Here is a 286,339-nt window from a genome sequence, read left to right on the forward strand (position 1 = left end):
CTCAGGCTGATCTTAAACTCTCTAGGCAGTTGAGGATGACCTTGAATTTTTTATTCTCTTGACTCCACCTCCCAAGTGCTGAGATACATACCACCATGCCCCATACTGTTACAGGATATTTGATCCCATTGTGAACCCTGAGATTGTGGACTGTAAAAACCTTTTTCCTTCTTTCTTTCCTTTTTTCTTTCCTTTCTTCCTTCCTTCTTTCTTTCTTTTTTCCTTTCTTTCTTTTTTGGTTTTTCGAGAACAGTGTTACTTTGTGTAGCTTTGGCTGTCCTGGACTCAATTTGTAGACCAGGTTGGCCTTGAACTCACAAATATCCCCCTGCCCCTGCTTTCTCCAGTGCTGGGATTACAGGCATAAAAATTCCACCCTACCCCCATCCATAAAAATTGTTTCTAATTGCTCAGTCTTTGATCCTAGAGCTTTTGTTTACTATAAACAAGAACTTGTGGTGTGGCTCTCAGCCCTAGCACGCACATTAATCCAAGACCTTTCTGTATACAGAATTAAAGATGGTTAACCCTAAATCAAGAGGCAGAGCAAGAAACCAGCTGACAGGGAGTAAACAGAAAGAAGGGCCATTGAGTTGAAGGGAATTTAAGACAGTGTGGATTAGGAGAAGGGGCTTTGGGAGATCATTAGTTGAGTAAAACGGGTTTTGTTTAGGGTTTTTTGTTTGTTTGTTTGTTCGTTTGTTTTTGTTTTTGTTTTTTCCTTTTGGGAGGCTGGCTGAGTAAGAAGGTCAGCTGTTTACTTTCTCTGCCTCTCTGAACTAGCAGGTTTTCACCCCAGCATCTGGGGTGAAAAAAAACAAATGATTGGGATTTTGTATTTAAAAATATACTTATTATTTATACAGTATTCTGCCTGCATGTATGCCTATAGGCCAGAAAAGAGCACCAGATCTCATTACAGATGGCTACGAGCCACCATGTGGTTGCTGGAAATTGAACTCAAGACCTTGGGAAGAGTAGCCATTGTTCTTAACCTCTGAACCATCTCTCAGCCCAGGATTTTGTATTTTAAACCAACATTTTGGCACTCCAGCTTGTGACAGGATCCCATGGACACAGGGCTCATTCCAGCCCTGAGAAACCATCACATTTGGTAAGTCATTTGGGAAGTCCTGAAGGAGAGAGTTAAGGATGAGAAGTGCCATAATAGAAGGCTTCAGGCCCCTGTATAGTGCTACTCCAGATGGCTTGAAAATAGAAGCAGAAAATGAAAAGCTAAATGGTTTAATTGAAATTGTCTCAATACCAATTATGATTACTATTATTTTGGTATTTTATCCTTAATAGGCATAGTGGCTTTCTGTATCTGCTCAAATAAAAAAAATCTTTAGAGATACAAAAAAAAAAGAAAAATACAAAAAGTGGATTGATAGGATACAAGCCTTAGAAAGACTTACAGAGAGCTGAGCATGGTGAAGCATGCCTGTAATCCTAGCACTTGGGGAGGCAGAGATAGGCAGATCTCTGTGAGCTTGAGGCCAGCCTGGTCTATAAAGCAAGTCCAGAACAGCCAGGGCTGTTACACAGAGCAACCCTGTCTTGAAAAACCAAAAAAGAAAAGAAAGAAAGAGAAATTTAGACAAGCCTTATGAAGTTCTATAAATGTGATAAAAAAAAAAATACTCAGACACAGACAGAGGAATTTGGACAAGCCTAAGAAAGACCTATAAATGAGAATAAGGAAAATTCTAAAACACAGACAGAGGAATTTAGACAAGAGCCTAACATGCCATCACATAATGAAACTGAAAAGGGGTGGCCTAAAGTTGTTCGAAAACCAACCTTAGTTTATCCAGTTACTATACAAGACATACCAGGAGATGAAAGGTATTGCAAAGGTTATGGAGAAGTTAAATGTATATTTAACTATAGACATATTAGATTTGAGGAGATTTAGGGAAAAGGTTGTTTCCTATGGTATGCATTCATCCTATGTGAAGCAGATGTTCAATTCTGAGCAGAATTATCCTCCAAGACTGGAAAGATTTGGGAGCAGCAATACTGGAAGCTAGTCCTTGGTTATTATGGCCATAAAAAGTTATTGTGGTATAAAGAGGAAACTAGGGCCATTAAACAATGAAATCAGGCCAGAGGTATTGAAATTTCCTAAGATCAGTTGCTCGGTGAAGATCAATGTGCTGATTTACAAAGGCAGCTTGAATTTGATGACCACACCTTGGCACTATGTCATTTAGCAGCTTTAAATGCTTGGGATAAGGTTGAAGAATCAGGAAAGAGGTCTGAGTCATTTGTAAGTTATACAAGGCCCAAAGGACGCCTTCACTGACTTTTTGCAAAGATGGACTTCAGCTGTAAATACAATGTCATCAGATTCAGAAGTCAGAAAATTACTAACCGAATCTAAGGCTTTTATTAAAAATGCTACTTCCGAATGCAAAAGGGTAATTCGACTTTTAAAGGCAAGATCAGCATCAATAGAGGAATGAATTAGCTATACAGCAATATTGGACTTCACACGATATTGGATGCTAATGTGATAGGAAAATTAATTTCTAAAAGTCAGGAAAAATCAAAACAGCAGATGTTTTAATAGTGGTAAGCAAGGTCATTGGAAAGGGGATTGTAGGCAAGACATTCCTAGAAACAATGTTTTTTCTAGAAATAATCCAAAAAGAGGTCCTAGCCTTCTGGAGTATGGAGAAGGTGTGGCAAAGGCTGGCATTGGACTAGTGAATGCAGATCAACAAGAGATAGGCAAGGGTAACCCTTTGTGTTACCAGAGGGTGCCTCCTGCCGCAGGCTCTGACATGGACATCAGACTGGATTCAGTCATTCCCTGTCAGCATAGGAGAAACTCATCCACAGAGCAATTAAAAGATTTAATGCCTGTTGTTAAAAACAACATTGCTCTGGTTACTTGTGCATGCCTGAAATCTCAACAGACAGGTAGAGGCAGGCAGATCTCTATGAGTTCAAGGCCAGCCTTGTCTACAAAGTGAGTCCAGGACAGCCAGGGCTGCACAGAGAAACCCTGTCTCGAAAAAAACAAACAAACAAAACCCCCACAAAACCCAGCATTGCTCTGGATATAATAGAGGACAGAGCAGCTTCAGCTTCAGTAGAAAAAATTCAAGAGGGATCACAAAACAAAACAGTAGGACTTTTGAGAGGTACTTAGAGTCAGTTGATGTAATAAGGATGGAAATAGTAGTTTTGTAAGGAAAGAGCCAGGTAGTGGCACACACACATAATCCCAGCACCTAACAGGCTGGGGCAAAAGAATACCAGCCAATCTGTGTTACATAGCAAGATCTTGTAGCCAGCGCTTGCTACTTTGTGGGTTCCTTTCTCACTTCCATCCTTCTTCACCCCTTTGCTTCTTTCCTTTCAACCCCCTAACACTAGACAGGAGAGGAAAAAGGTCAGAGGAGAAAAAGGGCATCGTTATTATCAGACTACTTCCTGATGATTAGGGGCATCAAGTTGCTTGGGGCAAATTTGGTCTTAGCTGTCAGGATATCTAATTTCTTTTTCTTGTCTCCTCTTGCATGCCTACCTGACAAACCACAACCAACATCATCCAACCACCAACCAGCCACACCTGTCATTTATATATCCTCTGAAAAGTCCCCAGAATTCGAAACGTCACACACTCACAGAGACTGTCTGCAGCTGGCAAAACCACACCCCTGACAGAGCTCGAGGCAAATCACAGTCAGCTGCTTTGGAGCTGCCCCATATACCCACACCTGGGATTAAAACAAAAACATGTTCTTACCGTCTTTCTGTGCTTTTTAAAGAAACCAAAACTCCAAAATCCTCACGACAAAATCCTGTCTGTTCAGGATAAGCACCATGCCTGCCTGCCTGCTGCCATGCTGCCCACCATGGCGGTCATGATGGTCTAACCCTGGAACTGTGATCCCCAAATTAAATGCTTTCTTTTATAAGTTGCCTTGGTCATGGTGTTCTGTCGTGGTAATAGAAAAACAGTTATGACAATGTCCAAAATGGCCAAACCAATAATAAGGCTGCAACCTGCCCACTCTTCGTGTACTCCAACAACAACGGTTTCTTTCTTGTCCATGCTGTATCCGAGGAAAGTTGGCTAAAATCTTTTCTCTTTACTCACCTGGAGAGTGAACCCAGGCGTCCCTTTCGTGATACTCAAGTGCCCTACCACCTAACCACATCCCCAGCCCTGCTGATCATTTTTCTATGACAAAGTTGGCTTAGGGCTTGCTACATAGCTCAGGCTGCCCACAACTCTCTATAGCTCTGCCACTACACCTGGCTGTTTCCTGTCTGCCTGTGGTCCCATCACTGGGGTGGCTAACTCAGGCTTACAAGAAATTCAAGATCAAAAAGAGGCTGGATATGATGATAACCCATCACTCAAGAGGAGGAGGCAGAAGGATCACTGCAAGTTTGAAGTCAGCCTGCGCTGTACGGTGAATTCAGAGCTATGTAATGAGATCCCCCCCCCCTTTTTTTTAAGAAACAAAAAATAAATATGTTTTAAAGGTATTATTCAAATTCAGTGACATATGCTATTTGTTAACTAGTTTATTGTATAGTAATAACTATACACATAATATTACACAGAAATGAACATTCCTAGGGGCCACATAAAATGACAGAATTGCGTTCTGTTTTTTTCTTTATAGTTGCAGTCATGTCCTTGGCCATTTGGAATCTACTACTTAAATTCAGTAATATGTATAGCCTAGGAATTTAGACCTTTTTTATAAGTTTATTCTCCAAAAGACTATAGCTGAATCAGGATGCAGCCAGTCCTGAAATATTCGCTGGATTAATGTTTATGTAAAGCACCTATTAAGATAAGAAAGCAAAGTATTTTCCTTTGAGAGCTATGGCTATTATTAAAATTCCCCAACCACTGCAACAATTGCATAGAACTTAAACCAAATTTCTTCACGCCTTATTCTGACCTTGTGTGCACTCCTATTGGGTGTTGGTAATTTAAATAAATAAATAAATAAATAAATAAATAAATAAATAAATAAAGACAAGCCAGACTTCAGGTTTATGCAAGCATTCAAGTGCTCTTCAGACATTGCACCCCCTAGTTGCCTGACCTGAAGAGCTCAGCCCTTCCACCCTTACCTGGCCCCCCACTTCCTAACATAGATGAAGGGCAAGGTCCACAGTGGAGAGTCCTGGATGACTGATTTCCTGGGATAGCCCGGCAGAAGGAGCTTTTGAAGGGAGCTGTAGAGGGAATCTGTCTTAAGACTGATGAACCTGCTTGGGGATGGAGAGAACAGGACGTATGGTCCTGTACGGTCAAACTGTAAGAAAGTTAGTGATCTTTAGCCTGGGTTTGGCCCACTGGCTTAGGCACGTGACCTACTGCACTCAGTCAGTAGAGCCCACTCCAGCTCTATACGTTTATTCAAAAATGTCGTGCAGCCAATTTTGCAGCCTCTTCAGGGCTCTTCCTTCCTGATTTGCATGGCGCTGCTGATGTGTGTCAACCCCTAGATAAGTCCTGTTGGTGTGCCTGACAGAGGCTGTACACATGAAGGATAACTTGTCTGGTACTGTTGTTTGAATCTAAGCAACCGTTCACCCCCAACTAGAGGTGAGGGGGGTGGGGGGAGAGGGGATCCTGACAGGCCAAAAGTGTTTTCTTTGAAAGCTGAAGAGCACTTCGGGAGTGTCGAGATCTCTTGGTCTTTGTATGCGTTCAGGCTAAACACAGCTCTGCTTTTCAGCAGTGTAGGCCACTTGCATGTTTTTGAGGGGTCTCTGGCATCAACCTCTTTTTCTGTCCTCTCCTCCCACCCCCTAGACACATCCTAGACTCAGGTCTTCAGTTCTCAGAGGGGAGGGAGCCTCCCTCTTTCTTCTCTGTTCACCTGGGTGTTCTCTGAAGGTTGTGCCTGCCAAGGCTATCCACAAATCCCCAGCTGGAGGTTCTTTCCTTGGTTCCTATGGAAAAACACCGAAGTTCTTCTTTATTTCTTTTCTTTTTTTGTTTTGTTTTGTTTGTTTGTTTGTTTGGTCGGTTTGGTTTTTCAAAACAGGGTTTCTCTGTGAAGCCCTGAGTATCTTGGGACTTACTCTGTAGACCAGGCTGGCCTCAAATTCAGAGACCTCTCTGTCTCTGCCTCCTGAGTGCTGGGATTAAAGGTGTGCACCACCAGTGCCAGCAAATTTAAACTTTTGTTTCTTTATTTGCTTATGTCCATGCGTGCTTGCACACACAAGAGGCATGAAATGCTTGTGGAGGTCAGAAGACAACTTGCCGGAGTCAGTTTTTTCCTTCCACCACGTGGATCCTGGGAAGCAACTCGGATTATCAGGCTGCGGCAACAGACATTGTAACCACCTCAGTCCTGCCATTGTCCCCTCTCTGTAGTTTTGTGAGGTTTATTTGCATTACAGGATATTTGATGGTGAATTTCAAAGAACTAGCCTTTAAGTTGGATATGGTTTGATAAACTCATATTCCTCTTTTATCAAGTGCATGGCAAGTTATTGGATACTATGTATCAGCAATGTGTCTACCTCATATTGTTTATTAAAAATCACACTTATTACATTCCTACTCTATAGTGTGTTATGGGTTTTTTGGGGGGCGTGGTTTTTGTTTTTGTTTTGGTAGGTGTTTTGTTTTGTTTTGTTTTGGAAACAGGGCTTCTTTGTGTAGCCTTGGCTGTCCTGAACTTGCTTTATAGACCAGGCTGGCCTTGAGCTCACAGAGATCCACCTGCCTCTGCCTCCTCAAGTGCTGAGATCACAGGAATGGGTCACCCACCACCCCCGGCTAGTATCCTGTCTTGATATGATGTTGAGAACATAGTCGCATAATCTTGATTTTGTGTGCGGTATATACATGTGACTGTAAATGTACAGACGAGCGTGTCTTTGAAGACATGCGTGAAGTCCAGAGGCTGGTGCTGGGATGTCCCCTCCATTATTTCCTCGCCTTATCTTTTGAGTTAGGGTCTCTCCACAGAATGCTGAGCCCTCTGCTTCATTAGACTGTCTAACTGCTGATCCCAGAATTCTGCCTGTCTCTGCTACCACCCTGCCTTCCCCCACCATCTCTACTTTGACAGACCTGTGTTTCTCTGCCCGTTTCTCTTCCTGGATGCTGGGGACGCACACTCACGCATGCTTGCACAGCACACACTTTAGCCATGGAGACATCTCCCCAGTCCCCCAGAGAGGCTTTACAAAAGCGCTGCCTTGGGGTGGAGAGATAGTCCAGCGGTTAAGAGGCAGCAGGTAAAAGGCTGCTATTCCAGAGGACCTGAGCTTGACTCCCAGAATCCACCTGGCAACTCAAACCCATCTGGAAATCCGGTTCCATGAGACCTGTTGCTTTCTTTCTCTGCCCTCAGTGGGCATCAGGCATACATGTGGTGCACAGACATAAGTAGAGCCACCATGTGGGTGCTGGGAGTTGAACTCGGGACAATTGGAAGAGCAGACAGCGTTCTTAAGTGCTGAGCCATCTCTCCAGTGCCCACTTTTTTTTTTTTTTTCAAGGCAGGGTTTCTCTGCATAGCCTTGGCGGTCCTGGACTCATTTTGCAGATCAGGTTGGTCTCAAGCTCACAGAGATCTGCCTGCCTCAGCCTCCTGAGCCCTGGAATTAAAGGCGTGTGCCACCACCACTGCCCAGCCAAAATAGGCCAAAATAAATGACTTTTTAAAAAGTGGCCTTTCCAGCTGGGTACAATGGTACATGGCTGTAATCCCAACACTCTGGGAGGCAGAGGCAGTAGGATCTCTGAGTTTGAGACCAGCCAGGGCTACAAAGTGAGTTCAGGACAGCTAAGGCTACACAGAGAAACTGTCTCAAAACACACACACACACACACGCACTCGCACACACAGACACACACGCAAAGTGACCTTTCCTGACTACATGGTTATGATTTATGTAGCTATTATGTTATTCTCTGTGCCACCACAATTATCTTTCTTAGTATTTGTGCCACCACAATTATCTTTCTTAGTATTTGCCTCCTTTGGTGCATTTGCTTGGCAGCAGAGGTTGTCATTTTTCTGTTTATATAACAGAAAAATACTTTTAAAAAAGATTTGATGGTTTGGTTTTGGTTTTGAGACAGAGTTTCACCATGTAACTCTGGCTGGCTTGAAATCCTCTATGTAGACCAGGCTGACCTTGAACTCACAGAGATCACCCTGCCTCTATCGCCCAGGTACTGGGATCAAAGGTGTGCACCACTACATCCAGTCCCTGTTTATTTTTATGTGCTTGTATGTCTGTGTGCCATGTGTGTTCCTAGTACTCACGGAGACCAGAAAAGGGTGTTGGATTCCCTGAAGTTACAGGCAGTTATGAGCTGCCACAGAGGTGCTGGAGAACGAGCCCGTCTTCTCTGTAAGGGCAACAAGCTAATCTCTAAATCTCTCGCTTCGAAATAGACAGTATGGACACGTTTTGAATGATAAAGAGCTCTCCCAGGACTCTAGCCTATCACTGACTCTGTGACCTTGGGCGTGTGACGTCATTATTCCAGCCCTCGGATCTCTGGATCTCTTCATTTGTAAAATGGGAAGACATAAATATGTTGAGAGTTAGCAGAAAAATGTGTCGAGGGGTTGGGGCCAAACATGGCTAAGTTGGTTCGGTTTGTTTTGAAAAGGAGGCACCAGGTTGACTGTAAACACTGCTGAGACTTCCACTAGGTTTTATTGGCTTCTGTTTCCATGGTAACGTAGGGCCACTACACAGAGGAGGTGCTTGACAGTTCTCTGTCACTGGGACAGAATACCTGAGAGGATTTTTTTTTTAAGATTTATTTATTTTATGTGTATGAATGTTTTGTATCATTGCATATCTGTCTTCCATTGCATTCCTAAAATCTGGAGAGGTCAGAAAAGGGCATCAAATCCTCTAGACCTGGAATTACAGGTGGTTGTGAACTACCATGTGTGTTCTGGGAACACACATGTGCCTAGTGCCCAGTGCTCTGAACCACTGAGCAGTCTCTCTAGCCTTTGAGATAATTATTTATTTATTTATTTATTATTGTTATTTTTTTTGCTTTTCGAGGCAGGATTTGTGTTACTATTTATTTTAAAATGATGCCATGCACATAACAGATATTATATGAAAGAAATTTTTTATATTGGATGGAGGTGGAAAGAGGAAAATTAAAGAGAGACACATAGTGTTGGCCCAGAAAAGAAAGCGAGGTAGAGAGAGGAAGAGAGAAAGGTAAGAGAGAGACAAAGTGGCAGGTTGGTCCTTTTATAGCTTGTGCATGAGCAACTGAACCGCCTCTGCCACACACCTGGTGGGTGACACATGATGACTTGTTCTCTGGTGGAGAAGTCTTAAATCATGAAAGCCAATTGGGTGGGGCTCCCCTGGCCTTCATGATTTTTAAGACTTCACCACCAGAGAACAAGTCTGAAGTTTAGACACAGGAAGGACAGAGATTCGACCCCACCCCAGGTTTGTTTGTTTTAGCGATTTTTTTTTTTTTATGTGCTTTGGTTTTGCCTGCATGTATGTCTGTGTGAGGGTGTCAGATCCCCTGGAACTGGAGTTACAGACAGTTGTGAGCTGCCTTCTAGGTGGGAACTGAAACCGGGTCCTCTAGAAGATCAGCCAGTGATCTTAACTGCTGAGCCATCTCTCCAGCTACTCCATTTTGTTTGTTTTAAAAAGAGATCCCAGAGCGGCCTTACACTTCCTGTGCTCAGCTGCAGCCTCAGGTTTTCAATTCAAGGGAAAAATGTGCTTCTGGAACCTCTGCACACTCCTCTTGGCATTGAGTGGGACTTAGATAATCACAGCTGGAAAGTGACATCCTGGAGTGGGCTAGAGAGAAGGCAGGGGCTGGAGAGATGGTTTGGACAATAAGGGCATTGACTGCTTTTCTAGAGGATTCAAATCTCGGCACCCACATGGCAGCTCACAACTGTCTGTAACTCCAAGATCTGACACCCTCAACATAGACATACATACAGGCAACACACCAATGCACATAAAATAAAGGTAAATTAAAAAAAAATTTTTTTTTAAAGGAAGAAAGGGCAGATTCCTGTTCTTCATGCTGTCAGTCAGTAAGGCAGGGATTTTATAGAGAAGGCAAGCAATGTGACTGAGTGTTTGGGTCCTTAGATATCCAGAGCCACAGATCAGTATTGAGACACCCCTCCCCCTTCCAGGATTAAACATAATAAAGAACTTAAGCATTTCTAAATTTTCTGTTCCTGCCTCAAAGTCCCTATGAGTTGTGGTATCATATCTGTCCCTTCTCTGTGGGAACTGGTTATTGCTGTGCACGGTTTTTTTAAACATGTAAAGAAAAGGCAGGAACACTCATCTGGCCCTTTTGAACTGGCTGGCTGTGCCTTCTAATTTGCAGGAAGCCAACCATGTGGAAAAGGAGAGTCTAACCTTCAAGGCTGGCAAAATAACAGTGTAGAGTGGGCATTTAAGTGGGGACAGAAAGATGCACTTACCAACCTTCTTCCAGCTCTTAGCCTCTTCAGGCAAAGGATTAAGACAAAAAAAAAACCCAGCCAGGCATGGCAGGAGTGCACGCCTTTTATCTGAACACTCAGGAGACAGAAGCAGGCAGATCTCTGAGTCCAAAGCCAGCCTGATTTACAGAGTGAATTCCCAGACAGTTAAGGCTACCAAAGAAACCTTGTCTCGCAGAAAAACACTTAAAGAAATGCTCATCCTCATTAGCCATCAGGGAAATGCAAATCAAAACGATCCTGAGATATCACCTTACACCCATCAGAATGGCCAAGATGAAAAACTCAAGCGACAACACATGCTGGAGAGGTTGTGGAGAAAGGGGAACCCTCCTCCACTGCTGGTGGGAATGTAAACTGGTACAACCACTCTGGAAAGCTATCTGGCGCTTTCTAAGACAAATAGGAATAGTGCTTCCTCCAGACCCAGCTATACCACTGCTAAGTATATACCCAAAGTTTGTTCAAGTACACAAAAAGGACACTTGCTCAACCATGTTTATAGCAGCTCTATTTGTAATAGCCAGAACCTGGAAACAACCCAGATGTCCATCAATGGTGGAATGGGTACAGAAATTGTGGTATTTTTATACAATGGAATACTACTCAGCAATCAAAAAGGAGGAAATCATGAAATTTGCAGGCAAATGGTGGGATCTAGAAAAGATCATTCTGAATGAAATATCCCAGAAGGAGAAAGACAAACATGGGATATACTCACTTATATAGACCTATAAGATATGATAAACATAAGGAAATCTATACACCTAAAAAAGATAATCAATTGAGCGGACATGGGGTAAGATGATCAATCCTTGTTTAGAAAGACAGATGGGATGTGCATTGAACGTATGACAGGAGTCTACTGAGCGCATCTGAAAGACTCTAACTAGCAGTGTTTTCAAAGCAAAGACTCATGACCAAACCTTTGGCAGAGTACAGGGAATCATAAGAAAGAAGGGGAGTTAGTCAGATGGGGAAAGGATAGGAGCTCCACAAGGACCAAATATATCTGGGCACAGGGTCTTTTCTGAGACTGACATTCAACCAAGGACCATGTATGGATATAACCTAGAACCTCCACTCAGATGTAGCCTGTGGTAGCTCAGTAACCAATTGGTTTCCCAAAGTGAGGGGAACAGGGACTATTTCTAACAGGAACTCAATGACTGGCTCTTTGGCCTCCCCATCCCCCAAGGGAGGAGCAGTCCTGTTAGGCCACAGAGGAGGGCTTTGCAGCCAGTCCTGAAGATACCTGATAAAACAGGATCAGATGAATGGGGAGGAGGTCCCCCCATCAGTGGACTTGGAAAGGGGCAGGGTGGAGATGAGGGAGGGAGGGAGGGACTGGGAGGGAATGAGGGATCGGCACACGGCTGGGATACAAAGTTAATAAAATGTAACTGATAAAAAATAAATAAAAAAAATAAAAATAAAAAAAAAGAAACCTTGTCTCAAAAAAAAAGAAAAGAAAGGAAGAAAATAAAAGAAAAAAAAAACTGTGTTGTCCTTTCTTCCTTCCTTTCTTCTTTCTTTCTTTCTTTCTTTCTTTCTTCCTTTCTTCCTTTCTTTGTGTTTGTCATTACTGAGATGAAGTGTAGCTGTTTTGCTCCAACTGGTCTGGTACTTCTAGGCTCAAGTTATCATGCCTTCAGCCTCCCACGTAGCTGGAGCTACAGGTGTGTGTGCAAGCATGCCTGAGCCATTTCCACATAAGAAAAAATTACGCTGCATACATACATATGTATGCATGTATATATATCCAATCTATATGTTGTTGGTTTTGAAAAGGTCAAGTTTTCTTAGCATGGACTTTGGCCGTTTATATTACTATATCAAAAATCCAAAGCTTGTCTCTCTTGTATTGGGCCTAAAGACCTCGTTAAGCTGGACTGCAGTCCAGGCAAAGGTCAAAGCATGGAAGTAAATATTTGGAGTTGCTTAAAACAACTCAGCCTAGGGCAATATTTCCTGAACCAATGTTGCTGAGGTCAGCAACAAACCTGTCTGTGGAGAGAAAAGCACGACGGAATGGTTACCAGTCTCAGGCATGTACTTTACATGACACTCATTACATTTCTGTATTTATTTATTCTCTCTCTCCTGTGCGTGTGTGTGTGTGTGTGTGTGTGTGTGTGTGTGTGTGTGTGTGTGTGTGCAGGTGTGCCACCAACATGTGCTTGTGGAGGTCAGGGGACAACATTGGGGAGTGCTTCCCCCTTCCACCGTGTGGCACGTGGCAGTGGAACTCAGGTTGTGAGACAAGGCAGCCAGGGTCTTTAGCTGCTGAGCCGTCTCCACCACGCACTTCCCTAACCTTCCCTTGATGTTGGCATCTCCACTCCCACCGTCCTAATTTAACAGCATCCTCACAGATATATCCCACCTTCTTTAAAAGCCCTTTGACCTAGAGGCTCTCTAGATCATTTGCTAGAGTTTCCTCTTTCCCACTGCAAGCCAAAAGCCATTGTGACTGGATGTGGTGAGAAACGTAGGTAGCTCTCTATGAGTTCAAGGCCAACCTGGTCTACACAGCAAGTGCCAAGCAAGCCAAGGCTACAGAGTAAGACTCTCTCTCTCTCTCTCTCTCTCTCTCTCTCTCTCTCTCTCTCTCTTTCTCTCTCTCTCTGTGTGTCTCTCTGTCTTTGTCTCTGTCTCGCTCTTTCTTTTCTTCTTTTCTTTTCTTTTCAACACAGGGTTTCTCTGTGTAGCCCTGGCTGTCTTGGATGCACTTTGTAGACCACGCTGGCCCAGAACTCACAGAGATCCTCCTACCTCTGCCTCCCAGAGTGCTGGGATTACAGGAGTGCGACACCATGTCCAGAAGGACCTTGTCTCAAAAATAAAATACAAGAAGCATTTGTGAACCAGGTCCCTTCTATTTCCCACTTGGTTCATGGCTTTTCAGGCTTGGAATAAGGAGGCCAGCAGCAGCTTCAGGAACTATGACTGCCAGTACAAAGGATAGCTTGAATTTTGTTGCTTGACTTCTATACCTAAAAAAAAAAAAAAAAAAAAAAAAAAAAAGTTATTTATTATTATTGGGAGCAGGACATACGTGCCACACTGTGCATGTACAAATCAAGGGAAAAGTTTGTGGAGTCACTTCTGTCCTTCCAACCTTACGTGAGTTCTGAGAATCAAGTTTAGATCATCAGTCTTGCACCATTAGGCAGCAAGCAACTTCACCCGCCAAGTCATCTCCCTGGTTTTGAACTCTTATTTATTTTTAATTTTTGTGACCTGCTGACTATAACTAACCCGGCGAACACATCCAGAAGTCATGCAGTAGCACCTGGCAACACCACCAAGCCAGAGAAGATTACGTTATTTTTGCTTCTGAAGAGAATCTGATTGTGATCATTTTTTAGGGGCTCTTTTCACATCTTCTGGTGAACAAGCTGAGGGATTTAACTAAGTTCAAAACTTGGGTTGTCAGTGGAAAGCACTCACTGAACATGCCCAGGGCCCTAGCTCAGTTCCCGTCACCAGAAACAACACATATATCTAAATCAAATCTAAAATAAAGAATCTCTGTAACCAAAAAGCAGTCTAATTGAAAAAGACACAAAAGACTTACATAGGTATCTGTTCACGGAGGATGTGTGTGTGTTTAGCATCCTTAGAGAAATGCAATTCCATGCTATGATGACTGCTACTGAAAGCGCAAGAGAGGAAAGGAGAGGGAGAGAAAGATGTTGGGAAACATTTGGAGCCCTCAGTGGGTTGGAGCAGGCAGCTCAGAAGTCAAAGGTCATTTTTAGCTACAGATCAACTTCAAGGTCAGCCCTGGCTACACGGGACTATGCCTCAAACAAACAAATAAAAAAACCTGATGTGGAGAAATGGGAACCTTCATGAATTATTAATGAATGCCACAAAGAGGAAGAGTAGTATCTTTTTCCTTCTCTGTGTGTAAATATGTTGTGTGTGTATGGTCACATGTACATGTGTGTGCAGGTGTAGGCACTGTTTGTATGCGTATGGAGGCTGGAGGAGAACATGGAGTATCCTCCATCACTCTTGACCTCTCACTGAACCTGGAGCCCACTGGCAAGCTTCAGTGATCGCTCTGTCTCCATTTCCCTCCCAACCCCTGCAGTACTGGGGTCACAGGAAAGAAGCCAAAGCCATGCGAGGCTTTTTTACACAGGTACTGGGGATCCGAACTCAGTTCCTCATGCTTACACACCAAGAAGTCTTACCCACTGAGCCATTTCCAGGCTCCTGCCTCCCTCCCCCACCCCCTTTCCTTCCTTCATGTATGAGGGATGGAAGAGAGGGCTTCACGAATATCAGACAAGGACTCTCCAGCTCCTGGCTAGGTTACATCCCCAGCCCAGGAGCAAGACTTTTAAAATTATACTTCAGGACCAGCTTCCCATCTTGAGGATAAGGCTGACACCAAGATAGAACCCTCCCACCGTGAAGCAGACAGCGTGGCTGCCGCTCATGGATTGCTCTCGGACACAGGACACACTGAGGCCAGTGGTCTGAGCTGTTCCCGCAGCACGCGTGCAGTCCTTCGTGTTCTCTGACTTCAAGGGCCAATCCAGAGTTTCTGAGAAGCACTAGCTGTGAAGCCCGCAGTTTCCACCACCTGGTGGCATCCAGTGGCTGAGTCACAAGGCAGGCGTGGAGGTGGGGGTTCTGAACAGCTATTCCCACGGCTTAACTTGGCTTTGCCCTCTGGCAATAAAAATTTAAGGGGCAATAAAAGTCCCCTTGAATATTAACGACACTGGCAAGCTTTCAGGTCATGAGAACAGTTTAAATAGGACAGGGCTTAGAATCTCACACTGTTGACAAACAGCCTTTGCCTCACCTGACGCTCAGTCCTCTGCCTCACACACACACAGGAATTATATGTGTCAGTGTGTTAGGACAGAAGCGTTAAGGTATAAATCATCTTCAGGTCTCTTCATTTTTCTAACTTTCTGCTCATTCAGGAATGCTCACAGGACAAGGAGAACATTGTTGTAACCTGTCACCTCAGTTGTTATGCTGGGTTCAGAGTCACACACACACACACACACACACACACACACGCAAGTTTCAGATATGACTCATGGAATGAACAATTACAATATTGTTATGCTGTGCTGCTGCAACCAGTAAATGTTCTCTAAGATCACCAGACCATAATGAAGTTCATTATTTTATATTCAAACTTAAAAACAAAATAGTAATTACATAAAATCACAAGAACACGAGAGGCAGCTTCCAACTTATAAAATGGTTGTTTCTAAATTTACTTTGTTCTTTTTATTATTCTATTTTTTTGTTCTGTCTTGTTTTATTTTTGAGACAGGGCTCCTCTGTGTAGCTGTGGCCATCGTGAAATTCACTCTGCAAACTAGGCTGGCCTTGAACTCAGAGATCCACCTACCTCTGCCTCCTGAGGGCTGCGCTGCCGCAGCCACCACCACCGCCTGGCTGACTTTTCTTTAAGATTTATTTTTACTTTATGTATATGAATGTTTTGCCTGCACATATGTATGTGTGCCATATGTGTGCACTCCAGAGGCAGAACAGATAGATCTCTAAGTTCAAGGCCAGCCTAGTCTGTAGAGAGAATTCCAGAATAGCCAGGGCTATCCTGGGAAACCTTGTCTCAAAAAACAAACAAAACAACCCAACAACAAAACAAAAGCCTGGTAACATGCTTTTCTTCAAATGTATATAATTATTAAAAATTAAGGTAGGCTGGGTGGTGGTGGTGGTGGTGCACGTCTTTAAGCCCAGCACTCAGGAGACAGAGGCAGGCGGAGCTCTGTGAGTTCAAGGCCAGCCTAGTCTACAGAGTGAGTTCCAGGACAGCTAGAGCTACACAGAGAAACCTCCTTCTCAAAAAAAAAAAAAAAAAAATCTATTAGTTAATTAAACTAAGGTATAGAGCTGGGGCGGTGGTTGGTGGTCTTAGTAAAGAGCTCAAGATGCAAACGTGAGGATCTGGGTTCAATTTGCAGACCTCTGTAATGGTGGCTCTCACCTACCCAGCCTCTGAGAGTGGAGCGCAGCCAATGAAAGATGGCTTAAAATAAGTGATCGCTCCCAAGGAGTGACACCCATGCTTGATTTCCGGCTTCACCCATGCTTGACTTCTGGCTTCCATATGCACAAGCACACACAGACATACCTGCCTACACACACAACATATGCACACTCAAAGTGAGGTATAGTACTTGTGCAGTAAATAGCACTGATCTTAAATGTTCAGCTTAATCAATTTTTGAAAAAAATATGTATTCAAAGCAACCAAACAAGAAGTTTCCTTAATTCCCTAATGCCTCTTCTCAGACAAAGCCTTCTCTGATGAAGCCCTGATTCTGAAATTTATACCACTGACTAAGCAGATTGTGTGTGGGGTGTTAACATAGGGTCCTGTGTAGCCCCAGGCTGGCTTTGAACTTCCTATGTGGCTGAGGACAATGTCGAACTCCTGATCTTCCATCTCCATCTCCCAAGGGCTGGCATTACCAGGCATATACCATCATGCTTGGTATTAGTTTTACTTGTTTGTTTTTTTAAGTTGTAAATTATTTATTTCTAGAATTTTCCATTTTGCTTGTTTCTTATTTGTCCTTTCAGTTTTATCCCATGCACTGTCCTCTGATCATATCCCCTCATTGTCTTTTTATAATCTCCTTCTCCCTCCTTCCAAGCCCCCCCTCCTTCTCATCAAGAGGTCCTCCTTCTCCTATTTTCATAATTTTGTTTTCATGTTCCTATTTTTGTCTTTTCTCCTTTGCACTTAAGTAGGGTAGGGCTTATTCACTTGAACGCAGCTGAGCGGTGGCTGCCTCCCTGAAGAATGTGACTCCCTGACCCCAATGGCCATTAACTACAGCTTGAGATTTGTTTCCAATGCCTGTGTGTTTATGTGTTGTGGGTACATATGTGCGTGTGTGTGTGTGTGTGTGTGTGTGTGTGTTTTGCCTATGTATGTGTATGCATGTATGCCTGTGTGAGCCCCTGTGTGCCCCTGTGTGGGTAGGTGTGCTTGCATGTGAAGACCTGAGCTTGCAGTCAGGAAGGGAATTGTCCTCCCTCCGTTTCTTCTCATTTGATGGGTTTCTCAACAAGCCCAGAGCTTACCTCTGTGGTACTCTTGCTTCCTGGCTTGTTCTGGGGATCCTCTTGTCTCTGCCTATAGAGGCTGGGACTGCAGATGGTCCTCCATGCTCATCCTGCATTCAGTCCTCTGTTGGTGGTGCTGTTTGGGGGGAGGATTAGAACTTTATTTATGTATTTGTTTGTTTGTTTGATTAATGGGTAAGACTGTTTTGTCTGCTTGTGTGTCACATGTGTGCTAGTGCCTAGGAGGTCAGAAGAGGACGTCAGATTCTGTAGGCTTAGATTTTTCAACAAACCTACTTTATTTAAGGTTCTTAAACGCTTCTACCTCCCTTCCACCTACTGAACAGAGGTAGGGGAGGAAGAAGGTTATTAGGAAAACGGGGTTGTAGATCATTTTAGACGTAGTTCCTTGGTCCAGTCCACTCTTTGTTGTCCGGATACCAGCAGTCCAGTCCAACTGCCAACACCAAACAGCAACACGATTCAGCAGAAACATTGACTCCACTGAATCTGAACAGGTCAGCAAAGGCTGCAAGATTCGGTTGGATTGCCCCGAGAAGTTCTCTAGAGTGTTCCTCTTTGTGAAGTGTTGAAGAACAAAGACCAGCCAATCGATGTCAATCCAGAAAGCACTGTCTCGTTGTCCATGGGCTTCGAGGTGTCTGTGTACCTCCTCTTCGCAGAGGCCACCCACGGAGGTTTTCAGCTGGCCAAAGTCATGCCCCTAGCACGAGACAGCCTGCAGCAAAACATCACGTCACATGCCCTCTCACAGGACAGCCTTCCTAGAGAAAGTGTGTCACTGGGGCAGGCCTCCACCCACTTTTAGTGCCCACTCCTTGTTTTCTGTGTGGCAGGGATTATGATCTCTTCGCTTCCTGTTCCAGTCACCTGCTCTTCCCCCCCCCCCCCCCAATCACAGACTCTCCTCTGGAACTCTAAGCTAAAACAAACTCTTCCATAAGTGGCTCTTTGCTCGAGGTGCTTTATCACGGGGACATGGTTCATGCTGGACGCTTGGTGCACTGTGCCAGTGGCAAGGTGGTGGCACTGTTAAGAAATGTCCCCAGTGCAGGGTAGAGAGGTGACTGGAGCTGTGCCCGGAGGTGACTGCAGACCTCACTCGTGACTTCATGCTTGTTAGAAGAGGTTGTTATAAAGACTTACCCTGGCCTGGTGGTGGCGCACACCTCTGATCCCAGCCCTGGGAGGCCAACGCAGGGGGATCTCTGTGAGTTGGAGGCCAGCCCGTTCTACAGAGTGATTCTGGGACAGCCAAGGCTACACAGAGAAACCCTGTCTCAAGAAACCAGAAAAAAAAAAAGAAAGTGAATTGCACAGACTACATTCATCTAGCTCTTGTTAAGACCACACTCCCCTCAGACAAACATACACATTCTGTGTAAGAGCGGTTCATTTTGTTACATCACTTTAGCTCAACTTGCTTCTCATTTCTTGATCTCTGTTGATAGACATCTAAGTTATTTCCAGCTTGGGGTAAACTTGCGATTGTTGTACGTTCGTTTAGGCAAACATCTGTACTCCCTTAAGTAAAAAGTAAGGTGCCAGGAATGGCGGTCATGGCTTTGGTCCCAGCGCTCAGGCAGACAGGCCGATCTCTAGGAGTTTGAGTCCAGCCTGTTCTACAGAGCAAGTTCCAAGACAGCCAGGGATACACAAAGAAATCCTGTCTTCAAAAACCAAAACAACAACAACAAACAAAAAGAAACCCTGTACTTTTTTTTTTTTTTTTTGGTCGTTTAAAAGGTTTTGTACATGTCTTTGCTTTCAGCCTTGGAGGGCTGGTCATGGGGAAGGAAAGCCCCGTGAGTGACTTCCATGTTGCTCATGGGAGAAGAACTCAGTGAAACGCACACATACATACCCAATCAACTGATCAATCAATCAGTGTAATAATGACGTATAAAAAAGAAGATAAATTCCTAGCAAGTAGGACAGCCATGTTCTCTTTTCTTCCTCAGCACACCACTACTCCATGCTTTGGGGGAATCCCGCATGGAGATGGGTGTCAGCCCGCTTACTGATGCTAAAGAAGGCCTGGCTACCAAACCCCTTGCAGCCAGGGCATGCACAGGACCTGGGCCTGTCAGTCCACATCACATCCTGTATCTGAGTTGAGCAAGTGTCCAGCACGGAGGGCGGCTAATGGTGCACTTGACCCACAGGAGAGCGTTCCCACCAGGTGCCTCAGAATTGTGACTTTGGACATTGCTCCTTCTGCCTGGCCTTCACCTCACTTTTCCACCTTCATCTTTTCTGCAGGGTATTGAGTAGATGGGAATAAATCCCTCTCTTTAAGCCAGCCAGCGTCAGTCTCTGTGGATTAGAGCTACGAGCCTTCCCAGCTTGTCTATAGTCCAAGCTACGCAGGGGCTTCCGGGTAAGGACTGCTTGAGCCTTGATGCTGGCAGCTAACCTGGGCAACATAATGAAATCTCATAAAACAAATAGGGTTTAAAAGTCCTTAACTTATAAACCCTCCCACACCAGTCTCCCTGTAACTGATAATTACTGCAGCAATTGCTACCAGAAAGGGTGCCCTGGATAGAGTAATCTGTGAAATTGTTTAACCTGTCAAGAGTAACTTAGTTCCTCCACAGCATCTACAGGGCCAAGAAATCAAGTGTGAAAGTACACACTTGGAGCTGGGGTGACTGAAAGTTCCTTATATCTGGGGGCCTTTATCCTTTTATATTTCAGTAAACTAGTGTTGTTTTGTTTTGTGTTTTGTTTTTGGTTTTCTGTTTTGTTTGGTTTCAGTTGTTTTGGTTTGGTGTTGGAGGTTGTCCTGATGTTGGCCCTCAAGATCCAGTTATATCTATCCATGTTTTGTAAACCTGGCTAAGACATACCTGATTGGCTGATTAAACAGCCTATACCTGGGCAGGGCAGGATGAGGGAGGTGTGGCTAAGGTTCCTGGGCTTTGAGTTCAGAATCGTGGGAGACAGACAGTCGGGAAGAGAGGAAGAAGAAAGAAGCCACGATGAGTTAGCTTGGAGGAAAAACTACATGGGCTGGGAGGAAGGACTCCAACAATGGCATAAAAGGGCCCAGCTGAAGAATACAAGCAAGTGCCATGAGATTATGGACAGGAAGTAGACCAGATGAGGAGGATTAAGGTGGATAGCATTGGATAGGAACCGGGTGAGGTTATTGAGCTAGCATAGGTAAAATATCTGCCCAGCCCAAGATACATAAGGCAATGATAAAATCTAAAAGGTGTCTGTGTCTTATTATTTGTGATAGCAGGTTAAATAATACTGCTATGATAATCTTAGGTCTAATAATAAACATTTTATAGCCTAACACTCACTTTTTTATATTTACAATAACAGTTTGGTTTTGGTTTTTCAAGACAGGGTTTCTCTGTGTAGCCTTGGCTGTCCTAGACTCTATTCGTAGACTAGGCTGACCTCAAATTCACGGAGATCTGCCTGCCTCTGCCTTCCTGAGTGCTGGGATCACCAGCATGCACCACCATGGCTGGCTCAAACTAGTGCTTATTGAATATACTTTGGGTAACACAGAAGAGATTCACACATATAGTTCTACCCATATCACTTGTGTTTATATTCCAAGTATACACACACCAGAGACTGTTTACAAGGATCTTCAGAGATAGAAGCAGAAAGTCTAAGGTCTAAATTTTAGACTGGAAAAGAAAATTATTTATTTATTTTAACTGGGCATGGTGATATACACTTTTAATCACAACACCTGGGAGGCAGAGGCAGGCAGATCACTGTGAGTTAGAGGCCAGCCTGGTCTAAGTAGTAAGGACCCTGACTTAAACTTATTATTAGGTAGGTGGATTTCTGTGAGTCCATGGCCAGCCTGGCTTACAAAGTGAGTCTAGGACAGCCAGCCAGGGCTGTTACACAGAAAAACCCTGTCTCAAAAAACATATATATATAATTGTATATATATATATATGTATATACATATATACACATATATATATTTAAATAAAGAAAATTATTATTTAAGTTAGCACACAAACTAATGGGTTTCACTGTGGCATTTAATACGTTACTTTACTTTGTTCCTATTTATCCTCTTTCCACACTTCCCTCCCTCATCTCTCCTGTTCCTCTTTTTGCCTTGCTTGCCAGCACACCTGGATGTGGAGTTCAGAGAATGACCCGGGGTGCTGCTCCTCAGGCTTTCACTTTCTGCTCAAGACAGGGTCTCACTGGCCTGGACTTTGCCAAGGAGGCTAAGCCAGCCAGGCAGTGCCAGGGATCGCCTGTCTATGCCTATTTTGCCATTGTTGGGATTACACGTGCATGTCACCACCGTACCTGGTGATTCAGGTGGGTTCCTGGGACCCAACCCTGATCCTCATGAGGCCAGTACTTTACTGATGGCCATCTCCACAGTGGCCTTTCCTCAGAAGGAAGAAACTGAACCTTCATCCCGTTAACCAGAAAACATCGCTGGTTTCCCAGCCTGCTTTCCTCTTTTCATGGTGACTCATATGCTGTGGCTTCAGTCTGAGTGTGTGAATGCCACTGTGGAGATAACAGGCTGAACAAATACACACAACCTCCAGGCTCCTGACCATTTGATGGCACCGTGCCACCCTCTATTAACAATGAACTGTTCTTTGGCTCAAGAAAATTTCTTACCGGTACAACACGAATGTTGTACCTTCTGCTGTCTGATCTCATCCTTCAGTCGGATGGACTTGCTTGAGGCCACTTCGCTTAGACCTAATTCTCATTCCTGTCCTATCATCTGATATGAACATCAAAATTATATGATATATGAAATTACATGAAGATGAAATAAATGATAAGCACAAAGATGTTTATTTCAGAAAAAAAAATGTTTTTACCAGATCTAGCTGTAGCCAAAAATAAACACAAAATCATACAAATCTAGGTTTTTGATTTTCAGTGTTTTGAGACAGTTGGAACTCAGTAAACCAGGCTAGTCTCAAACTCAGAAAGCTGCCTGCCTCTGCCTCCCAAGCTCCAGGACTAAAGGCATGTGCCACAGCAGGCAGGCTTTTTATTTGTTTTTTTGAGACAGAGTTTTTCTGTGTAGCCCTGGCTGTCCTGGCACTCACTCTGTAGACCAGGCTGGCCTCAAACTCATAGAGATCCACTGCCTCTGCCTGGGATTAAAAGCATGCCCTATCACCACTCAGCCACCTTTTTGTCTTGATTTTTTTCAGTCTCCAACTGGTCCAGGTCTGGCCAAGTACACCAGGCTGGGACCTCCCTGTGACTGACTCTCCAGAGCGGGAATGACTCAGTCCTCTGGGAACTCACCTAGAAGCACTTCTGATGAGTCTCCTAGCCTGTTCTGTTGTCTGGTTTTGATTTTAGCCCCAGTGGGTCTGGAACTTTCTGGGATTTCCTACCTCTGACTGGGTGCTGGGAGCACAGGCATGCATTTCCATGCCTGGTTTGCTATTAAATTCTTTCACACCGGAGAGGAGAAAATAGCAAGTCACCTGAGCACTCTGACCTACAGGTATTCATGACTTTACAGTTTCTTTTCAAGGAAATATTTATTAGCCTGGTGGTGGTGGTGGCAGCCGTGATGGCCTTTAACTAGGGTTAAAGGTGTAGGCAGAGGCAGAGGCAGGCAGATATCTGAGTATAAGGCCAGCCTGGTCTACTGAGTTTCAGCAGGACAGCCAGGACTATACAGAACACCCTCTCTTGTTATAACAAACAGCCCTGGGTCTCACCACGCAGCTCTGGCTATGGAACTCACTATTTTTATTATGGTTTTATTGTATGTGTGAGGGTGCTGTGTGGGTATATGAGGGCTGGGGGAGGCCGAGGCGGCAGGTCCCTTTGGAGTTCCAGGTGGTTGTGAGCAACCAGCTGTGGCCACCGGGATGAGACCTCAGATCCTCTCAAACTCAGTGTGTGCTCTTACCCACTGGCTCTCCAGCCCTCGAGTTTATTTTCTGATTAAGGGAAAGTGTTTTCAGTAACATTCCCGGGGAACACAGATGTCTGAAAACCAATAGAGAACATGCAGGGCACACCAGGTCATTGACATTTTAATACACCTATGCATTGATACAGCGTTACCAAAAAATCAGTGCTACAGCATCGGTTGTAAAAGATTAACATTTGTAATTGTAGTAAAATAAAGTTTTACAAAGATAAATGTCTTTAACATTTAATGCTAACCTAAATTTTTGACATGTACAAAATGGCAATGTTACATTAACATAAAAAAGCGGGGAGCTTGCTCTGTAGCCCAGGCTGGCTTTGAACTGGAGATCTCCTGCCTCAGCTCCTGGGCGTTAGGATGGTGTGCAATGCCACCATATTTAGTTAATTTATTTTAAGTCTTGTGTCTGAGACAAGGTCTCACCGTAGAAGCTTGACTGCAAAAGCAGTGCCAGTTTCACTGACAACGACAAGCCGGGTCATTGGCAGCTAGAACTTCCTGGGTCTCTGCATGCTCCGTTCATTACTTCAGTTTTAACACTTTCTAGAATGCTTTGGACATTAACTAACTAATTGTTTGAACAGAAGCTACTTTAGCAGAAACCATAATTCCACACTAGGGAAATTACTGGATAGATTCTGCTGATTGAAACAAAAAGCACTGCTTTTTTTCCTTTCTTTTTTTTTTTAATTGGTGCTAGGGATCAGGTCCTCAACTATAAGCCATATCCCTAACCTACCAAGAATTTCTTTAAAACAAACAAACAAACAAACAAACAAAAAAACATTCCTTATGCATTTTTTTCATATTAAAAAAATAGCAAAACATTTCCTATGGATAAAATGTCAGCCAAGATGACGTTTAGTGAGATGAACTGTGCTAATGAGTCACAGGAGGGAATACAAGTAAACAGAAGGGTTCCATGGACATGCGCACAGGCCAGGCCAGGCTGTGGGACGTGGGGATATATGCACGGTGACAGATGTGGAGGCCGTGAGGGGCTCTAACAGGTCATCGCAACAGTGAAACAGCTGCTTAAGGCTACAGGTGGTAACGGTGAAAAGCACAGGGCGAAATTCAGGGACACGTGGCCTTTAGCTAGCTGCTGATGCCTGGTCACTAAGAATCCATCCCCAGTGGCTCATCCATTTCGCCAACGTGTCCACAGTACTCCCGGCAGGAATGTGGTGCTTACATAGCAGCCGGCTCCATTCTGGATGCTTGGGAAATACGAGCACGTGTCGTCTCCTAACTGCCCTATGAGGTAGATACCACTTTACAGAAGTGAGGATTTACAGGCACTTTACAGGCACAGAGGATTGATCGACTTACTTGCCCCAAGACCACTGAGTATGACAGCTGATCTTGGCTTCAAGTCCTTGTCAGTGTGGAAAGCATGAAGCTGTACACAGGCGAATATTTGATCTCTCCTGTCTCAGTAAAGGTCCTCGTGGGATTGAAATTGTTTTGAATGTTTGAGTAAGATCACAGTTGAACCCTGGACGTGGTTAAACCAAGCAGAAGCTAACCTGGAAGCACCCGCTTCCTGGAGACCAGCACATACTGTGAATAAATAGCTGGGTATAAAAACAGTCTCAAAAGGGGTCTAAGGATAGCCTTGCGTATCCCAGTTCATTACTTTATCATATTCTTGAATTCGTTGCTTTATGTGGGAAAGTTTGTTCTTGAGGTAATCACAACGCTCCTTTTTTTCCAGAAATGAAGGATCCTATGAAAGAAAGTCATTATTCAGTATCTGCTTTCTCCAACGATTAACACAAACACGTCCTCACAAAGAAAACATCCCGCCACAGCAGAATCACCCAGAGATACAACTGATGTGACTACAACAGTCATGCTTTCTACTCTCAACACAAAGCACCCTCTGTTAGGTCCCAGCAAAGCCAAGGGGAGTGTATACAGAGGCCGCACCTTGAGTAGTCAAAATGCACTAAAAGGTTAAGTGCAGGAAATAGGAAGAAATGTCTCTCATGCTTTTTCCAACTCCACACTTCATGGGGTCTCATAAGTAAATAGACTCCATAGAAAGACAATTGATAAGTTAGCTTAAAAGGAAGGGGCCGGAAGGATGGCTCAGTGGTTAGGAGCACTGGCTGCTCATCCAGAGGTCCTGAGTTCAATTCCCAGCAACCACATGGTGGCTCACAACCATCTATACTGGGATCTGCTGCCCTCTTCTGGCATGAGGGTATATGTGCAGATAAAGCACTCATACATAAAATAAAGAAATAAATCAAAAAAAAGAGAGAGAGAGAAGAGAAAGAAAGAATGAAATTGCAGTATACAAGACAAGAACATACTGACCAAGAAAATTACTTTACTCACGTTCTTTTTTTTCCTAAATTCTTCATGAATTCTTGAAATTCTCTCGTGTTCCTAAAAATAATATATATTTTTTTTGTTTTGGTTAAGACATTCATTTACTCAAATCAGGTCTCAAAGCACACTGGGAATTAGAACAGAAAATTATTTTTGCCAAGCATGGAGGTACAGGCTTATAATTCTGGCACTTGGTAGGACCACTGTAAATTCAAAGTCAGTCTGGGATACAGAGGAAGACCCTGTCTCAAAAAACAAACCTATTTTTTGCCCAAAGCTAGAATGAAAATGCACAAAAACATAATTGACTGGACAAACATCTGCACACCACCTGCCAGGCGCTGGTCCTCCTTGGGAATGAAGTGTTGTAAGAGGCTGGGACTCCTGAACTCATGAGATCAGCTAACAATAAGCGTAAGATTGTTGAACGAGTCAGCTTATGGAATTTTACTTCTTGACCTTGTATTTAGCATAGAGTCTGGAGGTTAGCATCACAGAGACCTGGCAGAAACAGATGCTCTTACCACGGTCTGTTCCTAAGTCTTCTGCAAGTGAACTCTTGGGCAAATTGTTACTGACTGATATAAGTTTTCATTTTAAGGAAGCTGCTTGTGGCTTTTTGCTTTAAAAATACTACCCAAGTATTGAATAAATGAGTCTTGATCAGAATCCGGTCCTGACTCCATTCCTCACGTCTCTGTCCCTTCTCAATCCTGTTCTCTCCTTCAGGTAGACTTGCCCTGCGGGACGGGTCAATTTGTGAAGAGGTTGACTCTCCAGTATGACAGGTGACTACAGAAATATTTCCATTTCTTCATGAATGCCTCATTTTTCCTTACACAACTTTGTTTATTTGGTTTTTTGTTCTTCATGACAGGGTTTCTCTATGTAGCCCCAGCTGTCCTGGACTTGCTTTGTAGACCAGGCTGGCCTTGAATTCACAGATCTGGCTGCCTCTGCCTCCCAAGTGCTGGGATTACAGGCATGTGCCACCACTACCCACCCAGCTACACAACTTGAGACAAGACCTCACTTTTGGTGTTCCCTTTGACTAGAACTCCTGAGCTCAGGGCCTTCTCCTGGTTAGTTCCCAGGCAGCTGAAACTGTAGGCTTCTGCCACCACACATGGCTCTTATCGCATACCTCCGAAGACCTCTAAGCTTGGTTACCCTTTTGGACCTGTGGATCTTGAGTATTCTCTAAACTGACACACTATTTCAGTGTTCCCTGGAACAGGTGTTTCTTAGTTAATAGTATTATATTGCTTCAGAGTTGGGGAAAGGTTACACTTATACACATACACATACATGAATATACATATAATTAAGATATATATATAGATAGATCTTAGATAACTCATAACCAAGAGTGATTTAAATGTAATAAGACCTCAATTAATGTGGCTTCTCAGAAAATCTTTCTCTTTCTCTCCATGTGTGTGTGTTGTGTAAATTCTTTTGGCATTTTTTTTTTTTAAGTGGCATGAGGGACCAGCTAGATGGCTCAGTTGTTTCTGTTGCTTGGTTTTTGAGAGAGGGTCTCACTGTGTAGTCCTCACTGGCCTGGAACTCAGATCTGCCTGCGTCTGCCTCCCCAGTGCTAGGTCTAAAGGCGTGCGCCACCACCTGGTTTACCTCACATCATTTTAAAAAGAACAATTCTGAGGAAACTTCCTTCCATCCCCACAGCTGTTGCCTCTACTGAGGCTTTCCTGTTTGCTTTAACCCCGTGGTGGCGAGGAGGTGGCTGTCTAGGCAGCTCTGCTCCAGCCAGTCCCACAGTGTGTCTTCCCTTAGGGGCTGGGATGGCGGGCCGCACTGTCCCACAGCCCCTCCTGGAATGCTCTACTTTGAGTGTGCTGTTTGTCTCCTTCCATACTCTGACAGTATATATATCTTTGGCAAATTCATATTTTACCTAAGTAAGAAGAAAAAATATTTAACAACTGAGGATGGCATTGTGCTGTTTACCACACACAAGACCTGCGTTAGGTCCCCAGCACTTGAGAAAAAAGGCAGACAATAGCCGTGGCAAAGGACAGTAAGTTATACAATTTGTTGAACTTTTTCCCCCTCTTTTCTTTCCTGTTTTAGCTCTTCTGCACACACTGCTCCACTGACAGGAGCGGGTTTTCGGCTTAGCCACCTCCACGATCTCAGACCCTTTCCCAGACAGCGGCTCCAGGTGCTGGGGATTCCTAAGACCATGCGCGTTCACCCTCCTCCCGGCAGGCTGGACACCGACCTGGCGGTTTTCAGAATGATGCGGCAGCCTGCTCATCACTGCATCCAGCTCATCGAACTTCCTCAGGATGGCCTGCACTTCCGCAGACAGCTCTTTGTACTCTGAAAACTGGTCCTGGAACACAGCTTTATAGCGTTCCCGATCGTCTTCCGTCTGAATCACAGGATATTTTCTGCGGGGGGGAAGGTCACAAATCAGACCGACAGCTTTACGCTGCAGGAGGTCTGTGGTGGCTTACAAGCTCAAGGCCCCGGGGTTCTAGCTACAGAGTGGGCAAACACGGGAACTTTTCCTAAAACAACCACTGGCGTAAACGACTTTAGGCACAGTGACGACTGGAGGACAAACTGGAAGAGGAGGCCCACGAGAGATGGACTCACGCCACGTAGTCAGGCATCACAATGGGCTTAGGGATGTGGCCAGGAGGGATGTATCCACTCAGGAGTTCAGGGGTCACTTTTGTTGCGGTTCTCAACTCTTTGAAATTCACTTCTTGGTCTCTCTGTCTGTCACTGGTGGCCACTTCACACTGTAGGAAAAGACAGAAAGAAGCGATGTGTACAAGGGATTGGGGAAAGAGTGCACCCAAGAAATGAGGAGAAAGTGAAGAGGGAGGAGGAAGAAGGAGAGTGGAAACACAATGACCACTGTTCTGTGTCTTATACACACTGAATGGAATCACACCTTCCACTCCTAAGCAGCACATTTCAAAAGCAGGTGAGGAGAGGCCCTGCGGGGCTTCACGACTAACTCCAGCACCTGGGAGGCTGAGGCAGGAGGGTTGCTGTGAGTTCAAGGCTACCCTGAGAGATGGTGAGATGGTTTTGGCCAGTAGGGGTGTGTGGTGGTTTGAGTGAGATGGTCCTCATAGCTCATAGGTTTGAACGCTTGGTCCCCAGTTGGTGGAACTGTTTGGGAAGGATTTGGAGGTGTGGCCTTGTTGCAGGAGGTGTGTCATGGAGGGTGGGCTTTGAAGTTTCAAAAGACTCATCCCCTTCTCCTTGTGTTCTCTGCTTCCTGAATTCAGATCAATATGTGAGCTGCAGCAGCAAAGATGGCTGCTGCTTCCTGCCATGCGCCTGGTTATGACAGACCCTTACTTTTTAAAAAAAAAATAATTTACTTAATTTTATGTGCATTGGTGTGAAGGTGTCAGATCCCTTGGAATTGGCATTACAGACAGTTGTTAGATGCCATGTGGATGTTGGGAATTGAACCTGGGTCCTTTGAGAGAGCAGACAGTGCTCTTATCACTGAGCCATCTCTCCAGCTCCAAGACAGTCTCTTAACCTGCCAAAACCATAAGTCTAATTAGATGCTTTCTTTTGTGAGTCTTAGTCATGGCGCTTTATCACACCAATAGAAAAGTAACTGATACGGAGAACTTGCTGATAAGCCAGGGGACCTGAATTTGATCCCCGAAACCCACAGGTGGAAAGAGAGAATGGGACCCTGCAAGTTGTCCTCTGAAGGCCACACTCAGGCTGTGTGCACACACCAAGTAAATAAATGTAAGGAAAACTGGAAAAATACGTACTTTTGTTTGTTTCAGGCAGGCTTTCTTTGCATAGCCTTCACTCTGTAGACCAGGCTGGGCTCGGACTCAGAGATCCATCTGGCCTCTGCCTCCCAAGTGTTGGGATTAAAGGTGTGTGCCACTACTGCCTGGCTAAAAGTACTTTTATTTTAAGTGGACAAGGAAGGCTGTGGGTACAGCTGAATGGCATTGAGCTTGTCCAGCGTCCATGGACTTCTCCCACAGAGGGGAAAAAAGTAGGTGATGAAATGACAAATGAGGTAAGTTCTGACTTCTTCAGGATTTACATCCCGGCCAAGAATGGGAAGAACAGTTAAAAATAAGAAAATCTGTCAAAAAAGCATAACAAGTCTACGTAAGTAGGGGAAAAGAGCGGCAGTGGGGACCTGACGTGAGTCAGCTAGAAGCAGCCAGTGTGAAGAGGAAAGGGGACAAGCCACTCTGTCTTCATTATCCAAAAGGGGAAGCAAAGAATCCATGTTGTAAGCTTTCTGCAGGGCTCAGATGTTAAGAGTACCAGCTGCTCTTCCAAAGTTCCTGAGTTCAATTCCCAGCAACCACATGGTGGCTCACAACCACCTATAGTAAGATCTGGTGTACAGGCAGAATGCCATATATAAATAAATCTTTTTTTTTTAGGGTTATTTCCATTTTTTTTTAATTTTTCATCTAAATAAATCTTTAACAAAAAACAAACAAACAAACAAAAAAAACTTTCTGTAAAGTGTTGTGGCACTTACCTGTCTCAGCACACGAGAGACTGTGGCACTAGAATCAGCTTGAAGCTATCCTGGGCTACACAGCAAGATCCTGTCTCATAAAAACCCCAATAAAACAAGAGTGCTCTGGAAAGAAAGCTTTTCTGTTGTCAGTCAGGTCTTTAAAAGGAGCTTGCTCGGACCAGCCAGAGGACAGGGAATGGACTTAACTCAGACTGTGAGTGTTCTCAAGCTGTGGGATTGGGGCTTAGGAAGGCCTACAGACAGAAGATGGTGACCCACAGCCACACCCTTCAATAACGATATTACGTGTTCAGGAAAGAGAAAAGAAAATAGCTGGGACAGGCTTCGAACAGTCAGCAGAAGGGACACAGGAGTGGGTGATGCAGAGGAATCTAGAAAAGGCAGTCAAAGGCAGTTCAGCACCCAACTGCACTGCACCCAAATCACCAGCCAAGGATGGGCAGATGGCAGAGGAGGGGTTCAGAGAGGGTAAGCAAACCCTCAAAGGTAACACAGCAACCAAGCAGAAAAACAAACTTTGTAAGTGCTTGGTATCTGTGATGCTGAGACTGAACCTAGAGGTCTTGAGCATGCCAGGTAAGTGTTTTACCAATGTCCTGATACTTTAAATCAGTGTTTCTCAACCTGTGGGTCCTGACCTATTTGTGTTTGGGGGATAAAAGTTGTCAAATGACTCTTTCATCTAAGACCACCAGAAAACACAGATATTTACATTAAGATTCATAACAGTAGCAAAATTACAGTAATTTTATAGCTGGGGAGGGGGTCACCACACCATGAGGGGTTAAAGGGTTGAAGCATTAGGAACCTTGAGAAACACTGATTTAAATGAACAAAATGCACAAACCTGTTTACTTAAATGTATATTGTTCACATGCTAAACAGCCACAAAGTTCTACAAGCATACTAGAAATGAGCCTGATGAATGAGGCAGGCAGTGCCAGCACAGATGGAGGAAAATAAGGCCCTGCCTGGAAACATGGCTGTTCTCTGATGCAGAAACACCTTCCTGCTCTACTAATTCCTTAAGCCTACAAAAAAAAAAAAAAGTACAAAAAAACACAATGAAGCCTTGCCCCTCTATTGGTATGGGAGCTTTTAAAAATCCTTTGTTTTCCCACTTCCCTGCTTCCGAACTGGTCTTGAGGTTTGGTTTAACATTAGCTCACTGTCAAAGCCACCAGCTAGAACCTTACCAAACAGCATAGGCCTGGTTAGTGGAAGTTGTTAACAAGCCCACGGAAAGAGATCTAGAAAGGAGAAGCTCCAAGACCACAAGCTAGATGGGAGGAGATCACATCCCAACTGGCCACTGGGACCCAAAGCAAGAAAACACAAGTCAGAGCATAATATGGAAACGGACAAGGATGTCTGGCTGATGTGCTTTGAATGAAAATAGTCCCCATACTTGGTTCCCAGTTAGTGGAACTGCCTGGGAAGGATTAGGAGGTGTGGCCTTGAGGGAGGAGGCATGCCTTCAGCTCCAAACGTCCATGCCATTCCCAGTGTTTCCTTCTGCCCCCTACTCACTCTCAGCTGTCCCTGCTGCCCATGCCTTTGCTCCATAGCATGGACTCCAAACCTCTGCAACCACAAACCCCCAAATTAACTGCTTCCTTTTTTATGTTGCCATGGTGCTTCATCACAGCAGTTGAAAAGTCACTGAGACACTTGGGGGTTGCATTCTGAGGACCGTATTCATTCTGCTGCGCCCTCTGATAGGATGTTGTTCCTCATCCCAGTGATACCTCAATCTTGAAAATGACTCATGGGTTAAGCATTAGAGGAAGTGGGTTTTGCTTTTTGTTTTTCAAGACAGGGTTTCTCTGTGTAGCCCTGGCCATCCTGGAACTCACAGAGCACGGATCTGGAACTCACCAACAGCCCTTAAGCATACAGCTCCATGTCCTGGTCAAAGGCATGAATTTGGCCCAGGCAGATACACTGGATGGCAGAGTCTAATCAATTACTTCTCTAGGTTAAAAAAAATTCAGGTTAAGTACTACTTATTTTATTTGTTTGCTTGTTTTTGAGACAGGGTTTCACTCTAGCCCAAACTGGCCAGGAACTACCATGTAGCTGGGCCTGGCCCCAATCCTCTTACTTTAGCCAATGTGAAATTACAGGTTTGAGCCACCGTGCCTGGCTCAGGCACCAATCATTCTCATTATTTGCTCATAGCTACTTCTCAGGTTTACCTGTTAATATGAGAAGAAAGCCTAAGAGAGCATTGGATTGGGCTTCTGCCCTGGGACAGTACGAGGAGGGAGAGAGAAAGGTCCCAGAGCCAAGGTTTGCCACGGCCTCTTTCCTGTGTCTTAACTGAAACTTGTCCTGTTAACAAATACTGGAAATGCTCTATTCTGATCCAAGAAAAAGGAATTAAATGTCAGGACAGATGAGTGATGCCACAGAATTTACTATGCTTTTCAAACTCATAGTGGGTTGCGTGGACAGCTGTGGAGAGCTGACCTGGGTCTAGCGCATGTCTGTGCAAGTTCCTGCATTCCAGCGTGTACGCGTGGACCTGACCCGAAGCCACGCCAGCATCCTCAGTGCCTGAGGAGATTCTGATTCCACCTGCTCAGGTGTCGAATCCGCAGGTGCTTGCCTGCACGCAGGCCTGCTAAGGACCACTGCACTTCTTAAAATTCCATGTGGTTGTTTGGGATGGAATAGGAACATGTGCCGTGACTTGCATTAGTCAGTTCTCTCCCTCCACCATGTAGGTCCTAGGGGTCAAACACAGGTCCTCAGGCTTGGCAGCAATGAGCTTCTGTATCTTAAAATCAACCGGGAAAGCCATAGATCAAGCGATTTCCAAAGCAAGAATAGCCATGCCAGCCAGGCACAGTGGTGCACCCCTTTCCTAGCACTTGGGAGGCAGAGGCAAGTGGAGTTCATGGCCAGCCTTGAACTTCTGACTCTCTGACTCTACAGAGTGAGTTCCAAGACAGCCAGGGCTACACAGAGAAACCCTGTCCCCCCACCAAAAAAAAAAAAAAAAAAAAAGGTCATTGTACATTCTACCATTGTTCCTAACTATTCCAGGACCTCTAAGGATGAAGGGCCTGGAGACACACCCTGGACACGGTCTGACTCTCCAGCACATCTCAACAGCCCTGTCCCACCTGCACGCTCCATCACGCAGGGACACTGACTGCTCCTCGGTGAGGGCTGCTTGCTCCAGCATCTTCCTGGCTTTTGAGGTTGACTCTACTTTTCATGAATTCTATCCGTAAATCCCCTGCCTCAGGAGGAATAACCAGGAAGCCCACACAACTGTTCTACCCTGGTTAAGAACAATTGCTGCTACCACAGCACTGCCACACGGCAGTCCAGTGGGATGGTCCTGTCCAGCCCATTACTGGGGAATCGGAAGTTGCAAAGTGGACCCCTTTAAATGCCCCCGAAGATGATTGATGGTTGACTGATGGGTAGATGGATGAATGGATGAATGAACAGGCTTCAGTGATGGGGAGCGAACCCGGGGCTTCAAATACATTAGGCAGTCAAGCATTCAACCACTAACCTGTATTTCTAGTACTTGAGGATATTTTGAACTTACTTCCAAATGTTAGCATTCTGTATAATTTTGATACTAGATTTTGACATTATCTGTAATGAGTTTTAGCATTTATAATGTGCATGTATGTGCGTGCGCACGCACTGCTATGCTTAAGTTTCTGCCCTGGACCTCTTTCTTCTATGACGGACTGTGATGTGGATGTCTAAGTGAAAGAAACTTTTCCTCCCCAAGTTGCTTACAGAAGATGGTGTTTTATCACAGCAACAGAGAACTGAGACAACAACCTTGAACTTGTGACTCTCTGTCGTTTACCTTCCACATGCTGGGATCATACCCACGGGCCACTATTGCCCAGTTTGTGTCGGGAAGGAATACAGGGCTTCCTGCATGCTAGGCAAGTACTCTACCGACTGAGCTACATCCCAGCCTCAGGAAGAATGACTTCCATTGAAGAAAATTAGCCAGGCACAGTTAGTATAAGCTAGAGTCCCTTAGCAAGGGAAGCAGAAGCAGGAAAACAATGAATTTTAAAAGCCAGCCTGGGACACACAGCAAGAACTTATCTTAAATAAACAAGCACACGAGGAAGACCAACCATGTTCACTTACAAAAAAAAAATTCCTGTAACAAAATGAAAAGGGGAGCCAGAGGCACACCTGTAATCCCAGCACTCAGGGAGGCAGAAGCAGGCAGATCTCTGTGAGTTAGAGGCCAGCCTGGTCTACAAAGTGAGTTCAGGACAGCCAGGACTACACAGAGAAACCCTGTCTCGAAAAACAGAAACAAACAAACAAAAAATGAAAAGGGCCTTAGGAAAGACTGCCAAATTTGGTCCTTTCAGTATCAGAAAAAAGCTGAAAGTCAGAGCTGGAGAGATGGCTCTGTGGTTCAGAACACTGGCTGCTGTTACATAGAACCCCGGTTCAATACCCAGTACCCACATGGCAGCTCACAACTATCTGCAACTCCAGTGCCAGGGGATCTAACACCTTCACACAGACACACATGTAGGCAAAACACCAACATACATAACATACAAATAGATTTAAAAAAAAAAGCTGAAAGTCCTCAGCAGAGTTGAGAATCACAGCTTCACACATGGATGATTCTATTGTCAACAAGAGATTAAGTGTTTAGCAGTGTACAGATACAGCAAAACTTAAAGTTAACGGCACTCTTACCATTCTCCTTTTTGATGACAATGATGGTTCATTCATCTGGAATAACAACAACAAAAGGGTTAAGAGTGATTTCAAGGAGGATGGCTCGGCAGACTAGAGCACCCACTGCCCTTGCTAAGAGCTACAACTGCCTGCAGCTCCAGCATCAGGGGATCCCACGCCCTCTTCTGGCCTCTTTGGGTACTGCACACACAAGTGCACAATACATAGACTACACACATGCACACAAAACAGAAACTGCTTTGCAAATGACTCCAACCTTTTGCACTCTTAGCCTGATCTCAGTTTCCAGAAGCTGGTCCCCATACTTGTTTTCCCATACTTCTATGGGCCAGTTAGGGAACCCAGTGGGAACCAGAGGATGAGAGGTAACTGCCGTCCCCTGTTAACCAGAGTGTAGAGAGAACTTGGAGGTACAGGAATGGTGGGTGCCGTGAGGTAAGTTGCTTCAATTACCTACATTTCATTGATTTCTGGTTAATCTATCTTGTGTGATGGGATTAATTTTGTTTTATGAGAGATATGATCTTGCTGTATAGCCCAGGCTAGCCTAAACCTCACTGCATGGGTCAGACTGGCCTTAATTTTGTGGCCATCTTCTTTCTTCTGCCCTGAGTGTTAGGGTTATAGGTATGACCCATCGTGGCGAACACCCTGCATAAAGTTGATATAATTACTTTATATAAATACTTTTTTAAAACCCTGAAGGCTGTTATATCACCTTCAATAATTAAAGTTTAATTCAAATTTAATCAAATACTGTTTACAAAAATTATACAGAAAGTTTTTAAGATGAACATGCTGGCTTATACCTGTAATTCTAATTCTCTGGGAGGCTAAGGCAAGAGGATTGTGATGAGCTGTAGGCCATCCTGGGCTATACAATCAGTTTGAATCCAATTTGGGCTACATAGTCAGACCTCCTCTCAAACAGGACAAAATGTTGTTGGGTTTTTGTTCATTGTTTTCAAGACAGGTTTTATCTGTATAGCCCTGGCCATCCTGGAATTCTTTCTAAAGAACAGGCTGGCCTCAAACTCAGAGATCTACCTGCCTCTGCCTCCTGAGTGCTGGAACAAAAGGTGTATACCACCATCCAGTATAAAATAAGCTTTTGTTGAAGGAAAATATAATAATTGCAATTATGTTAATATAGTAGACTTTTGGCCTTTAAGTAATTAAAATGCTTATTAAACTAGCATAAAATTATGAGGAAGGGCATAAGGGTATAAGTCTTCCTATTTTGGATCTTACACATTAGAATTCAGTTCTTAGCCAGGATAGTAGCACACACCGGAAACACCAGCGCTGCAAAGGCTGAGGCAGAAGGAGCTTGTGAGTTCAAGGCCAGCTTGATACACCGTGAGCATCAAGCCAGTCAGGGCTACATAGCAAAATGCTGTCTCAAAAAACAAAACCAAAAGAAAATAATCTAAAGTTCTTCAATTTATACATCGACTTAAATTTATGATGTATGCTTGACGTGCCGAGGTACATTTTTATAAGGAACTGGAATGCATAGAGAATTCTAGACAGACAAATATATTTTGTAAGAACAGAATATGATTCATACTAGAACATGGGCAGTTTCTTGATTAACCCGTTAATCAAGTGTTATAAAAACCAGGTGTGGTGCGGGGCCAGGAGTGGAACACACCTTTCAGCAGAGGCAGGCGGCTCTCTGTGAGGTCCTGGTCTACACAGCGACTCGCAGGCCAGCTGGGGCGCCACAGTGAGCCACGTCTCAAACAAACAAACATGCCTCGCATTCATAAAAAAGCATAGGGTGCTCATAAAGGGATAGGGGCTGATCCTTATTTATACCGGTGCAATTCTTTAGAATCTAGGAAGACCTGGTGGATGTAGGAATGGAAAATTTTACGATGTAGCCAACTTCACTAAGAACAAATTTAAGGCAGATGATGGTATTTCGGTGGGATGGGGGTCCTACCGAGCCTGCTGGAAGAGAGTGAATCATCAACTTATTTCCAGCATACTGAAAGCAGCACAACACCCCTAACATATGCTGCTGTCAAACTCAAATAATTTTAAATGAATTTTTCACATGATTCATTAGGTATCACACTCATTTTTTCTTCTACATTATTCTCATTACTTATTATTCCATTGTCATTTTTAATTAGTAGAATCCCAGAAAGAAAAACAAATGCAATATTCTCTTATTTTGGAATTTACACTCTCCAAAATAAAGCTGAACTATCAAAGCCAGTATATAAATTGTATGGCCACAACTCAGTCACTCAATGTTTGTTTTTAATGCCAACACACCCACCATATTCTTTTCTGTTTTTGAGTTTCGAGACAGGGCTTGAAAAGAATCTCAGGCTGGCCTCAAACTGCCTGACCCAGGCTGGACTTGAGCTCACAGTCTTCCTGTTTCAACCTCCCAAGGGCAGAGGTTACAGGCTCTATTTCCACTAGCGACACTCAGTGTGTGTGTGTGTGTGTGTGTGTGTGTGTGTGTGTGCACGCGCTTGTTGGTTCATAAGCCTATACATTAAACACGTGGAGGTCAGAGGGCAACCTAGAGTGTTAGTCCTCACGTGCCTTCCACTTCTGTTTGAGACGAGGTCTCCTTTGGCCTGGAATTTCGTCACTGAGGGCCTGTCTCTCCCTCCCACCTCCCAGCCCTGGAGAACAGGTGCATGCCAACATTTTTTATTTCTTACAGAGACCCAATGACTTCTTACTTGGGCCCTCATGTTTGACTAAGCCATATACCCTGCTCCTTAGTCTTACCTGGTATTATTTTACTGGGGAGTGTGTGTGTGGGGGGAGCTAAGTTGTTGCATTTAAACATGTACTTCCTCCTTGTGAGTGAAATATTGCATGGGTTTTTATTAAACTTTATCTTAAGAGGAAAAATCTCTTCCTGAACTTGCTTTGGTGCTGAGATACTTAATCTACTGAGCATGTTATTATCTTTTACCCAGACTCAGTGGCCACAGCCTTCTCTTTGCACCAGTTAACAGGCTACTGCAATGTGGTGTTTCTCTGAAAGAACAAGGTCAACAGCAGAGTGGGTCACCTAGGTCAAAGTCACCGTGAAGGGGCTTTTGAGATTCAGCTCGGTGAAGCACATACACAGATGCAGACACAGAAGGACTCTGACAAGGCATTGGGGAAGGTGTACTTCTGACAGGCACGGGAGAACAAAGCGGAGCAGAACCAAGGAACTGGCAAGTCCACGTACCTCCTGCCGCTCCATGTATTCCCTGTGTTTCCGGGCTGCCTCGTGCCTCCAGAGCTTCAGGCAGACCAAGGCGCTGACGAGATAAACCATCATGGTGACGAACAGGAAGATCATGGCCGCTATCTGACCTCCTTCCACCCGGCAGAACAAGGCATTCATTGGCGTGTTAAATAATGGATAGTAGCAGAGTCCGCCTCGGTTGGTGTCGTTCACGTAGACTATGGCCGCGGCCATGTACAGGATAAACAAGGCGACGTTAATCCCAAACTCGGTCAGGGGCCACCAGTTAGAGTCCAGAAGAATGGTGCGGTAATACATGGACATGCCAAGCACCAGGACGATGATAGTGGCGATCCAAGCCAACCCGGCCACCACGAGCACGAAAGGGGTCTTGGGGCCACTGTAGTAATACCCCCCGTAGGCACTGCCGAGGCTGCCCAGGCCCCCCACGCCGTAGGTCTGGGGGTAGCCAAACATGTTGTACCACTCGTTGTCCTTGTGGATGTAGGCCGTGACACACGCGAAGACGCCGGCGCCCAGGAGCAGCTCCACCACCCCCAGGATCCGCAGCAGGCCTGCCCACGACTTCATGTAGGCGTAGCGCAGGCGGAGCTCCTCCACCTGCTCGCTGTAGGTGCGCGCCGTCTGCGTGTGCCGCTCCAGGGACGCGTAGGGGTCCCGGGGAAACGCGGCATCTGCCTCCGGCTGCCACTCTCTGGAAGGGTCCTGGAAGGAGTCCGGTGGGCGGTGGTTCGATCTCGCCGGAGAGGCTGGGGGGGAGCACTCCACACCATCCGAGATGTATCTGACATCAGACAGCGGCTTATCCCACCCCGTGTCCTTCTTCCTCCCTCTGAAGAAGTTCTTCCAGGAGTCGGGCACGAAGCGCCTCACCGGCTTGAGGTCTGGTGCTACGGCTGGCTCCTCTGTGTCACTTGAGTAGAAGCTCGGGCCGAACGGTGGCTGTAACGGGAGAGGGGGAGGCGGCAGAGGATCTGCGCTCACAGCCAGCTCGCTGCTGTGTAGGGACTGGAGGGTGTTTAGGGTACCATCTGGACAAGGCGTGTCCCTTGGAACTTCACTATAGCCCCTGTCCCGAATCCTGGACCTTCCATCACTTGACGACATTTGTGATTTTCACACCTGTGACCAAGAAATAAAGTTATCACTTACGCTTAGATACTTTATCCTTCACAAATAAAATCCGGTTATTTTATTCACTTAGTTACAGAGAGTATTAACTAAGTCTGTATAACATGCTGTATCAGGCTGATTATATCCAAGTATTCTTGTATATAAAATGATAAGCACATTCCAAATATATGTAACAATTTAGATTATCCAGAAATATACTGAAGTATTCTATCACATTTTATGTACAATAAAAATTTTAAAGATTAGTTTTGAATTTTATATAATGAAGCATTTAAGTCTAATTCATGTAGAAACCCTACAGACAAAACAAAAACAACAAAAAAACCTTGAGCAATAAAGAATGCTAACATATTCCCAAATACGAATCTTGTATTTAGATATCCAAATCAAAATATTTAAGAGTCTGAGCACACCAAAATTTGGTGGCTCAGAAAATACTCTTCATTTACATTGTCACACTTTTGCTTTGGAATGGCCAAGGAGCAATTAGAGCAGAATTAAAACACAGCAAGCCTGAGGCATGAGGCCTTTCCCTTTCTAGTCAAAAGTTAGCTGAGAGGTTAGAACAATGGCTCAGAGGATAAGAGCATCTGCTGCTCTTCTGGAGGATGTGGATGAGTCTTAGCCCCCACACGGGGGTGGAGGGTGTGGGCTGGCTCACAGCTGTATACCCCAGTCCCAGGGGATGTGACGCCCTCTCCTGGCCTCCAGGGGACTGCATTCATGTGGTGCACTGATAATACATGCAAACAAAACACCCATACGCACAAAATCATAAATGAAAAATGTGAAAGTTAGCTCAGAGGGCTTGCTTCTCTCTACTCCTACAATTTTAACAGCTGGCACTAGATTTTAGAAATCGAGTTCTCAGAGGTAAAACACCGTGGGCTGTGCACCCCCAGAGGTGTAAAACAGCGGCAGCACTAACTCTGAACATCCCTGTTCCCAGGGCAATTATCTAAAGGCAATTTGCTGTAGCTATGAGCAACTGAAGTATCCTAGTATAATTAGAATTTAGTTTAATACACCTGAAAAATTTTATTTAAAAAGTGCTTTGACTAAGTCTTTTGCCTTCCTTGACAAAAGCAATGACCTAAATATGTACGTAATAAAACAAAAAACCAAACAATAACAAAAACCACTTGTTGATGTATTGCTCATTTTGAGGCACGCTGAATTTCTCCCTTCAACTGTTTATGCCTTTTTTTTTTGTACAGTCAACTATGGTACTATCATTGAAATTATGACTAATTAAAATGGGTCCTCTTATCTTAAGGTGTTGGACAACTTGGAAATCCCAAGGCGTAATTTTACTTGTAAAATGGAGACCCATTAGTCAACAAAGGTTGACTGAGAACCTCCCACGAATCAGGCACAACAGAGGTTGTATTTATGTTCCCTGCTTTTATTGAATTTCAATTCTACTGTGGGTGGCAGGTGAACCGCATAACGCACTAACGGTCAACGTCTTACGGGAGTTTAAAGAGTACACCGCAGGCAGTGTGTCATAATTTTAGCATGGCCAGGGGAGTGGAGAATGTGACAAACGCAGGAATAAAGGTAAAGTAGGAAACGGAGCCAATGTCTGGAAGGAGTGCTCTAGGAAAACGGGACAGCTACAGTGCCTAACATGCTAAGGAAATACCAAACGAGTGAGCTGCTCAGAAAGGCAGCAATAGAATGGGACACAGGATAGATCCAAAGCCAATTCATTCCCATTGACCTTAAATCCACTGGCCATAAGAGGCCATCAGAGAAACCAGGCGCGGTGGAGCACGCCTGTGATCCCAGCACTCAGAGACAGAGGCAGGCTGATCTCTGTGACTTTGAGGCCAGACTGGTCTACAAAGCAAGTCCAGAACAGCCAAGGCTACTCAGAGAAACCTTGTCTTAAAAAAACAAGAAGGACCTAGGAACCTGCCACAGAGGGCCTCTGAAAGGCTCTGCCCTACAGACTATCAAAGCAGACATTGAGACTTAAGGCCAGCTGATGGGCAAAGTGCATGGAATCTTAAGTAAGAAGTGGAAAATAGTAAGATCTGGAGAGGACAGGAACCCCACAAGGAGAGCAACAGAACCAGAAAATTTGAACACAGGGGTCTCCCCAGGGACTCATATTCCAACCAAGGAACATGCATGGAGATAACCTAGAACCCCTGCACAGATGTAGTCCACGACAGCGTAGTATCCAAGTGGGTTCCATAGTAATGGGAAGAGGGACTACCTCTGACATAATCTGATAGGTCTGTTCTTTGATCACCTCCCCCTGAGGGGATAGCAGCCCTACCAGGCCACAGAAGATGACAATGCAGCCATTCCTGATGGGATCTGATAGACTAAGATCAGAAGGAAGGAGAGGAGGACCTCCCCTATCAGTGAACTTGGGAGGGGCAAGCGAGAAGAAGGGGGAAGGAGGGTGGGGCTGGGAGGGGAGGAAGGAGGGGCTTATGGGGGAATACAAAGTGAATAAACTGTAATTAATAAAAAATAAAAAAGATATAAAAAAAAACAAGAAGGAGGAAGAGAGGAGAAGCAGAAGAGACGATGGCAGCGGCCATCAGAGGATTTGGAGTTGAGGAGTGACATGATCTGTTTTAATAGGATCTCTTTGGATGTGGTGTTTAGAGTGCAATTCATAAGAAAGCTAAAAGTGGGAGGCTGTTGATATATGATCCAAAGGATCATGGTGATAGCCATGGAAACAGTGATGCCTTAAATTCTAGATACAAGGAACATAAAATATGTGGTTACAGAAGAATTTAAACATAACCCAAAGCAGAAAGAGTAGTGTTCGGAGCCTCTGTGGACCACGGGTCAGCTTCAATGATTACTCCTCTAAGACCAGTTCTATTCATGTTTCACTGCTCCTTCTGCCCTAGTCCTCCTCTGCCAGGAGATGAAGCAAGCATCAAAGGTCTGGAGCGGCTGCTCAGTGCCTAAAAACAATGGCTCCACTCCCCGAGGTCCTGGGTTCAATTCCCAGCACCTACGTTGAGGCTCACAACCAACTGTAACACAACCAAAGGAACTAACACTCTTCAGCCTCTATAAGCACTGCCTAATACGGTGCAGACATACACGCAGGCAAAACACCCACGTAAAATAAAATTATAAATAAGTGCTTTTTCCAAAACAAGAAGCAAATGCCTGACATCGTCTGATCACTTTACAGCATTCATTTCTCCATACTCAGGGAATAGCAGATTTCACCAGAGCTTCAGCAGCTCCAATCTGTCCAGGGAGCAGGTACTGCCATTAGACCAGACACAAACACCCAACAGATGAGGGGTTCTCAACCTTCCTAATGCTGCAACCCCTTAATACAGTTCCTCACGTTGTTGTGACCCCAATTATAACACTTTCATTGCTACCTCATAACTGTAATTTGCTACTGTCATGAACTGTAAATAGCTATGCTTTCTGATGGTCTTACCCAAGACCGCTGTGAAGGATCATTTGATCCTCTCCCCGTTAACTCCTCCTTTAGGGCTCTCCACCCACAGGGTGGGAACCACTGCAATAGATGGAGCCCAGAAAGAAATCTCAGGGTCCTCTAATGAACCACTCCAAGTCTGGAGGACCAAAGGTGATAACCCAGCAAGGACCAAACCAGAAGCCCTCTAAATGACAACCGTCGTAGTTGGGGTTTCTCTTGCTCTGGTAAAACTCCGTGGCCATAACTTGGAAAGGAAAGAGTTTATTTCAGATTACAACACTCAAGTCATGCTCCATTGCTGAGGAAAGTCGGGGCAAGAACCTGGGGGCAGGAGCTGACACAGAGGCCATGGAGGTCTTCTCCTCTTGGCTTGCTCAGTTTGTTTCCTTACAGCATTTGGGACCACCAGTCCAGGGCACCATCCAGAGTGAGCTGGGCCCTCGCCCATAAACCATCAGTCAAGAAAATGTTCCACAGGCTTGCACACAGGTCAATCTATTGGGGACCATTTTCTCAACTAGGGTTGCCTCTTCTAAAGGACTCTTAACTTTTGTCAAGTTGGCAAAAAAGCAGCCAGCACAACAGCAATTATTTTTGTCCTTTTGTCTTTATCTCTTTGTTGTCTAAAAACGACAGCATTTACGTTCAGCAAGTGCCTAATAAAGTAGAAGCAAAAGCACAGCAAATAAACTGAACAAGGTTTGAGGTAGCTAGGGTATATGTGGGTTTACAGAGCATCTCGCTGGTACGTTTAGCTCCTAAAAGCGTGACTCACTGTAACGGATTCAAGTCATCTTCACCTGTGGAAAACGGCTCGTTTGAGTTACATCACTTTATCATTTAAATAAAAACCAGAAATTCGTAGACTAGTAGAAGCGCAAACAGTGCTCTCCCAGCAAGGAACGGTCGGCGGCATTTGACCACATCTTATCAGATACCCCGGGGTCTTGCAGGCTGTCCCTGAGCCCCCTGGGCTCCCACTAGCTCGCTGAGATCGCAGGTCTTTGTTTGCTTGGAGCCAGGGACTTAGGAATGCTACAGCTGTGGCCCCAAAAATGGTTCCCTGGGCGTCCCGGGAACCAGCCTGGTTACCTTTACACGCGCACAGTCGACCCTCAGCTGTCTCCCAAGTTTTGCGGCTCCAGAACGCGGACTGCCTCAGTCAGGGACTAGGTGATTTGTGGATAGGGGAGCAGCGGAAGCGTGGCCCCGGCAGACCCGCACCCAGCACCAGCCGGGCTCTCCCGTCCAGCCTCGGCACGGCGGCTGTCGCCACCCGGTGCGGGTCCGGCCTTCGCTGGAAAATCCACGGCGGCTTCCGCCCCAGGGTGGCCGTTGCTCGGGTCAGGGCAGCCGGGAAAGGGGCAAGGGCGGCGCCAGCCAGCGCCCGGAAGGACGGCGGCGGTCCAGCCGGCCGCACCTGTTGGCAGCGAACCCCGCCCCCGCCGCCCCCGCCGCCCGGCGCGCCCACGCGCTTCGGTTTCAGCCCGGCCGCGGGTCGAACCCGGCTCCCGGGATGTGTGTCCGGGGGCGACAGGCCTTCCCCGCGGGCTCGGCGTCCCCTGGCCGCTGCCCGGCCCCACTCACCTGCGCGGCCGCCGGAAGAGCGCACGCTGCCCCGGGCACCGAAACCGGGATCAAGCTCCTGGGGCGTGGCCGAGCCACAGCGCCCCGCCCGGCTGTCCGGGCTCCGGCGGTAACCAGGCCACCAACCCGCCACCGCGAACAGCCCCTGCTAGAAAGCAGGCAGCGCAAGTGCTGCCAGCCCCTTCCCATTTTAAAGCATTTACTCTACTTGCGCCTGGACCCAAGGTAAACAGTGCACGGTAGGCGATGTTAAAGGATAAGAAAAACAAGACGAAATCCAACATTTTAATTTTGATATAAATTATGTAATTACTTTTCAGAAGTATCTAAAATATTCCACTGTACAACATACCAAACGGTATCAGAGAAGCTAGATGCAAACTGCAAATAAGGCACAAAGTTTACTTATACTCATAATTGCCTCCTAAACTTTTATAAATCACATTTACAACATCCCATAAAGTCTGTATATTCTGGATTACTCCTTCACATTTTCTGATATTTAGCACAACATTCAAACATACTTCACACCTTGACCTCTCCTCCCGAAACCACACAAGGGTAAATAAATACTAAATACTGAGTTCTTGAGACCTGCGATGGCAGACATCAGCTGCTTATGATGAATACCATAAAGAACTGAGCAGTTAACAAATTGTCGGTGTTAATGCAGTTCAAGTACCACTGAATAAACTCATCAATCTCTCAGGTAGCAATGTGATTGGCAGGCTGCTTTCTATGTCTCATCGCTGTCATAGTCTTCTATTATTACTTCTTCTTCTTCTTCTTCCTCAATGTCCACTTTGGAGGAAAAGGGCTGAGGCTGGCTGGCAGGCAGGTCACTCCCACTGTTCTGACTCAAAGGAAGAGACCAGGTTTCTGGCTCAGCAGTCTGACAGGGTTCCCCCTGAGCTTCCTGAGCAAGCTGTCCTCCATTATGGCAGAATTCGTCCTCCGTGTCGGGGTCTATTAGCCCCAGCTCTCTGTCAGTCAGGGCTTCCATTTTCAACCTGTCAGATTCACAGTGCAGACATTGTTGGTATAATGTTCTTTTGGAATGTATACACCTCACCCTTGTTCATTCAAATGCAGATTTCTTTCCCCCACTCTCTGGTTTCAATCAGGCCATTGCATTGTATACTTATTCTAAGCATCACCTGTTTCAACTTTGTGTAAACATGCCAAAATAAAGCAACCAGCCACATGGTTGCACAATAGAAAGGAAGCAGGAAGACAGGGAGGAGCCAGAGGACAGGAAGGTGGGAGGCAGAGGAGGAAAGAGGGCAGAGGCTGGGAGAGCAGAGGTCTTGGAACAACGTGGAGGATCTAAGATTTCACAAAAAGCAAGTATAATGGGTGACTCTAAATGTTAGGAAACTATGAGGGCTCGGAGGTTTAAGATTGAGTAATTATTACCCAGCATTGTGTTCTAGGTTAATTAAATAAATCCCAATCTCTGTGTGGTGATTTGGGTATACAGCTGTTTAGGACTAACAGCAGCATTAATAAAAGATAAACCAATAGCAAATATTAATAGTCATTTACAACAAGACATCAATAGTAACCAAACAGGAGATTCCTTTAAATTATAACCTATGTGGTCTTTTCACTTACACAAACACAAATTACAAGGTGAATGACCAACTGTGAATAAATCCTTACTGCCTACAAGTGTTAATGTCTTCAGCAGAGTTCCTACAGACTAATATTTATATATACATTAAAAATGAGCACAAGCACAGAAATCTCAGGAAACGTGAGAGGGGCTATACAGATTGCTCAACCTAATTTTTAATTTTAAAAATAGAAACTAAAGCTGGCATGGTGCTCACACCTTTAATCCCAGCACTCAGGAGACAAAGGCAGGCACTGGACCTCTGAGTTCTAGGCCAGCAAAACTACATAAAGAGACCCTGTCTCAAAAAAAGAAACTGAACTAAAAGACTGAACTTCAGCCAGATGTGGTGGTACAGCCTATAATACTAGCACTTTGGGGGCTACATAAGAGAATGAGAAGTTTGAGTCTAGCCTCAGCTATGTAGTGAGACCCTGCCTCAAAACAATAAAGCTTTTGTTACCTTATTTTTTCTTTTATTTACTTTTACTTCTTATTGTTACCTTCTAAAGTGGAAAAAAGATACATTATTTTTAAAATTTTTGTTTTATGTCTCTAGGAAGTCAGATACCCCAGCTGGAGTTATATACATACATATATGAGCTGCCAAGTGTGGGTACTGGGAACCAAACTCAGGTCCTCTGTACTTTTAACCATCACTGGGTGAACCATCTCTTCTGCCCTAGTTCGTTCGTTCGTTCGTTCCTTCCTTCTTTCTTTCTCCTTCCTTCCTTCCTTAGTTCCTTCTTTCTTTCTCTCTCTCTCTCTCTTCCCCCTCCCCCACCCCCTTTCTAGGATTTGTCTGCAGGTGTGCCAGCAAGAAGTGGTTGCTAGGAATTGAACTCATGACTTTTGGAAAAACAGCCCGTGTTCTTTGAGCCATCTCTCCAGCCCACCTTTTCTAATTTAATTAATTAATTAATTTTTAAGACAGGGTCTATCTACATAACTGTATCTGTCCTGGAACTCACTATGTAGACCAGGCTGGTCTTGAACTCATAGAGAGCTGCCTATCTATACCTTCTGAGTACTGGAATTAAAGGTGCATGCCATCATGCCGCCAACTGTTTGTGTTTTATGGACAACATTTACTGACTGTATGCCAAAACTACCCAGCCAAGAGTTCTTGAAGAGTTAAGATGATCAGCTTACCTTCCAAAGTTTCGCTTCAAAGGAAGTCTTCCAATATCTTGGATAAAAGAAATCTGAGCTGAAAAGACATTTTAACAAAGTTTTAAATGCCATCATTTAAAACTGTATTTTTAATTGACAGATTTAACTGTATTATAATACCTGTTTTTTCAGTGAGAACACTTAAAATAGACCCGTGGGCCAGCAAGGTGACTCAGTGGGTAAAGGTACCTGCCACCAACCCTGATGAACTGAGTTCAATCCTTGGAACTCACAAGGCAGGAGAGAACGGACTCCAGGAAGTGTCCTTTAATATTCATGTGAATGTTGTAGGGCACCCACATGCATGTACACACAAATATACCAGATAAATAAATGTGTAAAAAAAATACTCAGTACTTTTCAAATAGTATAGTAATAGTTGCTACCATTATCTACAATAGACTCTTTACACTTGCCTCTTCTGTCTAATGTTTTATGTACTTTGACATCTTAAATTCTTTACTTGGTCTCTGGTAAACAAAATTTTACTGTATGAGTTTGTCTTTCCTTTTCCACATTCAAAAGAGATTATACAGTATATTTCTCTCTGTACCTGAGCTTTTTCATTTAATTTAATATGTTTAAGGTTCACACATGTTTTGCAAAACAAAAGATTTTTTCAAATAAAAGATACAAATTGCCAGTAAGTACCATCATTGATGCTGACCATTATTAATCCTTAGGGACATGCAAACAAATGAGATACCACTACACAGCTAATAGGATGGTTATTAAAGTTTGTAAGGCAAGTCTTCAAAATATTTTATGACCCAGAAATTCTGCAACAGTGTAAAAAATCAAAATGGCCAAAAAGAAAAAAAAAATTCTAAATGGTGGTGGTACATGCCTTTAGTTCCAGCACTTGGGAGACAGAGGCAGTAGGATCTCTGAGTTCAAGGCCAGCCTGCTCTACAGAGGGAGTTCCAGGACAGCCAGGGCTACACAGAGAAACCCTGTCTCAAAAATCCAAAAGGAAAAAAAAAGTCAAAATGGGGTCTCAAAAGAGAAGTTTGTGGGCTGGTGAGATAGCTATAGTGCCTGCCCACCAAACCTGCTGACCTGAGCTTGATCGCTGGAACCCACATGGTAGGAGGAGGAAACCAACCCCAGAAAGTAGGCCCTCACACCTCACACGCACAATAAATAAAATAAAAATGTAATTGTACCCAGGTATGGTAGTACATGCCTTTAATTCCCACAACCCAGGACACACAGAGGCAGGAAGATCTCTGTGAATTTGAGGCCAGCCTAGTCTATACAGAGTTCTAGGACAGCCAGGGCACACAGACAGACCTTGACTCAGAAAAAAAGTAACTGGAAAAAAATGTGTAAAAGGCATGTTAGAATACTCATGTTTATAATAGTATCTACTGATGATACAAGCTGAATACCCCCGTGTCATCAGTGTGCACTGTTGGTATAATGTTCTTTTGAAATGTATATACCTTACCCTTGTTCATTCAAATACTGATTTCTCCCCCGACCCCACTCTCTTGTTTCTATCGGGATATTGCATTGTGATACTTATTCTAAGCATCCTGTCTCAACTTTGTGTAAACAGGCCAAAATAAAGCAACTAGCCACAATGTTGAGCAATGGAAGGAGCCAGAGGACAGGAAAGAGAGGAGGAGCCAGAGGGCAGGAAATGAGTGGGAGGAGAGAGAGGAGAGCAGAGGGGGAGAGAGATCTTGGACAGCGCGGAGAGAATGAACCAGACCTAAGATATTACTAAAATCAAGTATAATGGGTTAAATCTAAATGTTAGGAAACTATGAGGGCTTGGAGGTTTAGGAGGGAGTAACTATTGCCCAGCATTGTGTTCTAGGTTAACTAAATAAACCCAGTCTCTGTGTGGTTATTTGGTTACACAGCTGTTTAGGATTAACAGCAGCAATTGCTAAAAGATAATTATTAGTAAATATTAAGCGTAACTTACAACAGTGCACATATAAACAAAAAGATGGATATAATATACTGAGTACGCATATGTAGGAGCGCTGGAGAGAGAAGTCAGTGGATAATGTGCTTGCTTTGTAAGAGTGAGGACCTGAGTTCAATCCCAAGAATGTGCATTTCAAAAAGGAACATGCCATATTATGTACATGTAATCCCAGCCCTGGGGAAGTGGTGACAGGTTTGAGGGGCTTGCTGGCTACCTACCCTATTTGGCAAATTCCAGGCCAGTGGGAGACCCTGTCTAATTAGACATGGTGGACAGTAGCTGAGGAACAATACCTGAGGTTGTTTTCTGACTTCTGCATGTACATGTACACATGGACACACCACACATGTACATAAGCAAACATATTTCAAAAAATGGTAATAATTTCTTTGTCAAAAGGAGAGGTACATCTGGAATTTATTTCAGTGGTATAACACTTGCCTAGCTTGCACAAAGGTGGCCCTAAATTTGGTTTTTCAAGACAGAATTTCTCTGTATAACAGCCCTGGCTGTCCTGGAATTTGTTCTGTAGACCAGGCTGGCTTCGAACTCAGAGATCCACCTGCCCCCTGCTTCCCAAGTACTGGGATTAAAGTTGTGCACCACCATGCCTAGCTGGAAGGCCCTAAATTTGATTCTAAACACTTCCAAAGAAAAACAACAAGCCTGCCCTCCAGCTCTCACAAAACAATAACTACAACAAAAGGAGGTAGAGATGTAGAGAGTACAAAGGATAGAATAAACTCTGAAGGGCTAGGCAGAAACTGAATGTTCTATGCTATACACACAAATTATCCTAGGTTTGTTTTGGTGACAATGCTTAGAAAGGACACAGAGGTGACATAGAGGCAGCTCAGCTATTAAGAATGCTTATTGCAGATGACCCAAATTGTGTTCCCAGCAACCACATCAGGCAACTTACAACTACCTGTTACTCCAGCTCCAAGGATCCAATCCACCACCCATTTTGCCCTCTGCTTGCATTTGCACCCATGTGCACACACATACACGTAATTTAAAAAAATAAAAAGAAGTGAAAAACACAACTTGAAGCAGTATCAACTAGTCAAATTTGAACACTCTGAGTTCAAAATGACAGTAAAGAGTTACAACTGAAAAAGCAAGACTCCAGAGTCTATCATTATATACCAAAAACTAAATGAGGGAGAATTAAAGCCATTCATTTCCTAGAAGGAAGGAAAACCAGCTGTCAACTCCTATAAATTAAAATACTATCTATGTAGATGCTGTGACTAACAGGTAGCTAGCAGTCTGTAGGAAAGGAAACCTGTTACCTTTATTTCTCATTGGAATGGTCAGCAGAGCAAGATATGGCAAGAGCTGGGTCTGAAGACACAAAGCTGGTAGGCAGAAGTCAAAAAAGAGTGCTTTTGCTGCCAGGCAATTTTCCCGATACTGTATGCAGAAAAAAAGACGAAAGGAAAATAGAATTCAAAAGATGGTTATATGCATGGCATGGTGGTACATTTTAATTCCAGTACTCAGGAGGTAGAGGTAGGCCACATCTTTGCAAGTTTGAGGTAAGCCCAGTCTGCATAGCAAGTTTCAGGCCAGCCAGGACTATATAGTGCAATCCTATTTCAAACAAATGCTAATTCTAACTATGTATAAGTCGACTACTCTGGGTCTGGTTGATTTTAGTGTGTGATATTTTTACTTATTAGTAAGTTTTTAAATAATAAAGTTTATAAAAAAAAATTAACCAACTCCCAAATCAAACAAAAACAAAAAATGGTTATGAATTCACAGATAAAGTTTATTTACGAAGTCTTGTGAGTTTATGCATCATAAGGACACTTTTTTTTTTTAATGCAACCAGGCTGGTCTCCAACTTAACAATCCTGCTGATTCCACCTTCTGAATGTATAAATGTACTTTTATTCCTATTCTTATTATTTTGGTTTTGGTTTTTTTACAACAGGGTGTCTCTGTGCAACCTTGTCCTGGACTTGCTTTGTAGACCAGGCTGGCCTCAAACTCACAGCAATCTGCCTGCCTCTACCTCCCCAAGTGCTGGGATTAAAGGTGCACGCCACCATACCCGGCTAGTTTGCTGTTATTTTATTTTTTAATTAAATTTTTTATTTTTTTATATTAATTAGTGTATTCACTTTGTATCCCAGCTGAAGCCCCCTCCTTCATTCCCTTTCATTCCCTCCCCCTCCCCCTCCCCCTCCCTCATCTCTTCCCATGCCCCTCTGGAAGTTCACTGATAGGGGAGTTCTTCCTCCCCTTTCACCTGAATTTAGCTTATCAGGTCTCATCAGGACTGCCTGCATTGTCCTGCTCTGTAGCCTGGCAAGGCTGCTCCCCCCTTGGGGTGGGCGGTCAAAGAGCCAGCCACTTTTTAAAACATCAGGTTATATATATATTTTTTTTAAACAAAGATTTATTTATCATACATACACAGTGTTCTGCCTGCATGTACACCTGTACATCAGAAGAGGGCACCAGATCTCATTATAGATGGTTGTGAGACCATGTATAACCATGTAGTTACTGGGAATTGAACTCAGGAATTTTGGAAGGGCTCTTCTGAGATATCTCTCTAGCCACGGCTGTTCATTTGTTCGTTCTTTTTTTTTTTTCTTTCTTTCTTTTATTAGATGTTATTTCTTAATTCTAGAAAAATTATGGGATTTAGGAACTAGCTTACTAAGAACGAACTATATTTTTCCTTCTCGTTAAAAAAAAAAAAGCTTAGTAAGGTACTATAGGGTGGAAGGATAAAGAGTTGTTTGGAGACTGCCAGCACAAGCCTCTTAAATAAATATTAAACCAAACACACCAAAATCCAGCTTTGAGACCGAATACACACGTAATGAAGTTCCCAGTGTACAGAGTATCACTATGTAGTTAGCCCAGATAGACCTGAACTCATGATCCTCTTACTTCAGCCAGCAGTGCTGAGATTATAGCTCAAAATGTACATTTTTTTCTTTTTACCTTTTTATGTATTAGAAACCACTGAGGTTTGTGCAAGGGTCGAAAGCTTGATCCTCCTCCGTGGCGATGAGCGAATCCCCGGGACTTATTGGAATGCATCACGCCTCTTGTAGCTATAGACGTACTATATTCCCTGAGTAAAGAGCGTGTCTAGCCAGGGAGACAAGATGTGAGACAAGAATTATAAAACAATATTGTTAGTAGTACCAACACACAAATAAGACTGCTTATATTTAGTTACTTTGCATATATATTTTCCAACATCATCAAAGCCTTAAAAATATTGCTACAAAATTATTTAAAACAAATTCAACTGAGACATAGGTACCAAATGCTCCGGGTGAACTTCTGAGTATGGTCTTTGATGGAGTTGGTAAAGTTTTTGGTAGGGTTGGGGAAAACAACATTTTTAGGGCAACTAGAAAATAGTGATAATATATTACCACACTATTTTTGTTTTGTTGTTTTTTAGGACAAGATCTCCTAAGTAGGCCAGGCTAGTCTTATACCTCCTGTCTCACCTTCATGAGTACCAGAATTACAAGTCTATACCATTATGTCCAACCTAAATTAATATTAACTGAATTAGCAGCAACTTTACTGTGATACTATTATTGTAGTTTTAATACGGTGGTGTCTTTATTCCTATATGATACTTGCAATTATTTTCCCATTTTCTGCCATAAACTAGTATATAATATATAAGAGATTAGGCAAATCTAGCAAAGTAGAAAAAGGTAAGTAAATGAAGGCTAAAGGTATGAAGGTTTACAATGTACTGCTTTTCAATTTACCTACATATTTGAAAATTTCAAAATAAAAAAGCAATTATGCCCAGATATGATAATCAGGTGATGGATATGCCAGGTATTGAGTTGGTCAATAGCCAATGTATCCATGAATCAGAACATCACACTGTACCTCCTATATGTGCAAAAATTATGTGGTAATCAAAAAGTTTTATAAATAATCATTAGTTAAAAACTAAGTGAAGGAAAACTGAGTATTAATGTTTTAACATCGTTCTTAACTTTTTATTACTATTATTTTATTTATTATGTATATAATGTTCTGCCTGCATGTGTGCCAGCATACCAGAAGAGGACATCAGATCTCATTACAGATGGTTAGGAGCCACTATGTGGTTGCTAAGAACTGAACTTCTTAGGGCCTTTGGAAGAGCAGCCAGTGCTCTTAACCTCTGAGCCCTCAGCCATCTCTCCAGCCCATCATCATCATCATCATCATCATCATCATCATCGATTTTTTTTTTTTTCAAGGCACGGTTTCTCTGTGTAGCCCTGGCTGTCCTGGAGCTGGTTCTGTTGACCAGGTTGGCCTAAACTCAGAGATCCACCTACCCCTGCCTTTCAAGTGTTGGGATTAACAGTGTGTACCACCATTGCTTGGCTTTTAACTTTAATTATTAATGCTAATGACATATTTATAACCAGAAAATTAATGTATCAGACCAGTGCTGTCCAACTGACCTTCCTACAACAATGAAAATGTTTATAGATGGACTATAGGTACTAGCCACATGAGGCCATCAAGTACTAGAAATGTGGTTTTGTGTGACTGAGGAACTGAATTTTAAATTTATATCAAGTGGCTGTTGTACTGGTCAGAATAGTATTAAAATATTATAAAAAAATAGTTAAGAAATTTGGCACATGCTGATTTGACTGGCATGCCTGTTATCTGAGATACTAGGGACTGAGGTTCACCTGAGCCCTAAGTTCAAGGCCAACCTAACCTGAGCACTTAGCAATCAAAGCCCTACTTAAATGCCTAAAAGGGATGGGGAATATGCTCAGCAGGAGAGCGCAAGCACTTGTCAGGTAGACTGGATGACCTGAGTTTGACCCCTGGCACCCACATAAAAGCAGAAAGAGAGCACCAACTCCATGGAGCGGTCACCCACCCACCCTCATGTTAATTAGGGAAGAAACTGAAAACAGATCCCTAGTTGGTCCAGAGATCACACCCTAACCATGCACCCTAACCATGTGCTTTAACACTGAGCTGCATTTCCAGCCAAATGCATATTGTGTAGTATTTCAAAAATATTTTAAAAAGTGTTTTAATTTTCAATGACTGCCAAATTTTCTGAGTACAGGCCTGGAGAGATGAAGCACTTAAGGACACTTGTTGCTCTTCCTCTAGAGAACCTGAATTCGGTTCCAGCACCCACGTCAGGCCAGTCAGTGTCTGTAACTCCAGGGCATACATATATATGTGCACACACATCGATACATATTTTAAAATAATAAAAATAAATCTGTTAAAAATGTTCTGAGTATATGTTAACTTTAAAATTAGAAAACAGAGGCTGGAGAAAAGAGGTATGTGCTGCTCTTGTAGAAGAACCAGGTTTGAGTCCTTACACAACCATGCACTTCTCCAGCTCCAGGGGATCCAACATCCTCTTCTGACCTCCCCTGGCACCAAGCACCCACATGGTATACATACATACACACAGTCATGCACAGAAAATAAAAAATAAATAAATATAAATAAAACTAAAAACATCAGAAAAAATTAGTGTTATATGTCATCCAAAAAAATCAGATAACCTGAGATTTTATTATAAACACTGGCTTAAATAATCAGATTCAGCTCAATAAATGAGAAGAGTCACAAAATATAGATAAAAATTTAAGTCAAACAGACTTACATTCCAGTCACCACCAATGGTATCTGCAAAACTCAGAAACTCACTGGCTCTCACAAGATCATCTATTTCCACGAAGAAATCTATGTAGTTTTGGTGAAGGTATAAATTAAAAAAGTCTCCTGGCATGTGTGACATTTCTACTATTTCCTATGAAAAGGAGCATAAATGTATAAATTTTACTGCAAATGCAGTGAGCAGATGTTCATGCACATATATAACACATACTCAGCAAAGTCCCAAGCCTTAAAAAAGAGCTTACCTCAGGCTGAACAAGTAATGTATCCCGTTCATGCTCTGACAAGTGAGCAGGCAAGTGAGGTGAGTCTAATTCTGTTAAAGGGGCCCCTATAAAAGAATTTCTAGAATTACTAAAGATAATGTTATTTTTATCATTACAGCACTTCCATATACTGATTTTCAATCCTTTAGGCACACAATGTCAAAGTACTAAGGAAGCTGTGAAAAACTAAAAACTAAAATGTGAAAACAAGTGAGTCTGATGGGGAGGCACAGGCAGGCGGATCTCTGTGAGTTCAAGGCCAGCCTTACCTACAGAGTAGGTCCAGCACAGCCAAGGCAACACAGAGAAACACTGTCTCAAAAAACAAAATAAAACAAACAAACAAAAATCCCTAAGTAGTTTGGGTTTACAGATGGTTAAGAGCAATGTCTGTTCTTCCAGAGGTCCTGAGTTTAATTCCCAGTAACCACATGGTGGCTCATAACCAACTGTAATAAGATCTGGTGCCCTCTCCTGGTGTGCAGGCACACATGCAGGCAAACTATTATATAAATAATAAATAAATCTTAAAAAAGAAATTCTGTCATGTCTCTAACTATGGAAAACCAGTTCATCTCTCAGCTCTGGGTTGTTTTCTCCCTTTGCCTTGTCTCAATACAGAAGGCTAAAGTGTTGCATTTACTGTATATGATGAGACTGTTCCATCTTCAGAAGCAGGAAAGAAATGAAACTGGGAAGGAAGAAATGGTGGAAGAAAGGAGTGAGGTGAGAATGGACCCTGAGGTTGGAGGGCGAGGTGTCCCAGATGAGTATTTCTACTACCACCTGGGTGGCCATTCACTGTCCTTACTTGACATTTTTATTTTGAAACCCCGATCTCTTCTTTCAGAATCATATTAGCATTTATATAGAGAACAGAAGTTTGGGATTTACTGGAAAGAGGGAAAGTTTGGGAGGGTAGGGCCAGAAAGGGTGGAAGGAACAAGCAACAATGAAGGCAGGTGAGAGCAATGGACACCTGTGGTTATGAGGACAGCAAGTTAGTGAAGAGGAGCCAAAGAAACCTGAAGCTACTTGGCACCTGGCCTAGGACCCCAGTGGTTAGAGCTGAGTATCACAACAGGGAAGAAGAGTATTCCAACTCTTACCACTGGAAGTCTAGATCAGTGGTTCTCAATCTTCCCAATGCTGTGACCCTGTAATAGTTTCTCATGTTGTGGTGACCACCAAACATATTTATTATGTAAGTATCTGATATACAGGATATCTGATCTGCAACCCCTGTGAAAGGGTTGTTCGACATCCAGAGGGGTCACAACCCGCAGGTTGAGAACTGCTGGTCTAGATGGACTGATGTCCTCAGGAAACTAGAATTTACAGACACGAATATGGCCAAGAAATGGTTTTATGTTTAATCAATTTAGAAATAAATAAGCAGGAGGTGAAAACATCCTCCTACTACATTTTAGCACTGGGTACGCAGTATCTGGTGGGGCCTCTAGCTCCTTATAGCAAACAAACAAAAAACAAGGCATTTCAAAACACACAGTATCTTATTTCTGTACTAAGAGTGATATATATTAAAGAAAAAATGCATAAGTTTCTTACTTTTACAGTACAGAATTTTTCCCAAAGCTCTGAAGAGAAAGAGAGAAACATCTTTTCCACCAATAGCTTGAATCTCTTGATTTTCCAAAGCACTATGTTTCTTTCTTTGCTTTGATTTTGATATTGCAGCATCCGACTTCAATGACATTCTTTTTTTCTTTGACCATAAATTGTTCTCCCCTAAAAAATATACAGCCAAATGATATTTTAAAAAAATCAAAATATGAAAACCAAAAGTAATATTTCAGATATACTAAATATTCTAATCAAAACCGTTTTCTATAGTAACTTAATGTGATCTTACTGAAGAGTCCTCTCTGTTGCTTTTAAAAAGTAATAAAATGTCACTAGGTGGTGGTGTTGGTACATGCCTTCAATCCAGAACTCAGGAGACAGAGGCAGGCGAGTCTCCTGGATTCAAGGCCAGCCTCATCTATAGAGTGAATTTCAGGGCAGCCAGGGCTACACAGAGAGACCTTGTCTCTAAAAACCCAAAAAAGTAAGTAAATGTTGGGGCTGGAGCGATGGCTCAGAGGTTAAGAACACTGCCTATTCTTCCAGAGGTCCTGAGTTCAATTCTCAGCAAGCACCCACATGGTGGCTCACAACCATCTGCAATGAGACCTTGTGCCCTCTTCTGGCATGCAGGTGTACATGCAGGCAGAACACTGTATATATAATAAATAAAATCTTTTCTTTTAAAATTGTTGTAGGAGCTAGGGAGATAGCTCAGTGGTAAGAGTACTTGCTACTCTTCCAGACAATCCAGGTTTGATTTCTGGAACCCAAAAGGCAGCTTACAATCATAGGTAACTCCAAACCCAGGAAATATGATGCCCTCTTCTTGCCAGGGCTAACACAGAGAAATATGTCTCTTGAAAAACAAAACAAAAAAAAGAAATAAAGAGAGAGAGAGAGAGAGAAAGTCACCTATCATTGCTCTATGAATGTGTCTCCTAGAGTAAGTTACCTTTTGAAGAAGAAAACTGGAGGCTGTTTATTGCACTTCTGATATCACCAGAACATCCTTGACAAAGCAATTCCAGAGAAGTTTTATCAGGAGCAACAACTTTTCCCCCATTCTAAAATGAAGAAATTAAATTTTTAAAACCTTTTTTGTTAAAACACAAGTACATACACACAAACTAAAACCCATTTTGAGAACTTTACAAATTAGATTTTTTCAAATTTCAATGTCTAAAAACTTCCACAGCCCAGGTGTGTATCTCACAATAGAACTTGTAAAAACTAATTATCATAGAAAATCAGAACTACATAAATCTTTACATATTTATCTTTATTAACCAAAGGTGTTTCAAGAATTTCTTCTTCAAAGTGTTAGTTTAGGTTTTAGCTTTAGGCAGATGTGGGTCTGCCTGCATGTGTGCACGTGTGCCCAGTGCTCTCAGTCATAAAATGGCATCTGATCCCTTGGAACTGGAGTTACAAACAGTTGTGAGCTTCACTGAGACATCTCTCAAGCCCTCAAAAATCTTCATAAAAGTTGTCTTCCCAAAACATCCTGTCATAGAATTAGCATTTAGCATCTTTCCAAACTTTCTGTATGCATGCATCTATAAATATATTCAATACCTCTAAGTGTATGCAAACATGCCGTTAGTGTTTTTACGTAGAATTATAATGGTTTAACTTCTTACCTAATGCCATCTGAGGTAATGTTTTTATGTTAGTAGCTTTAAATCTATTTCAACTTCTAAAATATTATTTATTGAGGTAGGATGGCTCATTATGTGAAATTATTTGCTGCCAAGCCTGATGACCTCGGCTCCATCCCTAGAACCCACGTGGTGGAAGAAGGGAGTCAACTCCTGCAAGTTGTCCTCGGAAATCAACACGTGTTCTGTGGTACACTCACCTTCTTCATATACAAATATACATAAAAATCAAAATAAATAAACATGTAATAACATTTTAACAAATATTTTCCCCAATAAGGAATAATTACATTAATGCTATGGCTTTGTGTACAATGTTTAGCTTTTTCATATAACTGGGGAGTAAAACCGAAGCCTTTCACAGACTAGACAAAGACTACACCATGAAGCTACCGTCTCTAACTACACACACACACACCCCTGTGTGTACACACACAGAAAGAGACAGAGAATAAGATGTATATTTCTATAGCAGTAGAGTGTTCTCTGAAGTGTAGCCCATCAACTATTTCTCTAAGTTACATACTTAATATAAATTGTGCTTTCCACAGCTACGATTTAAGTCTTAACTTAGACTCACCTTACTAGCTTCTATAGTCACTATTCGATTAAGAAATTTCATCATAATTGTTGGTGCCACTGGGTTGAAGCTATAAAAAGAAAAAAACCATAGTGCTTAAATGATTAATTTAAAAATAATCTATGTAAACAATAAAAACAAATTTCTTAGCCAGGCAGTGGTGTAGCAAAACTTTAATACAAGCACATAAAGTTAATTGACTTGGGAGGCAGAGGCAGTTGGATCTCTGTGAGATTGAGGCCAGTCTGGTCTATAGAGTGAGTTCCAGGATAGCCTGGACTACACAGAGAAACCCTGTCTGTCTCAAAACAAACAAAAAATTTCTTACCTAATGTTTGAAATAGAACACTCTTCTTGAATTTTCTTGGGAAAGAGTAATCGCTGATTATTATCTCCACTGACACTGTCAGAGATTATGAATACAAGAGGACACCGGCCAATCTGCACATACTTCCTAAAATAATAAAATAATATTGAAATTCAAGAAATTTACCATGTTCATGTTAGACACTGAACACATAGGCACTATACACGTTCTACCACTGTTACTACCCTCACCCCTAATGTGGAGTTTTAGAACACTGGACCCCACTGATGCTTACCTTAGAATTTCATGTAGTGCCTGAGAGTCCCGATAAAACTGGTTAGGTAAATCCTGTTGAATATATGGGACAGATATTAGCCCAATAACTTATTGCATGTTTAAAGTATATCTGCTTTTCTACACAGATGGCATTGCAATTGAAAACTATGTTATCATACAGCTGCTCTACTTTAACCTATGCTATCCTAACACCTGTGTTTACTGAAGAAGCCTCAGGTCTCTGTTATCACAAAGCTACTTTCACAATGTATCTCACAATTATTCACACAACAGCTATAATTTTTAAAAAGTAAATAAATAAAAATTTAAAAATATAAATAAGTAAATAAATAAATAAGTAAAAGTGTCCTTACTTCAACCAGAATTATCTTCTTATCACTTGTCAGATCATCTCCAAGCATCTGCAATTTGCTATACTTGGTGGCTCTTAACAGAAAGTCATTGAAGATTGCTATCTGAGATTGGTATGGAACTGTATAGAAGTTTGATTCTGAAAGGAAATACATTTATTACTTTATTTTCAAATCATATATGTTAATATTATAAATATATTGTACACATCAAATTCAGTTATATAATAAATTTATAATACTGAAGATTATCTTAAAATTAGAAAATGATTTTAATGTAAAATAAAATATTATTTTAAAAGACTAGTATCATGATAGACAATAATAATTTTTCTATACTAATGAAAGTAACACAAAGTTAACTGACTTGGGAGGCAGAAGCAGGTGGACCTCTGAGTTTGAGGCCAGCCTGGTCTACAGAGGAAGTTCTAGGACAGCCAGGGGGGCTGCGTAGAAAACTGTCTCAAACAAACAAAACAAAAACAAAAGTAGCTATTGGGCTGGAGCAATGGCTCAGCAATTAAAAGCACTTGCTGCTCTTTGAGAGAACGTAAAAAAAAAAAACCCTCACTCTTTATAAAACAAACAAAAACAAAAGCTGTTATTGCTTTGATTACAAAACATGGAGAAATCAAACAGAAACTAAGACTAGCTTGCATAATATTGCCAGAGGTTACTATGCAATGTGCTATGGGAGAACGATCATCAAGTCTCATTCATGGACCCTTGTGCTATACCACAAGTACTCACTAATGTAGTAGTGGTGAGTCTGTTATAGGGATACTAACTGCTTCCTAGATGGATTTGTGGTCTGCTGAACACAACACAAGGAATAACAAGTATTACTTCTTTATCACAATAATACAAAGTAATATAAAGCTAGTCCATTGCTGGGGAAGTCATAGCCCATAGCGGAGAAGCCACAGCTGTTGTTTTGCTAAAGGGCTATGATATGCCCATCAAATTACCTTCTAAATAATGTTTATACCCACAGATTAGTACAGCAATCCGCTTGTTGGAGAAGCCCTCATTTATACAGTGTGCAGTAATAAGTGCAGAGACTCATAACTGGTTAAAGTAATGAAAATGAAGGGATTGCTGAAAATGTAGCCATGAACAGAAACATTTTTATCACCCCCTGAGGCTCAGGAACATCACTGGAAGATGGGAGGAAGGAATGGAGGTGAAATGCTAACTTCAGATTAGGATATCGCTACTGGATTTCTCTTTTGCTTTATCAGACAGTATCTTTCTACATAGCCCTGGCTATCCTGAAATTCACTATGTAGACCAGACTGGCCTCAATTTCACCAAGATCCTCCTATCTCTGTAATTACTGAAAGGTTTGTCCAACCCTGCCCAGCTTCAGTACTAAATTTAAATGTTGTTGTTCCTTGTTTGTTTTTGGAGATAGGGTCCCCTCTATGTAGCCCTGCTTGACCTGTAACTGACTATATAAAGAAATGGTCTTGAGCTCACTGAGCTCCTCCTGCCCCTCCTCAGGGATTGAAAGTGTGTGTCACCAACCCTGGCTGAGCCCAGAGTAGTAGTATCAAAATAAATATTGTCCTTCTATATAGCTCTCTTCTATCCAAAGCAACTTAGGGGCTTTGGTCATTCCCAGTTTAGATACCTACAGCATCAGTAAAGAATGAAAGATAAAATGACAGTGTTAGAACATATAAGTCTATGTGTAAAACTATAGTGTAAATGTTTTATCTTTAATATTTAACATTCCCTCCAAATATCAAAGACAGTCTTTGCCTTATGTTTCTGATTTGTTTTTTGTTGTTGTTTGTTGGAGGGGTGCTACTGTTTTGAGACACGATCTCATTATGTAGCCCTAGCTGGTCTGAACTATCGAGAGTAGTAACTCACAGAGATCGGCCTCCTACGTGCTGGGATGACAAGCATGCTACCATGTTCTGAAGTAATTTTATTCTAGCGAGGACCTAATGGTGTAAGCTACTTTACTGAGAGGCAAGTTTTAGGGCGTCCTAAGGCTTGATTTACACTGAAACTTAAGAAAGACCTTAAGTAAAACTCCCATAAACAATAAAAACCTGAGATCCTGTTAATCTAGTGTGCTGTCACAGGCCTCCACTTAGGAGGTGGAAGCAGGAGCACCACAAGTTTGGGACAACCCTGGGTACCTACAATACTGTCTCAAATCAGCAAAAACTAGGCAGGAGAGGTGGCTCAGAAGGGAAAGGTGTTGATTTTTGTCCCTAGAACTCAGGGTGGAAGGAGAGAACTGACTTCCACATGCAATATATGGCATGTAAATGTTTGCATATCCACATGTATACACACACACACACACACACACACACAATCAATCAATAAAATGAATGAAAAATGATCAGCTTGTTACCTTAAAAAGAGAGAGTTCAAATTTAGCTTTCTAAGAACACATTCTCCTCTGTGTTTGGGACATCTTTCACTTTCTCCTCAAACTGACAAGCACGGGAGAAAATGTGCTCTCATCACTTGACCCAGAAGTTGCATTCAGTAAAGCCTTCCTTGCAACCTCCAGCACCTTCACAGCAAACTTACCAAAATTAAGTAGCTCCTTGTAATCATCTTTTTGGAAGTCTGGTAAAATGGGATTAACCCATTCTTGTACTTGAATCCCATGCTCCTTTGATAGTATTTTTATAGTAGTTGTCTTTCCACATCCCGGAGGACCTGTTACCAATAAAATAGATCCAGCCTAAAACCAAATACAAACATTAATTAGAAAAAATTTCTAAAATGCTACACAAGTTTTATAAAATTTTCTTAGTTCCTATTATTTCTACAAATGTCTATTAAATATCTAATATAAATAAATTTCAAAACTAAAGTTCATAAGAATTGAGAGGATTTTCTTCTGAAAATTCCTCTATATTGTATTGTATTCAAAGACAACTTAATAGCTAAATTAAAACAAACTTCAGCTAAACAAAGGGCACAGGATTTGAAACAGAATTCTTAAAAGGTTATTTCAATTCATAAAATACAGCTGTAGGGGCTGGAGCTAGAGCGCCATCAGAAAACTGTTTGCCACACGAGCATGAAGACCCAAGTTCGAGCCCTAGTACTTTCAGACTGGATGGGGTGTGAAGCTTACTGTAGACAGAATACCTGGTTAGACTGTACAATACCTTGGTTCCTCTGCCCTCCTCATACAAAAATACAAAACAAGAACAAAGATAATGAGGGGCTGACCTTCTATTCTGACAGGAAGCCTACAGAAACGTACTCATATTTTTAACAAGACAATAATTTGATATTTTCTAACTTAACAATTTACAAAGCACAGCTAGTATGAATAATAAGAACTGATTCCACTTAGAAACAGATCAATTAAAATAAAAAGGATGTTCACGTGTGAGAAATAAGTGGAAATAAGTGTTTTTTCTCATGAAATATAGTTGGTGTCTATTTTCTAAAACATTAAGTAGAGAGACACATTCCAAAAATTTTGTTTGCAGTAAGAGAATCAGAAGGCAGGTAGTTTCGCACCAGAATCTCAAGTCAGAACACTAACTCCTCCATCATCTAATTGTAACACTGCTTTACCATGCTTTCCCCACTTCAGTTAAGACATGGTCTCACCATGTAGTACTGGCTGACTCAGACTCAGAGAGACCTGAGATTAAACGCCTGTGCCACCATGCCTGGTTGCTTTACCCTCTTTTGAAGGAAAGATCATGAAAATTAAAATCTAGCTAGATGGTAGTAGCACCTGTCTTCAATCCCAGCACTCAGGAGGCAGAGGCAGAATCTCTGAGTACACAGCCAGCCTGGTCCTTAGAGTGAGTTTCAGGACAACCAGGGCTACACAGAAAAACCCTGTCTCAAAAAAAAAAAAGAAAGAAAACCAAACCAAACAAAAAAGCTAAAAAAATAAAAACAAAAATCAATAATTTTAAAATAACTACCAGACTTTTTCCCCAAGATTTTAAGTGTCACTGTAACGTGTGCCCTCAGAGGACCTAAGAGGGCAGTGGACCCTCTGGAGCTGGAGTTAAGGCAGCTTGTAAGCTGCTTCATCTGAGCGCTGGGAACCAACCTGGAACCCTCTGATACAGCAGAAAATGCAACCAACCGCTAAGCAGTGTCTCGCCAGGCCCACAGCCAAAGTTATCGTGATCAATCTAGATATCAACAAGTTAATTTTTTTTCTTTTTTAAAAGAGTGTTTAGTGTCGTTGAAACTTTTATCAAACACATGCACAAGGCTTTTGGCTCAATATCCAACACTATTATAAAAGTAAACATTTCTTCAGTAGTTATAAATGTATACACATGACCAATTTTACCCATCTAATAAAACAGTAATAATATGTAAGTCTAAACCATATTAGGGTGTAACAGCACACCTGGCTGAAATGTCAGGGTTTTTTGGTTTGTTTGTTTGTTTTTAATGCATATTATGGCATATATAGATATTTTCTTCTTTTTAGTTTTCTGTGTATAACCTTGACTGTTCTGGAACTCAATCTGTAGACCAGGCTGGCCTTAAACTCAGAGATCCTCCTGCCTCTGCCTCAAGGTTGCTAGGATTAAAGGCGTGCAACACCACCACCACCCAGAGTCAGTTTTAATTTACTATAAAGAACTTAAGAGAAAAAGGAATGCTATATTGTGGAGACATGAATAGTTCTATTTTCCTGTGTGCTTAAAGAGTCTCAAGCTTTCAAAAGGCAGATAGAGAGAAGGAGAAAACATTCTATCTTTGAAGGAGGGGCTAAGAATAACTGCGGAGAAAGAAACTGAAACAAAACATCCGGTTAACATTAGCGAGGACTGTTTCAAGGTAAAGTTAGCCTTTTTTTTAAACCACTGCTATGTAAATTGCCTACTTGCTTTACTATTAAATAATAATATGTGCTAAAAACAGTAGCACCCCAACTAGCTTACTTAGGCTGCCATTGAGATATAAGGGGGAAAAAGGACAAATAAAAGGAAAAACTTCAAGTCTTGGAGTTTTTTAAAATAAAAACATTCATTGATTCAGTGTGGGGAAGCATGAGTGTGGTACATGATGATATTAAAGGGACAACTTGTGGAACTGAATCTGTCCTTCTACCATGTGGAACCTAAAGGCTGAACTCTGTTTGAGGAAATGTTGTTGAAGGTAATATGAAGATATATAAACAATGATCATAAAAGATTAGCTTCTTATGAGGCTTAGTAGCTCATGTTTGTAATCCCAGAACATGGATGAGGCAGGAATCATCATAAATTCAAGCTCACCCTAGGTAACACAATCAGTTCCAGGGAAGCCTGGGGTAAGCAGTGAGCGTATCTTTAATCCTAGCATTCTGAAGGCAGAGGCAGGTCTCTGTTATTTTGAGACCATCCTGGCCATCTCTGTTATTTTGAGACCATAGTGAGACTTTGTCTGAAAAAAATAATTAAGAAAAGAAAAACATCTTATAAGTTAGAGAACATATGATGCTAAATATTTTAATTACCTGTTTCGGCTTCACTTCTAAGACTTGAACTTTTAACCAGGTTTCAACCTCTTCAATTTTCTTTTTATGCACAGCAAGTTCATGCTAAGATAAAAATTTGAGGTTAAAAACATTTCAAAACATTTTTAGCTTGTCAGCCACTTTTTCTTTTTTTTTTTTTTTTTAGGATTTATTTATTATGTATACAATGTTCTGCCGGCACATATGCCTGAATGCCAGAGGAGGGCCAAATCTTATTACAAATGGTTGTGAGCCACCATGTGGTTCTGGGAATTGAACTCAGGACCTCTGGAAGACCAGCCAGCGCTCTTAACCCCTGATCCATCTCTCCAGTCCAAGTAAGCACCTTTTGATAAGAAGATTTTAGTGAACAAAAAGTTGTAAAATGGGCTAAAGACCTAGCTCAACAGTTAGGAGCACTTGCTGTTCTTCCAGAGGACCTGGTTAATTTCCAGCACCTACACAGTGACTCACAGCCATCTTTAACTGTAGTTCAGGGGAACTGATACTTTCTACCTCTGTAGGCACCTGCACACAAGTAGGATACCTGCAGGCAAAACACTCACACACACACACACAAAAAAAATGAATAAATTAAAAACTAATTGCAAAACAGTATTATGCTATAATAATAGAGCCTTTTGAAAATATTTATATTATGTTTTATACTTATTAACTTGTTTTGGGGGGCTGCCAACAACTTGCAGGAGTCTGTTCTCTCCTTCCACCATGTGCCTGTCTGTACCCCTTCTCAGCTCAATTTTCTTCCATTATTCATTTTGTATGTTCACGTGTTTTGCTCACATATGCATGTCAACAACACACTACACCTGGTACACTCAGAGGGCATCAGATCCTCTGGAACTGTAGTTACAGGTGATTATAAGCTATCCTGTGGGTGCTTGGAATGGAGTCTGGGTGTTCTAGAAGAGGTCCTCTAGAAGATCAGCCAGAGGCCCCTAACAACTGAGGCATCTCCCCAGCCCCTTAATTTTTATACTATTAAGAAAAAGCCCTGTTCTCATGCTGATACACTGGATACCAATTTTTTGTACTTCTCTTATTTATAAAACTTTTTAAAAAGCTAGCAATATGTTCTGAGGAGGAAACAAAAGCATTACATTTGTAAATTCTAATCTGGGGTAAAATTAAAGACAGAGAAGAGATGGTACAACTACAGAATAACCTGATAGTATCACAGCCTTTAAACACTTTTTGCTTAAAGACTCTTAAAAATAAAAATCCAAGCAGGGCCTGTAATCCCAGTATTCAGGGAAGAAGAGGTTTTTGCTTAAAGACTCTTAAAAATAAAAATCCAAGCAGGGCCTGTAATCCCAGTACTCAGGGAGGAAGAGGTAGGCAGCTCTCTGTGAGTTTGAGGCCAGCCTGGTCTAAAAAGCCAGTCCAGGACAACCAAAGCTTCATAAAGAACCTTTGTCACGAAAAAAAAAAAGAAGTCTGAAACCACCTTATCCACGCTAATCTGTCCTAAAATTATAGACGTTTATATGGTATTCAGTGCATACCTGAGTTTCTGGTTTATATTTATCCACCCACGGCTCATTTTCAGACAGATGTTCTTTTGAAGTTTCTAGGCCACAAGTCTGTTCTAAACACAGCTTTCCTCTTTTTCTAGATGGCAATCTGTTACTCTCTACTGTAGAGGGCAAATTTTTTCTTCTGTGACTAAAATGATTCAAACCTAAAGATGAAGCAGTGATAGTAGTGATGGCAGTACTTGCTGAAAAGTCATCAAATGATGGATCTACCCAGTCTGTTACCTGAAAAAAAAAAAAAAAAAAAAAAGACCATAATTACTACAATTTTTATATCTATTCCCTATGCAACTGAACTTCTTTGGAAATATGATCACAACATTTAAAGACCTACCTATGTTTTTTGGACAGGGTCATGCTCAAGCTGACCTGGAAGCACTACATGGCCAGGAGTCTTCAACTGCGGCTGCGCCTGTCTCACCCCCACCCCCAAGTACCAGAAGTATAAGCAGCTACCACGATCAGCACTTCAATGTTTGCATTCTTTTCTGACAGTCTTGCTGTGTAATCTGTGGTAGCCTTAAACCTGACAACTTTCTGTCTGACAACCTCTCAAGTACTAGCAACAATTAGTTCTCCAAATAAAATTGTTTCTGTGAATTACTACTTAATTCCCTATTTTAGAACAAATGTATAATTTGCAAAACTGTGTATTTAATCATGGTAATAATGAATGCCAGAGAACAAGATTATAAACTTAATTGTTTTTATTAACTGTAGTCTTTCCTGGGTAAAATACAGAATTTTTTTCTATTAAGAAACAGAGTGCAGTGGGATTGGGAGGGGACCCCACAAATGCTGGAATTATAGTATGTTCCAACACACCCAGCTAAAGATAACACTTTTATTTTTTTGAAACAGGGATTCACTGTGTAGCCCCAAAGAGTTCGTTACAGTTTAAATTAGTCTATTGATTGTATATGTATGTGCACATATGCGTAATACAACATACATGTAGAAACAAAAAACAAGTTATGGGAGTGGTTCTCTTCTCTACTAATGGCTGTTCTTGAGACTGAACTAAAGCTGATTGGCAGCAATCACCTTTGTCCACTGAACTGTGTCACCAACCCTAACTCTTAAATTATTTATCTACCTATTTGTATGTGTGTCACAGTGTGAATGTGGTGGTCAGAAAACAATCTGTGTAAGTCAGTTCTCTTCTTCTACCATGTCAGCTCTGGAGATCAAATTCAGGTCATCAAGCTTGATGACGAGGGCCTTTAGCAATTAAGCCATCTTGCTACCCAGAATTTTGTTTTCAAAGTCTTGGTACAAGATACACAGTGGTGGCATATTCCTTTAATCCCAACACTTGGAAGGCAGAGGCAGGTGGATATCTGATTTTGAGGCCAGCCTGGTCTACAAAGGAAGTTTCAGAAAAGCCAGGGCTACACAGAGAAACTCTGTCTCAAACAAACAAACAAACAAAAAGCCTTGGTATAACTAAGCTGGAGATGTTTCAGCAGTTAAGAGCATTTGCTGCTCTTTCAGATGATCCCAGGTTTGATTACTGGCACCCACAGTTCAGCTCACAATTCTCTGTAACTCCAGTTCTAGGGGATCCACTACCTTCTTCTGGCCTCTGTGGACACCAAGCACACATGCATCCAAAACACCCATACACAAAAAATAATAAAACTAAAAACACAGAGCAAAGAGGACGGCAGCAAATGTGAGGATAGGCTGGTTATGTAAGTGAGAACCTGCTTCAAAAACTCAAATCAGGACTGGGGAGATGGCTCAGCAGTTAGGAGAACTGGCTGTTCTTTCAGAGAACCTAGGTTCAATTCCTAGCAGCTACCTGGCAGCTCATAACTGTAACTTCAGTCCCATGGGATCTGAAATCCTCACAGATATACATACAGGAAAAACACCACTGCTCATACATCAATCTTTAAAAAAAAAAAAAAGTTATTTTGGGTTTTTTTGTTTGGTTGGGTTTGGGGAGGGTTTTTGTTTGTTTGTTGTTTTTTTGGTTGTTGCTGCTGTTGTTTGGTTTTTTTGAGACAGGGTTTCTCTGTGTAGCTTTGGCTCTCCTGGAACTCCCTCTGTAGACCAGGCTGGCATGGAACTCAGAGATCAGCCTGCCACTGCCTCCCAAATGTTGGGATTATTAAAGGCATGTGCCACCACTACCCAGCTCATTTAGTTTTATTTCTTACTTCCAGCAAAGTTATATAATTTACTTGAAATCAGAAAAAAATTGAAGCCACCCTTAAGGAAACAGCTCCCAGCTCCCTTGCATGAGTATAATACTGTCTGGACTCCCCTCACAATTCCTATCTTACTGAAAAATGACACACTGAACTTCCTGACTTTTAAGAGGTAGAGTGGTTAAGTGAACTAACCACTATACATCTCTTCAAAGGTGTTCACTCTTTGTAATTGGGATTACAAATGCTTTTTCAAAGCTGTGTATAGTGGTTCAAGCTTTTAACCCCAACACTCCAGAGGCAGAGGCCAGCCTGATCTACAGAGTAGGTTCCAAGACAGCCAGGTGTACATAGAGAAACTCAGTTTTGAAAAATTAAAAAAAAAAAGAAAAAAGGAAGGCTTTTCAGAATTAAGGTTACAGTTGTTTTGAAGCTTATTACCAGACTTTAGAGCACTAACTGCAACAGACATTGGACTGTCACTACTTTGATGGGGATAAGGCATTGAGAACAAACATAAACTTTTGTCATTCTCTTTAGACAACTATTACATGGCCATTTTATGTATAGCATACCTTTGTGGAAGACACCTTTGGTCTAAGGAAAGTTTCTGACATTATAAACTTTAATAGTTCCCATCAGTAGCATACAATCTGGAGTACACTGAAGTATAATTCACCTGGGGGGAAAGAAGACAAATACCTCAAGTAAGAAAAACTGTAAATATAGAATTACAGTAATCCATATTTAAATACATAATCAATTATGTAATAGGGGCTCAAGAACTAATGAAAGAAAATAGAGTAAACATAAAAACCCTAAAGCAAATTTTAGTTTAAATTACTGTTTTATCAGGCAATCAATCTGTTATGGTATAATATAAAAAGTTCTTCACATAAATTTAATGATGAATGAAACAGAAAAACCACATATTTGTGCACTTACCTTTTGTTGTAAAGAAAAACTCATCCCATACGAGCAGTTTTAATGCTGAAACTCTTATTTCACATCATGCTGCAGAGTACAGAGGGTTTACAATTTAAGGAAAAAGAAAAAAATACCATACAGTCAGACTCATTACTCACTTTGGATAACCCTATATTGGAAGTGCACGGTCTTTTTTTAGAGTTTTAGGTACAACCACACACGAAAAACTTTCCCACCTAATAAAACAAATCCTCTTCCCTTATATAATTTAAGAGCCTGAGTTTCAAAGGGACACAAAAACATCTAAAGAAATACTTGTCGAAAGAAAAGATGCTCTTTGAAAACAAGACTGACAGTCACCTCCTTCAATAAACAACTGTCTCTGATGATATGCTGGAGATAGTCGAGACCTTCAGGAGTATCCCTAGCCGACCCACCTCCACCTCACAAACTGCACACGGGACAGGGACACAAAGCTCACGCATCAGTCCTAGGTGTTTCTGCAAGCAACAGCGAGCAGAGCTGACACCTCCAGGCCAGCGCTCCTCCCTCACATCCTAGTCCACAGGAGAGGGCGGGTCGGGAGGACAGGCCAGGTAGGCGTGAAAACGAAGCGGGCCTCAGGCCTCCAGGGCGTTTCAGAAATACAACCGCAGGCGCGGCGTCCTTACTTTCCGGGAGCTGCGTCCCCTCGTGGGCGGAAAGAGGCGAAAGAGCCCGGGCCGCACTCCCTGAGGATCGGCAGCCGCCCAGCCCTCCCAGCCCAGCCGCAGGCTTCCAGGAAGACCCGCCTCCTGGGGACCTTCCTGCCTGGCGGCGCTTCTGCGACGCACGCAGGGGGCGGGGCCGGCAGCGGAGCACGTGACGTAGGCGTCCAGCGTACTGCCTGACCCGAAAGCCAGGCCAGAGCGGCGGCCCGGGTTCCCACCGTTCGGGGGAAGCGCAGCACCGGCGCGGGGAGTCACTGGTGCGTGCCAAAGGGGCTTAAGCGCGCCGCGAGCACCGCGCGGGGCCTCGAGGGACCCTAGCCGCGGGCGCACCGGGCCGCCCGCCGTTTCCGGCTCCTCCCTGGAGAGCCGCGTCGGGCGCGCGAGGCGAGGCGCCGGGCCGCGGGTGGAGGAGGACTATGAAGCTTCCGAACATCCTGCTCACCGGTTAGGGCGCGCGGCGGGGCCGGGCCGGGGGTGCCGAGTGCCGCGAGGTCCCGGGGCGCCTGAGGCCGCGCGGCGCGGCGTGGCGTGTCGCGTCAGGACCCCGGCGCTCGCGGCCGTTGAGGGGTGGGGGCGGGGCTGATTTGCTTGGCCAGACGCGCCGGGCCGAGGAGGAGAGCGCCTGCCGCGTCCCGCTCCGCTGCTCCGTCGGAGGTTTGGTCTTCGTGAGGCTGGTATTTCGCGCGGAGAGCGGGCCGCCGAGCCTTTCTCGGGGTCGTCGTGGTCGGGGCCGGGCTTGGGGTGTTGATGTCGAGGTGTCGTGAGACCGTTTCTGGCCTTTAGGAGACGTGGTAATTGTGCGTGGTTCCGTCCGTGGGCCTTCCTGGTCGTGACTCCCCCCCACCCCCCCTTTGCTTCTGAGAAACACTTCCCAGAATGATTCGGTAGACGGTTCTGGGTGCTGGTGAAGAGACGTGACTCGTGAACTTCTTTCCGTTCGTGTCACGGGCTTTGTTGTTGTTTTCAGTGCTGAGGCTTCTGAGCGTTTGTGCCGTGGAATTATAAGATCCGGATGGGGCTCTACTGAGCGTTAACTGAAAATACTAAGTGGTAGCATTTAACAGCATCATGGAATGGGTATAGATGTTAGTCCTTTAAATAAAAATAAGAGCGTGAAAGCCAAGTTTTCATCAGTTAATGAGTCTGTCTCGGTTGTGAGGCTTTAAGACCCTTAGGAGGAACATTTGACAATATCTGATTTGCATGATCAGACGGTGTCTTGAGGTTGAAGACACTGAAGCCAGGAGGCCACAGAGAGAGACCCTGGTGATGTAGGTAGCTCAGTTGGTGGAGTTCTTACTGGTAGATATGAAGCCCTGGGTTGGATGCCCAGAACTACAAAAACTTGATGGGGTGGCTTGTGTCTGTTATCCCAATACTAAGGATGAGAAGTTAAAGGCCAGCCTGGATTGCACAGCGCCCTATCTAAAAAATCAAAACTAGAGCGACACGCTAAAGCCTGCAGATTCTAATAGAATGAGCATGGTGAATACAGAGTTCACACATGTTGAATCAAGGGTTCAGATTGGTGTATCACAATGAAAATATCATTTTCCTGAGTATGAAGACATTTACCAGAGCTACTTATAATGTCCAAGTTGATTTCAATTATTTTTAAGTTTGAGTAGCTGAAATTATGAATTTGATTGTCTTCTAATTGTAGTAGCAATAAAAGGAGAAAAGCAACGAACAATGTATAGTTTCATTTATGCAAAAGGATATCTATGCTGGATATATATGATGTGTGTATATGCACACATATTTTAAATACATACCAAGTAACACATTATACCCCTTAGATATACACAAGCACAAATAGAGATTTAAGTGAGAAACTAGTTTACAATAATTACTTCTGGGGAAGTTACTAGAATTAGGGGTAAAAAGTAATAATGAGATCTCTTGTACTACTTAAATCCTTCTCATTGAATGTTTTTAAGTTGTTATTAAAGCAATAAATGATGGTAGTTTGAGGTACCTGTTTTTTTTTTTTTTTTAAGTTTGTTTTATGTCTTTTGCTTTCATATGTGTTTGTATGAGGGTGTCAGATGTCCTAGGACTGGAGTTATAGGCAAATGTGAGCTGCCATGTGGGTGCTGGGAATTGAACCCTAGTCCTGGAAGAGCAGACAGTGTTTTTAATAGCTGAGCCATCTCTCTAGCCCCTAAGGAGGCTAATTTTATGCTGGGAAATTTCATGGTCTTGGCTGGCAGTATTGGCAGTAAAATTGCTCTATCCCTGGAGATTAGGATACAGAGACTGACAGCCAATCATTTCTGGAGAATTTTTGGTTTTATTTGGTTTTGAGATAGGGTCTCTATGTATCCCTGGCTGTCCTGAAACTATGTAGAACAGGCTGGCCTTGAACGCACAGAAATTCACCTGCCTTTGTGCTCAGAGTAAAGGTGCATACCACCATGCCAGGCTTTCTGGAGAATTTTTTATTAGATATTTTGGTATATATTCAGATATGATTGCTAATTAAGAAATTTTTCATATTAGTGACGATAAGGGCAGAAGATGGCTAACATCTAATAAGTAGTATTTGAACAGTGGGTTTTTTTTTTTTGTGGCTTTTTTTACAGGTACACCAGGTGTTGGAAAAACCACACTGGGCAAAGAACTTGCATCAAGATCAGGATTGAAGTACGTTAATGTGGGTGATTTAGCTCGAGAAGGTAAGGAACACTTTGATTGGAATTTTGTGTTTATCTCAAGTAGTAGAGTGTTAGTACTGCTAAGTATTCCTAGAGGGGCCAAAAAACAAATGTCCTGGTAATAAGCAAAACATACTCTGCTAGGGATCCAAGAAATAAAGAGCATCATATGTCCAGTATTTTTACATAGTTATTTTGGACATTTTCCCTTTTCTAACTCAAAATTGTGGGGCAGTAATAACTGGCACAGTTCTGTGGGGAGACTGGATAGATAAGGTCTGGTTATGAAGAGGGAAAGTGCTGTGGGTTCAGCAGACAGAGAGGTTTGGGTGATTCTACACATATGTAAGAGACAGTATATTCATCTCTCCGGAAGGACAGATTATCTTGAATTTGAGCAGTATGACATGACTGTGTTACGTTAGTTTTTAAAATCACTTTAACTTTGACAGTTGCATGCCCAGGCTCATTGCATATAGTCTAAAGTGATGTTTTCACTTATTTTACCCTGTTTTCCCCTAATCTTTTATTACTTAATTTATTTGTGTCATCCTTTTTATAGTCACAGAAGGAACTCTGTATTTGAGCAAAGGGAAGGTTAAGTGTGCTTAAAGTAAAAAGATTGATGTTTTGTGTTTTAAATATATTTTTTAAAAAGTTTTAACACATTTGAAAATTTTAAATTCCTAACAGTTGCTACTGAAGTAACTATTTCGGTTTGATCTAATTTCCATATTTTTTTTAAATGACCTAAAGTCTGATCACCGGATATCATGGAGTCTGGCAAGATGGCGTCTCCCAAGAGCATGCCGAAAGATGCACAGATGATGGCACAAATCCTGAAGGATATGGGGATTACAGAATATGAGCCAAGAGTTATAAACCAGATGTTGGAGTTTGCCTTCCGATATGTGACCACAATTCTAGATGATGCTAAAATTTACTCAAGTCATGCTAAGAAAGCTACTGTTGATGCAGATGATGTGCGATTGGCAATCCAGTGCCGTGCTGACCAGTCTTTCACTTCTCCTCCCCCGAGAGATTTTTTGTTAGATATTGCAAGACAAAGAAATCAAACCCCTTTGCCATTGATCAAGCCATATTCAGGTCCCAGGCTGCCACCTGATAGATACTGCTTAACTGCTCCAAACTATAGGCTTAAGTCTTTACAAAAAAAGGCAGCTGCTCCTGCAGGGAGAATAACAGTGCCACGGCTAAGTGTTGGTTCAGTTTCTAGCAGGCCAAGTACTCCCACACTGGGCACACCAACTCCACAAACCATGTCTGTTTCAACTAAGGTGGGCACTCCAATGTCCCTCACAGGACAGAGGTTTACAGTACAGATGCCTGCTTCTCAGTCCCCTGCTGTAAAAGCTTCAATTCCTGCCACGTCAGCAGTTCAGAATGTTCTTATTAATCCATCGCTAATTGGGTCCAAAAACATTCTTATTACTACTAATATGGTATCACAAAATACAGCCAGTGAGTCAGCGAATACATTGAAAAGAAAACATGAAGATGACGATGATGACGACGATGATGATGATGATGATTATGATAATTTGTAATCTAGACTGGATGCATGTAATGTGTATACGTGGTCTTGAATCCGTTGTATTGAAATTGAACAAGCATGTTAGATGTTTTAAAGCTGTATTTTAGAAAATGGTATTTAATAAGTATACTTACTATGCTTTTTTATTGAAATGTTCAGTTTTAATAGAAGTAGTAATGTTTTTTTCATCAACGTTTATGCATAAAAATAAAATTGTCATTTATCAGTTTGATTCTTGGTACTTTGACAATTATGTTCAGAAACAGTTTCCCCCTCAGCTTGAAATTGTGACGGCCTTTGTTATTATATCTCCTGTACTGCCTACCTCTAATGTCTTCAGTTGTTCATCTTATTTTACAGCAGGGTCTCTCTAGTACTGGCTGTCCACAAACTCACCATGTTGGTCAGGCTGGCCTTGAATTCTCAGGAATCCTCCTGGTTCTGTCACCTGAGTGCTGGGATTAAAGATATGTACCACCACACCAGATCAGATACTTATTTTAGAGTCTCTTTTGTGTATTAAGAAAATACTCTTAGAGTATTATCTCTGATTTATATAACTATGGCACCTATTTGGAGAAATTACTTGGTCAAGATTTCTTCATATTACTAAATTATATTTCATTTAAATGTTTAGATTTAGCTTTTTCAGTAACCTAATTTTTTCATTGTGTTTGGGGGTGGGGGTAGGACTTGGTTTTGTTGTTGTTTTGAGATAGTGCTTTACTCTGTAGCAACCTTAGCTGTCCTGGAACTGTGTAGACCAGGTTGGCCACAAGATCCGCCTGCCTCTGTCTCCTGAATGCTGGGATTAAAGGCATACACCACTACCACCACCACCTGCTGCCCGCCCCTAAGAATCTTTGGCATTTTTCCGCAGTTTTTTATGTATATGGCTTCTGAGATAGCTCAGTACTCTGCAAGCACAAGGTAAAAGGCAGGGTCTTGCTGCTCACTGTTGGCAGGTGGAGACAGGCAGGTCCTGAGAGCTTGCTGGCTAGCTAACCTATTCCAAACAGTGAGCTTTATTTAGTGAGAAGCCCTGTCTTGAGGCAGTAAGGCTAAGTGCAATAAAGGAAGGCACCCAGTGTCCTCATCTCTGCAAAGATACTCACACATACATTGCTATGCATGCAACACACAGAACTTTCAAGCTCCCCTAACATCTTGAGGTTATGCTAGGTACCCACCCAATTCCACCCCTAGCAACACAAGCCAATTTCCAGACTTACCTGTCATCTTCAGTTTATTATAAATTCTTTGAGGGAATGAACTGTATCTGTCTTTATATATTCTGTTCACTGGTATGTCTTCATCCCTTCAACCACTAGTACATGTTCGGTAAACTTGTGTTTTTGAAATGAGTATTTGAAAGTGTATTACACTGTTTCATTAAAATATGTTGGCATGATCCTTCATTAGCCAAGTGGTAGTGGTGCACACCTTTAATCCCAGCACTTGGAAGCAGAGACAGGCAGATAGATCTCTGAGTTCAAGGCCAGTCAAGGCTACATAGAGAAACCCTGTCTTGGAAAAATAAAAATAAAAAGTCCTTCTGTTTTGGAAGCCAGTGAGATGACTTAGTAGGTAAAATCACACAAATGTGAAGAATTAACACATGCTTTGATCCCTACATATTCTACACATATAATATAGACACATAATTATAAAAAAAAATTTAAGACCTTCATTTCTACATCAAAAAAGCCTGGGGAGATGTTCAGCAGTTAAGAGCACTGGCTGGTCTTGGGGACCCAGATTTGGTCCCCAGACTCACATAGCTCATAAATGTAACTCCAGTTCCAGAGGATCCATCACCTTCTGGCCCCTGGACACCAGGGATATACATGATTCACAGACATACAGCCAGGCGAAACATACATACACATTGAATCTTTAAAGAAAAAAAAATCTTTAAAACACATCACAGTAAGTATTCTAATTCTAAAGGTTAATTTTACAACATATATCTGTTTTATCAGCATATAATTTTTTTTAAATAAAAGATGTTTGTCTGTTTTGTCTGTATGTGAAGTCTATGCACTATTGTGCATGCCTGGTGCCCATGGAGGCCAAGAGAGGGACTTGGACAAAGTCAATAGGAACATACAGTTTCTGTTTATCAAACTTGTCTTTCTTGTTATGAGTTTCAAAGTTAATACAGCCCGTATCTGAGAAAATAAGCTGTGTCAGTAGATCAGTGGTGCGGATCTCTGTGAGTTCAAGGCTAGCATGGACTACAGAGCAAGTTCAAGGATAGCCAGGGCTACACAGAGTAACCCTTTCAGGGGAGGGGGAGAAGACTTACCTGACCATGCCAGTTCTGAGTGGCATCTGCTTTGTGCCATAGCAGAAAAATCAGGTGAAAATGGATTACAAACAACAAATACGAGACAGCATTGCTTCTGTGCTACAGAGGATGGAGTAGTATTTGGTAATAATTTGGATAGACAAGACACTTGAATGATCCAGGAGAACACTGTTCTGAATTCTTTTGGGGTAACTGTCCACTCTCTCCGTGCAATACAAAGATGAACTAGATGAAAAAGTATGTCACGATAAAAGAAGGAGAAATCATCCACTAGTGATGCTATTAGTCTAGCTAAGAATGTTAACATCAAGGAAGGAAAATACAAATGAGGGAGGACTATGACAGCACAATCACTTACCATCTTTGTGTGCTTACAGATAAATGCAGAGCATAGATAGTCACTGTACAACTTAAGCATGATTCCTCTTAAGTTCCATTTGTTCCAGTTTGAATCCACAGTGCCCTCCATACATATTTGTGAGTTTGTTTGAGGTTGGGTGGGGGGAGGGTCTTACTATATAGCCCTGGCTAGCTCAGACTCGGGGCCACCTGTCTCTGCCTCCTGAGTACTGTATTTGAAGATGTATGTCACCATACCCAGCTGTTTTAGATTGAAATTAATAATAGTTGTTTTTTTTTTTAATTATGTGTGTATGTGCATGTAAGTGTAGGTGCCCACAGAGGCCAGAGGTATTGGATCCCCTGAGGTTAGAGTTACAGGCAGCTGTAAGATGCCCCATATGGGTGCTGGTAACAATTCTGGGCCTGTGCAGGAGCAGTACATGCTCTTAACCAATATGCCTTCTCTTCAGCCCCATTAGTCTCACTTAGTGATGCTGGGAGTTTGTGAGACTTGTAGGAGGTAGGGCCTGGCAGGCAGAGGTGCTGAGGTCTAACCTTGCCGGCTGTTGCGTCCCTTCTACTTCTTGGGTTGGTCGCCATATGAAGTAGTGGCAGCTGCAAGTTCACACCACCTTGGACTGAAGCAGCTTGGTCATACCTTCCCTGACACAAGGGCTGACATCTGAAAGCATTTATCAAATCTTGACTCCTGTTGTCAGGCACCTATTTAACATACCAAAATGGACCTGGTCTCCAGATTCACCCAACATCCCTCATTCTCTACATGTTACGGGGTATTCAGCCATTTGTCCCGGGTTTGAGACTAATAGTCACAGCAATGAGAAAGGTAATTGCTACGATATGGACCAAGGATTAAGTAGTTCCTAAGTACCACATACTTTCGCTGCTATAGTTGATGGCCTTGGATGGTTTTACTGAGCAAGGATGCCCTGCCTTTCACAGCTTTTTTTTTTTTAATTTATTGATAGCACTTGGCAGTGATTTATGAGTTAGTTCATATTTGTCAAGGAAGAAGCGTACTTGGCAATGGAAGCAGCATTGCTGTTTCTCCAGTCTTCCACACTAAGGCAATTCAGTTTCTTAGGCTGACGTTTCTGCTGAGTATTTATCTCAAAGACAGGAGTCACACCACGTGCAAGAGAGGTAACTTCACTCTCCACTTAATTTCAACCTGTAAAAAAATGTAAGAGGAAATAGGAAAGAAATTGACTTTATATCCTGTGCTTATAAAGGTCAAAATGCGGGTAAGTCTAGATTGTAGTTGAGGATGAGTGTCTGTTTTAGCTCCTTAGAGAAAACTTCTCTGGAAACTAGCTGTGACTTGTTGAAAGTTCTAATGTTAAATTTAAATTCCCCACTTTTTTTTTCCTAATCCAGTGGTAGGATCCAAACACAGGGCCATGCACACATTAGGCACACATTTACCACTGAGCCCAATTCCTGACAGCCCTAACTTGTCATCTCTGTAATTTTTGTCTTTCATTTTGGTTGTTTTTGAGACAAGGTCTCTTCAGTCCCAGGCTGGCCTATAACTTTCTTTGCAGCTGAGAATGACCTTGAACTCTGATTATCCTGAGTGGATTATAGGCATGTAGTAACACGCCTGATTTAGTTAATGCTGGCAATCAAACCCAGGGCTTCATGTACAATAGGCAAGCATTCTACCAACTGAATTAAAGGTGTTTTTCCCCCCCAATTTTATGTATAAGTTTTTTTGCCTTTGTGTATGTATGTATGTTTACCACATGTATGCCCGGTTCCCAGCAGAAGCTAGAAAAGAAGGTGTCATACAATAGTGAGTCACCATGTGAGCTCTGGGATCTGAACCCAGGTCTCTGAAAGAGCAGCAAGTGCCTTTAATTGATTTGCTATCTCTTAAGCCTCTGACTTTTAAAATAAAGCTGTTTTTTGTTTGTTTGTTTTCAGTTGACTATTTGTGAGATTGAACTCAAGGCCTTATGAGTGCTAAGCAAGTGCTCTACCACTGAGCTACAGCCCCAAGTCCAAGACCATCTAGTTCTTGAGAGGAATGGCTTCTAGGGATTATTGACTCATCCCCAGTCCTTATGAAAGTGTGATCAGGAATTGGGATTTATTTCCAGAAGAAAGAATCTAAGATTGCTTAGAGTGAATTTATATTCTTGACTTTAATCTGGAACCAAATCTTGGTTTGTTTTTGGTTTGGTTTGGTTTCGTTTTGCTTTGCTTTTTGAGACATGATCTCTATGTAGTCCTAGCTGCCCTGGCACTTGCTATGTAGACTAGGCTGGTTGCAAACTCAGCGATCCACCTGTCTCTGTGTTCCAGAGCCTTGGGATTACAGGCATGCGCCACCATGCCTGGCCAACGAACCCCATCTTAATGTGTCTAAAAGTCTTTATATTTGTCTGTTCATGTGTTCTCTTTTCCTCCCAATCAATAACAACAAAAAGTGTTATTTTCTTCTATTAATAGTCTCATAAACTTTGATATTGGGTACCCCCCTTAAAGTTATTTTTTTTTTAATTAAAAAAAAAAGGCTGCAGAGATGACTCAGATGTTAAAATGCATACTTCTCTTGTAGAGAAGCCAAGTTCAATTGTTAGCACCCACATTAAGTGGCTCAAAACTGCATATGACTCCAGTTCCAGGAAGACCCAATGGCTCTGGCCTCTGTGTGTACTCACACTCCAACCCTAACCCTAACCCCTCATATGCACATAGCCACACACATACACATAATTAAAAATAATTTTTTTAGCCCGACATGGTGACTCAGGCCTTTAATCACAACATTTGGGAGGATAGGGCAAGTGGATCTCTGAGCTCAAGGCTAGTTAGAGATGCATAATGAGACCCTGTCTTAAGGGGGGGGGGCATAAATCTTATATTTAAAAAATTGTATTTGTGCCAGGTAGAGGTAAATCATGCCTTTAGTCCAGCACTCTGTAGGCAGAGGCAGGCAAATCTCTTGAGTTGGAGGTCAACCAGTCTTCAGAGCGAGTTCCAGGACTGTCAGGGCTACAAAGAGAAGCCCTGTCTTGAAAAAAAAAAAAATTCTATTTGGTGTTAGAGAGATAACAGAGGACCAGAGTTAAGCTCCTAGCACCTAAATCAGGGCTTATAGCTAGCAGCCCATAACACAAATTTCAGGGGTTCAGCACTTTTTTCTGCTCTCCTCGAAAATCAGCACTCAAGTACACAAACTCACACATAATTTAAAATAAAAAAATCTTAATTTTTTTAAACATGTAAGTTTCAAATGAGCTAAGCATAGTGGCACATGCCTATAATCCTAGCACTCCAGAGTTTGGGATCAGAAGCTTCTAGTTCAAGGCCGGGTTGGACTACATGGTGAGGCACTGACTCAAGGGCACAAAGCAAGCAAAGTTTTAGATGTGTTGCCACCCAGGTTTCCTTCTAGGTAAGTTCCAGTTTCTCAGTGTTGCTCTTTCTGTTTGTTGACCGAATGGCAACCATCATATTGTGCCTTTTCTTGCATCTGAAGGAACCGTTGATGTGTTTCTTCAAATCTAGAATTAATTAAAAACCAGTGAAAAATATCAGGAAATACTAAAAAGCTAATATAAATCTCTTCTAGGGCAGTTATATGATGGCTATGACGAAGAATATGGTTGTCCCATTTTAGATGAAGACAGAGTGAGTATGACTGAACTGAAAATATATTTGTTGAACTTCATGGGCAAATTAATTTTTGTTTCCTTCGGAGCACTCATCTTTTTTGTGTGTTCATGTGTTCATTACAGGTTGTTGATGAGTTAGAGAATCAGATGAGAGAAGGCGGCGTTATTGTTGATTACCATGGTTGTGATTTCTTTCCTGAACGCTGGTTTCATATAGTTTTTGTCTTGAGAACAGATAATAGTATATTGTACAAACGACTTGAAACAAGGTAAGGAAAAGAAATACATTGATTTTGTTTTTTAGAGCAAATGAATTTTATCCTGAGTCATGAGGTTGGCTGATACTACCATGAGAAGACTTTGTTTGAAAAGTAGCTGCTTTAATTCTCTGTAAAGTAAATCGGTGTGATATGATTATACTGAACCAAAGACATTTGTACACATGAGTACTCTCTGAGTAACAGAATATCTCAACTGAATTTTTTTTTTCAAGACAGGTTTCTCTGTGTAGCCCTGTGTCTGCCTACCAAGTGCTAGGATTAAAGGCATGCACCACCACTGCCCAGTTTCAACTGAAAATTTGATTTAATAAAATATATCAGATAGAAACCCCCACATAATCATGTTTTATCCTCTATACAAGCCTTTCCTAGAAAAAGAGCCAAACAGTAATATTCTTTATTTAAGGACTCTCCATTCAAATTATCCCTACACCAACAATGGGGAAGCTTATGAAAATTAACAAAATATGCTCTGGATGGCACACACCTGTAACCCCAGCACGTGGTAGTTAGAAAAAGACTGGTTTCTGAGTTCAAGGCCAGCCTGGTTTACAAATTGACTTCCAGGACAGCCAGGGGTACACAGAGAAACCCTGTATTGGAAAAAAAAAATTAAAAATTAAAAAGAGGGCTGGAGAAATGGGCTCAGAGGTTAAGAGCACTGGTTGTTCTTCCAGAGGTCCTGAGTTCAAGTCCCAGCAACCACAGGGTCGCTCACAACGATCTATAACGAAATCTGGTTCCCTCTGATTGTCCGGCAAAACACTGTATACAAAAAGAGAGACAGACAGACGGAACTAACAAGAGAATTCAGCATTTCACAATTACTAAAATATATATTGGCCCCACCCATATAAAGCATATTTAACCAGAAAAGGGAACTTGGAGGGAAAACTACTGGTTCTTTCTCATTCTCTGGTGCATTTGGTCTTCACCTGAGTCTAGCTTTTTCTGTTACTGTCCCGGTAAAACTTGCCTCTTCCTCTGCCTCTCTCATTGCCCCTTTAGTAGCCTCCCATTCCTCTTTCTTCTCATGAGAGTTGGGCATTTCCTATTCTGTCAAATCTTTCTCTGATTCATCACTGTTTCTGGCACTCAATTAGACATCACTTTCAAGCATGGCTGCTTCCTTCTACAAACTAACTTTACTTTCATTGTTTGGGATTAAAGGTGTGTACAACCACACCTGGATCTAAGCTTTTCTTTACCTGCAACTTGCTCTATACCAGGCTGGCCTTGAACTCAGATCTTCTTGCCTCTGTCTCCTGGACTAAAGGCATGTTTGTATTCCAGCCAGATCACACAACCTGGAACGTCTTTGGATGTGATTTTTTGCCAAAGCAGCCATGTTTTGATTTAAAATTCTTCTACAGGCCCTGTAACTTTTTAACTGGCAATTTAGTTGTTAGTTTACCTACTGCCTAAACATTAATTGAATTACTTTTATTACCTTTGGGATTGGTAAAATACAGATAACATTATTGTGATGAGTTATCCAATTGATATATGGTAATACTTTCCTCTTGTGTATACTGTCTGTCTTTATCATAAATCCTTGCTATGGATCCCTTTATTAATCCCTTAGCCAAGAATCTGGCTTGAGGTAGGTACTTGTTTGTTGGCCAATTAGTGGTAATTTTTTGAGCAGCTAATAAATTAGCACAGAATTTAGATAAACCTAATGTTAGTCTCATAATTCTTAGTTTAGCCCTCATGTCAAAGAAGCCCGTCATATAGATGTTAGTCTATTTCCTCTAGACAAAGAGAGTAGGAAAAAAGTTTTCTATAATTTTTGATATATTCAAAAAAGTGGCTAACTCACTATCACAATCAATAGAAGACACAGACACCTGCTAGATTTTTTAATAGCCTTATTTCACCCAGAACAGAGCATATACTAACCCTCTAAAGTACTTTTACCTCCCAGCCCCATCCCAAGTTACCTCCCATCCATAGTTCCATAAATACTTGTTTATTCTTCATCTGGGCCAGTTCCTCCATCCGTGCCGGCCATGTGCTTCTTCCTTCTTCCTCCTCCTCTACTGACTCCTTCCCAAGATCCTCAAGCCCACAAACCATAGCCACACCTACCCCATTTGCCCTGCCCCAGGTGTGTTAGCTTTTTATTGGTCTAACAGGAATAAGTTTTTAGGCAAGGCTACAAATATTTTGTAGTACCTGTCTGCTCATAAAAGACAGCAAGCAGACCTTAGGGAGCAAATTAATTAACAGTCAAATACAAAGCACCAGATCTTGCTGTTACAGTTCCCAAAGCTATAGTTAATGCCATTATGTTCACTTAACCTCTCTTTGCCTTCTAGGGGTTATAATGAGAAGAAACTACAAGACAATATTCAGTGTGAGATTTTTCAAGTTCTTTATGAAGAAGCCATAGCATCTTACAAAGAAGAAATTGTGCATCAGCTGCCCAGTAATGAACCAGAAGAGCTAGAGGATAATATCAACCAAATCTCAAAGTGGATTGAGCAATGGGTCAAAGACCATAACTCTTAATTTAGAGACTGGGCAGCCAGGCCCCACCATGGCATACACCTTTATCCCAGATCTTAGGAGCAACAGCTGGTCTACATAGTGAGTTCTAGGCCAGCCAGCGCCGTGTAGTAAGACTCTGTTTCAAAGGAAAAAAGAAAAAAGCCTGGCCTCAGTACAGCTACCCTTGTTGAGATCACTCAGTCCACGCAATAGAAACACCCAAGGCTCAGCAGAAGAAAACTGTGTTGCAGCTCTAGCTGCTGCCTGGATTTCTCTTCTCCATGAGAAAGCTTAAACAATCTCAGATACGAATATCATTTATTAAGGAGTGAGCCTGAACATTGTCTTCAAAATGATAATAAATTTGATCATTGAAGTGTAGGTGATCTCTTAAAATAAAAATGGAAAACTAAAGATACACCATCACTATCCCTTTTTTATTTTGAAAAAACTAGAGGGGGCTGATGAGATGGCTGAGGTGTAACATCACTGACATAAGGCTGAGGGACCTGGATGCAGTGTCTGGGACCCTCATGGAGGAAGGAGAGAACCGACTTCACCCTTCAGTCGGTCGTCAAGTTCCACATGCGCACACAGGCGTTAGGCAGGCTTAATAATTGGCGGACTGGGGAGATGGCACAGTGAATAAAGTGCTTACAGCACAGGCATGAGGCAAGTTTGCCTGTAAACCCAGCCTTGGGGACACAGCCCTGGGACGAGTTGGCTGACCAGACCAGCTGGACTGGCTAGCTCTGGGTTCAGCAAGAGGGTACTAGAGTGAGCAAGAAAGATGACTGACATCACATATACAATATACACATACCAAAAAAAAATGGACTAACAATTTTGGGGAGCCAAGGAAGGCCCAGATGAATGAAGTATGAGTGAATGTATACAATTGATGTGTGCACAGCCATGTCAGGGGCCCCTTAGCCTCAGACCCATAGAAAAGCTGACTCCCCAGGGCTCAGGGATGACAAGCCTTCCTGTGGTTAGTGTGCATGTCTACTGTGCAGAAAATGTCCCTGCAGCTTTCCTCTCTGGGTGTTCACAGCCTAGAGACTACTCGTACTGAGATTTGCTAACCCTGTCTCCCTGTGAACCATAAACATGGCATCCTGATTATCTGCAGCACCACCTCCTAGTTAGCTGTATGCAGTCACTCTCCTCCCAACAAGCTGAGCTGTAGGATGCTGTGACTTCTCTGCCACAGGGTCCAGTCCACCTGACAGACAGCTTTTCTGCCTGTGTCATGTCATCAGTCCCTTGCCCACCCTAGTCAGGTCTGTCCCTGGAGCTACGCTGGACACGGCAAATGTTACTTGGTCTGTATACAGAACTTACTAGGTACAAAATGTTTTACTGGCCTTTTAGTCCACCTCTCTCCCCAGGTCATCTTTCTTTAGAAAACGTTACTGGTTTTCTGTATACCGTTGCACAGAGTTTATGCCTATAAAACATGTATAGATCTGGACGTGTTGGTGCACGCCTGTAATCCCAGCACGGGGGGGGGGGGCAGAGGCAGGCAGATCTCTGAGTTCGAGGCCAGCCTAGGCTACAAAGTGAGTCCAGAACAGCCAAAGCTACACAGAGAAACACACATTTAAGGAGCTCTGAATTCACACAGCCACCCCTGGAGGAAGTTCACGAGTTGCCATACAGGTATTGGGGTCAAGTGCAGAAGCTAGGTATTACATGGGGTTTGTGTGAAAGACTGACTCCACGTAGGTCATGACAGAGGCAGAAGGTCTGCCAAGGGAGATCCCGTTCTTCCAAGTCGGGGTTTGCTCTAACTAAGGACAATACAGACTGGCTCTGGAGAGGAACGGAGAGGTTCATTACTGCAAGAGGACCTGATCTCTGTTTCTAAACCGGGTGATCTTTAAGCCTAGGGAAACGTTTGGCGACCTCAAAGCCCTCGGTTATTGAAGGGTGCTGGCGCAGACCACGAGTCCTTTCAGCAGGGCAATGACGTGGAGCGGCATACCGGATTAGCGCCAGGAGCACCTGTGGCAGGAAACGAGCAGGGTGGTCTAGCCACCAGCACTGCCTCCCCTGCCCCCAGCACTCGCTCTGGCCCCCGCTGCCGTCCGTCTCTAACTGCAGGAGGCCTGCGTTCCGAGACCTGCCTCTCCGGAACCTCACCTCAGGCGCACTCTTCCCCGAGGGGTTCCTGAAGTCCGTCTCATTTCGAGCGTCCTGTCGCTCGCCTCGTCCTGGGCTGCTCTAAATCTCGGGCTCTTGTTTGCACGTCGGCTGTCCGTGCGGCTGTCCGTCCGGCTTTGGAAGTGCAGGCGGAGGAGGGCAGCTAACATCCGGTTTCACGCAGGCCCGGACGCGGCTGAGGACTGGGGCGCCGCGGGCCCACCGGGACCTGGCGGCCCTCCGTGGTCCCTGGCTGCGGTCGTGCGGTGACGCGGCCGGAGGACGCGCGGCGGTGCGGGGCGAGCCACCGAAAGGAAGCCAGGACTGCGCGGCGGCAGGTTCGATCCTTGGGACGGACGGGCAGAGCGCGCTTCAGGCCCGCGGTGGGGAGGGCCAGGAGCAGAAGTGGGAACTGCGGGGTGGGGTGGGGGTGGTCAGGTTTGCACACCGGCTGCTCTTGCCGCACAGCCAGCCATGGATGGCCTCGTCTGACACGGGGGAATACCGATTTCAAAAACCTTGTTTCTGTTTCTTCTTGATATTATTTTTCTACTAATTTTGCGCTGTAGAGCTGCATCGCACTAAACGCTGTGCAATGTCTTGGTTTCAATATCCTGAAACAAAAGGAACCAACCAAAGTTCTCGAGAAAACAGGAAATTCGCGGGTCTGTGGATTAGTTTAACCTGTCTTGATTTTTGATAAATGTACCCTAGTGCTAACCTTAGAGGAATTTCAGTGAGGGATGTATAGGTTTAAATCTTCGCAACTAATGGTAAATTTAAAATTCTTATAAAGTTAAAAGTTACTATAGAAAGCCCCACAGCAAAGTGAAGCGGGCCACGGTTCACTAAGGAGCGGTTATGTTAGTTTTTTCCTAAGCCAGACAGGAAGTAGGTAGCTGTTTGATCACCTTGTTTGCTAAAACAAAAGTTGTCAGGCGAGTAAGGGTAGATCCAGCTGGCCTACGTTTCCCCGATGAAATTTGTCCTCTCTCAATTCTCTTCAACAAGTATCTTGGAGCGGCTGTTAGATGTGAGCAAATGAGACACTCCTTGAACGGATGGGATGGGAGTCGTGGACTGTCTTAGGGCAAGAGAGGACATCCTTAGATCTTTTTTAAAAGTATCGACTACGCAACGGTGTGTAGAGTGGCCCAGAAGAAGCGCTCAGAAATTCAACTAAGAAATTAAAATGCAAAAGATTGATTGGGGGAGATCTTTGGAAGACTTGAAGACTTAGCTATTGAAGGCATGCGAGGATCAAAGAGAAAAAAAGGAGAAACTGATTCCTAAGTTTTTCACTTGATGGTTTGAGAAAATAGAGAACTCTGGCAGAGACCTGGACTGGAGGTAGGGAAGTTCATTACTGGAAGTAATGAACTTGTTTTGAGTTATATTTGAATTACAGACAGAGCCAGCTGGAAATGTGTGCTCAAGAGTGGTAAAAGTGGAAGGCAAACTATACAGAAGGAAGCAGAAGAGGAAAAAGAGCCTTTGCAGGCAGATAGGTGGCTTTTCTTGTCCTCCTCCCGTCCTCTTCCTTTCTTCTCCTTTTGGTCTCTGGGGGTTGAATCCAGGGTTTCCTATATTCTAGATAAATCTGTGGACCTCTTATAGTGAAGCCCAAGATCGCGTTTATCCAGCAGGACACTATAGTAGGGTTGTGTAGTCTCCCAACACATTATTTTTTGGTTCCATAAATAATTCCCTATCTACCTTGACAAGTAAGTTAAAATAGACTTTAAAAAAAACAAACAAACAAAACCCAAGGTTTCATGTATCTCGGGCTGTATCTCCAACTTGTGTGTGGCAGAGGATGACCTGGAACTTCTCATCCTCCTGCCTCTACCTCTTGAGTGGCATGTACCACTTGAAGCAGATTACTAGCTTCATGGAATGCTGGGAGCCCAGCCCAGGGCCTTCCATGTGCTGTGCAAGCATTCTGCCACTAAGCCGCAGTCCCCATCCCCCAGGTGCACTTTAAAGGGAGATAACCATGCCTTTGTTGTTGTTTCATTTTATTTTTCGAGACAGGGTTTCTCTGTGTAACCTTGGCTGTTCTGGACTCCCCTTGTAGACCAGGCTGGCCTCGAACTCAGCAGTCTGCCTGCCTCTGCCCCCCTGAGTGCTGGGATTCCAGGGGTGGGCCACCACTCCGGGCTATAACCATGCCTTTTTAGAAAGGGGATGTCACTCTGTGAAAACTGAAAAAGAATAAGCTAGCAATCTGCTTCCAGTGTTTCTCTGCTCACCTGCTTCAGGTTTTTGTTTTCAGCTCTTAAGTTCCAGACACTGTAAACCGTGATCCCAGGATCTTCAACAGTGGAAGACTATTAACCTGTCACCAGCCATGAGGCTTCAAAGCCCCTCTCCCACCTCTTGTCAGCTTAATGGTAATAGCATTGTTTTGCAGCAGGGTGTTTGTGGGGACATCATGGAATCTGAGTAAAGCACCTAGGCCACATAAAGCAGCGAATGCCGCTTATGATGACATCATGTTTTTGAAAACTGCTTTCAGACCTGGTGACATGTTAGTAATCCCAGTATTTGGGAGGCCAACGCTGGAGGATCTGGAGTTCAAGACCAGCCTGGGCTATATAATGGGTCCAGAATTCTTTTTTTTCTTTTTTTTTTTCTGGGAGAGCCCAATTAATTGACACGTCTGTTAAATCATAGTCCAATTTTTGTGTGTTTTATGTTTTAAAGTGCTGCCATATTACTTAAACAAAATTTACATGTAATAAAGTATGCCACTTTAAATATACGAAGTGGGGGCTGGAGAAGATGGCTCCATAGTTAAGAGTACTGTCTGTTCTTCCAGGGGACCCACGTTCAGTTCCCAGCAACCACATGGCAGCTCACAACTGCCCAGTCCCCGGGATCCAACACTCTTACACAGTCATACATGTAGGCAAAACACCAGGGCAGATAAAATGAAAAATAAATAAATAAAATGTACAAAAAAATATACAAATTGTTGAGTTTTGACAAATTACCACTCTGGCTAAAATATAGAACTATTCAGGCTGGGCATGGGAATGTACACCTTTCATCCCAGCCCTTGGGAGGCAGTGGCAGGTGGAACTCTGTGAGTTCAAGGCCAGCCTAGTCTACATAGTGAGGTGTTCCCTGACAGCCAAGGTTATGTAATAGAGAGATCCTGTCTCAAAAAGAGAGAGAGAGAGACTATTCTATAACCACTCCCAAATTTCTTAGTGATCTTTGAGACCAACCTTCCCATTCCAGACAACTGTTAATCTGTTTAGCTGTCACTGACCTTCTTATAACCTAGATGATTCAGAGTAAACCAGTTCGTTCCTTTGGCCACTAATCGGGTAACCAATACATTTTTTACTTGTATACTGGGTACTGAACCCATGCTAGGCGAGTGCTCAACCACTGAACTAGCCAGCCCAGCTAACTGTCTCTGTGCATTCCTTTTAACAAGATCTCATATAGTACCTGCCTCTTTGCTAGCGGAAGGTGTGACCTTCACCCCTGTTGTTGCATGCACACCAGATGCAATAGGTGCACTGAAGAGTTTCTGTTTTGCTGTATTTTTGGTTTTGTTTGCTTGGTTGGTTTTGGGAGATGGGATCTTGACATTTAGCCCAGGCTGTGCGGGATCTCACCATGTAACCCATGCTGGTCTCAAATTTATGATCCTCCTGCTTTAACCTCCTAGGCCCTATGCTGTACTTTGTTATTCCTGATTGCTTTTTAGAAAAAGGCTTGTAGGTCAGGAGAGATGGCTCAGAGGTTAAGAGCACTGGCTGCTCTTCCAAGAGTCCTGAGTTCAATTCCCAGCAACCACATGGTGGCTCACAACCGTCTAAAATGAGATTTGGTGCCCTCTTCTGATACGCAGGAAGAACAATGTATACATAATAAATTCATTTTGAAAGAAGAGAAGGAAGGAAGGAAAGAAAGCAAAAGGCTTGTATCAAGCTATCTCAAAATGTTTGACTCCCCTGCTTCTGAATGCTGGCAATACAAGTGCGTCCCCACCATACACAGCTGTTGGATGAAATGAATTGCTGAATTTTCAGTTTTGTGGTCACTCCTGGAGTTGGACACTTGGATTATTTCTAGTTTCTTTTTTTTTTTTATTTTTTTATTTCTTTATCTATGTGTGAGAGAGAACATGTGTGCAGGTCTGCAGGCTTGTGTAACTGTGTTTGTTGGTTTGTTTAATTTATTTTTGAGACAGGGTTTCTGAGTAACCCTGGCTGTCCTGGAACTTGCTCTGTAGACCAGGCTGGCCTTGAACTCACAGAGATCTATCTGCCTCTGCCTTCTGACTGCTGGGATTAAAGGCGTGCACTTCGGCCGCCACCACCGATATATGGTTTTAATAGTGAAAAATGAAATAGCGATCTCGGCAAAAAGCCCAAAACTGGTTCAGTTTCTTTCCAAGTGCTGGCAAGCATCTGCTTAAGCAGACAGGACTAACAGTTTCATATGCCCGAGGCTTGTTAGTGTGATCAAAACGATTAGTATTAATAGTATAATTATTATCATTATTAATATCAATTATAGGTCTTCTCATTGAATTGAAGCTTGACATTAGATTTTTTTTAACTCATAGTTTAAAAAAGAAAAAAAAAAAGGTAAACTATTTCTACACAGTTGCAGCAGATCCGCTGTTTTGAAATGCCCAGTGTTGAAAGCCTGAACTCGCTGCGCTCCATACTGAAGGGAGGAGGCTGAGTGTCGGTGCAGTAGTTGCTCCCTGTGACCAAGTAAGTGACCCTAGGGGGCGGGGGGCTGAAAGGGTTCAGGGGTGGCGTGTTCTCTGAGATGCTGTCTCTGGAAAACAGGGCAATCCGTGGAGCCTAGCGTGGAGACTTGCGGACACGCCCGTTGCGTGTCCTTGCCCTGGAGGCAAGTGTTCAAATTTGTGCATTCTCTCCTCTTTTCCTATTTGTTTAGTAAACAAGTCTTTATTGAGCCACAGTTGCGCTTCAGAAACTGGGTTGAGTTGTGGAGTACTGTGGAGCGCGGCAGGCACACTGCTTGGCGAGTGCATTCTGCGGGGGGGGGGGAGTTGTTCGGAGCGCGTTTGGGCTGTGGCGGAGGGGAGTGTGCCGGTGACTGACCTGGCCTAGTACATAAACACCAGGAGGAGGCCCGAGTCACCTGCTGCTTCCTCATCTGCCCCCCCTCATCAGACGGATTAGTGCATAGTTTGAGAAATAAGTAAACTGCGGAGGAGGAAAGAAAGGAAGGAGTGAAGTGGAATCAGGAAGAGAGGCTGGACATGGGGATCATGCTCTTTATCCCGGCATCCCGGAGGCACAGGCAGGCAGATCTCTGGGTACCCGCCCACTCTGGGGAGTTTTGTTACTTTAAGGCTAGCTCTTCCTGTGTAGCCCAGGCTGAGTGTGAATTGACTCCTTACTGACATTAGAAGCCTGTGCACTTGTAACTTCATAGATAAGTGCTTCTGTGGCTTGTAATTTTGTTTTTTAAGATTTATTTATTTATTATGCATACAGTGTTCTGCCTTCGTGTACACCTGAACTCCAGAAGAGAGCCAGATCTTATTATAGATGGTTGTGAGCCACCATGTGCTTGCCGGGACTTGAACTCAGGACCTCTGGAAGAGCAAGCAGTGCTCCTACCCTCTGAGCCGTCTCTCCAGCTCTTGTTTATTTTATTTTGCAGTGATGGGGGTGTGCCAGGCAAGCGCTCTGCCACCGGGCAAAAGCTGGTGCCTCCAACCTTGTGAGGTAGCTAGTGTCCCAAGCAAGGCCACTGAGAAGGTGGCTGGCACTGAAGTAATGGCCCAAAGAGGCTGAGGGGTCAGGTGTGCAAATATCCAGGTCTGGGGAGCACAAGAGCCGCAGAGAGCCTGGGGTGGCCAGCATGGCAGTGAGTAGAGATGGACAGAATGCAGGGCCTTTGGCCGTGACACAGGCTTTTGGTTTGCACTTGGAGTTACACAATAGAAGGGGATTTTGAACACAAATGTGACAGTGTAATTTGAGAAGGAAAGAAAAGGAGGAAACTGAGGAGAGGGGTACCTTTCTGGACTATTATCTGGAAGCCACGCAGATCCAAAGTAAAGGATGCAACAGGGACAGAGGCAGGAGGCTGAGTCTTTCTGTAACACTGGTGATCATGGGACGTCTCTTCCAGCTTGTCTGAATTGTACCCTCTCAGACTTGTCTAAACAGAACTGCTTCTTTTGTAAGCTTGCGTTTTAAAGTGTCTGTCATCTCGGTAGACTGCTCTTTCCTGATCAGTAGGCCCTGCATTCACACTTAATACCTTCCCTGGAGTTCACATCCGTCTTTGAAGTAAGAGCTGGGCCATCTCTTCAGTCTCTCTCTTCTTCTCAATACTGAGTAAATTACTTTCTGTGCGTATACACACCGTATTTTCTTTATTCACAACTTGGCAGTTGTAAGTTAGTGACAGTGACCACGGACGGGTAGGCACTGCCTTGACATAAATGTTTTCATGTTCTTTGGGAGAAAAACAGGAGAAGGAGTGCTGAATCTGCTGGCTGCTCCTTAACCACTGCTTTCCCTACCTATAGGCAGCCTGTTTTCCCGTATGATAAAAGCAGCATCTGGCTAATGAGCAAGGTGTCGAGGTCATCGAGCGAGTCGGACGCGTGGGGAGCAGAGGAGGATGACATGACGGAAGGTGACCTGGGGTATGGCCTCGGAAGAAAACCTGGTGGCATTTATGAAGTTTCATGTTTGACTACATCTAGGAGAAGGTCAGAGGGAAAGAACCTGAGCCCTCCTGCCTTTCCACAAAAGGGGGAAAAAAGAAGCGAAACCGTTTTCCAGTATCCCGGGAATAAGGGCTGTGGAGATGCGTGCACTCACGGATGCAGAGTGTCTGGCTACCGGCGGCAGAGCAGCGCTGGTAAGAACACGGGGCCTTCTCACCTTCCTTCCCCTGTGGATAGCATCGGGGCTCTTATTCTCCCAGCACGTGAAAGTCAGTAACCATAGTCGATTTTCATCACTAGTTCCTTAAGATTGTTTTTTTAGGGGAGCTGGAGAGATGGCTCAGCGGTTAAGAACCCTGGCTGCTTAGTGGTCCTGAGTTCAATTCCCAGAACCCACATGGTGGCTCACAACCATCTGTAACGGTGTCTGATGCCCTCTTCTAACTAACTTCCCTGTGTTCGTGCAGGCAGAGCATTCGTAAAAATAAATAAATCTTTTTTAAAAAGTTTTTTTTTTTTAGGTTAAACTTGTCTATTTATGGGTGGGGGGGGTTGTCGGGGGATGCAAGCTCATGCCAAGGAATGCCGCAACTTGAAGGAGCCAGTTTCCTTCCACCATGAGTCCCAGGGATGGCGCTCTCATTGGGCTTGGTGGCAGGCACATTTCCCTCTGGTCCGCCTCGTTGGCTTTCTCTTGAAAGAATCTGGGGTTAAAAGGAACTGATGTTTTGTTTCCGAGTACGGCAGCAGTTGTAACACGCAGAAGCTGCTTCCCTCCACTCCCAGCTGTGCGATGCAGTTTTATACCCGGCCTACCCCTAGCCCAGCCAACACTTAGGGGGTCCCCCAGGTGCCAGGTGCAGGTTCTGGAAATAAAATGAACAAGTTATGAAATTAAAGTTATAGAAGACGTCTAGTCGGTCATTGCCTTTGGAAAGAAATTAAAGCTTAGTTCTGAGGTATTATCATTACTACATTGATTAAGCTTAAGCTAAATACTGAAACCCACTTAATTGACTTAGAAGATTCGTGTTGGGCTGGAGAGATGGCTCTGTGGTTAAGAGTACTCTCTGCTCTTTCAAAGGACTAGGGTTCAATTCCCAGCACCCACATGGCAGCTCACGGCTGTCTGTAACTCCAGTTCCATGGATTCTGACATCTTCATACCAATGCACAGAGAATAAAATTAAATAAATTATTAAGAAAAAGAAGATTCATGTTTTCCTACACATTTGCCTAATAATTAGTCAACTCATTAACATAAATTTCATTTCACAGTCCTTTAGAAGCTGTTTTTTTCCAAAACCCCATATCTTTTAATTTGTGAATATTTTAGGGTTCATATTTTTTTAAAGCTTTATTTATTTATTATGTATACAATTTTCTGCCTGCACACCAGAAGAGGGCACCAGGTCTCATTATAGATGGTTGTGAGCCACCATGTGGGTGCTGGGAATTGAACTCAGAACCTCTGGAAGAGCAGCCAGTGCTCTTAACCGCTGAGACATCTCTCCAGCCCCTAGGGTTCATATTTTTATCATTGGTTATAACTTTTTTCACTTTGCAATTTAGAGAAGTATTTAATATTTTTTAAAGAAATGCCTTGTAATTTGCAGAGTGTGGTGTGAGCATTTGAAACAGGGTCTTTCTACATAGCCCTGGCTGTCCTGGAACCTACTCTGTAGACCAGCCTAGTCTCTAACTCACAGAGCTCCACCTGCCTCTGGCTCTGCCTCCTAAGTGTCAGAATTTAAGAAGCAGGCCACCACACCCAGCTAAATAACCGGTTTTTAACTAAAGAAAGTATTTGATGTTTTTCCTCCAATAGATTCTAATTCAGATTTGTCAAATGAACAGTTAAGGCAACGTCTTCATGAAGCTTTAGAGGTATGTCCTGTGTGATGCTAAAAGTGAGCGTCACACCCAGCTGGTCCCCAGATCCCCTTCTTCCCTTCATCTGTGAAGTCACACTTTTCAACAGGCCTCCTCTGTTTCTTAGTCTCTCTCTCCCTTCCTGTGTGTGTGTCTCTCTCTGTGACTGTCTGTCTGTCTGTCTGTCTCTCTCATTTTCTTCTTTTTTTTTCCTTTTGCTTTTTCAAGACAGGGTTTTTCTGTGTAGCCTTGCCTGTCCTGGTCTCACTTGTAGACCAGGCTGGCCTTGAACTCAGAGATCTTCTTGCCTCTGCCTCCCTGAGTTCTGGGATCAAAGGCATGCACCACCACGCCTGGCTTCATTTCATCCTTCTTTCTTTCCTTCCTTCCTTCTTTCTCATTCCTTCCTTCCTCCCTCCCTCCCTTCCTTCTCTGTGTGTATTGCCACAGCGTACTTGTGGACATCAGGAAACAACTTGCTGGAGTTGGTTCTCTCATCTATCTGTGGGTACCAATGATCTCACTTAGGTTGTCACACTTGGTGGCAAGCTCCTTAACCTGCTGAGCCATCTTGCTGGCCCTGGTTTTTGTCTCTTAAAAAGTCCCCTTATGTAAGCATGCCCAGTGTTTCTTTGTCTGGCCTCTTTAAACTTACTGGGGAAGATTAGTAATGCTTCCTTGTAGACACCTTTCTTCTATGTGGGGCTCGAAAAGTCTGTCTTAATTTAATGTCCTTAAAGTCAGAAGACTAGAGAGTTGTTAGAAATTAGAAAAGAGAGGCAATGAGATGATGTGATGGTGTCTTGAAGGGAGGGAGCCTTCCCTTCCAGATAACAAAGGGAGTTTCCAAGTCCTGAGTTCTCAGGGGCTTGGGGATGCTCCACACCACATGGTCTAGCCTCGACTAGCCTGCAAGCCAAGGGGCATCGAAGCAAGCATTCAGTAGGGCCATAAACTTCTGTAACAGGAGGGGGAGGGAGGGACTGCCCAGCCACAGCAGAATCTTCTCATTAGCTCAGTCTGAAGAGGGAGAGACAGCAGAGCGAGAAAGTCTGAACTTAAGGTTTTGGATGGCCATGCTGCCTCTGAAAGGGGCGGCAGCCCGTGGCATTCCTAGGCTGTAGTGCACACGTCCAGTCTCTGCCTCTCATGGCCTTGTCCTCCATGGGACTGTGTCCACGGTGCCTCTTATTTCACAGGCACACTTGTCATTAGATTGGGCCCCACCTTAATCCAATACAACATCATTGCAAACATTATATCCTTAAACTAAGTTTGTCCGAGTGTCTATGTCACAGTAAAGGGAAGTGTCACTCAGGCGTGTAGTTCTGTAAATGCTGCATTTCCACAGAGTGGAGCTCTTCAGCTGCTCCTTGGAAGGCATTTTTGAAGTGGTCTTGGCTCAGATGGGCTCTGTTAAATCTATAGTCTGAAGATGGAAGTATTTTTTATTTGATTTGGTTTTTATCTTAACTTATACGTTAAGCCCCCTTTCCAGATAAGTTCATGTTCATGATACTGAACAAACTTGGAAGCAGGTGTCAGAATTCAGACCGTAGCAGCTGCTACAGTTGGATAGGTAGCCATGTGCTTATTTTATGTGTAATGTTTTCAACAAAGTCTCAATCATTCGCTTTCACCAATGAAGACTTGGGAGCCAGATGCTGGGGTGAAAGCCTGCTCTCTCAGAGAGACAGAGGAAGCACCCAGCTGACCTCCTCATCAGCTGATATCCCAATATAAGACTCTTTCTCCATGCTGTCTCAAAAACTCTCAAACTGAATGTCCCTCCCTCCTACTTCCTGTGCATAGTTCATCTTTCTGACTTCCTCTTACTCTCTGAGGTTTTTTTCCTGTATTTCTTCCCTGTCAACTGGTTGCTTGCTCCATCTCTTGAACTATGGTTGATTTTATTTAATCTTTGTTTAATCTTTCTGCTCAAGCAGAAAGCTCTGAGATTAAATGTATGTTTTAGGGCTGAGTCACACTGCAATTAGAAACAGGTTTTTCCAGTAAACGACACAATCTTGGGGTTCATAGTGTGATCAGGTATCCTGGAGCACTAAAGATTTTTCTTTTCATGTGGGTGTGGCTGTGCACATCTGTCACCCCAGCACCTGGGAGGTGGGGTCAGGAAGATGAACCGGTCAGGGCTGTCCTTGACTGCGTAAGCGGTTTGAAGCCATTTGAGACCCTTTGTTAAACAAAACAACACCAACATTTTTTTTTCCTCATTTTCCATGTTCCTGTGTGGGTAAAAAGCGGCAAGCCTTTGTTCTAGCTGGAACTTGATGGTGAGGCTCTTAGTTGTAGCCTGACTGGTTCACTCTGACATCTCAGTCTTGGTAAGAGTAACTCTGGACTAGCCACTGGTCAGTTACAGGGGTCAGAAGTAAAGGCTTACTGCATCTCTGTCCTCAGGAAGTAGAGATTTTAAAAACTGAACTGGAAGCATCTCAGAGACAACTTGAAGGTAAAGAGGAAGCACTGAAAATCCTTCAAAGCATGGTAAGAATTTAAAGATTTATTTATTTTTATGTACATTGATGTTTTGCCTGTATCTTCTAGAACTGAAATTACAGACAGTTGTGAGCTACCATGTGGGTGCTGGGAATTGAACCAGGGTCCTCTGGAAAAACAACCAGTGCTTATAACCTCTGAGCCATCTCTCTAGCCCTATCTCTGAAATTTTCATCACTTAACATATTCCAGTAATAAGTGGCATTGTAATTCCTGCACTCAGGAGGCAGTGGCAGGAGGATGGAGAGTTCAAGACCAGGTTGCCTCCTGGGACCCTGTTTTGGGAACACACTCACACGCCAAAACAACCAACAGTAATGAGTGGTGTTTTTACCTTGTAAAATAAACGTGTTGGTGCTTAATATTGTTGGATTTTTTTGAGATATAGATTTGTTTTTTTCATTTTTGCTTTTCAAGACAGGGGTTCTCTGTGTAGCCTTGGCTTTCCTGGAACTCACTTTGTAGACCAGGCTGGCATCAAACTCACAGAGATCTGCCTGCCTCTGCCTCCCTGTGTACTGGGATTAAAAGTGTGTGCTACCACTGCCCATCTGAGATACAGAGATTTCATTATTTTTTAAAGATTTATTATTTATATATCATTCTGCCTGCGTGCCAACACGCCAGAAGAGGGCACACATAGATGGTTGTGAACTACCATATGATTGCTGGGAACTGAACTCTGGACCTTTGGAAGAACAGCTAGTGCTCTTAACCTCTGAGCTATCTCTCCAGCCTCAAGATACAGATATTTTAATACCATAATTTCCTGATCTTTTTTTAATAGATCTGTTTGGTTGGCTGGCTTGGTTTTTGTTTTGTTTTGTTTTTTTCAAGACAGGGTTTCTGTATGTTTCTGTATGTAGCCCTGGCTATCTTGGAACTCCCTCTGCAGACTAGGCTGGCCTCAAACTCAGAGATCCTCCTGCCTCTGCCTCCTGAGTGCTGGGATTAAAGACATGCACCACCATGGCCAGCAATAATTTCTTTTATTACTAATATTCTATTTTATAGCCATACATGTTTTATGTATCTTTCGCCCACCAGCTGATATACAAAACGATTCCAGGACAGCCAAGGCTACACAGAGAAACCCTATCTCGAAAATAAAATTAAAATAATAAAATAAAATGTGGGGCTGGAGAGATGGTCCATCAGTTACCGCTTTTGCAAAGGGCCCAGGTTTGATTCCTAGCACCTACATCAGGCAGCTCACAGCTGCCTCAACTCCAGCTCCAGGAGACTCCCCTTCTGGCCTCTTCAGGTACCTGCACACACAAACATACAGACACATTAAAAATAACATAAGTCTTAAAAAAATAAAATGTGCACACAGGAATGTGTGCATAGATGCTGTAGTGTGCAGATAGGAATGTTAAAATGTGATCTTACTGATGCTGGTTTTATTTATTTTTTTCCTTAGGCAGTGCTTGGAAAAGCCACAAGCCACACACAGACAGTCCTTCAAAAAACCATAGAACAAAAGAGATCTTTGGAGAAGGTATTTGCAGCTGTTAGTCTGATGGTATTTAAACATAATTTCCTTAGGCTAGTCACAGTAATGGGTGAGTCATTTGTGGTGCTCTCCTTAAGGAATACTTTGATCTTGGATGGCTTTCCGTTTGGGCACTTACATTTTAAAACAGATCGTCACGTGGGTAAAGTATAGTTTATTTCCCTCTTAGGGTAGCAGAGGATTTGCCAGCTTGGCACTTCTCATTTTCCTTCTGTCTTTCTTCCTCTGCCCCCAGGGTCACCCTGCTTCTGACTATATATGAAATTTAGAATTACCAGGCATAGTGGTGCACTCCTTTAATCCCGGCACTCCGGAGGCAGAGGCAGGAGGATCTCTGTAAATTCAAGGCCACCCTGCTCTACCAAGCCAGTCCAGGACAGCCAAGGCTACACAGAGAAGCCCTGTCTTGAAAGAAACAAACAAACAAAAAAAAAAAAAAAAAAAAAAAAAAACAAGAAAAAATTAGGATCATTGTAGATGGGGCCATTTGGGCTAAGACTCCCAAGTGTAAATTTAGTTTCTGGTGTTTCCATGGGCAAAAGTGGGCGCTGAGAAATCTGTGCTCAGTACAGTGACTTTTTTTAAGATTTATTATTATTTTTTTTTATGTATATGGATGTTTTGTCTGCATGTATCTGCTCACCAGAAGAGGGCATTGTATCCCATGGGACTACAGTTATAGATGATTGTGAGCCACCCGTGGGGGTGCTGGGAATTGAACTCAGCACCTGGGGGGGGCGGGGGGGAGGAAGCACTCTGGGCTCTTAACCACTGATCCATCTCTCCAGCTCCATTTTGTTTTTTGTTTTTTTGTTTTTAAGACAGAATTTCTCTGTGTAGTTCTGGCTATACTGGAACTCATTCTGTAGATCGGAACTCAGAGATCCACCTGATCTCTGAGTTTAAGTGCTGGCATTAAAGGAGTGTGCCACCACCACCACCACCACCACCAGGCAGTACAGCAAATTTTTAACTCAAACAGTTTGAAATTTCTTTTTTGTGTTCAGCGAGCTTTGGCAAAGTGTGTCTAAGTGCTAAAAGAGCCCATTTGATGTATTTTACAAATGGCATAGACTCTTCTAAGCGTCATTTTTACTCTTTTAACTGTTGTATGTTGTATATGGGTATTAATATTTACTACTGGTTTATCTTCTGGTAACACTGCTGTTAATCCTCAGCAGCTGTATAACCAAATCACCACACAGAGACTGGGTTTTTAGTTAACCTAGAACACAATGCTGGGCAATATTTACTCCCTCCTAAACCTCCAAGCCCTCAGTTTCCTAACATTTAGATTTCCCACATTATACTTGCTTTTTGTGAAATCTTAGGTCTGGTTCATGCTCCAAGTCCTCCAAGCTCTCTCCTCTCCCTCCGCTCTCCTTGTGCTCCTCTCCTCGAGCTCCTCCTCCTTCTCGCCCCTTCCTGTTCTCTAGCTCCTCCCCTCTTTCCTGTCCTCTGGCTCCTCCCATTGCACAACATTGTATCTAGTTGCTTTATTTGTGTCCTGTTTACACAAGAGTTGAAACAGGATGCTTATAGTGAGTATCACAATGCAATATCCAGATTGAAACCAGAGACTTGGGGGTGGGGAAATCAGCATTTGAATTAACAAGGGTAAGGCATATACATTTTAAAAGAACATTATACCAACAGTTGTATGATTAAATGAGTTCCTTCACCCTCTTAGTGTCTCTAAGTGATTTATGCTGATAATATTCCATGAATGCTTTTTTTTTTTTTTAATTTGAAGGTGATATTTCTCTTTCTGTAGGAAATAAATGCCTTGCGTTGGGAAATGGAATTTGATAAGGATAGATTTAAAAACATAGAGGAATCTTGGACCCAAAAATATGACAGGTTTGTATACTTATGGCACTGATAATTACACCGAGGGCCTTGTGCAACTACACTCCAACTGAGGCACATCCTTAGTCCAGGCATGTATACTATCATCCAGAATTTCCCCAAGGGAAATTTTAAAATGCATGTAATTCAAATGTAGTTTTAGACAGTCTTCTTTGAGCAAGCTATAAATAAAATTCCCACTGCTTACCCATTTACCATTTCCACATTTTTCTGTTATTTTCATATATATCTATTTATATACCTATTTATCTACAGATATAGATATATATGCAGTGTGATCCACGACTATGTCAGCTGCTGGGGAAACTGAAGCAAAAGGATTCTAAGTTCCAGGCAATTTAGTGTGATTGTCTTGAAATAAAAATTTTAAAGGGGCACGAATGCTGCTCAGTGCTGATGGCCCGGCTAGAGCAACATCGAACAGAGCAGCCAGGGGAGACGGTGCAGCCGCTAAAGTGTTCCCTCCCCAAGTGTGAGCACACGATGTTCAGATCCCCAGGACCCGTGGGGGAGCGTTTATCTGTAATCCCCGCATGCCGATGGCAAGATGGGCCATGGAGACACAGGCCTGTCCAGAAGCCCACAGGCCAGCTAGCCTGCTATGTGCAGCAGTAAACACGAGACTGTGTCTCAGCAAGGTCCTGCAAACGCCTCCATGTTGTAGAGTGTTTCTCTTCCAGTGTGGAAGGGGATTTCACTGTACGAGCATGCCACATCTGTTCTCCTCCTTCCCTCAGACAAACATCAGCAAAGATACAAAAGCACAGTATCGAAGTATTTTTTTTCTTTTTCTGATGTTTTCAGAAAATATTGCTGGGCACAGTGGCGCACGCCTGTAATCCCAGCGTTTAGGGAGTTAGGGAAGCAGAGGAAGGGGATCTTTGTGAGTTTGAGGCCAGGCTGGTCTACAAAGTAAGTCTAGGACAGCCAAGGCTATGCAGAGAAACCCTGTCTCAAAAAAACTAAAAAAGAAAAAACATTATTTTAAAATTTCTGTTATTTTGTAATTGTGTGCATATGTGTAGGGGTCCAGAAGAGGGTGTCAGGTCCCCTGGAGCCGGGGTTTCAGGCAGTTGCAAGTCACCTGACATGGGTGCTGGGAACCAAAGTGGGCTCCTCTAAAGACTCTTGACACTAAGCCATCTCTCCAGACCCCACATTTTTCTTATTCTTGGGAAAGGCTCTCAATACATAGGCCAACATGCCTCAGCCTCCCAGGTGAGGGATTACCCAAGTGTACTGCCATTCCCAGCTAAACTGTATTTGTGCATGTCTGTTTATTATGTGTGTGTGTACATACACACACATACATATATGTGAAGGTGTTTCTCTAGCATGGGCAAGGCTGTGGGTTTATACTCACTAACTTTGTGGGGGAAATTAGAGAAAATTAGAGAAGTCATTGTGAAAATCAGTTCCTGGAACCTCAGGAAACCTATTCTATTTCACATTTTCTTTTCTTTCTTCTTCATCTTGTTTGCTTTTTTTGTTTTTTGAGACAGGGTTTCTCTGTGTAGCCTTGGCTGTCCTGGACTCACTTTATAGACCAGGCTGGCTCAAACTAGAGAGATTCACCTGCCTCTGCCTCCCTGAGTGTTGGGACTACAGGCGTGTGCCCCATGCCTGGCTACACTCTCTTCTCTTTCCTTTCTTTTTTATCCTTTAATTTTTTTTTGTGCTTTTAAAGCATATTTTATAATAACCTTTGAGAGATGGCTCAGAGGTTAAGAGCACAGTCTGTTCTTCCAAAGGTCCTGAGTTCAATTCCCAACTACATGGTGGCTCATAACCATCTGTAGTGAGATCTGGTGCCCTCTTCTGGCTTGCAGGCACACGTGCAGACAGAACACTATAATAAATAAATTTTTTAAAAAAGTTTTGTGTATTTACCTTAAAAAGTTGTGTTACATTTAGTTATTAATCTCTGTGGGAAGTCAGCCCACGCCACAGTGAGCATGAGGAAGTCCGAGGGCAACTATATCTCATTTTTGACTGAGAAACCTTACTATTATGATTATATTTCTTTATTTATTTGGAGAGAGGGTCGGGTGCATCCCAGGTTTGTCAGAGATGACTTGAACTTCTGAGCTTCCTGCCTCCATTTCCTCAGTGGTGAGATTTCAGGTATGTGTTGCCATGTCCAGTTTATATGGCGCTGGTCACTCAATCTGGGGTTTCCTGGATTCTAGGCAAGCAATTTACCAACTGAGCTAAACTCCCAACCACCCATCTCATGGTTGTTTTTTCATTTTTTTTTTAATCATTTGAAGTCAGTCTGTAGTAGAACATAGAGTAATTTCAATAAACATCATTATGAATGTCTTGATAAGTATATATTTTTATTTTACAATTATTAAGGGGGACATGACGCAGGATGGTGAATACATAGAGGTCAGAGGGCAGCTCATCAGAGTTGGTTCTCTTCTTCTACTGTGTGGATCCCAGGGATTGAATCCTGGTCTTCAGGCTGTAAGCTTAAACTCTGGCTTCTGTTTTTTGAATTATCTTTTTAAATTTTTTATCATTTAAGACTTATCTTTATGTGCATGCATATCTGTGTGAGGATGTCAGATCCCATGGAACTGGCGTTATAGACAGTTGTGAGCCGCCCTGTGGGTGCTGGGAATTGAACTCAGGTCCTCTGGAAGAGCAGCCGGTGCTCTTAAGTGCTGAGCCATCTCTCCATCCCTGGGGTTGGTTTTTGTGTTTTTAAGATTTAATTTTATTATTTTTACTTATACATATACATGTCTAAATGTGGATATGTGCACATGAGTGTAAATGCTCACAGGGGCCAGAAGAGGGCATTAGAGTCTCTCTCTCTCTCTCTCTCTCTCTCTCTCTCTCTCTCTCTCTCTCTCGGTGCAGGCTACACAAATGCTCCATCACTGAGCTGCATCAGCACTGGCTCCTCCTTTGTCTTTTTTTAATTATGTGAACATAATTATCTAACATAAAATTTACCATCTTGACCATTGAAAAACATAGTTAGGCCAGGTAGTGATAGTGCACACCTTTAATCCCAGCACTCAGGAGGCAGAGGCAGGTAGATCTCTATGAGTTCAAGGCCAGCCTGATCTACAGAATGAGCTCCAGGACAGCCAAGTCTACACAGAGACCCTCTATTGTTAAAAAAAAAAAAAAAAGTATAGTTCAGTGATATTGAGTCCCACATAGGATTGCATAGGGTTGCATGCTTGCAACACCAATACTCAAGAGGCCAAGGCAGGATAACTGCTGTGAGTTTGAGGCCAACTTGGACTGCAGTGGTGTCAGGCCAGCCAGGGCTACACTGCAAGATCCTATCTCCAAAACTAAATAACCTAGTCACATTAAACCAGGTGTGGTAGCACAGGCCTGTACTAACACTAGGAAGGCCCAAGCCAGGAGGATCAAGTTAGCTTTGGCTAGACAGTAAGACTGTCTCAAAACAAACGAGCATGGAATGGTGGCACCTGCCTGGGATACCACTGCTTGACTGGAGGATGGAGAATTCAAAATCGTCCTCAGCTACCTAGAGAGTTCAGGTCATCCCAAGTTACACGAGACAAACAAAAATCTGGAAGAGGAGTCAGTTTTACAGCCATTACCACCATTCATCCAGGATCCCCTCAAACGGCCACTCTTCACTGGTCCTCCCAAGGCACTGCTGGCCGACACTCTTGTCTCTTTGAGTTGGAATACTCTGAGTGCTTCCTGTTACAGAATCCTGCTGCATTTGTCCTTTTCAGTTGTCCCGCAAGGTTCCCCCATGTTGTAACATTTTTCAGAATTTCCTTCCAAGATCTCCAATCTTCTTCCAAGAAGAAGGCTCCGACCTGTATCTCTAATCATCTTCATTTATACCTTCAACCCTAGATGGCTGCTGGGGGCTTGCTTCCGCCTTACAGCTATTTTGAATAATGGTGCTGAGAACATGGGTGGGTGTTCCCTTGCCCCATCCCCCAGTGAAGGACTTTGGGTTTGCCTTTGCCTTTTTTTTTTTTTTTTTTTTTTTTTTTTGTAAAGGATTGAAGCCACACTGGTGGGAAGTATAGCAATTTCTCATATGCCCTCCCTGAGCACAGCTTCCCACCATCAACATCCCCACTTGTTTAATCCACTGGATATAATCCACGGACCTACAGTGATTCGGCATCAACCCACATCCACAGTTTACAAGAGGACCTGTCTAAGATGGCCTAAGCACAGAGTCAGTATCCAAATGGTTATTAAGTCAAATTACAACTGTGTTAATGTGAAGGAGAATAAATGTGAATTTGGGCTCTGCTGAGTTCTCGACTAAGTAAAAGATTTAGGAGTATAAGTTGAGGGCTGGAGAAATGGCTTAGTTTAAGAGCACTGACTGCTCTTCCAGAGGTCCTAAGTTCAATTCCCAGCAACCACATGGTGGCTCACAACCATCTGAAATAGAATCTGATTTCTTCTGGTGTGCATGAAAACAGAGTGTTCATATACATAAGATAAAGAGTATAAGTTGAAGGTGAAATGGCTAAGTAGATAAGAACACTTGCCACTAGCCCGCCATGGTGGTACGCCTGTAATCCCAGAATTTAGGGAGGCAGAGGCAGGCAGATCTCTGTGAGTTCGAGGCCAGCCTGGTCTACAAAGCAAGCCCAGGGCAGCTGAGGTTACAACGAAAAACCCTGTCAAAAAACAAAATCAAAACAACAAAAACAAAATACTTGCCACCAAGCCCAGTGACCCGAGTGTGATGCAAAGACCCACTTAGGAGAACCCACGCCCACAAGTTGTCCTTTGATCACGTGCGCATTTCTGTGCCTCCCACAAACAAAATGTAGTAAGTTGGAGAAATAAAAATATTGTTGCTGTGAGGTATTACTACTTTAATTATTAAGTTTCTTTTTTCCAGACTAAACTGTGACAATGCAGTCCTCAGAGAGAATCTGAAAATAAAGACAGAAGAAATAAAAATGCTCAAGTCTGAAAATGCTGGTGAGTAATGTATTTTAATGATTCTTTTAAAATATGTCTAAAGACAGAGCATACAGAATATAATATAGCAAGAACACTCTTGTCAACACAGGCAAAATGCTAGTATTTTGAAGTAATATAATTTAAGGAAAATAAAAAGATGCATCATTGAGATTTTTAAATAGTTTCAGTTTGTTTGTTTAGATTTCCTAAATCAAGGTGAAATCCATACAACATAACCTTAATCATTTAAAAATAAACAGTTGGGCTGTGGTGGCACTCACCTTAATTCTAGCATTCAGGGGGCAGAGGCAGGTGGATTTCTATGAGTTTGAGGCCAGCCTGGTCTATATAGTGAATTTGATGACAGCCAAAGGCTACATAGGGAGACCTTGTCTCAAGAAAAGAAACAAACAAGCAGCAACAATTGGAGGAGTTAGAGAAAAGTGGAGGTGGGTATAATCAAACTACATTGTGCATTGTCTGAAAATTTCAAAAATATTCTTACATAAGCAAACGTGATGAATTCAGTGGTGTTGACATACTGCTCTATTTCCAGAGCTTTCTGATATTCCAGAACAAAGGCTGTGTTCATTAACCAGTTTCTCTCCAGTATCTCTTGAGCCTGCCTGTGAGTTCCGCCTGGTTATAAAATGAGTTCTAGGACAGCCAGGGCTCTATGTAGCAAGAAACCTTGTCTCAAATCCCCTGGCTCCCCCTCCCAAAATTCTACAAAATTCCTTAGAGCAAACTAACGGCAGGCCTGGGTGGCAAAGAGGCTTCCCCACTGAAAGTAGCTTTTTCGGAGCTGGAGACATGGCTCTGCTGCAGTTAGGAGCGCTGACTGCTCCTCCAGAGGTCCCAGTTCGATTCTCAGCACCCATATGGCAGCTCACAACTGTTTCTAACTCCAGTTCCATGGGATCTGACACCTTCACACAGACATGCAGGCAGGCAAAACCAATGCACAGAAAAACAAAATGAAAAGACATAGCTATTACAGATTTCTTTTCTCCCATGACACTCAGATCAGGTGGGTTTCCTCAGATAGGTCTTCTGGATGGAGCCCAATCTTGTGGGTAATGTCTGAGGTGTGTGTTACTTAGAAGAAATGAGTGTACGGCACTGGTGTAACCCCACAAAGTTCTGACCTCAGAGCTAACTGTCATGTGTGGCCCTTCCTAGTTTTGACTCAGCGGTACTTGGAGGCTCTCGCCATGTTGGATATCAAGCAGCAGAAGATGGCTCAGGAGAACCTGGGTCAGGAGAGTGGCTTCACCGAGGTGTCTGGGCTCGAGGTACCCATGCATCTATGATGGATGCAGGACGTCGTCCGCCTGCTTTCCCTCCCTCCTGCTCTAGGACAGCAACAGACTTAGCTACTCAGGCTAGGGTGTGAGAGGCCTGTGGGATTTGCCCAGGTTGGTGCCACGCCCAAGAGGCACAACTGTCGGACCCTGCAGAATGTGCTGTTTCCTGCCTCCGGTCCATTCTTACCTTAACAGTGCTTGAGCCATGCTCCAGTGCTGGGTGGAGCAGGCTCCTTCTGAGGACTTTCTCACTTTATCCTGACTGAAGGGCTGCAGGGGGAGCCATCCAACTGAGGCTGGGTAGGTCAACCAGGAGTGACCCTGTTTCTTCACTGTGATGGGCCAGGGCTACAGGTAGCTTTACTACAGTCATTGCCTGAGAAATATTTTAAGATATAGGGAATGATTGCAGAGTAATTTTTTTTTTTTAAAGAATGAAAGTATGATTGCTTTTCCCAGGGGCAAAATAAAATTCCCTGTTCATTCTGAGCAGTCTTGTTGGAGGAGGGAGACCTAGTGAATGCTGGCTATAGGGGTCACGCCTGTCACAGGAAGCACACGTTAGGATTAACGCTTGGTTAGGCGAAATTCTTGCTGCACATTCAAAGCTACTGGGGATGAATGCCAGGATTAAAGGTTTTGAGAGTGAAAAGGAAGGAAGGCAGAATTCTTTGAAGTTTTTGTTGTAAGTAATCATGTCTCATTTGTGGTCATTTCCACTCAGATCACAAACTCATCTCAGCTTTCCTTAAAATATGTATTATATATATCATTTATAATATATGTAAACACATTTTTATAATTAAACATAAAATAATTACTTTCACACGTTCCACTTTCTTTAGCTCAGAGGCATGACTGGCATGTGCAGGGCTGTGGGATGGTGTTTGTGTGTGGCCAAGGCAGCATGACCCTTGGTAACAGGTAATGTCTTCTGGTTTCAAGCTTGCAGTCCTTGGAGCCTGCTTGTGTCATGGTCCTGATGGGAGCCCCTGCTCATGTGCCAGAATGGCAGCATCTACTCGGAAGCTGGTCCTTCAGCTCAGACATGAGGTATGCTAACACCAGTGCGACCACAGGGGCGTCCGTTCCATTTCCTTGTTAGCAGTAGAATAAATGGCAATATTTGCGGTAATGACTTCATCTGAGGAGTCACTGACTGTGGAACCCAGGCTTGGCTTCATGTGATAGCGTTAATGTGCTTAGCTTTCGTTTGCCTGGTTCCAAAATACGCATGGTACAATGCATGAAAAGCTGAAGCTTTGTAAAGTTGTTTGACTAAGCGTGAAGTTAATATTTTTTAAAGTCACACTTTCTCATTTATACCTGGCCCCCAAAACACAGTTTATAGAGGGAAAAGGTATATTTACACTTAAAACCAGTAGAACACTGGTTAGTGGGAGAACATAGAGCTTAATTGAAATGGAAGGAACCATCAGGCCCCGAACTTGCAACACCACTGTTCCCTGTCTGTGGCTTTGGGCTGGGTGAGTCTCAACTGTCTCAGAGGTTAGCAGGACAATAACTACTGTGGAGGAAATAGACATGTTTAGTGTCAGCATGCCTGGAATTTAATCAACTGATAGTTGTGATTTGGCATACTTCTAAAACGACTTTTTTCTTTCTTTCTTTCTTTTTGGCTTTCTAAGACAGGGTTTCTCTGTGTAACTCTGGCTGCCCTGGAACTTGGTCTATAGACCCGGCTGGCATTAAACTCAAGAGATCTGTCTGCCTCTGCCTCCCCAGTGCTGGGATTAAGGTCATATACCACATGCCCAGCCATTGTTTTTACCCTTTTTTTTCTTTTCTCCTTTCCAACTGTGCCCTTCCTCCAGGATGTGGGCAGGACAGACACTTGGCCAAGAGCCGGATTGGCAGGGAATTGGCAGACACGAGGCATCCTGGCCAGAGTGCTGGTAGCATAGGCAAGTGCTGATTTAGGTAAACTAGACGGAACAGAGAGGAACACAGAGGAGATTTCTGTGCAAAGCGTGATTCCAGCTTCACCTGTGATGGCTCCCCACGCTCTTTCAGATGGAAATTCTGCAGAAGAGCAAGGAAGAGGCGCTCATGACAGCAGATGCATTCAGAATTGCTTTTGAGCAACAATTAATGAGGAAAAACGACCAGGCCCTGAGACAGACACGCGTGGATAAGTGTAGAAGAGCAGCAACGTGGACGAACAGGCAACACCTCAAAGAGGACGGTAGGTAGGGGGCAAGGGGCAAGAATGGAGGGGGTGGTTGCTTCGGGATTTAATAAATCTATGAGGCACAGGAAAGAGATAAAATTGAATTATTTCATGTAGTTGTTACTACATGAAGTTTAGTAAGTCTTGGGCTGGAGACGGCTCAGCAGGTAAAGGTGCTTGCTGCACAAGACAGCAGAACTTCTGTCAGCCTGTGCAGAGACGTTTAAAATTAGGGAATCCCACATGGGCCCTGGCTTTCTGCTGCCCCTGAAGACTGTGATGACTCGGGGCCCAAGCACCGAGTTCCCAACAGCATGGCCCCCACCCCACAGTCTCCCACTCCTACCCTGAAGTCCACAGCCGCCATCACACTGTACCACCTGACACCAGTCCTTGTGGTTTTGTGAGAGTGACCTCTGGCCTGACTTAGGAGTTCATTAGCCTTGCCTCACAGGTACTTCTTTTACTGCAACTAACATCAGTGAGTGTGTCTTTCTCACCTGAATTCTCCCACTGAATTTCAGGATATCCAGCACAAAGGAGAAAGAAGACGTTAGGGCAGAGACTACTGGGAATACTCCCTTCAGAAAACAGTTCCAAGAGGGCTGAGGACCAGGACAACCTGAAAGAGGTCTTAAAGATGTTAAGAGATTTGGTTAGTACCTTTGCTTGCTTTTGTCAGGGGCTGTGGTCCTATTCTAAACCATGCTTGCCTCTTAGGGCCCCTTCTCCATGGGGTCCTACTCTACACCATCTCCCTGCCAACCCTTTCCTCTTCCATGTAGATCGCCTCTGTGAAGGCTTCAGGTTCCACATCTGAGGGGGGGTCAGCGACTCATTCCAACACATTTAAGTATTCCAGGCACTTAGTCACAGTACTTTAAATCATTAACACAACCTGCAGTCAGTCCTGTTACCCTTCCATAGGTGGCTGCTAAACCAAGATGCAGACTCAGGTACTCCGAGCAAACACACTTTGACTCTGATGACATATTTATTTGTATATAAATACATAAAAACAAGATCAGATACAGCTTTAAGTATTCTTTCAGAAATACATCCATGTTGGGATTACATACATATACACAGTTGTCCCTATCTCAAGGTGACTTACAGGATTAAACAGAAGCAACAAGAAGTTGTTGGGCTTTTAAGGAAACGTCTGTTGTTGTATGTATGTATGATGTATGTGTGGGAATGCATGCCATGGCACATGTGGGGTCAGAGGTCAGCTCTGTGCATCAGGTCTGGTATTTCTATGTGAGTTCAAGAACTGGATTCAGTTCACCAAGCTTGAAAGACAAGTACCCTTCCTTGATGAGCCTCCTCACTGCTGTCCCCACCCCCACCACCTTGAAAAAAAAAAAGGAAGTCCTGGGGCTGGAGACATGGCTCAGGTTGGCTCCTTAGTTAAGAGCACTTACTTCTCTTCTAGAAGACCCAAGCTCAGTTCCCAGCACTGGCACTGAGTGGCTCACAGCCACCTGTAAATCCAGTTTTGGGTGATCTGATACCCTCTAGTGGCCTTCTTGGGTACCTGCACACACATGGCACATACATCACATATACACAGAGATAAATAAAAACCTGAAATTAAAATAAATAAATAAATAAAAAAGCACAAGCTGGGCAGCGGTGGGGCACACCTGCCGGGAGACAGGCAGGCCGATCTAGAAACCAAGCTCTGGACAGCCAGGGCTGTTTCCCAGAGCAATCCTGTCTCCAGGGTAGGTGTGGTGAGGCAGTTGAGCCACTGAGCTGGCTCAGAAGGTGACAGAGCCTGCTGCCAGGCCAGACAACTTGAATTCCATTCCAGGACACACGTGGCAGAAGGAAAGAACTGACTCCTGCAAGCTGTCCACCAGCTCTAACATATTCCATGGCACTCACACAGAAACATGAACACAAAATAAATCCTAAAATGTCTCTTCAGTCCCCTGGCATTTGATTCAAGATTATTCTAAAATACTATTGTTAACATTTAAGATGCAGTGTTTTAATAAAATGCAGTACTCCTTTTTCTGCGACTCACTACCTGGTACATTTTTACTTCTGTGTTTACAGCTGAATGACAAGGAAGAAGCTCTGGCCCATCAAAGGAAGGTTAGTTACATGCTTGCTCGGGCACTGGAAGACAAGGACACTGCTTCAAAAAAGAGCAAAGAAAAAATTCCCACAAGCCAGAATTTCCCATTCAAAACTGTGTGGCAGGAAGCCTCAGAACTCTATGGCTTACATGACACAGTACATTCAACTGTCCGTGTTTCTGATCCTGTGGGCTGTATTTGTCCTGTCCACCACTGTCAGAAAGATTCAGTCTGCTCAAGAACTCTTAAAAGATCCTGTTCTTTGCCATCAAATATATTTTACAAATAAACCAGTTGAAATTAGAATTCAATTTTGAAGTGGAAATGGAGCTCAGAGGTGGACACTTGGTAAGCATGCATAAGGCCTGGATTTGGCCCATGGTGGCATATGCCTTTAATCCCGACACTTGGGAGGCAGAGGCAAGCAGATTTGACTTTGAGGCCAGCCTGGTCTGCAGAGTGACTTCCAGGACAAGGGCTACCTAAGGAAACCCTGTCTCAAAAAACAACAGAACAGAACAAAAAAAGGCCTTGGGTTTTATATTCATCATTGCAAAGACTTTGAAAAAGAACCCTGGGTACAGAGGCTCACACCTGTAAATGCCAGCACACTTGGGAGGCTGAGGCAGAAGGACCATTTTAAGTTTGGGGGCTGACCAGATACAGTAAGACTGTTGCCAAAAACAGAAAAGGAATTACATAAATGTCAATATTAAGTTGTATGAAAAATAAATCAATCAGTTAATTAAAAAAAAAAAAAAAGGTACAAAGTGGTACATGCCTGTAATCCCACCACTGCTACAAAGCAAGTCCAGGACTACCAAGGCTACAGAGAGAAGCCCTGTCTTGAAAAACTTGTGTGCGTTCAAGGTGTTTTAAAAGTTTATTAGCATAATAACTTAAAAGTCGACGTTAGCTATCTTAATCTGTGTGTTAACAATGTATGTGTTAATAATGTATGTGTTTCAATCACATCCCTCTCTTTCAATGTTAGGATGCAGCTTAAGGAATCACACCCATAACATATCCTACAAGAAATGGATTAGCATTTGTGTTCACATTTTATCTATAAACTCTATGTCCTTATTTTATGACTTTAACGCCTATGTCTTATATTCTTTGAGAAAACTTAAAAATTATTTTTGGAGCTGAGGAGGTCGTTCAGCTGGTGAAGTGTTTACCAAGCAAGTGTGAGACTGAGTTTGATCCTCAGCAGCCACAGGAAAAGCCAGGTACAGTGAAGCCTGTAACGTGACTGCTGGAGACGCAGGGGCAGGCGGATCCCTAAGGCTTTCAGGCCGGCCAGCCTACCTAATGGGAGAGCCCCAGACCCCAGGGAGAGAGTCTCAAAAAAAAAAAAGGACAACACAGAGGCTGACTTAGAAACACACTCACGCTGACTTCTGAAGTGATTTTTGTGTTGGGTGTGGTGGTACATCCCTATACTCAACACTCAGGGGCCTTCAGGGTTGCAGGTCTGAGAGTGCTACCTAGTGAAAAAACTGTCTCAAAAAGCAAAACTAGAGGCTGTGATAGAGGCTCCCGCTGCCAAACACCATGCCTTAAGTTTGATCCCCAGCCTCCATCCACGAGGCGGGAGGAGAGAACCAACTCCCAAGAGCTGCCCCCTGACCTCCACACTTCACTGCCACTTAGTCTTGCCCCTGCACTAATAAAGCCAGGTATGGTTGTGTATGCCTTCAATACCAGTGAGGCGGCAGGTCTCCGTTGAGGTCAGACTGGTCTACATAGTGAGACCTTGTCTCAACAAACAAAAAACAAACAAATGTAGTAAAAGTATATTTTTAAAAACCTTTACTAACAGATTAATAGTATTTATTTAGTTAACTATATGGGTTTTAGGTCAGCTAACTCAATATAATATTACCTAGGACCAACTGTTAATTTTGAAAAACTCTTATCTGTCATTTTCACAAATTTTCATTTACCATTCAAAAATTTTAAATACTTTTCTTCTTAACTTCAATAATGCTTATTTAGCTGTTCTTTCTTACTCCATCCTGGAAGTGGATGTGACAGCCCCAGAAAAGGTTTCAGCTGAAGTTGCCTGAGCTATGACAAAGTCTAGGTTTCTGCCTGCCATGTGATTGCTTCTGTTTTTTATTTTGAGACAGGGCTTCTCTGTGGAACAGCCCTGAGTATATAAGAACTATTGTTGTAGACTAGGCTAGCCTGGAACTCACAGAGTCTGCCTGCCTGTCTCCAGAGTGCTGGATAAAAGGCATGGGCCACCATGCCCAGCTGCCTGCCAAATGATTTAAATAAAAGACTTAGACATCATATTTAAAGTTATTAAAATCACTAGAAAATGAGATGAACCCTTAATTTTCTAGCTATTACGCTATATGCTAATATATACAGTAGTCTCATTAGCGGAAGTGGCCTAGTGAAGCCTGAACTACAGTCCACTGCTTGTATGACACTCCCTTAACTGCATTTCTCAGAACGTGTCCCTTGTAATTCTTCATGATGAAACATTGAATTTTAAAGAGAATACTTTAACCGCCATGGCCACTCCAGTGGACAGCTTACCCGATGAAGTCTAGATGTCTAGAGTGACTGATGTTTTCACTGTTCCATTTAGGTTATGGACAATGTAATCTTACTTGAAGTCACTGGTAGCCATGTTAGACAATTAAAGGGAAAGGAAAGAATCACAACATGACTTTGAACCAGCAGTGTGCAATCATGGGAAAAGAACTACTTAAGGAAGAAAAAACTGAGGTGACTCAATACCTATGACCCCAGCTCTTCTGAGACTGAGGCAAGATTGCCAAGAATAGCCTGGGCTACACTGTATGTCTCTATCACAAAGCAAGCAAAAGAAAAACCAAAAAACAGTAACAACAACGACAGCAACAAAAACTTCCATTCAGAAAGACTTGCTAAGTCTTGCTTAAGAACTATTAGCATGCCAGGCAGTGGTGGTGCATGCCTTTGATCAAGGCCAGCCTGGTCTCCAGAGTGAGTTTCAGAACAGCCAGGGATACACAGAGAAGCCCTGTCTCAAAAAAACAAAACCAACCAAGCAAAAACCTGTTAGACTCTACTTCACAGAGAAAGGAGTGCTTATTTGGAACTCACTTTTTTGGAGTTTATTCAGTAAAAATCCCACTGGGTGCAGTGGCGCACGCCTGAATCCCAGCACTCTGGGAGGCAAAGGCAGGCAGATCTCTGGAGTTTGAGGTCAGCCTGGTCTACAAAGTGAGTCCAGGACAGACAAGGCTACACAGAGAAACCCTTTCTTAAAAAACCAAAAAGAAAAAAATAGTCCCACAAAGGCCAGGCTACTGTTTGCAAAAGTGAAAACATGGGAAGAGCTTACATCTCTGCCTACCCATAGGAGAACAGACCAGTAAGGCACATCCATGACATCTATGAGCGGTGAGAAATAATGAGACACACTTGTACAAACCTCCAAGGATGAGCTCCACAGTAAGCGGTGTCGTTTTTATTAGGGAAGACATCCATGTATTAGCATATCACGCACATGTGTAAAGCACAAAGGAAAGTCACTGCGATGACCCACTCAACCCCTCTGACAGGAAGTGACACAGTGTGAAGGGCATAAAGGAAAGAGGGTACTGACTGAGCATTACATTTCTCTATTAGAAAAATTCTACAAATCAAAGAAAAATGGCTATAAGCAAAAGTGGCATGTGTGTTTTATAGTTTGGAGGTTTTTGGTTTATTTTTAAGGCTAAAAACTCACATCTGATCCAGCTAGGATCTTATCCCACACACAGGCAGGAACTGCACACAGATGTGTTAAGGCTAGTACAGGTATCTTCGGCATCATCAAGGCTCTAGCAATATAAAAGCCCATTGGTAGCCTGGCGTGGTAGCGCATGCCTGTAACCCCTCTTGGGAGGCAGAGTTTGAGGCCACCGTGGGCTATATATGGTAGAGACCTTGTTTCAACCCAACAGGTACTAAAAGCTGCTTGCAGTGAGCGGGCTCGGCAGGAGACGGTGCTGTTGAGCACGACTACCTGAGTTTGGGCCTCCTGCCCTACATGATGCTATAAGCTGTCCTCCGACCGCCACCCGATCTGTAGGATGTGCGCGCAAGTGTGCATGCCCGTGTACACACACACAGGGAAGTATAACAGAAAGCTAAAAACAGAGGTTTAGCACAACCATACCACAGGCTACGCACTTGTATGCTGTAATAATCCCCAGAACACAGCAAGGAAGAAGCCAGGAAGGGCACATCCACCTGTGGCATGGCACAGCTCATAGGAAACAGGCGGCAGGCGGCTCATGGGGGACAGGGCAACCTAGGCCACACAGGGCAGCCATGCCTGAAAATGCACAAACACATGAGCTGGGCAACTTGGCATCTGAGTGGCTATTAAAGGAATAGATGGTTTTTTGTTTCTTTTTGTTTTTTGTTTTTAGTTTTTTGAGACAGGGTTTCTTGAAGCCCTCAATATGTGCAAGACATATTCACGTGCTGTGAAATTTAATCATGGAACAGGAATGCCAAGGTGATTAAAAAAAAAAATCACTTTTTTTTTCCCAGATTGAAGACATAATTCTCTATCTGGCGTGGGAGGTAACACATCAAAAACAGTATCAACACTAACCCAGAATGCATGCACTCTATGTATGCATGTTAGATAAACTGCATATGCAGTCCTGAAATTGGTCTGAAGAGATTTTTAAAAGTGAAAGTAAAGCCACACACCTAACTAGTCATGTACCTTTCCTTCTTTGAAAAGATTTATTTTGGCTTTGCACGGTGGTGCACACCTCTAATCCCAGGGCTCTGGCGGAAGAAGCAAAAGCAGGCAGGTCTAGCAAGTTCAGGGCCATCTAGGTTTACATAGTGAAACCTTGTCTCAAAAATATCAAAGGTTTATTTTATGTGTGTGTTTGTGTGCACATGTGAGTGCAGGTCCCTGAGGAGGCCAGAAGAGGGCAACAGATTCCCTGGAGCTGGAGTTACTGGTAGTTGTGAGCTGCCCCATGTCAGTGCTGGGAACTGAACTCCAGTCCTCTTGAAGAGCAGCAAGCACACCTGTCCTGAGCCCGGCCTGCAGACTCTTCTTCCATTTCCTTATTCTGAGTCTCTCTCTTAGTAGCTGCTGGTCAAGACTATCCTCTATGCCAAACTGACATCTTGAGGAGTCCAGCTGGGTTTGACTCTTGGAAGAACTGGGGAGGATCATGTGATGGATGCTCCAGTATCCAGCCACCAGTCCCTATATGCAATTCTGTCCTCATTGCTTGTGGTCTTGGGGGCCAATGGAATGGGCTAGAGTATTTAGGTAGGAGCCCAGGGGAGTCACATCCATGCTGGGTTCAGGCTTTCGGCTGTGGCTACTTTAAGGGTACCCATGCTCCTGCTTCGGACCTCTTACCCACCGCTTTACAGAGAACTCTGGAGTCTCACTCTGGTTTGTCCTTTGGACTGTAGGAGAGGGTAGACATTGTTTCTGTCTCCCCAGCAGTAGCCCACGAGAAAACCAGACTTGAAGCACAAGGATACAGCACTTACTGCTAATTTGTAGATAGTGAGCCTCACAATAGAAGACGTGAGCTACCTTCAGAAAACCAAGAGTTAGAGGGATGGAGCATGCCTGTCATCCTAAATATTCTGGGTGCTGAGGTACGAGGGTAAGTTCAAGACCAGCCTGAGATATCCTGCCTGGGGTATGTAGGGAGTAAACAAAAAAAAAAAAAAAAAAAAAAAAAAAAATTCAAGCACAGAGAAAACAGTGACCAAAAGCTTGCAGGCCAGCAAGCCTGGGCACGGACAGAGTGGCTTGAGATACTGCCTTAAAAATGGTGGCGGGCAAAGATGAGGCTGTCCATCGACCTCTATACATGTGCCGTGGCATGAGTGCACATACGCACACCTACCAGACACACCAAAGGTAAAAAAGCACTCTGATCTCTGTGTGCTTCTTAAAAGACATGATAGGTGGAGAGATGGCTCGGTGGTTAAGGCCTGTGGCTCTTCCAGATGCCCCAGGTTTGCTTAGAACCCACACAGCAGAGCACAGCTATGTAGCTCCAGTTTCAGATGATACACCCGCTTCTGGCCTCCACAGCGCACACCTGATGCAGATACACAAGCAGGCAAAGCACCCATCCACATATTTTTTTAAATAAGAGATTAAAAAAAAAGATACATCTTCAACATCACAGATGAGAAAGCTGATGAATCTTGCATAACCAGTTCTGTTAATCTTTTATTTTCCTAAATGTTTCCCTTTCAAGCTAACTCTGGATCAAGCCATTCTGCCTTACACTTTTTCATTACTATTCTTTTCTGATATAAAATAAGCAGCTGACCTTATTATTTGTGAGACAGGGTCTCACGATGTATCCCTTGCTGCCTGAGAACTAGCTATTGAGACCAGGATATCCTCAAACTCAGAGATATCCTTGCCTCTGCCTAGCACGCCAACTAAGTTGCTCACTCTTCTATTTCCAGGATATCCTCAAACTCATAGAGATATCCTTGCCTCTGCCTAGCACGCCAACTAAGTTGCTCACTCTTCTATTTTTTGTTTTTTGTTTCCAAACAGGGTCTCTCTGTGTAGCCTTGGCTGTCCTGGACTCACTTTGTAGACCAGACTGGCCTCGAACTTAGAGACCCACCTGCCTCTGCTTCCCACAGTACTAGGATTACAGGCGTGTGCCACAATGCCCAGGTAAGCAGCTGACTCTTAACTGGTTCTCTATGTCTTTGTGATGAGGCTCAGATGCCAAAAATGTTATTTTGTTTTCCTTTTTGAGATGGGTGGGGCTTGCTTTGAGGGTATAATTAGAGTTCAGCCTCAGCCTGACAAGTATGGGATTATAAGCATGAGTAGCCAAACCTGGCCCCATGTAAACTTATATTAAATAAGCTTGTACAGTTTTTCCTCTATGAGTTTTATATCAGTTTTAACTTCTGAACCCCCATGGGACTCAAGGAAGATGCAGAACTCGAGTGAGGTTTTGCTCTCTTTTTGTGTGGAAAGTTTGTGTGGCTGGAGAGATGACTTAGTAATGAGGCACTGGCTGTTCTTCCAGAGTACCTGGGTTGGATTTCCAGCACCCTCATGGTGGATTACAACCATCCATAATTCCAATTCCAGAGGATCCAACGACATTTTTCTGGCCTCCATGAGCACCGGATGCACGTTACACAGAATATACATGTAGACAAAACACACATGCACATAATAGTAATAACTTAAAAAAAAAGTTCGTACGACCAACACCTTGTTTTGTTGAGCCATGCTAGCTAGTTATCTCACCTAAGAACAATTACCCAACAGGTTTGTGTTATTTATTTTACAACGCCAGGTACTGAAATCAAGGGCTCACATATGCTAGGAAAATGTTCTAGCACTAATGCCGCCCAAATTTGTGCTCTCTTTCTTGAGAAAGGTTCTCACTTTGTTGCCCTGAACTATAGACTCTCCTGGCCTTAAATTCATAGAGCGCCACCTGGCTCTGCCTCCTGGGACTAAAGGGATAAGATACCACTATGCCTGGCAATTCCTGCTATTTTTTTATGATAAATTTTATACAGCAATAGAAAAATAATGACCCATAATTAAAGCACAGATAAATAGCATTATTTACACAATACATTATTATATAGTAATTAAATCAACTCGATTAATATCTATTGATATGGAAAGAAAGTTTCTAAATTAAAAAACACCAATAATATGAGATAGAGGTTTTTGTTTTGTTTATTACTGCTTTTTGAGACAGGGCTCACTATGTAACCCTGGCTCACTTAGAGCTCAGTATGTAGACCAGGCTGGCCCCAAACTCTCAGAGAGCCACTTGCCTTTTATGCACTAGGATCAAAGGATGGGGCTACCATAAGGTGAGACAGAGGTCTTTGAAGACACCAGTATAAAACCACAGAAAGACAAACACAAGTTTCCCTTGTGGTTTCCTTGGGAAGGGAAAAAAGATGCGGGATGAAAAGTACTTACGGGCTAGTCCTCGTGGTGCATGTCGGAACAATCAAAGCACCTCAGGGGATAAGGCAGGAAGATGCAGTGAGTTCAAGGTGAGGACTAGTAAGGGGAGGGGGCAGTTTTATCTTTTCAAGACTAATTAAGCTGGATAGTGGGGTTAAGTATCTGCAAAACTGCTAACGGTATTTTTCTGTTTTAAACACGATTCCTAAACATCCTGAGGTGGTCTACCATCCAGAGCTGCAGAATACCCAGTAATTACATGTTAGTGCGCTGTCAGTTACATTCCAGAGAATGGAACTTATTCTTGTGCTCTACACAAATCACAAATATTTTATTTTAAAATACATTTAATAAAAATAAGCCATAGTTTTACATATTTTACATGTGTAAAATATTTACAAGTTCTCTTCTACAGCATTTAATGTTCCCTATTTTTTTCCATTATTTGCCTTTTGTATTATTCCTTTCAGGAGTGAAACACTGTCCATTGTTTGCTGCAACTAAAAAATTAGCTTCTTGGGCAATATTCCTGAAAGCAAAACAAAAACGTTTTCACTCACTGCATTCCAAGGCCATGATTTGACTTGCAGGTACTTGTTCACCATCAACACAGTACTCTTAAGAGCTGTTGGACAGAGGGCTGGAGAACTGACTTAGCAGTTAGGAGCACTTCACTGCTCTTCCAGGAGACCTGGGTTCAACTGCCAACAACCACAGCACCACAAAGCATCTGTAACTCAAGTCCCAGTAATCTGATGCCCTCTTCCGGCCTTCACGGATACTGCACACATGTGGTATACAGACATAAATGCAAATAAAATACCCCCACACATAAAACTAATAAAAAGATTAAAGATAATAAAGTTAAAAACAAAAACTGTTGAAGCTGGGTGTGCTGAAGATGTTTAATCTTAGCACTGCAGAGGCTGAGGCAGGTGGATCCTGAAAGTTCAAGGCCAGACTCATCTCAACAGTGAGCTCCAGGCTCGTCAGGGATGCATAGTGAAAAGGGGGAAAAAAGAGGAGGGAGGGCTAGAAAGTTGCTTGGTGGTTAAGAGGACTTCCTCCTGCTTTTCTGGAGAAGCCTCGTTTGGTTTCTGGTATGCATGTCCAGTATCTGACAGCCACCTGCAACATCAGCCCCAGGGGATCAGAAGCCTTCCTCTGGCCTCCATGCACGTATGGCATACATTCACAGAGAGCCACAAAAAAAAAAAAAAAAAAAAAGGAAAAAAACCCAGAAGGTACATATGGACAGCTCTTACAACTCTCAGGTATAACTCAAAAGCGCCAGAAGTGTGCTCAGTTGAGAGAAAGGAGCACATTCTATTATTTCATAGGGAGCTCTGCAGCTCCATTTTCTTAACTGGCTTCCAGTTGTAAGCTATACATGAGCTGTTTAGAGCTTTCTGATGTCACTTAATGTTTCTGTTCGTTTTTTTTAATCAGTGGGGATCTTTACCTTGTTCTAAGGCCTCTGTTCTTTTCCGTTTTGTAGCCATGGTTGGATTTGACTGTTCCTTTAATGTTTCCACTGGACAGTTTGGTCTTGGAAGCTGGCATCCGGGTGTTGGCCCGGGACGATTACTGAAGTACTTAGTCTTCAACGCCTTTTCAAAGAAAAGAAACTCAAAGTAAGGTTGTTGTTTTTTTTTTTTAAATGAATATATTTTTTAAATTATTTACTTTACTTAATGTACACTGGTGTTTGACTGCAAGTATGTCTGTGTAAAGGTGTCAGAGCCTCTGGAACAGGAGTTAAAGACAGTTGTGAGCTGCCATGTGGGTGCTGAGAATTGAACCTGGGTCCTCTGGAAGAGCAGCCAGTGCTCTTACCTGCCGAGCCATCTCTCTAGTTCCCTGAAAGTAAGGTTTTATTCTTTTGTTTTTATTTTGAGACAAAGTCTAACTGGGTAACTCTGGCTGGTTTGTAACTTGCCAAGTTTGTCAGGCTGGCCTCTCACTAGTAGCCATCCAACTGCTTGTTTCTGAGTTCTAGGATTACAGGCATGCACAACCACTCAAAAAGTAATGCTTTAAATGCCTGTACTATATGGAGGAAAATCTAACCCCAAATTGTTGACAGCATTTAAAATAATATGTAAATAACCCTATGGCCCCAAACAAAGAATTAACATCAACAATTACACAAATATCCACTATCCTGTAACGGGTCGATGATGTTACTTGGGGGTGCTAGCGGGATGGGGCACACTCCCTTCTAATAATTCTACAACCACAAAGCCTGCGGAATCAATGAGTCACAAATACAATAACCCAATGCAAATGGGTGCAAACTCATTTGGGCCTACCCAAGGTTCCTATTAACCACTCGAGTATAATGTTCCAGAATTTACAATTTAAAGTGGTTTCCTTTAAAATGACAAGTTTGTCAACTACTACCTGTTTATAATATACCAGTACTGTCAATAGCCACAGTAGTTTATTTACTCTAGAATATTTCTCTAGGAGTCAAGAACATCAGGGCATTTTTATTTATAAAATTTTTTAAGTATATTTTGATCATATTCTTTTCCTTCCCCAACTTCCCCCAGCTCCGTGTACCCACCCATTTTCATACCCTCTCTCAACAACAACTAAAAAAGCCTGGCAGTGGTAGCACACACCCTTAATCTTAGTACTCAGAAGACAGAGTCAGGAGGCCAGCCTGGTCTACAGAGTGGTTCTAGGACAGCCAAGGGTACATGGAGAAATCCTGTCTCAAAACAAGAAGCAAGCAAACAAAAATCCAAAACACAAAAATCAAAACAGACAAACTGGGGGATACGAGAGGAGGGTGGGGGGTAGAGATTCGTGGTGGCAGTACACACCTTTAACCCCAGCAGTCAGGAGACAGAGGCAGGCAGGTTTGAGTCCAGCTTGGCCTACTGTTGGTATAATATTCTTGTGGAATGTACCCTTGTTCATTCAAATGCTGATTTCTCTACCAGTCTGGTTTCAAACCAGACATTTCATTGTCTCAAGTTTGTGTAAACATGCTACCATTTGTTCTCTGTATTGCCAATAAAAACAACCAGCCCCAGTGCTGAGAGCAATGGAGAGGTTAGGGTGGGACATCCTGGTCCAGAGGGGAGAAGAAGGAAGCAAGTAGAGGGAGGACAGAGAGGTCGGCAGGACAGGAATGGGAACCATGTGGAGAGATGAACCAGACCTAAGATATGACTAGAAGCAAGTAAAATTGGTAAAATCTGAATGATAGGAAACTATATGGGCTTAGAGGTTTAGGATGGAGTAATCATTGCCCAGCATTGTGCTCTAGGTTAATTAAATAAATCCCAGTCGCTGTGTGGTGATTTGGGTACACAGCTGGTTTAGGAATAACCACTGTTTAACTCTAGATAAATCAATAATAAATATTAATATCCACAACAGTCTACAAAGCAAGTTCCAGAACAGACAGAAGATGCCATTCTCAACTACATACTGAATTCAAGGCCAGCTTGGGCTATATAAAAGGTCCTGCCTCAAAAATAAAGAGCTTAAATGAAGTGGGCTGGAGAGAGGGCTCAGCAGTTAAGAGCAGTGGCTGTTCTTCCAGAGGACTTGGGTTTGGTTTCCAGCACCTACATAATGATTCAACCTTCTGTAACTCCAGCTCCATAGAGGTCCTCTTTTGGCCTCTATGGACACTGCATATACATGGTATAGAGACATATATACAAGCAAAACATCCATATACATAAATTAAGCTAAGAAAAGAAAATATTCGCCTGAAATATAGCAGTTAGAGTGAAAACACACACACCCCTAAACAAGTGTAAACTCTTATGTGTATGTGTAATAAAATTTAGCACCAGCCTGGACAGTGTCCATAGCTTGGGGAAAGGACACAAATATATATAGAAAAGATACACATATCTTCCTGGTATTTATGGGATATTAAGAAATCTTGGAAATTTGAGTCTTGTCTCATTAATGAGACTAAAAAGATGAGCCTTAGGTTTCCTAATATTACTACCTGTGAGGCTGTAATTCTGGTGCACGGGTTAAATAAGAACAAGCCCTGGATGAGATCAAGCAGGTCATCTCCGGCTGCAATGAAGATGTGCTGCAGGGGGATCCCAGGGAAGCTCTTGAACGTCACATAATCTGGGAGGCTGCACATGTCCTGAAAAAAAAAATGGTAATTCAAATGTGAGCAAAGGATTCAAAGACATAGAAATGGAATAAATAAATAAAATGTGACCTGATAGACAGTCTGTGTAGAAAATCCTAAGAAAACTATTTAAACAAATTAGAACTGGTAATATGTAAAAGCTCTAAGACATAACATAAATATATTTTAAAATCACTGTTCCACATAATAGCAACAAATATGTGAACACCAGAACAGAAAAGACAATATAATTACGCCCAAAAGAGAAATATTTAGTTGAGAAATTTAACAAAATGTGTACAGGCTCATATACTGAAAGCTATAAAATGCTGATGAAATAAGCATCTACATAAAATATGAGAAATAGGTTCATGGCATGAAAGATTCAACACAGGAAAGAACTGATTCTCCAGGAAACAGGATTAAAATTTTGACATATTACATATTTAAACAAAATTTTCTGAATCTTATGCAGAGGTAAAGAGCTACCTGAAACAATTTTGAAAAAGTATTAAGTGTTTTATGTACCTATTTTCAGACCTAACAGACCAACTGTAATTCCCACTGTGTGGTACTGAGGGAGGGACAGACAGGGATTAGTGAAGAACTCAGGGAACCCAGAGAACCCAAGCAGTTTGGAAAAGGCATGGAGGATTCTCAAGTCTTTTCAATAAAACAGTGCTATAGCATATAGACGCACCAAGGCAAAAGGACAGCTTAGGCTGGGCATGGAAAACAAAGAAACAAAAAAAGCACCAGGCGGTGGTGTCTTGAAAAACACCAAAACCAAAACCACACAAAAGTATTGAGGTTGGTGGAAAAACAAAAGATTAAAAAGCGATCTTCCTATTGTTTCTTTCAGTGCTCTTAGTGAGCCAGGGCTTGAGCATGCTAAGAGTCAACACACCCTCCTCCACTGAGCTACATCCCAGCCCCTCATTTTTTCTTAAAGAATAAATGAGAGAAAATGCAGTTCATTTACATATGTTTGTTAAGTGCACACTGATAAAACAGCTTTACATCAAACTGAAGGCCATGGTTAAAATGGAACAGACTTCTGTAGTAAGGGAAGAACCATATACACCATATACACATAAGATGGTGGGTATCATCACAATTTTGATGTTTGTCATTTACAGTTTTGTAACAAGGACAATTTCATTCATTCATTCTTTTGTGTGTGTGTGTGTGTGTGTGTGTGTGTGTGTGTGTGAGACAGGAGCTCATCACACAGCTCAGGTTGGTCTGGACTCACTATGTTAACCAGGCTGGCCTCAAATCCAGAGATCTTCCTGCCTCCCAGTTAAAAGTACGCACCACCACACTTTTAAAATTAGTTCAGTGGCAGAGCACTTGTCCAGCATGGGAAAGGTCTTGGTTTTTTCTCTAGCACTGCAAAATAAATAAATTTCTTCAATAGCCATACGGCTGCATTCAGAACTTCATAAGATTGTAACTTATTTCAAAGAGAATGCATAAAGGCTTACAGGCCACTGCTCTTCAGTTGGTGTACCCAAAGTCTCAAATATTCTTGTTAGCTGATCAAGGTCTGAATCTCCAGGCAAAAAAGGAACCTGAAAGTAAGAAATAGACATTTCAAGGTTGTTAGTGAGAGTGGTTACATAAATAATGCTACAAACTTTGTAATTAAAAAAAAAAAAAAAAAGAAAGAAAGAAAAAAACAACAAACCCACTGTTAAAAGCACTGATTTCCTTTATCATCTTACAGCTTTTCAGTTCTGAACTCACCTCCTGCCCTCTGGTAAAAAGCAGATGTAGGCAAGCTCTAGCAGGTGCATCCAGACAGACTTTCTGAAGCCCTTCCCTCAGCATGTTTCCAACAGATTCCAAACAGGTTTTTAGAAATGCATCTCATTATTTCACATGTATGTGTAATTGCTCACATGTACGCATGTGCACCACGTTCGTGCCAGGTACCCTCAGACACTAGAGGAGGGTATCAAATTCCCCGCAAGCGGAGTTACAGGTGGCTGTGGGGCACCGTGTACTACGTGCCATCCAGCCCTCACCGTCCCTTCAACAGTCTAGATTTCAGCCCTGGAATTCTTCGGATGATCTGAAGTTGTGAGCAATAGTGACTGCTGCCTACTCTGAGACACTTCCTGGAAAATCCCCATTAGTCCCAGCACATGACAGCTGTGAGCAGGGAGAGCGGGTGGGGATTGTGTGGAACGGTCCACTCTGGGACACAGGCGAACTTCAAACTCAAGCTGCCTGTCCCTGCCTCAGCCTCCCACTTGCTGGCATTATAAGCATCACACCCTGCATTATTCCTGAATGTTCCTGAACAAAATGACATGTGGCTTGTTCCTAACTGGACCAGAGTTGGTTCAAGCTCTAATAGAAAGATCTCAGAGATGTCTTGTGTTCATGCAGAGAGCATTTATCAACAAAGTTAGGATCTTACCAACTTCCTGTGAGCATGATGGAATTTAGAACCACCAAGAAAACAAACCTCTGAGCAGGACTGGTAGGGAGTTTGTAAACTGTTACTTAAAGAAGGCAGATACCCCAGACCGTGGGCAGCTCCATTATAAGGGCTGAGATCCTGGCTCAGAAGGGAGCTGAGCACCAGCATTCATCGCTCTGCTTCTTGACTGCAGGTGGGATGTGACCAAGAGCCTCACCTCGCGCTGGACCATACTCTCAGGCTGTGAGCCGAAAGAAACCACCCCTCCCTACTATGCTTAGTCAGCTAACTCATCATAGCAATGTGCAAACAACTATACAACTGGCCTCTGACTCTTAATTTTTCTGCTTCTTCCTCCCAAGTAGCTGAGGCTTTTTTTCTGTGTGTGTGTGTGTGTGTGTGTGTGTGTGTGAGAGAGAGAGAGAGAGAGAGAGAGAGAGAGAGAGAGAGTTTTACTATGTAACCCAGTATAGTCTTATAGTCTTGAACTCACAGTGATCCTCCTGCCTCAATCACCCACATGCCAAGATTGTACTTCATACTTGTTGGAACTGTTGGTTAACAAACTGATTTTGCTTGACAAGTTTTTGCTGCAGGGATTATGATAAAAAGATAATTCCTGGGGCTGGAGAGATGGCTCAGTGGTTAAGAGCACTGTTTGCTCTTCTAAAGGACCTAGGTTCAATTCCCAGCACCCACATGGCAGCTCACAACTGTCTGTAACTCCAATTCAAGGGATCTGACACCTTCACACTAATGCACATAAAATAAAATAAAATAAATAATTTAAAAAAAGATAATTCCTAGAAAATTACAAGAACTATATCAACAATACTTAAGGGTGTATATGGATTTAGAACTTACCCTTAGAAGCAATTCTGCTAATATACAGCCAACAGCCCACATGTCCACACCCACACCATACATCCTAGCTCCAAACAGTAACTCAGGGGCCCGGTACCATCTAAAAACAAAAAGAAATGTCATAGGAGAACCCTTTTTTTTTTTTTAAATAGTCGTTCATTTATTTACTCATTTATTTATTTATTTTGGCTTTTCAAGACAGGGTTTCTCTGTCTTGAATAGCCCTAGCTGTCCAGGACCTTGCTCTACAGACCAAGCTGGCCTCAAACTCAAGAGATCCGCTGGTCTCTGCCGCCAAGTGCTGGGATTCAGTTAGGAGCTCAGCACCATGGCCAGCAAGGCTAATTTGTAAAAGATGAACCATCTTGCATGCTTTAGATCCAACCACCCACTTTCAGTTCTACAGCCCCTACCTTACCAGTTCTCAAAAATACTCCTAAAAGTCTCCCCATCATAAAGTCTCTGCTTTCTTCTAGACTTTTCCCATTAACATGCTGATTTATCATTTCTTAATAATCCACTTGTGTCCAATTCCCCTTCCCTCATTCCTCCCTACATTTCTTATTTTCAGTGTTTCTGTTTTTGGATTCAGGGTCTTATGCAGCCCAGCTTGGTCTGAGTCACCATAGGTATGGCCCACTTTGAATCCTCAATCTTCCTGCTTCTGCATTCCATGTGCTGGTGTTTTACATGTGATACCATGTCTGGCAAATAAACTTTTTATTCATTTTTTATCATTTATCAGTTATAATTAAAGATCTGTGACTGAACTCAGACTTAGAAGTAAACTCTCAGACACTCTCAGTAACAACGGCCCACGTCTCTTGGCAATCTGTCCCTGCTGTGTTTAACTTCCTTCACTCCTTGGCCAAAAGCTCAGCTTATTCTGCAGCCACCTCTGGTTTTCCATAACATGTTGTTTCCTCAGAGCAGTATGCGGGTGTCTGTGCTGTACCACGCGTGGAGGAACTAACACCGAATCTTGGGGACCTTGTTTCATCCTGGCTTTTTACCTTCTTTGTTTACACTGGCAGACATCACCTCCTTTAGAGACACTGAAAAGCTTTCAGATTCTCTTTTGGGCTCCATCTTCAGGGCACAGTAACATCTTCAAGCCCAGGAATGTCCTGCTCCCCAAACCACCCCCCAAGTTGAGAATGCTTAGATTGGCATTGACAATGCAACCTCAAACAGTCTTTCCCTTCCTCTCTCCAGTCCTCCTTAGTCTGTAAGAACGCCCCTTAGTAAAGAGCAGGTGCACTCTGCCACGGGCCAAGACACCTCGCTTCAGGAAGAACCGTGCGTGTTGTTCCCATCCCTGATTCTGAACACACAGCCCTTCCACTCTTCACCCAGAGTGTCAACAGCTACTTCTGTGGCCATAGAAAGTATGATGTTTTCACTCATCCACTTCAATGACTTTCTGACAACAGGTGGGTAAGGAGGAGATATTCAGCTTCATCTTGACACAGCCAACGGATATGATGGCACAAAAAAGAGCCCCTAAACCTTTAAAATCAAGGTTTCTATCCCTACTAATCTAGTTTTGTCAACTTCATCAACAATATACACTCTGGTAATCCAACTGTCAAATCTTCCCAGTACTGGATCCACCACCTCTTACCTAGGGTTCAGGTAACTGATACTCATAAAATTTATTTGGAAAAAGGTGACAACATGATTTATAGGAGAATCTGGATATTTTCTCAGATTTTTGAAAATCTTAAGAGTTAATAAATGCAGGCCAGGCCTGGTGGTGCACAACTTTAGTCCCAGCACTCAGGGGGCAGAGGCAGAGAGATCTTTGAGATTGAGGCCAGCTGGTGTACAGACTGAGTTCTATGACAACCAGGGATACACAGAGAAGCCCTGTCTCAAAACCACACAAACACCCAGAACCAACAAATGCCAGCCAGATGTAGTGATAGCATTCCAACAGTGTGTAGAAGTGGATGCAGAGGTCAAAGTCATCCTTAGGAATACAGAGTTTGGGGCCAGCCTAGGTTCTCTGAGACCCTGTTTCAAAAGAAAAAACAAACAACAAACAACAACAAAACCAGCACCCCCATGACAAGAATTATCAGTCCTCATTTAATGTGATTTTTTTTTCCTGTGTGGATACATCTAAAATATGAACAAAGACCACAATTATTTATTTTTGTTTTAGTTTTTCAAGACAGGGTTTCTCTGTGTAGCCTTGGCTGTCCTGAACTTGCTTTGTACACCAGGCTGGCCTTGAACTCAGAGATCTGCCTGCCTCTGCCTCCCAGAGTGCTGGGATTACAGGCATAAGCCACCACCTCCGGCAAGCCACAATTCTTATAATATAAAATGCAAATGTTTTGTGTAGAGAATTTACATCCATAGGATCAGCATTGATAATGTAATAAACACAGGGCCGATTAATAAAGTTGAAATATAAGGCCACTGAAGTTGTAGCTTATCTAACTAAAATGTAAAAGCAGAATGAATTATTCCCAAAACTTACTGTGTTTGTAAGCTTAGATGTAAAGCACTTGTGAGAATGAAAAGATTATATATTTGTTTTTCCAAGACAGGGTTTCTCTGCGTAGTCTTGCATGTTCTGGAACTCTGTAGCCTAGGCTGGCCTCCACTCAGGAACCTTCCTGCCTCTGTGCTAGGATTAAAGGAGCTCACCATCATTCCTGGCTTTGCTTACAATAATTTTTTTAGTTAAAAAAAAAAAAAAGTTACTGGGAGACTCAATAGCTCAGCAAAAATATGTCAGGACTGAGCCAGACTCTGTCTGAAAGAGCTGTGTGCATTTCTAACTGTGGCGGCACAGACATGGTGTATTCTGAGAATACACCAACAGCAGCTCACTCCTGAGGTACAAAGGTATTTGAGAGAAGCTAGCTGATGCTCATTTGCCATAAACAATCTAATACCCACAGACTCTCAGTCATTTAAGGCGTTCTTACCTGGTCACAACTTGATGTGTGTAAGCCCTGTTGGGGCTCCCAAATGATTTGGCCAAGCCAAAATCTGCCAGTTTCAGAACTCCGCCCTCATCTAACAACAAGTTGTTTGGTTTCAGATCCTGTATCAAACAGTCATCAAAACAAACAAAATTAAGCAGGATTAAAAAAAACAAAACACATGAGACAGTTTACTTTATTCAGTAGCCAAGGCTGGCTTTGAATTCACTATGTATAATAAAATAAAAATAAAATAAAATGAATTCACTATGTAGTCAAAAAGAACAACCTTGAACTTATGCTTCTGCCTCTAACCGGGAGTGTTGGGATTACGGGTTTATGTAGCAAATGTGGTACTGAGGCTTCATATATGTTGGGCACACACCCACTTTAGTGTCAGTGCCTAACTATAAAACTTAGAAAACAAAGCTGGGTGCATCGCATGCTTTAATCCCAGCACTCAAGAGACAGAGCCAGCCTCTGCAGAATCAGTTCCAGGACAGCCAGGAACAGAAAGACAGCCAGAGAGACTGTCTCGAAAAACCAAAGGAAAAGGCAAAAACAAAAACCTTAAAGAACAAGACACCAAACTGGGAATGATGGCACACACTGGTAATCCCAGCACTTAGGAAACATGAACAAAGATCATGAGATCACAGCCAGCCGGGCCACAGAGGAAGGCACTATTCTTGAAACAAAAACCTCTAACTGAGCAGGCAAGGTTGCTCAGGGAGTAGAGCCATTTGCAGTAAATTTAATGACTGTGGATTCTCAGAGCCCACAAAGGAGCAGGAAAGAACTGACTCCTGTGAGCTGTCATCTGACTTCCACATAAACACTGGGGCACATGCCCACCTACAGCCATGCACCTGCACCCACAAATACACACACACATGCACTCAAAATACACAAAATAAAGATCCAATTAACCAATGACAAAAATGTTTAATTAAACTTATGCAGAAACTTTAGAAGTCAGGTGTGGTGAAACACACCTACAATCCCAGCTTCCAGGAGTCAAACACAGAAAAATCATGAATTTGAGGGCAACCTGGGCAAATTCCATCCTGGAATATAAAGTAAGACCTCCTTACAGGTAAACTGATCATTACTTAAATTCTTACCCTGTGTAGAATCCAATGCTGATGCAAATATTCTAATCCCTGAAGAGTCATCAACATGTAAGCTTTAATGTGGGATGGTGTCAACACGAGACTATTATCCTTTATTATGACCTATAACATAGATAGACAACATACAGGCATGTCTTATTATTCCAAACTAACTCTAACAAATTAAAAAAAAAAAAAACAGATTTAGAATGAATATATCATACACAAGAACTTCTATGAGATTAGCCAACTCTCCTTTAGAAGGAATGGTAATAATTTCCAGAATTAGGTGGTTAAAAAAGAGCATCATCAACCAGGGAGAAAACAATACTGTGCATCCTCCAACTCTAGCTTACAAGTATTAAGTATCTATGGGTTTTGCCCCTTCTAACAAGTACATACTTTGGAAAACCACTTCATCCCAGCTTAAAAAGCAACAGTGACCTGACCTCTGCCTGAGACCTCCACACTGTAGCAGCCTCTTGGATAGGAAAGAGGCAGCCTAAGAACAGACATATGACCTGTGTCAAAGCACACATGACCTATGACCTAAAACCTAATACCAATCAAGAAGGCCAAGTAATACTGGATGAAGAGGCACGCCTTTAATCCCAGAGATTGGGAGGTAAATGCAGGTGGATCTACAGGTTTGAGGCCAACTTGGTCTATAGAGTGAGTGCAGGACAGCCAGGGCTACACAGAGAAACCCTGTCTCGAGAAACCAAAGAGGGGTAGGGGAGCAGAAAGAAACCCAAGTAATTGTGGTAAAATCAAAAGGAAGCAAGCATTTCCTTACAGGGGTAATTAGACTAAGACTATATGGCTTGGAATGGCCTGGGAAAGTAGAGTACAAACGTATGCCCAAGACAGAAGGCAACAGGGGAAAAGAGGACTGACTGGAATGAGATTATCTGTAAGCTCTGCCACAGTCAGTTTACTATTAGACTAATTGGTTCCTTTTTATTCCTGAGTAGTATTATTTTATATGTGCAACTGTCTGTTCATATATCCACTAGATGAAACACATTTTAGCTCTTTCAAGTTTCAGTGAACTCCCACACACCAAATGATTTCTGTGCTTGCAATGTTTTTTTGGATGAATACCAAACAGTGGTTGCTAGCTCACAGTATTATTACTAATGACTGCACTGTTACTGGTATTACTACACATGATGTAACACTGGTGAATTAGCGGTACCAATGCTAGGACCTGTAAGATAGCGCACTGTCACCAGTCTCTGTATTTATTCCTTTACTATTTGATGCTGTCATAAAAATCCCGTTTACCTTTGATCTGACAGTAAATGTGACTTTAACTTTAAACTGTACTGTTTTCCAAAGTGACTACAGTATTTGCACTCAAATCAGCAATGTATGAGAATCTAGTTGTTTTAAACCCTTGGACTATCACTGTTTCTGAGATTCAATTAATGAAAATAAAAAAGAAACTTGGTTTTCTAAAAGATGACATTAATCTGTGAGAATATGAGGCAAACTCAAAATTCTGTCAGGTTTAATGCACATAAAAATATTGATAAGCTAAACAGAACTTAGTAAAAATGCCAATAAAATCTAAATCTCTATACTTAATACTAGAAATACAACTAAATGTAAAGGAATCAGACATCATTTGACTTCTGCAAAATTAAGCTTTTTTTTTTTTTTTTAGCAGACCATACATACAGGTTTGTCTTTCACTAAGTGGAGGAAAAAAAAAAATCACCAGGACCTTACCTCTAGGTCAGTTTCCATAAAATCAAAGACAAGACTAATATTCGATTTATGTCCAAAGGCATCAAGGAGCTGCAAAGCAAAAAATAAATAAATAAAAGTTTTAAAAAGTCAAACCCTTATTCTCTCTTTAATAATGTTGAAATTTATTGTTGGTGAAGTAATTTTTAAGAAGTTATTTGTTTGCTTTTTCCACACTGGTAAACACATGGCCTTCAGCATGCTAGACAAATGTTCTGCCACTAAGATACATCACCAAATCCTTGAATTTTTGAGACGAGATACCACTGTGTAGCTCAGGCTAACCTAGAACTTTCTATGGAGCTCAGACTGCCCTGAATTCGTAATCCCCCTGCCTCTGCCTCCACCTCTCAGGTGATTATAATACAAATGTGTGCTACCTGACTTAAATTTTAAACTACTGGTTAATTTCCTGTGAATCTGAAACTCTTTTATTTAATTTAACATTTGCCCCATTTTTTTTTCCCCAATAGGAATTAGTATTCTCAGGAAAAAAAAAAAATTAAACCTTAATTTAACAAACTCACCAAAATCTTAAAAACTACTCTACCCTAAACCTGAGAACTAGAATAAATAAATGAAAATTTCACAGCCCTGGCATTGGTGATGCATGCCTCTAATCCTAGCACGCAGGATACAAAGGCAGAGGCTTTCTGAGTTTGAAGCTAACTTAGTTTACAGAGAGTTCCAGGACAGCCAGGGCTACCCAGGGAAACCCTGTTTTGAAAAACAAAACAAAAAAGAAGACAAGAAAATGTCACCTTAGTTTCCAGTTGAAAAAAATTCCTGGGACTGAGGCCACAGCGTGGCAGTTAAAGCCCTTGCCATGTAAGGCCCAAGCCAGAGTTCAGACTTCAGAAACCAGGCAGGAAAAGCGTATGTACTTCCAGCCTTGGAAGGTGAACCCAACAGCTCCCTAGAATAAGCAAGCTTGGGAAAAGTACCCCTATCTCTGGGTTTGACTGAGAGACTCTGTCTCAATGAATAAGATGGACAAGTATTGGAGAATGGTATTCTTTATGAACCCCAAGCCTCCAAACACAATCACATTCACAAAACATAGAAACACACATGCACATCACACACTCAAAATAGGAGAAAAGAAAAACATTTTTAAATTTATGAAAATTTCTTGCCAGACACGGTGGCACACGTCTTTAGTCCCAGACTCAGGAGGCAGAGGCAAGTATCTCTGTGAATTTGAGGACAGCCTGGTCTAAGAGTGAGTTCCAAGATGGGCTACACAGAAAAATCCTGTCTGGAACAAATACCAAAAATTCCTAAGCAAAATGCTTAGGAAAATTCCTGCCAGGCATAGTGATACATTCTTGTTGTTCCAGTATAGTAATTACAGGGACTAATTAATTGTACAAGCGCCCAGAACTAACAGGCCCCCACTGATGGCAGTGCCATCCAGGCCATAAAGCTCAGCAGGTAGACAGCACCACCTGCCTGAATGAAAACAAAGACCTATTCCATCAAAGTCTATAGTTCGGGGACGTCACTAAATGTGCAAACCTTGTGTTCTGGCTTCTACAGTTCTGCTTTTGGGTAACAGCAGTTGTTAACTCTGTCAGTCCTGAACATAGCTTTGGTGCTTACAATCTCACCCTGAGAAAGGCTTGGTGCTAATAACGGGATCCCAAACAGCCAGTGTGGTCAGCAGCCAGTTAACAAAGACTTTCTATTAGTTTATACCCAGACAGTCTTTTCTGGTGGATACTCCACAACACTGTTACTTGGGAGCAGGGGAATAACCTGAGCCTATGAGCTCAAGGCTTCACTATGCAACACACAAAAGACCCCAAACAAAACAAGGCAAGAAAAAAAGTTTCTTCTAAACAGTGCCTGCCATCCACTGGGCGTGTGACCGTCCACAGCGGGCACTACTGCTGTGGTGCAGACACCATAAATTGGCTAGCCTGCAACAAGTAAAGGAAAACAATCCAGCCCTCACACAGGCAAAAAGAAAGGTTCTGAATGTGAATGCAAGCTGCTGGTTTTAACCGTGCAGCTTACAGCCCTCTAGGATTCAAAATCATCTCCAACAAAATCAGCCTGTATGGCAACATGGATTCATTCCATCAGTTATATGTATAATGCTACAGATACTACTCACAGCAAAAGTGGGAGAGAAAATACATTTCAAGCTGATCAACTTTCAATTACCTGCAAGGTTTGTCTACTTCATCTTGCTGAGCCTGTGATCAATCTGCATCACATTCAGAGCATGGAGGACCCCAAAGAGCAAACAACATAGATCATACTCACACCAATTATATTCGGATGACTTAGCTCCTGCAACAGTTTTATCTCTCTTAAGGCTGTTCTATTTATACCTATGGAAAAAGAATGCAAAAAAAAATAAACAAAAATTTTGACATCTCAAACCTTTTGCAAATACATTTTTTAGGAAAGATCATTCCAGGAAATAAACATTTCATACACACACATAAGCAAAAGAGTAATTTTAACTATTTTTATGAGAAAGTCCCTTTTCCCCCTACATTGTTTTAAAGTAGCTTAACACAGTCTATGAAAAATGGTGAAGAAAATACTTATCTCTTTAGAAATTATTACAGTAACATATATAGCATGTAACGGACATGTCATATTAGGGTTTTGTCCCCTTGACCTACAAATATTAGAGGAAGACTGTGTGCGTTGATAGCAAATTAACATAAGAATACCCTTTTTCAATACAAATGATAGAAATAAATATTAAAACACAAACTGGTCACAGTGGCATGCGTCTTAATAAAGAACTTGGGGAGGCAGACACAGGCAGGTTTCTATGAGTCCGAGGCCAGTCTGGTCTACAAAGTGGAATCCAGGACAGCCAAGGCTATAAAAACTAAAACAAACAAAACAATCACCAGAAATCCAAAAAGCAATCACTTAGAACACCAAAAACAGCACTGAGAATCCCAGCCAACTCACTGCTCTCCATTTACAAGATCTGCATGTTCCTCCCAATGTTTACATGTTGTTGTTCTTTAAATAATCTTTATTTAATTTTATTTTATGTGCACTGGTATGAGGGTGTCAGGTCCCTGAAACTGGAGTTACAGATGGTTGTAAGCTGCCACGTGGGTGCTGGGAATTGAACCTGGGACCTCCGGAGGGCAGCCAGTGCTCTTAACCACTTGAACTATCTCTCTAGCCCTACATGCTGTTTTTAACTGGATTCTTTAGTCTCTAGAGCAATAGCTCTCAACCTTCCTAATGCTGAAGCCCTTTAATACAGTCCCTCACACTGCGGTGACTCCAAATGAAATTATTTTTGTGGCTACTTCATAACTGTAGCTTTGCTTCTGTTATAGATCATAATGTAGACATCTGACATGTGACCCTGGGAAAGGGTCATTCAACCCCTAAGGGGTCATGACCCACAGAGACACTGTACTAACTCTATAGAACTATTATTAATGCTCATTGACATTTTTTTTTAAATCTCCTCAGATCAGAATAAACACATACTGTTTGATCAAATTATACGTAATACTTACCATCTTTAGCTTCTGATCTGTGTCCAAGTTTGATCTGGGATAGAAAGAGGGGAGAAAAGCCAAAACACATACATTAACAATATGTTAATGATGGAGATGGATCAGGGGTTGAAAATACTGACTGCTTCCACAGGCTCTAGGTTCAATTCCCAGCACCCATACCACAGCTCACAACCGCCAGTTCTAGTGGGATATAATGCCCAATTCTAACCTTGTTTGGCACTGGGCAAACAAGTGGTGCACAGACAAACATGGAAGTAAAACACCAATACGAACAAGATTATAACAATTTTAGAAATAAAGCCAAACCAAACACTTACAGTGTGTTAAATTAATGTATAATCTATATGCACAAAAACTTAGCAACAAGCAGGCCTGACATGGTGGTACACGCCTGCAGTCTCAATACTTGGGAGCCAAAGCCTGGGTCACACTGCAAGATTCTGCCTCAAATAAATCAAAACAGCTGGGACTGGTGAACTCATAAAGCAGAGTTTGAGGTTACCCAAATTTACATACTGAGTTCTACACTTTGTCTTTCAAAGAATACAAAACAAAAGCGAATTACCACAGTAAACATATGTAGCAGTAGTGGCCCCAGAACAATGGGAAATCCAAAAGCTGAAAGCACTGCTCAGGAGCAGAGTGAGTTCGTAACATGGGGAAGGCAGAGTTTGAGCTCCAGCACAGCAGGACCAAAAAGAATCAAGTATCTACTTCAAGTTGCAGAACTACACACATAAACAACTGAAATTAACAACAATAAAGATTCTGGACCTGCAAGATGGCTCAGATGATAAACCAACTTGAGGCCAAGCTCTACAATCTGAGGTTAATCCTTAAGCCCACAAATATGGAGAGGAGAAACTTCCATATTTGTTATTCCCTGATTGTCAGAGCATGCTGTGGTACATGTACACATACACACACACACACACACACACAAAAAAAAAAAATAATTGTCTCCTCTAGCCCCTCCCCACTTTGTTTTTCCAGACAGGATTTCTCTATGTAGCCCTGTGGCTGTCCTGGATCAGGCTGACCAGGATGGCCTTAAACTCACAGAGATCTGCCTGCCTCTGCCCCCCAAGTGCTGAGATCAAAGGTGTGTGCACCACCAATCCCCCTTTTCTTGTTGGTTTTTCCAGACAGGGTTTCTCTTCGTAGCATTTGAACTTAAGGTTTTGTTGGGATGGGGGTTGTTTGTTTTGTTTTTGAGAAAGGGTTTTGCTGTATGTGGTCCAGCTTGGCCCTAACTTTGAAATCCTCCTCTCTGCCTCTGAAATGCTAGGAATATACATGTGTTAATTACTGCACCCACATCTCATTGAATTTTTCTGAGTTAAATATGAACTGGATAAATGCAGGTATGCTAATTAATTTCCCCAAAATTACTTCAATTTTGTATACTTGGAAGAAAAAAGTAACATAAACAGAAAATAGCATACAGTTGGTAATATGTCCTGTACTACTACCTTTTTCACAAAGCAAACTTGGAAAATGTGATGGATATAAGAACCACAAATAAGCATAACAAACTACACACAGCAATAACCATGTCAAAGAGCATCCTGTTCCTTACTTCTCTATACAAGTGCTGTCAACTGTTGAAAAAAGATTACCTCTGGAAAACGTATTCTTCCTCTAAGAAAATTCTCCTATCTGCACATCCAAAGAAAACTTTCTGTTTAAAAGTAGGCCATGCATTATAGCTCAGGATATAAGACACTCAGGGCACTGATAAATTGATTATAAAATTTACATGGGAAAGAACTCATAATAGGCACACAATAAAAACAGAATAATCCCATGAAGCCCTTTATCACTTAGATTTACGTGATCAGTATTTTATCATGTTTAAGTCACCTAAAATGTGTTTAAAAACATTTTACTCATGCCCGTTCATACACATAAGCTGTCCTCTAATATCCACAAGCACAGCGGCATGTGCTCCCGCCCACCCTCCCAGACACAGATCCGTACAAATAATAAAAAATTAGAAACAAAAAATAATAATGTAGGCTAGGGATGTGGCTCAGTGACAAAGCCCTTGCCTAGAATGCTCAAAGCTCTGGGTTCAATTTGCATATACACTCATTCAATCAACCACACATATATACGTATAAAATTTTAAGAGGGAAAAAGTCTGTGGGAAATGGCTCAGTGGATAACACTGGCTCTGCAAGCATGAGGCCCTCAATTGAAATTCTCAGTACCCATGTAAAATGGTAGCCATGGCTGTGTGTGCCTCAAGTCTCATCGCTGGAAGACTAGGAGAGAAAGGTAAGTTTGCTGGTAAGCCAGCCAGCCTGGCCTAGCCAAACCAAAACAGCAAGCGTCTGTTTAGAGAGAGACTGTCTCAAAGGCAATTAAGAGGAAGAGGAATGGAACGTCACACTCCACCTTGAGCATAGGCAGACCTGAACAATCATGCACCACAAACACCTACAAGACACACTGAAATAGACGCACACAGAGATAGTGAACCAAGAGTCATCACAGGGCAGAATGGCTAAGTTGGGAAACAGAGAAAACAGTAATTCCATATAACTTAAGAATACATAAATTTGTTTTAAGCGTATGGGCGTTTGGCCTGCACTTACGTTTGTGGACCACATGCATGCCCTCTGCCTGTAGAGATCAACTGGAACACTGACAGTTGTTAGCCGCCACATGAGTTCTGGAAACCAAACTTGGGTCTTTTATAAGAGCAGCCAGCGCTTCTAACTGCTAAGTCACATCATCAATGCTTTAAGAAGTCCAAGTCATCATAAAAGCAGTAATTTGATGGGTTTGTATGTGTGTGCGTGTGTGTCAAATAAAAGAGGTACAGGCAAATGAATGTGAGTAGAAATTATGAGTGTTGGAAAAGGAAGGTTCACCGCACCAAATCCTCAATGTTCACAGAAGAGAGTACTAATGATTTCCAAATTGGGAGAGGAAAAACCCACAAACCAGCCATAGCAAATGTTCTGAAAACAAAGTTCAGTTGAAAGAACTCACAGAGAAAATACAGCATGTTATTATCTTTGCTTCTTTAGTAACTTTTAAAACCACAAAAATGAATTATTTGAAATAAAATAAAAAATACTTAAGTCACCTTCAAGTAGGAAACATTTTATAATGGCATAGGATACCTAGCACTTGGGAGAGAAGTCTGAGTTTAAGGTCATTCTCTTTTACATAGTAACTTTGGAAGCAGATCAGAAAGGCTTTAAGAAAGAAAAAGAAGATCAGATCAGGCCAGATTCTAAATTCCAATGATTGTTAGAAGCAGATAAGAAAGCCCACTTGTACTTATAATTACAAAACCCGATACATGAACCATGTGAAAAGATTGTACCAGTCAACTCAAGGTTTTCCTTGTCCTAAATACAGGGTGTACTATGCGTGGTCAGGCTGGTCTCAACCCCCAGACTCAAGAAGATCATCCTATCTGCCTCCTGAGAACACACCCCACTGTATCCAGCTAAGTCAGGACAGGTGAGAGAGCTCAGTGGTTAAAAGCACAGACTGCTCTTCCAGAGGACTTGGGTTTGATTCCCACTGCCCATATGGCAGCTCACAACAATCTGTAACACTGGTCCCAAGGTATAAGACACTCTCCTCTGGCCTCTATACATAGTTGTACAGACATACATGCAGGGAAAACACCTACACACATAATAAACAAACAAACAAACAAATGCTTCCAAATCTGCTCACCACAGTCCCAGGTGTAATATTAGTAGATTTTTATAGGCAATGAACTCAGATGGAAGGATTTCAGATTATGATAATGGCATAAAGATGGTACAGAATGAAGAATTGCAAAGAACAGGGAAGGAAAGTGAAAAACCTTTTTTGCTGCAATTAAAAGGTACCTCTAGGTGGAAGAGACATCTAAATGAAACCTAAATAAAAACAATTCAACCATACCAAGTTCTTAAGAGAAAACACAGCTACTCCTGCCCCCCACCCACCCCCCACCTAAAGAGAGAAAACACCGCGGTCCTGGACTAGAACACATTCAACAAGTCCAAGGAAGGTCAGTGTGGGCGGGGTGAACCACAAGTAGAACTGAAGATGACGAAGACATCAACAGAGGAAATAGTGGCTAATGGCTCAAACCAGTAATATTATGTGAGGCTGAAGCAGCAAGACTAATAGGATTTGAGGTCAGCCTGGGCTACACAGTGAATTCCAGGCCAACCTCGTTGCTATTGTTTTCCCCAGCAGTGGGCCTCATATATGCTAGGCCAATGCTCGACCACAGGGTCTTACTAAGTTGCCCAGGCTAGCCTTGAAACTCATTCTTTAGCCCAGGCAAGTATTGATCCTTATGTGTGTGTGTTTCTGAGACAGCACATACGTAGGTATGTGTGTGCCTGTGTGCAGGCCAAAGGAAACCTCAGATGTCCTTCCTCAGACACTGGTCACCTTGGTTTTTTTGAGACAGTGTCTCTCACTGGCATTCACCACACAGGGCAGGTTGCATGGAGCCAACCTCTGAGATTTGCCTATCTCCACCTCCCTGGTGCTAGGAAGTACTGCCATGTGCTTCTCTTACCTCAGTTTCTGGAGGAGCTGTGATTACAGACATAAGCCAGGAAGCCCAGCTTGGAGAATTAAGAGTTTAACAAAGGGGTGAGAGATGGCAGTAGATCACAAAGCACAAGCTGGAATGAGAAGTTAAAAAAAAAAAATGCAACAGGAGCTAGCAAGATGGCTCACTGGGTGAAGGCACTTGCCACCAAGCAGGGGTTCAATCACTGAAACCTACAAGGTGGTTCGGCGCACACGCACACGTGCACACACACACACAGACACACACCTGCAAATATTTACTGATACAAAGATAATTTCTTAAAATAAAGCAAAGGTAGTAATAGCAGCAACACCTGAAAGGAGGGCCCGGGAGACTGCAAGACAGAAGCCTGATCACTCATACCTCAGGGAAGGAAACAGATTCAAAGCAGCACAGGAATATGGATGGAGGTCAACTACACCACCAGGCCCTGAGTTATGCAAGGCGAAACGGAGTCGTCATGGGACGGCCACAGACTTCAGTAGTGTGAGAAAGAGCAGACAACAGCTGTGCTCTTAATCCTAGCCTCTGCAGTTTCTAGCTGAGTGAGCTCGCAGTAGACACCTCAGTGAAACAAGGGCACCTTTGCCTGTTTTACAGGGTGTTTTAAAGTGGGAAAAAAAAAAAAAGGTAAGTTTGGCACACAGGAGTGTTGTGAACGAACTTAAGTTTAAAAACTACTTAAATCTTCTTGGAAAATGCACTATTATTAGCGTTGTTAATGCCGATGAGAACCTTTCTCATTGATTGGCCTAGAGCTTGCTGGGAGCCTCCAGATAGCACAGACAGAGGAACCTGCGGCCTGGACAGATCTGAGCATCCAAAAGGGCTGAAGAGACGGCTGGCAGTACCTGCCTTCTTGGCAACAACCGACTTTTATGGAGCAAAAAGTCATAATTTCTATTATTTTAACAAAAACTCGTTCAGCCCGAGTTCCATCTTGAAACACAAGACACTAAGAAACACTACTGTTTCTAGAATTCTTGAAATCCCCACAGAGTGCGAGCGTGGTAGAAAAATGAAGTCCAACGCAGTCAGTTCTGCAATCCCGACACTCGGGAGGCAGAGGCAGAAGTCTTTCCACGACTTGGGAGACCAACCTGGACTACATAGCAAGACTGTCTCAAAGACAAATGGCCACCAATCAACTGTTAATGCACGGGTATTTTCTGTAAGAGTTGCCCGCCATGGCGGGGCAAACCCAAACCCAGCACTGGAATGCAGAAGGCTCCCAGCAAGCTCTAGGCCAATCTCAACAGCCCGTGCCAGCAAGGGCTACGTGGCAAGCAAGACACAAAGACAGGAGAGAAAACAGCATAAAAAGGTTAACTCACTTTCTTAATGGCGACAATCTGGTTGGTGTTCTTATCTCTGGCCTTATAGACGGTAGCAAACTAGAAAGGAAAACAGTACAATCCGTGAGAGATCTTTAGGTGATGGTTGGTTTCGGATCCCCGCCCGACCTTTTTGGTTGGATTATTAAAAACAAAGAAACCCTGGTTCTGCAGCTGACTCGCGACGGCTTGCTACGTGGCCAGGAGGCCTCTTCTCCGGGAGGGAGGCACCCGTCGGGTGAGCCTCTCCCGAGGAGACCCCGCAGCGGCCAGGCTCTGCCGGCGCGAGGAGGACCGCGCGGCTCCGCGTCAGGCCTGGGCCTCACCTGCCCCTCTCCGAGGAAATCCAGTTTCTCATAGCGCTTCGCCCGAGACTTCACGTCCACAGCCATGCGAGGGAGAAGCCAGGCTCCAGCAATTAAGCAAAGTCCTCCACCCCGCAGGAATTTAAAGCGTCCGATAGCTCCCAACAGCTACTTCCGTTCGCTGGACGCGCACCACCGACTGGCTCCGCCCATGCTTCCGCTGTGGGCAGGACCAGGCCTACGGAAGCCGAGCTGGGCTGAGAGCGGCGCCCTCCCCCGCTGCCACGTGCCCACCCGCGGTAGGCTATCAATTGGTTACTGTTTTGGTCATTGCTTTAAACTTGGATTTTCTTCGCTCCCAGAGATAGGTCAGCGTTCGCTATGGATACCAAAACCCTCCAAAGAAGAGCCAAGTTGTTTTGTTTTTGTTTCGGTTTTTTTTTTGGTTTTTTAGAGACAGGGTTCCTGGACTCTCTTTGTGGACCAGACTGGCCTCGAACTCATGGAGATCCACCTGCCTCTGCCTCCCTGAATGCTGGGAGTACAGGTGTGTGTCACTGCACCCAGCCGAGAGCCAAGTTCTTACACTGATTTATGAAAGAAACAGGCCCCGGGAAGCAAAACCAAGCCCTACCGAACATTATGTTATGGAATGGGTCTTTGGTATCCTATAAAATAGAAACTAATGAATTAAGAGAAACATACAGCGTTTAGACATAGTAACAGCGTCACCTATGTAATAATTACGCTTCAAGCCTATCTGTCAATTACTGGCTCCAGCAATGGTTTCCGCTTGAGTCATATTTTTGTTTCACATCGATCCAGTTTGCAAGGTTGGGAGTGGAGGATGGTTTTGCTGAGACTTCAGTTTTTGGTGGGTTTAAGAATTGATCATCACATTGTTCAGCTCTTTTCTCGCGAAAAAACAAATGAAGCCAAAAGTATGAGGCAAGAAACACGTTTTAATACCTTCTAAAAAATGTACGTGTATGCATGTTTTCCTTGCGTGTATGTCTGTTTCCCATGTGTGCAGTGCCCATGGAGATAAGGAGAGGGCGTTGGATCCCCAGAAAATGCTGGGAACTGAACCTAGGAGAGCAGCAAGTGATCTTAAGAGCTGAGCCATCTCCAATTCCCTAACACCTTTGGTAATAAACTTTATTGAGAGCATTCGTTTGAACGGAGCTTCTATACAGGGTTCACTCTATTGAACCAAAACAGTCATGCATACTGAAGTTCCACACTAACCAGAAACTAAGTCACGCTTCAAGAAACTAGCAGCCAGATCTGCCAAACTGGCCAGTTTTGGGTGACATAAAGAAGTGCTTTAACCCTCATGAAAAAGTAAGCTTAATTAACCAATCAGATTTCCCCCCACTGTGGCTTGTTCTTGTTCCATTCCCAGGCAGGAAGCTTGCAATTTCCAGGAAAGCCTGGGCTAAACGTGGTCTGCTATTGGTCATAGGGAGTTCTACTCAATTCATGAATCACAAATTTCTGAAACAAAACCAACCTGGTTGTGATTAGAATCCAACCTCTTAGTTACCATAAATCATAATACAATAAAAAAAAACTCATTTAAGATGCATGTATGCCTGTAAGCCCAGCACTAGGGAGGTACAGGCAGGCAGATCAATGTGACTTACAGGCCAGCCAGGGATACAGAGAGACCTTGTTTCAAAACAGCTAAAAAATATTAACAAATATGTATTGCTTTTTATGTGCCAAACATTTTTGTGGATCTAAAACTATCTTGAAACAAAACATTCTGTTCTAGTGGAAGATTAAAAAAATATATACATATACATATATATATGTATGTATATATATATATGTAATATGTAGGTCCAGACCAGCTAAGTCTACATAGTGAGATCAGAAAAAAAATGTTAAATATGGGCCACGAGGTAAGTGCTAGAAGAGGGACTGAGGCAGAGATGGTGCTTTGCTGTTTTAAATAGGCCAGTGAAAGAAAGATGTCATTGGAAGTCCATTGGATTTTAACAATAGAATCAGATTAAATTTTTATTCCATTTTATTTATTGTCATTATGGTGGGGGTACCACAGTGCACATTTAAAGGTCAGGTCTTCAGGCTTGAGGGTCAGAGTCTTTTTACCTGCCAGTCCATCTCTCTGGCCAAAGACACAACACTACAGGTTGAAAGAAGGGCAAAGAAAATCAGGAAGGCCTGTTGGTGAGTTGTGGTAACACAGAGGGCTTCACCAGATACCAATTTTGACTCCCAGCACATACTATACTAACAGGCTGATTCCAAAGTTCTGAGCTGGAGGAGCTGTCAAAATGGCCATCTTCTCTTCTTTTGCAATTGAGTATATAAAAATTAGGAATCTTAATTTCTAGAGAAATGTTGGAGAAGCAAAAGAATACAAAGACTAGTAATTAAGATGCTAGTATAATGTAGTATAATGCTTTGGATCCAGAGTACCTGCTTTTGAATACCGGCCAACCGGTATTCAACACTAGATGAATGACTTAAGTTTATTTCTAGCCGCACCTAGCTTCCTCTATAACAGGAACCACTTAAGCATTGCTGTGGACTCAAATGACTTTGCAAAGGTAAAGCCAGTGCCTGGCAAGTGGGTTAGCTAGCTAGTATTGCTTTGGCCCTTTGTCACTATTTTGATCCAAGTAAAACACCCATAGACTGCAGAAAACCATCTTTTTGTTTTGAAGACTCCAGAGAGCTCCAGCATCCTGTCTTTCTGCCTTCCCAGAAGTAGGATTACACAACTGCTCCCAGCTTTTCCATGTGTGCAGAGGCCCCAGCTTAGGCCCTCAGAACTGCTTGGCAAGAACACTGTTAGAGCCATGTCTTCACCCCAAAATAATCTTATTTCGAAAAAAAAAAAAAGAATCGTAGCTGGGCATGGATGGGCAATCCTAACACTGTAAAGGCAGAAGCGGGGATCTCGGAGTTTGAGGCCACCCTGGTCTATGCAGTGAGTTCCAGGCCAGCCAAACTACATAGTTAAGATCCTGCCTTGACAGATAGAACAGACAGACAGAGACAGATAAAAATGTGAAAAAAGACCCTATATCTCAAAAAAAAGAAAAAGATGAATTGTGTACTTTTCATTAGTTACTAGAATAGATTACCATTAATATCAAATGTAAATCCATATATCTGATTAAGGCAACATTCATAGCACAGAATTTAAAAAGAGAAATCAACTCTGGAATGCTAGGGAAAAAAGGTAAAGATTAGCTCATGAGCAAGTGAACAAAAAATAAGTAACAATTCTGTTATCTAGTGCTCATGGGTTACTCATTTAGGGTGACTTCTCTATAAAGTATACCTTAGAAATCATTACAAGTATGCATTTGGTCACCCTTGTGGAAATTAGTATAAGGAGAACCCATTATAGTTTCATTGGTTGCCTCATAAGTTAGAATCTGAAAGACTCTCACATTAAAATAGTGAAAATTAATTTTGAGGATTTGCAAACAGTAAAATGCATAACAACCTCACAAACATATTAAGAGGCAATTTCTAGTGACACATCTGTTGCTATGCTATCTTCATCTTATCTAGTCTGGAATCCCAACTAGGAGCAACAAGGCAATGAAGAAATGGCAGACACCAGCAGATCACCAGTAAAGCTGGAATCAGGTGGGGTTCTGCTGCTCCCAGAACCTCAGCCTGGTTGTCAGGGACAGCAACAGAGGGAGGAGTTAGCTAGTCTTTGTATGCTGGAAAAACATCCTGGAGGAAGAAGCTGGTCTCTGCACACACGGACAATCATTCCTAAACACTGATTAATTGAATCCCTCTGAGCCCATCTGGGATCACTTTACGTGTGGCTTCTCACTCAGGGCTATCACTGCTCCCTACTTTTTCTGAACATAGGTAACAAAGAGCCTCTTACATCATCTGCATAGTCTCAATCCCACTTCCAGCTTTTATTTAAATTGTATTTTTATTACTTAGAATAGGATATGATTACATCAGTTATACTCAGATAAACTTGTGAATGAAAAAAGTCAGAAAATAAAGATTGGAAACATCTTTCTGATCCTCCCCTAATTTCAGGGGAAAAATTTCCTCATAGCAGTAATTACGCTTTATAAATTATCTTTATGTCTAAACAAACAGAAATGGGGACATTTATGATAGTTACTAGATACTGTGTGCTTTTAACAGCATGTTGCTGGTAACTCTTAATAATCAAGAAGTTGTTAACAGGTCAGCATTTAAAAATGTAGACTTTAGTAGGTATACAGGTCAGCCTGTGCACAAGCCAACCAGGATACATAAAGTAGGAGATACAAGTGGCCATCTAGAGTTTCTACACTTCATTCTTTTTGCAGAATATTTATTAAGGTTGCTTAATATACAATTTTTCATTTGACATTTTCAAAGTCCTTTATTGCAAAGATAATCCTTTTGTCTGATGACAAACAGCAGCCATAGTGATCATTCCGGACCTCCACGCTGAAAAGAAAAGCATAAAGCAATGAGGTGAAGTACTAAGCTGGCCGTTACTTATACTATAAAAATGATCTTCAAGCTCTGGCTGTCTTTCACTCTGTAACTCAGGTTGGCTTGGAATTCACTAGGTAGGCCAGACTGGCCTCTAAGAAATCATGACAATCCAACTGTCTCAGCTTTCTGAGAGCTGATATTACAGTTATGAGCCACCATGTCCAGATAGCTTTTGATTTTTTTTTTCCTGTGAAAAGAAAAAAAAATCCATGTTTTAAATAGTTTGGAGACACTAATGGTAACTGCTAAAGGACTCAATATTGATGGCAAAGCTGGGCTGTGGTGGTGTACTCTTTACTCCCAGCATGTGGGAGGGAGATGCACGTAGAACTCAGAGTTTGAGTCCAACCTGGTCTACAGAGCAAATTCTAGGACAGCTAAGGTTGTAGAGAGAATCCCTGACTCAAAAAAAAAAAAAAAAAAAATATATATATATATATTACACACATACATATATACATATATGACACCAGTTATCCACAAATTTATCTGTGGTCTTAGAAGCCCTTTAGACTTTGAAAAGTTATTAACCCCTCACCCAGAGCTTTTTTAAAGATTTATTTATTTCATACAAAATGTTCTATCTGCATGTACACCTGCATGCCACAAGAGGGCACCAGATATTCTAGACGGTTATAAGCCAGCATGTGGTTGCTGGGAATTGAACTCAGGATCTCTAGAAGAGCAGCCAGTGCTCTCAATCTCCAAGCCCTCTCTCCAGCCCCCAAAGAGATTTTTTTTAAATATGGTTTTATATTTTGTTGGGAATGAACCCATGGTTTGGTACATGGGAGGCAGGAGTTCTACAAATGAGCTACATCCCCAGCCCTTTGTACGGTTTTATTTCTTCATGTCGTGCCTGCTCACTGAGGGTCCTAACCCGGATCTGTGACTGACACCCCTGGCCTATCTCTTCATATCTCCGTTAGCTATGATCCCAGTTGACAAAACAAAGGGAAGAACGTGTAAATCAGCAAATGAAATTGAAAACCAAAATGTCACTGCACTTTGCACAATCTTGTGTTAAACGGCGCAGCATACCTGGATGAAGTCCATTTCTTCTTGAGATATAGGTTTCCTTCTGTATTTCTGAGGTAATGTTTTTATTATTTCTGCAGTGTCTGGTGGCCCTTGGTGCATCCGAAGGTCTGAGGATATACTTCCTTTAGAATTCTGTGAAATTACAGATGAGTGAGAGGGTAGCCCAGCTGATCTCAAAGCTTCTGAGGCTGAAATTAAAAACAAAAACAAAGGTACTACATGGATAAATTACCCGGCATCTTTAAATGTTATCTTTTTGAATTATCTACTACTGTGCAGTCAGGTCATATTATAATTCAATACACACACACGCACACACACACACACACACGTAATGTTCTGTTTGAAAGAAATAGTCTTTTTTTGTAATGTTCTTTTTGAAATATACAGTAGTCTTTTTTGTTTTGGGTCAGGCAGTACTGGAGTTGGACCCAATTCCTTGTACAAGCCAGCCAAACAATCGCTAAGCCACAGCTATAGCCTTTGTGTGCATGTGTGTGCGTGTGTACGTGCATGCGTGCATGCCTGTTAAGTTCTCACTTGTTGGCCAGCTGGCCAACCTGGCCTTAAATTCCTGAGTTCAACTGATCCTCTGCCTCAGCTTCTTGCGTAACTAGGACTACAGGTATGTGCCATACCCAGCAAAGTAGTCTAAAAGAAAGTATGTAATGATTAAAGAGACACCTCAGAAGACTGTCACCAAGCCTGACAAACTGAGTTTGACCTCTGGCACTCATGTGATAAAGGAGCACCAACTCCTACAAGTGTCCTGACTTATAACATACAGTGCAAAGTGTACACATGAGAGCTAACATACCAACACACACATACACAGAGACACACAATACACTGAATAAATAAAATAAAAAGTTTAAAATATGTAAACTACAAGTTTACATTCCCACAATTCCCAGCAATGGAGGAGGGTTCCCCTTTCTCCACGTCCTCTCCAGCATGTGCTGTCACTTGAGTTTTTTATCTTAGCCGTTCTGATGGGTGTAAGATGAAATCTCAGTCATTTTGATTTGCATTTCCCTGATAACTAAGAATGCTGAGATTTCTTTAAGTTGTACAACCACTTTGGATATCAATCTGGTGCTTTCTCAGACAAGTAGGGATAGAGCTACCTCAAGACCCATCGATAGCACTCCTAGGCATATATCCAAAATATACTCAAGTATACAACAAGGACATTTGCTCAACCATGTTCGTAGCAGCTTTATTCATAATAGCCAGAATCTGGAAAAAAACCCAGATGTCCCTCAACTAAGGAATAGATATAGAAATTGTGGTACATTTACACAATGGAATACTACTCAGCAATTAAAAACAAGGAAATCATGAAATTTGTAGGCAAATGGTGGGAACTAGGAAAGATCATCCTGAGTGAGGTATCCCAGAAGCAGAAAGACACACATGGTACATATTCACTTATAAGTGGATATTAGACATATAATATAGGATAAACATACTAAAATCTGTACACCTAAAGAAGCTAAGTAAGAAGAAGGACCCTAGGAAAGACAATCAATCCTTATTCAGAAAGGCAAATGGGATAGACATCGAAAGAGAGAGAAAGCAAGCAACAGGGCTGGAGCCTACCACAGAGGGCCTCTGAAAGACTCTACCCAGCAGGGTATTGAAGCAGATGCTGAGACTCATAGCCAAACTTTGGGCAGAGTGCAGGGAATCTTATGAAAGAAGCAGGAGATAGAAAGACCTGGAGGGGACAGGAGCTCTACAAGGAGAGCAACAGAACCAAAAAATCTGGGCCCAGGTCTTTTCTGAGACTGATACTCCAACCAAGGACCATGCATGGAGATAATCTAGAACCCCTGCACAGATGTGGCCCATGGCAGCTCAGTCTCCAAGTGGGTGCCCCAATAAGGGGAACAGGGTCTGTCTCTGACATGAACTCAGTGGTGACTCTTTGATCACCTCCCCGGGAGGGGGGAACAGCCTTGCCAGGCATCAGAGGAAGACAATGCAGCCAGTCCTGATGAGACCTGATAGGCTAGGGTCAGAGGGAAGGGGAGAAGGACCTCTCCTATCAGTGGACTGGGGGAGGGGCATGGGAGGAGATGAGGGAGGGAGGATAGAAGGGACAAGGGAGGGGGCTACAGCTGGGATACAAAACTGTATCCCAAAACTGTAATTAATAAAAAAAATTAATTAAAAAAAAAGAAGAAGTAAACTACTAGGCCAGGTAGAGTGGCACACACTTGTAATTCCAGCGTTTGGGAGGTAGAAGCAGGAGGGTGGCTGGGAATTAAGAGGCCTGCTGGTCTGGAGTTTTAGGCCAGGTGGGACTACCTAAGCAAGACCTTGACACAAAAGAAAAGCAAATGGCTTTTGAACTAAGAGACAGCTCAGCCACTAAAGGTTTACACGTACCTTCCTAAAGATACTAGTGTGTCTCCCAACATCCACGTCATTAAAGCCTGTGTCCTCTGCTTCCCTTTAGGGGCTGTGAGATGGCTCAGTGACTAAAGGCACTTGCTGCCAAGTCTGAGGACCTGTATTTGATTCCCAGCTCCCACACGGTGACTCAGAACCACCCATAACTCCATTTCCACGGGCTCTGATGCCCTCTATGACCTCTGTGGACACCAGGCAGGCATGTTGTTTACGGACATAGGTGGGAAAAACATCACACTCACAAAACTGCTTCAATCTATTTTTAAAAGTACAATACAATGAAACAAATAAGACAGGGATAATAATAAAACTAGCTGGTTGTGGCGATATAACACCTTTAATCCCAGCACTCTGAGAGGCAGAGGAGCTCTGTGCCTCCAGGCCAGCCTGGTTCTACAAGTCTAGTTCCAAGTCAACCAGAGCTACAAAGTAAAACTTTGTATCAAAAAAAAAAAAAAAAAAAAAAGAAAAAAGTTAGTTGTATGCTATTTTGATCTAAACCATAACAACCTACCTGATTATAAAATGAGAAATACAACTTACCACTGAGTTTAGGATTGTCTCTTCTGTCAGGGAACCTTATTAACGGAGCATGTGGCTTCACTACCTGAAGAAAAATAAAACGTGGGGGAAAATGACCTCATAACTATAAAAGCAACAACCTCAGTCCTCATAATTAAATATCTACCAGCCCTATAATTAAATCACTACTCAGGGGGGAGAGAGATGATTCATTCTGTTAAGAGCATGGACCTACCGCTCCTGCAGAGGACCCGAGTTCAGTTCCCAGCACCTACATGGGAAAGGCTCACAACCGCCTGTAAGTCCAGGGGGATGTGACACCTCTGGTCTCCTTGCATACCCGCACTCACATGGACGTCATACTCACATACATATAAGGAAAAATAAAACACTTGCAAGCAGGCCTGACAAGTTGGGACCCACCATGGAAGGAGAGAACTGACTCCCAAAAGTTGTCCTCTGCCCTCCATACACATATGTACCCCATATACATCATAATAATAAACAAAACAAAACGGACACAGTGAACGGGCTGGTGAGGTGGCTCAGTGCTCAGCACCACTTCCTGCTTCTGCTTCAGAGGACCCACAGCAGGTGGCTCACAAATGCCAGTCCCTCCAGCTCCAGGGGATCGGATGCCTACTCTGGGCTCCACAAACATACATACGTATAAATAAAAACAAAAAATAAGCAAGTAAAAACAATGAAGATGCGATCTTGTGTGAAATGTCCTGATCTGTTATTGATATGTTACTACTCGGCAGTTTGGGACAAGCAAACAACCCTAACAGGCACTAGGCCGTAAGAAACATCTGCTCTAAAATGTGTGGTGGTGGAGACCTTTAATCCCAGCACTCAGGAGGCTGAAGCAGGAAGATCTCTGTGTGTTCAAAGCCAGCTGGGTCTACAGAGCAAATTCCAGGACAGCCAAATTACACAGAGCTAAAAACAAACAAAAACCTGCTTTAATTTCAAAAATTTATATTTGAGTAAAGGCAACAAAAAAATCAACGACTGCTATACTATTCTAAATTATACTTTACACCCTGCTTCTGATCAAAGAATGAATAAACGTTTACACAGTGAATAGAAATCCCTGAAGAAAAAAAAAGTCATTAAGCAATCATCCTTTCAATTCAAAAGCATATAAGGATCTTTCTCCTGAACAAGATTTCAACCTTACTTATTTTAATTATTAACTGTTAATTGGTTACTACGAGAAAGCTAAATCTTACTATAATTAAGAAAGGTCAAAAAGAATTTTAAAAAACAACACATTTGTTCTGACTACAGAATCTGTGAAATCTGAAAAAAAACAAAAAAACAAACAAAAAAAGTAAAGAAAAATACAAAGGCTGGAGAGATGGCTCAGAGGTTAAGAACATTTGCTGTTCTTCCAAAGGTCCTGAGTTCAATTCCCAGCAACCACAGGGTGGCTCATAACCATCTATAGTAAGATCTGGTGTGTAGGCAGAATGCTGTATAAATAATAAATAAATCTTTAAAAAAATACAAATTAGCTGAGATTATCTAACTCCTAAGCCTATAAATCCATTAAACTATTTTGAATCTTTTTAGTTTTACCCATTTCCTTTATGTACAGAAATCTACTGAATTTTAGAAAACCATTTAAAAGACATATCGCTTATTTTATGTGTATGCAGGTGGAAGTCAGAAGATAATTCTCAGAAGTTGTGATCCCTCTCTCCACCCAAGTGATTAAACTGTGTTCACACTTAGAAACAAATCCCTTTGCTCCCTGTGCCATCATACCAGCCTTAGAGTAATACTTTTCTTTCTTTCCTTTATTTATTTATTTACCTTTTTTTAACGCAGGGTCTCTCTACATAGCCCTGGCTATCCTGGAACTCACTATGTAGACCAGGCTGGCTTCAAACTCAGAGATTCACCTGCCACTACTTGTGTGTGTGTGCTTTCGTGTAGATGTGTGCATGTATGGTGTGTGTGCTTCTGGAGGTCAAAAGTCAACATGGGATTTCATTCCTCAGTTGCTTTCTGTCTTATATTTTGAGACAGGGTCTCTCCCTGGTCCCAGAACTCACTCATTTGGCTAGTCTAGCCAGCCTGAAAGCTCCAGAGACCCACCTGTCTCCGCCTCTTAGTCCCAAGACTGGGTAACAGCCAGTTTTCACACGGGTGGGGGGATCTGACCTCATGCCAGTGTGCCAAGCACTTTCCCCACGGAGCAATCTCTTGGTTCCTCTATGAACATTCTCAGACAAGTCTTTTTGTAGGTAGAGCCACTTCTCTTGTAATAATCAGTAGTAAATACTTTGTGAGTTTCGGGGGCTTCTGCCTGTGTCTCATTTGGTATCTTCAATCTTCTCATAACAAGGGCTGTGTGTCGCTCAGAGGTAGGGTGCGTGCGTGAGGCCCTGGGTTCAAACCCCAGCAATAAAAAGTAGACTCTAGCTATTTTGTACCTCCTGGTTTTAATCTGTATTTTCTTGGCCATAAGAATTTCCAGGTATCCCTTCATATGCTTATGCGGTGGCTATCTTTTGTGATATCAATTCCTACACACACACCACCGCCTTTTTTTTTTTTCCGACATAGTTTCACTACGTAGCTCCGGCTGCGCCGTCTACCTCACAGAGGTCTGTCTGCTTCTGCCTCCTGGGCGCTGGGATGAACGGTGCGTGCTGCCAAGGCTGCTCCTTCACCCGTTTCAGACCGATGTATGAGGTTATACGGTACGGGCAGCAGACCTCTCTCAGCTATGCTGTACTTGTAGAATCTTATACAATGCCCAGTGCCTACCAACCGGATGAGTAACTGCATCAGAGTCTTAAAAACTCTAATCGCAAAGGGCTGTGTCCACTTACTCGTGAATTTTTCACCTCTCCTATTAAGTTAGAGAACTCAGCTGGAGAAGCAGACAGAAAAGCTGTCAGGAGTTGGTAACTGATGAGTGGATTAGCAATGTTAACCTTGCTGACTATGTAAGCACAGCGGCGAAAGGCTTGGCAAAGCCACCCTGAAACACACACACTAGTAATTTAACTATTTCACTGATGCCCGCATCTGCAGCAAGGCGCCTCAAGAGATCAGATCTAACCGGCTCCAAAGTGAGGAAGCAGCCCAAGGGGCCAGTTATCCGGCCATTCCCAAGTCCTTGAAGGGACACCAGGTCAGAACCAGGATTTGCTTCCTTCCCCGCCCCGCTCCGGCCTTCCCTCTTATTGGCTGACTGGGGGAACATCACGGACATTATCAGACGACGATTGGCCGAGCTGCTGGAGGGCAGCGTAGTCCGCAGACTCCCAGGGCTAAAGAGGAGCTAGGGACCTCGGACGTGCACGAGCCTACTCTACTAGAGGCCACCTCCCACCGCGGGCCTCGAACCCCCGGCGCCAGACCTTACTTACTCTCGGCCACTTGGAGCCCGTGGTCCCATTCTCAGACACACCCGCTGGCCCTACTCAGGGCCGCGGCCACGGACGCTTCCTCTGCCACCGCCTTTCCTCCCAACGCTGCTGCTACATCTGCACCATCTCTCCCTCCCTCCCTCCCCAGGCGGGAGTGGCCCAGGCCTTACCTGCACGACCCTGCTGGCGGAAGCCATCTTGCTGCCCATCTTGACCCCCTGAGCAGGGGCAGCTTCCGGGGCGCAGGCGAGCCGCACAAGTATCGGGAGTGGGCAGCGAGGGGCGGAGCCTGTGTGATGTCACTGAGGAGCTATAAGAGCCAGCTCCACCCCCTCTGCGCCCGGCCCCTCCCCTCTTCCCGCCTAGCCACTCACCCCTGGCCTTTTCTACTACAGAGTTTTGCAGCAAACGGTTCACCAGGCCAAATTATCTAGGAACATTTTCTTCTCAGATAGCTAGTTTCTAATTTCAGTACAGTTCCAAGTTTAATCAGAAACCACCTAACACGGACAATTTTATTAAAACTTGGGATAAAACATAGCTCCTTCCTTCCATCATCAGGAAAGTCTCCTGCCGCAGACAGGAACAAATGCCAACATCCACAGCCGGACAGTATACATCATCCTGAGAGTCCTTGAAACTCTCAGCCTCAAAAGGGATGTCTCCATCAGATCCCTCGCCTCAGGACTCAGGGATCGCCACAGAAGAGGAGGAGGAAAAGTGTTAAGATTGAGGACACTAAAGTCTTCGAGGTACAATAAAGCTGGCACACATGCGAACTCACAAAGACAGTGGCAGCAAGCACCGATGGGGTCCTAGAGCCGAAAGGAGAAGTGGATCCGTGCTCCTATCCCTAACCCTGAAACTGTCTCCTGAGAGACAGAAAGAAATTCTCTCATTTTCTCCAAGGGAGTCTCACTGGGCAAACAAACATGTCTTTTATTTTTTGCTGGTGTTTTTTTTATCCTTTTAAGATGTATTTATTTTGTATATGATGTTCTGCCTACATGTAGGCCTGTGGGCCAGAAGAGAACATCAGATTTTATTATAATGGTTGCGAGCCATCTTGTAGTGAGAGACCAAAAGATTAAAAATTAGCAGCTATTGTTAATTAAGGCCTGAACTAGGTGGGTGGAGAAGTCCAGTAATGCCCTGAGGGGAAGGACCACCTTACTGCATTCTTTCCCCACCCACTAGAGATACAGTTGCTAGGAAACTGGCCCATTCCCCCTAGGGAGGGACACCAGGTTATTATGGTCTGGGGACCTTCCTATAGCAAATCAATTCAAAATGTAGCATTTTGACCAATAGATGCTTGCCAGGCAGGAATTGCCCCTGCCTTGGGCATGCTGGGAGGGACCAGAATCTTTAAATCACCCAACTAACCTGAGCTCAGCTTGTAATTTACTATTTACTATTGTAAATTACAAGAACCTCATGTATTTACAGCGGAGTCTGTTTATTCCTGGTCTTTTGGGGTTTGTGAACTGGGCAGAACAGTAGTTCTTGGGAATTGAGCTCTGGACCATTTGGAAGAGCAGCCAGTGCTCTTAACCTCTGAGCCATCTCTCCACCGCAAACAAACCACTCTTATGAGCAGGCCCCATGTCACACAGTAGACACAAAATGACAAGCGGTAGACAGCCGAAACAAATGAACTCAACAGCATCTTTGGAGATTCTTTGTCTCATAATGTTAAGTCAGCACTTTCATTTTTAAACTTACAGGTCTTTTGCATTTATATAATGGGTTCTGGTTTTGTGTTTTTATGGGATTCCTGTGTGTGCAAACGTGTGTGTCTCTGCATCTTTATGCATTTCTTGTGCTTTTTCTTTGGCTCTTACTCTTATTTGGTTGTTTTGCTCTATTCTGATTTGTCTATGTTTGTTTTATAATATTGTATTGTAGTGTAGTATTCCTTTAGATGCCTGTTTCTTCTCTAACCCGAGACAGGAAGAGTATGAATCTGGATGGGAGGGGAAGTAGGTAGGTTCTGGGAGGAGTAGGGGGAGGAGAACCATAATCAAAATATATTATACAAAAAAATCTATTTTCAATTAAAGAAAAAAATAAACCTGAGAGTTACCTCAAGCACAAAAGGAATGATAGGTTCTGACTGAATAAGGACCAAACTCTACTCCCTTGCCGGTGAGTGTTGCTTGATTTTAATTTGCTTCTGTTTTCTGAAACTCATTATTTCTGCTAATTAACTGCTCCTGCTTCCAGTTTGAGAGTACTCAAATTTTCATGGTGTAATTTCTGGTTTTGTTTTTGTTTTTTGAGAAAGGTTCTTTCTACATAGCCTGGGCTATCTTGGAACTCTCTGTATAGGCCAGGTTGGCCTCAAACTCATAGAGATCCACCTGCTCTGCCTCCTGGCTCATGTTCTAAATTTTGAAACATAACCGGCTTCCATCCCAAATTACTATATTAAAGACAACTTCATATTTAAGTAATAGCTTAGAGCACTGTGAAGTCGCTTCTGCATTAACTAAGGGTTGGGAAGCTTTGTCCACAGGGGTGGTAGCACATGCCTTTTAACATGTTTGTATTTTCAGTTTGTGTACTGTACTTGTACGTGCATGCTGTGCCAGGGGAGGTCAGAAGAGAGCCCGAGATCTCCTGGAACTGGACAATGGTCATGAGCTACCATATGTGTGTTGGGAATGGAACCAGAGTCCCCTGCCATGAGCGGCCTTCCGAGATAACTCCCCCGTTCACATGCCACGATCTTAAAACAACCTACTACATTGGAAGAGTCTTTCTCTGCACCCCTAGTTGGCCTGGAACAATCTATGTAGACCAGCTAGCCTCAAACTCGCAGAGGTCCACTTCTCTCTCTCTCCTGAGTCCTAGTTTAAGGTGTGCACCACCACACCCAGCATGAAAAAATTTTATATGCAAAGAGCCCGGGGCAGGGGCAGTTTAAACTGGGTGTAGCGAAGCAAGCCTAGCACTCAGCACTCAGGAGGCTATAGCAGGAAGAAGATCTTGAATTCAAAGCCAGTCTAGACAACAGAGAGTGAGACCCTGAGATCCTGTTGAGAGTGGTAGGGGAGGAGAGAGAGAAGCAGAGGAGAGGAAAGGAAGAGGAAGGAGGGGAGGAAAAGGGAGTGAAGAGGACAGAAGATTCGAGGGAAGGGAAGTGAGAGGAGAGAGAGGAGAGGAGAGAAGAAGGGGAATGGGAGGTGAAGGGAGAAGAGTGAGAGGGGAGAAGAAGAGAAAAAAGGAGTGGGGAAGGGAAGAGAGAGAAGAGAAAGGAGAGAGGAGGAAAGAGCAGAAGGGGAAGGGAAGAGAGGAGAGGAAAGAGAAGTTTAAAGGGATGTAATTTCCACCAGTCTATTTGAGGTCTTTGTGAGTATTACTTGAAAATGCATACCGCAGGCACATCCTAAACATTGCCTTCCTTTTACCACTTCCCTTCTGGTGAATCAGAAATGGAGGCTAAATTGTCAAGAGCTATGCTTCTGAACACTTCTGGTATCCTGAATTCTATAATAAAATCATCTGTGAGCCACTGAAAGATATTTCTAGGGGACTGGAGAGCTGGCTCAGCAGTTAAGAGCACTGGCTGCTCTTCCAGAGGTCCTGGGTTTGATTCCCAACAACCACATGGTTACTTATAACCATCTTTAAGTCCTCTGGCTCTGAGGGCACCAGGCACAACCAGAGACACACATGCAGGCAAAACACCCATGCACTTAAAATATAAATAAGTTTTTAAAAAAACCTTTAAAAATAAAAGTAAGTAAATTAAAAAAATTATATATATATATATATATATATATATATATATATATATATATATTTCCAGGGCCAGGAAATAGCTGAGCCAGTAGTATTTGCTATGCAAGCATGAAAACTTGAGTTCAGTTCCTAATTCTCATTAGAAGAACAGGTGTGGTGCTGGACACAGGTAACCACAATGCTAGGAAGGTGAATACACAGCCACCTAGACCAATCAGGTGAGTTTCAGGTCAGTGAGACACCCTGTCTCCAAAGCAAGGTAGATTCCTAAGGAATGCCATGTGAGGTTGACCTCTGGCCTACACACACACACACACACACACACACACACACAACACACACACACACACCCTTGAGCTGAGACCTAAGGACAGGCCTTCTTCCCTGCAAGAAGAAAGAGTAGGGCAGTGAATGTTATAAGCCTTTGGCTCATCCAGCTGGATCACACGAGTCCATCGAGGGCAAAGACTTTCTCCTCTGAAAGCAGAACTGAGTCCAGCACTGGCAGGTTTCTGACACCCAACCTTGACTCAACCTTGCACTCTGGCCCAGTTCTGTGTCAGCAACACACTCAGGGGAGAGCCCGGTGCTTCTTAGCTCCGGCCCTGGCTGTGGAGCTCTAGTGAAAAGGTTCTGAGGTCTGAGCTGTGCCGTTTTGTTTTCCTTGAGACAGTGTCGAGCTACATAGCGGGAGCAGGCCTGGGCCTCACTATGACCAGGCGGGTGTGAACTGGTGATCTGCCTGCCTCTGATGGCTGGAGTGCTGATGTGCTCCCCCATGGCGACACTCTTAAGAGGTAGGAATGGAAAAAGCAAGGAGTGAAGGAGTCGGAGATCAGAGGAATTTACTCCACATTGCTTGCCAGAGTCCGTCCGTCCTTCCTTCCTTCCTTCCTTCCTTCCTTCCTTCCTTCCTTCCTTCCTTCCTTCCTTATTTATTTATTTTTTGAGAAAAAATCTCATGTAACCCAGGCTGACCTCAAATCTCCTGTGTAGCTAAGGATGACCTTGAATTTCTCATTTTTCTGCCTTCACCTCCCAAGTGCTAGGATTATAGGTGTGTATTTTGACACTGGATAGGTTCTCACACCATAGTTCAGGCTAGCCTGGAAGTTACTGTGTAGTCCAGGCTGCTCTGGAGATTAGAAAGTAAGGGCCTAACTGGGGTTCATTTGAAAGAACAAAAAGTCTTGCACAATTCCCTAAAATGGGTGCTGTGAACAGTCACCCACCCCATGTCCTCAGTCTCCCCTCTGAGACAATCATCCCCAACATGATGTGATGTCTCCATTGTCTGTCTGCTCTGTTGAGCAGAAGAACTGATGGTCAGATGGCTTGAGATTGGGCCTGTCATGGCTGCTTTCTCTGAACCCTCATAGTCTAATTTGTTTGTAATCAGAAATAATTCTAAGATGTCCTAAGTTCCATTTGTGGCCAGAGGCTGTGGGAAAGAAAGAGGAAAGAGGCATCTTAGCTCACAGCTTCAGGTTAAGTCAACCAGGGGAAACCACTCCATGCTCTTTTTCTGTATGCTGATGTAAACTGAAGTTTCTGAAAGCCACATGTATGTTTAGGGTTGTGCAGTTGATTGACACTAGGACTTTGTGACTATGGAGAAAGGGGATGCTACATTAGAGCCCAAATCATGCTGGGCTCTCGTTAACCCTCTTAGTGCCCATGTATACCGTTTAGAACAGTGGTCCTCAGCCTTCCTGATGCTGGGACCCTTCAATACAGGTTCTCATTCTGTGGTGACCCCCAACCATTGAACTGTTTTCATTGCTACTTCATAACCATAATTTTGCTACTGTTATGAACTGTAATATTTTTTAGTTATATTTTGGGAGGTAGAGGTTTTCCAAAGGAGTCAAGAGCCCACATGTTGAGAGCTGATGGTTTATAGAGAAGTCTGTAGTTTCCTATGGTGTCCACTCAGCTGTAGTCTGGGTTGTTATGCTCCTGAGACAGAATTCATACGGGATAGAGTAGCAGAGCAAGTGTCAAGAGTTTAGTTTGAACTAGCAAGGAAACAATACAGTCTTTAGAAAAACCATGGGCTGTGGCTGGTGGGATGAGAAATGGTGCTGATGACCTGGGTTCAATCCAATCCCCAGAGCCTGTGTGGTAAGAGAGAACTGCTGCCTTATAATTCTGAGGACAGGCTGTGACGTGTGCACACACACTCACACATGTACCCTCCCCTCAAAAACTGCAAGTTAGTGGGTGGTGGTGGTACACACCTTTAAAACCAGCACTTGAGAGGCAGAGGTAGGCAGATCTCTGAGTTCAAGCCCAACCTGGTCTACAGAGTGACTACCAGGACAGTCAGAGCCACACAGAGAAACCCTGTCTCAAAAAACCAAAAAACGGGGGCTTGGGAGATGGCTCAGAGGTTAAGAATACTCGCTGTTCTTCTGAAGGTCCTGAGTTCAATTCCCAGTCAACCACATGGTGGCTCAGAACCATCTATAGTAAGATCTGGTGTGCAGGCAGAATGTTGTATAAATAATAAATAAATCTTTAAAAAAAAAAAAAGGAAAAACAAAGAAACTGCAGCCTGAGACAGGCAGCAATGGCCTCCACCCTGGCAGATGTGGTTTGTATTCCTCTTCTTCCTTTGTTCCCCTCCTGCCCTAGGCTAGTTCTTCTAGGAGAGGGGGTATAGTTTTCTCACAAGCCTGTTTAACCCAGATTTCAGCCTTTATGTATAAGCAGATGTATAATATGCAAAAATATGCATAGGGTTCACCTATGCCTAAAGCTAAAGATTTTACTAGGGGAAGTATAACCTCTCTCTGCACATGGGAGATCTTAAAGTTGCTGCAATCTTTCTTAGCCAGCATGGACCTGCCAGCTTATTTCCTGGCCTATTTGTACGTGACTCCTCATTATCTTCATATCTTGACCCCCAGCCAAGCACCAGCATTATCTCTGCACTCTGTTCCAGGGCCTCTAGCTGACTCACCCATTTTGTGTGTGTGTATGTGTGTCCTATCTTTGGTGGCCTGTGGGTCGTCCCTCCCAAAGCTAACCTCCTGCATAGCGCTACCAACCTCTATATCTGAGGGAACAGTCTGTGACAATGAGAGAAGACTCTTGGAGTGCAGTAATGGAGCTCCCACTAAAGCTAAGGATGTCATCAGATAGTGTCTTAGAGCTGTAGCGAGGCCTTTTGTGCTTTGCTAGAACTGCCTCCCTGATGTTCCCAGCATTTGACAATCATGTGTCTGTAGAAGTTCATGTGACCTCTCCGTCATGGAACACGTCATCCAGGACAACCCAAATCCATGTTCTCTGGCCATGGCTACTGTCTGGCTCGGAATAAGCACTCTCTTATTCCTTTTGGAGGGGAATCTGTGCTCTGTGGCCATCAAAGCCATGCTGCATTCTGGTTTGGGAATGAAACAACCAAGTAGTAACACTTTTGTCTTAGTTAGGCTTTCACTGCTGTGAAGAGACACTGAAATGGGGCAACTCTTCTAAAAGAAAACATCTAATTGGGGCTGGCTTACAGGTTCAGAGGTCTGGTCCATTATCATCGTGCTGGGAGTATGGCCGTGCCCAGGCAGACATGGTGCTGGAGGAGCTGAGTTCTACATCTTGATCCGAAGGCAGCAGGGAACTGGAATTCTATGCACTGAGTGGGGCTTCAGCATAGGAGACCTCCAAGCCCACCACTCACGTAGATACACACTTCCTCCGACAAGGCCACTCCTACCTTAACGAGGCCACACCTCCTAATAGTGCCACTCCCCATTGGTCACGCATTCAAATACATGAGTCTATGGGCACCATTCCTATTCAAACCAACACACCTCTCTTGAGGAACTATTCCAGGACTGTCCCTTGGTCTTTGTCCTGCCTGTCTTGTGTACAGTCTGAGCTAAAATGAACATTTGATGTTTCCTCTCACTGAAATGTCAGGAAACAACATGGCCCCTTCCGTTCAATAGATATTTTCCTGTGTGTTGCCTGGCCGTGCCGCTGACGGCCATGAGCGTGTGTGTCAGGACTGGCCCTTCGCTTTGCCTTTGCCTAGAAGCTGTAGAATCCAGTGAGCCCTTTATCTCAGCGCTTTGGTTTCACACCCGTGTGGTGCATCCATCCATCTCAGCAGGGACCTGTGATGATGAGGCTCGCAGGACCAGCTGCATGGGATAGGACTCTGTCTTGCCTTCTTATCAGTCATCTCTGTGGAGAGCAGAATCGGAGTCAGGGAGCCCAGGCCTGGCCAGGTGTGGAACACGGGCTGAGGCACTACCCGTTCCTATCAGATTAGTGCCTGAAGCTGTGACCCGTTCCTCTAGGCTTCAGGCAGAGCCCCGGCCTCGGATCCTGTGTCACCTGCATTGGGATTCCCTGGGGGCACTGTCCTTCCTCCTGGTTCTGAGATCTTGCCAGGTGCTTATTTTACAGCGTTGGATCACATCGTGTACTTATTTCTTTGTGCAGTGTTTCACATGTTTTCATATTTCATCCTCCCCTCCCTTTCTTTCTGTCCTTCAGGGCCTTGCTAAGTAGCTTATGCAGATCTTAGACCTTTCTCCAGCATCAGTCTTACCGGTACCGAGATTACAGGCCACACCGCCTTTCGAGTTGTATTTTCTAGCCTCAAAAAGCAGGTCCTCACTGGGCATGGTGGGCCATGTCTTTAATCATTACACTCAGGAGACAGGGTCTACATGGTAAATTCCAGGCCAGCCAAGGCTACACAGTGAAAACCTACCTCAAACAAACAAGCAAATGTTCCCCAGCAGGCTCAATTCCCTGAACTTTTGAAACATTTTTTAAATTGAATATTAGTGTTTTGTCTACATGAACATCTGTGTTGTGAGGTATCTACCAGGGAAGACTACGTGGACATGGGTTCAAGCCAACAGAGAGTCTTTATTAGCAGCTGGGAAGATGGCTTAGTGGTTAAGGGCACCGACTACTCTTCTAAAGGATCCAGGTTCAAGTCCCAGCACCCACATGGCAGCTCACAACTCCCTGTAACTCCAAGATCTGACACTCTCACATAGACATACACGCAGGCAAAACACCGATGCACATAAAGTAAAAATAAACACATACCACCAGCGTGAACTTTTAAGAACAAAACCTATATCCTGGATTAACACACCTCTGTCAGCAAAACGGTCAGTTTGAAGAGGATCTACAAAAGCAAAAAAGCCAAAAGCAAGGTTAGTGCACGCAGGGTCCCTTCCAGAAGCTGTGGACGTTGATAGATTAGGCCTTTGTTTTCATCCTGGCGGGTGTTGCTGCCTACACGCTGGGTTCCAAGGTCAGTTAGTTGTGTTATGGTCTGGGGCCTTCTGAGGTCAGGGAGCCTGTTACATCTGTGATCCACTTGTGTGCCTAAGGCCTGTGGAGGTCAGAAGAGAGCATCAAGTCCCCCTGGAATCATAGTTACACACGGTTGTGTGCTGGAAATCAAACCCGGGCCCTCTGGAAGAGCAGCCATGCTCTTAACTGAACTACCTCCCCAGGCCCTCCCTTCTTGTTTGTTTATTTAAGCGGGGTCTCTTGTGGCCTAGGTTGGTCCCACACTCACTGTGAAGGTGAATGAACATGGCTTGGTCTCCTGGTCCTCCAGTCTCCCCTCCTTGAGGGCTGGGCTCACAGCCCTCTACATCATGCCTTGCTGACAGGATGCTAGAGACCGCACCGAGAGAATCACGCATGCTAGGCAGGCACTTCACCGACTCACATGCACCCCTAGCCTTCTCCAGACCAGTGGTTCTCAACCTTCCCGATGCTGCAGCCCCCATACCTGTTGTGTATAATCCTTAGGGTGTGGTGACCCCAACCATAAAATCATTTTTTTAATTTATTTAAATTTTTTTTTATTTTATGTGCATCAGTGTGAAGGTGTCAGGTCCCTTGAAAATGGAGTTACAGACAGCTGTGAGCTCCCATGTGGGTGCTGGGAATTTAACCTGGGTCCTTTGGAAGAGCAGGCAGTGCTCTTAACCACTGAGCCATCTCTCCAGCCCCCATAAAATCATTTTTGTTTTTAGTTCACAACTGTAATTTTGCTACTGTTATGAATCATAATGTAAATATTTGATATACAGGATATCTGATATAAGTTTCCTGTGAAAGGGTCCTGCGACCCATGGATTTAGAACTGGTGACCTAAGCTTTTCAATCCCTCTCCCACACTCAATACAGCAATTCAGGTGCTTCAGTTTAGCTCAATCAGTCTGTGGACCAGGCTGGCTTCAGACTCACAGAGACCTGCCTCGCTCTGCCTCCTGAGTGCTGGGGTTAAAGGCGTGCTCCACCGCCACCCAGCTGGATAATTTCTTTGGGCTTCCAGAAGCCACTGTATCAGTAAGTGTACACCAGATCTTAGGGTCGTTGGCAGAGTGTTACATCGTACTCCAAGGCAGACACCACACAAACCACCCTTTAACACAGTCTCATGCCATAGTTTCTCTACAGAAAGCATCCTTAAAATCTAGTCCCATAGGCATTGCCTGTCTCCTGCCTGTATTTTATTCCATCTTGAATGAGGCCCTTGGTCTTTTCTACCCACCTGTTATATAGCCCTCTTGACTTCATTCTTCGTTTGTTTTTTTTTTCTTTCCAAGGGCCAAGATGTAGGACTTTCCATAACATGTCTCAGACAAGAATCTGCAGGTCCCATGACACTCTCCACCATTTCTCCAACCACCAGGGATACAGCCAGCCATCATTTTGGCTCTTGCTCTTCATCTCCTTCTTCAGGATAGAATAGTGCTCAGAAGAACATGGTCTCTTATGTCTCTCCCTCTACGATCATCTTCACCAAATGTTCTTTCTTCTCTCTCTACACTTTCTTCTTCTTGTTAGGGAACATGCCACCATGGGAGGGGCTGGCTTTATGCTGCAAGATGCCCAGACTAATGGGCTAACTGTGTGTGGTGTGTGAGGACAGAGAAGGTACTGGGACAGGAAAAGTGTATAACGGTTCTGTGTCCCTCTAACACTAGCTGCTCACCCTCTCACCCACTGGCACTAGCTGCCCTCCTCCGTCAGACTGCCTACTCTGCTCATGATTCTTTTTTTGATCAATGACTTGCCTTCTAGTGGGCGCTCCCTCATCCTTCCCTCATCCTTGCATATGAGCTGGCCACCAGCTCCTTCTTTTACACACACTCAAGTCACGCTGGGTGAGACATCCTTCTACTGCAGTACCCTCTCCAAAAATCATGCTGTAAGTTTTAGCCGTTGGTGTGCCCTGCCGCAGCCCCGGTGCTGTATGTGAAGGGATGCAGTGAAGGAGGTCTGAAGCCAGGTAAACAAGTTCTTACAGCTCAATCTGCCAGGAACCTAAGTCTCTAGTCTAGGTTACAAGTTTCCTACATGAAAACTATGACGTAAGATTCTCATTCTGAGACTGGAGTATAGTACCAGGACTTGGGACATGGGAGGCAGAGGCAGGTGGACTTCTGGGAGTTTCGGGCCAGCCAGGGTTACACAGTGAGACTTTCAAGAAAAGAAAGCATCTGGGAGTGGTGGTGCATAATTAGCACAACACTCAAGAGGCAGGCTGATGTCTATTTGAGGCTAGCCTGTGCTACATATAGACTTCCAAGAGAGTCAAGGCTACAGTGTAAGATCCTGCTAAACAAACAAACAAAACCACCAATCAAAGAAACAGCATCTCGTTCTGAAGTCATCTGAAGGCACTGTCTTGGGTAATCTAAACAAACTTTGCCTGGGCACAGTGGCTCATTCCTGTAATCTTGGCACTGCTGGGGGTTGGCCTGGTGCTATGTATTCTAATGTTAATTACTGCCCCCCCCATCTGGTCCCTGCTCAGACAAACACATTCTCAGGTTTACTTGTCCTTGTTGTGTAAACCTTGCTCCACCTGATTTAAAATTGATTGGTTATAATTAGAAATACTGAAGCTGAGGATTCAGCAGAAGAGAAGGGGGTGAAGTTTTGAGGTGGCAAGGCCAGAGGTCAAGGGACCACGAGGAGGGGAGGAGAGGAAGACAGGCAAGGTGAAGGAGGGGGTGCAGAAGAGGAGGAGAATGGACAAATTCCAGGGAATAGAATAGCACAAGTACCTGGGTCCTTGGATGGGAGGAAGAGAATATGATAGTGGGATGATAGATTAGTTATGATGTTCACCTCTATGTTGAATTTTGAGTGAGTCAGTCTCAGTGTATGGTTGTTTGGGGCAGTTTATGGATTAATGAATAAAGTTTTACTAGTTATATGACTGAATATTAATTATTAATATTCATCAACACAGCAGTCTTGGGAATAGGGCAGGAAAACCACATGTTTGGGGCCAGCCTGAGCTAGCTATACAGTGAGCTCCGGGTGAGCATGGGCTACACTGTGAAAGCCTATCTCAAAAGATCCTCATATTTAAAGTTAGCCTTGCTTTAAAAAAAAACAAAAACAGTATGAGGCAGGAGCATCCTGGAAGAGGGTTTACACACACATACATCCTTTAAGACTCCTCTCCTGGGAGTACCAGATGATGACTTTGGAAAGTGGCAAAGGCAGCAAAAGTTTCTCATCCTGCTGGCCCAGATTTCCCCATTTGTCTATGTATCTATCTTTGAGACAGGGTTTCTGTATGTAACTGGCTGTTCTGGAACCCACTATTTAGACCATCTGCATTGAATTCACAGAGATCTGCCTGCCTCTAGAGTGCTGGGATTCAAGGCAGTGCCACTACACTCAGCTGGAACGGATTTTTCTTTTCTTTTCTGCACCCCTCCCCCCCAAGACAGGGTTTTTCTGTTTAGCCTTGGCTATCCTAGACTCATTTTGTAAATCAGGCTGGCCTCAAACTCCCCGAATGCTGGGATTACAGGTGTGTGTCACAGCACTCAGCTGCTGGACTTTTCTTTGGGGTTATCAAACAGAAAAATGATCTTGTTTTTCATTATGTGTAATCTTTTCTTTTTTTCTTTTACAAAGTAGTTTTGTTGAACCTGTTGGGTGTGTTGCAAGATAAACAAGAAGCAGAAACATGGAAGTTGTACATTCGAAGTATAGGTGTCTCACATTAATACCCTTTCTGCAATAATTTTTATTGACATGTATTTATTGTGTAAAATAATGGGCTTTATTAGTTCATACTTTTAAAGTGATATGATTACATGAACACAACCACATCAATACCCTCTATTTATTGAGTTCCTTTTTCTTTATTTTTTTAAATTTTTTGTTTTATGTGTATGAATGTTTTGCCTGGTGCCCATGGAAACCAGAAGAAAGCATTGGATTCCTTGGAACTGTAGTTATAGACAGTCATGAGCCAGTAGGTGGGTGCTGGGAATTGAACCTGGGTCCTCTGGAAGAGCAGCCAGTGCTCTCAATTATGGAGCCATCTTTCCATCTTCAGTTTTTCCCTTTTAAAGAAGATTTATTTTCATGTGTTTTATGTGTATGCAGTGTCCCTGGAGGACAAAAGAAAGTCGGGTTCCCTGAAGCTGGATTTACACACCCTTGGGAGCTGACATGTGGGTGCTGGAAACTGAACTTGGGCCCTCTGGAAGAGCAACAAGTACTCTTATCCCTGTGGCTTTTATTTGATAAAAAAAAAAAAATCTGTGTGGCCATGTGTATGATGCGTACATGTATGTGTTCATGTGGCGTGTGTATGCCTTAGTGTGTATTGAGGTTGAAGGATGTTGGGTGTCAGTCCTTATCTTTCACCGTGGCCTTGAGAAAGGGCCTCCTGTTGCTCGCCACTGCACATACCAGGCAGGCTGGCTCTCAGCTTCTGAGCACTCACTCATCCTTGCCTCCGATCTCACCATAACAGCTCTAAGATTCCAGATGTGCGTGCTACCACGCCCAGTTTGTGTGGGTCCTGGGGATTTGAACTCAGATCCTCACACTTGCACAACAGCGTCTTACCCACTGAGCTATCTCCCCAGGGCTCCTGATGGCTTGTTAGGAGTATCAGCACTCACACTCCTTGACAGAATTCTTCTGGACTAGTTTCTCTAGCATAGAACCGATGAAAGCTGCGGAGGCTAAAGCATAAACTGCCTCAGTCCCCAAATCCTGTCTTCATTTCCTGTTCCAGTAACTGAGCCCCTGGGCTCTCATCAGGTGATAAAATTACTAACCCTAGGGATTTTTTTTTTAACATGCTATCTGATTCTTCCTCTTATGCTGTGTCCTCTGACTCCCTTCTGCGTGTCTTGTTCCCTGCCCCCTCCCTGACAGTTGCTATGATTTTACTGGCAGATCTTAATGTATGATGCAATATATTTTATCCATCCTATTTTCTTTTTGTTGTTGTTGATGAGACCAGGTCTCACTATATAGCCCCAGACTGGCCTCAGATTCTCAGTTCTCCTGCCTCAGCTTTCTAAGTGATGGAATTACAGACACATGCCTTGTTGAAATTCACTGATTTAAAAAAAAAAAAAAAGAAAGAAAAAGAAAAAGAAAAGAAACTGTATCTGCTAAAGCATTTAGGTCTAAATCTTAGTTTACAGCAATAGAAGGCTGAAACAAACTGCAGGAACTACAAGGAAACAGATGTCAAAACAGAGAACATTCTTCAGAACCTTTTCCTCTAAGCCAATTTTTAAAAACTTTTTATTCTTTGTTAACCATGCACCCAAATCCCACTCATCTCTCTGTTCCTCTATATACACCCTTGCAACCTCCCCCCAGAAAAGAAAATCTCACCATGAAAGCTGTAGTGTGTCAGTGTGTCATACAGTACACTCTTTTCTCCACACATCTTTGTTTGCAAATGCTCATTGCAATGAGTCATTGGTTTAGTCTGGGGCCTCTGGCTTCTGCTAAACAGTCAATACTGGATCCTCACAGAGACTCCTCAGATATCTGGTTGTTGTCCTGTGTCATGGGGAATGACCGGGCAGGACCGGTTTCTTCATTCACTCCAGTAGTTCACAGAATGACTAGATGCTGGGGTGAGCCAACTCAGAACCCTGGATCTGGCAGTGAGACGATGACATAACTTGTCTCTGTTTTAGGACCAGGCCTGACTTTAAAAGAGTCACCCGTCCCAGGGACTAGGCCAGGACATAGGTCACCAATTCTAGGAACAAGACCATAAAATCTCCTACCCAACGAACAGGCTGGAGATAACCGCAAGCATGGGAAAATACATTGTCTCAGGATGGGGTATCTGTGCCGGGCAGCAGCCTTATCTCACCCTGTAGTTAAATGTTCATGCACAGGAGTGCAGCCCACCCAGGGTTGCCATCTTTTAATGGGTTGACCCTTGCATGCTATTTTCCACAAAATAAGACTCTTGTCAAGTGGTGGGCTCTGTGAGTTGGTCAGCTGAGTTGGTCAGCTCAGAGGTCTGCTATCGGGGCCAGCTCTCTAGCTGAGTTTTAAGGACATTGGGTCACTGAGGCCATGTGCTCTGTCTACGCAGTTTGATGAAACTCTGCTTTCACAGAGCACAGCATCAGCACAGGCACTTGTGGTGGTCTGAACGAGAGCATATTTGATTACTTGGTCTCCAGTTGGTGATGGTGGGGAAGGGTGAGAAGGTATGGCCCTGTTGGAGGAAGTGTGTCACTGGGGTTGGGCTTTGAGGTTTCAAAAGCCCATACTAAGCCTGGTGTTGCTCTCTTCCTGAAAAGAGAAAAGCTGAAAAAGATGTAGATCCCACTCCATCTCCAGCACTGTGCCTGCCTGTGCACCGCTTCATGATGGTCATGGACTCTAAACCTCTGGCACTGTAAGCCACAAATTTAACTCTTCCTTTTTAAGATTTATTTATTTTATGTATATGAATGCTCTGTTTTCACACACACCAGAAGAGGAAATCAGATTCCATTACAGATGGTTGTGAGCCACCATGTGGTTGCTGGGAATTGAACTGAGGACCTCTGGAAGAGCAGTCAGTGCTCTTAACTGCCAAGCCATTGCTCCAGCCTTTAACTCTTTCTTTTATAAGTTGCCTTGGTCATGGTATTTTATCATAGCAATAGAACAATAACTAATTGTGGCTTTGTTCCAGTAAATCTACCTTCATAGTGATAGAGACAAACCACGTATACCTGAGGAAGAACTTCCAGAAAGTACCCCAGTCAAAAGACATTTCCCTATCTACTGGAATAGAGGCCCCCTTACCACTTGCCAGTAGTTTAGAGTCATCACAGTTTCCACCTTTGTTTGCTAGGTGCGTGAGGTGATATAACCTGTTTAATTCCTAGGCCTCTAGATCAAGGTATGTTGTATGTAGGCGGTTGTGGAGGCACATTCCTTTATCCCAGCATTCAGGGCCAGCCTGGTGTACACAAGGAGTACCAGACTAGCACAGGTATACAGCGAGACCCTGTCTCAAACAAACAAACAGAAGACATCCTGAACCTTGCAATAACATTTAAGTAAATGACCAGTAGAGTCCTTTCCTTCCTTTTTTGTGTGTGTCTGTTTAGGATTTAGGTCTTACTGTTTCCCAGCCTGGCTTCAAATTTCTCAGTCTATTAAGTAGCTGGGACTACAGGCTTATGCATAGAAACTAGCATACAGGACTAAATTATTAATCTCTACAGGGTCTTACTACAGATACCAACTTACTCTCTTTTTGCCACAGGCTCTGAGTGCCCATCTCCTGCTAATTTTTATGTGCAAAAAATTAAAAAAAAAATACCACCAAGACATCTACTTTCAGCTGGGTACAGTGGCACCTTTAGTCTCAGCATTCAGAGAGGCAGATCACCATGAGAACAACTTCCAGGATAGGCAGGACTACAGAGAAATCCTGTCTTGAAAAACAAACAAAAACCCTCTATCTCTAAAGAGCAACCCCTACCACACACAAAAAAAATATTTTAAATGCTATCATTCATTGAATATAACTCTGTTTTCTGATGGAACGCATGTCTACATTTAACTTCCATCTAGAAGGATGACTGCATATTGCAGGCACACGTAACTGTGGCACTCAGTGAGGAGAGACAGAAGGATCAGGATTCTAGGTCAGCTTCAGTTACACAGTGAGTTCAGGCCAGTATGGGCTACATGGATCTCTGCCTAAGAAGCAAACAAAAACTACCACTGCAAAGGTCAGATCTGAGCTGCCCCTCAGAAGCTCATGCACTGAAGGCTTGGTCACTGGTGTGCGGTGACTACCAGGAGGTTGTGGAGCCATTAGGATGTGAGGCCCAGTGGGCGAACGATGCGCCACATGGCGTGAGCATGTGCTTTAGTGCTCCTTTAGTGCTTGAGCAGCTTTGTTTCACTGTCTGCCTCACCACAGATTCAAAGCAAAGCATGGTGCAACAACCAGCCCAAATAACCCAACATCCTGAGCACAAACTACAATGACCCTCACTTCTTTTCTCATTGCCATATAAAACACCCAGCAGTGACTTAAGGAAGGAAGGCCTTATGCAGGCTCATGGTTTTGGACCATCGCAGCAGGAAGACATGCAGAAACAGCGCCTCGGTGACTTGGGAGCATGTGATTCTCATGGCACAGGAAGTTAAGCGAAGAGCAGCAGGCGGAAGCCCAGCCCTAGTGGCCTCCTTCAGCTTGCCCCTCCCACTGCCAGTGCTGGAGCTCCAACCCAGGCAGGGCCTTGTGCAAGCCAAGTACAGTCTTACAGCCAGGACCCATCATTAAAAGCTCTGCAGCCAAAAGTGTCACACACTAGTGACTGGGTGCTCAAACATGACCCCATGCTATCATTTCAGATTCAAATGGGAACACCCCCTTTCCTTTCTTTGAGGCATTAGCTAGGTAGATCATGCTGACCTCAATCCAGAGATCTGCCTTCCTCTGCTTCCCGAATGCTGGGATTAAAGGTGTGTACCGCCATAGCTGGCCACTCCTTCCTAAATTACTTTTAGCTGTTGTCAAAGCCAGAGAAAGTAAACATACAAGGAAGAAAGTTTATTTTAGCTCACAGCTCAAGGTAAGGTCTACCATGCTGGGAAGTGAAGGCAGCAATGAAGCCTGCTGCTGCTCAGTTCCCTTTCTCCACTCAAGCCATCAAGGATCCCAGCCAGAGAATAAGCAGGTCTTCTCCCTAACTGAGCCAATCAGATAATCTTCCAGATGACTGTAGATTTCGTCAGGCAGACAGTTAACGCTGTCTCAACCTCGAAACACTGTGCTCAAAAGCCATCCAAAAATAGGATGTGGAGTCGATAAAATGTCAGTTTTTAATTTTTAAAAAATTTGTTTTGCATGCGTATGTATGTGTTCCACGTGCACACCTGGTGCCTGGCAGGGTGTCAGAGTCCCTGGGACTGGAGTTGTGAGCAGCCACTGGGTGCTGGGAACTAAACTGGGATCCTCTGCAAGTGCAGTCAGTTCTAACCACTGAGTCAGCTCTCCAGCCCGGCACATTTTCTTTCTTAATTAGTAAGATAGTTATATTTTTATAAAAAAATTTTTTAACTTATAAAAGTAAAACGTATGTTAAACAGAGAAGGGGGGAAAAGGAGAAAGTCACAACCTTACTTAAATAATCACGACCTTTACACTTTGCACACTTTTCTAATTTCTGGCCAACAAATCAATGCACAGATGGATAAACATATTCTGAAAGGGACTACAGAAAAATGTTTGCAAAATGTCCACATTCTATGCAGCAGGACCAGACGCCTTCCCTTCAAGACTATTATGCTCAGACTCCTGCACTGCATGCCAGTCGCGATAATGATCATATTTAAAACAAAAGACTTTATGTCATAGCATCAACTCGAGCCCTCAAAGTTGAAGGAGCAGAATGGTTCCAAAGCCACTACTTCCATTTCTCATGAACTCTATTTAAATGACAGATTGGGCATAAACATAACTTAAAAATGCCAAAGCAGGAATCTTGTTAGATTGTGGTGAGATCCTTCTCCAGCTGCAAAACCATCTCTTTGAGGGCAGGATCCTCTGCCCAGTTGATTTTACTCCCAATAATAAGACCCTGAAATTAAAAAAAAACAAAGTAAGCACTTAATTTAACAAGATACTAACAAATCCTTTCCTGATTTTTTTTTTTCTGGACAGGTGCCATGTAACCTAGGTTGGCCCTGACCTTGCTATGCATCAACTCTCCAGCCGAGGATGGTGTTGAACTTGGATTCTCCTGCCTCCACTTACCCAATGCTGGGATTACAATCATCTGTCAACACGTACAGTTCATGTGGGCTTGGGATCAAACCCAGGGCTTTGTGGCTGCCCAGTGAACACTCTATCAACGGAGCTATGCCCCCAGTGTCCTTGGACTGACATCATCTAATAGTTACTGAACAGCCACTGGTCTGCAGATTACATTCTCGCTTTTCCACTTTCAACAGGATGGCAGCCTCCCTTCCCATAATGCCAGATGATGCTTCCAGTGTTCACCTATGGATTTCCTGAATAGCTTTTATTCAATAAGAACACTTGCAGTTTTACCCCAGACTACAGGGAAAGTACTGTTGCCTGGGCTAGTTTTACATTGCTCTTTTGCACTCTCATCCCTCTATGGTAAAGTAGTAATGATCACAACTAATGTTTTCTTTCCTTTTTAAAAATTTTATGTGCACTGGTGTTTGCCTGCATGTATCTTTGGGTGAGGGTGTCGGGTTCCCCAGGACAGGAGTTACAGAGAGTTGTGAGCCACAATGTGGGCGCTGGGAATCAAACCAGGAACCCCTGAAAGGGCAGTCAGAGCTCTTAACTGCTAAGCAAGGTCTCTAGCATTAATGATGGAAGAGTTTAGTTCATCAAAGTTTCAAGGCTTTGAAACAGTGAAAAACATTTTTGTCGAAGATGAGTGATTATTATCTCTAATGAAATGATTAGGATCATAATGATGAAAATTCTGTTTACTATGTTTCAATAAACAATGGCTCAAAAATAGTAAATTATTTATTGCAGTAATGCTAGATTTTAGAGAACATGTGTTATGCTGTTACATTAAAAAATATTGGCCCATAGAAGGGACACTTGCCTGGCTTGGTGGCGCACACCTTTGATCCCAGCACCTGGGAGGCAGAGGCAGGAGGACCTCTATGAGTTCTAGGACAGCCAGGGCTACACGGTAAAATCTTGTCTTGGGAGGGCGGAAAAGGACATTCTTGTTAAGGTTGATCTCAGCTACTATGTATTCAAATAGTAATTGCTTGTCTCCCAAGATCCCTATGAGCAAATTCTCACATATCCAAAATGACCTGGTGTAAACCTGTCTCCCAAATCATCCTTAATCAGCAAATAAAGGTGCCAACACCTGGGCTTGGCAGTGTACAAGTAGGGGGAGCCAAAGTTCTTGGGTTTTGGAGGTGGCAGAGAGACCACCAGAAAGAGAGGAAGGAAGAAGAAAGAAGTCATAGGTTAGCACGAACTAGAAGCATGTGTCCAGGAAGAGCTTGCTCCGGGGATTGGCGTGAAGGAGAGAAGCAGTCCAGATGGAAACATGTGCAAGGATTTATGGGGATTTTGGCTGGGGAGTAGACAAGATAGCTTAGAGAGCCAGTAGCTGCCTAGTCCCAGTGCACTAAGGCTTAGTAAATCTGTGTTCTTATATAATAGCAGGCTAAGGAATAACTGCTGCCTTAATAATTATATGAATCAAGAGCTAGTGAGATGGCTTAGTGGTTAAGAGCACTGTCTGTTCTTCCAGAGGTCCTAAGTTCAATTCCCAGCAACTGCCTATAATGGGAGCTCGTGTTCTCTTCTGTCATGCAGGCATACATGCAAATAAAGTGCTCATATGTATAAGTAAATAAATCTTTAAAAAATAATTATATGAATCAATACTAAATATTAACAATTATTCAACATACTCTTGTTTGTCTTTTTAAATATTAGTTACTTTTATATGTGTGGGTTTTTAACTACATGCCTGCCTGCTTATTAGGACTATTGCCATGAAAGCCAACAAGATTAGACCCCCTGGGACTAGAGTGACACACAGTTGTTAGCTGCAATGTAGGTAGTGGGAACTGAACCTTGGGCCTCTGGAGGAACAGCCATTGCTCCTAACCAAAGAACCAAATCTTCAGCCCGTTTCTGTTTTGTTTTGTTTTGAGACATTGTCTCAAGTAGCTCAGGCTGGCCTTGAACTCCTGATTTTTCTGCCTTTCTCTCCCACAGGTTCAGATTATAAGTGTGTGCTACCATGTTTAGCAATCTCTGTTCTTAATATAGAAAAATGGTACCTGGAATGTATGTTGAATAACTGTAGCAATCTTTATCTCCCTCTGTAGATTTTCTTTCATGGTCTTTATCGTTTCTGAATTTTCCATATTGTCCAAATCCTCTTTCTGTTTGTTCTTCTCTGTTTGTATTTCTAAAAGCTTATTTCTTGAAGCTTGTTTTAATTCTATTAGGTTAAAAGTAAAACAATGTGACATCCACAAATATCATATATCTATATATATGTTTTTTGTTTTGCGCCCCCCCTCCCCCACTCTATACAACCCTGCCTGACCTGGAACTCACTATGTAGACTTACCTAACTAAAGGCATGTGCAACTTTATAAACGGAGCCATCAAAGATCATAAAGCAGAGAATTTCCTGGTTATTCCAGTTATATGTGTATGGGTGTTTTGTCTTCATGTAGATCTGTGCACCAAGCGTGTAGAACACCCACAGAGGCCAGGACAGGGAGATAGATATCCCAGGACTAAAGTTAGAGATGGTTATGAGCTGCCATGTAGGTGCCAGGAATCAAACCTGGGACCTCCAGATGAGCAACCGGTATTCTTAACCTCTGAGCCATCTTTCTAATCTGTTCCTCTTTTATTTGAGACGGGTTCTCATGTAGCTCAGGCTGGCCTTGAAACTCATGATCCTGCTGTCTGTCAAGTGTTGGGACAGGGGAATACCTGGCTTCTTCCATGTTGGGCAAACTATCAACTGCGTTACATCCCCAGGCCTTGGTTCTTACAACTATTTAGACAACTATTTAGCCACTTTCAGTTGCTGTTTTTTTGTTTTGTTTTAAAGATTTTACGCATGTCACTGCTCTATCTGCATGTGCACAAGCATGCCAGAAGAGGGCAGTAGAGAGCATAGATTGTTGTAACGCACCATGTGGCTGCTGGGAACTGAACTCAGGATCTCTGGAAGAGCAGCCAGTGCTCTTAACCGCTGAGCCATCTCTCCAGCCCACCACTTTCAGGTTTACAATTACCAAAAAAGTATCCCTTGGGGGAATATGTGTTTTCCTTCTTTTTTTTTTTTCTTCTTCAAGACAGGGCTTCTCTGTGTAGCCCTGGCTATTCTGGAACTTGCTTTGTAAATCAGGTTGGCTTTGACATAGATCTGCCTGCCTCTGTCTCCCGAGTACTGGAATTAAAGGTGTTTGCCACCATTGCCTGGTATTTATGATACGTGTTTTTCTAATCCAAGTGTCTTTATTATTAGGTATCTGTTTTCCCACATGGAATATTTTTGTAGTTTTCTTTTAAAAGGCCATTATGGACCCCCACAGTTTTCATGATCTGCAGGTAAAATGATTTATCTAGAATCCTTGATTTAGTAAACTTGTGAGGAATCCAATCTGTAACCAATGGACAACCTATACATTTAATCACAGTATAGAGTCAGCTCCAAACTATTGAACATAAAATTTCTGCCTTTTGTGTAGTGACTGTGTCAGGGATTTAGAAATAGACTTTTCAATGATTTCAATCAAAAAGAACCATGATATATATCAAATACATTTTTAAAAATAGATGTATTTATTTATTATTTATACAACATTCCACCTCTATGTGTGCCTGTGGACCAGAAGAGGGCACCAGATCTCACTATAGATGGTTTTGAGCCACCATGTGGTTGCTGGGAGTTGAACTCAGGACCTTTGAAAGAAAAGCCAGTACTGTTAACCTCTGAGCCATTTCTCCAGCTCTTGCTATGAATTCCTGTCTAGCCCGCTGTGCACCATGTAGCTCAGAGTGGATCTGAACAAGTGGTGAACCTCCTGCTCTTTGAATGCTAGAATCATGTTGTGGTAAGTCAGGTGGTCCAGCTGTGGACACATATGTACTGGTCATTGAGAAACTACGTACTTGTAAAAACCAAAGTAAACATTCTACGTACGCAGTCTCTTCTTTCTCACTTCAAGCAGCTTTTTCTCTAATTCCGAAGACTCCTGTTATTAAAACAAAGATTAAAGCATGCCACTTAATGATAAATACTTGGATCACTGAGTTTAACATAGCCAAATTTTCTTAGGCTCCAATTTCCCTTTTTGCCTTATCTTTGTTTTCATTTGTGTGTTTTAGTTTGAAACAAGCCTACTACGTAGCTGGCCTTGAACTCACCCTCGAGGCTGGGATTAAGGACCAAGGTAGAATGTTCTACCACGCCTTGTTGGTTTCTTGTTGAGACAGGATTTCTGTGTCACCCTGGCTGTTCTGGAACTCTCTCTGTACACCAGGCTGGAACTCAGAGATCCGCTTGCTTCTGCCTCCTGAGTGCTGGGACTAAAGGCATGCACTACCACTGCCTGTCTGCTATCTTGATTTTTTAAGACAGGTCTTAAATAGCCCAGGTTAGGCTCAACTCACTTTGGAACCAGGAATGACTGCACTCCTGGGTCTCAGTCTCCACTCTTAAGTGCTACGATCACAGCTGTGTATGGTCACAGGCATACATACCCAGCAACACCTGGCCATGCCTGAGCTGGATCTCAATTCCTCGACTTCCGAAAAGCCAAAGGAAGGAGAGAGACAGTCACTTAGTTATGTTGGTAATTTGTAACTGCAGGAAAAAAGTTCTATGATAAAAACAACCTAAGGAATGGGCCTGCAGTCCCAGAGTCCCATGGAACATCTCTGTCCTGTGTAACAGTTACCAGCAAGATGTTGTCAAGACTGCAGAAGCACATGAGCAGCCTGACGGGCCCGCTTACCTCCTGGGACTTCATTATTAACTTATGCAGCTTTAATATGTGCTTCATGTCATCAGTGAGCACACTGCAACGGAAACAAAAACACGACTTCTTTACTCGGGCTAAAAACAATCAATGTCGAGGCTGCAGAGGGAGCTCAGGGGTAAGAGTTCTTACTGCTCTTGCAGAAGACCCATTTAGACTCCCAGCAACTACATGATAGCTCACAACAGCCTCGTTTTAACTTCAGTTCCAGGGTCTGATACCAGAATACAAACGTACCCACAAACACTCATCCACGTAAAGAAAAAACAAACTAATGAATCTTGGGGCTGGGAATGTAGCCTAGTTGGCAGACTGCATGCCTAGAAGGAACAAATTTGAAACATCTCTAGGTTTAACTGTTGACTGCATAAACTGAGCCCATGACAGGAGTTCCTAGACTTAGCAGGGTGGGACAGGAGGATTCTGATGTAGGCCAGCCGAGAGACACAAGAAGGCCCTGTCTCAAAATAAAAAAAGAAAACATCAAAACAAAACCAAAAGAAAAAAAAATCGACCAACATTTAGTGACTTTATCTGAGCAGGCCAGATGTGTGACTTGGAGCACAGCAGACCCCAGTAGCTCAGTGCTTTTCTAGACCCAGGAGACAAAGGAAAGACTCTTGCAAGATAATCATGGAAGTCAAATAATGACACATTGGTTGGTTAGAGACAGGAGTCTGTTAAACGCTCACTGGCGGTTTCTGACCGGTCACGTGACTGACTTTGCTGTTTACATTGGGTTCATTAGGATGCTTATCTAGGAATGTGAGGCACCCCAGGAGCTGGAGATGTCCACAGTAGTGAAGGCCCCATCTAAGTTATTTTAACAGTTTGGCCTGCTTGAGCTTTCTGGTTTCAGGAAGGACCCATATGTGTGGTGAGTCTACCTTGCACTTTGCCCCTTTCAGGTAGTAAAACTGTTTGCTTTTAAATTATTATTATTTTATGGCTGTGGGTGTTTTACCTACATGTACATAAGTACATCAAATCTGTGTAGTGCCCTTAGAGGCCAGAAAATGACATCACATCCTGGGAAATGACATTAGAGATAGTTGTGAGCTGTCATGTGGGTGCTGGGAATTGAACCCTGGTCCTTGAGAAGAGCAGCCAGTGCTCTTAACTGCTGAGCCATCTCTCCGGCCTCACCACAAAACTGTTTGAAGGTTTTATGAGAGGGCTGAATAAGTAAAGGAACCTGCTGCCAAGCCTTATGACCTGAGTCTGATCCCTGGGACCCAAACAGTGGAAAGAAAGGACTCTTGCAAGTTGTCTTCTGATCGCCACACGGGTGCCACACCTACCCACCCCTATACAAATGAATAGATGTTTATAAGCTTGGGTTTTTTTGAGAAGGTGTTTCACTCTGGAGTCTAGGCTAGCCTCAAAGCCACAGAGATCCACTTGCCTCTGCCTCCCAAAGGCTGAGATTAAGGCATGCGCCACCGCACTTCAGAGCTGGCAGAACTGTCAAGGGTCACAAGTCAGCCTGAATGAAGACAACCAGAGGGGAGAGGTGCTCAGGTCCATCCCAGAACTTGTCTGATGCTCATGGTACATTGTACCACAAGGTTTTTAAGAGTTTTGGGAACAAAGATCACAGGTGGGAACTGAGGAAAGACTGATGATTTCCAGAGCTTTTGTTTATACTTCCTGATCGAGTCTTTAAGCGGAACCAGCACCTACTTTCCCTCCCACCCACCTTTTCAGTACTGAGACTAAACTCACGTGTCGTACGTGCTATCTAAGCGATCTACCGCTGAGCTATGCTCCCATATCTTTTTAAAAAACTTTTTGAGACAGGGTCTCATTAAGAGACTCAGGCTATCCTTGAACTGACTCTGTAGCCCAGGCAGGTAAAAGCAGCTCATTTCTACCAATGAAAAACAAGGGGTGTCCTTCTATTTCACTAGGTTGTTATTGGAGGATCTGAGTTCAATTCCCCAGGCCCATATGGCAGGAGAAAACTGAGCGACCCCTTCCAGCATGCACACCTATCACTGACTGTCCTGGAACTCACTATATAGACCAGAATGGCCTCAAACTCAGAAATCTGCCTTCCTTTGCCTTCCAGTGCTGGGATCAGAGGCACGGGTCACTACAGCTGGCCCATGCACATATATTTTTTTTAAAGTCACACTCTAAAATCAGTTTACATACCTCCTTTATTTTTCCTATTTTAAATCCAGGAGAAAAAAGTCATACCTACTCCCAGTGTCCATGTTTTCCATGCTATTTTTAAGTGCAACTGAAAGTTTCATCCTAAAAACAAACAAACAAACTAAATAACAAAACCCAAAATGGCATCTTAGAGGAAAAACTTTCATTGTTCAGAACAAGTAACATTTATAGGGTATTAGATTTTTTTTTCTAACTATAACAAGATTGATTTCCCTCCAGTACACATAAAACAGCATTAAAAACAGTATGGTGTGGGAAATATTTAAATATTCAAGATATTTAAAACATGTATAACTACATGAGGAGTGAGGACAGAGGGGTGTCCGATCCCTGAAGCTAGAGTTACAGGCAGGAGTGACCTGCCCCATGTGTGTGCTGACAGTTGGACTCAGGTGCTCTGCAAGAGCGGGATGTGCTCTTCGACACTAAGATCACTCCAACTCCAGGAAATATTTTAAAGAAATAAGAAAGAACAGCAAGAGGAAGAGGCCATGACCTGGGGCTGTGTGTGGTGGGGCTGAGGCGTGGACCGGAGCTTCAGCCATTCACCTTGGTGTAGAGCCTGGTGAGCAGCTGGGCCTTCACACTTCACCTTTTTTCCTCATCTTGAAACAAGGTCTCATGTAGCTTAGGCTAGCCTCAAACTCTCTTGTAGGTGAGAATGACCTTGAATTCCTGACCCTGCTGCCTCAACTTCCTTGCACAAGTACACATATCCCCACGCCACACACACACACACACACACACACACACACACACACACGGCACACAGCACAGTGGTTATATGCCTATAGGCCATAGGTTTTTTTAACTGACAAGTGATTCCTTCTATAAACAGTTACTGAAACAAATGTATCTGTGAAGGCTTTTAAACACCAGTGTGTTTGAAACTTGTCCATTAACATCATGAAGACTCCTTACCACCCTACACACTTTCTTAAAAGGAAGATATTAATGAATAATACAGTGCTTCTCTCAGCATTCAAAATTTCTGTAACATTACCTAATCATTTTTTTCTTGTTCTTTACTCTTTTCTTTCCTTGCCCCTCTTTTTTTTTTTTTTTTTTTCCTGAGACAGGGTCTCACTACTTAAGCATGGCTGTCCTGGAACTTGCTGTGTAGACCATGCTGAACTTGAACTCAAAAAGATTCCACCTGCCTATGCATTCATGATGCTGGGATTAAAGACTCGCCCTGCCAACCACTCCCAACTTCCCCTCCCACTCCGCCCAGCTAAGACTGTCCTCCTGAGTGCTGGAATCACAGACTTTCATCACTATGCCTGATTTCTAACCATCACTTAATTCAGCTTAGTTTAAAAATCCCCTCACCCTTCCCTTCCTGCTCACGTTTGCATCTAGTTCACAATGGTTACCTTTAGTAGTAATAAGGTAAGAATTACCTGTTTAGTGCAAGACTTTTCATTTCAAATTTACTTTTTACATCTTCAATTTCATTCTCCAGGCTTTCAATTTTACTATGAAAGAAACACGAACCAAAGAATTTCAGTAATGTCAAAGTTGTTACTGAAAAGCGTACAAAGCAAATCTTGGGGGAAAAAGTTGAACACCTTTATTTGAACAGAAGGAAACTACAGGCCCACCTCACAGGAGCCTATGCATACAGCTGGGGAGCTGAGCTGAGTCTCATCACTCAGTGTCTAGACAATATGAGGGAATGCCAGGTTGCAGGGAAACAGCCACCCTGTGGCACCAAATATGCCACTGTAAATCAACAACCTCCCTGCACAAGCATGACTTATTTACTTAAAATCATAGAGGAAAGACAGCATTATAACATGGATCGCATGATTAAGTCTTAGTAGGAGGTACAAATAAAATATTAAAATATGACATACACTTCAATTTGTTTTTCTTGCATGATCTCATCTGGAGTTTTTTCTTCATCTACAAGAAAAGTTTTTTTTGAAGTCAGTAACACTTTTATTTACATAAGTATTTAGTGTATGTGTGCACCCCAGGGGGCATGTATGACAGAGGACAGCCTCTCACATCAGTCCTCTCCTCTGCCATGTAGACTCTCGGCACTGAACCCAACAGGCCATCAGGCTGGTTGGCAAGCACCTTCAGCGCCTGAGCCACCTTCTGGCTCCCACCACACTTCACGAGGGTTTTGTCACACCGAATGTACATAACTCCAGTTCCAGGGGATCCAATATCCTCTCTGGCTTCCTGGGTACAGCCACACAGCAGGCAAAACACATACATATTCACAAAACTTACTTGAAAATGAAACTACTTACTTGCATCAATCATTGACTTATATTCTAAGAGTTGCTGTTTTGTCTGTGCTTTTAGCCTGAAAATTGGAAAAGAGAGCAGATAAAAGTATTTATGGATGGTGGTTATAATCATCATGCAATAAATGAAACTTGACATGGAAGTCTTCTCATTTAGCTTCATTTTATGCAGAATAGTTGACAAGAGGAAGACATAAAATGGAATACAGTGGGAGAACATCTTGGATAAAGTTAAAAAGGTACCTCTTAAACACATCATAGGCCAGACATAAATGTAGTTAATAAAAACTGCTACAATAGGCAGCCCAAAGTGATAACCCCAAACTCCACCAGCCTTACAGACATACTATAAGATTTTCAGGAGATGCTGGAAAGATGGCTCAGTCATTAAGTGGGTATTGCTTTTGTAAAAGGATCTGAGCTCTATAACTTTTTAAAGTTTTTTTGAGACAGGATTTCTCTGTGTTGCTCTGACTGGCCTAAAGCTCAGAGACCCACCTGCCTGCCTTGGCTTCAAAAAAATAAAAATAAAGCCAGGCATGGTGGCACATGCATTTAAGCCAGCACTCTAGGAGGCAGAGGCAGGTGGATCACTGTGAGTTCAAGGCCAGCCTGGTCTACAAAGTGAGTCCAGGACAGCCAAGCCTATACAGAGAAACCCTATCTCAAAAAAACCAAAGAATAAATAAATAAAATAAAAATAATAGAATCTTCAAAAAAAAAAAACCATTTTTAGTAAATAAAAAAAATAATGAAAAAATAATCCGTGGACAGCTAAGTAATTAGTAGTTTTTTTTTTTTTAGTTCAATTATTCCTAATCCAAAATTAAACATAAAATAAATAAATAGAAAAAAAAAAACTGGAGTGATGGTGCATGCTCCTGCGGCAGTTTCATATCCTTAGTGTTTGTCTCTGGGGATCTAAATCAATAGCTAAGAAACGTGACACATCATGAAAGCTTTACACTATATCAAGTTCTCGGGTTTTTGTTTGTTTTGTTTTTGTTTTTGTTTTTCTCAAGACAGGGTTTCACTGAGTAGCCCTGGCTGTCCTGGAACTCACTGTGTAGACCAGGTTGGCCTCAAACTCGCAGAGATCCGTCTGCCTCTCCCTCCCAAGCGCTGGGATTAAGGGCATGGGCCACCACCAGGTTATCAAGATCTTTAAATGACAAAATTCCAAATGAAAACAATTTAACACTGGTACCAGGCTAGTCATCTCAGTTCCGTGGGAGGTTGAGGTAGAATAGGAAGGTCAGTGAAGGTCTGCCAGGGCCTTAGAGCAAATTCAATCTCAGAAATTCAAAAGGGGCTGTTGATGGAGCCCAGGCTTGGAATGCTTGCCTAACATTCTTAAACCCTAGGTTTAATCGTTACTCCCGCCCAAAACAATCCCCGCCTCGGACAAGTTATTACAGATTAAGGTAGAATTGAGAGTACAGATACACTCAAAAAATAGTTTATTCTTCAGCTGAAATGGGATGAAGCTGTTACGTTTAGAGACAGGCAGACATGTCTTTGTCCGGCAGGGCATGGTGGCTAATGCCTGTAATTCTAGCATGCTGACGGCAAAGGCAGGACTGCTACAAAGTCAAGGTCAGCCTGGCACACAGGCACGGCGCTAAGCGCTTCCTCAGTGTCCCACCGACAAGCCTTCCCAACATCTCTGCGCAGAGGGCACCCTTGGCGGCCCCCTTCCCCACTGGCCAGCCGAAGGCGGCTAAACCGATAGTGCAGTCAGGCTCGGGGTCTGAGTTCGAACCCTGGGCCTCCTGAGGGAGGGCGCGATGCCCGCCGGGAGCACCTGAGCAGCAGGCCGATACGGTCCTCGAAGCGCTCCTCTCCGGCTGGCCGCACACTCCGCACCTCTCCGCAGGCCTCAGCCCCGGCCGGAGGCGTCTCCTGAAGCTGCTCCATTGCGGAGGCCGGAGGTCTGATCTCTACGGAAACACCCTAGAGGTTCTTCCCGCCACCAAATTGATGCCCGGAAGTGTCTACCCGTCCGTCCCGCCCCTTCCGTCCAGAGCCCCACTTCTGCCACGCCCTACGTCGGGTTGCCGTGGTTACCGCTCTGCGTTCCTTTCCCAGGCTTCCCAAAGAAATAGTTTCTATTCCCATAGTTACACTCCCACAAGCGATGGAATCGAAGCCTTCGGGTAGGAATATATGGAGATGTAGCTCAGTGTGAGAGCGCCTACCTAGTACGCATGCCCTGGGATCGATGTAGCGCCGAGCCAGGGTCTGCAATCGGAGAATACCTTAAGCTCTATCCTTAGTGTTCCCGAGTAAGGAAAGCTCTGGCCTATGGATGTCAATAATCGTCCTGCCTGAGGACTGTTATTGTCCCTCTTGCTACTACTACACTCCAGGTTAGGGCTTGGAGGACGAATATGCCCTGTAGGGTGGGATTCATGAACAATAGGTGTGCGGGTGGCTGCAAAGGCCAGAGGGCATCAGATTCCCTCCAGAATTGGAGTTACAGGTCTTGCAGTATTATATTGAAAAATTACTTTGTCTTGCTGTGCTGGGAACAAATCTAGGGCCCCTCAACTATTGAACTACATCCCCAATCCCTATTAGAGCTTCCAAGGTCCATACCTCGAGTTTAGTGGAGAAATGGATGCCTCAAGTAGGAGGCAGTGCTAGCACATGCCCTCAAAACTTTACCATGTCACATGCACACTTTCAATTCCTTGCACTGGCACTCCATCCGGCCATCAGTGAGATTCTTAGCAGAAAGAGGGAAAGAAGTGTGCAATCCCAGAATTTAGGAAGTTGAGGCAAGATCGCAATGAGTTCAAGCCAGGCCTGAGATACACAGAAAGTACTTGGACAAAGTACATGGCAAGATATCCTGCTCGCAGGTAGGCATTGAAAATCATATTGAAGCTGGGCTGACAAGTTAAGATCCTACCAGCCCCCTCCATGCCAACAGAAGCAAACCAGAGGCAGGCATATTGAGTGAAAACATACTATAATTCCAGCATTTAGGAGGGTAAGAAAAAAAATTGAGATTAGGAGAGACAGGCCAGCTAGGGACAGCTTCAGTTTACAAGCACTGCCTTCTAAATATTTATTCTTGTACCAAGAAACCACAACCCATTAAAAGCCAGAGCAAGGGATCCTGTGGTGGCCCGTCCCAACTCACACATCAACACAACTTCTGCACTTAAGGCTCAAGAACACCAAAGAGGGGACATAAACAAGAGCCAGAGGTACAGAACACTGCCTGAGACTGTCTCCTGGAAATGACAGGGAAGGCACACCCATGAAGTCTCAGCATGGCTACCTAAACAGGACTTCAACAAGGCTGATGCCAAATGAACATGATAACCTCACGGGGGCCCCAAATCCTAGACAACTGTAGGCAACGAAGGAATTCTGAGTGGCAGCAAAGTCTTTTCTAAGGAGTTCTCCAGTTGATCTCTAAAGTAGTCAGTGCTGAAATTATAAAAATGCAAGTAACACAATGAGCAGATTCTGCTTTTTTTTTGAACCAGTTTCTCTGTAGCCTTGGCTGTCCTGGACCAGGCTCACAATCATCCATGAGATCTGGTGCTCTTTTCTGGCATGCAGGTGTACATGCAGACAGAACACTGCATACGTTAAAAAAAAAAAATCTAGAACTACAGGATAATGTTTATTAGCAACATTAAATTTCTATATAGCAAAGACAACGCTGAACACTCAAAAGGGCAAATGAGAAATTGGGAAAGCTTTTCATTAATAAAGTTTTATTTAACTTGATATCAGATATAAAGCCAAGCAAGACATAAAATAGCATTCAAGAAGCATTGTGAGGAGGGCAATGAGAGAATGCAGTTTGAATGTCATTAAGGGAATCATTGAACACATTACACAGTTTATTCATACTATACAAGGCAATATAGGCAGCGAAAAGGCTGACAAAATGAACCCATATAAAAATCTCAACATTATGCATGATTGAATTTATACAGGATATGCAAGAATACACCCTTATCTGTTGGTATTGAGATTGGGGGCAAATTCTTTTAAAAGACATCCTGTTTTCCAAGTCAACTAAGAACAAATAAATAATTACACAACAAGAAAACAGTTTCAGATCTGAAAGTTCATAACTCAAGACAGTGGGTTAAAGGCAGCAAGTACCTGAAAAAAGAAAGCGAAACTAGGGACAAGCTGGTAGATTTAGAGTTTAAACCAGAATTTAAACCTAAGCTAGGCAGACGACTTTGCAGGATGACTTAGGATAGATAGATCAGGACACACAGTGAAGGAAGTATTATAAACATATAGGCTACAATTATATACATTTGTTGGATCCCCTGTGAAACTAAAAGCAATTTAAATGTTTATACAAATTCTATTATCCTAAAGTCAGAAGCAACCACATTCAAATGAGCTATGGAAAGTAAAAAGTCTTTATTGAAGAGCACGTATACTATGTACAGGTGGCACATGGTGCCAATTGCATTTGCAGATGGAGTAGTCCATTTGAGCTATTACGCCTTTTTCACAGCCTTGGACAAATTTTGAATTAGTGTACAATTCAGCTGTGCCAGAGTGCTGATCTTAGCATGCTTAGATGTTGCATACTTGTTCTTAATAGTCTGTAAGAGAAAAACACCACAATCAAAAAGAAAACAAAAACCATCCCAACGGGCCGTGTGCAGAGAGAGGCTGGAGAAATGGAATATAATTCCAACTTAAAAAAAAATGAAAACAAAATTAAACAAAATCTATGTAGTCCTGACTAGCCTTGAACTCAGAGTCCCATGCGCCTCCTCCCGGCCTCCAGAGTGCTGGTATTAAAGTCTTAAGCCAGCCATGAAGTTTCAATAGACTCACCATGTGTTTTGTAAGGCCTTGGTTCACCATGACTATGTTCTTAGCCATGTGCTGCATAACAGGAAGGAGAGAGTCTTCAGTGTAGGAGAGGTAGTGCTGCAGAGTTGGTGTCTAAGACAAAATAAATAAAAACGTGTTTAAGCACACCAGTGGCTTTTATCAACTTTCTACATGACATTAAGAGTCTGGCCAGGGGAGAGTGTATAGTAATCACAACTGAAATTTAAGACACATCTGCCCATCTAAACCACAATATAAATGCTGGCTTCCCTACTTCCATGTCAGGACAGCACAGTCTACATGAGAAACACCCATTCCAAGAATGTGATGAGTTTCTTAGATCCACTTGTAGTTTCCTTTCTCAAAGGGGTGTTTCCATAAAGATTAAATTAGCTAAAGAAATGGAGCCATTCTAAGAAGACAGCACAGCATCCATTACCATGCCATGTTCACACTCAAAAGCCGTTCACAACCTAAAAGCTTGGTGGCTGGTGAGGCAGCTTACCCATTCACCGTTGTCAAGGATTTTCAGTGCTAAGCAGAAAGCCCCAGCTGCAATTTGAGAAGGAGCAAAGTGTACCATGTCATAATCCAGCATGGTGAGCTCCATGAGGTATTTGGCCAAAGTATGCTGCTCAACATCAACCTGGAATAGACACACACAGCATTCTGAGCCTTTTGCAGAATTTTACTTGGCAATAACATAAAAAGCTCTGTCAGTGACTACAACTGTCCACACAAACCTTAAGAGTAACCACATAATTAATACACAGCCTGATTAGAAATGAGTAACAGCCATATCCCTCTCCCGAGTAGTTAGGTTTTTAATATACATCAGCAGCTATATTAAACAAAGTAGCAAAACAAGAAATCTATACCTCTCCAATTTTAGAGGCTCTACGGAGGAAGTGTAGAGGCAAAGGGCGACCCAGACTGAAGTTTAAAACTCTTAGAATCTTCATTTCCATTTGTCTGATCTGGTGCTTCGTGTAGGTGTTGTTAGTCACAAAAGCGAAGTCACCGATTTCTGGTGGGTACATTTCTTCATATTTGCTTGCAATAAACATGGCAGTCACACCAACCAGCTGGAGCATCTTCTTGGGCACACAATTGTTCTGCAATGGCACATTCAATTAACAGTGTGTACTCTTAACAGCTCAACTGATGACACCTTACTTCCCAAGAAAGATTTCAGTTTCCGGCTAGGTATAATAAATAGCTCAAAGGCTAAGGTACCTGGCCTACCACAGGACCCTGGGTTCAACTTTCCATGTCTACCTCCCGTCCTCCAAGGTTCTCATAGAACTCAAAATTACACATACCTGCATAAACCGATCAATAATGGAAACAGTCATATACATGGTCTCCTGCAGCAGCCTAAATTTCATCTGAACCTGTACTAGCCAGTCAATGAGGATGGCTCTCATATTTCCAGTGACTTCACGACCCAGTAAGTATTTTGGTCTAACTGACTGCTCTTCCTGAGGGGGAAAAAAAAAAGTTACTCTAAAAGCATCACTCCCTATTCTGTTTGTGTCCATAAAGACCAGTTAATATATATAGAACAGATAGCTCTGGAGCAGCTCATTAAGAAAGCAAGAAAGCTCATTAGAACAGTCAGGCTCTTCATGTTGTTCAGACACTCAATTCAGCAGAACCTACTGCAGCTTACACCCTGTACCCACCAGTTATCTCAGATCTTTTCATAAGAATAATACAGAATCTGAGCTTTGCGGTGCAGAAAAAATAAATTTTAGAACACAGCTAAGGCTAAGACATTAAGGACTAATACGTTCAACTACCAAATCCAGTTCTGCAGAACACAAATCTTAACCAGTAACAAGAATTAAAAAGCAATGGCGAGTTTGGACAGATACCTATTGAAGGCTCCTTTAGAAAATATAGATGCAAAAGGGAATGGGAGCCAGCAAGACGGCTTAGTGGGTAAAGGCCTGTTGACTTAAGTTCAATCCCTGGAACTTGTTTAACAGTGGAAGGAGAGCCAACTCTTGAAAATTGTTCTCTGACCCACACCCACCCTGTCCCAAAGGACAAGACACTGAATAAACCAATGATAACCTGAGAAGACAATGCTAGGGCTAATAGTTCAGTGGCCAAATGCTTACTTAATATGTACCAGGTTGTGTTCTATCCCTAAGCCTTGGGGCAGGTGGTGTTAAATCTGCCGCGCACATTAACTATAGAGTGTATTGTTTAAGGAGGTGAAAGAGCAAATGTCATTAGTATCAACAACTTTAGAGTGTGCTCCTTTTAGACACAGCAACCACATGGTGGCTCATAACCATCTATAGTGAGATCCGGTGCCCTCACACATGCAATTTATTTAAATAATAAATAAATCTTAAAAAAAAGTACTTTCCCAAACAAGCACATGTACACTGACACAAAATGATGCCTTGTTAGGACAGCTACAGTCCTTTAGCATGTCATCCACCTCCCCTCAAACCCTGAGGTCTACGTGAGTTAAGAGTTCTGGCAGTCAGTATTTCCCAACACAGAAATCTTGAATTCAACATGGCAAGTCCACTTCATGGGGCTAGTGACTTTATTACAATGCTGTTTGAAAAGTGGAAATAGTGTTTCAAATGTTATTTGAGGTAAAGAAATGTCAAGTGTGCTGCTGATAGCTTTGATAGCTGAGTTGGTGGCACAGGACTTTAATCCCAGTACCAAGAGGCAGAAGGATCTGGGAGTTCCAAGCCAACCTGGTCTCTATCGTGAGCTCCAGAACAGACCAGTCGTGACACAGAGACCCTGCCTCAATAAATAAATAAATAAATGTAAATAAGTAAATCAGCCAGCTGTGGTGGTGCTTGCCTTTAAAATTCCAGCACCGGGAAGGTCGAACCAGAAGGATCTTAAACAAGAATAAAGGTCCTGAGTAAAGCAGGCTACAGTGTTAATACTGACCTCCAGCTGTCTGAGGTAAGTGTATATATCTTTCACATATTCGCTACAGAGGTTCGGATCAGCTCCGTCATCTGCATCCACATCACTCACTGCAAGAATGACGTCAGAGAAAGCCTGGCACAGATATTCTTCTGCAGGTGCACATCCAGAAGTTTCCATTGGGCTTGGAGAGGGATTATCAACCTTGAAAAAGACAAGACTCCATGAAACAATGAGGACCACATGCCACAGCCTGGGAAGGAAAGTCAGTATTGGTATCCCCCAGCCAAAAATCATTCTGAGAAAATGCAATTCATTTCATTAAAGGAAAAACATTTATTTTTTCCCCCCAATTTCTTTCTGGGAAATTATTAAAGGTAAATACTGGGGGCTGGAGAAATTGCTTAGTAGTTAGGAGCACTGTCTGCTCTTCCAGGTCTTGAGTTCAATTCCCAATAACCACATGGTAGCTCATAACCATCTACAATGGGATCTGAAGCCCTCTTCTGGCATGCAGGTGTACACTGAGATTGGGCACTCATATACACACAAAATAAACCTTAAAAAAAAAGTAAATACTGGGCTGGAGCAATGGCTTAGCTGTAAAGAGCACTTGCTTTTTTTTTTTTTTTGCCAAGGGCTGGAATTCAGTTTTTCTACAGGAACCAGATGACCTACACCAGCTACAGGATATCTGATGCCCTCTTCTGGCCTCCTTGGGCATGGCATAATTTGCAAACCCATGTCTCACCCATGAAAAAGGAATCTTTGAAACAAAAACCAGACATGCCAGAGGCATGCCTTTAACTCCAGCAGGTGGGAGGCAGATCTAAGCTGAAGCCAGCCTGGTTTCCATAGGAAACTGCAAGGCAACAAGATCTGGTCTCATAAAAAGGTAAATTCCTAAATTCCCGAGGGCCGGAGAGATGGCTCAGAGTTTAAGAACATTGGCTGTTCTTTCCAAGATCCTGAGTTAAATTCCCAGCAACCACATGGTGGCTCATAACCATCTATAGTGAGATCTGGTGCCCTCACACATGCAATTTATTTAAATAATAAATAAATCTTAAAAAAAAAAAAAGGCAAATCCCAATTTGATTAAGCCAGTTTAAAGTAGGAAGAACTGGGCTGGCAAGATGGATAAAGGTGCCTATTGCCAAGTCTTAACAGCAGAGTTCCACCCCCAGGACCCAACATGGTAGAAGAACTGACTCAAAAGGTGTCCTCTGACCTCTGCAAGTGTGTATTCACACACAAAATATAATGTAAAAAAAAAAAAAAAAAAGGGTGGGGTGGGTAGAGGTTTGGGAGCTGGAGAGATGGCTCAGCAAATAGAGTCCTTGCTGCTCCATCCTGACAACCAGAGCTCAGATCATAGAACCCACATTGGGTGACTCAAAAATGCCTAGAACTCCGGCCCCAAGGGACCTCTCCTGTGCCCTTCTGGCCTAACATGCACATGATTGGGCACATACAAATAAAAAAGGACTAACTACTAACACGTAAAGAAAGTCAAAGGAAACAGGTAATAAAGCAACTGTTCATTAGCACCATGTGAAGTTGATTTAAACAAATGACAAGTCTTCAACCTTTATTCAGGTGGATACAAGTTCTTGATTACAATGACGCTAGAGAAAGTGATATAAACGGATATAGCTGTGCTATTTAGTGCAGGCTAGCCCTGACTTGTATTCCCCCTACTGCACTATCACACCTAGTAGTAAGATTTAGTGTGTTTGTGTGCTTTTGTATTTAGTACCCAAGGCCTCCTATGTGCTGAACATGCTATAAACCCAGCCAAAAACATTTTTAGGCTTAAAATGTTAACCCATCACCTCCCCCTTTTTCCATAATACATATTACATATTCAAACACTATTGTGTGCATCAGAGTGGAAACGGAGGGCCTCACTATTTGTGGCTCTGGCTGGCTGGCCTATAGAGGCAAAGCTGGCCTTGAACTCAGAGCCCCACCTGCCTTTTGACGGAGTGCTGGGATTAGAGACACCTATTTACTTAATCTTATTTTCTGTCTGAAAATTTTCTTTTATAAGAGGCTCATTAATTTTGCGGCTGTGCTAGGGAGCAGAAGATTCACAAACACATCTGTGTGTTATTATTGCAGACCTTCACTAAAATTCTTTGGTTCAGGATGCTACACATAAGGAAGCAATTAAAAAGATCTGGATGGGATGCACCATCCCAACACTGGAGAGCTGGGGGCAGAAGAATCTCAACTTCAAGGATGGCACGGGCTACACAGTGACACAGAAAAGATGGTGCCCACCTCTGGATCCCAGATCTCAAGAGGCAGTTCCACATCATGAGACCTTGTGTACATAAACAAAAAACCCTGACACATCTGTGTGCCACCATCAGATATGGAGGTAATACCTACCCAGCGAGTGTGTGTTAATGCATGTCAAATACCTTTGCTTAACACTCAATATACATTCCAACACTGTGTGCATCAGAGTGGGAATGAAGTCGGAAAGAAAGAAGACTTTTTAAAATGCTAAGTTTACCAAAATAGGTTCGGGAGAAAGCTTTTCTTCCATAACAGGTTCAGGGTCAGCAAGTTCCACCTCTGGCTCACACACTGGCGCCTTCTCCACAGGTTTTGGTATGATTTTAGCAGTAACTTTTCCAGCAGCTGAAGTTTTTGCTTCCTGTGGAAGGAATGGAGAAAACAGAATGTTTTCCCAAAGGTGTCAGCTGGAAGACTGGCTTTTTCAGTATAGCTGGGCCAAGAAGATAGTTACCTTTTTCAGAGGCATGCTTGTCTGTACCTGCTCGCTGACTTTGTTACCAATGTCTCCAAGCGCGGTTCTGGGTCTCAGTCCGGGCTTGGAGGCTGCAGCAAATGCCACAGGCACTCGCTTGGCGCCTGCCATGCTGACCTTGGCCTTATTTTCAGTGTTAATTTTCGAATTCTGGAAAAAAAAAAAAAAAAACTACTTGAGAGATGATCCATGGCGGCTGCAGGAAGTCAAGGGTTAATGAAGGTGGGCCTCAACTGAGGCTCCCACAAGCAAAGCCAGGGTTCTCAAGACGTCCTCCCACTGGGATACCTTCTCCCCTCAGAGCTGTGTGTGGTTCCCGGGCTTCCGAGTCCCAGGACACCCTTCCATGCATCCCAGCAGGAAGGCCAACCCCTACTCCGGCCGTGACAAGCCCGTTTCCACCCAAACCTTCCCCATTCCCCTATCATCCAACTTCCTCCTAGGTCCCATGCAATCCTAAACCCTGAGTTTCCATCAGAAAGGAAACGAGGGGTTTCAGACAGCATCCGGGAAGGCGAAGGGCTCGCTCCGGGGCCTCCAACACCGAAGCTCACCACCCACGCCTCCCCGGGGCTGCAGCCCGGACAGGTTCAGAGGTCTCCCTCGCCCTCCAGCCGGTCCCCGGCTCCCCGCCTGGCCGCCACGGTCCGCTCCCGCGGCGCCCGGCCCGGCTCACCCTAGTGACCCTGAGCGCCATGGCTCTTCCTGGAGTGGGGGCTCGGCGACCAGAAGCAGGACACCCCGGCCCCTGGCTGGCCACGGACAGAAACCGACAGCCGTTCCTCCGGAGCACGCCGGGAGGAGCCTGCCGGGCCTGGGTTTAAACCCCGGGCCGCTCTCTCCTCATTGGCCCGTTCGTGGCACTTGCTCGCTTCCCATTGGCGCTGCGGGCTCCCCGTAGAATGCGTTTCCTGGGCGATCCCGCGACCAGGTTCGAGGGGCGGGGCCAGAGCGAGGACGCCCACCCCTCCCGAGCTCAGGCTCTGCGCCTGCGCGCTCGCGGCTGCGCGGCCCCTGGCGTGCTGATTTAGGAAAAGACCGTGGCCCCCGCCACAGCTCAGGAGCGTGCCGCGAAATTTGGCTGTCGTCCTTCTCATTATTGTTTCTCATTCTCCTCCTCTACAAAAGTGGCAATGCTATCTCAGAGTTCATGGAAGTCTGTCTGGGATGGAGCATGAAATTATAGCACGTATATAAGGTCAATGATTATTATAATCAAACAGATTAACATAGCAGCCGCCCCGGTAGTTACTGCCCCAGTGATAAAAGAAAATGTGCCTTCTGCTTAATTTTGCTGTAAGCCTAAGGTTACTCCAAAAATATAGTTTTGTAAAATCTACTTATTTAACAAGAATCCCTAATGCAACTCTTCCCTCCTTCGACCTCAGACTCCTTATTAAGGTTTATTATCTTTCGTAAAAAAAAAATTTCCACATTAATTTTCAGTAACACTAATGAGGATTTTTTTGTTGTTGTTTGGTTGGTTTGGTTTTCGAGACAGGGTTTCTCTGCGCAGCCCTGGCTGTCCTGGAACTTACTCTGTAGAGCAGGCTGGCCTTGAACTCACAGAGACCCGCCTCGCAGAGACTGCGTTCCCAGTGCTGGGATTAGAGACGTATGCCACCAACGCCCAGCCAGATCTCATGTACACAGATTGAGCTGGAACTCCATGTAGCCGAGGATGACTTTAAATCTCCTCTTCTCCTCCCTCCCTCACCTCCTCAGTGTGGAGGTTACAGGTGTAAACCGCTGCACTGGGTTTGTGTGACAGTGGGGACTGAACCCAGGTTTTCAAGCAAGCACTACCAATGGCGCTGTATCCCTAGTCCTCTAATAATCATTAATATACAAATTAAGGTACTCAGTAAACAAATACCATATCCCATTCCTGCTCCAACCTGCCATCTCTCTCTCTCTCTGTGCAAGAACAGTTTTGTTTGAGACAAGGTCTCTACAGTAGCCTGAGGTTAGCATCGGAATTTGGAATTTGTAGTAATTCTACCTTAATTTCCTACATGTTGGCATTAAAGGAATGTGCCACCACAACTGGCTAGGATTATACTTTTTCTAAGGGGGGGAGATGTTCAAGACAGGGTTTTTCTGTGTAGCCCTGGCTGTCCTGGACTCACTCTGTAGACCAGGCTGGCCTCGAACACACAGAGATCTGGCTGCCTCTGCCTTCCTGAGTGCTGGGATTACAGGCGTGTGCTGCCATGCCTGGCTGTTAGGCTTCCAGCAGAACTTCACAGAAGTCCAGCATTTTCCTGCCCAGTCTCCCCTAGCGCCAGCAGGGCACATCAGCAAGCTAGCAACCCCAACACAAGACTGAGGCGAGGAGGACTGCCATGAGTCCAAAGCCAATCTGAGCCATACTGTGAGTTCCAGGCCAGCCTGGCTTTAGTGTGAGACCTTGTCTCAAAAACAAAACAACCAACCGCTTACCCCTAACGGGACACCTGTATCATCCCTTCCAAGGCTCAGGGATTATTGTGGAAGAAGCAGCAGAAGGAACAGAGCTGGAAGATAGGAAAGTACTGTGTAACCGTTTCCTCTGAAACAGAAAGATTCTATCCTGCAGGAAAGCTCTTTAAACAAGAAGGGGGGTGGTGGGAAATAATAGCTTCCGGAAGTCCCTGAAACTTACTAGATTCACTAGGTTTTTCCTTGCCACAATACACTTAGCCAAGCTACAAAAACACTCTTAGACAAGCAAAGCTACATGAAGACTCAGACCAGACCAGCTGCACGGGAGAAGCAGAAACCAGATGAGCTGCCTAGAAGAGTTTTAGACTGACTGATGGACCTGGAAAGTACACTCTCCCAATTGTGGAGCTACCATCAGGCTGTAGAGTGTGCTCCAGGTCTTGTGAGACATCACCTGAGTTACGGTGGGCTTTGGTGATGCAGCTGTCTTTGAGTCATTTTTTGTTCCTGTAAGGAACTGTAATAAAGCTCATTGGTTCACCAAGTTAGACTTTGGTGCTATCCATGCTTTGGTCTGTTGCGAGCTTCCTCTCTGAGTGAATAGATGTGTGTTTTGTCTCCTCGGGGGAAGTTTTGTCACACTACAGGCATGATGCAAAATGACACTCATGAACTTTCTCCAGCAATGGGTACTTGTACAAAATCAACATCAGACTGGGCCTGTTAGCATTTCATCATGGATTAGGGAGGGACTCATAAAACCCAATCCCTTGGACACTGAGAGTCTGAGATAGGATGAATAACTATTAGTCAGCCTGAGCAATATAGTGAGATAAGGGCGGTGGCGAGGTGTCTTCAGCTAGCAAGTTCAAGTTAAGGCCCTTTCTCAAAGAAAAAAGTAAAAGAGAAAAAAAGTGAAAGGAAAGATCCAGGGACTTTTGATGTAGACTATGGACCCACACAGTAATTCCGCTTGAGACAGAAATCCCACGTGAGTATGCTATTCCTTTAACTTTTTATTCTTTGCCAGTTTCATACATGTTTATGAAAAATCTTAGTAGTCTTCAGCCTCCATTACTCTCCCTCATCACTAATCCTCTTCCATTGAAATGATTCTTCCTCCCAGGCAGCGGTCCCGCTTTCACGTCTGTACTGTGTGTGACTCAGCGAGTTGAATCAGAGTTGCCTGCGTAGCATGGGTAGGGTGTTGTTTACTAAAGCACGGGCAACTCAGTGGCTGTGCCACCAAGACAACAACAGCCGTCCAACCAACCGACCAACCAAAAAAACCCAACCCCCTCTCTCCCGGCAACCATTAACTGCCAATGGTTCCCATAGGAAGCTGCATGGACTCATTTGCATGCAGTGGATCAAATTCAGGTTGTTATGCTTGACCGTAGGTGCCTTTTCCCACTGAGCCATCTAGCTGGCTGCCCCTGTCTTTTGAAAAAGCTGCGGCTGGCCTAGAACTTGTTATGTAGACCAGGCTGGATGAAAAACTTACTGCCAGCCTCCTGCTTCTGCCTCCTGAGTGGTAGGATTAGTATATGTAGCTCCATGCATGGCATTTTTCCACTTCCATGTCCGTGTAACAAACAAGAGTTCCTGTTGTTTCACGTCCTCATCATTTGATGTTAGTTTTCAATTTTAGTCATTGTGCTAAGTGTGCAGTACTTTGATGTTGATTTGTTTGTTTGTTTGTTTGTTTGTTTGTTAGTTTTGGTGCTGGGGATAGACCCCAGCCAGCTTAAGTAACGCATCAAGAAGGAAAAATAAAACCGTATTGAGTTTGTTCTTTGCCAGCTTCTTTAAAACACATTGTGATTATTATGAAATCTTTCCCTCTCTGCTCTCCCTCCTCCCTTTATCACCTCCTCTCTCCCTGCAGGTCCTCACATCCTGGACATTTTGTTGTGGCTGTTGTGGGATTTTCTGTTTTGTTTTGTTTTTAAAGACCTACTGAGTTTAAGCCAGGTGTGGTGGTACACACCTTTAATCACAGTACTCAGGCATTATCTCTAAGAGTTGGAGGCCAGACTGGTCTACACAGTAAGTAAGTTCCAGGTCAGCCGGGACTATGTAGTCAGACCTCATCTAAACAAAACAAAACAAAACAACAACAACAACAAAAACCCTGGGCACTGTGGCACATATACCTGTAATCCTAACACTTGGGGAGGCAGAAGCAGGTAGATCTCTGTGAATTCTAGGCCAGCCTGATCTACAAAGCAAATCCAAGACCGTCAAGGCTACACAGAGAAACGCTGTCTCAAAAAAAAAAAAAAAAACAAAAGAAATACCAACAAAACAAACCAAAAACAACAACAACAATAAACAACCTTCTGAGTTTGATTATCAGTGTGACCATGGCTCATGGAGCCTGCTGGGCTCCTCTGCTGTATACAAATTGTAGGAGACAATGACTGTCCCTCTCTCCTAGTGTCCGTCAGTAGTTCAGCAAGGAGGGTGGGATCTTATGAGGCTCTTGCTGATCAGTGACCGACTGCTTGTTAGGCTCCTTGCAGGCAGCCACAGCTGAGTGAGGTCATGATCGCATTCCCTTTGCCATACCCAAAAGACAGCACTTCACAGCCCTCCCTATTTTTAAGGAACTCAGATTTTAATGTGCAGTTCTTTAATGGCATATGGTACTAAGCATTTTAAAATATGTTTATTCATCATCTGTGTGTCTTTTACAGTGAAATATCTGCTCAATATTTTGCTCTAGTTTTTGGAGACAGGGCCTCACTGTGTCGCTTTGGCTAGCCTATAACTTGCTTTGTAGGCCAGGCTGACCTTGAATTCAATCTGTTTGCTTCTGCTTTGAAATAAAATATGATTATTTTAGCATTTCAAAACCTTAATGATGAGAATGTGGTCCTGTTTTCATTTTGTTATGCCAGGATCACTAGACCCTCAGAGACCACCAGGAGACGATTCGATGCAAGAGCAAGAGAGCTTTATTAAGAGAGCGATCAAACTTGGGACCCAAGTCTCACTGACACAGCAGTAGAGAAGTGGGACTCCAAGCCCTGCATGAGCAGGGTTTTTAAAGGGAAAAACCGAAAGCAGGGGGCTACCATGACATCAAGCAGGGGGGTTCATGCCTTGATTCTACAGGATTGGGTAAAAGTCATAGGGGCGAGGTGACTTTTTATATAATCACAATTGCCATTCTTCTAAACTACATCTGGAATGTTGGGGAGAATTTTCCCAACCAATTCTCACTGATAATTGCTAGGGAGATTGTCTCAATTTTCTATCAAGTATTTATTCTGTGATATTTCCTGGAGGCTGTTGCTAGGAGAGTTAACTTTGTTTTCTGCCAAGTGCATGTTCTGTGATATGTCCTGGTACTTGAGTTCAGCTCCCAGTCAAGATGGCTCCTAATTTCAAAATGGAGTCACCGGGCTAACTTAAACTCTTGAATATCGGTGTCTGTGTGGAGGTTAGAGGATAGTTTGCTGGGGCTGGTTCCCTCCTTCCATTATGTCAGTTCCAGGGATTGAACTCAGGTTGCCAGGCTTAGCAGCAAGCACCTTTACCTGCTAAACTGTCTCAAAGGCCCAGGATTTATTTATTTATTTATTTAGACATGGTATTATGTAGCTTAGGCCAGTCTAGAACTTGCTATGTACCCTTAATCCTCCTGCTGCAGCCTCCCAAGATCTGGATGATAAGTCTGTGCTCCCAAACCAGACTATATTATTTCACTAAGTTCAAACCAGAGCTTCGAATGCAGCACGTGCCTCTGTATGGACAACACAGACCCTAGACTCAATTTCCACCACAAATAAACAAACAAACAAACAAACAAACAAACAGAAAAGGATAACTCAAAACCGTATTTATCCAGGACTGGGAGGCTGAGTCAAGAGGTTTACACAAGTTCAAGGCCAGTCTGGGTTACAGAGTAAGATTCTATCTCAAATCAACAATTGGGGCTAGAGAAATGGTCTGGTGGGTAAGTATTGGGATTCCGAAGAGACAAACAAAGAGGTGCCTATTTAACATACTAAAGTGGACCTGGCCTCCAGGTTCTCCCAGCATCCTTCCGTCTGCAGCTGAATTCTCCCCTATATAATCCAGACATTTTGGTTCTCTCTCTGTCCTCACCTTTCTTTACACTCTTGTTCTCCACCCCTCCTCCACTCTCTGTATTCCTCTGCATGTTGACTTTCCTGGCCTTGTTCCTTGGGATTGGTAGACCCAACTGAGCGATGCTCCCAATGACTCTGCATTTATACTTTAATTTGGGTTGAATTGGCTCATTTTCTCGGCGGAGAATACCTATCAATAAGAGCAGTTGATGTTCTTCCAGAGAACCTGAGTTCAGTTTGTTACAGGGCCCCAGACCTTAGCACAGATGACTCCAAGATGGAAGCATCGTTCAGAGCAAATTTAGCACATAGAGAGTACTACCTGTCAAAACAAAAACAAAGACCTAATCCGTCCAAGTCTACAGTTCTGAGAAAGTACCTAAATGCACTAACTTTGTTTTTTAGCTTTTGTAGTTCCAATTTGGCTAGCTGTTCTTGTTATCTGAAGTATGTCAATTCAGGATATGGCTTTTGTGCTTAAAAGCTCACCCCAAGAAAGGCTTGGGGCTACACTGGGATCTAGAACACCCTGTGTAGTCGCTAGTGGGTCAATAAAGACTTTCTTTTAGCTTAAATCCATGTTGGCTGGCTCATGACTGCTTGCAACTTCAGCTCCAGGAGATCCAAAGCCCCTTTCTAGCCTCTGTAGGCATTCATACATAGGTTTGTACACACAGACATAGACACAGAGAGACAGACAGGCACACACACACACACACACACACACACCAGAAAAAAAAAGCCCATAGCAAAAAGCCATATTTTGTTACATTTCATTGATAACATACTTCCCATCCACAGACCTACAAACACACATAATTAAAAATAAAATTATTCCTAAAAAGTAAAAGCTGGGTCTGGAGAGATGGCTCTGTAGTTAAGAGCATATACTACTTTTCCAGAGAACCTGAGTTTGGTTTCCAGCATCCATGTCCAGCAACTCACAGGCACCTGTAACTCCAGCTCCAGGGGATCTAATGCCCAGCTGTGGCTTCTATGTCCCGTCATCTACATACCCACACATAGATGCACATAAAAGAAAATATATCTATAACAATTATTCTTTCTCTCTCTCTTTCTCTTTCTAAGAAATAGTAAATCTTTATATCTGATTTGGTTCTTTAATCAAAACATGATGATAACAGTGAGTGGTGAACCTTAGTTATGCTGATGCTAGCTGTCACTATATGTCAACAGGCATCTGTTTGTTTGTTTGTTTGTTTTTAGATGGCGTCTCAATGTAGCCCTGGCTGTCCTGGAATTCTCTATGTAGATCAGGCTGGCATAAAATTTACAGGGATCCTTCTGCCTCTGCCTTTAAAGCGCTGGCTTTAAAGGTGAGTGGCACTATGCCTGGCTTGTCAACTGACTTTTAAATGCTGTTTGTTAGGCCAGGGAGATAGCTCAGTGGGTAAAGGGGCTTGCTGCTAAACCTGCCAACCTGAACCTGCAAAGTAAAAAAGAACCAACTTCTGACAACTGTAGAAAATGGTGGATAAGGCATTCTATAAGTCCACAGATGGTGGTTTTGGCAGAAGCATTACATACAGAAAAGGCAAATCCATAATCAGAATAAGTTCCCACTCCAGTAAGGACAAAGCATTGTGTTTTCCGTGGAGGAAGTGGTCCCATGCAGTCAGCCTTCTACCAGTCATTGGCTGGTCACCCCAGGGAATGGTGTCATATTTGGGGCTCAGTGTTGGTCTCTTCTGTTGGCAGATCTGGTGCTCAGCAGCAGCTGTAGCCAGGTCAACCTGGGTGAGCGAAAGACCAAACTGTCAAGACCATGCATAGCCACCATCTCTGCCACCATGGCCACTTTGTTCATGGCTCCCCTGGGCAATGACAGGGATGGCTGGGGAAAGAGGATGACTGTCCACAGAACGGGTCATCCTATCTACTTGTTACTGAACTCCTCCTTAGCTGAAATCATTTTTGATGAGCATTACATGAAACACATGTAATGTATTTTCACATCCTCTGTCCATCTGGAGAGATCTCTCCACATACTTCTTCCCCAGATCTCTTTCTCACCAATTTCCCAATCATGTCTTTCTAAGTCCCTGACCTTCCAGCCAATCCATTGCCTACAGCCCATGAATCTGTGAACAATCCCACATCTGGCCATTTCTTCTTCCAAACAAAATATATGACCATGTCTACTGTCCGAAGTTCTGCCTACTGTCTTCCCTGGCGTCTTTCAGGGTTGTCCCAGAGACTCAGGAGACAGAGGCAGGTGGATCACAGCTTGGTCTACAAAGTGAGTCCAGGAGAGCGAAGGCCACAAAGAAACCCCATCTTAAAAAATCCAAAACCAAATGCAAGACAACAACAAAAGAAACAAAACAAATAAACAAACCACAGCTGTCCACTTCTGATTGGTACCTGCAAAATGTGCAGAACCATCAGTAAAATCAGGCCCCAGTCTTCTCTTTCTCAGTCAACCTATCCCAGACACACCCCATGAGGTACATACTTGGCCAAAGTCAGCACTGTAACAGGGTTAGAAACCATAGGCAACTGGGTAACTTCTTCATGCAACTTGCCTGTGCCTTCAGGACCTGCTCGGGCCTGATTGCATATATACCACTTCCATTTAATAATGAATTGCTGCTGTCCAGGCCTACTTTATGACTTGGTGGGTTGGATAATACCCAGCTCATGATGGGCAGCTCAGGTCGAATGGTAACTTGGTGGCCCAACATCAAATGTTCAGTATCATGGAAATTTTGGTTTCTTAACATAAACTCAGTTATGTTGTGTAAATATGTTTTTGTTTTAATCCTAAGTGTGGGGTTTTAGTTGGGCTTTAGTTTGTTCACAGCTGATAGTTGTCTCATGTGGGGCATGGCCCTTGATGACTGGTAACAGCTTGCCTCATGTGGCACAGAGACAGGCGTGGTCTAGGGCTCTGAGGATGTAACTCCGAGAACCCAGAAAAAGAAAGCATCCTGGGTGGCAATGGCACGTGGCAAGTGGCGGGTGGCAGTCTGAAGAGACCAGAGACAGATGGTGTGGCGGTTTGGAGAGACAGATGAAGAGAGATGCTTCAGTTGTGCAGTGGCTTGGAGGAGACTGCTGGCTGAGTTTGCTGTTAATGGGGATTGGTAAAGCCCTAAAAGAACCCAGCGACTCTGAAGGGCAGGGAGAAGTAAAGGGATCTGCACCTCCTCTCCCCACCAACCTTCTCTCTCCTGTGTAGGGTTGGGAGGTTGGAAGGGAGTTAGAGGGTTAATAAAACAGAGTTTAAAAATGAGAGCTACAGTTCAGTTTCCACCAAGGTCCAGGAGGGGCCAAGAGCTGTCTCTTAGTGGAAGAATACCTGTATGCAGATGGTAGAGCCTTGCATCCTAAAAGTCTCTTCCTTGATTCAGCTATGGGGCCTGCCAAGGCTCCTTACCGCATCGCTATCTGCCTCTGACACCTCCAGCACCATCAGGTCTGCTGGATCCTATGGTCCACGTGTTAGAGCAGCCTGCACAGCAGCCTGGACCTGGAGAAGAGCCGGTTCCTGTTGCAGGCCCCACACAAAGCCAGCAGCTTTTCAGGTCACCTGGTGAATGGGCTGGAGTAACACACTCAGGTGAGGGATATGTTGTTCCCAGAATACAAATAGGCCCATTAAACACTGTGCTTCTTCTGTGGTGGTGGGAGGAGCCAGGTATGATAATTTTTTATTCACCTTGGAAGGAATATCTCTGCATGCCCCACACTGCTGGACTCTTAAGAATTTCACTGAGGTAGAAGGTCCTTGAATTTTGGTTGGATTTATTTCCCATTCTCTGATGCACATATGGGTTACCAAGTATTCAAAAGTGGTTGCTACCTCCTGCTCACTTGGTCCAGTCAGTATGATGCAGTGACGTGCACCAATGTGATATTTTGTGGAAAAGATAGAGGTTCAAGATCCATTCTAACTAAGATATGACCCAGGACTGGACAGTTACTGTATCCTTGAGGTAAAACTGTAACGGTATACACTGGCCTTGCCACTGAAAGCAAATTGTGTCTGCTGATCCTGCTGGACAGGTGCCGAGGAAATGTTCCAGGAGCTGTGTTAATCTGCTCAGGGAAGGACACCGAATCAGGTAGAGCAGCTGCAACCAGAATCATTACTGGAGTATTCCATGGTCAGCTGTCATTCTTCACGGTCCATCTGTCTTCTGCACTGACCAGGAGAGTTAAAGGGAGATGTCCTGGGAACCGCCAACCCTGCAGCTTTCAAGTTCTTGATGGTGGCACCAATTTCTGTAATTCCTCTGGGGAAGAGATACTAGTTTTGAGGGCAGAGGCAACTAACTCCAAAGGCTTCCATTTAGCTTTTCTAACCATAATCCCTCACTCCACAGGCCAGGGACACAGTGTGAGAATTCTGCCAACTTGTAAGTGTATCTGTCCCAACCATTCATTCCAGGACTGTGGAAATAATCACATGATGAGTTCGGGAACCACTGCTCCAACTGTGAGTGAGATTCTAGCCAAAACTCCATTATCACCTGACCTCCATAGTGTTTTAACTGGAGGGCCACAATGTTTCTTGGGATCTTCCAGAAACAGTGTCAATTCAGAATTAGTATCCAATAGACTCTGGAAAGTCTGTTTCCTTCCCCCAGTGTACAGTTACCCTTGCAAGAGGCTCTCTGGAGTAGGTCTGGAGAAAGGCCAACAGTAATATTTTCAGGGATTTTATCAAAGTCCTTAGAGGAACCTGGCTACCACTTCATTCAAGGAGTTCCAGGTAAAACAAACAAACAAACAAACAAAAAAAGAGTTCTGGGGTCTGCAAACTAGCTCAAATCAGGAAATTTCCCTTTTGCCAATATCTAATAGAACCTTTCTTTCATTTGAGAACCTTTCACTAATCAAACCAAAATTCAGTAGTCTTCTTAACTTTTTCACCCCTGAAAACACGATGCTTGATTAGACAGTACCAGAGGTCCATACAAGTCATGCCACCATAAAGATCACCTTTCCTGCACTGACCCTTCTGGGTCAGGCCACTATGGACACTGCTTTGTCTGTGCTGCCCACTATTAACTGTGATCGCCTTGCCTTTGGCGATTCAGTGCTGCCACCTGGCCCCTGCTACCCTGCTACTTTGGGACCCAATGAATCCCATTGCATTTAATTCATCCAGCTGGGCTGCAGCATCTCCACCCCTAAGGTCTAGCATGAGAAAAAGGGTGACAACAAAGCTCTTCAGATGTGCTGGTGCCCACCTCACCTTTCATCCTATAGGACTGGTGAAGGGCATGTCTCCGGGGCCTTCCTATTGTGGAGGATTAAGTTTTACACAGAGTACCCACTCTAGCATTGCAGTTTCCCTGAGTCTTACAATCTCTTCATCAACACTAAGCCAAAAGAGCAGCACTCTAATCCCAGCACTGGGGGAGGCACAGACAGGCGGATTGAGGCCAGCTTGGTCTATAAAGTGAGACCAGGACAGCCAAGGCTACACAGAGAAACCCTGTGTTGAAACTAGCCCCCTCCCCCCCACCAAAAATATATCAGCAATCTCTGTCCTAGTTAGGATTTTATTGCTGTGTAGACATCATAACCATGGCAACTTTTTTTTTTTTTTTTTTTTTCAAGACAGGTTTTCTCTGTGTAGCCCTGGCTGTACTGGATTAGCATTTGTAGACGGGGCTGGCCTCAAATTCACAGCGATCAGCCTCCAGAGTGCTGGGACTATAGGTATGTACCACCACCCCTGGCTCATGGCAACTCTTATGAAGGAAACTATTTAATTGGGGCTGGCTTACAGTTTGAGAGATGTAGTGCATTATGGTCATGTTGGGAAATATGGCCACACACAGGCAGACATGGTGCTGGAGAGGTAGCTGAGAGTTCTGTATTGGCAGGCGGCAGGAAGAGGCTGCCAAACTGTCTGACTGGAGCATCTGTCAGTTGCTCAAAGCCCACCCTGAGTAACACACCATCTTCAACAATGTCACTCCATCAAGGCCACACCTCCTACTAGTGCCACTCCCTGAGACTAAGGGGGCCATTTTCTTTCAAACCACCAAGATCTCTCAACTCTTTTTCAGTAGGCCTATCTTCAACCATCTCCTCCAATGAGTAGCCATGGTGAGTTATGGCCCCATGTGTATTTCTTTACTCTGATATTGCTGGGCCCTAGCCTGGGATAAGGTTTTCTCATCCTCACAGCCACTATTGCATACTTATCAGTCTTTTTGAAATCACCCATGGGGGCACTTGTAGCTACTGTGACTTAACATTCTTTTGCTTTTCCTCATACTTGTTTTAAATCTGACAAGTGGTTTGACTTTGTCTTACTTAGCCTTGTTAAACTGTTATCTTCTAGAATACAGTTCCTAAACCTATAGACAACATTGTGACAGAGATATCAATCACTCCATCTACACCAACAGGTAACTCTCAGCACTGAGGACATCTCAGCTTTGAATGATACTGTCTGGCCTTCAACCTCCTGCAGGAATGACCCCCATCCACTTTAAAATGTGGTTGGGGTTGAGGGTAGAGTGACTTTCTTCAGGTGAGATAAACCCTTTGAGAATGAGGATTCAAAGCTCTCAGTTTCAATAGGGTCCTCCCACACATGCCCATCCCAGGTCACAGGATCCCATCCTTAACCAATGAATGCCCTTAACTGTTGAAACCCTCTGAGGCTGGAACTTGAATTCTCACTGTAATTCAGCCATCTTCTAATGAGGGCTTCAGTTTCATTTTCCTCAACTTGAGCTCTGTGGCTGCTGGAAAGGAGTTTCTTCTGGGGCACACTGTTTATGTGCATCTGGAGCTGGTCAATTTTATCACTAACTCATTGTCCTTTGCCATATTTCTGAGACGCCACAAGTTGGTTAATTTTATCGCGGAGCTCATCCTTATCCATTGTTAATTCATCCAGAGATGCTAAAAGCAACCTACCAGCATCAATTTCCTTATTTTTCCACAAAATGTCCCAAGTTTTATATACAGCCACTAAATCCACAAAACCATTAAGCAGTTGGTTATGCAGGATAATCAAATGCATTATCTCCTTAAAAAGTTTGTAATATGGTTCATACCATGGGCTTTCAGCACTCTGCAAGCTCCCAGGAGAGCTTCACTAACTGGAGAGGCTTTGACAACAGTGTTGGTGAACTGAAAAGCCTACTCCACATACTTTATAGATGTGTTTTGGTTGCTCTAGAACCACCTCCCACTTCTGGTCCAACAAAGCCTGTATTACTCAGGATTCTCTAGAGTTACAGAACTTACAAGATAATTTTTCTCTCTATAGAAAGGGTTTATTAGAATGACTGGCTATGAATGTATAGTCCACAAGGCTCTTTCAGCTGGTCTTCACTAGACCCTAAATCCTGAAGTAGACTCTAATGCCAGTGAAGGAATGGGCTTGCCTGTGAAAGCAAGCAGGCAGAGAGCAAACTTCTTTCTTCCATGTCCTTTATACAAGCTTCCAGGAGAAGGTGTGCTCCAGACTAAAGGTGGATCTTCCTGCCTCAAATATCTGGATTAGAAGTGGGTCTTTACACTTCAAATGATTTAATTCAGAAAAAGAACCCCTCGCCCAGCAGTGGTAGTGCAAGTCTTTAATCACAGCACTCAGCAGGCAGAGACAGGTAGAGCTCTGTGAGTTTGAGACCAGCCTGATCTACAGAATGAGTTCTAGGACAGCCAGGCTACAGGAAACCCTGTCCCACAACAAATTCCTTACAGGTTTGCCCAGCATTTTGGGTTTTAATTCCAGATGTTGTCAGGTTGACAACCAAGAACAGCTGTCATACACTTGGAACCTATGAATATTCTTCCTTATATGGCAGAAGGGACTTCAAACACCTGAAGATGGGGAGACTGTCCTGGATTCTTCAACTTTATGCAGTCCATCATTTCTTGCAAGCATTACTCCTTTTGTTGCTAATCCCTGTGAAGTAGATTTTACTGGCTTTGTAAGGGAGGGGTAAAAAGATACTAAACCGGGAGTGGTGGCGCACACTGTTAGTCCCGGCACTGGGAGGCAGAGGCAGGTGCATTCAGCAGTCTCCCTATATTCTGCCTGCACTGCCTTCGTCTTCAGCTAACAGCTCATCATTCCCAGCCACATTAATTCAAGTTCTTTTGCTAATTATATTCCTTTTAGGGGAAATGAAAATTTTAATATTGGTATATTTACTGTACCTCATGATCTGAAATGTTTTTTTATGAATTTGCATTAAAACATTAACATACAATTATTTTCTCATCACTCAAGATTTTAATTTAAAAAATTATTTATTTTGCTGGGTGGTGGTGTACACCTTTATTCCCAGTACTTGGAAGGCAGAGGCAGGCAGATTTCTTGAGTTTCAGGTCAGCGAGGTCTACACAGTGAGTTTCAGGATAGCCAGGGCTACATACGTTTGTGTATCACATGCATACAGTGCCAAAAGAGGACATTAGATCCCCTGGGAATGTAGTTAAGAGACAATTGTGAGCTTCCATGTAAGATGCTGGCCAGGTCCTTGTACTTTCAACTGCTGAGACATCTCTTCAGCTCCACCACTCAATATTTTAATATGTGCTGAAAATTCTGGACCAAAGCGTGCAAAAAGAAGATAAAGAGCACCAAAGTAACTTGTAAGAAATTTCTAAATACCTTCATATATTAAAACTGGTAAGATAAAATATTTTTTAAAATGTCTGTCATCATGATAGGAAAATATCTATTCTAAATCATCCTACTTATCAAAATTCCTACTGTAATGAAAATATTCAAGTTTGCACTGAACAATATTCTTTGGCCATAAAACTGCATATATCACTCATAATGTCTCTTTAGATTATACATCCAGCTAAAACTGGAAATGATTATGGTAGACAAAACTATAGAAAGTAATTACAGGACATTTCACTTTCACGGCAGCCAAAAGCCATGTACAAGTTTCACCTAAATCTTGAAAAAACTACTCTGTTATTTGTTATATGTGTACATTTTTCCAGAAATCAGAAAAAAAAAAGTTATAAGCACATGTGGAGAATGCAATTCTGAAATCATTTGTGACTGTTGCATACGCAAGGAGGCAAGTGACAGGACAAACAGTCCGTACTGGTGAGCAGCACAGTGTCTTGGGAGGCCAGATGCATACAGGAAAACCGGATATTCAGCCTTGGAGTTGAAAGATAACAGGGAGTAACATGATACAACTTAGTGTAAGTTCTTTACTCTAACCAATTATTCATTTGCAAAAACTACCAAAAATAAAATTTATTTAATGGAGTGGTTAAACCTCATAACAGATCAAGAACTATATTATAGTTCTCTATTCTCACTGTTTATCTCAAATCAATGGTTGAAATTTCTCCTGAATTGTTTCCATTTCAAGTAGAAATACAGCTTTTACTTAATACACTTCAATTATAACTAGAAACCAGTTTTATATACAGAAAATTCATAAATATAGAATTTTATTCTCATTTTGTTCTTCAGATATGCAAAAAATCGACTAAAAACTTCATCTGGGTTTTTGTAATAAACATGTAAATACATATTTACAGTGGAGATGCTTTCTGATAGAAAGTAAATGCACAGAAGAAATTTTGGTCTTCACCAGAATCCATCATTATGTGTCCATTTCTGAAGACGATGTGATACGATTACATCATATTCAAATTTAAGATTCCTTTCATACACATAATTCAGAGTAACAAAGTTTTCTTATACAATTAATGCTTCATTCTGCATTTCAATTTTCTTTAAAAGAGATTCCTTTACCAAATAGTAGGGAGCTTTTAAAAGTTTTTGTACAATTATGTGCAACTTTCATTCTGGTGTGACATTATAAACACACTCACTCAACCTCCATTGTTCATGCCACAGGGCACATCTCACATGATGTAAGTACCATCTTTGCAGTATTTCATGGATTCCATTTGTTTTGTCATAGCCAGAACATCGTGAAATCCAGTGCTCAGGCCAGACATATGTTGAAAGTATGCCTCCTTTTCCACTTGAATTGTTAAGTTGTTTACTCCAGCATCTTTAAGTATTCCTGTAACCTGTTAGAACATTGAGGAAATTCAACAATTTAGGATACTGTATTTAGTACAAGTTTTCTTTTTGAGATAGGATCTTGAGATGCAGCTCAGGCTGGTCTAGCATTCATGCAGCTTTGCCTGCTTCTGCATCTGTGAGTGCTGGGTTAAAAGCAAGTGCCACCATGCCCAGCAAGATGGGTATTTTTAAAGAGTAAATGACTACTAAGCCATATGGGGTGTACAATTCTATACATGAATTATCACAAACACCAATTACCTGTTGTACAATTCTTTGTTCCAGCACATCAGATGTCACCTGTATATGAATTGTTCCTGCTACAATACTGGCAGAATGGCGCCAAAAATGAGGGTCTCGGTATGATATTAATCCTTCAATTTTCTGTATCTGTGAAATAAGGGGGAAGTGGTGTAAATGATTTTTATAAAGTCCACAGAGATTATTTGATCTAGAAATCATCATGGTGAGACAGCGAAGTAAAGAGATCAGGATACAGACAGCCTGTAGTGAGTTGACCATGACATACAGAACACGTATCTCCCTCCAAACCTTACGTGAGCATAGTTAATGAACTGCAGCTTCCTTTACACTGACAAGCGTGAGTACACACACTATTAAAGAGATGACGGATTTAAGATAGACTTAAAAGATAGCCCCAGTTTTCAACAACAGAGGATTGGTTAAATTATCAACTACAGAAAACTAAATGTAATAAATATATTACATTGCCATTAAAATGTATGTTTTTTTTCAATATGATATTAAGCAGAAAAAGCTTATTGAACAGTATTTTGCTATTTTAACTTCCAAAGTTTTTTTTTTTTCTCTTTCTCTTTTATGTGTATGGATGTGTGTCTGGTGTTCACAGAGGCCAGAGGAGGGTGTTGGAGCCTCTGGAACTGTAATGTAAGCTGGGTGTGGAGGCACATGACTATAGTCCTAGCACTGGGGAAACTGAGGAAGAACTGTTGCAAATCTGAGGCCATCTCAGGTTACACAGTGAGTACCAGGCCAACCAGATGTATGTAGCAAGACCCTGTCTCAAAAAAACTTTATAATAATAAAACAGGCTTCTACTAATTATAGTTAATTCTATATAGCTTATTTACTTTGTTCTCAAGCACGTTTTCTCTTTTTAATGATTCATTTATTTTTATTTTATGTGCACAGGTGTTTTGCCTGTAGGTATGTCTGTGTGACGATGCTGGATCCCTGGAACTGGAGTTACAAACAGTTGTGAGCTACCATGTGGTGCTGAGAATTGACCGAGGCCTTCTTAACTGCTGAGCCATTTCTCCAGTCGTCCAGGCTGGCCTTCAACTTTGATCATTTTACAGAGCAACTGAGATTATAGGCTTATTCCACTAAGTCTGGCTCTATTTTATTTATGTTCTTTAAGTTAAACTGTATTTTATTAACTTATATGTTGCACAGTACTTGTTAGATCAATTTATTCAACTTTAAGTGCTATTTGTACAGAATAGAGTAAGTAGTGAGGAAATTACCTTTTCTAAAGCAATATGCAGTTCTTTTTCGTATTCAGGTGGTAGTCTCAGAAGTAAAACTTGACAGGCATCTTTAATCAGTGGGATAACACTGAGGAATATTAACACAGCAATAAAAAGAGAACACAGGGGATCGGCAATAAACCATCCAAACTGCTCTATAAGAACTGTGGAAACAATCACACCAATGCTGCCCAGTGTGTCTGCCAAAACATGGAGAAATACACCTACAAATAAAACATTAAGGACATAAGAAATTCAAGTTCATCTAGCTTAGCTTTCACCCAATCTAGCAGTGTCGCTGGTACCTCTCAGTACCAGGCCCTTCAAAGTGAGAAAGCATGGTTGCTGTCAAGGAACTTGAGAGCAGAGAATATGTAAGGCTGCAGGCAACAATGACAACAGTGTGCTAAGCTTAACACAGTATTCTCTGCCTGGGGCTTCCTAAAAGATCATGCTTGAAGCAAGTTTCTTTGTTTTTTTTTCCCCTTGCACTTAGAGCCTTGCATGTGTAAGCAACAGCTCTACTACTGAGCTATGTACTAAGCCTCTGACATATATATATATATATATATAAATTTTATCTATTGCCAGTCATGGTGGCATACACCTTTAATCCCAGCACTCAAGAAGCAAAGGCAAGGCACATCTCTGAGAGTTCCAGGATGGCCAGAGCTATAGTGAGACTCTATCTTTAAAAAAGTTGTACCACTAGTTAAAAGAATGGGAGTATTTTTCATAATCTTTTCAGAGGGTCTTTTAGAAAATAATGCAATCAAGTTTGTATTTGGAAAAAGCATGTTCTTAAAGGTTACTTCCTACAAAATTTTAAAGTAAAATTATTCTTTTGAAAAAAATATGTATTTATTACTAGGTGTATATGACCTAGGTGTGCGGTGGTCAGAAGCTATTTTATGAACAGGATTCCTCCTTCCACCTTTACATGAGTTAGAGGGATTAAGTTTTGCCCATCAGGCTGTGTCACTGGTCAGCAAGACACTTTACCTGATTCACTGTAACAGCTTCCTTGAGCCATGTTTTGACATTACCTAAATTACTAACATTAAACAATTGGTATCAATGACTCAATACCAAAAGAGATTAACATATTTCAATTATTTTTATAGTATAACAAACATTTCTTGTTTTGTCAGTCAGAAAAGTTCATTAATGGTTCACTAAAGTGTTTCCCTTGCAACCAAAATATCCTGCCGTATATATGAAAAGACTATACTTACAGCAGTTTAAACATGGATATTTATGCATATGTGGTAGGCAACTGCTATATAACTGAGACACATCTCTAGTTCCTTCATTTCCTTCTTAAAATGACTTTATTGAGAAGTGAACACGAGCTCTGTCCTCTTGCCTACTTTTCATGGTGTAATGCATCATTGTCGCCCACAGGCACAGAGTTTCATAGATTTCCAGAAGCACTCATTAAAGGGAACATCAGGCCCAACGAGCAGACTGCCCTTACACCTCTTCCCAGCTACCATTCCATGCTGGGTCTGAGTTTCGTCCTGTGTAAGTGAATCACCAGATAACTGTTTTTCTGTGGTGAACTTTCACTGAGCACCATGCCCTCAAGGTTTATCCACACTGTCACACTTTACAGAGTCCCTCTTTCCTCTTCTTCCCGTGCTGGGAGCCTTGGGCATGCTAGGCAAGCCCTTCACTGAGCTATAATCTTAGCTGTCTTTCAAAAATTCCTGAGTAGCAACTGTACCAGAATGTAGGCACATGGTTGTGAGGATAATGCTGAGTGCTTGAGAGAACATTCCAAGAAAACAAGAGTCTTGTTGACCTCAGTTTCTTCCAGACATGAAACTGTTCCTGGAATGTGTCTTTGCACTCCCCCCAGGTGTATGGACAGGAGTGAGTTTAGATTACTCACTATTGCTTGCTGATGCTATTCAATTACACATCCACACCACCCTTTCTAGGCCTCTATGGAAAAACATGTGTTTGCCACATGCAGCTAGTCCTTGTGATTGTCTACAGCTTGAACTCTTGTGAACTTTACTCCTGTGACCTTTCTTTTTAATTTTTATTTTATATTCATTGGTGTTTGCCTGCATGTATGTCTGTGTGAAAGTGTCGGAGCCCTAGAACTGGAGCTACAGGCAGGTATGAGCTGCTATGTGGGAACTAGGAATTGAACCATCTCTCCAGTCTCCATGTGACCTTTCTTAACTCTTAGAGTATAAATTGCCTAAGGCTCTGAATAAAGTTGGCTACTGCATGAGACTTAGGTCTGCTTCATTTACTGACTTCATTTTCTCAGGTCCCACCACCTGTTGAGTGGTGACACTAGAAAGCCAACGTTTAATAAACACAAGTAAGAGGATCAACTCAGGAGACAGCTGAAAGGCAGCTCAGTACTTCATAAGGACTCACCCCTCATGTTAGCATTCATGCCTCCACCTGTGAATCCGTGGCTGTGACCATGATCACTGTGTCCATGAGAATGGTGGGAATGGCCGTGATCAGATGAGTGACAGTTTCCTTGAGAAGCTCCATGGCCATGGCTATGGGCATGGCTAAAGGCACAGATACCGATAAGGTTTACTATCAGCCCTCCAATGGAAACTGGCTAGCAAAAAGGAGAAAAGAAAAGCTTTAATTTTGAAGGTTGGAAAAAAAAAGTTGCTATTTAGAAGTTATTACACAGTTATTATATGTGTTTCTATATAAGAGTTTAAAAACTACTTATAGTATACCTAAGTTTCCCAACTAAATCTATAATGTTAAAAATGTGACTTGTAAAGTATTTTGGAAGGATCATTTTAACTTTCAAATACCAGAAAAAAAATTGGTACAAGAATTTGATTTAAATGATATAGAATGGCAGATCCTGGTGGGGCACGGTGGTACATACCTCTAATCCCAGCCCTTAGGAAGCATAGACAGGTGGACCTCTGTGAATTCTAGGCCAGCCAGGGCTACACAGTGAGACTTTGTCTCAAAAACAGACAAATAGGCATATACTTGGTTTCAAATGCCCAACTGAACTAAAACTCCAAGCTACTTTCAGTGATTTGAGAACTGTCCTAGAGGGCAGCAGTTCAAGAGCACTGGCTGCTCTTCTAGAGTTTAATTCAGACCAGGGTTGAATTCCCAGGACCTACCTGGTGGCAACCATTTTAATCTCCAGTTCCAGGGGACCTCATGCCCTCTCTGGCCTCCATGGGCATGAGGCATGTTATGTGGTGTATATATACATGCAGGCAAAACATTCATACACATAATTAAAAATTCAAGTGCTAGCATTAAAGAGTTAACGATACAGAACTCAGGGTCTAAAAACACATCTTAGTTGTGGAAAAATAAATGACTAAACAGCAACCATAAGTCAGTGTTGCTAAAAGGAGTCTGCATAAGACACAACAGTGATACTGAGAGGAAGATCTGAGAGACTGTGAAGATTGAGAGACAAGTGGCCTTGAGGGAAAGCATCCCCACAGAAGACACATGCAAGCAACATCTCAAAGCAGTCAGAAGGGCAGAGTGAAGGATGGACATGCTGTTGCCAAGGAACAACATAAAAAATGGCTAGGGATAGGAAACTAAAAGTTGTTATCATAGCTGTATAATCTATTGGGCAAAACCTGTACAATTTTTATTCTCTGATTTTATCTCTAACATTGTACAAATGCCTTCAGATATTTAAAAATACAATTTTGAAAAAAATTACTAACTATGAATTTTATAATATAACCTTATATTTGTCTAACACATTTGAGAAAAGAATTAATTTCTAAGAGTCTGCACTAACAATGCACTTAGCAGTCTCTGTTTATCACTGGGGCATATGCTGTAAGACCTCAATGTGTGCCTGAAGCTATGGACGGCGGTTTGTTTTGTTCTACATATACACACTTATGATGAAGTACAAGTCAAGCACACCAACAACAGTAATAAAAATAGAATCATTATAACAATGCAATGTAATAAAGTAGCTAGAATTCTCTTGACTATCTCTGAAGTGCTGGGATTAAAGGCATGCATCACCACAGCCTGCCTAAAATGATTTAAAACTTTATATTTATTTAAATTTTTTTTCATTTAGTAGACTATGGTAAACTAACAAAACTGCAGAAGATGAAACAGTGTAAAAGGGAGACAATGTACTAAGAATGGAAGTTTTGTTGATTTAAACGAAGTTAAAACTGCTCTAGATCAATAGCTACAACTTAACCCTCAGCATGTAAGAGCCTTCCTTGTAAGTATGAGTAAAAGCTTAAGCAGGAAAAGAAAAAGACTTACTGTCAACATGTTTGTGTCTAGTTCTGGAGGATCAATCAATCTAGCCACTGACTCCATAAACACAAAAAAAGCTATCACTATCAGGAAAAGTCCATTAATTAATCCAGAGAGAATTTCTATCCGGCCATACCTAAAAAACACACAATACTTTTTAGAAAGAAAGACAATGACAAGTATTTTAAAAATATAAATATAAACTTATAACAAGTGAGGACACAAGTCCTAGTTTTTCATACTAAGTATACAATAATGTAAAAAATATCAAAACTTAAAAATACTATTCAAAAGTCATTCCAAATATTTTGAAATTTTACATATACAACTTTATGCATCCTTACAAAAAGCCTTGTCTAATTTTTTTTTAAACAACTATTTCTCTCTCTCTATAAACTTCAGATGTGTCAAGCATATCTCATGGTACACAAACTTTATTCTGTACCAAATTTGGTTCATTCACCTTCCAAAATGCAAACAATTGGGTCTGGAGAGATGGCCTAGAAGTTATAAGCACTTGGTGCTTTTGCAGAGAACCCAGGGATCCTGGGGATCTGACTGCCTTTTTTGGCCTCTGTGGATCCTCAGGCACGCATATGGTATACACATATACATGCAGCCAAACACTCAACATACAAAATAAAACAAACATCTTAAAACCATACAAAATCACACAAAAATTTCAAAACATAATCAATAAAAGGTGGATTTATTCACATCTTACTAAAATACCTTTTACACAAAAGAGATTATAACATTTTTTGAATTGTTGGTAATAGTCCCTTTGAATACTTTTAACAAAAAAGAGGTGTGAATGGCCATGAATATTTCATTACAAAAAGAAACATGCTGAACAAAAATGCAAATATTTTTAGGTGGTATTTTTTTTCTCTTTGCCTTTAAACAAATGTGTTAGGGAGAATAATCTTGAGCTGACTGCCATTCAGAATTAATTAAATGTGTACCTGTATTCCCAATCAACTTCAAATGAAATAAAACTGAAGATCTGAAATTACTTGTACTGGAAATAACACAATTTTGTTTCTGAAGATGGAATCTGCACTGTATTAAAGAAGTCGAGTGCCCTGATAGTGTACCTACCCATAAGAGAAAATCCGGGTTGCTTTCCACCGACTCATCAAGGCAGCAAAGAGGCCCATCACCAAAGCTGAGCAGTCAAAGAGCATGTGGAAGCCATCTGAGATCAGGCCTAGACTGTTGGTCAGCACTCCATAGAACAACTCCACAAAGGTAAAAAGCTAAAGAGGTTTAAAAAATTATGGGAGGAGTATATTGAGAAACACATGGCCACAGAGAGTTTTAGATTTTAATCATAAGAATTTAACCTTTAATTACCCAAACCTTCTTTGATGATGTGCTTAAAATCCTAATGCTGGAAACTGTATTTCATATAGATTATAAGGAACTAAGCTAATCATATATATATCCATTTTGTAAACCAAAAGGCACTGTTTTTTATGTCTGTAGGAATCAATAACGAGGCTCTAGAATGTCAGCATCAGCGTTAGGTACTGACATCATATTAAGAGGCAACTGTACCTCTTACAAGCAACTGTAGACAGCATATGGAGCCACTATTTCTACAACAGTGCAAAGACTGTTTGCCTCTTTTGAATAGGAGCCTCACTACTAGTTAGAGGAAAATTTTAGCCCATCTTTGTTAGGAATTTGTGCAGCACTAAAATTATACACCCTGTCAAAATAAAAACATTGTGCTTTAAAAAGACAGCACTAATATTTAAAACTCTTACCAGATTCAAGCACAAGAAGTAAAAGATCTGCCTAGAGTCACTCTCCTCAAGAATCTGTTTTAGTGATTCCTTAATAAACCTAGGGATCGACTGAGAGCTATGCTGAAAAGCATCACCCATGAAGTGATAGAGTGGTGTTCCTTCAGGAGAATATCCAATAAGGGTACCTTTCTGTCCTCTCTTAGAGGGAGATGATAGGATGTTGGCCGCTACAAAGAAAAAAAAAAAGAGAAGATTATACAAGTTTCGAACGGTCAAGCCATCAATTTGGGCACTATCAGCAAGTACTAAAATGCAAACACTTAAGAATATCTAAACTGAAGGCTTAAACATCAGAAATTGGGGCTGCAGAGATGGCTCAGAGGTTAAGAGCACTAGCTGCTCTTCTAACGGTCCTGAGTTCAATTCCCAGCAACCACATGGTGGCTTATAACCATCAGTTCCCTCTTCTGGCATGCAGGTGCACATGCAGGCAGAACACTGTATGCATAATAAATAAATCTTTAAATTTTTTTTTTAAACATCAGAAACCATAAAAATAAGTTAATAAAAACAAGGGCAGATGCTTACACAAAATGAAGAACACAGCACTCACTACCACTCCTCCAGACAGGACATGCTCTGTGCTCCCCTGGTGTGCTGCTCTGTTCATAGCCCGGAGTTGGTCTGTTATTGGATGTGTCCAAAAATTTCCAAAAAGGAGAGCACTTATAAAAATGGGAAAGGATCCATAGCGGGCACATTTGGAAACTTCCATTTTGACTGAACAAATGGAATCCATATAGAAATCCAGGATCACGACAAAAAATATAACTGTGATGAAAGGTATGATGAGAGAAAACCAAGACTCAACTTTACTCTAGAAATGAAAAACACAAACACAACACGCAATCAGTACTCTATGGAGAAAGTTCAGATTTTATAAGATCTTTCTGTTAGTCACTATATCATACATAGACAAATACTCATGACTCAGTATGATTCACAAAATGTAAGAGTCACAAAAAAAAAAAAAAAAAGGATTCACAGCATGTAAGAGTCACAAAGTATTAGTACATTTCCCAAGTATTCTCCAGGGTACTAACAACAAAACCTCACTCCTGTTAATTTTATAAATACTAAGCAGACAAAATCTATGAGCTCAAGACCACTAACTGGGTTTTCTTTCCAGATTCCTTTGGGCCATAGGAATATGAAGTATACCCAAGTGTAATCATATCTGATTTATATTTTTATAAACAATTAAAATTAACTCCAATTAAAACTAAAGAAAAAGCAAGGATAATTTATGTCAATATCAACCTCAAATTAAACAATTCTGAACTGAAATTTCTTTCTAATAGTAACTCATTTTGCTTGTTACCAACAACTCTCATTCTTACCTCAGTTGTCACAGAAAGAACAATCACCCACGGGCACAAGAGAAACACAGAAACAAGCTGGGATAAGGCCTGAAGGCGCTTAGCTCCACCGACATCTATAGAGAGTTTTCTAGAAGCTGTGCTAAACCCAACTTTACAACATAAAGCCAGCACCAGCAAAAGTACTCCGCCCTATGAGACGAGAAGAATCATTAAAAACATATGCTAATATATTCAACTTCTTGTAGATTTACATTATTTATTTACAAAATTTTGAGACAAAGCTTCACTATGCGGCTGTAGCTGACTTGGAACTTGTTGTGTAGATCAGCTAGCCTCAAAGTCAAGAGAGCTTCCTGCCTTTCAATGTGCCACCACACCTGGCAGTATTGAGAACTGAAGCTAGGACCATGTACATGCCAGGCAAGCACTCTTCTACTGATCTACATCCCTTGCCCTCTGCGTGTGTGTATGCACATATATATGTGCATATATATATATTTTATATATACATATTAAAATATGTATATATTTTAAAACGTGTTAGTATATGTACGTCTACGTGTGTACTTAAGCGGAGGACAGATCCCCTGTAACCGGAGTTACAAGTGGTTTTGAGTTTCCTGATACAGATGCTGGGAACAGGTCCTCTGCAAGAGCAGTAAGCACTCATAAGCACCAAGCTATTATCTTCAGCACCCAATGTTTAATTCTTGATTATATATTTGAAGAAATGGAACTGCTCCCCCCAATATCCTCAACTATTTTAAATGGCAGGCAATGTTTTGAATTTAGTGATAATTTTATTATTAATTTTACAGCTAGGGATTTGATCTGGTTCCTAGCCCACGATAGGCAAACATTTCTACCACTGAGCTATACACTCTGTACTTGAAAGGGCTAAGAAGCAACTATACTGATAATTATTTTAGTGTTTTAAAAGTTTTATATGCATGGGTGTTTTGCCTCCATGTATGTCGTGCACCCCCAGCATGCCTGGTACACTGGATTCCCTGACTAGTGACCTGCCATATGGATCAGAGAGTGAAATGAGTCCTGCGGAAGAGCAGCAAAAGCTCTTAATGGCTGAGCCATCTCTCCAGTATTGAGATAATAAATACATGTATTTTTGGATAATACTGATGATGTACCTAGGCTGGCCTTGAACTGGAGATCCTCTTATCTTAGCCTCCTCAGTGCTAGGAGTAAAGGCATGTGTTAGGTATAGATGAAATTTAAAAATTATAAATTCCATGGTAGCACATGCCTAGAGGTGGATAGGAGGATTAAGTGTTCAAGGTCATCTCTGGCTACATATCAAGTTCTAGGACAGCCTGAGCTATGTGAGACTCTGCCCTTAACCCCCAAAGCTATACCTGCTGTGGCCTTTTCAATCATATTTGCAGCAAAGAGAAGATACCTTGTGATCCGCCACACCTAAGAAGGCAATAGCCGTATAAAGCATGTGAGTCAGCGCACTGTCATGATGTCCTTCCGCTGAGGACACTGGAGTGAAGGAAAATACTTCTAAATCTCAACTCCCAAAGCTAAAGTTCTGTTGAAATTTTAGCTACTTTATTTTGAAGACGCACTAGTTTGGGTATGCCAAACTCAACTATCCTTAGTAACATATTGAAACAAAACAATTTAGCTTAATTCTAAAAACATAATTTATAAATTGGAATGGTCTATGCTTCTTTTATTTTTCTTCCATTTCCCCCCAGTTGTTTTTGAGCCAGAGCCTTAAAACACAGCCAAAGATGCTCCTGACTTTCTGCCCCTGCCTCCCAAGTGATGGGCTTAAAGAGTATGCTACCACGCCTGGCTTCTGTGTGTACTGCTGTCTCCAATGATGACTGTGCTTAAGATAGTAACTACATTTGGTTCTTAGCTTCCCGAAGAGGTATGCATCAAGACACCGCCTTGGTCTACACCTGTCCGGTGGGGTTAAGGCTGCACCTTCAGGTCAGTCTGTTGAATCAGTCTTGAACTTGTCTTCTTTACACTGCTGACCATACAGTCCCCAGCAAAGTGAGCAATAAACAGGAGGGTGTCGGGAGGACATGTATCACAAACAATCTGGAGCCTTTTCTGCCCCACCTCAGTGTAACAAAGAAAACTGCTTTTAGTTTACTAACAAACCTCAGGATACTAGGTATCAGTACTCAGAAGAAAACTGATACTTTGAGTACAGAAGAGTAGACAGAAGGGTGTGACTGGGAAAGAATAAGGGAGATGACAGAGTAGAGCGTATACATACTTGAGCGTATACTTGAGAAAGTTCAGCCTGAGCTGATAAGAGTGATTCCAGGCAAGAGAGTAAAATCTCGGGCAAAGGGATTTAAGTGTTTGTTGTCTTCTGCATCAGGACATTCTAAAATACGAACCCTAGAATCATACTGAGGATACTTTAAGATCTTCAAATAGGAATGAATTGATTACTCATTTCAATATTGACTAAGGACATAAACATGAGCCTATGAAAGTGTCATTGTGACTGATGAGTTTAATTCCCTTCTACCTTTTCCCATACTGCCAGCTTCTATTTTTCACCCAGACTTTAGGTAACCCCAGTCTGGAGCAAAAGGATACGGTGTTCTGCCATCTTAGCCATGAGATCATCATTGTCAAAAAGCAATAAACAGACCACAGCAATAATGAAAAAAGCAGCTCCCCTTGTCTGAAAGAGAAGAAAGAGACAAAGTTTTGTTTTCGTATTTTTTAAAGGTTAATTCTTAGCATAATAACCACACAAATGCTGGAGGAAAATGTTTTTCCTTTTTACCTTTGAGACAGGATCTCACTGTGCAGCCCAGGACTGCACGCACAGTCCTCCTGCCTAGGCCACCTGAGTGCTAGGAGTACAGGCATGTTCCACTAAGCATGGCTTGAGAGGAACATTAAAATAATGTATCAATATTTAATGAAAAATAACACCCTGATATAATCATTTTTACATATGTTTGTAGTATAATAAATGTAAGCTACAGAAATAAATTATCCAGAGTACTTTAAGAGTGTTATTTTTATTTTTTTGGCGAGACAAGGTTACTTGCTTTGTATACCAGGCTGGGCTCAAACTCAGAGATCCTTGTGCCCCTGCCTCCCTGAGAATTGGGATTGCAGGTGTGTGCCACTGTGCCCAGATATATTTTAAGAGTCTTCCAAGCATATAATGTTAGCAATTATCTCCTAAATGTGAGTAGGCATATTAATCTGGACCAGCCATGAGGGCTTACAGAAATAAGCTTCTTAATTTTTGGTTGAAAAGACCTAAGTAGCTAAGGAACAGTAACTGGTAGAGCTGTACTGTGTTCTACAACATTTAAGAAACAGAATAGTCTATAACAGTGTTCCTCCTGGGAAAAAGGTTCATGAAGCCATACTGAAAAATTAAGTCATTCCTAAGACAGTGAACTGGGTATGCATGTTGTACATGTGTATGGTGGATGTGTGCAAGCATGAGGAAGGCATCTGGTAAATTCTACTGCTATGTTTTTTAAAAAATGTTTGCTTCTTGACTATGTGTATGTGTGTAGGTATTGTACACATAAATTCAGGGCCCTCAAGAGACCAGAAGAGGGTGTCAGATCCCCAGGAGTTTGAGTCACACGCAGTTGTGAGCTACCCAGAGGGGTTGCTGGAAACCAAACTCCAGGCCTCTGAACTACCAAGCAATCTTCATCCCTCCACCCTATTATTTGAGATAGGGTCTCTCAATGAACCTGAAGTTGGTGTTTTAGGTAGGCAAGCTGGCTAGACTGGCCCAGGACCTGTTTATCCAGGTTCCAGGCCTACATATCCAGGCCTGGTTTACACATGGGTGCTGGGACCTGAACTCAGGTCCTCTTGCTTTCACTGCAAGTGCTCTTACACACTCAGCCATATCTCTAGTGCCCTGAAAACCTTTTTAAATGTTCTCATTGCAGGGAAAAAAAAATGAATAAGAGAAAGTTGTAACTCTAGTTTATGTAAGTATTTAATAATGTTAGGTATAGAAACCTCATATATTCTAACTATAACTTGGTATTTGTAAATTTCTAAGTATTTCCTATATAATATTTATACTTAGATGTAATATTTCATACATTTATATATAAAAATATGTACACTTAGCAATGGAACTATAATATTTTAAGTAAACAAAAATTTTCAGTAAAAACAGAATACTAGTCTATTCAGTATATGACCATCATTACACTCGATAAATTATTAGTGTGGTGTGCATTATGGCAAAAGGCAACATACATTAAAAACCTATACAATTAAAATTTTCCTTTCCCTTAACCCCCATTTCCTTCCACATCCCTCCCCACTTCTCTGCTGCCTTTTCTTCTTGTTTGTAAAGACAGTCTTACTATGTAGTACAGGCTGGCCTCAAAGTCTCTTGTTAGGAATTATACTTAGTTAATTTGTGTGGTAGAGGAAGGGAATGCAAGTGCTATGGAATCAGGTGACAACTTTCAGGTCAATGCACCATGGACAGGATTTTTTTTTTAATTTAAAATTTTTTTATATTAATTACCGTTTATTCACTTTGTATCCCAGCTGAACCCCTCTCCCTCATTCCCTCGCAGGCTTTTTATATTAACTTAAGATTAAGGCAGAGAGCTATGAGCACCACATGAAGGAGATCTTTACTGGTGGTATGTCAGTTCTCCATCTTGGTTATAGAGGTGCTTATAGAATCTACAAACACAAGTGTAACACTGCCAAGACCTGAATGAAGGGTTTTAGCATGTGTTATACTAGTATCAACCTCTAAGTCCCCATTGGGAAAAACTGACTGGAAAGTATGTCTGTAATGTTTTCACATTGTTCTAAGAATCTATAATCACATCAAAATGAAATAAAAACAAACATTTTTGTAAGAAAAATTTTAAGCTAGCATTGCTTCTTCATTATTATAAATGGTAAAAGATACGATTTGGTTTTTGCTATGAGTAATGTTTAACACCTGTTAAGTAACCATGATGAACAAGTCTACCTTTGCTGGCCCTCCTCCAGAGCTCGTGAATAAAACGCTGAGCAGTGAGATAACGACAATATCACTGTGTTCGAACAGCAGCAACGTCCTATGAAAACAAAACACCATTCAGAAATGTTTTTGACTTTTTTCAGGGAGCATGAACTTAGTTAAGAGTAAGAGAAAAGAAAATCCCTTGGTTTCACAAAACATGAGAAAAATAAATATGGACAACTCCCTTGGAAAACATTTTGGTATCAATTGCCTTAGAAAGAATGAGACTCCGAATACATGAAAATAACAATCTTCAATCTTGGAATTATGTCATTTAAAACATTGAAAATACATCATCTTCTTGTTAAAAATTGTTATTTACTGTGTCACAGTTTGTTGGGGAGGACAGAGGAAAACTTCCAGCAATCAGTTTTCTTCTCCTATCACTGGATCTGGAAATCAACTTCATGATGTTGGCCTGCACAGCATGTCCATTTCTCTCTGAGCCATCCCGCTGGCCTAGATTTCATTCATGCATATGTGATGTGTGTGTGCACACAGAAGCCTGAGGTTGACTTTGGGTATCTTCTTCCATTGCTCTTTATACAATTATGGCTTCTTTGAGACAGGGTTTCTCTGTATAACTGACCCAACTGTCCTGGAACTCACTCTAGACCAGGCTGGCCTCCTGAACTCACCGTGATCTGCCTGACTCTGCTGGGATTAAGGGCAGGTGCCACCAATGCGCGGCTGATTACACAGTTTTTTAATTGCTCTCCATTTTTTAAGACAGGGCCTCCCGCTTAACATAGAGTTTTCTTTTTCAGCTGGACTGGCTGTTTAGGAAACCCCAGGAACTGCCTCTCTTGAGCACCACAGCACTGCCACACTTGACTCTGCTGGGCACTTGAACTCAGGCTACCATAGCTGTGTAAGCACTTTACCTACTGGGGCAACTCTCCAGCCCTTTAGACTTCTTGTGTGTATTAGCAAATACTTAGTAAGTTTGTTGTTGGGCTGGAAGATGGGCCAGTGTTTAAGAACACTTTCTGCTCTTGCAGAGGTCCCAGGCTTGGTTCCTAGCATCAAGTTGTAATTTCAGTGGACGCCACTGAAATCAGGGGACACCATACCCTCTTCTGCAAACATTAGGCAAACATGGTGCATGTACATGCAGGCAAAACACACATGTAACATAAAAATAAATAAGTCTTAAAAAATGTGTGGTCTTACTGGCATTGATTATAGGAGACCCAAATTGGAAGCAACTTATTCACTAGTAGGAGAAGGAGCAATATCAATGGGATGTTTCTTTTTCAATGTTTATTCATTTATGTATATGAGCACTTTGTCTTCATGCATATCAAAAGAAGGCATCCCATTACAGTTGGCTGTGAGCCACCTTGCTGGGAATTGAACTCAAGACCTCTGGAACAGCAGCCCCTGCTCTTAGCCACAGAGCCATCTCTCCAGCCCATCAATGGAATATTTCTATTTGATGAACTGATGCAGTAGACATGAATGAAATTTTGTAAGTATACAAAAAAATAGTAAAATACACATTAAATTTCTTGTTTTTGAGAGGATCTTGGTATGCTGCCCAGGCTATCCTCAAGCTCCTCGGGTGAAGTGATCTTGTCTGTCTTCTAGTTTGCTGAGGCTGCCAGCACAAAGCCCACTATGCCCAGCTCTGAAGTAAACACTCTGAAAAGCTGAATTTTAAGGTAAGTGAATTACTTTTTTTTTTTTTTTCTTTAATACAGAGTCTCACTATGTAGCTCTGGCTGTCCTGGAACTTTATGTAGACCAGGCTGATCTCAACTCATAGAGATCAACATGCCTTTGCCTCCTAAGTGCTGGAGTTATAGGTATGTGTTACCATGCCTTACAAAGAAGAGAGGCTTCCCAGATCAGGGCCTGGATTCTTCTTAAAACATACTTGTGTTAAATAGGCAACCACAAAAAAAAAAAAAAAAAAAAAAGGCAACCACTTTTACAGAGGCCCTGGATTGGTTCCAAGCACCCACACGAGTGCACAACCACTTGGAACTCCAGTTTCAGGCCATCTGACACCTTTCCGAATTCTTCAGGCCCGCAAATGCATGTGGTGTACCTTCATACACTCAGGTACACACTTATGCCTCAAATAAAAACAAGCAGGGGCTGGAAAGGTGCTTCAGCAGTTACATTATCTGCTGTTCTTCAAGACGACCCAAATTCAGTGCCCTGCACCCATGTGAAGCGGTTCCAGAGGAAGTGACACTCTTATCTGGCCTCCATGGGCACCCACACATGTGGCACCCACATGTAAATAAAGTAAGAAATAAACTTAAAACATTTTTCTATATTCATTGTATTTTATATGGAAATACGTCATTAAAAAATTAGGTTGGGTGTGGTGGCATATGCCGTTAGCTAAACCATTCTGGAGGCAGAGGCAGGTGGATTGCTCTGAGTACGAGGGTAGTCTGTTACACAGTGAGTTCCAGGTCTCTCAGTGAGAGCTAGACTGAGGCCCTGTTTAAAAAAAAAAAAAAAAAAAAATTTTAAGCCGGGTGTGGTGGTGCATGCCTGTACTCCCAGCACTTGGAAGGCACAGGCAGGTGGATTTCTGAGGCCATCCTGATCTACAACGGGAGTTCCAGGACAGCTAGCCAGAGCTGTTACACAGAAAAACCCTGTCTCAAAAGCCAAAAGAGAACACACACAAAGACTGGACCAAACCAAAAACCTTAGACTGAGCTGTACATGTTCCCATGTCTATTAAGTTACGTTTAAGCATTTCTCCCCTAAGCTGCCCCATATGCACAAAGATTCTCTACACAGAGCTAAGAGAAAGGAGAGCAGCCTATTTCATTCTTCAGACCTGAAGGTCTGATGAATGCAAACTACTCTGAAACCTGCATTTACGAGTGTATTTGCAGGGTTAAGGGAAAAAAAGAGCACCTTTCATGATGTGTCATCTTTATTGGTTTATTTCATTTTCCATTTCAGATCTTTAAGCTTCTTCATCTGAATATTTTGGATCCTAGCCAATAAAATATCTATGATAGATCATTAATACATATATTAATGGTATTTACCCAAGAACTACTCCACAGACTAAACTGGTTCATCTACACTGAAATGTATTCAGTGCTATAGAAGTGAAAGAAACAGTGTGTAAGTAAATTTCTGACATAAAATATGGAAGAAAGGCCTGTGAGATGGCTCTGTGAATAAAGGCATTTTCTGCCAAACCTGATCCCCAAGACCCACATGGTAGAAAGTGTGAACTAACTCCCCCAAGTCCTCTGACCTTCACATGTGTGCAAATACTGAAAAATAAATACAGAACAAAATTAACTCAAATGAAGAAATGTAAACAAATAGAGAAAAATACATATTTTATTTACCTTAGTGGTCCACAAAGAGTAAGGCCAAAAAACCATAAAAGTGATATGATACATCCAGCAACTGCATGTTTAAATATTTTGATCCACTATAACAGAAACAACAACAAAAAACTTCAGTCATACTTATTAGCCACTAGGTGTTTCACGCTTAAATAAAATCTACAAGGAGGCAGTGTATGGTGGGGCATGCCTTTGACTCTTGCACGCAGGAGAGAGGCAGGCAGAGCTCTGTGATTTCAGGCTACATAGTAAGTTCCTGGTTTCTCAGACCCAACACATGGAGACCCTGTCTTAAGGAAAACAAAACAAAACAAACCCAAACAAACCCAGAGGGAAAAATGATAACAACACAACTATTTTGGAGGTTAAATATCATATATTTTAACATTAACTAGAAAATGTCAAAATCCTCTGATTAACTAGGTTCACTTCTGTATTCTCATCTGCCAGTTTTTTGTTTGTTTGTTTTGTTTTTGAGACAGTCTTACTATGTAGCTTTGGCTGGCCTCAAACTCAGAAATCCATTTGCCTCTGCTTTCTTAGTGCTGGGATTAAAGAAATGCACAACCATACCTGGCTATTAGCTCTTAATTCTTTTTCCTATGTAGCACAATTTCCCACTTTTTTCACTAGTTTTGCAGCAATAACTAAGGGTTTATTTATTTTTGAAACAAGGTCTCCCCATGCTGCTTAGGTTGGTTTTAACTCATACTGATCTTCCTGTCTGACTTCATGCATGTTGTCAGTACATGTGTATACCACCATGCTTAGCTTTTCATGAGCAATTTTTAAGGTACAGACATTTGAAAAGAGAAAAAGCTTAGGTGGAGTTAGAAAGATTAACTGTATTTTAAAGATGTCCTTGGTCTCTGAAATAGAAGTACTTAAATCGCCATGCTGACAACATGGTAGAGGACCCTAACTGCCAGGAAACAGACATGCAGTAGAGTATAACTGACCCCAGCGTGGACTAAGCAGAACGGGAAACTTTCCTGGCATGAAGTCACTGAAGGCAACGACAATGACGACCAGGGTGACATAGTGTATGTGTACTGCATACTCACAAGTGAGGTGTAACTGAAAACCTTACATGTGTAAGTTAGCTTTTCCTCACAGACAGATGCAGGACACTATTGCCCCCACTTCCTAGGTGGGCCAAATGAAGGCAGGAGAAATCATGTAAGTAGTACGGGACCTGATATGACTGATTTTAGGGCCTCACTTCCAACCCCTGCACATAACCTACCCCCAGTGACACTCTATGTGCTCAGCATGACTTCATGTCTCATCTGTGTATCTTTTGAATAAGGAGGCTGCATTAAAGACATCCCTTTAAAATCTGCTACCCCTTTCTACATTTGAAAATATTCTATTACATTGAGATTTTATAGTTCATTCTTGAAGCCTCAACTCTGAAAAGTCGAGGGTGAGTTAACCCTAGTACTGAGCAAGCAGCTTGGTTGTTATGCTTGCCCAGCACTGTACACATGGGAAACAACAGTGCAAGCTTGCAACAGCAGCGCTTGGGGAAGTAGAGGCAAAATGAGCAGGCCTTCCTTGGCTGCACAGTAAGTCTAAGTCAGAACAGGAGATCCTGTCTCAAACTTAACCAAACCAAACCAAACCATAGAACAGGAAGCAAAGCCCAGGAAAAAAAAAAAAAAAAAAAAAAAGGCACTTAAAGGGAGGGAACCTGTTAAGAATAAGTTGTTCTGTCAACATCTCACCTGATGTTTTGTAATAGTTTTCCCAGAGGAAAATGGTTTTTGAAACAAAACCATAAAAAATGCAGTCCTGTAAACATTGAAAGAGTAACATATTAATATTAAATATAAGGCAGTTTTAACAAATACATGAAAAACATGCTCTCCTCTAGAGCAGAGCTTTTAAAGCTCTTTGCACCTGTGCCTCCTTTCCATCTGACATATTTTTATGCTATTGTGGTATATGGATATGTAAAATATATATACACAAATCAAACATTTACTGCTGACAAATCATAAATTCTTCGGTGTACATAATTTTACTATTTCTTAAAGATGAAAGTGAATTTGCAAACTAATAATTTTTTGTTTTATTTATTTATTTTTTTGAGACAGGGTTTTTCTGTAGCCTTGCTTGTCTTGGACTTGCTTGCAGACCAGCTGGCCTCCAACTTACAATGATCCCCTTGCCTCTGCACTCTCCCTGAGTGCTAGAATTAAAGGTGTGTGCCACAATGATGGCTAACTTTGCATACTAATGACATGTATGTGTTTATACAATCCTTATATACATTAATTCGATACAAACATGTTCAAGAATGACACTAGGAAATTATTAAATCTTTGCTTTCTGTAATCAAGCCATTATGATTCTGTAAGAGTAGAACATTTTGCATATGATGTCAAAACACTAATTCCAAACAGTCTTGAATCAAGGTGGTTCAAAATCTTCTTTGGCGCTGCATGGCAAGACTGTATGCACAATGCAAAGCGGACATGCTGTGTGCAGAAACAAGACTGCAGAAACACCTCGATTCATTCTGCATTTGATTCTGAATTAATCTTTGGTTGATAATTTTTTCATGACCATCACATTGAATTTAAGAAACTTTGCTCTAGGCTGGGTATTTTAATCCCAGTACTTGGGAGCCAGAGGTAGGCCGATCTCTGTGAGTTTGAGGCCAGCCTGGTCTACAGAACAAGTTCCAGGTCAGCCAGCTAGTAATACAAAGAGACACCGCCTCAAGGACTAGAGACTGCCTTTATCATAAAGCTTTCAAGGCAAAAATCAGGACCTTCCTTGTTAATTGTCTTCAGAACTAGTTCATAAACTACAGAAGTAATGAGGGTCAAGATGGATTTTATTTTAGAGGCAGGGTCTCATGACGCAGTCCAGACTGATCTTCAAAGTGTGATTCTCTAACCTCAGACTCCTAAGTGAAATTACCAGCATACACTACTACGTGTAGCTTGTCTGTCTGCCTGCCTGCCTGCCTGCCTTCCCCCAGTCCCACCCTCCCTCCCTCTTCTCCTTCTATGTCCCTCACCTAGTCCACTGATAGGGGAGGTCTTTCTCCCCTTCTATCTGATCCTAATCTATCAGGTCTCATCAGGACTGGCAAGGATGCTCCCCTCAGGGGGAGGTGATCTAAGAGCCAGCAACTGAGTTAATGTCAGAGACAGCCCCTGTTCCCATTACTAGGGTACCCACTTGGAGACTGAACTGCGATGGCCTACAATTGTTCTTAGGTGTGTAAAGAGGGCCCCTCCCCCATGAGCTTAAATGGTACAAGACATCAAAAGACTGATTGCTAACACAAAGAACCAAACTGTCTATTAAGATAGGCATCAAAAAAGCTTTACAAAAATCTTAGCAATACAAACTAGAATTCAACCACTTCCTTTCACTTTATTTTTGAGACAAGTCTTTGTAACTAGGGCTAGCCTCAATTTCCCAAGTGTGGAGACAATAGGTGGCTACACTCAGCTAAGAAAACCCCCTTTTGATGGGTTTCTGTACATCCACCTTTATGTTAAACTTCTACTTAAAGAAAAAAAAATCATATAGTTGTTAGAAGAAATAAACTTCACAGAATACATAGGTAAGATTTCTTAAAGATACTTAGTCAAAACAGGATCTTCAGAGAAATAAAAAATATTAAGGCCCTCTCCATACTCACCCAAGTTTTAATATAAAAATAAACTGTACAATGTGAACAGCTTTTAGGAGATCATATGATTCAAAAAGTCCCACAGCCTTCAAACATTTGGTTAAACACAGTAATACAATGTACTTTGTTAATCTGAAAAATAAAAACAGAAACAAGTTTTAATATAATTGAAATCACTAGGATCACTGTAATCTTAAGTGTAATCTTATGGAAGGGCATAATAGAACTACAAGGTACACATGAACACATAACCATAATGAAACCCTTCCCAAACAACTGACCATCCACATGTTAACAGCTGGTAACATTTTGGGATATACACTCCTGGCTTATTTTTAAGGTAAATTCATATATAAGGTAAGCCTGGTAGAATATTCCCAGTTACTTGGGAAGCTGGGCAGAAGACCGATCTTTTTTCTTTTCCCCTCCCTTCCTCCCTCCCTCCCTCCCTCCCTCCCTCCCTCCCTCCCTCCAGCCTTTTGAGACACGGTTTCTCTGCATACAGCCCTGGCTGTCCTAGAATTAGCTTTGTAGACTAGGCTGTCCTCAAACTCAAGAGATATGCCTGGGAAGAGAGTATGTTTAAGATCACTACAGGCAACTTAGTGAGCCCCTATCTTTAAAAAAGAAAATGAATGAATGAATGGATGGATGAATAAATAAGAAGCTGAGGATGTAGCTGAGTGGTAGAGTGATTGTCCAGATTGTGGGAGGTCCTAGGTTCAATTTCCAGTGTCCCTTAACCCCCACAGATAATGTATACAGTCTAGCAAAATTAATGGAGTAATTTGAAATCTACTTTACTAACTTGTTATTCAAAAACAAGGAGAATCAAGAAAACAAAACAGAAACCATGTTCAACGTGCAACGAGACTAGATAATTACAACACACAGAAAGAGGCATCTGTCCCTCCTCTGTCTCACTAAATGACTGCATTGCAGGTTATAGTTGAAAGTCAAGTGACTAGACTCAGATCCTGAAAAAGCTGGACATACTTCATAAAGGCAGCAGGAAGCTGCAAAAGGGGTGGGAGTTAGGCAACTCTTCCAGGAAATCAGGACCCTAGATCCCTGCTTCTCCACGTCCAGGCAACTACTCATTGCCAACCAGTATTCAAGCAAGAGGCTGAATTTCTGGCTAGGTCTGGGTGAACATCCCATGCTCACTTAGTATGTGGTGGATCACTGCAGGTACAGTAGCATTCTTCCTGTGGACAGGGAAAGAAGTGCCTTGAGCTACTCTATCTTATCTGGATCTTTAAAAAAACAAAACAAAAAAACAACATTTATTTATTTTACATATACGAGTGCTCTGTCTGCATGAACACCTATATACCTGAAGGTGGCAACAGATCCCAGTATAGACGGTTGTGAACCACCATGTGGGTGCTGGGAATTGAACTCAGAACGCCTGGGAAGAGCAGACAGTGTTCTTAACCACTGAGCCATCTCTCCAGCCCCTCTTAAAGGAAAAACTTTTATTCCCATCCCTCTTTTTGAGACAGGGTCTTACTACATAGTCCAGACTGAACTAAAAAACTCATGACCCTCTTTCCTCTCACCTAACGTACCTAAATTTTATATTTGTAGTCAAAGTACATTAAAATAATTTTTAAAAATTTAGCTAAAAAAGCTGAATCCATTTTACATTCCAGGGGGCATCACTGTGGGCAGTCTGGTTTCTTTTATGTGAGAGAATTACTATTTATTTAAGCTGCTCCAGTTTCATGATTCTATGTAATAAACCCATGCAAGGACCATGCCCTCAAGGAGCTCCAGGTCTCCAAAGAACTAGACAAACCCACATGACTCAAGTAAGTTGGCAGATGTTATATAAGATGTGGTAAGTACGATCTCTAGAGCAGTGAAAGGGCATCTCCACAGAGCTTGAGATATATGCATCCTGAAGATAATACAGGAGTCACACAAGAAAAGGGAAGACGAGGCAGTGCCAGAGTACAGAGCAGCATATGCAAAACATGAGTCCTGGGCAGGACACCTTGAAGATCTACTGCACTTAAGTATAGTTCAATCTAGTGAATTTCATTTAGAAATAGATTGCTTAATGATTAAAATCAAGAAAAAGACAAATTATATTGAACACACTTGTTTTACAAAGATTATAGATAGATTTTTGTATAAAGTACTAAAAAATTCAAAACTGGTGTTTGAATGACAGATATGAAGCAACTCATGTAAAACACTCATTGATAATATATTAGTATTAATAAACAAACTTTATTTTCATACACATATGCATGCATAGCGCCCTGAGGTTACAAGGTTAATTCCTGAATAGCTGATTACTGGAAAGGTTTTAAATAAAATAATTTCTACCTTTTTCTTTAGGTATGCCTTTACACACCTTTTCCTATATGTGTCAACAAATATTTTATTTATATTTGCAATTGTACACATATTCTGACACTGCAATTTTTTACACAATATACACCAAAGCTCTTTTTGCTAATTATCAAATTAGAAAATCACCTCAACAATTTAAACACCGTATTCTTTGACTTTAAAAATTTTTGCAAGGAGGCTGGCGAGATGGTTCAATGGTTAAGAGCATTTCTGCTGGCTGCTCTTCCAGAGGTCCTGAGTTCAATTCCAAGCAACCACATGGTTGCTCATCACCATCTATAATGTGATCTGATGTCTTCTTCTGGCATCCAGGTAGAATACCGTATGCATAATAAACAAACAAACAATCTTTAGGGAGGTGTTTAAATTTTTTTCTTATTCATCTATTTATTTTAGTAATAATAATAAGCAACTGTGTGGGTACATGCAGATATTCGGAATCAGAGGAGCAATGGTGGGAGTTCGTTCTCTCCTTCTACCTCAGGGGGCCAGGTCAAACTGAGGTCATTAATCTTGGTAGCAAGAGCCTATACATGCTGAGCCACCTTGTTGGCTCCTGCATTCTCTTTTCTTTCTTTTTTTTTTTTTTTTAAGATTTATTCATTTATTATGTATATAATATTTTGCCTGCATGTGTGCCTGCAGGCCAGAAGAGGACACCAGATCTCACTATAGATGGTTATGAGCCACCATGTGGTTGCTGGGAATTGAACTCAGGAACTCTAGAAGAGCAGTGATCTTAACTTCCAAGCCATTTCTCCAGGCCTCTCATTTTTTTTTTTTTTTTTTTTTTTTTTAAAGGCCAGGCTCCTGCCTCTGTCTCCCAAACGCTGGGATTAAAGGTGTGCCATGCCTGGGTGGCTTTTGCTGGACATCTCTGAAACACTAGTTAAGGCTAAGTAACCATATACAAAGACAGTGCAGAGGATGGAGATCAGGGAAGAGACAGGCTCTTACAGAGGCATTCAAGCCAGCGCCCCAGCTTAGAAGCCATTATTTGCTATTAAGTAATCTCATAAAAAAAGTGTCTCATAAAAAGAATGTAACTGCTCTTCTACATGGTTAGACATTTCTTTGGGTCTCTGAACTTGCAATTATTAAAATTTGGATATGGGTTTATAGCTGGTTCTTGAACTTTGTCCATTCTGCTACTCAATGTTCTCTAGATATTAAAAAGAGGAGGAGGGCATGAGGGAGAATATGCCCAGCAAAGTAGAGAGTTGGGAAAATGATTCAGTGGATAAGAGCACTTGCCATGTGTGAGGTCCTGGCAGTCACATAAAAGCCAGGTGGTAATCACTGCACTGCAGAGACTGCAGGATGGATAGGGCTTGCTGGCTCCAGGTTCAGCAATGAAATCCTAAGACAGGAATTGGCACTGGGGACTGGGGCACCGCTGTGATAGGCCTGATCATTTTTTTTTAAAGATTTATTTATTATGCATACACAGGATCTCATTATGCACCAGATCTCCTTATAGGTGGCTGTGAGCTACCTACCATGTGGTTGCTAGGGATTGAACTCAGTTCGGTTAAGCACAGCCAGTGCTCTTAACCTCTGAGCCATCTCTCCAGCCCAATAGGCCTGATCACAGTTTGGTTTGGAGGAATGTGGATTTTGGGTTAGGAGAGCAGTGGAATGCTTTAAGTGTTGCTTAATGGGTCATACTAGTAGAAGCATGGAAGACAGTGGTGCTGAGGTTGATTTAAACCATGGAGGCAAGCTTTGAGGTCTCCTGTGCACAGGCTACACCCAGTGTGGTACACAAGCTCCTTCTGCTGCCTGCGGATCAAGTAGAACTCTCTCGGCCCCTTCTCCAGCACCATGCCTGCCTGTGCTCTGCCACATTTCTTTACCATGACAATGGACTTGACCTCTGAAACTGTAAGCCAGCTCCAATTAAATGTCTTCTTTTCTAAGAACTGCTGTGGTCATGGTGTCTCTTTGCAGCAATAAACCCAAAGACAGAAGTTGGAGAGACTGTCTAGTAAGGCAGTGACAGCAAACACAACTTCATAACACACACATACACGAATAAAGTGGTCCGCTGACCAGGCACAGTGGAGTATGGCTGCAATCCCAGCACTTAGAGGCTGAGGAAGGAGGCAGCCAGCCTGCACACCAAAGTGTGATAGCTTGCCTCAAAAAGAAATATGATGAATAATAGCAGTTCAATTCATTGCACAACCATAGGTGTAAGCAGAAGGCATGCGTAATTAAGGTACAGCTTCTGAAACAAATCAGACTCTTGAGTCATTCGCCAGCTGCACGACTTAGGGAACTCAATTTCCCATCCTAATCAAACTAACCACTATTTAGTCTGTAGGGCTCTTGTGAAGATTAAAGGAAGGTGTACTAAATCTTTGGGGCACAGGAGGTGCTCAGCAAAAGCTGGCTGTCCTGACCATCAAAGATTTAATGAAGCCAAAACAGAAACATTTATGGACTCGGGCATAAAGATAGCCACAATGAAAGGATCTGGTAATTTTTGTTGCAGTTACTACTTGAATATACAGAAAACTCTGGCAACCTGAAATCTATTAGAATTCAGCCAGTCCGGGGTCAAAATTTGAATTTTGCAATAAACTACAATAGAAATGCCACTCTCCTGAGCAAACAATGCAGGTAGGTTGGCAAACAATATTTATCTTATTTGTCTGAGACAGTAGGCTCTTAAGCAAAACCACTTTTAAACTACTCACATTCTGTCAACACACACATAAAACCTTTGAACTATTTGAGAGTATATGAAGTATGTCTCATTTTCCCCTTCAATAGCTGTACTTCCTAAGAATATGGGAACTCGGCTATGAAGTCAGCAGTTATCCACAGGAAATTTAACTGTGATTGGACACTTCAACCTGTTACCACGGTCCGATTTTGTGAATTGACATAGTCTTGTCCCTTCAAGCATTTCCCCCTCTATTATCAATCCATACCAGTAGCCCCTTCTGCATTTAGCTGTTATGGGTCACTGTTTAACATGTGACATAAAAATGAGTTGCTCAAAATAGACAGAAAACCAAGCGCGGCTACAAATCCCGCAGTAGGTTTGAATTCTATCCAGCATATGTGTTCTCACAAAAGTTAGCTGGTAACGCTGTAACTACGGTCTAAGAACACTACCAAAACAAGAGTTCTGAGTACATCCTGATAATCCGAAAAGCTGACTCTCCTTAAAAATGAAGGGACCAAATACCAGTGTGTATGAAGTCGCTGGGCTCTAGTTTATGTATCTTTAACACGACCTCAGAAGTTAGGACGGGCCAGGAAGGACACCACTGGCTAATGTCACCATACGCTACTCGGTCCTCGCCTTTAGGCTGGAGGGACGGTAGAGAAGAATTTTCACTTCACGGATTCCTGTACAGCCTGAGTTTCGGGGGAGGGAGAAAACACACATTTCCTATAATTAAAACAAGCCCTCCACCCACAAGACCACGGCAACGAAAGCCCGACGGCAGAGCTGGGTTTGTGCCGCACACCCAGGCTCCTCCGCGTGAGACTCGGGTGACTCCTCCCGCACACCCGCTCGGGGAGCGAGGGGGACGCTCAGGAGCCGCGCGTTACGGCGGAGCTGGGAGGACACGTCCCGACCGTCTCTCTGGGGACTGGAAACCGGCGGCGGTGCGTCCCAAGCCCAGGCTCCGGCCCGCGAGGCCCGGCCCGAGCAAGGCGGGGGCAGCTGCCGCACGGCCGCGGGGTCGCTCCTTACCGGGCGCTGGGCACGTCCACCGGCCCGAGGCCGCCGCCGGGCCCGGCCCGCGCGTCCCCGCCGTACTTGTCCTCCATGCCGGCTCAGGAGCCGCCGCTGCCCGCGCCGCGGCCTCTCCTCATGTCTCGCCGCCGCTGCGGAAGCGCGGGCGCGTCACTCCCCCATGACAGCGGCGGGGCCGCGTCCCCGCAGGCCCAGCAGTCCCCGCCGCTAGCCCGGGCTCAGCGGGCAGGAACACGCGCGCCGGGCGGGACTAGGCCGCGGGCTGTTCCGGCCGCGCCGTTCCCCGGAGGCCGGACGGGCAGGGACGTTACCAGGCCACGTCATCCGGCCCAGCAGCCCTCACTCCCGGGGGAATGACCGGTCCTGCGCTTGCGCGCCGGAGAACACGTGGCTTCGCCCGGGCCGCAGGCTCCTCCCACCGTGGAGAAGGCTCGAACCGCCCCGCCCCCTACAAGGGTAGCCTGGAGACGCCCTGGGTGCGCTTACTCGTCCCTGTAGCGCCACCTAAGGTCCATCTCGGGCACAGCCTATTCTCGCCTCGCGTCGGATGGGCGAAAAAAGCGCGTTGTGTTATCAAACAGTGCTTGCTAGTCTTAGCCCTTTGCGTTAGGGTTCTTCTTTTTCAAACGGCCTCATTCTATAGTCCAATGGGTCCAGAACTCAGCTTGTAGCCCAGGCTAGCCTCCAACACTCTTGCCTCACGTACCGGAGTACTGAATTTATAGGTGTGAGCCACATCTTGGCACTGCTACCTCAAAATACATGGGAAGTGCAGCAACTCTTTTCCTGATGAGAAGGCCAAAACTTTTAAAAAACTTTATCTCCCACAAAGAGATAACTAATTTTGGGCCTCTGATGACACTATAAGACAGAGTGGGGGCTGGAAATATGCCTACTGAAAGGCAAGCGAGATGGACATCAGAAGAGGGAGAAAACAGGGACAGGACAGGAGCCTATCACAGAGGGCCTCTGAAAGACTCTACCCAGCAGGGTATCAAAACATATGCTGAGACTCATAGCCAAACTTTTTTTTTTTTGCATAGTGCAGGGAATCTAATGAAAGAAAGGGGAGATAGAAAGACCTGGAGGGGACAGGAGCTCCCCAAGGAGAATAACAGAACCGAAAATTCTGGGCACAGGGGTCTTTTCTGAGACTGATACTCCAACCAAGGACCATGCATTGAGATAACTTAGAACCCCTGCACAGATGTAGCCCATGGCAGCTCAGTGTCCAAGAGGATTCCCCAATAATAGGAACAGGGACCATCTCTGACATGAACTGATTGGCCTGCTCTTTGATCACCTCCGCCTGATGGGGGAGCAGCCTTACCAGGTCACAGAGGAAGGCAATGAAGCCAGTCCTGATGAGACCTGATAGGCTGGGGTCAGATGGAAGGGAAGGAGGACCTCCCTTATGATTGGACCGGGAGAGGGGTATAGGAGAAGAAGAGAGAGGGTGGGATTGGGAGGGGATGGCTGGGATACAAAGTGAATAAACTGTAATTAATAAAAATAAAATAAAAAATTAAAAAAGAAAATAAATGAAGAAAACAAATGCTTTTGTGGGTTTTATTTATTGCTTGGGCAGGAGTACTGGTGATATGGCTAGACTGCTCAAATGTGTGAGGGCCCAATACAGAAGGAAGGGGCTTTGGGCATGCTTTTGCAATTTTTCCCCTTTCTGAAAATACAGATTTCCCTTCAAATCTGCCTTCAGAACTCTATTACTTAAAGGGACACATTCATATAAAAGCCATTTTTCTGTTTCCAGAGAGTAATATAGGCACCTGTGTCTCTATTGGTCTGAATCTCAATACTTAATAATTGTAGTCACCTTATTGAGGTGGTGAATGCCTGTAAATCCCAATCACAGTCAGAGGCAGGAGGATTACCACAAATTTGAGGCCAGCCTGGCCTACATACTGAGTTCTAAGACAACCAGGGCTACAAGATGAGGTCCTGTCTCAAAAGTAACAAGCAAAGAAATAAACAATTGTAGTCCTCAACCTATCTTCTTCCTCCCTCCCCTTGTTATGTCCAGACAAGGTCTCATGTAGCACAGGCTGGCCTCCAACTTGATATAAAGGATCGCCTGGGCTCCTGAGCCTCCTGCTTCTGTTTTCCAAGTGCTGGTGACACAGGCATGCACAGCTGTTCCTGGAAAACAGGAATAGTAATATCTATATACTAGAGATGCTTAGGGAGGCTTTTATAAGTCAGTGTCCAAAGCATTCAGAAGAGTGAGTGCTGTATAGTGCCACTCAATAAATGTTACCGTTATTCCTCACAAAAAGGTTTGGGCTAGTGATTTGAAGAGGAAAATGGGCCTTACAGCAGGAAAAATCGAAATTACTTGATATTACTCTACTGAATTTGAATGCACACAAAGAGCCCAAGTGACATGTGTGAGATACCAAAGACTTCACCTGCTGCGACCTTATAATCTGTTGTGGAGGATAGTTAGCAAGCTGAGAGAGACTCAGTGTTACATGTTTGACTCCCGCTGGTGGAAGAGAGTCTGAGTTGTTTCATATTGGTACAAAAACTTTAGTGCCAGGAGTGAAGAAGAAGAAAGGGCTATTAGCTCAAGCCCTGATTCTAGCTTAGGCTGCAGCTCCTCAGCTCCTTGGATTTTTGGGTTTTGAGGTAGCAAGCCTTTGGCTTTTTTGTTTTGTTTTGTTTTGGCCTTTTGCTCCTGGACTGTCAGCTGAGCTAGTGAGCCTTTTGTGTTTTTCCAACCAGACCTGAGCTGAAAAAGGTCAGCTGGTTGCTTTCTCTGGTTCTCTGAACTAGCAGGTTTTCACTCCAGCATCTGGCTCCTGAGTCTTTATTGATAAAATGGAATAGTTGGGATTTTCCTTTACTTAAACAACATTTGGTTCCCAATATGGGGCAGGACCACACAGACAGAGAGATCACTCCAGAGATCACAGATCACTGTGGACAAGCTGAGAAGCCATCAGATTCAGTAAGTCATCTGGGATGTCCTCTAGGAGACAGTTAAGGATGGGAACTACCATAATAGAAGACTTTAGAACCAAGTTTAGTGCTACTTCAGATGGCCTAAAAATAGAAGCATTAAATGAAAAGCTAAATAACATAACTGAAATTAGTTCAATACCATTTATGATTAATATAATTTTATTTTTTAAATTTATTAATAGTCAATATGGCTTTCTGTACTGGGATTAAAGGTGTGCACCACAAAATCTGACTCTTGCTTCCCTCCTTTATTCCTTCCTTCCTTTCAATATTTTATTTATGCATTATATATATATGGGTGTTTTGTCTGCATGCAGAAGAGGGCATCAGATCCCATGGAACTATAGTTATGCATGATTGTGAGGTGCCATGTAGGTGCTGGGAATCAAATTCAGGTCCCCTGGAAGAGCAGCCAGTGCTCTTAATTGCTGAGCTATCTCTCCAGCCCCTGATTTTCCTTACTTAACAAACTTTATTTCTAAGAAAACTGACAGCATCAAAAACTCATAGGTTTTATTATATTTAGTGAGTAGCTTTCATTTATCTTAAAACTTCTACTTTGTAAATGGCATCGCCTTTATGTTCTAATTTTATTTTATTTTATTTTTATACTTATGTATTTATTTGTTCTGGTATATTCAGGACAGATCTTGTTGTGTAGCTCTGGCTGTTTTGGGATTCACTATGTAGACCATGCTGGCCTTGAACTCACAAAGATCCATCTGCCTCTAATTCCTGAGTGCTAGAATCAAAGGTGTGTGTCACTACACCTGACTTTTGTCCACATTTTTATGATTTAGAATTGGATTATTTCAGGACATAATTATTAAAAATATTTTGCAACTAGGTCAAATAGGTTTATAGCTCAACCCCAAATGCTTGCCTCAAACACAGGAGGACCTGAGTTTGAGCCCCAGAACTAACATAAGAATGTTTTGTGGTATGTGTATATGTTGGGCCCTATGCTGTTGTGTGTGTGATATGTATGTATTGGTGTGTGATATGTACATATTTTTTCCTGTGTGTTTGTATGAGTGCATTCATGACCTCTGGGGGCCAGAGGTCAACACTGGGTATCTTCTTCAATTACTCTCCACTTTATTTTGAGACAGGGTCTCTGTAGACCAGGCTGACCTCGAACTCAGAGATCTGCCTCCTCTGCTTCCTGAGTGCTGGGATTAAAGACATGCATCCTCATACCCTGCTGAGAGAGTCTCTTGCTGATTCTGTAGCTTATTGACTGAGCTAGGCTGGCCGGCCAATGAGATGTGGGAATCCACCTGCCTCTGACACCTTCAGGCTGCACTCAGCTGTTATGAGGGTTCTGGGGATCTAAAACCAGGTCTTCAGGTACTTACCCACAAAGCTGTCTCCAGAACCCCCTCTTATAACATAAAAAAAACCACATTTATTTATTTATTTATTTATTTGTGTGTGTGTTTGTGTGTGTGCATTCATGCCCATGTTTGCCACCAAGTGGAAGTCCGAGAACAAAAGGAGTTAATTTCTTCTTTTACCTTTATGCAGATTCTGGGATCGAACTCGGGTCACCAGGTTTGGCCGAAAATACCTGGACCTGCTGAGCCATCTTACTGGCCCTCTTAATTTTTCTTTCAATGGACTCATTGTTTCTCTTATTGACACTAAAAAAATTCTTTGTATTCTACAGTTTCGGGGGAAATCCCTTTGATTCTAATTCCATCTTGAAATTCTTGTCTGGAGTACCTTAGGGTGGTTTCAATAGTTTTAACGCTGTTTTCTGTATTTTCTGATCCATTACTTATTGATACCCACTATATATTTTTTATACTTTTTTATTTTTTGAAACTATGTTATAATTGCACCACTTTCTCCTTCCCTTTTCCTCCTCTCTTTTATCCCATGAAACTCCTATGTTCTCTCTCAAACTCATGGCCTTTTATCTTCATTGGTGACACACACACACACACACACTCTCTCTCTATCTATATATATATATAACCTTCTCAGTCTGCAAAATATTAGCTGTATATATATGATCTCAGGGCTGGGGCTCTCCTGCTCACAGAATTCCCCAGTTGTCTATAGTCTCTTGTCTACGTTGAGGACCCATGACCTTTCCTCCTTTCACATTGGGCAAATCTATTTGTGTATCGTTTAGGTCTTGTTTAGGCAGCCATGTTGTTGAGGCTTCATGAGTGTGGCTTCCTTACATTTCTAGCAGATGCTAGCTTGCAGAGTGCTCTTAAATGCCGAGCTATCACTCCACCTCCTGCTCCCTGTTTTTAAATGATTATTTACTTCTCGTTTATTGGTAACAAATATATCTTAGGTAAATTCTAAATCACTGTCTTCCCTTGTGGAGATCAACCAAGTCAGGTCTCTCTTTATTTTCAAAACTTCAAGTTGTCGTGAATGAACTACAAGGAATAGTGATAGAGGAGTTATGAATGATATATATTATTTTGTTTCAAACTTTAAATATTTTATTATCATTACTTATTCTTTCAATATTATTGCTTTTGTAGTTTGAAGAGCTACACTATGAAATTATGTTCATAATAGCAGAAAGACTAGAACTATTCTCCAGCACCCAAGTGCAGCCAGGCATGGTGGTATAATCCCAGCACTGGAGAGTCAAAACGCCACTGAGTTGGAGGCTAGAGTCCAAACAACAATGAGCTGGAGGCTATCCAGGACTACAGAATGACATCCCGCCTCAATCAAAACTGAATGAACAAACCCAAATCCTCATCAAACCGTAAGCTGTGGAATAAACACACACACACACACACACACACACACACACACACACACACACACACAGTGGGGCTGCAGGTTGAATCCAGGGCCTTTTTTTGCATGCTTGGCAAGCATGCTGCTACTCAGCTACACCCTATCCACAGGGTTCTTTCATATTCCTTTTCAGGCAGTCTCCTTCCCCACTGTTTTAGTCTGTTTAGACAGTTGGCTGTCATAAATTATCACGATACCTTGTCTGGTTAATAAACAACATGCATTTATTCTCCTACACAGCTCTGAACACTGGAAAGTCCAAGGTCGAAGTGCAGGTGGGGTGGTATATGTAAGGGACCACTTCTTGTTTCAGAGATGCATCTTCTTGCCCTGTCCTCATATCATGCAAAAGAGACAGCTAACTCACCGAGCCTTGTATCATTTGATCCCAAAAGTTCATCTGCTGATATTTGTCATTGGCGATTAGATCCAGCATGTGAATTTTGGAAAAACCAACGTACCCAGCAAATAGACAAAACAGCTATTTAACATTGTATTTTCCTTTAAGAAATTTATTTAATGAATTTTGAGATAGGGTCTGATTATATAGCCCTGTCTAGATAGAGCTCCCTCTGTAGACCAGACTGGCCTCAGTCTCACAGAGATCTCCCTGTCTCTGCCTCCCAAGTGCTGGGATTTAAAAACATGTACCAACACGTTTGCCCTCTCCCCTAGAATTTGTTTCTATTTTTGTGTATGAGTGTGAGACTATGCCGTATGTGTGCTAGTGCATGCTGAGGCTAGACCATGCCGGGGCTCGGAGAGGGCACTGGGTGCCCTGAGGCTGGCGTTGCAGACAGCTGTGAATTCTGGCTCTGGGTGGTTTCCTGCAGGAGGAGCAAGTGTTCTTAATCTCTGCAGCCTGTCTCCAGCTCCGTTATCTTCCACCGCAGAGATCTGTCCTCCATAGAATGTCAGATAAATGCAGTCTAGGTGGTGATAGATTGCAGAGGCCCCTGCACATCCACAGACTGTTCTGAAATTTTTTGCTGTTTCTGTGTGTATCCATGATTTTTTTTTTGTTACTATTTTGTTGAATATTCTTCCCATATGGACAAATGACATTTACTTGTTTTATTCTTCCTAGGTAAATGGGATGTTTCAGTTCTGGGATGTAACAGATGAAGCATTACACAAATCTTTGCATTGGCACATGCTCCCTCACCTCATGAGAAATGTCCGGGAGTTGAATTGTCAGGTCACCGGAAATCATCATTGTAAGTACTTTCATGCTTATGAGAGCATGTAGACCTCCAGAATGCCCAATAATTTTATAATTTTATAACTCTATCAACAATGTATGAGAGTTCTGATTGTTCTGTCTCTGCCTTAACCTTTGGTGCTGTCAATCTTTTCAACTGAAAGACCTTCTGACCCATGTACACAGAATAGTATCTGTTTTAAACTACATTTCTCCAGTGACTAATAAAAAAAAGTAAGTGTTTTTTATGCTCCTGATATTTCAATGTCTTCTTTTGAAAAGTGTCTTGGGTATCCATCCCAGAAGTGTAAATTCACCTTGATGGGCCTGCAGCCATCTTGAGTTGTGTACCGCCATGATTGCTCCAGAGAGGCCACAGTTGTGGTTTTTCAAGTATACTATTCCTTTCCCTGTCTCTGTCTCTGTGTCTCTGTGTCTGTCTCTGTCTCTTTCTGTGTACCTGTGCTCATGCCTGTGTGTTTGTACTTGGTTTGTGAGACAAGGTCTCACTGTGTAGCTCAAGCTACTTGAAACTGCCTGCTGCAGCCTTCGAAGTGCTGGGATTACAGGAGTTTACCATAACACCACGCTCTCAGCTAATTTTTCTTTCCGTATGATATTTGATAAACCTTTTGAGGCAGTCAGTAACAAGTGACTGTTTATTCTACTTTAAAATCTAGTAATGTCTTTGTTCCCTGAAGCTATGGTTTCTGTATGGATTGATGATATTAACTCTAGGAACTGTTTATTTTCTGTGGTCTATTGGCCATTGTGTGGTTTTCATGCAGGAACAAGAGACAGATGTTGAACATTCAAGGAGAAATATTTCGGAAGAGAATTATTTTGAATACCTCAATCTCTTTTACTATTCCTCTGTGTAGCACTTTGTGACGCTGAGGGAATAGAATATGTGTGTACTCTGGTTTCTCCTGACACTGAGTACTTTGAGAGTGTGCTGGCTAATTTTGACATAGGCTAGTCATTTGAGAGAAGGGAATCCCAACTGAGAAAATGCCTCCATAAGATTAGGCTGTAGGCAAACCTGTAGAGCGTTTTTCTTAATTAGAGATTGATGGGAGAAAGCCCAGCCATTGTGGGTGGTTTAAGAAAGCAGGCTGGGCAAGCCATGGGGAGCAAGCCAGTAAGCAGCATTCCTCCATGGCCTCTGCATCAGCTCCTGCCCCCAGGTTCCTACCCTGTTTGAGGACCAGTGTTGATTTCAGTGATGTGGAAGAGCAAGAGAAATAAACCCTTTCCTCCTCAAGTTGCTTTGGTCATGGTGTTTCATCACAGCAATTGAAACCCTAACTAAGACAGAGGGCATAAGCATGCTTCATTTGTACTTCATACACCCTCCCAAATTGATAATCAGTGAGTCTTACACATGTAGAATGAAAAGAAGACAAACCAAACCAAACACCCGTGTAATAAATAATATAAAACAAAACAAACCAAAGACAAAAAAATCCCAAATTTCAAAATCCCTACAATATACAAAGCCGGGACAAAAGCTAATTAATGAACCATAAGGTTACAGCATTGTCTTGTTCAGGAAGATTAGATGCCAGGTCCTTTCCAGCAATCCTTGTGGGCACAATATTCTGGAACAGAGATCAGTTTTAAACACACTAACTGATTGCACTTGTTTCAACAGGAAATTTATGGTCATCAGTTTCAGAGGTTTTTGCTCCCAGTCATGGTCCCAAATTTACACTGAGCTGCCTTGAAATTACACGAGCGTCTGCTTTAGTCAGCACAGACTGTTTGCCAGTGAACAAGCAACATTTAGTCTTCAGTTTTGGAGGGCAGAAGGTCAAAGTTCAGGGGCTGGGGATGCAGTGCTGGTCTAGTGGGCATGCTTGTCTAGTGTGCACAAAGCCCCGGGTTCAAGCTCTAGCACTGCAGAAAGCAGGTGCACATTTGCCATCCCAGCACTTGGGAAGGAAGAGGAGGCAGGAGAACCACAAGTTCAAGGTCATATTCAGCTACACAGTTTGGTGGTGGCGGTTGTGACAGCCTTATGTAGCCCAGGCTGGGCTCAAACTCACTATGAAACTAGATCACACCCTCTAAGCCTGGACTGTAGGAGACTCCCTTCCCCCCACCGCAGAATTCTATTCCAGGACCAGTGTGCTGCATGGTAGGGCTTTGATAACTTCCGTTCCTGGCTTCTGTGTGTGTGTCTGTCTCCTGTGTCCTCACAGAGTAGAAATTCTAATCCCTTCTCTTTCTTCTCTTAGCCTGTGGGTTGTGAACCCTTTGGGTGGTCAAATGACACTCTCACAGGGGGTCGCCTAAGACCATCAGAAGACACGGATATTTACATTTTGATTCATAACAGTAGCAAAATTACACTTATGAAGTAGCAATGAAGATAATTTTATGGTTGGGGGTCACTACAACATAAAGAGCTGTACTAAGGGGTCACAGCACTGGGAAGGTTGAGAACCAATGATTTAAGGAAACAAATTTCACTGTGGGTGGTCCTGCCTTCACAGCTGAATATAAACTTTATTATTTCTCAAAGGCCCCACCTCCAAATACTATCGCCTTGTATGATTAAGGATTCCACGTAAAAGCTTGGTGTCAGGGTATACATACATTCAGCCAGGAATGGTGGTGCACACCTGAATCCTAGCACGTGAAAGTAGGGGCTGCTATCCACTTATGAGTGAGTGTATGCCATGTGTGTCTTTCTGCTTCTGGGATACCTCACTCAGGATGATCTTTTCTAGATCCCACTACTTGCCTGCAATTTTCATGATTTCCTTGTTTTTAATTGCTGAGTAGTATTCCATTGTGTAGATGTACCACAATTTCTGTATCCGTTCCTCCCTTGATGGACATCTGGGTTGTTTCCAGCTTCTGGCTATTACGAATAAAGCTGCTATGAACATGGCTGAACAAATGTCCTTGTTGTATTCTTGAGTATATTTTGGATATATGCCTAGAAGTGGTATAGCTGGATCTTGAGGAAGTACTATTCCTAATTGTCTGAGAAAGTGCCAGATAGATTTCCAAAGTGGTTGTACAAGTTCACATTCCCACCAGCAATGGAGGAAGGTTCCCCTTTCTCCACATCCTCTCCAGCATGTGTTGTCACTTGAGTTTTTTGATCTTAGCCATTCTGATGGGTGTAAGGTGAAATCTCAGTCATTTTGATTTGCATTTCCCTGATGATTAAGGATGTTGAGCATTTCTTTAAGCGTTTCTCTGCCATTTGATATTTTTCTATTGAGAATTCTCTGTTTAGCTCTGTACCCCATTTTTAAATTGGATTACTTGATTTGTTGCTGTTTAACTTCTTGAGTTCTTTATATATTCTGGATATTAGCCCTCTGTCAGACATAAGGTCGGTGAATATTCTTTCCCAATCTGTAGGTTGTCATTTTGTTTTGACAATGGTGTCTTTTGCTTTACAGAAGCTTTTCAGTTTCTTGAGGTCCCATTTATTGATTGTTGATCTTAGACCCTGTGCTGTTGGTGTTCTGTTCTTGAACTTGAAGTTGTCTCCTATGCCAGTGAGTTCAAGGCTCTTCCCCACTTTTTCTTTTAACAGGTTAGGGCAAACATACTAAAATCTGTACACCTAAAGAAGCTAAGCAAGAAGGATTACCCTGGGTAAGATGATCAGTTGTCACCCAGAAATGGAAATGGGATGGACATCAGAAGAGGGAGAAAACAGGGAACAGGACAGGAGCCTACCACAGAGGACCTTTGAAAGACAGACTCTACCCAGCAGGGTATCAAAGCAGATGCTGAGACTCATAGCCAAACTTTGGGCAGAGTGCAGGGAATCTCATGAAAGAAGTGGGAGATAGAAAGACCTGGAGGGGATAGGAGCTCCACAAGGAGAGCAACAGAATAAAAAAATCTAGGCACAGGAGTCTTTTCTGAGACTTGATTCTCCAACCAAGGAGCATGCAACCTAGAACCCCTGCACAGATGTAGCCCATGGCAGCTCAGTATCCAAGCGGGTTTCCCTAGTAATGGAAACAGGGACTGTCTCTCACATGAACTCAGTGACTGGCTCTTTGATCACTCCCCCCATGGGTGAGCAGCCTTACCAAGCCACAGAGGAAGACAATGGAGCTAGTCCTGATGAGACCTAATAGGCTAGGGTCAGAGGGAAGGGGAGGAGGACCTCCCTTATTAGCGGACTTGAGGAGGGACATAGGAGGGTGAGGTTGGGCAGGAATGAGGGAGGGGACTACAGCTGGGATACAAAGTGAATAAGCTGTATTTTACAAAAAGATAAATAAATTTAAAAAAAATGAAAGTAGGGGCTGGAGAGTCAGGAGTTCCAGATCACCTTTTGTTACATTGTGAGTTTGAAGGTAGCCTGGGCTACACAATACTCTCACAACCACCACCACCAAACCAAACCCCATTCACTCCCTAGCAGAGACAGTGGAAAATTATATCATGTTATCTATTTTAAAGACAACCACAGTGGCCTAAGTTACCGGAGCCTAAGCTCCATGATGCTTATTTTCCTACTGAAACAGTAGGCTCATTGTCTGGTCTCATCAGGTAGGATGGGTGTCATCCATCTCCGTTCATGTGCTAGACATTTGCTAGGCATCAAGCGTTGTATGATGTAATGAAGAATTCTGCCTGAAGAGAGGGGAGGTAAGGAGAAACGTGAGGCCACTAGAGGACGATATAATACAACAATACAACGAATTCAGACAGTGCAAGAACTGAGCAGAGTGGCCAGGCACTGCAGCTTCCTGAGACTGGGGAGGGAAGCAGGCCTTCAGCTGCGTCCTCCTCTCTGCCAAGGAAAAGCAGCACATATGCTTCAAGCACCCACTTTGGAGGCTGACTACCGATGAGCTTTATCAAAAGCCGAGCGTGTGTTTGGCCGATTTTCTGCCTCCATCAGGCTTGCTGAACCCCTTTTCCCTTTCAGAAATTCTCACTCCTGGAAATGAGCTGGGACATAGCCCAGTTGGTAGAGGGCTCATTTTCTACCCACAAAACCTTGGTTTCAACCTTAAGGACCCAGTAAAAAAGGGCATGGTGGCACTTGCCTGTAATGCCAACTCCTGGGAGTTGGAGGCATGAGGATCAGAAGTTAAGTTCAAAGCAGCAGGTTGGGGGCTATCTGGGTTACAGGAGACCTTATTGAAAAATTGCTAACTTGTTTACTCCTCAGAATGCAGCTGTTTTGTGTGGTTGTTTTTCAAGACAAGGTTTCTCTGTGTAGCCCTGTCTGTACTGGAAGTTGCTCTATAGACCAGGCTGACCTCACAGAGATCCACCTGCCTCTGCCTCTCTAGTGCTGGGATTAAAAGCGTGTGTCACCAGCAAATGTAGCTGGAGTTTGAACACCAAGAGGCTAGTTTGTTTTCTACCTAACATACTTGTTTTTTTCCAGTATTTGAAATGCTGAGTAGTTTATAAGTCATTCTTGAAAGACATTTTTATGTGTTTAGCCGTGATGATAATGGCTTATATAGTTTCAGAGGTTTGGTCCATTGTCATCATGGTGAGAAGCATGGTGGCACGCAGGCAGACATGGTGCTGGAGGAGCTGAGGGTTCTACGTCTTGATCCACAGGCAGCAGAAGGAGGCTGTGTGCCACACCAAACATAACTTGAGCATAGAAGACCTCAAAGCCCACGCCCACAGTGACACACTTCCTCCAACAAGGCTACATCTACTTTAATAAAGCCACACCTCCTGATAGTGTCGCTCCCTATGAGCTGAGTGTTCAAACAGTCTATGAGTCTATGGGGGCCATTCCTATTCAAGCCACCACAAGATCCAAGCAGGCTCCCCCAGAGGCAATGTTGCTAACAATGTTCTAAATGACAGCCTAGACTCAGCTCAGGCTGGAGTCTGACCAGGGAAACAGAAAGACTTCCAGTGACTAGCCAAAAGCCTAAACCTAGTGTTTCTCAGGAACCTTGGGAAGTGGGTTTCTGTTTATGAGGAAAATCCGTTACCACCCCTTATTCATCTCAACAACTAACTGCCTCCAGCAGTGGAACATCTAGTTCCCTGTTAAACAAGCTGACAACAGATCAAAGCCCCATGCCAGCTCCTGGGCCGTCCAGGCCCCTAAGTCACTCACTGCTCCTCCAACTCCCAGGCTGCTCTTGTTCACAGACTTCTCCCACTGCAGCCAGACCTCTTAAAACTGCCAAGGTTCTTCTTTTCTTTTTGCTGTTCTCTCCCCAAGAGACAGCTCTGGCAGTTTGAATTCTCCATATCTACCCGTGGAGTGGCCCAGCTGCTTGGTTTCACTGTGCTTTTGCTTACAAACATCCCTTGGAAATTTCTTAGAAATGCGTACCATTGAACTGCTACTGGAGGTGTACTGAATCAAATCTTTGTTTTCCTAAGTCTTCTAGGCCATCCTGCGCTCAAGTTTGAGAGACTTTGGTCTAGTGGCCTGTAGGTTATTAGCTGAGTCTCAAGTGTTTATACTGGCAGCTGGTAAGTGTAAACAGGTAGATGGTAGTGGAAATAGACCCGGAAGTTCCAGATGGGGTCCAAAGGACATGGAGAACAACAGGCTATGGGAGTTAGGAGTTGTGTTGGTTGTGGGGTAAAGATGTGACGAGGTACCAGCTGATGGCAGGTAAGCAGGGCAAGAAGAATATCCGAGTTATCACAATCATGGAGAGTCGAAGGCCAGAAGCCACTAAGGAATGAATGGCTACCTGGGTTTCTTTGTTTTAACTGCTGCTGGCTTGCTACCGACCAGCTCTGAAATTCTGAGTAACTTTTAGTTGTCTTGACATCCAAACGCCAACATACCCAAACAGTCTAGCTCACTTGTACTATAATTTAGCTTCATGTACAATATATGTGAAATCCTTGTGTGTGTAACAGAAAAGTTTCTGTAAACTGAAGTAACAGTAGTTGGAAACAGAAGGTGGCTTCTTTTTAAAGAAGCAACTAAAAATATGTTTATATTAAAGCTTCCATATTCTTCATTTACCAAAGCAGGTCAACAGTGTGAAACACAATAAAATTGCACTTTTCTGTGGACCGAATCATGTCTCTGGCAGCTCATATATATTGGAGCCACACCTCCACATGATGGTATTTGGGGCATCTGGGAGAGAACTAGGTTTAGACGAGGTCATAGTGAGATTATAAGATGACAGAGTTGGCCCTTTCCAGGTCATATGAAGACCCAGCAAGAAGGGAGCTGTCTGCACTGAAGAGAGCTCTTCCATGAACATGCCAGTTGCTCAAGCCTTAAGAGTGGTGAGAATGCTCACCACAGTGGTTTTGATGCCAGAAGAGGGCCCCAGATCTCATTATACATGATTGTAAGCCATCATGTGGTGCTGGGAATTGAACTCAGGACCTCTGGAAGAGCAGTTAGTGCTCTTAACCACTGAGCTATCTAAGGACCAAATATATCTGGGCACAGGGGTCCTTTCTGAGACTGATTCTTCAACCAAGGTCCATGCATGGAGATAACCTAGAACCCCTGCTCGGATGGAGCCCATGGCAGCTCAGTATCCAAGTGGGTATACTAGTCACTGTGGGTATAGTAGTCCCCATACTAGTATACCCACTTGGATACTGAGGTATACTGATGGCTATACTGAGGTATACTGATGGCTTCATGAACTCAGTGGCTGGCTTTTTGACCTCCCCCTACCCCTGAGGGAGAAGCAGCCTTGCTAGTCCACAGAGGAGGACATTGCAGCCAGTCCTGATGAGACCTAATAAGCTAAGGTCAGAGGGAAGGGGAGGAGGACCTCCCTTATCAGTGGACTTAGAGAGGGGCAGAGAGGAGATGAAGGAGGAAAGGTGGGATTGGGAGGAAATGATGGAGGGGGCTACAGCTGGGATACAAAGTAAATAAACTGTAATTAATATTTAAAAATAAAAATTTAATAAAAAAGTGGTGAGAAATCAACTCCTGTTGCTTAAGTGTCACAGCTGGTGGTTCTTTGTTGTGACAAGTGAGACCTGGCAAAGATACTTTATGTGATATGATCTCATCGACTACCGGCCTATGACATGTAATTTGTTTTATTTATACATCAGGACTTGTTCTTTTAGTAAATACACCAGAACATGAATACATTAATGGTCCCGAATTTCATAGGCTCCTTTGGTAGACTTTTGGGAGACCCAGGACTCCTTCTCTAGAGAGGACTGGAGACCTAGTTGTTCTGGAAAACTAATTCTGTAGCACTTTTTGGTTTTTTTCTTGTCTCTTTTAAATCTCACTGCAACTTTGTTTTTGAGGCTCAAGCTGTTGCTTTTTTTTTTTTTTTTAAACTTAGAAACAAAGCCATTTCATACTTTCCTGAGTTGTGTTTTTATTTTATTCTTTGAGACAGGGTCTCACTGTGTGGTCTTGCCTAGCTTGGACTCAATATCTAGACCAGGATGGCTTCAGAACCATAGAGACCCACCTGCTTCTGCCTCCCAGGTACTGGGATTAAAGGCATGAGCCATCATACCCAGCCTTTAAGTTGAGCCAAAAAAAAAAAAAAAAAAATTATATGTGTGAATGTTTTGCCTACATATATTTCCATGTACCACAAATGTGCGGTGCTCACAGAGGCTGTAAGTAGGGATTATATTCCCTGAATCTGAGGTTATAAACAGCTGCCACGTTTGCATTTATGCTGGGAATCAAACTCGGGTCCTCTGGAAGATCAGCTAATGCTGCTAACCACTGAGCCATCGCTAAAGCTCCCCTTGAGTTACTTTCGAATCACCTTGAGAAGCTTCTCCTTCATCTTGTTGTGAGGAAGATACACACACACACACACACACACACACACACACACACACACACACACCACACTCATGCACGCTTGAATCAAGGTCTCATATAATCAGCCTGACTTTGAATTTTTTAGGTATCTCCTGATCTTTCTACCTTCACTTTCCAAGTGTGGTGCATGCACCACCGTACCTGGCCACGTCTGTATTTCAGATTCATGAACTCTATCAGAGGCTCTGGTTCCCTTCGTTTTCAGGTTCTCCCAGAGCGGTGTCTTCACAGCCTTCGCGCGCGCTTGGCTTGAATAGGGCTGGGAGGCTGGCTTGGAGCCTGCCATCTTTAAGCCTCCTCCTGCTTTTCTACAGGCATTGCACTTTGTCCGTAGCAGCGGACTACAGGGACGACTGCTCCTCTCACCTCTATGAGCAACTAAAGGGAGGAAGTATGTGCCACTATTACGAAAAGAGACATAGACTCATCCGCATTTGCATGCGCACACGCAGAACACTCCTCTTGAAGTGTACGTTTTGTGATGTGGGTTGAGGTGGCTACTGGCTCATGTAAATGGTGCTGTAGCTCTAGAGGAAGTGTTTGAAACAGAGGGAATGTTTCAGTTGGAGGACTGACTAACCAGGTATTACCTTTTCCTCTGTGGGCGAAACAACTCAAAGATGGTGCTTATTAACCCTTTAAACACTCTGCTTTCTCAGAGAAGGAAAGAGAGCGAGTCTAGGAAGCTGATGATAAATGAAATTAGATGCAGATAGGCACGAGGTCCAAGGTTCAGGAGGCAGAGGCAGGAATGTAAGTTCCAGGTCGGCCTGGGCTACATTTGGAGAGCTTTCCTCAGAAAAATTCAACCCCCCACCCACCCAGCCAAGGTGTGTGGGGATTAACAAGCGAGGCGTGGTGGCACAGATCTTTACTCCCAGCACTTGGGAGGCAGAGGCAGGTGAATCTCTGAGTTTGAGGCCAGCCTGGTCTACAAAGGGAGTTCTAGGACAGCCAGGACTACACAGAGAAACCCTGTCTTGAAAAAAAAAAAAAAAAAGAAAAAAAGAAAAGAAAAGGAGAAAAAGTATTAGCATAGTAGGAAACATGAGGTCAGATAAGTCAGCACAGAAGACATAAAGCAAGCAAACAAATAAAAGCAAGAAAGCAAAACTAAAACAAAACAGTCACTGTGAGCCAGATACTACAGGGCTGTGCCTGTAACCGACCAGTACGGAGTGATAGCATGGCACCACTTATGCAAATTTGGTCATGGAAAGAACAAGGTTTCTATTGTTTTGGATTGTGATGGATGGGATAATTTTTCTTTTCAGCTTACAAGCACTGCTTGTCAATTAGACTGAACCTAAGACCAAAAATTGTTGTTTCCCCCCACTTCCCTAGTGGACTATTTCGGGTAATAGAAAGCAAACACAAAAACAACTAGTAGGTTAAAACACAAAGAACAAAAACAACAAAAACCCAGAGAGCCAAGTTATTCCAGAAACGAATGGATTTGGCTGAAACATTTTTTATTGTTTGAGACGTTCATACATGTATTTAATGTGTTTTGTTCAAATCTACCTCCTCGTAGTCGACCTTTTGTAGGTTCCTAATGTTAGGCCATTTCCCTGGATTCAAGACTTAAATGTAGGAGCAGGGTTTTCATCATCTATGGCGTTGGTGGTAACATTTCTTGGTGGACAGGCTGAATTCCCCACGTGCCTTGTGGGTCTCGGGAAGAGGTGACAGTGCGGAATGAGAAAACCAAGCTTAGCGCCTGAGGAGCGGCAGGCTTTGTCAGGAAGAGCTAGCAATCATGTCATGAGCTTCTAAAGCAGCAGTCCTCAACCTGTGGACCGTGACCCCCACAGGGGTTATATATCAGATATCCTGCATATCAGGTACGTAAAGTTTGGGTCATAACAGTAGCAAAATTGCAGCTATTAAATAACAACAAAATAATTTTATGCTGGGGGGGTCATCACAACATGAGAAACTGTATTAAAGGGTCACAGCATTAGGAAGGTTGAGAAGCACTGCTCTAAGGAATGCAGTGTACACCGTCATTAGCCGTGGAGAAGGGGGCCAGGCCCAACCTTATCTGACACTGGTTTAAAGGTGTAGGGGAACAAAAGTTTGTTTTGTCTTCGTTTGTTATTATTTATCAATAGTGATTCATAATCAAGCCTAGGATGTGGATGGGCCCTGGCTTTGACATTCAACTGATGCTGTAGTACAAGACTGACCAGACACGTTGATGCCCAAGTGCTGTGGCTGAGGTGTTTATAATGAGGAAGGCAGAAGGCCAGAAGTGAGAAGCATGAGAAACTAAAGCACCAAGAGACTCGTGTCATTCGAACTGTAACATCTGGGTGTGTAGAACCAATGGATTTATATTTCTCACAAAAAAAAAAAAAAGAAAAAATTAGACATCTTGTTATGTATGGCTGGACACATTCATCGAAGTCTAAAAGGTATGACTGACTGGTTATAGGCTCATTTTAATACTACAGTGCCACCTATGGTCCACTCCTGGAAATTACATCCACGAGTTAAACCTGTAGTCCTTAGGACGCAATGTAAGCATAAAATCCAGAATCACAGGATTTGAGAGGTACTTTGTAGTTGATCTCAGGGCCTCAAACCTTGAGCTATATTCCCAGCTCTCCTCCCACTGTGTTGTTGTGCATGTGTGTGCCTGTGTGTGTCTGTGTGCCTGTGTGCCTCTGTGTGTGTGCCGGTGTGTGTATATCTATGTCTGTGTATGCCTGTGTGTGTGTGTGTGAAGGTCAGAGGGACAACTTCAGATGTTGTCCCCGGATGCCATGCACTTGTTTTTGAGACTGTCTCTCCCCAGTCTGCTGCTCACTAAAGTCAGCCTGGAGAGCCCCAGCTGTCCTGTCTTCAACAACCCAGTTGTGATAACAAGCACACTTAGCATTTCTTACACGGGTTCTGGGTGTTGATCTCGTGTCATCATGCTCGTGAGGCACACCCTACACTGGCTAGGCTATTTCCTCAGCTTGTGTTTTTCCTTTTTAGTTTTTACTCAAGACAGGTCTCACTAAGTTGCCTATGCTACACTTGGACTTTATAATTCAAGCAGCCTTTGAACTCGACACTTCCTGCATTAGCTTTCTAAGAAGCTGGGATTGTAGGTGTGCCCGACTACACCCAGCTCCTGAGTCACTTTTATCACATGTTTGATTAATAGTTGTCTTATTTGCTTGAACCTTGGGTGAACAGAAACAGCCCTGCTCGGCATTTTGTTCTATTGCAGAAGTCTCTGCTGCCCTCAGGGTCTTTTCCAAGATTCCCAGTCGATGCCTGAAAGAGCAGATAGCATCAGATCATATATGTTTATTCACCTTACACAAACACAAATTTAATCCTCGGTTTGTCTTATTTGTTTGTGGCATATACCTGTGTGTATATATAGGTGTGTGAGACCATAGGTCCACATCAGGAGTTTTCCACTATCACCTTCCACCTTGTTTTTTTGAGGGAGACTTGCTCGCCAAACCCAGAACTCACCATTTTAGCTTGACTGATTGGCCAGCAGTCCCAAGCTTCAACCTGTCCTCACAGCCCAGCGGGTGACAGACACCTCCTACTGTGCCTAGCTTTTTACCTGAGCGTGGAGATCTGAACTCATGTTCTCATGCTTCGTGCAACAATTCACTTTACACACTGAGCCATTTCCCTAAACCCCACTTTTTTTTTGTCTTAACTAAGCATTTATCACACTGGAGCTGTAACTTCTGCTGTTTGACTTGTGATAGCAAAAATAAAATACATTCCCTAGCCACCTCACAATTTCACAGAGGAAAAAAAAATCTACTTCTACCATAACCTAAACTTCCTTTTCATGTTGAGAGCTATCTTTTCACTTGCAGGAGGAGTGGAAAATTTCCTTTCTAGCCTCTGAAGGGTCAGTGCAGGCAACTGAAAAACGTATTAATTGATGAGAAAAGTTGCACAGTCCATGAGTAGAGGCAGTCACATAGTTTTATCGCCTGTGGCCTGAAATGATTCAGAATGGGAAGTGTAGGGACTTTGAGACGTGATAAGTTATTTGGGGGGTAACTCTGGATTTGGAGACCATGCAATGGCCTGGGAAGGCTATGTTGCTGCCAGAACAGGCAATAATATGGATGCAATTCTTTCTTCAGTATTGAATGGGACCAGAAGAGAAGACGACAGCACGAGACAAGTGTCCGGGTGTGTTGGACAGACTTCAGTCTTTCTTCCTTTGTATGACTGACAGTTGATCTGTTATCTAGCTGGACATTGAGTGACTAGGGGTGGCCACTGACTAGGTACCAGAGATAAGTTGCTTCCTTGACAGGATGGAGTAAGACAGGGCACAGTGTTCAATGAAAAACTTATGAGTTATTTACTCTCATATTGTTGAACCGTGATTAGCTGCGGGGGGCTGAGATCTCTAAAAGCAAAACCATGTTCTCCCCAGGCGTTCTCAGTGGCGTGACATCGTCTCTAAACCCTACGTGGGAATCCCTGACGCACCGCCGTGATGCCCAGGGAAGAGAGAGCGACCCGGAAGTCCAGCTACGTCCTTAAGATGATCCAACTTTTGGGTGATTACCCAAAATGCTTCACTGTGGGAGCGGACCATGTGGGCTCCAAGCAGATGCAACAGATCCGCATGTCCCTCCGCGGGAAGGCCGCGGTGCTGATGGGCAAGAACACCAGGATGAGCAAGGCCATCAGAGGCCACCCGGAGAACAACCCAGCTCTGGAGAAACTGCTGCCCCACATCCGGGGAATGTGGGCTTTGTGTTCGCCAAGTAGGACCTCATTGAGATTAGGGATATACTGCCCGAGCTGGTGCCGTCGCCCAGTGTGAGGTCACTGTGCCAGCTCAGAACACTGGTCTAGGACCCGAGAAGACCTCGTTCGTCCAGGCTTTAGGCATCACCAATAAAATATCCAGAGGTACCATTGAAATTCTGAGCGATGTGCAGCTGATCAAAATTGGAGACAAAGTGAGAGCCAGTGGGTCCACGCTGCCGAACCTGCTGGACATCTCCTCCTTTGCCTTCCGGCTGACCATCCAGCAGGTGTTTGACAATGAAGCATCTATAACCCGGAAGTGCTTGACGTCACAGAGCAGACTGCACACCAGCTTCCTGGTCTGCAAATTGGTTACCCAGCTGTTGCCTCCGTGCCACACTCTATCATCAATGGACACAAGCGGGTCTTGGCTTTGTCTGTGGAGACTCACTACACCTTCCCACTTGCTGAGAAGGTCAAGGCCTTCTTGGCTGATCCATCCGCATTTGTGGCTGTTGCCCCTGTGGCCACCACGGCTGCTCCTGCTGCTGCGGCCCCAGCCAAGGCTGAAGGCAAGAACAGTCGGAGGAATCAGATGAGGATATGGAATTTGGTCTCTTCGACTAATCACCTCCCAAAGTAACCTGTTCAGCTAACTTATTTTGAGAAACAAGGAAATAAAGGCTTACTTTTTTTTTTTTTTTTTTTTTTTAAAGCCAAACCATAGACAGGGAGGGAGGGTACCTGCTGCTACGTGATGTCTGTTCGCTCTGCTTCAACACTCCTGAGGAGAACCCAGTCCAGGTCCTACCGGGAGAGCTGCTCCGTGATGTGCACCCATGTCCACGGTGCGCTCTCTTTAACCCTTTCTTCTGCAGTATGCCGGGAGAGCCTAGTCTAGGATCCCTCCGCTTGAGTTGGACTGTTCCAGTGCCCATTTTCAGGCGCTGTTTTTGGAGATGGCTTCCACTGGCTTAGTTATTAGGTGCTTTCTGAGTTTCAGAGTGTTCACATTTCTTTTTTTAAAATTATTTATTTTTATTTTATGTGCATTAGCATGAAGATGTCAAATCCCTTGGAACTGGAGTTACAGACAGTTGTAAGCTGCCATGTGGTGCTAGGAATTGAACCCAGGTCTTTAGGAAATGCAGACAGTGCTCTTAACCACCGACCCATCTCTCTAGCCCCTGAGTTCACATTTCTTGTTCCGTGTGCTTCTGCTCTAATCCTCTTGATTCTTAGAAACTTATGCACTTTTTTTTTTCCTTGAGGAAAATTTACCTGTTTACACTTGTAGCTTTCTTCTGGAAGGTAGAAAAAAAAAAAAAAAAAAAAAAAAAGGCAAGAAATCAACCCTACCAAGCTGAATTGGGAACTTTGTCATTTCCTTCTCCTCCTCCTATTCTTCTCTAGACAGGGTTTCTCTGTGTAGCCTTGGCTGTCCTGGACTCAGTTTGTGGACTGGGCAGGACTCGATTCACAAATATCAACCTGGTTCTGCCTCCCAGAGTGTTGGGGTCACAGACATGCGCTACCATGCCTAACTTCTTAATAAATGTGTTTTTATGCATGAACACATAAGTGTTGGATTTCTATGCTAGTTTCAGTGAAAAGCTTTTGACTTACTGTTAGAGCTCCTGGATCTTCATTCTGCTGTCAATATCCTGGTTCCCTTTCCAAGCCATCAGAAAGTACAGAAACAACCCAGAAATAACCCAGCTGTGCACCCAGCTATCGCTCAGCGAATGACTCAGGGCTGAAGACACTGATGCTCTGGACTTGGGCTCACTCATAGTTAGCGTCTATCTCTGTGATCAACTGGACTGCTTTCCTCTGTCTTGTTTATAGATGAGCATTTCTATCAAACACTGAGCTTCATGCTTACGGTGAGTGTAGATGGCTTTTTCCAACTTGGTGGTTTGGGAGAGACTGGCTAAAAGGAAAAGTGCTGGAGAGGTGGCATAATGATTTAGAATGCCGCCTGCTCTTGCAGAGGACCTGGCACCTACATGGTGGCTCACGACCACCTGGAACTACAGGTCCAGGAATCTGGTGCCCTCTTTTGCCCTCCGTGGATGCCAAGCACGCTTGTGGTAAATAGACATAATACACGCAGGCAAAAATATCCATACACATAAAATAAAACAAAACCTAAAGGAATCACGTGCTGTCAGTTTTTCCGGTCATGATTTGCCCTTATGCATAACGATAAGCTTCCTTTTATTCTTTCTCTGCTTGGGGTGATGTGCGGTAGCCTGTCTGAGAGTTACGTAGCCTATTCTTTTCCCCAGTTTCTAGGAGGTTTGTTCTATTTTGAGGCTGAGTTTCGTGTAGCCCAGGCTGGCTTTTGAATTTCTGATCCTTCTGCCTCTCCCTGCCCGGTGCTATCTCTCAGGTGTGTACCTTCACCCTCAGCTTCCTAGGGCTCTTTTTCTCATCCTCTAGCAGCTCATCTTCTCACCAGTGCCTTCTGTCATGGCAATGTCTCTTGCCACATCCAGGAGCTTCCCATGGACACGGGTCCTGCTGCCTTATTGCTTCTCTCCCAGTTTGAACTTTTAGGTTGTCAGTGCAAAAGCTTACGGGGCTAATTTTCACCCACTGATCTTTCTCCCAGGCATAGCTGCAAGCTAACAGATAGGAGCTGAGGCCTATGGCCCATGCGACTGTGCTGTCATCAACCTTCCCTGTTCTCCTTACTCTTGTCAAACAGTCTGTTAACTCATGCTGAACGTTTAGAAGTTTGTAACCGACCACTTTACAAGGAATTGTGTTACTCAAAGGTCCTGTTCTTTATTAAATGGCTTTTTTGCTGGCTTGGAGGATTGTAGTGTAGGTTTCGCAAGCTTTGGAGTGGAGTTCTTGGCTCAGCAAACCATGGGTTAAAACTTACATGTAGGGAGAAAGAAAAAAAAATCTGCTAGTGCTTCATAGGCTTCATTAAACTCTCTGCTTCGACTGAATGCGGTAGATCTGATGCTGCTTGGCCATGCCAGCTTGCAGCTCTGGATCCTTCTCCAGCTCTGGAAGGCACTCTGCATGCACATCAAAGCCACCTGGGTTCTCTGGCTTTCCACAGGACATGGGGGGAGAAGAGATGCTATGTCTAGGCATTTATTTCTGTAGTGAGGTTGCTGCCAGTTGCTGTGCCTCTCAGTCATCATTGCTCTTGTGTAGGTGATAGCTCACTCAGTTTTTCCCTCTGGGTCTTCAGTCCACAGTGAGTTGCCTTGGCCACTTTTTCTCTTTACTGCTCATGCCCTTTAAATAAAACCTCTTCAAAATTCCCATCTTGAATGTTTCATTTGTTCTGTCCTTTGTGTGTGTGTGTGCATTTGTGTCTGTGTGTGCCAGCTCAAGTGATATAGAAAGTTTGAAATTCTGAAGGAAAAGGTTATGCTATTTTAAGTTTGAATGAATTATATGATGAAACAGTCTTGGACACTCAAGGAACTGAGAGTAGGCTTTTCGGTACAAAATATAGAAAAAGGATCAAAGGGAAACATATTTAATCATTTTTTTCATGTAAGATTTATTTTGGTGTTGTGCTTGACCTCAGCACCTCCTACATGCCTAGCAGGGGCTGTTCCACTGAGCTAGGCGTCCTCGGGCTGTAACCACATTTTTTAGGTCAGAAAAGCAAGTGAAAACCTTTTTTTTTTCTTCCAAGAATACCTCTATCATACAATGTTATACTTGAGAAAGGATTACTGATAGCTAAAATGTTTCCAGAGTGTTGGTGTCTCAGTTAGGGTTTCTGTGCTCTGATAAACACATGACCAAAAGCAGCTTAGGGATAAAAGGATTTATTAGATATTACAACTCTCAGATCACACACCATCACTGCGAGAAGGCAGGAACTCAAGACAGGAACCTGGAGGCAGGAACTGAAGCATTCTCTTGAGGAATGCTGCTCATTGGCTTTCTCAGACTGCTTTCTTTTTCTTTTTTGTTTTTTATGATGGCAATTTTTTTATTTAACTTTTATTAATTACACTTTATTCATTTTGTATCCCCCCATAAGCCCCTCCCTCCTCCCCTCCTGGTCCCATCTTCCCCCCCTTTCTGCATGTATGCCCCTCCCCATGTCCACTGATTGGGGAGGTCCTCCTCTCCTTCTTTCTGATCTTAGTCTATCAGTTCTCATCAGAAGTGGCAGCATTGTCAGGGTTCTAGGTTATCTCCATGAATAGTCCTTGGTTGGAGTATGAGTCTCTGGGAAGTTCCCTGTGTTCAAATTTTCTTGTTCTGTTGCTCTCCTTGTGGAGTTCCTGTCCTCTCCAGCTCTTACTATTTCCCAGTTCTTACATAAAATTCCATTTACTCTGCCCAACAGTTGGCCATCAGGCTCAGCATCAGACTGCTTTCTTACACAACAAGGGGCCACCTGCTTAGGGGGTACACCACCCTGAGCTCAAAAACAAAAACAAAACAAGACAAAACAAACAAAAACCACTAACCAGGACAGTTGGTAAAATTCTGCTCACCTCTCTTTCTCTTTCTTTAGTTTTTTGAGACAGGGTTTCTCTGTGTAGCCTTAGCTGTCTTAGATCGCGTTGTAGACCAGGCTGGCTTCAAACTCACAGTGATCTGCCTGCCTCTGCCCCCCACACTGAGTGCTGGGATTATAGGTGTGCACCATCATGGCTGGCTTCTCTCTCTTTTTTTGATAAGCAGTTTTCCATTAATTAATTAAATAATTTATTTATTGTGTGTGTGTGTGTGTGTGTGTGTATGTGTGTGTGTGTGTGAGAGAGTTGTATTTCTTCCTCCCGAATGTGAATTCTGGGGACCAAAATTATGTTGGTACCCACGGAACCCTTAGGGACTTGGGGCCTCCAGGACGCAGAACTGGAAGGTTCCAGCCCGGCAAGCAGACAGATGTGCACACGTGTCCCTTCTCACACGGGGCAGTCCTGTGTGGCACGCCTCCTGCAGTGGCTGCTGTCTAGACTCTGTCCAACCCACCTCTAGCTAGTGAATTCAGCTCTCAGCTGCTAAGACTTGAGTCATGGCTCATTATTCTGTATTCTACAGAGAACCCCATACTCTATCTTGCTCCCACTCTCCTCTGAGGAAGATCCTCTCCTACAACCTCTATTTTTGCTTCTAGAGATCTCAGCCTAAGACACTTACTCACTGTCCCTAATCTTGAGTTTTCCATTTATTGACTTCCTGGGAAAGATTCCATGTCCATATATATGGATCCAAATGCATTCATTTGACAGCCTCGTACTATTCCGTTCATGGTTTGACCATAACTAATGTAGCACATTTCCAGCACAGACATTTCCTCTCTGTAAACTTCAAAATCTCATTTTTATACATTTAAATGCAATTACTGCCTTACCACATTTTAACTATCCAGTTAGTTGCTAGTGAGCCTTTCATCAATCTCCTGAGCTGCAAAACTTTAGTGCTTTGCTATCGTTTGGAATACAGCTCTGTTCTCAGAGCAATTCATCTTTGTATGTGACAAGCAATAAGGTCCCAGCTGGCCCCTCTCCTCTGAATCTCTGACTTTACAGCCTCAGTCTCTGAACACGAGGTTCAGGGCCAGCTTCCATTCTAAGCTGCACGTAAGGACCTTCGAGAGTCTAACTCAGACCCTCCAGGGCTTAACTTAGACAGTCTAGATATGTCTTCCTGCTGGAGAACAGGGCCCTTCTATGTTTTCTGATAAGAATGGATATCCAAAATCTCTCAGATGCTTTTGAGAACAAATACTCAAAAGCTTTCCTTTTTTTTTTTTTTTTTTTTTTACTAGAAGTGCACATAAGCATGTCTGTTGGCTTCTGTTCGCACATCTTACCCAGAGGACACACAAGAGACTGGGGTGAGGTCAGGGGGGTGGATAACAGAGAAGCAGATACACACAGAGAATGAATTAAAAAGCTGAAGGATGGGAGGGTGGAGAAAACTTGTATTCCCAGGGTGTATGCCCTTTTGTGCTTTTGCAGTATTATACTATGTGCTTTCTCAAATGGTAAATACGATTTAATTCTGCAAATGTGTGTATGCTCCAGCAGTGGAGATTTAGGTCACCACAGACAGACAGGAATACAAAATGCAGTGCTAGAGAGCAGACAAGCCATTTCTAAATTCCTTTCCATGCTCAGAAGCTGTGTGGTATCCATGAACACAAATCGGAGGGCAGGAGAGCCTGCTCCATAGCTAAGCTCAGCTCTCAGCTCTCAGTGCTGCCCTGGACCAGCTGCTTCTGATCACACATCTCCTCCTGTGTAGAGTTAAGACAGTCACCCTTGCAAGTGACACGCTTTACAATATTCTGTTGCTACTGGATACATGTCTTACTGTCCCTGCGCCTCTCCAGTCTTCAGAAAGTTGGGCAAAAGGGTCCTTCAGCTCTACGATGAACAGTTTTGAATCTGGAATCATGAGCTTGGCTATAAGAATGTTGTTTTCCTTTATCCCAACAAAGCAGCCTGCCAAGTTCAAAAAGGAAATGAAGAATGAGAGACATTTGGGTTTAGAGATCCAGTCCAACCTGGCTAACTCTGAGGCCACCAGTTCTTCTTCCCTTGGCCCAATTAAACTAGCCAGGAAGATGGCTCAGCAGGTTAAAGGCCCTTGTCTGATAACTCAGGTAAAAACAAGATGTAGCAGCTCACCTCTGTAATCTCATCACTGCAGAGAGATAGCAGGGGAACACAGGAGAGTTGCCCGGAAGCTCGCCTGGAATGTGGAGGAGGGCAGCAGCAGCAAGAGAGACCCTGACCAATGAGATGGACAGCAAGTGCTCACACACTCACTCCCTAAAGTTGTCCTCTGACCTCCACATATGCACTGTAGAACACACATGTGCAAAGTCTGCCCCCTCTCTCCCTCATTTCTCTGTCTCTCTGTCTCTCTGTCTCTGTCTCTGTCTCTGTCTCTCTCTCTCTCTCTCTCTCTCTCTCTCTCTCTCACACACACACACACACACACAGAGAGAGAGAGGGAAGTTGGAGGCCAATACTATATACATCTTTCTACAAGTTGCTGTTTAACAACACTCATTTGCTGGTTGGAATATTGCCCTTGGTCAGGTCCCATCATTCTGTCATTATTTAGACATTCTTCTGCTAACGAATACTGAGCTTATTTCTAATCTTCCTCCTGCACAGATACTCCTACAATATAGATCTTTGTAAGTGTTTCCCCATGCACCTATGCAAAAAAAGCCTTCCTCAGCCAATGGATACCTAGAAATAGAACTGTTGAATTCTATATTATGCTTACTTTCAGCCTTACAAAATATTGCTAAACCACTTTCCAAAGAGGTTGTGACAATTCACACTTCCACCCACCCACCCAGACTATTACCTGACTTTTTTGCCATCTTGGTGAATATGAAGCGCTCTCTTATTTAGTCCGCGTTTTCCGCATTCCTAAGTCGAGCATCTTCTCATATACACTTTCCATCTGTGACTTGTCTCTATATACCATTGCCTGTCTCTCCCTCCCCCCTTCTTTTATATTGATTTTTGGGAGTCCTATATATATTCTGGAAATTATTAATTTTGTTTGAGATATGTCAGCAGAGGGCTGAAAAGCAGCTCACCAAGACTTATTGAAGCAGTGTCCTCTGCAAGAGAAGACACCACTCTTACTCGATCAGTCATCTCTCCAGTCCCTTAAAAAAAAATGAGCCTTTATTTATGCATTATATGCAAACTATATGCATAAGCTATGTTCTGAAAAGATTAAGAAAGTATTCTGTGCACAAGCATGTACGCGTGTGAGTGTGTGCACGTGTGCATGTGACAGGCGTCTGCCTTTTTTTTTCCTTTTTCCTCACCCACCTGGAACTCAGCAAGTAGACAAGGCTGGCTGGCCAGGAAGCCCCAGGAAGCCTGTCTCCATCTCGGCAGCCCAAGGACTACAAGTGTGCACTACCACTGCCTGTGGTTCTTCAAATGGAGGTTCTGGGGCCTGAACTTTCATCTTTGTGTCTAACTGAGCTACCTCCTCAGCTCAACGTATTTTAAAACATTATGCAACTGCTACAAAGAACCAGGGAAGAGAGGCAGAGGAAAATGTGCCGGCTAGCTTTAGGTCATCTTGACGTAAGCTAGAGTCACCGGAAAGGATAGAAGCTCTTATGGAGAAGATGCCTCCATAGGATCAGGCTGTAGAGAAGCCTGTCAGGCATTTTCTTAATTAGTGATTGACAGGTGAGGGCCCAGCCCATTGTGGGTGGGCCCATCCCTGGGCTGCTGGTCCTGGGTTAATAAGAAAGCAGGCTGAGCAAACCACGAGAAGCAAGCCAGTATGCAACACCCTTCATGGCCTCTGCATCAGCTCCTGCTTCCAGATTCCTGCCCTGCTCGAGTTCCTGCCCTGACTTCCTTCAGTGATGGACTTGAAAGCCAAGTAAACCCTTTCCTCCCCAAGCTGCTTTGGTTGTGGTGCTTTACCACACCGATGATTACCCTAAGTATGAGAGAGCAAAGGTGAGGCAGTGTCGCACAGGTGGGCCTGATTCCTGCTGGGATTTCTCCTTAGTCTAGTTTCCTGGTTGCCCTTTCTGTTTTGTACCATTTCTCTGAGTGCTTGCCTTCCTCTTCAGAAGGTCCTTTTCTGCGTCTCTGGTGTCTGCATTCAATTTTGAAGCTGTTTTAGCACACTTGGATGGAGCCCTGTATAATGATCTTTTACTAATTTTTGCTCAGATTCCTTATCAAATGATCATATCCCAGAATCATTTCCTAACATACCCATTTATGCTCGCAACAGAGACTGCTTTAATTTGCATACTATTGTGAGTCAAAGTATGCTTTTAAATGAGGAAAATGTTTTTATAATGCGAATAAAATTTGGGAGTTGCTTTAAACTTGGACTTGTGAAGGTTTTTAATCAGAGCAAGCTTGAGGACACCTGATGTCTCTCCATTATTCACAGCACATTTATAAAATGGATTTACAAAATTCCTCCTCTCGGGATTTGAAAATGGATGTGCACTCCCTACCATTTTTGTTGCCAAGGGAGCACACATCTGTCCTGGAAAACCTTCCTGCAGTGTAGTGTCAGCAGAGATAGATGAATGAGAGTACACACGGTTCTGGAATAATAGTGCACTTCTGCTAAAGGATGATGTCATCTCTTTGCTGTTGTTTCTGCCATCCTAAGTAGCACAAAATCCACCCAGCCTAGAGAGTGAATTACAAGGGCATCATACTGGCAAGGTGAGATGAAATTAAAAACAGACAGTAAAATTTAATTTAAAAAGAGGAGAGCTTTGAAAAGATCCAGTTTGCAATGTATTTTTTTTTCTCAAGTAAGGTCTTGATCTAATTACTGTATCATAATTTGCTATCATTTTGGATTAGCAGGAAAGATGCAAAGCTTATTCCTAATAGCTGGATTGTTAAAGGTACACTCATATACTACCAGACTATAATTAGGCACGCTGTAATTGATTTCAGTCTTTAAAGGGCACATTTAAATGCCAGCAAATAAAGATGCCTTTTATCAGTTAAACCCACTCACTACATTGCCACATGGCTCAGGGTGACACTGAGAAAAGGTGTGCTGGCTTTCTCTGGATACTAAGAAAAGAATGTCGTCATCCCAAAAAAACAGCTTGTGACTCTGTACTGCCGGTTTTGGAGGTCAGTATTAACTCAGAGCTTTTGCTTTGTTCTCTCTCTCTCTCTCTCTCTCTCTCTGTTTGTCTCACTCTCTCCCTCTTGCTCTCATTCTCATGTAGGCCAGGCTAGCTTCAAGCTCTGTATGTAGCCAAGGATGTTCTGATCCTTCTGTCAACACTCGCTCAAATGTTGGGATTACAGGTGTATCTATGCTCAGCGTTTCTCCCACATCTCTGTTTTCTCTCTCTCTCTCTCTCTCTCTCTCTCTCTCTCTCTCTCTCTCTCCCTATCTATCTCTTTATCTCTCTATCATCTCTCTATCTTTCTATCTATCTACAGGGTCTTATTACAAAGCTCAGGTTGATCTTGAACTCATTGTTCTGTCTTTTTTTTTTTTTAATTTATTATGTATACAGTGTTCTTTCTGCATGAACACTTGCACACCAGAAGAGTGCACCAGATCTCATTATAGATGGTTGTGAGCCACCATGTGGGAATTGAACTCAAGACCTCCAGAAGAGCAGTCAGTGCGCTTAACCTCTGAGCCATCTCTCCAGCCACCCATTGCCCTGTCTTAGCCTTCCAGTGCTGACAGGGCATGTGCCACCATCAGCAGCGTTCCACATTTTTAGAGCACTATCAAAACATGAATCTTCAACTTTCCGCATTCTTACCTTCCCATTCTTTCTTTTTCTTCCTCCTCTCTCCTTCTTCCTGCCCTGCAGTACTGGGTGTGAAACCTAGCCCCCTTTTTTAACTCTTTTTTTTTTTTTTTAATGCAGTTTATTCAGGAACCTTGAACAATCATCTGACCCTGGGGAAAGCCAGCCCACAGCTTAAATAGCCTCTGGGTAGCCAACCCCAGCGTGCCACATGGGCAATGCAGATAGGTCCACATACATGGAAGCAAGCCAGATCCTCGGCCTTAGCCAAATGTGGAGTTGTTCATGACAGAGAGCACTCACCATCGGGAAGGTGGAAGGCGGAAACCAGCTCCATCTTTAAGGCATAGCATTCCGCAGCTCTCTGCAGTTCCCCCTTTTTGTTTTAGATGTATCAGGCAAGAGTAGAGGTCTGATCTCTGATATTAGAAATAAATTGGGACTTTGTACCGATGTTCATTTAGGTGTCATCCACCCAAAGAGCATCAGACCCGTCCAATACCTTTTTCTCAGAGGTGGGACCTGGGGCATCAACCCGCATGCAATCAGACATGTTCTTCTCTGGGTCGAAAGCGGTTGACCCTGAGTGCAGTGCTTAGCCTCGCATCCTGAGCGTAACATTTTAACATGGTAGCCAACCATGCTTGGGGAGACTGTCCTGCTTCAATGGCTGTAAAGGCCTGAATGGTCATGGCTGCATTACGCTGTTGTGAGACTCTAATCTTGCATATACCTTTTTTAACTCTTTTGAGACAATATCTTATTAAATTGCCCAGGCTGGCATTGAACTCACTCTATAGTTCAGGCAGGTCTTGAAGTTGCCACTGTCCTGACTCAGCTGCTGAAGGAATTGGGATTATAGGCATGTGCCACCAGCTGTGGCCTTCTCCCTGCCTCTCAGTCTCTAAAGACAATATGTGAATTTTTGAAAAGGTACACGTAATGGCTGGGAGGAATAAATTCTATAGTTAGGTTAAATCAAAGAATCAAATTTCAAAGCTGGATTATGAAGTCATGAAAAGGAGGGAGAAAGCAGAAGTAGAGAAAGAAGGGACAGTAGAAGTAAAATGAGCTGTTGTTCATTGAAAAAGCAAATCTGCTGTTTGACTAGAGAGCAAAGGGCTTTCGTAGTGCTGAGTAGCTGGGCCTTCTTTTGAACAAGTCCTGAGATAAGGAGGCAGAAGGAACTAAGACATTAATTAATAGTAATAAAAACTTGCAAAACATTAGTAACAAACTCACAAGGCAATTTCATTTCCAGGCACGTTTCCACATATCACAGGTAAAACACTGTTTTCGCGAATACATTTTTAACATAGGGTTTACTTGCAGAAGCTATTTTTGTGGCTTAGGGAACAAATTGTTCATTGAAACAGAACTTTGTTGATCTGGTTTCAAAGAATTCTCTTATATGAAAAATTCTGTAAAGCAGATGGGATCAGAACAAGAATACTAGGTAATGAAAATGTTCTTTTGGTATATAATATGCTTTTTGCTTTAAAAGTATTAGTATGCAAGGCACCGTGACAGGAACAGAAAAGAGGAAGTAAGGAGAGAGTATTTGAAACCTGTATGTGCTCTGTAGTTTCCAGAATAGACCCCATGAAAGGGGCAAGAACTGCCCTCATTCTGCTGATGAAAACACGCTCCCAAGAAGGAGTGACTTAGGAAATGAAGCATCTGCATGTCTCTGTCTTGGTCTCTCTTGGTGTTTTGACTCCCGGCATTGAAGAGTTCAGAACTGGCACTTCTTGGGAAGTCTTGAAAGAGATATCCCACTAAGACCTTCAGGACCCGGTTGCTCTTGACATTGCCCAGTTCTGTTTCTCTCTGATGTGGTTGACTTGGGTTAGTCAGGCCCCAGATAATGACTTCTGAGCCGACCGCATGCAGGTGGGCAGGTCTGTTCTCTGCATGGAAAGGGTACTTTTTATCTTAGTATGAAGAATCGGTCAGCTGTAAACAAGAGACAACCAGCCAGAAATTAACAAGATGACACAGTTAGGAAGATTTAAATCAGAGCTAGAGGCCAAAAGAGACTCTGGTAGCTGCTTTTCTTTTAAAAATGTCCTTACAGGTTTATTTATTTTTATTTATGTGTATGTATATGAGCCTAGGTCAGTTTATGGGCACCATGGTTACATGGGAGTCTGCAGAGCCTGGGCAAGATTTTGGATTCCTTGGAACTATGGTTAAGACAGTTCTAAACCACCTAGTAGCTACTGGGAACCAAACCCAGGTCCTCTGTAAGACGGTCATCTTTTCTTAACTGCTGAACCATCTTTCCAGCTCAGTGACTTAGTTTCAATTGGTGCAGAGTTAAGAAGAGAGAGAGAGAGAGAGAGAGAGAGAGAGAGAGAGAGAAGAAAACTGTATCTAACAAGCTAGTTGTTTTAGAAGACTTCTCCCCAGTCAAGACTTTGTTGAGAGAATCCCTAGGGGATGGGCTCTGTCCATCTCCCTTTGTCCTGTGTGTAAGGCACCCATTTGTCACAGACAGATTGGTGTGATGCCAAAGTTCCCTCTACCTGGGCTGCTGGGGCATACTGGCTGCTGGATCCTGCCCTGGCCCACCTCCAAATGGAGACCACCAGTTTTAGCAGGATTCTAAGAGATCCTGCCTAATTAACACATCTTCCTGCACCCTGCTTGCCTGGCTACTCTGATAAAGAGATCTGATGCCGTTTTCCTTTTGTGTTGCTTCCCTGCCTGCTAATCATCTTTGTTTAGAATGGTTACTCTCATTTTCCAAAAGGTGACAAACACTCAGGCCAAAATAATCTTCATCGATGTAACATTATACCATGACCATGATTCTCAAATGTAAGCCTTACGATTACATGTAGGTCTTTTGATGCCTTGGGAAGTAAAATGAAAACACAGAATGTGTCTAACAGTTTTGGTAGGAACTCACCGAACAAAACCTTGCAGGCTAGGCGCCATTCAACAAATCTTTTGACTACTTCAGTTACTCTTCTGGTTAATTGATCTCTTCACATTTTCAGCTGTGAGTTTATTTAACTTTGGACTTCATGACAGAGAGAGAGATGGTCTCTTTGCTCTTAGAAGAATAAACAGGCTCTTTTATTCTCTTCTTCTTCTTGGTTTATCAAGACAGGGTTTCTCTGAGTGTAATTTTGGGTGTCCTGGAACTCACTCAATAGACCAGACTGGCCTCCAACTCACAGATACTGAGAGATACAGTACTCCCAAGTACTGGAATTAAAGGCGTGAGCCGCCCCAGCCCAGCTGTAGTCTCTTCTATATAATTGTCTGAAATGCAGATACACAACAAACCATAATGACTGAGTTAGGGCAGGCACTAAGATCAGTCTCGCTCTTCACATCATCTTCCTGTGCTGTGTCCCTGAGGAACCAGGTGTAACGCTGAGCTAATGTGAGAGCCCCTCTGGCTGGGTCAGAACTCCCGTCTGCCTTGGTTTTGTCTCAGGCCTCTTCTTGCTTCCAGGGCCAACTACCAAATGCTCATCTGGGTCTACATGGTCTTAACCTATTCAGGTTTTCCTTGTTGATTTCATAGATGGCTTCTCTCTAATGTAGCAGCTACCAGCTTGGGCTGTGCAAATCTCCTCATGTGTCCAAGTAGTAAGAACCCCATGTTTAGCTCCTTGCTGCTTTTCCTGCAACACCGACATCTCCCTGCTCTTGTGGCCAGGCACATTTATTTCTCCCACCTCCTCAGTTCCTCCCTGTTGCAAGTTATTTCATGATGGGAGTTGTTGTTTTCTGATCGAAGTTAAGGTAAAACAGCTAACTTTGAACTGACTCTGCAGTGGGAACATTTTGTCACAGGCAGAGACTAAAGGCCATGATATTTTCCTGTCAATGATAGCCAATGCTCTTTTTCTCCCCAAATCATCAGGTAATAACTTTGGGCCTTACTGTTTTATCCTTTGTACTAGGGTTCTCAAAGTGTCTTACATGAAAAGCTCTATGCTAAATTAAATTTGGAAGGTTCTGGATTAGAGTCATATTGGCTTTTCTTGCTGACCATTTTTTTTTCCCAGAACCCTGACTGCAATGTTAATTTCTTCTCTGTATTTCCCAGATGGATATTAACATTCTGCAAAGCATATTGGGAAATGTTCCTTTCCTTGCTCTTAGCCAGCCTCAGTCTCTCTTAACCTGGATGACACTAGGTTAGTGTCAGCATTATGTCACATCCAAAACAAACAAGCAAACAAACAACCTCCCTGAACTAAAAAACCCAAGCCTGGGCAAGAACCCAAACCCAAACTGAAGCAAAACACCATCTCCTTCTCTTCAGGAAGCAGTATGTGCTCATCAGGACAGATGCTTCTAGAAGAGGAAGCATGTGGAGACCATGTCACTCAGCAGCATTTTTACAAATATCTTGTCCTAAAGACCCCTTGCTGCCCAGCTGCTTCCAGCATCTCTCCCCTTTTCTGCAGACTCTAGTTGTTTAATTTCTCCTCTTAACTTCTAGATCTGTGGTATTCTTTGAAGATGAGCTCCATGCTCTTTCGGTGTGGCCTCGGAGCACCGCGTTCTTTGTTCTGCCAATGTAAAGACTAGATGTGGAATCCTTAGGTTCCCTGGATCTGTGATTCTAGGTAGCAAAGTGCTGTAAGGTAGAAGATAGAACCTAAAGTGAAGGGTGTTGTTGATAGCAGCATTTACTTCTTATATCTTAGGTGAGATTCGAGGCGATGATGGTTATTGAGCATAAAAATTTTTAAGACTCCCAAATTATATAATCTTGAGTATTGTGTGAGACAGGATTTCTCTATGTAGTTCTGACAGTCTTGGAGCTTGGCTGGCCCCAAACTCACAGAGATCCTCCTGACTCTGCCTCTGAGGGCTGGCATAAAGCTGTGCACCACCATGCCTAGCCCAGGGTTTCTTAATTGAATGGAGATATTGATAAGCCTATTTGGCCTACTTGTTTGGCCTCCTTCACTCTTCCCCTTGCCAAGGTGAGATTTTAGACTACTCTCTTTGATGAAGACTTCTTTGATCATTGAAGCCTGTAGTAATCTTTTTAAGAATAGTAACTGAATTAGGCTTATTTAGCACCTGTGTTGTGCAGGAGAATGGTGTGGCAAAGATAAATGACAAAATTCTAACACTTGAAGGATATATTATTTTCCGTCATAGCTCATTTTCTTTGCCATTGAATGTCATCCATTAAACAGCTTCTGGAAACACCCAAATACTACCTTCTCGAGGTACTACCTTGTACAATTTGGGAGGTGGCCTGATTACATTAATTTGTTGTTAATTTCTTGTTATGCTAGTTTTTTTTTTCTTTTTTCAAACTAATTCTAATTCTTTTTGAGGGGGATGATTATATTTTGACAGTGTTTTTTTTTTTTTTTTTTTATTGTTTGAGACAGGGTTTCTCTATGTATTCCTGGCTGTCCTGTAACTCACTCCTTAGACCAGGCTGACCTCAAACTCACAAAGATTTGCCTGCCTCTGCCTCCTGACTGCTGGGATTAAAGGCATGCACCACTACTGCCTGGCTGACAGTGTTTGTATCTTTATGCAAAATTTATCATGCTGATTTTCCTTTATTCAAAATTCAAGAAATATTTGAGTTATTGAACTAACTTTGCTGTGAGATTAGTAAGTTAATGTGTACACTATTGGGGGAACAGCTGGATACTGAATCCTTCTGCAGCATGGTAAGAGAGTAGGGGCAGATAGAACACCCATTTTTTTTTAAAGAATTTATTTTTATTTTATGTGCATTGGTGTCTTGCCTGCATGTATGTCTCTGTGAGAGTGTCAGATCCTGGAATTAATAGGTAGTTTGTGATCTGTCAAATGGGTGCTGGGACTTGAACCCTGGGTCCTCTGAAAGAGCAGCCAGTCCTCTTAACCACTAAGACATCTCTCCAGCCCCTAGAACACCCATTTTTTTTATAAAGCTCTTTAGAACATTTAAAAAGCGTTATCTCAAAATATCAGAAAGAACATTCACTGACTCATACTCTTCAGGGTCCTGCAGTCTGCCAAAGAAGTAACGTTAAAGCTAGAGTGCATTAGAAATTTCTGTAGAAGAACAAAGTCTACAGATAACTAAAGGGAAAGAAAGATAGGCTAAATGATGATGCTATTTAGTTACATAACAAAACAGTCCAAATGGAGTGACTGAAACACAACAACCATTTCTCATCTCAGGCTCGTGTGGCCTGACTGGCTTCTGCTGGGTAGTCTTTACGCATCATTGCTCTAGATGTGTCTGGTCAGCCAGGAGCTGGGCTGGAACTGGAACATCTAAGGTGGTCTTCCATTGTCCAGGGCACTCTGCTTGTGATGATTCATTGTGGAGCCCAACAGCTGGCTCCCCAAAGGGGGAAGAAAAAGTTGCCAATTTTCTTAAGCTCTGACATTAGAAATCTTAGAGCATCGTTGCCAGGTTATCCTATTGGACAAGATGAATGAGAGGATCAGTCTGGATGTTAGGAGAGAAACATAGGCGGCATGCATGGAGAGGTATGAACTTCTGGTGGCCTTATTTGGGTACCACCTATGACATGTATTCACAGTTACATCTGGCACGTGTAGAAAGGACTGGATGCGCGTCTGGGCCAGGTATCCCAGCTACAGGATCTACACAGTGGAAGGCTATCCCGGGACAAAAAGAAAGGAAATACAGATGTGTGATGTAACGGGCGTAAACCCCTCCTACACCAGGCCGAGTGCAGGTTCACTTGTCTGAACTGTCTAGAAAAAGCAGCTCTACGGAGACAAAGAGAAGACTCGTGGTTGCCTGGGCTAGGAGAGGAGGTGGTAATAATTGTAAACAAGCATGAGAAATGTTACTGAGGTGATAAAAAGGCTCTAAAATGACATTATGCAGAGATGGTTGCACATTTCAGTGCTTACCAAAAACTGTTGAATTGTATTCTTAGAAGCAGGGAATCTGATGGAATGCAAATCATATTCCAATAAAGTTGTTAAGCCATGGGGCAGCGGCTTCTAGTTCAAAAGACATATTCCTTCACAATTTCAAGTTAATTTGAATAAATGTAGAACAAGTTAATTTTCCCATAGGAATAAATGCAAAGGAGGGGAACATATTACTTCTGTTTTATTTTCTGGTATGGATGTACGTGTGCGAGATATGTGCCCATGTGTGTGCATGTGCAGAAGCCAGCCGAGGGTGGCGGTCCTCTTCCATCATTCTGTACCTTACTCCTTTGAGGATAGGTCTTCCACTGAACCTGGAGGTTTCATTTCCCAGCTAGGTTGACATAAATTCCCAGGCATCCTGTCTAAGTCCCTCTAGGAGCTAGAGTTAGAGGCATGCAGGGGACCTGGCTTGGCCTGTCACTCGGATGCTGCAGTCTGAACTCTGCTCCCCATGCTGTCAGACCCAGTGCTCTTAGTCTCTGAGCCACTGCTCCAGTCCTGGGGAATGTGTTCTTAAAGTAAAAAACCCTTCCAATTGTGGCCTACTTCCTTAAATTTGTTTTCTCTTAAAATATTTTTAAAATTATATTTATTTATTTATTTATTTATTTGTGTTTGTGTGTGTGTGTCTGTGCATGTGTCTGCATGGCCCACCTTGGATGTGGTAGTAAGAGGACAACTTGTGCGAGTTGGTTCTCTCTTTTTACCATATGGGGTTCCAGGAATTGAGAAGAATTGAACTCAGGTCAGCGGCTTCGGGAGCAAATGCCCTTACCTGCCGAGACAGCACACTGGCCTTTACACCTGTGACAGCAAGTGCTCCTAATTTAACCAGGCTGATATCTAGACTTCCTTAAAAGTTTTAAACACATCTGACTTCCAGCCCCTGGCAATTGACTTCCCAGTGTTGTTTCTTGGCAGGATAACCATTACTTACATGGCACACCCAGATGACACTGCTATATACTAATCAAAAGGTTTTAATTCTTAAAAACGGCCAAATTAAAGAGGAGTTGACCACTAAGAGCCCTAGCCAAAGTTTAGTTAATACAGACTAGTGTCTTCTGCAGTGTAAAGATTGTGTTTACTTCTGCTAACCAGTTATTTTTCTAACTGTTGGGACCAAATACCAGACAAAAATAAACTTGGAAGTGTTTATTTTAACTTAAAGTTTGAAGGGATATAGCCCGTCATGATGAAGGCATGGCAGCAAGAGAAGGAGGTGGCTAGTTATATTGTTTTCATAATAACCATGGGGAGAGAGAGAGAGAGAGAAAAGAAAAAGAAGAAGAAGAAGAAGAAGAAGAAGAAGAAGAAGAAGAAGAAGAAGAAGAAGAAGAAGAAGAGAGAGACTCATTCTCTTTTTTTTTTCATTCAGCTTCACACCCTAAGCATGTGGGCTGGGACTACCCATATATTCAGGGTGGGTATTCTCTGCTCAGTTAAACCTTTCTAAAACACATCATAGACACATCCAAAAGTTTGTTTCTATGGTGATTCTAATCCAGTCAAGTTGACAGTGAAGATTAACCATCATGCTTTCTGACATTTCAATAAAAACAGTTTGCAAGCCTCTTGTCTTACCCATTTTGAAATTCTGCAAGTTTTGACACATTTTTATATAAGGAGACTCATATTGCTTTAAACTTTGCTCGTTATTACTCTATGTGCTTTACTGTTTGAAATAAGATTCATGAGATTCAGATGTACTACACTTCCAAGGTGGTGATAGTGTGACGTTGCCAGCCTGGCCTTTCCTGTTCGCCTCTTTCCAAGATGGGAAGAGTCCAACATTTATTGTGTGTATTCCAGGTGGCTCAGGAGCCCTTTGTATTGGGTTCTATTCAATTTGTAAGGAGTTTGTGTTCCATGAATTTGCATTGAGTTTCAAATTAAACTCAATAAACTTAAATTCCAAGTGAAGGTCTGTCTGATCCATTCAGCCTCTGGAGCTTGTCAGAAACTCCAGAATTGGCTTGGATTTCCTTCCAGGATTTATGAGCCTGGACTGAACACAAAGTTCATAAAGTGATCCAGCCCGAGTCACTTAGTCTAGGGTTTCAGAAGAAGGGTTTTGCACATTTTTGTCCATATCAAGTAAGCTGTCATCTTCCACTGAATTTATGGTCTGCTCTCCCTAAATGACCCCAGTTCACACTGCAGATCATCACCTTCATTGATGTTATGGGGTGAATTGCATCTCCCCTAAATGCTTAGGAGGAAGTTGTAATCCTTAGGACCTCAGATTCTGGCCTTATTTGGAGATAGGGTCTTTATAAAGTTAATCAAGTTAAAGTGAGGTCATTAGAATGAGCTCCAGTCCAATATGACTGATTGTCCTCACAACAAAGAGAAGTTGGCCACAGATACATACCAGAGAGAACACCATGAAACTATTAAGGCAGAGTCTTGGGGTGATGAGTCTACTAGCCTAAGAATGCCAAAGATGGCTGGCAAACCCCTGGAAGAGAAGGGCACAGGGCAGCTCCTTCCACAAATGCTGGAGTGTACCGAGCCTGTCAGCCTTTTCTGACTTCTAGTCTCTGTCTAGTCTCTATACCTATGAGATAATAGGTTTTTGTGTTTAAGCTCTCAATCTATTTCTCTTTGCTACATAATCTTAGCAAACTGTTGTCTTTGGTAAATAAAAGGAAAAAAAAAGACAAATAGGATGCTTTAGACTTTGACTTAGAACTTCTTTCTTTCTTTCTGTCTGCCTGTTTTTCCTTCTCTCTCTCTCTCCCTACTTCTCCCCCTTACCCCGTCATAGACAGAGTTTCTCCATATAGCCCTGGCTATCCTGGAACTTTCTCTGTAGACCAGGCTGCCCTGAAACTCAGAGATTTGCCTGCTTCTGCCTGCTGAGGCTGGAATTAAAGGCATTTGCCACCACTGTCTAGCAACCATTTTTTTTTTTCTTATAGAGCTGATTTTTATGAGAATTCAGGAAGGTAGCCCTAAAGCTCATTTACCTAGGAGGAAATCAAGAGATATGCTCAAGACCATACAGCTTCTTTTGCTTAACTGACATGGCAACAAAAGTCTCCAATTCCTATTCCATTCCAAGTTACGGGCAAGCCCAAGGGTTCAGGTAAGAAAAGGTGACTATGACTTTTTGGGTTCCCTGCAATTTTGTATTTCTATGCTTTGGTGCTTGATCAGCAAATACCAGTGATGTCTGCTGAACCCTGTCCAGGTACTATTGCTGAGTAAAATTACTCTTCCTATGAATCAGCAACCATTTCATCACATCCATGAACAGTCAGTCAGCAAGTTGGAGAGGGTACAATGAGCACAATGTGTGTATTTTATCTCTGCTCCATAACATATGGAACCCCTGCTGGGCAGACTTGAGTATTGGTGGCTAGCCTGACGATTGGGGTTGAGAAACATCCCCAGGCCCTTTCATTCCGACATCTGTAGGTTTGTGGCTGGACCTCAGTGGGGAACATGAGTTGGAACACCTAGTTCTGGCCTGGACCCTTAATAGTTGGCTTTCCCCATAGCATAGTATCTAGATCCAAACCCAGAATCCTGAAGGAAACAAGCAGAAGCTGTGAAGTTTCTGTCAAACTCTCCTGGAAGCATACATTGTCACTTCCTGGAAAAGTCAGAATTCACCCCAGATTCAAAAGGGGGGGAAATTTAAACAAACACATTTTGATGTGAGCAGAGTGAAACTCACAGTGAGGGCATGTTCAAGAAGGAAACCTTGTGAGGCTATCTTTGAAAAGCAAAATATTTCCTCAGTTGTTGAAGTGAAGCTTTCTATGTATTTGTGGTCACTCTCTACTTGCTTTCATAGCCTTGTGAATAGATACACTCACAGGAGTATATACATATAATATAATATTATATATTATAACTAATATAATATAGTTGAGTCAAACTTTATTTCCATGGCTTTAACAACATTAAAGTCCATACATGTGAAGACTTTTTTTTTTTTAATCAGTCTGGGACTCTCTATATTAGTTAATATAATTATATAAAATATTTTTTTATTTATTGTAAAGAGAAAATATTTCTTAAAATATAGATTTAAAAAGTTGCGGCTTTTAGAATATATAGTTCCTTACAGGATGAACTATAATTTCATTAGTAATTAAAAATGAAGACTACTGATTGATTGGTTGATTGTATGTGTATATGTTTGTGGACACACGCACTATGTCAGAGAACAACTTGCAGGAGCTAGAGATTGAACTCAGGTCATCAGGCTTGATGGCAAGCACTTTTGCCCTATGAGCTGGCTCATGAGCCCTTTCACTGGCAATTTGATGATTTTTGGGTAAATGAACTTCTCTCTCTCAGCAGGACTTCACTATGCAGCCATGGTTGGCCTCAAGCTCGCTATGTATTTCAGGCTCACTTCAAACCCTATAGCCTCTTGCCTCAGCCTTGCTGGAATTATGTCTGGTTGTTTCCTCTTGATTTCAGTTCCTTTGGCACTCATAGACCCTGTTCCATCAACTGCTGTGAAGGTTAAATATGCTAACACAGATAAACTGCTATTGTTGCTGTGGTAACTGTTTGGTCAAAGCGTGGTGCTTTTCTCAAGTCACGTACAAGGGCTACTTTGGCTTAGTGCTTTGATTTTTTTTTTAAACCAACAAACCAACCAACCAACCAACCAACCACCACCACCACCACCACCAACAACAACAACAAAAACAACTAGATGGCTCAGTGCTTAAGAGGGCGTATTGTTCTTGCAGAGGACCTGGGGTCAGCACCGAGCGCCCACACAGGGCAATTCTGAAGTGCCTGTAACTCCAGCTCCAGGGGACCTGACACTCCCTTCTGGCATCTTCAGGCACCACATAAACAATTGCAAGTCCACTCACAGACACATGCTTACACCACAATTTAAAAAATATTAAAAAAGAGATAAAAACGAACAACTTAACATGATATTGTTTTAAAATTCCAAGTAACCTCACAGGAGTGTGCATGAATGTTAATAAAATGTTAATAAAAAGATGATCAAGGGGTTTTGAGCGATGGCTCGGTGCTTAAGAATGCTTACTGATCTTTCAGAGGATCTCAGTTTGGTTCCTGGCACCTCCGTAGTGGTTCACAATGACCGGCAACTCCAGTTGCAGGGAATCTGGTGCCCTCTTTGGCCTCTGTGGGCTCCTGCATGCGTTATGATGCACCTAAACTCATACGAGTGCACTCACTCACATACACACACAGAAAGAGAGAAAGAGACACAGAGAGAAAATGGTAAGTAAATACATCTTTAAAAGCCAGTTAAAAAGTTAGCAGAATGAATTTAACATGAAGACTACCGTGTAGAACTGGTATCATGAGGTTCTGTCTGAATCAAAAAAGCCAGTGAATATGAACTTGAGAAAAGGAGGCTTTGAAGGTGTGTGTGTGTGTGTTTTAATACCGAATCTTCCAGAGGTATCACCTAGGACTTCTATTTTGTCCATCCCTGGCTGCTGCACAAACAGTTCAGCCCCATGCAGCGTCCTCTCCAACCCTGACCATCGTGTGCTCTTGTAAAACTGGTATCCTGGGTCTGGAGTCTTTTTCTGGGGCCATCTATGTTTTATCATCTACATCCTTGAAGCAAAACCATTTCCTCCCACCTTTTATAAGAAACCAAATCCCACAGAGGACATTTATCATGAATTTTATAGATCTACTCAGGACAGGCTATAGGGAAAAAGGATCGCACGGTGGAACTTTTAACAGGCTGCTCTTATCTGAGCTTCATCCTTGCTCTTTAGCTCTTGCACATTTGAACTCCAGAGATCAGACCTCCCAGGCTTGATTAGACCCCTAGGTCTATTTACTAGTTAGAGGGCTTCATATGTAGCTCAGTGATATACTGTCTGCTTAGAGTGCACAGGTCTGGGACTCAAAACAAAGCAAGAAAAAACTATGCGCTAGGTAGAAAAAGCATCAGAAATACAAATAAAGAATTGGGTGAATAAAAAACAATCCTCCCATATCTGATTTTAGTGTTGTTAAAGCTATGGAAATGAAGTTTGACTCAACTATATAGAAGCTTGGCCACATTTCATCTGATGATAGCCACTGAAGTGGCAATATCTTTTATACTATTTTACAGAAGACTGAGGCAAAAAGTCATCAAATACATGAAGACATAGTATCTAACTATAAAACCTCCACTTTTAATTAACTCTTATGTTGTATCACATTAACTGGTCAGGCTGCATGTACTTTGTGTGTGTGTGTGTGTGTGTGTGTGTGTGTGTGTGTGTGTTTTGAGACAGGGTTTCTCTGTGTAGTCTTGGCGTTCTGGTCTTGATCAGGCTGGCCTCAAGCTCATAGCAATCCACTTAACTCTGCTTTCCTAAGTACTAAGATTAAAAGTGTGTGCCACCACACCTGGCTTGCATGTACTTTCATTGGCACAAGGCTCAGAACCTTTCAGTCTTTTATTTTTGTGTGCTGGGACTTGAACCCAGGGCCTCAGGCATGCTAGGCAAGCACTTTTCCACTGAGTCAGACTTTAGCCCTTGAGTGCTCTGAAGGAAGAAATTTTATACTCGTGCTCTTCAGGGATCCCTTTCACCTTTACAGCCTGTGAGCCCCCCACTGATAATTAATAGCCTCCAAATTTTGTCTTCTAAGGATGTTTTTGCTTTCTTACTTAAAAATATTTTATAAGAGGAATCGCCAATGTGCAAAAGTTACAGATGAACCAATGTCATAAAAGATGTTTGTTATGAAGATTAAACCCTCCCTAGTTTTTTTTGGCAATCATTTTATGATATTTTTGATTAATGATTTCATTTGGGCTATTTCAATGTTTAGCGGCCTTCATTTGTTAGTGTGGATTATAGGTGCCATGCCTCGCTGGAATCTGACTCGTTTTGACCAGCGAATGTGAATTAAAATCAATAGGAATGTCATTAGCATCCCAGTATCATGAAAGATAATATAACAATTTCTCATGCATTCAGTTTATTAAAATTTGCTAAAGTGTGAAATATGTACGACAAGTAATGATGTTTTAATCTTTTACCAAGGTAACAATTGAAAGCTGATTGATTCCATTCAGTAATTATAAAATCAGAATGATGGAAGATTGTAATCAAGTAGGATTCATTCTCCTACTTTGTCACTCCTCCATGCAAGATAAAATTCTCATTTGAATCATCTCTTTTATCTGAAAAGAAATCAAACTTCTACTTGCTTCACTAAACCCATGAGGTAGATAATAGCCTTTCCCTACTCTGGAAAGGGTGGTGAAGCAGCGGCTGCCTACTAATAGCTGAGAAGAAATGGGCAGGCCATCTTTAAGCCTGAGTTACCTCCGTGAGAGCTGTCAACTCTACTAAGACCTAACACTCTGTTTTCTTTAATGATGATGAGTGAGGTGAGGGCTGGGTGTCATGGTCTTCCTTCCTTCCTTCCTTCCTTCCTTCCTTCCTTCCTTCCTTCCTTCCTTCCTTCCTTCCTTCCTTTCTTTCTTTCTTTCTTTCTTTCTTTCTTTCTTTGTTTAGGTAAGATAACTCTTGGTAAATGTAGCTGACCAAACATTAGTTATTATCTTTTTTTTTTTTTTTAAATTTCAGAAAGCCAACAAAAAACAAAATTTCTTCTGGATGTACAGGGAAACCACTGGGAGTCTATAGAGATGAAGTTGTTAGGCTCTATGCAGAAAGCTGGGAAGACCTGGATGGGATGGGGGTAGGGAAAAGGCTCAGTGAGATTCATGATGTTAAACTGATGTCCTAGAATTTCAAACCTTGTAAGAGAAGATAGGAGAATCCTAATGGCTCATGTCTGCCATCACATGAGCTTTGAAGACAGCTTGGAGAATAGCTCATGTCTAGCCATCATTGCTAGGTAACCTGGAAATTACTACCAGCCATCTTGAGAACAGTCATTTATGTTTTTTTCCCTCTTTTTTAAATTTATTTTTTGATTGTTACAATTTATTCACTTTGTATCCCAGCTATAGATCCCTCCCTCCTCCCCTCCCAACCCCACTCTCCCTCCCTCTTCTCCTCCCATGCCCCTCCCTCAGTCCACTGATAGGGGAGGTCCTCCTCCCCTTCCATCTGACCCTAGCTTATCAGCAAACTTTGGGCAGAGTGCAGGGAATCCCATGAAAGAAGAGGGAGTGAGAAAGACCTGGAGGGACAAGAGCTCTACAAGGAGAGCAACAGAACCAAGAAATCTGGGTCAGGGGTCTTTGCAAAGATGGATCCTCCAACCAAGAACCATACATAGAGAGGACCTAGACCCCTTGCTCAGAAGTAGCCCATGGCAGCTCAATTCCAAGTGGGTTCCTAGTAAGGGGAGCAGGGGCTGTCTCTGACATGAACTCAGTGGCTGGCTCTTTGATCACCTCCCCCTGAGGGGAGTGCAGCCTTACCAGGCCACAGAGCAAGACAATGCAGCCAGTCCTGATGAGACCTGAGAACAGTCATTTCTTACTGGGAAAATGCAAATTCCTCAGAGAAGGTTTTCCTCATCCTCATGCCATATGACTTCTCTTGTCCCCCATGAGGTCAGATGGCCTGTTACAAGGTGGCAAAGAGCCCCATGCTTTTGCTTCTTAACATTGTTGCAGTCACTGTGGGACAGGTTGTCTAATTCCAGCTGTCAGACTAGAAGCTTTGCAAAGACCTGGATTGAGTGTGTGTGTGTGTGCTTTCAACATGGTTGACTAACTATTCCTGGTGTACAGTTATGTGCCTTCTCTCCTGAGGATCCTGGTTTAAACAAGAACTCACGCAGCCTGGTTAGAGAGTATTCTTGCTTCACTGGAAAAGATGCCATCTCTTTCTTGTGCCTTCTGTTTGCTACTCTGCCACAAGGAGTAAGCGTCCATAGGAACTGGTTATACCACAGTTTAGGAATGACCTTATGACACACTCCACAGATTAACCAGAAAGCGTTTCAATTCTCAGAAGCCCTGAATGCCTTAGAGAGGTGCCTTTGATGTGCTAGAGAAAAAAAAAAAAAAAAAGCTGAGACTTGAGACTGCTTCTATGGCTCAGGTGGGCGTGAGCATTGGGGTAATTCTGCTCTTCGTTATACAAATATTTACTTTCATTGTTTGGTTACAGTTACTAACCTCGCAGATTTTCTGTGGGCAGGAGTGCACTGTGAGGATTGTTTCTGGAGCCAGGCAGACCTGGAATGGAATCTCAGCTCTAAAACTTCTTAGTTATGATGTCTGACATCTGCAAACTTGGAAAAACTATACTGGGTTTGTAGAGGCCATCCTGTGGGTCACATGCACCAGAAGCCATAGTGCCTAGCACAGAGGGCCAGCCTGAGGCTCAAACACACTAGGGAATTGGTGTTTGATGTACGTTGCTTGGGACATGGGAGGTTATAGTGGGAGTTATTATTGCCAAGTTTCAGAAAGTGAAAACTGATGGGTGCACAAGTAGAAAATCCACTTAACAGTTGTCAACAGACTGTGAGATGGTGCTTGGCAATATTGGGCACAGCTTTCATGCTTCACGGAGAAAGTTTAAAACATGGGCACTGGCTGATTTCCATACTGTCCCAAGACCTGGCTTTGTTAAGGGCTGACATGAGCCTGCAAGAGTGCCTCATTTGAGCATGCTTTCTTAGACAGAGGTACCTGAGTTACTGGTGTAAGCTCAGAAGTGGCTAGGCAGATGTTTGGTCTTAAAAGGCCACCAGCAGGAGAGTAGTGTTTTTCTTTTCTTGGGTATAGCTTTTGCTTGTTCAGGGTGTTCTATGTCAACCCCAGGCTCTTGCAGAGGAGAGAGAAGATGACCAATACACACAACCCTACTGCTATTGTGAATGGAGGAGCACTTCCCTTAAGAATTCTTGGTTTGAAAAGCTGAGCAGGGAGAGGCCTTCTGTCTGAGGGCCTCCTTGCTCTTTAGGCCTTCCCCCATGCTCCCAACAATGCAGGCAGGCTCACCAGGGGAGTTCTCAAGAACAGTCGAAGACCAGAGGTCTAATTTTCCCGTCAGACCAACTAAAAACACACTTTTAGGAAATAGGCCTAGGTATTCACATTAACAAATAAAACAAAAACCTGGGTAGGTGATTTGAATGTCATTGAGTTAAAAAACAAACAAACAAACAATCAATCCAACAACAACAAAACCTCCACTGGCCTGGGTTGCTGAACACTTGTTCACACTACTGAATCCCAGGAGTTTTCCTGTAGGACAGTGACAAGCGGAGACGAGTGAGACATAAAAGCCTTAGCATCTCTCCTGCCTCCTTTCCTAACATCACCTGGAGTGGGGATCTCATTGTTTTAAAACTATTAAAACTCCCAGAGGAGGTGAGGTGAAGGGTTCTCGGAATGGGATGTCAAGATGTGTCATGTTAAACTCTAAGTTTTTAGGAAATGCCGTTAGCGGAGTGCTTCCCTAGGGCTGAATGGTTTGGCAGCGTTTACACACAGCACTTAGCTGCCCACCCCACTGGGAGCCTCCTTCTGGGCTCCGGAAGCTGCAGGAGGCTTCACCGTGAAGCTGCCTGGCTCCTCGGTGATGCCTCTTCCAAGTGGTCCCCAATCATGCAGGTGTTAACTGAGGGGCCGGAGCCCACTCCTCAGCTGCAGAACTAAGAGACTCTAGAGACAGGGTAGGTCAAAGGAAGTTGAGGGCAGAAGGACCATCTAGAGAGGGACATCAGCTTAGGTCTACCTGCCCAGTTGAGCTTATTCTTATATTCTTCAATTCCCACTCCTTTCTTCATTCTTTTATTCCCTTTTTCTTTTATTCTCTCTCAGGCTTCCCTTTGACTCTGCCTCCCTCCTCCCCAATTTACTCTAGAATTTTCTATTCCACTTTGTTGTCTTGAGTCTTACGTCTTTAAGTCTTTGTCTCAAATGTCTCACATGTGGGATTAGATAATGACGGACAATCAGGCTGCAGTGTGGAAACAATTTGAAGGAAGATTCTGGCATCTCAGGAGAAGAACATTGTTCATCGACAGTATGGCTATTATTTGCCTAGCTAGATTGAAAAACAAAACAAAACAAAATTCTGATCATATTATTTGGAACCATGGGGCTTCAAAGGGAGATTTCCTTCTACTCATATGCATCTTTTTTGGGATAATCTCTTCTCCCATAGTTCCCTAACATTGTTTAGAATATGAAAATCTACTAAAGTGACATGTATTTATCCCTCAGACATTACTAAACCAATTCCCATAAAAACTCCAGAAGGCTACAGCTTAGATTGAAGCATATTTATGCTAACCCTTTGTGTTCTTTTCCTTAATCATCCTGGAGTGAGAAAAGGATCACATACTTCTCTGTAGAGACAAAAATCTGTGCCCCACCCCCACCTTTAGGATCTTTGGTGAAGTCTGGACTTGAACTCCTCATGCTGCTTAGGATGGCTTTGAGTTCTTTGCCTCTGTGACTGCTGTGGGACTGACACAGGATCCTGTAAGGCCAATGAAACTACTGAGGGCCTAGGGCTTCTTGTTTTTCCTAAACTATGAAAAGATGTGGGCTGTAGTCCACAAAGGAAAAAGTCAACTGAGAGTAGCCTGACATAGAAGCCAAACCTGAGAGAAAGCAGAAAACACTTGAATATCAGAGTAGACTCAGACAAGTGGGCCGAGCTGGGGATGAGTAGTGAAAATAAATCCCTCAGAGATGTGTTGAAGTCCTAACTTAGAAGCTGGGGAACGTGACCTTATTGGAAGTAGGGCTTTGCAGATGTGATTGAGACATAGATTAAGATGAGGCTATACAAACTGAAATTTGACATCACCTCAGCACCAGAATAACAAGAGAAGAAGCAGAGAGACAAAAGAGAGAGCTATGTGGACACAGATGTGTGTGAACACACACACACACACACACACACACACACACACACATACATACAAGTCATATGACAGTCAACAAGCCAAGGAGCCCCAGGGATTGCTGGGAAATAGGGGAGACTAGGAATGGGTGTGGAGGAGCCTTCAGAGGAAGCAAGGATTGATAATTCCCAAATCTCAGCCTTTTTATCTCCATACGGACCATAAATCCTGGATAGCTTAAGCCATCAGGTGTGTCATATGCTTTGTCATGGCAGCCCTGGAAAATTAGTGCAACAAATATACACAAAGCTAAAGGTTGGAAAAGGACCTTCCTTCCTTCCCTCCTTCCTTCCTTCCTGGGGGAATAACAGTTTATCTAGGCAAGGGGAGGTGATCATGGCATAGCATAAGGTAGAGCTATCAAGAATTTATGAGAATTTAATATTTATAATCCTATAAACATTGATGGATGCTCCTAGCAAAATTATAATTCGTGGGGAATATGTATGTGGTGGGAGAGTGGATGTGCAGGTGAACTCTCACACATGAAGTTGCATTCCATGGTGCAAAATACATAATGCCGAGACGGAGAAGTCAGGGGGCAGCGACACAAACAGCCTTGCAAGGGTAAAGAGGAGATGGGATTGCCTGGACAGCTGTGTGGGGGAGCGGGCTCTGCAGAGTGACTTACATCCTATGTGCACAAGTAACTTGGATATGATGAAAAGTTGTTTTAAAGAGAGCTACTGAGTCCCAAGAGATGGCTCCGCAGTCAAGCGCGCACACTGATCTTGCAGTGGGCCAGAGTTTGGCTCCCAGGACTTGTGTGAAGAAGCTCACAACCGAACGCCAATCTCTGGCTACCTCAGGAAGCTGCACTTACAGACCCCCACCTTACATATCATCAAAAATATAAAACGAGGTGCTAGAGAGACGGCTCAGTGGTCTGTAGCCCTGGTTGCTGTTCTAGAGGACTCAGGTTTGAGTCCCAGCAC

General features: G+C 42.9%; 10 protein-coding genes, 1 long non-coding RNA gene and 1 pseudogene across 29 annotated transcripts; 4 read left to right on the forward strand and 8 right to left on the reverse strand.

Moving 5' to 3' along the window:
• Positions 1–13,340: 13,340 nt before the first annotated feature.
• Positions 13,341–14,188, reverse strand: LOC132654529 (uncharacterized). The gene is made up of 2 exons (XR_009592157.1): positions 14,062–14,188; positions 13,341–13,477 (listed from the first exon to the last, which is right to left on the reverse strand). It is a non-coding gene; the product is annotated as an uncharacterized LOC132654529 (long non-coding RNA).
• Positions 14,189–23,589: 9,401 nt separating this feature from the next.
• Positions 23,590–44,544, reverse strand: Marveld2 (MARVEL domain containing 2). Of its 2 annotated transcripts, none has more exons than XM_060385641.1 (7): positions 44,470–44,544; positions 38,292–39,434; positions 35,078–35,113; positions 28,468–28,616; positions 28,088–28,259; positions 25,849–25,899; positions 23,590–25,231 (listed from the first exon to the last, which is right to left on the reverse strand). In XM_060385641.1, the coding sequence occupies exons 2-7, from the start codon at positions 39,417–39,419 to the stop codon at positions 25,109–25,111; spliced, it is 1,659 nt and encodes a 552-aa protein (XP_060241624.1). In that variant the 5' UTR covers positions 39,420–39,434; positions 44,470–44,544; the 3' UTR covers positions 23,590–25,108. The 2 variants fall into 2 exon arrangements, with proteins under 2 accessions (XP_060241624.1, XP_060241623.1); XM_060385640.1 differs by lacking the exon at positions 44,470–44,544 and adding an exon at positions 43,975–44,106.
• A 197-nt stretch (positions 44,545–44,741) lies between these two features.
• Rad17 (RAD17 checkpoint clamp loader component) lies at positions 44,742–71,299 on the reverse strand. Of its 6 annotated transcripts, none has more exons than XM_021626669.2 (18): positions 71,158–71,299; positions 70,024–70,092; positions 69,654–69,757; positions 66,893–67,147; positions 65,367–65,450; positions 62,459–62,615; positions 59,906–60,042; positions 59,551–59,603; positions 59,277–59,402; positions 58,949–59,018; positions 57,663–57,774; positions 56,693–56,872; positions 55,103–55,188; positions 54,844–54,990; positions 52,167–52,316; positions 50,495–50,615; positions 47,237–47,294; positions 44,742–45,479 (listed from the first exon to the last, which is right to left on the reverse strand). In XM_021626669.2, exons 3-18 carry the CDS (start codon positions 69,693–69,695, stop codon positions 45,206–45,208), a joined length of 2,052 nt encoding a protein of 683 aa, XP_021482344.1. In that variant the 5' UTR covers positions 69,696–69,757; positions 70,024–70,092; positions 71,158–71,299; the 3' UTR covers positions 44,742–45,205. The 6 variants fall into 6 exon arrangements, with proteins under 6 accessions (XP_021482344.1, XP_021482341.1, XP_021482343.1 ...); XM_021626666.2 differs by lacking the exon at positions 71,158–71,299 and adding an exon at positions 70,677–70,799; XM_021626668.2 differs by lacking the exon at positions 71,158–71,299 and adding an exon at positions 70,443–70,461.
• Ak6 (adenylate kinase 6) lies at positions 71,005–84,416 on the forward strand. The gene is made up of 5 exons (XM_021626683.2): positions 71,005–71,159; positions 73,301–73,393; positions 81,182–81,240; positions 81,348–81,493; positions 83,827–84,416. Exons 1-5 carry the CDS (start codon positions 71,132–71,134, stop codon positions 84,017–84,019), a joined length of 519 nt encoding a protein of 172 aa, XP_021482358.1. The 5' UTR covers positions 71,005–71,131; the 3' UTR covers positions 84,020–84,416.
• Positions 71,114–75,159, forward strand: Taf9 (TATA-box binding protein associated factor 9). Its single transcript, XM_021626680.2, has 3 exons — positions 71,114–71,159; positions 73,301–73,393; positions 74,129–75,159. Exon 3 carries the CDS (start codon positions 74,146–74,148, stop codon positions 74,938–74,940), a length of 795 nt encoding a protein of 264 aa, XP_021482355.1. The 5' UTR covers positions 71,114–71,159; positions 73,301–73,393; positions 74,129–74,145; the 3' UTR covers positions 74,941–75,159.
• A 1,925-nt stretch (positions 84,417–86,341) lies between the features above and the next one.
• Ccdc125 (coiled-coil domain containing 125) lies at positions 86,342–112,231 on the forward strand. 8 transcript variants are annotated; one of them, XM_060385646.1, is made up of 15 exons: positions 86,344–86,481; positions 88,419–88,536; positions 90,773–90,885; positions 90,964–91,031; positions 92,692–93,025; positions 94,660–94,718; positions 97,125–97,211; positions 98,647–98,724; positions 100,514–100,599; positions 105,482–105,564; positions 106,729–106,841; positions 107,799–107,906; positions 108,888–109,059; positions 109,569–109,699; positions 111,109–112,231. In XM_060385646.1, the coding sequence occupies exons 5-15, from the start codon at positions 92,728–92,730 to the stop codon at positions 111,418–111,420; spliced, it is 1,527 nt and encodes a 508-aa protein (XP_060241629.1). In that variant the 5' UTR covers positions 86,344–86,481; positions 88,419–88,536; positions 90,773–90,885; positions 90,964–91,031; positions 92,692–92,727; the 3' UTR covers positions 111,421–112,231. The 8 variants fall into 8 exon arrangements, with proteins under 8 accessions (XP_060241630.1, XP_060241628.1, XP_060241633.1 ...); XM_060385647.1 differs by lacking the exon at positions 88,419–88,536 and having other exon boundaries at positions 86,342–86,481; XM_060385644.1 differs by lacking the exon at positions 90,964–91,031 and having other exon boundaries at positions 92,688–93,025.
• Cdk7 (cyclin dependent kinase 7) lies at positions 98,095–142,231 on the reverse strand. Of its 4 annotated transcripts, none has more exons than XM_060385652.1 (12): positions 142,043–142,231; positions 141,717–141,776; positions 135,816–135,849; positions 134,578–134,645; positions 132,289–132,357; positions 130,567–130,677; positions 129,446–129,564; positions 126,504–126,603; positions 124,696–124,782; positions 123,071–123,220; positions 120,554–120,701; positions 98,095–98,491 (listed from the first exon to the last, which is right to left on the reverse strand). In XM_060385652.1, exons 1-12 carry the CDS (start codon positions 142,106–142,108, stop codon positions 98,484–98,486), a joined length of 1,020 nt encoding a protein of 339 aa, XP_060241635.1. In that variant the 5' UTR covers positions 142,109–142,231; the 3' UTR covers positions 98,095–98,483. The 4 variants fall into 4 exon arrangements, with proteins under 4 accessions (XP_060241635.1, XP_021519669.1, XP_060241636.1 ...); XM_021663994.2 differs by lacking the exon at positions 98,095–98,491 and adding an exon at positions 114,577–119,620 and having other exon boundaries at positions 142,043–142,230; XM_060385653.1 differs by lacking the exons at positions 98,095–98,491; positions 142,043–142,231 and adding exons at positions 114,577–119,620; positions 135,041–135,160.
• A 4,109-nt stretch (positions 142,232–146,340) lies between these two features.
• Kgd4 (alpha-ketoglutarate dehydrogenase subunit 4) lies at positions 146,341–154,206 on the reverse strand. The gene is made up of 4 exons (XM_021663989.2): positions 154,068–154,206; positions 150,530–150,593; positions 147,569–147,756; positions 146,341–146,476 (listed from the first exon to the last, which is right to left on the reverse strand). The coding sequence occupies exons 1-4, from the start codon at positions 154,104–154,106 to the stop codon at positions 146,459–146,461; spliced, it is 309 nt and encodes a 102-aa protein (XP_021519664.1). The 5' UTR covers positions 154,107–154,206; the 3' UTR covers positions 146,341–146,458.
• Positions 154,207–172,359: 18,153 nt separating this feature from the next.
• Cenph (centromere protein H) lies at positions 172,360–183,912 on the reverse strand. 3 transcript variants are annotated; one of them, XM_021663993.2, is made up of 9 exons: positions 183,718–183,912; positions 181,917–181,972; positions 181,512–181,560; positions 181,056–181,130; positions 179,677–179,733; positions 177,451–177,514; positions 176,637–176,688; positions 174,748–174,911; positions 172,360–172,529 (listed from the first exon to the last, which is right to left on the reverse strand). In XM_021663993.2, the coding sequence occupies exons 1-9, from the start codon at positions 183,828–183,830 to the stop codon at positions 172,437–172,439; spliced, it is 723 nt and encodes a 240-aa protein (XP_021519668.1). In that variant the 5' UTR covers positions 183,831–183,912; the 3' UTR covers positions 172,360–172,436. The 3 variants fall into 3 exon arrangements, with proteins under 3 accessions (XP_021519668.1, XP_060241638.1, XP_060241637.1); XM_060385655.1 differs by lacking the exon at positions 174,748–174,911; XM_060385654.1 differs by lacking the exons at positions 172,360–172,529; positions 174,748–174,911 and adding an exon at positions 174,977–176,395.
• Positions 183,913–186,293: 2,381 nt separating this feature from the next.
• On the reverse strand, positions 186,294–193,244 carry Ccnb1 (cyclin B1). The gene is made up of 9 exons (XM_021663990.2): positions 193,112–193,244; positions 192,415–192,585; positions 192,178–192,321; positions 189,675–189,857; positions 188,066–188,224; positions 187,622–187,858; positions 187,249–187,389; positions 186,744–186,854; positions 186,294–186,505 (listed from the first exon to the last, which is right to left on the reverse strand). The coding sequence occupies exons 1-9, from the start codon at positions 193,130–193,132 to the stop codon at positions 186,398–186,400; spliced, it is 1,275 nt and encodes a 424-aa protein (XP_021519665.1). The 5' UTR covers positions 193,133–193,244; the 3' UTR covers positions 186,294–186,397.
• Positions 193,245–208,170: 14,926 nt separating this feature from the next.
• On the reverse strand, positions 208,171–236,318 carry Slc30a5 (solute carrier family 30 member 5). The gene is made up of 16 exons (XM_021663992.2): positions 235,965–236,318; positions 229,895–230,017; positions 227,958–228,024; positions 226,231–226,316; positions 222,863–222,950; positions 220,468–220,555; positions 219,296–219,372; positions 217,897–218,067; positions 217,085–217,373; positions 216,515–216,723; positions 215,844–216,001; positions 214,749–214,878; positions 212,880–213,075; positions 210,480–210,706; positions 209,233–209,361; positions 208,171–208,976 (listed from the first exon to the last, which is right to left on the reverse strand). The coding sequence occupies exons 1-16, from the start codon at positions 236,039–236,041 to the stop codon at positions 208,806–208,808; spliced, it is 2,286 nt and encodes a 761-aa protein (XP_021519667.1). The 5' UTR covers positions 236,042–236,318; the 3' UTR covers positions 208,171–208,805.
• Positions 236,319–256,166: 19,848 nt separating this feature from the next.
• On the forward strand, positions 256,167–257,381 carry LOC110566174 (large ribosomal subunit protein uL10-like; annotated as a pseudogene).
• The last annotated feature ends 28,958 nt before the right edge of the window (positions 257,382–286,339 follow it).

This window comes from Meriones unguiculatus, chromosome 6 (genome assembly GCF_030254825.1).
Source record: "Meriones unguiculatus strain TT.TT164.6M chromosome 6, Bangor_MerUng_6.1, whole genome shotgun sequence".
NCBI lineage: Eukaryota > Metazoa > Chordata > Mammalia > Rodentia > Muridae > Meriones > Meriones unguiculatus.

Coding starts and splice junctions, on each gene's coding strand:
- Marveld2 (XM_060385641.1), bottom strand. CDS start 39,419: ATGTCGTCAAGTGATGGAAGGTCCAGGATTCGGGACAGGGGCTATAGT. Junction 28,617..35,077: donor TGTCATCAAAAAGGAGAATG/GTAAGAGTGCCG, acceptor CTTTTCCTACAG/TGTGAAGTGGCCACCAGTGA. Junction 28,260..28,467: donor GTGATGCCTGACTACGTGGC/GTGAGTCCATCT, acceptor TCCCCCCCGCAG/AAAATATCCTGTGATTCAGA.
- Taf9 (XM_021626680.2), top strand. CDS start 74,146: ATGGAGTCTGGCAAGATGGCGTCTCCCAAGAGCATGCCGAAAGATGCA.
- Cdk7 (XM_021663994.2), bottom strand. CDS start 142,108: ATGGCTGTGGACGTGAAGTCTCGGGCGAAGCGCTATGAGAAACTGGAT. Junction 130,678..132,288: donor TTATGGAAACTGACCTAGAG/GTAAGGTCCTGG, acceptor TCTATGTTATAG/GTCATAATAAAGGATAATAG. Junction 129,565..130,566: donor AGCATTGGATTCTACACAGG/GTAAGAATTTAA, acceptor TGTTTGATACAG/GATCTGAAACCAAACAACTT.
- Rad17 (XM_021626669.2), bottom strand. CDS start 69,695: ATGTCAGAAACTTTCCTTAGACCAAAGGTGTCTTCCACAAAG. Junction 67,148..69,653: donor CAAAGGTGTCTTCCACAAAG/GTATGCTATACA, acceptor TTTTTTTTTCAG/GTAACAGACTGGGTAGATCC. Junction 47,295..50,494: donor CATTCCAATGAGAAATAAAG/GTAACAGGTTTC, acceptor ATGTCTTTTCAG/CTCAGATTTCTTTTATCCAA.
- Slc30a5 (XM_021663992.2), bottom strand. CDS start 236,041: ATGGAGGACAAGTACGGCGGGGACGCGCGGGCCGGGCCCGGCGGCGGC. Junction 217,374..217,896: donor TTCTTTCTGTGACAACTGAG/GTAAGAATGAGA, acceptor TTTCATTTCTAG/AGTAAAGTTGAGTCTTGGTT. Junction 210,707..212,879: donor CATGAATGCTAACATGAGGG/GTGAGTCCTTAT, acceptor TTTTATTTGTAG/GTGTATTTCTCCATGTTTTG.
- Ccnb1 (XM_021663990.2), bottom strand. CDS start 193,132: ATGGCGCTCAGGGTCACTAGG. Junction 189,858..192,177: donor TTTCTCCCGAACCTATTTTG/GTAAACTTAGCA, acceptor GTCTTTTTCAAG/GTTGATAATCCCTCTCCAAG. Junction 186,506..186,743: donor AAGGCCTTACAAAACACATG/GTGAGTCTATTG, acceptor TTTCTCTTACAG/ACTATTAAGAACAAGTATGC.
- Cenph (XM_021663993.2), bottom strand. CDS start 183,830: ATGGAGCAGCTTCAGGAGACGCCTCCGGCCGGGGCTGAGGCCTGCGGA. Junction 181,973..183,717: donor CGTATCGGCCTGCTGCTCAG/GTGCTCCCGGCG, acceptor TCCAATTTTCAG/GCTAAAAGCACAGACAAAAC. Junction 172,530..174,747: donor TTATTCAACATACATTCCAG/GTACCATTTTTC, acceptor TTTTAATTTCAG/GGTCTTATTATTGGGAGTAA.
- Ak6 (XM_021626683.2), top strand. CDS start 71,132: ATGAAGCTTCCGAACATCCTGCTCACCG. Junction 71,160..73,300: donor TCCGAACATCCTGCTCACCG/GTTAGGGCGCGC, acceptor CTTTTTTTACAG/GTACACCAGGTGTTGGAAAA. Junction 73,394..81,181: donor GGGTGATTTAGCTCGAGAAG/GTAAGGAACACT, acceptor AATCTCTTCTAG/GGCAGTTATATGATGGCTAT.
- Ccdc125 (XM_060385647.1), top strand. CDS start 92,728: ATGAGCAAGGTGTCGAGGTCATCGAGCGAGTCGGACGCGTGGGGAGCA. Junction 93,026..94,659: donor CCGGCGGCAGAGCAGCGCTG/GTAAGAACACGG, acceptor TTCCTCCAATAG/ATTCTAATTCAGATTTGTCA. Junction 106,842..107,798: donor CCGAGGTGTCTGGGCTCGAG/GTACCCATGCAT, acceptor TCTGGTTTCAAG/CTTGCAGTCCTTGGAGCCTG.
- Kgd4 (XM_021663989.2), bottom strand. CDS start 154,106: ATGGGCAGCAAGATGGCTTCCGCCAGCAGGGTCGTGCAG. Junction 150,594..154,067: donor CCGCCAGCAGGGTCGTGCAG/GTAAGGCCTGGG, acceptor ATTTTTCTTCAG/GTAGTGAAGCCACATGCTCC. Junction 147,757..150,529: donor AGACAATCCTAAACTCAGTG/GTAAGTTGTATT, acceptor TTTTAATTTCAG/CCTCAGAAGCTTTGAGATCA.